At 39.0% G+C, this 288,358-nt stretch overlaps 3 protein-coding genes across 5 annotated transcripts; 1 reads left to right on the top strand and 2 right to left on the bottom strand.

Moving 5' to 3' along the window:
• Window positions 1-4,444: 4,444 nt before the first annotated feature.
• Window positions 4,445-113,857, bottom strand: TBCK (TBC1 domain containing kinase). The gene is made up of 26 exons (XM_060779127.2): window positions 113,772-113,857; window positions 108,248-108,478; window positions 103,120-103,192; window positions 79,941-80,055; window positions 79,169-79,242; window positions 78,138-78,273; window positions 77,005-77,065; window positions 74,870-74,931; window positions 73,352-73,413; window positions 71,968-72,116; window positions 70,655-70,793; window positions 69,034-69,133; window positions 65,071-65,120; window positions 63,848-63,977; window positions 62,366-62,464; window positions 60,724-60,786; window positions 59,213-59,339; window positions 57,398-57,448; window positions 54,731-54,814; window positions 48,931-49,016; window positions 42,454-42,490; window positions 38,983-39,144; window positions 29,358-29,533; window positions 20,432-20,607; window positions 17,116-17,275; window positions 4,445-5,379 (listed from the first exon to the last, which is right to left on the bottom strand). The coding sequence occupies exons 2-26, from the start codon at window positions 108,438-108,440 to the stop codon at window positions 5,269-5,271; spliced, it is 2,676 nt and encodes an 891-aa protein (XP_060635110.2). The 5' UTR covers window positions 108,441-108,478; window positions 113,772-113,857; the 3' UTR covers window positions 4,445-5,268.
• Window positions 113,858-113,882: 25 nt separating this feature from the next.
• AIMP1 (aminoacyl tRNA synthetase complex interacting multifunctional protein 1) lies at window positions 113,883-154,987 on the top strand. 3 transcript variants are annotated; one of them, XM_067468635.1, is made up of 8 exons: window positions 113,887-113,981; window positions 119,169-119,286; window positions 127,854-127,987; window positions 132,454-132,567; window positions 134,739-134,900; window positions 135,810-136,018; window positions 137,575-137,743; window positions 154,318-154,987. In XM_067468635.1, coding segments are annotated over exons 2-8 (957 nt in total). In that variant the 5' UTR covers window positions 113,887-113,981; window positions 119,169-119,284; the 3' UTR covers window positions 154,485-154,987. The 3 variants fall into 3 exon arrangements, with proteins under 3 accessions (XP_060635109.2, XP_067324736.1, XP_060635108.2); XM_060779125.2 differs by having other exon boundaries at window positions 113,894-113,981; window positions 119,213-119,286; XM_060779126.2 differs by lacking the exon at window positions 119,169-119,286 and having other exon boundaries at window positions 113,883-113,981.
• A 2,985-nt stretch (window positions 154,988-157,972) lies between these two features.
• Window positions 157,973-160,498, bottom strand: GIMD1 (GIMAP family P-loop NTPase domain containing 1). Its single transcript, XM_060779124.2, has 2 exons — window positions 160,106-160,498; window positions 157,973-158,258 (listed from the first exon to the last, which is right to left on the bottom strand). The coding sequence occupies exons 1-2, from the start codon at window positions 160,496-160,498 to the stop codon at window positions 157,998-158,000; spliced, it is 654 nt and encodes a 217-aa protein (XP_060635107.2). The 3' UTR covers window positions 157,973-157,997.
• Window positions 160,499-288,358: the final 127,860 nt, after the last annotated feature.

Genomic DNA, 288,358 nt, shown 5'->3' on the forward strand with positions numbered 1-288,358 from the left:
GTTTCTGTCCAGCAACATCTGGAAGGTCTCATGATTCTGATGGAAATAGAGTTCACCATCAATTGTCTCCTTTGTTTTAGTTGGACATGCTTGGCATCAATGCCATTATATTTTTAGCCTTGAAATACAGAATTTGCTGCTTTGTAAAGAGAGCAAAGGAACAGGGAGGTGGAACTCTTACTTTCCTCCTATAAGGGAGTAACTCTTTTAATGAATTGGCAGAAGGAGTCTTCTAACAATGTATGGGGGAGCTGTGTGTTGACCAATGAAAGAATCCAAGATTACGTAGCTAATTTCAATTCCCTGTAAAGACAGAGTGATATCTTCATCTTGATACTTGTCACACAGAGAAACATAAAATACATACCTGAACTATAGAACTAAAACTGTGCAAGTTGTTTCTTCTCCACAGAAAAGCACTAAGATTAGGAAAGCTAGGAAGAGGAGGAGAACAAAGTGGATCTAAAGGTGCGTCTACACTGCAGAATTAATGCAGTTTGAAACATGTTAACAGTTATTGCTCAATGTTATGGAACCCTGGGATTTGTACTTTGGTGAGGCACAAGCACTGTTTGGCAGAAGAAGGCCTTGTACAATTCCAATAATCCCATTACATTGTTTCTATGTTCATTTTAAAGTGTAGATGAACCCCCACCCCCCACTTTGATGTTTTTAGAATTTCTAGTGCCTGTCTTTACTACCAGGTTCCCCACCAGATATTGGACTGCAACTCCTATCATCACACAGCATTGAATATGCTGACAGGGTTGATGGGAGTGACTGTCGAAGAACATCTAGAGGCATTTGTGATTGTGTGCTTACCCATTATTTGTTTTGTTCCTGCCCAGAATTCAATTTAGGGCGCCCGCATGCATAGGCTTCCTAATGGGATGTTAGAATGAGACCATCAACTGAAGGCATTTAGCATCTCAGATAGAGATCTTTCAGGCTAACTGCTATTCAAGCTCTTTTTAATTACTAGTGACTTTTTGAGAAATCCTTCATTCTAAATGTGTGCCCCACTACTGAAATATGGCTTTTCCTTGCTCCACTGGCTGACTGCACAGGGAGGTCTTGCATCAAGATCATGTCTCACCTTGTCCCAGAAAACCTGGATAGAAAATGTAACCATGATATAGTTTATGATTTTGTCATATGGCAGACTGATGCCACTGCCAAGTATACCAGGTCACAGCAATTCATCACATTACTGTTGCAATAAATAAAAACGAATGGAAGTTTCTTTAAATTCCTATTCTCCAGGTAGACATAGTGTCACTCACTACCTTTTGGGATATCTCTTCCCATCTAGAGAGGATTTTTCCAGGCTGTATGGCCATGTTCCAGAAGCATTCTCTCCTGATGGCCATGTTGTATGGCCATGCTTCTGGAGCATGGCCATTCCACCCGGAAAACTCACAGCAACCCAAAAAGGGTGGTTTTGAATATCAAGGAAGGCAACATTCTTTCCTCCAGGTGCTAATGTACTATAGCTTCCACACTACCTATTCTTTGACCATGTTGACTGGGGACTGTGGGAGTTGTAGGACAAAACTTCCATAGGGTGGTAAGATGCTAGCAATATAGGGTGAATTACAATTCCCATCATCTCCTTGTCACTGCTGACACTTAAGAGGAGTTGCAGTCCAACAAAATCAGGATGAAAAGTCTCCCCAGTTTTGATCCAAGGCAGCAAGAGAAGAAGAAATAACTGAAGCAATAGCCAAAGTTCTTGTACAAGCAGCAAGCTGCAAACTCCGCGTATTGGCTTTTCTTACTCAGGCAAAGATATTTTGGACTACAATTCCCAGAACATCCCATCCAATATGATAATGGGTGTGCCGACTGGGCCCTTCTGTGAACTGGATTTCCTGCAGTCACATTTTCCAAGCTCTTGATTCATTGATGAATTAGGGTGAGGCCTTGAGAGTTGGTTGAGGCAGGTAAACTATTAACTAGTGTAGATCAGCTTTTTTACAATGATGGATCTTCAGACACAATTGGAATACAACTCCTGTCATCCTGAGGAACCATGGCTAATGAAAGCAGTGGTAGTTTAAAATCTGCAGGCGTGTGTCTAAGGGGTGTCTTAGATCAATGCTGCTCAAAATCCATGGACCAATGTCAGTCTGTGGTGAGTTTCCAGTAAAACAAGAAACAGTTGTAGTCTATGGACACAAATATTATGGTAATCCCTGGCACGAGTCGGGAGGAAGCCTGCTATGCTCCATATCAGACAGCTTAAAAACCAATGGTTTAGATAATGGACAGGGATTGTGTAGCCCTCTAGATGTGACTGGTCGGCCACTTCCTCACCTCTAGTTCTTAGGGATTAGGGCTGGCCCAGATTCACTATCTTTCATGAAAAAGATCTGCCTTACTTTGATTATTTTGCAGTCCTTGGTGGTATCCAGTACTCTACAATATCATTCAACAGCTACATTTTTGTGAAACTACAGAAATCTCTCATGTGCCAGAAAAATGACTGGGCTAATTAAAGACTAAGGATTAACAAAAGGTATTTTAAAGGGTGGGAACTAGGTAAATCAAGTGTACTTATATGGAGGTGAGAAAGCCAAACCTTCTCAAATTCTTTGGTCTGTACAGTAACCTGTGTTCCTATATCCCCCAGATACTGATGGATTTGTTATTGTAGTTAATATTCACAATTACCTGCAGAAGAAAGATTTATTGTGCCACTTTTGTGCTCCCTGGCGCCAGAGTTATGTTCTAAATCCAGAAACAAGATAAAATTTCTCCCTGAAGTGGTGCATGAGAAAAGGTGGAGCTGTGACTCACACTGGAATCAGCTTACTGTGGTAATGCCAGGTAAATACATATTCAGAGCAAAAAGCTTGTCCTTGACAGCTGATGAAACACGCTTCAGAATACCTTGAGGGTAAAAGTGACTCCCACCACTCTGTCCCTCTTTCCACTCACTGCCCCATGCTTATCCATCTCTACGCTTGAGCTATTTAGGAACCAAGAAGAAAAATGGAAGAGATACCAGGCAACAAATACATGCAGTGTTGAAAAATGCACTCCAATTCTAGGAACCAACCTTATCTTTTTCAGTGTTTTTGATCACAAAAAGGGCAAAATATATTATATAATCATGGCCATGACAAGATTCCCAACTGTTGGTCAATGGACTAATGTCAGTCTGTGGTGAGTTTCCAGTAAAACAAGAAACAGCTGTAGCCTATGGACACAAAATCAATGGGATTTAAATCATCCATGACTGACAACCCCATTGATTTCAGGGGTTTAGCTCATCGTGCCTAGGGACAAACCTTTAGCCAAATAGCAATTTACTGGCACCAAACGAGAACTAGGGTTCTAGGTAGATTTCGCGTTGTTGTTTATTTGTTCAGTTGCTTCTGACTCTTTGTGACCTCATGGTTGTATTTGGTTGTTATACAGTCTATCCCAGCTCCTTCAAGGTCAAGCCAGTCAACCCCTCTTCCTTTTTCCTTCCACTTTCCCCAGCATCATTGTCTTCTCCAAGCTTTCCTTTCTTCTCATTATGTGGCCAAAGTACTTTATCTTTGCCTCTAATATCCTTCCCTCCAGTGAACAGTCGGGAATTATCTCTTGGAGTATGGACTGGTTTGATCTTCTTGCAGTCCAAGGCACTTTCAGAATTTTCCCCCAACACCACAGTTCAAAAACGACTATCTTCCTTCGCTCAGCCTTCTTTATGGTCCAGCTCTCGCATCCATAGGAATGCCATTGCTTTAACTATGAGGACCTTTGTGATGTCTCTACTTTACTATTTTATCGAGATTGGTCATTGCTCTATTCCCAAGAAATAAGCATTTTCTGATTTCCTGGCTGCATCTGTGTCTGCAGTAATCTTCGCGCCTAGAAATACGAAGTCTGTCACTGTCTCCACATTTTCTTCCTGTATTTGCTAGTTATTGGTCAGTCTGGTTGCCATAATCTTGGTTTTTTTTAATGTTTAACTGCAACTCAGCTTTTGTACTTTCTTCTTTCTCCTTGGTTAGAAGACCACTCAGCTCCTTCTCACTTTCAGCCATCAAAGTAATATCATCTGCATATCTAAGGTTGTTAATGTTTCATCCAGCAATTTTAACTCCAGCCTTGGATTCATCAAGCCCTACATGTTGCATGATGTGTTCTGCATACAAGTTGAATAGGTAGGGTGAGAGTATACAGCCCTACCATACTCCTTTCCCAATTTTGAACCAGTTTGTTGTTCCATGATCTGTCCTTACTGATCTTATTTGGTTGTTATACAGATTCCTCAGGAGACAGACAAGGTGGCTTGGTATCCCCATACCACCAAGAACTTGCTAAACGGAATAACCCATCTGATAATTTTTTTTAAAGCTTTACAATATTTGGCATGTGGGTAACATCTCTATTTTGGAAGAGCATTTTTTAAAATGGGGGAGAGGAACGTGAAACCAAACTCCAATACTGTTGACAAAACACTCCATGCTTTATTTTTAATTTAAGATTTAATTTTAACTTAAGCAATGGGCATTTAGCAGGTTCCAGTTGCTCCCACACTCTGAGGGCTCTACATGTTTGTTTCAACAGGTCTCTAAACTTGTTAACCATAGATACTCTATAGGAGCTTTGGTTTGCAAAAGGGCATTTTAATTACATTACCAATTACAATAGAAAATCCTAGCCTTTTTAATCTGTTAATTAAGTGCACAAGATATACAATTCAACCAAATCTTCTCCTAGGTTGCAAAGGTGTTGTAATCTGTACATTAGAAGAAAACAAGATATTAATTCTTCACTCCTCCTTCATATGAAATAAACTCGAGATGTTTGCTATTTCCACTTAATAGTTGAATATTGCTTGAAACGTTTTGCCAACAAACCCAACAAAGCAAGAAAGTGTCAAGATATAAATCAATAATGTAAACCAGCTATTTGAGACATTTGCACCTCTGTTTTTCTTCAGGACGCAATTACATCCTATTACTTTGTTCACTCTGTAACATCTTACCACTGAAATATTTCATGAAATTTCAAACGGATTAATTTGAACAGAATATATAAAAAGTATAAAATCAGCTCAACTTCACTGGTTTATTGCTAGATGGGTGATGCAAAATGGAGTGGCAAAAGTCTTGATGGAATGACACCTTAAGAAAGCTCATTTTCATTAAGTAAAACTGAACCTTTTCCACCTGCAAAACAATTCTGGACTACAAAAATTGTAATGCAAGTACTTAATGCCCTTATCAATTTTTTTCATATAGTTAATGCAGACTTCAAGCTTCTGGCTCATATTTGTGGAGAAGGAACAGTCAGCAGACCAGTTGGCTTGATTTTGTTTATGCCTCCATCCAGAATGCAGACTCTTGGATATTTGATTTTCACTAGATGTGCTGCAAACTGAAGCAGAAAGATTCAGAGTCAGAATATTACATGAAATCAATATATGCATACATACTTTATAACTTATATTGGAGGAAATATAAAGAATACAGTGGTTCCGCAAAGTGGTTGAGGGATTTGCTGATAAAGTTTTAATGGCTATTTTAAGGCCTGTCCAATAAACAACTATACTAGAACCATTATTGCTTTTATTCTCTCTGCATTTGGAAATTGAAGTTCATGTGTGTTATAAAGATTACATCCTTATTAGCAATTGTATGTATGCAAATGACAAGAAGAAGAAAAAGCAAAAATAGCCTCAGATTTGAAATCTTTTCTGGGATCACGCACCAGCTGAAATGTGTACAAAAGTTTCTTAAAAGAAAAGGAAAGTAATTTCACTTATCTTTCTGCATTAAAAATGGGCTATGAAATTCTTATTATGTTGGGAATGGGATATAACTAAGTGGCAGAAGGTGGGCAGTTTTAATCTTGTGGGCAGAAGGTGCCAGTTTTAATCTTTGCCCCCCCCAACCCCCAAGGTGAGGGGAGATCAGGTGCAAGTAATGGGAATATGACCTTGAAAGAATAGTTTATAGACAATACTTAACCAAGTAGATAACTGTGTGAACTGAGATTGTAATTGCTGCAAGCCACATCACATAGAAGTGGAGGGTGATGTTGGCACTGCTAGTCACCATTATGATTTCAACCACAGTTTGTCAATATTTTCTCTTCCCGAAAATGTAAACAGTCAGTCTCCTCTGTTCTTCTATCAGTAACTTTGTCCTTGACATCAAAACAGTGAGGTTTGCTTGTGCTGACTACTACAACTGGCAAAACCAGCTCTGAGTATTCCTTGCCTAAGAAAAACCTATGAAATTCATAGGGTTGAACAGAGACAAAATGGGGATCTGGATGTACAAATTGAAATGTTTGTTTTTTTCTAGCCAATATATTTTGTGAACCTACACAAACCTGTCTTATGTTTTTCATGTTGAAGATAGAATTTTAGTACATGATCTAACTTCATTTTATTTGTGTAGACAATGACACTGTTTTGTAATGTCATTGTCTATAAAAATGCTTGTGTTACATGAACTATTTTAATGAAGACCAAATCCAAACAATAACTTGCATGTCTCCCCATCCAAGCTGGTGCCAAATTAATACAAGCTGATCAAAAGAAGATCCTGTCTAGTGAGGCAACTCCTTTATAGTCTTCTATGGAAGAAGACTAAAATATATGGGTAAGGAACATGCTTCTTCACTCTTTGGGAAGAACTCTATAAACTTTCCCTTCACATTATTTAAGCTTTCCCATCTCTAGAGCTTGTCATTCTTACTGGTGTGTTGAGACTGGTGTGTCTATTGTTGAATTCCTTGTTCCTTCTTTCATAACTTGCTATGATCATCTTAAAAATATTGTGTTTTTCAATTCTTTTGTCCTAATGTATCCTGTCTGTGACCTTCAGTCCTCTAGTCCCATCATTACTGAGCATCTCCTTATCCCTTGCTGGGAGCTGCTTTCCAAAAACACCTACATGATGCTACCTCTCGTCTTTGACACAAAATCTTTCAGAAAACCCATTAATCTTTATATCTCAACATTATGTATGCCAAAGCATCTATAATTAAAAATAAAAGCATCTCTTTCAGGCAATAACTTCTGCCCATTCTTCCAGTATTGCATTAGAGACAGTAAAGTTTCTTGTATAATGCTTGGTAAAGTTGAAGGTGGCAGGAAAACAGCAAGAGCACATTACAGGTAGATTGACTCAATGGAGGAAGCTGTAGCCTTGGGTTTCCAAGACTTGAGCAAAGCTGTTGCTGTTGGGGGCTCCTGCAGGTTTCTCATTGATAGGGTCACCGTTAAGTCAAAGGTGAGCCGATGGCACAAAGCTCCTTTAGGAAGGAAGAGAGCTCTTGCTCTCTGTATAACATCATGCACACCGATTGTGTTACACAAGTAAATGACACTTGTGTATATCATTTTACTTAAGTACTAACGTGACAGGACAGTAAGTAATACATTTATTGAAAATATTTCTGCAGCCATCCATATCCACATGTAGTTACAGTACTAATGTCATGAAATAGTAGGGGCATCACTAGGAAGCTGCTGCCAAGTCGCTGCATTTGTGTAGATGAAGATTTCTCCCCCCAGAAATAGAGAGAAAAAGAGAAAAGTGCCTATTAATAACCTTCACGTGAAATGCCAACCCCCCCCCGCATCATATTTCAAAAAATATTGTACAGCTGCGACTCTAAATTCTACTTATCCAAAAAGCAACTTTTTGCGTGTTGCAATATTCTCTTCTAACTCAAAGCCGATAAATCTTGTGCCGCCTTGTTCTGTTGCAATGCCTAAGTCATCACAACATAGTAAAACAAGACTTTCATTGAAACTTTTGACAAATGACCCCTTTAAACTTCTTGATAGGACTGAGAGGCTATTACTGTTGTCATGCAGGGAGATCCATAGCAACCCGGCTGGAGAGGATCTGTGACAACATCTAAAATAGTAGAGAAAGAACAGTGATTCGGATGAATTGTTTCTAGTTTGCTAGCTGGGTGGTCTGGGGCAGCAAAGAATGCTAAAGAGACACCAAATGGCTTAAACTCAAAAGGGATAGAGTAGGAAAAGTGGCACTGAAGTAGGGGGTCTTGTACATAAAATTTGGGAAGACATTTATTGATGGAAAAAGAAGACAGATAAAAGAAAATACACAGATATATGCATACCTCCTTCTAACCAGGGAAAGCATTGGATAAAATAAAAGAGGAAGAACATAAAATGTCAGTCAACTTTATCCCAGCCCAAATGCAACCACAATTCTGAGTTCCATTTAGTGTATTATGCAATTGCACCAGATAGGCAAGGTACTATTTGACATATCAAATTTCACACAATTATCTGTCTTCTGTTTAGGAAATCATCTGCATCCTCTGTGCAGCAGCAGTGCGTACATGCAATGAATGAACAACCAGACATATGTCACAGATTACAGCACGCATGCCAGTTATTTAATGAATACGATATTACTTTGAACTAAGGCATTCTTCAAAGGAAAGCTTGGAAAAAAATTACTTTTGGATCAGAATTTCCAGAATCCCTCACTAGTCATGTTTGCTGGGGATTGGGGAGAAAAGGTCCAAACACTTTGAAATTTCTGTTTCAAAATTAAATGCTGATGGAATGAATTTGTACTAATCATATAGCAAATATTAATTATACAACATATTCCGCACATATTACAGTTTATGCAGTAGAACATCTAATCTGCTCCAAGGGTTTTAACAACCAAAAAGATATCACAGGGGAAACAAAAGAAGAAAGGAAGTGGAGAGAGCAATAAACAAGGGAGGAAAAACGTGCTTATTTCAGCTACATGTACTTAAGCTTAGCTACTTTTGGGAATGAGAAATACAGAGTTGTGCCAAAGGCTGCATTTTTCTTTACTTTTTACCCATGCTACTAAATTACAGTCACCAGTATTACCTTAATATTTTTTGGCAAGTTAAACATCAACAGAAACATGCAATTAACATGCAGAGACTGAAATCGGAACTCAGCTAAGATGTTTTCTAGGGCCGCCTGATTTCTTATCCACAAAGCCACAATCTATGACAGTTACAGCAAGTCTTTCTTCCAAAAGAAAAAGGTTAAAGGTTGTTTTTGGTATGTATATGGCTGGAGGGAAAGAGAAAGAACAGCCACTGCAAATATTTACAAGGATTTCTGAAAGGTTCTTTTGCAATGTGGGTAGGCCATGAAATCAGCTTTGGAAAAACGTGCTCTCAGTTTCACCATAAACTGGAAGAATGAAAAATGTTGAATGAATGATATAGATATAAAATGATTGTGACTAATGATAATTATACTTTAGAGGCTCATTATAGGTAAAGGTAAAGGTTTTCCCATGACATTAAGTCCAGTCATGTCTGACTCTGGGGGTGGTGCTCATCTCCATTTCTAAGCCGAAGAGCTGGTGTGGTCCGTAGACACCTCCAAGGTCATGTGGCCGGCATGAAGTGTTGTTACCTTCCAGACGGAGCAGTACCTATTGATCTACTCACATTTGCATGTTTTCGAACTGCTAGGTTGGCAGAAGCTGGGAGCTCACCCTGCTCCTTGGATTCAAACTGGTGACCTTTCAGTCAGCAAGTTCAGAGCTCAGCGGTTTAACCCTACTGTGCCAGCAGGAGCTCATTATACATACATATATATTTTTTTAATATTTTTTCCAGTCAGTATTTCAATTCTATCAAAGACATGAGGCTTTTGGTTTCTCAAGAGCAAAAGCTCTCCATGCCATGAACCTCCCATTACAAAGGAAGCCTTGCCTCTGTTTATGTATTGTCTGTCTCTGTCTATCGTATAACAGCATTGAATGTTTCCCATATCTGCTCTGAGTCCCCTCGGAGAGACAGAGCAGAATATTAATAAAGTATATGATGATGATGATTATTATTAATTACCAACTACTATACCCCCCAGGTATTATTTCTGAAAATGTTCTTAGTGCTTACTCTTAAAGAAAGTATCTGTCTATCTATCTACAGTGTGTGTGTGGATTGCCCATAGAATAATAGAAAGATGAATGTGAGTGCAACAGGGAAAAAAAAATAAAACAAAGGAAGAAAAATGAGAGTAAAATATACACAAAAATTACAAATGAATTATTTTTGTCAGTATCTTCTTATTGTTTCATCCTTCATATGAAAACAGTAGTTTAATTCACACACACACACACTTCAAACTGAGCAAATACAAAATGTATAAGAGTATGGCAGCACGAAATCATTCCAAAACTTCTTGCCTTAAATATACTTCTCTGGCTGTGAATTTATAGCTCAGCTCTGACTATTTATATTATACTCATGTATCAGAAGCTAAAACCCTTTGTTTACAGCTCGACTGTCAGCCTTCATGTTCCTTGATAGGTGATTTGCCAGATTATGTTTATACCAGACCACCGACAGCAGCAAAACCCCACATTTTTCAAGTGTGTTAGTACATTACACACATCATGCTCTCAGTTTGTATACAATTGAGATTCCATTAAGAGAGAAAAAAATTCTGTTTGGCAGTTAATGGACTAAAGCCAAGTCCTTATGTTTAATCTCTCATGCAGACAAGTGTACAGCCATGAAAATAAAGCTCTTGAAAGAGGGTTGGTAAAAAAACACATGGACACAACAGAGATAGTACTTCTCTATATCATGCCTTTGGCCTTAGGGTTTAATTAATTTTACATTAATCAACTCAGTAATAATGCATACTGAATGCTGGTGAGATAAAATCTTCATGCAAACCGTCCAGAATGAAGTCAACACATCTCTCCTTGTTGTACCATCATTAAATCCTATCTTTGAAATTCTCAAAAGTTGCCTAAAAAGAGTTGAAAGCAGGAGGGGCTTGTTTCTACCTGTTAAAACATTATAAAATACAAAACAAAACCTTACTCCAATTAAATAACTTTAAATGTGGTCAGTTTTGCCTATATTGATTGGTATGTCCTTTGGCCATGGAGAAAGAACAAATATCCATAGCTAACTTGGCCCAAAGTAAAGGATAATTGGTTTTGTAATCCAACTGAAACTGGGAGGCTAAGGATAGCTTGTTAAGATAATGATTACAGTGATGATTATTTTACATACGACTGCTCAAAAATATTGGACAGTAAAGATCCACTGACAAGTAAACATGGAATAAGCCCAAAGGTTTTTAAACAGTGATTTATTGCTTAGAATAGAACCACCCTTGAAATATCAGAGCAAAGATGGTGCAAGGGAGCAGTGTAGGTTGAAAACACATTTCTGTTCGCTCAAGATCAAGGGAAAATTCCTTACATACTCAGCTAGGAAGGAATGTACACATTCCACTCCATAATTTCAAGTAGAAATGACAGGTAGGAGAGTCTAACGCACAAGAAGTTTAAAGATCCCATTAATCTACGCAGATGGAAAATATGATAAGAAGGCTACCATGCCAAGCATGCATCAAGAGACAGCTTTTCTATATCAATTATTTTATATTTAATTCAAATTATAGCTCACATTCATTATTTTTAAATAAAATTATAAAAGAAATTATTAAACAATTTTTCCAGCTGTCTAAATTGGACAAATTCCAAAGACTGCCTAGAAACTGCTATAAAAATGATGTGTGCATGTAATATTCTGTGTTGTGCGGGCATGTGCGACTAGAGCCTCCCTCCAGCAAATCCAATTATGAGACACGCACTGTTTTGGGATAACAAATGGCCACAACTTGTTTATTGCTTACAGAAGAGACCTACTGTTGGCAGCCCTGCATGGGTCCTGGATCTGGGGATCAGGCAGCCCGCTGCTGTCCGATACCACTTAACCACTTCAGGGGGTGCTGCTGTTACCAACCAGCATAATACTGGGATCCCAACACCATTGCACCCCTGCTAAACCACTGGATATTCCTCCGCTCCAATGGAGGGGGGGATATGCAAGCTGGCATGGCCTTTTGCAGCCTGCCTGAAGCTCTCAGGGGCGGCTGGCCCACCCAATCAGGGGGTAAGCAGGGGCCGTCTCTGACTGGCTGCCCATCCCAGCTGGTGGAAACTTCTCCCACCACTGAGGGGGCTTCTGGGAAGAAGAAGCTCCCTCTGACATCTTGGAGGCTGGGAGGGTGCCCTGCCACCGCAATATCTCCAGGCAGAGCATTTCCAGGGTCTTCAAACTTTTTAAGTGTGTGTGTGTGGGGGGGGGGGGGGGGGGTTCCCGGTTCCCCAGAATGTTGGGGGGGGGGGGGAACTATCGTTTGGAAAAAATGAACTGATTCTTATATACACTGCACATATCTGTAATGCAAAAAATAATAATAATGAAAGACAAAAATAAATAAAATGAAGAACAATTTTCACGAACATGAACTTACCCATCTTTCAATGGGAAGTGTGGGCCTACTTTTGGATGATGAAATAGTCAAGTTAATTAGAATTGTTGTTGTGTGCCTTCAAGTAATTTCAGACTTAGGGCAAACCTAAATCTAAAGTTTAGGGCAGGGGCCAGGTAAATGACCTTGGAAGGCCGCATATGGCCCACGGGCCTTAGTTCGGGGACCCCTTATACATATATATATATAGAGAGAGAGAGAGTAAGAGGGAGAGAGAGAGAGAGACATAGCGAGAGACAGAGAGAACCTGCTTCCTTTTTATCACCTGGCACAAACGATGATATCTACGTTAAATGTACATCAAAACATGACAAAAATATTATATCATTTCTAAATGAAAGACATCCAATTGCAAATGTGTAAAAGGAATCTGACAATAAAGCCCCAAAGCTTGTTGAAAATGGAATAATTTATGGGTGTTTCTCTTTCAATATTTCTGTTTGTTTTAGAGGTGGAAGGGGACTAAATTTTGCCAGAATATGGTCACTTGCCACTAAATGGTAGAAGCACAGTAGGACAAACATTTGACTGGCATTTTAAAATGAAAAGCACCTGTGGCAAGGCACAGGATGGTAATAAAATACCACCCTCGTCTTCATTTCAGAGATAAAGAATAGTTTTGGAAAACTTTTGGAGCAGAAAACGATGGCCCCATGGGACAGAGTTAAGCTGTCTTTGGGGTCTGGCATTCATCTCTTTCTAATCTCAGTTTTCTGGGGTTAACATTCCTGTTGAGAAAGTTGCCTGTATCACAGAGTGTGATTTCCAGATTAGCCTGCATATACAGTAATCAGTAATTCAAGTGACTGCGTTGAAAATGTGCTCCAACACTAGTTTCCTGGTGCTGTGAACTAAGGTATTTTCTTTCGCTGTCAGCCAAAGGAACAGTTCCCACATGGAAGGGTCACCATGAACATTTGGAAACATGTCAGTTTCCTAAGGGGAAGAGACACTTTCTTAGGCCAAGAATGTGTCACTGTGCTTACTGCTTTGCAAAAAGCCAATGAAATCTCACGCGAAATCATGAACTGACTTTTTGTCTGGAGATGGCTGTTCTTCTAGCTAAATTTTGCATTGTCCATTATGTATTGCACCATTATGGTACAATTGCACGCATGGAATATTTTGAATATCTTTCAGACAATGAGAGAGTAACATTTCCGTGACTTTTACAAGTCAAAATAAATTGGTGTGATGATCCAGAGTTCACTCGCCCATAACCATGGACAGCAATAAAAACACAATAGGGTAAAAAGTTCATTTAGCTTCATAATCACCCTTTCTGGCCCAAGTTTCCAAAGTTATGGCCAAGAAAATGTTTTCCCCCTGCGTAATTGAGAAAGGAATGGCTAGTTTTTGCTGTCAACAGGTTAATAAAGTTAATAAAAGTTGTGACAGATCTTTTTCTTTCACATTAAGAGGATTGCTTCTGCTTCACAGAAAGACAATTCTATCATTTTCATAGAATCATGGAATTTGAAGTCACTACATGGGTCATCAAATTCAACCTCTTGCCATTCTGGAACACACATCCAAAGCACCCCTGAAGATGGCCATTCAGCTTCTGCTTAAACATCTCCAGGGATAGAGATTCTACCACACTCAGAGCTTTCACTGTTATGAAATTCTTCCTAATGTTTAGGTGGATTTTTTCCTGCACTTTGGATCCACTGCTCTGTGTCCAGAGCACCTAAAAACAATCTTGCCCTCTCCTCAATGTGATATCCTTTCAAAAATTTAAACTAGTGGAGTTTGGGGAAAATAGACCTTCATATTTGGGAGTTGTAATTGCTGGGATGTATAGTTCACCTATAATCAAAGAGAATTCTGAACCCCACCAACAATAGAATTGGGCCAAACTTCCCACACAGAACCCCCGTGACCAACAGAAAATATTGTGTTTCCTGAGGGTCTTTTGTGACCCCTCTGACACCCCCTCACCCCCTCTCCAGGGGTCCCAACCCTCAGGCTGAGAAATTCTGTTCTAGGCTGCATCAATAGGAGTATAGTGTCAAAATCATAGTCCATCTCTATTCTGCTTTGGTCATATCTCACCTAGAATACTGTGTCCCATTCTGGGTAGCACAATTCAAGAAGCATATTGACAAGCTGGAGCATGTCCAAAGGGGGGTGACTAAAGTGGTCAAATAACTGGAAATCAAGCCATATAAGAGAGTGTTAGAGAACTGTGTATGTTCAGCTTGGAGAAAAGAAGGATACATCCCAGCAATTACAACTCCCAAATATGAAGGTCTATTTTCCCCAAACTCCACTAGTGTTCACATTGGTTATATTGAGTATTCGTGCCAAGTTTGGTCCAGATCCATTTTGTTTGAGTCCCCAGTGCTCTCTGGATGTATGTGAACTACAGCGCCCCTCCCCCAGCACCAACGGCCACTCTGGGGCCAGAATTGTTTTTATACTATGTCTTGAATTTTGTTGTTCCTATGTTGTACACCGCTGTGAGTCGCCCCTGGGCTGAGAACAGCGGTATATAAGCAAAGTAAATAAATAAATAAATAAATAAACTCCAAAACTCAAGGTCAATACCCACCAAACTCTCCCAGTATTTTCTGTTGGTCATGGGAGTTCTGTGTGCCAAGTTTGGTTCAATTCCATCATTGGTGGACTTCACAACGCACTTTGATTGTAGGTCAACTATAAATCCCAGCAACCAAAAATCCCAGATTACAAAATCAATCCTCTCTAACCCCACCAGTATTCAAATTTGAGCGTATCGGGTATTTGTGCCAAATGTGGTCCAGTGAATGGAAATACATCCTGCATAACAGATATTTACATTACGATTCATAACAGTAGCAAAATTACAGTTATGAAGTAGCAAAAAAAAAAAAATGTTATGATTGGGGATCACCACAACATGAGGAACTGTATGAAGGGGTCACAGCATTGGGAAGGGTTGAGAACAACTGGTCTAGAAACTGCTGCACCCCACTGTTGTTTCATGTTCAGCTTGTGTTCTACAAAGACTGCAGGATCCCTTTCATATGTACCGTTTTCAAGTCAGTTGTCATTTATTTTAGATTATATTGTTTCCTCAAGTGCACTACACTTATTATTAGAAGGTGACAAGTTTTCAGAAGATCCCCGCTTTGTAAATACAATTAACTGAACATGCATTTCCGGTCTGAGACACCTGTAACCTGTTAGCCCTAGTCAGCCAAATCAATGGTGAGTTATAATGAGTTCATTTATACATAGATGGCTGAAGTCTTATAACTGCTAAAGTCAGTAGTATAGCCACTTCTATGAAGTTGGCTATCTACCATATCAGTTTCTGCAGTCTCAGAAGAAGAGCTTTCCTTGTGTCTTCAACATTGTGAAAGTCGTTTAACTACTTCTAAAGACTTTCTCTTGGTAACAGTCCATACTCACACATCAGACCATTCTGGACTGCTTTTATCATTATGGAACAAATCCAATTCCATTGTCCCAGTAAATACAGTGTCCTAACTAGAGCGCATACATGAAGGAAAATAGAGATTGGAGACACTGCTCACCATCATAAACTGGCTGTTTGATAGCTATACAAAACCACGTGCTTTCAGAGAATTGCAAAATAAGTCTATACATGCTGTAGTTTTAAGTAGGTACCTAAATAAAAATTGAGTAAGATAATATTTGAATGCCAGTGTTGGGAAATCTATAAAACCTTCACGAACACTGAAACAAGTTAGTCCTTCTCATATTGCTGAGTGTTATTGCTAGTGATCTGTTTAAGACATGCTTACTTAAAACATTATGCTAACCTTTAATTAAATATTTCCAGGGCAGCTGACAATATCTCATAAAACACAATTGTTAAACGATTAAAAAAAGGAGTAATCAATAAAATGGTTAACAAGAATGCACTAAAATAACCACAAGAAAACATTAAAAATGATGCCAGTTGATTATTCTGTTCTGTGTGCTTCAAAAAAAGCAATCAAGCTCTCCAACTTATTAATACGAACACCAACTTTAGTATAGTCTTCAGTGTCCATAATGGAACTGGTTTATATAAATCAGTATTTCAACAGCTTTCCAGGGCTGCAGCTCTGTGTGCAGTGGATCTGTTACGGATGTACACGCATCTATAACCTCGGAGGCTAAGATTATCAGGGGAGGCCCTGCTCTCAGTCCCACACAATTGGTGGGGACAAGAGACAGGGATTTCTCAGTGGTGGCCCCTTGTCTATGGAACTCCCTCCCCAGTGAAATTAGATTGGCCCCATCCCTCCTGGCCTTCAGGAAAAAAACCCCTAAAATATGGCTCTGGGATCAGGCTTTTGGTCAATAATGGAAGCAGTGCAATAGGAGACTTTAGATTAACATAATGACGACTTGGAATATGACCTGGATTATGTGATTTTCATTGTTATTTTAATGTTATGTTTTAATTGGTTGGTTTTTAATGTTTTTGTTTATTCATCGAAGTATGTGTACCTGCAGCATCAAATTGTTGCCTTTGTAAGGCTGCCCTGAGTTCCCTTTGCGGTTGAGAAGGGTGGGAAACAAGTATGGCAAATATAAAAATGTATTTTGTACAAATATTTCAACAGCAGAAAATATTCTACCAGATCTCATTTATGTATTATCTGTAGAATTATACTCTGCACATGTCTTGAGATGTTATGGGGAGATATTTCTCTCTGTCCCTCCAACATCAGATATATACCTGGCTGGAACACAGGATGGACTTCTTGTTGGCTGCTATAGGCTCTGGAACTCATTTCCTAAAAAAGTTAGACTGACACCATCACTGTTACTTCCTGATTGTTACTGTCCTGAACAAGATGTATGACACCACATGCACTTACCGATGCGGCATTTTTTGCTACGTGTCCAACAATCACCACTACTCTCCCTTTAAAACTCTGAAGCATGGAAGTAGCTGGACATTGGATGAGCTCTCCTTCAGCAGCGAATGCTGATCCAAATGGGATATTGATGCTGCCTGATATATGCCCTCGATTAAAACTGGGCAAGAAGAGGACCAGTTAAGGAAAGTAATTGGAAGGGAGAAAAGGGCACATTTTGCACCATCATAGTGTGATGCATGGTAGGTTTCTTGCACAATAGGAAACATCGAAGATATCTCCCTCCCACATTCTGATCAGCCACCATATAAAATCCCCCTTCCTTTTATATCACCTTGCTGCCGAAAGTCTGTATTTCTTCAGCCCTATTTACTATCTTCCTTGTGCTGATGTTGCCAGAAAACCATTCAGCTAGATGAGGAGGAAGGATGGGATGCGATGGGTAGGCATATAAAGGCTTTGTAAAAAGAACTTCTCAGAGGCTTTGTTTGTTGATCTATGATTGTATTGTCAATAACTATATGTCTATTAAAATGGGCTTCTACAAAACTTCAGTTGGTTTTGCTGTGAGCACCACAGCAGGTAAATACAATAAATGTATGTCATATTGAAAAGACCATATTGGTTCTGACTAGTCGCAGACATTAAATTCAAGACATTAACCGCTTTGAGCCCCCCTAGGGATGAGAGAAGCGGCATATAAACACTAAATAAATAAATAAATAAACAATGTCAATTTTTTAGGTACATCAGTCCACCATACCCAGTTAAACAAGGTTCTGAAGGATAGAGCTCATAGAATAATAGAGTTAGAAGACCTAGTCCAACCTTATTCTGCAATGTAGGAATACACTCTCAGATCACTCCTGACAGATGGCTGTTCAACCTCTATTTACAAAGCTCCTGAGAAGGAAACTCCACCACACTTTGTGGGAAGCGTATTCCAATGTCAAATAGCTTTTATATGAAATTGGGATGTCTCGTCTGGTGCACATAAATGGAACTTCAAGAAATGTCTTGCCCAGAATCAAGTTCTTACATTTCGCTGAAGTTGCTATGAAGCTAAGAGAGATTTTAGGATCTTGTATGAATCACCTCTGAAAGGCTTACAGCTAATCTAAAAGTAATGCTACCAATTATTTCTTTTGAAATAATTCCTGTGAACAATTCCATTTGGATGACAGTCAAAAGTGCACCGTGGGAAATGTATAAGGGCTTACGCATCTATGTTGTGTGCACACATGTTTGTGCACATTCACGATCTTTTACACACACAACCACCAACAGAAGCTGAATTCCCCCTGTAGTTAAACACAGTTCACTAATGTCTTCTAATATGAAAGAACACTTTCTTGGGCTGTAAAACATACAGATCAATAACTCTTATGATGACTTAATTATAAGTATTACAGTATGGCAGAGTAACTGTAAAAAAGAGCTCTGCATGAATGACGTAACCTTTATAAGAAGAAATAAATGTATTTTAATGAAATGAGCTGCCTTAGTTGTAACTATGAACATTTAAATAATATTTTGTAGGCTTTCTAATATTAAATGGCCATCTTAACCATCTTATTGCTGATATGATTATAAGAACTAGACATTCATTAAAGGTCTTAAAGGATGACAGGGAGGTTTGCTAAGGTTTTCATTAAATTAACCAAACACTGCCCAATCCACATATTTCCTAGTTACTCTCTAATTGCAAACACAAGCACCCCAATATGTTATTTTCCCTTCTAAGCAGGGGCTAGAAAACATTTTCTTTTTACCTGAAGGTTTTCCTTAGAAAACATCTTAGAGAAAGACAAGTCAAGAGACCTTACGCTTTAGTGTGACACCAGTCTATACATCAGTACCTCCTTAGCTTGTAAATGGTTTTACATGGAAACCGCCATGAAAAATGAAAGTAAAAGATGAATCAATCAATCTTTAAAATATTAATGTATTCCAAGGCAAAAAGCCTCAAATGACTCAATAGTGATGAGGCAAATACTTTAGACAATGAAGCCTCTGATTGACTGGAAGCCTCCACTGGTGCATGAAATTAATAAACATACAGAAGAAATAATTATACTTGTTTCTTTAATCATTTTTGTTTTAGACAGCATAGCATGTCGGAATTTTGGCATTTTTCAAGCTCTGACAGGTCTGTTTTATAGATGTGACTTTATATATAAATATCTAAAAAATCCTTTTTTAATATATGGGGCCAAAGGAAGGGAGGGAAAGAGATAAAAAATGAGAACAAGACTGATTTTTGGCTAAATCATCTTTAGCATAATATTAGGTGTATCAAAGGCTTCCATGGCTGGAATCACTGGGTTGCTGTGAGTTTTCCAGGCTGTATGGCCATGTTCCAGAAGATTCTCTTCTGATGCTTCGCCCACATCTATGGCAGGCATCCTCAGAGGTTGAGGGCTCTGTTGGAAACAAGGCAAGTGAGGTTTATATATCCGTATAATATATAAATCCCACCCTAGACATTCCACAGATATATAAACCTCACTTGCCTAGTTTTGAAAAGACCCTTCAACCTCTGAGGATGCCTACCATAGATGTGGGTGAAACATCAGAAGCGAATGCTTCTGGAACATGGCCATATAGCCCAGAAAACTCACAGCAACTCATTAGAGATATCCTCAAATATTGGATTCAGATAGTTATCAATTTTGAGGGTTCCGAAACATTTAAAAATAATATCCAATGTTTTCAATGATAAGAAAATAATGACATAGATCACATGTAGTTTTGGAGACCAATGTCAGTCAAGTCTATATATTTCTAATGAGTCCTGAGCCAATATTTAGAGATGATAGCCAAGGGCTAAAACTTAATCTAGAAAAACCCATTCACTCGAATGTCATATAAACTCTCATGTGACTTAATCCTATTAAATAAAAAAGAGCTCCTGGGTGCATTCTCTTCCTTAGGAGAATTCAGCTATTGCCAAAACTATCTTCTTTCATCTTTTGCTACTAGAGACATTTCTGTATTTTCTGCTTATGCCTGATCTTGCAAATTCCTTGTCTAAATTTGTTTGTTACCACTTCTCTAAATAGGAGTATCCTTGCATTGTTGTGTTATCATTTTAACTATTTCCATCATCCAGATGTGCAAGTAGTCATGTGTCCCCATCTGAAGTTGTACACATCAACTCCATTTACATTTCTTTCTATCTCTTTAGTATTTGAATCTAAAAGAGAAAATGGCAGAAAAATAAGTAAGCCAAGGCTTCTTCAATTTCACAGAATCGGAAAATCATAGAGGCTAAAAGGCTTGTCCAGTAAACCCCCCCCCCCCTTTGGAAGGATACTCCTCACTGTTACGGATGTCAACAATAAGCAACTTTGGCTTGCTGGATTTTGTTTTCTTAGTTGGGGTCTTGAAGTGGCTGGGTCCTGACAGGTCACATAGGTCAATCAAATCTTCAGCTGAGATCCTTGGTGACACTTCTGACTTCAGGTCATTCAGCTTGATGGAATCCCTAGACTTTTAAATAGAAAGAGAGAAAAAAGATTTTCTTGAACAACGATCAAGTTGACTTATCTGCCACTATTCCTTGCAATGAATATTAAGATGTTGAAATATATTAACAAAACATTCTTTCCTAAATAAACCCCATTCTTTTTTATATTCACAATCAAAATTCTGCATAATTACAGATCAAGTATGTGTATAGATGAATGCATGCAATATTTGATATTGCCTTGCCCAATTTATATTTCAAAGCAGGTCATATATGTTGATGTGTAAGCAGAAATATGCTCTTTAATTGCTTATTCAAATTATGACAGCTAAACCATGACTTCTATAGTAGCTTTACCAAAACCTCATGTCTTTTTGGTTTCCAGGTCCCATAACCCTTTAGCTTGACAAAGAAGCTGAACTCAGGATTGGATGTGAAACCTAAGTAGTCAACAAACAGACAGGATCATGACTAGGCTCTATATTTCCCAAGGAAAGAAAGCAAAAGTCTATCTGTGAGTTATATTAACTGTATTGTTTATTTTTGTTTATTGCTTGTTGTTTTTATTATTGCTTGTTGTTTTTGATGTGTTGTTGGGCTTGTCCTCATGTAAGCCGCTCCAAGTCCCCTGGGGAGATGGTGGCGAGGTATAAATAAAGTTTTTTTTAATTATTATTATATTAAAAGTATGACACAAGTAGACATTCTTGGAGCAAAATGTGTTTCCATTCTGAGCAGCACATAGAGTCACTATTAGTGACTAAGCCTGCAATCAGAAATATGCATATGATTAAACTTGTAACTGCGGAATCAACATAGTGTACACACAAATACTTTAAATCCCATAAAGTTAATATTGTGCACAAACCATTATTTGTACAGGAGATGTGTATGGCTCACAAAACTTCTGGGGTGCGATGGGACAATTTTAAAAACAAAACATTTGGGCATATGTGGAGGAAACTGTCCTGTAATCCCCAGGATCCATCTTGCTGAAATCTCCCAATCCCCAAAAGCTTCCTATTTTCCATTCTCTACACATTCATACAATCCATCATGATGATTGTCGTTTGTTAGTTCTGAGATCCAGGACTGTGAAAAATCACTGCTCTCTTTAGCCCAAGAAGTTTGGTGACAGAAAAAGCTATATCTTGTATGTGAAACAAGATTACAGATCTAAAGTGAAAGTAACTTTATATGACTACAAACAGAAGTAGGAAACTCTAAACCTCCATACACATGGGTGGGCATATTGCAAATCCTCAGTTACTACAGGTTAGCCACTTTTTGTCGCTTTTTTATATCAAAAGCATTGCATAAATAAGTATAAAACTGATAAAAATAAAAAGAGCGCAAGCAACTAAATATTTTTTTGACAAAAACGGGAAACAGCGATTGCACTGTCTGTAGCTTTAAACAATTCCCCTGTACATGAGGCAGGACACTGTGGACAAGAATACAGATAACAGAATTTGTTCTGCTCCACGGTTGCACAAGGTGAAGTAGTCTTTTAGGTAGTGCCATTTTGCTACGTTGTCTCACCACTGTACGAAATAAAACTTCAATTGCAAAACTTAGTGGTTCAACTGCTGTTATTCACACACATCCAAAACAGGCCAATAAAGAAAAAGTGGAAAGGGAAATGTGGCAACAAGGGGATTAGAACAAAACAAATACCTTCGTAAGTCTAGCCCAGTTTATACCAGTGGCTAGACTCCTCAGTTTGATACGTATTACTTCCATTGGGAAAAATGAACAATTATCACACAAGGAAATAAGGGAAGTCAGAGCATAACCACTACAGAGCTTTACTTGTTCAGTATAGCTGACAGCATCTAATATATCTACCCAATAGACAACCCTTGAGGATTATTCCTATTCTAGATATGAAATTTAAGACTCACTCTAAGGCCATTTTTACTCTCTTAAAGATGAAGTATACTTTCTTGGTGGTAAAATATATAGCTTTTTTAGTGAAGCATGACATAAAACAGTACCACTTCTGAAACAGCACTATATATAGCTTCCTGCACTACATATAACCTGCTGCCAAAAGATCTGTTTCTGCTAGCCACATTTTTCACCTGAAACCGCTCAAATGTTTAAAGAGAAAGTGAGACTACCAGGTATATCTTCTACTTTGCCTTGTCTCTGAAAGAAAAAGCACAGAACTAGATGATTTGGGCCATTTCAACAACACAGAGTATATTCTCCCTACAATTGGGTAAAGTCAGCTCCTTAGATGACTGATGCTGGATACAGGATTCAAGCTATTTGCCATATCTGAATCCCCAACTCGGTTTTGCTGAATCCCAGACTGTGGCAGAGACAACCATACTAAAGCACCAAATTAGTGTTGTCATCTTGTCAATTGCATCAGATAGTTATTTTAGGGAAGCAAGCTTAAGTCTTCTGTTCCATATTTCATCCACTATATTTTCAAACTGTGAGTGCCAACCTGCAGGTGGGTCCAGATTTCTTATTGAGGAAATGAGAACTTCCCCTTGTCCATTAATGGGGTTTCTCACACCACCCCCTTTTCCTTGTGCTATCAGCACATGGTTACTGTTGTGTGCCTCCTTCAAAGAATGGCAATCTTCATTTTCCCGATGTATGGTGCTCACATTCCAGTCATATATTAACTGCTATATATGAATTATTATTACTCTTAAAATGAAAGGTGAATGCTAAGCATAGGTGCAATATCCTTCTAGCTTCTATTTCAACAGACTAAATCATTTGAGATAGCTTACACGTGGATGCTGAAAACCTGTGTAAGGCCTCACTTAAAAAGTTAAAATATAATTAAATTATCTGTTGCACTCCAGGCATGGAAACAGCTATGACCACCCCACCACACAAAAGTCCAGGAATATAAGCAAACAGTTTGTTGTAAAACAAATAAAAAGCATATAAAAAGAAGGAATCAGAAAGGAAGATATATAAACAAAAAAGGTTTAGCAACAGGTGATAACCAAACAATTATCCAAATGTCTCAGAAAGTTCCAGAGGTGACAAAGTCCAGGAATAGATAGAAAACACAGGTACAGCATAAGTCCACAAGCAAGAAGGTATAACTACTAAAAACTTGAACATGAACCGGAACATAGAGAAACTTCCAGGATTAAAATCCAAAAACCAAGGCTTGACTTGAACCAAGAACCAGAGAACTCAGGCTTAGCTTCTCACTCTGAACTGTCCTTAAGGTAAATAATTTGTTGCTTAATAGATCTCCATGAAAGCATAACGTCTCCCGTGAATTTTCTCCCCAACTTTCCCATGTAATCTCTCAGACCGGCGTAATCTATTTTCCGCTCTGATTTGTAAATGAAGACTTTTGTTGATCTCTGTAGCTACAGGTAGTTTCTCCTGGGAACCCTCCTTATCACTCAGCTCTTCACCTGATTCCTTATCTACTGTTGCTAATTCTGACTCCTCAAACTGGCCATGAAGCCCTGCACTGTCCAAGCCAGTTTTCTCACAGTAAGAAACATCATTTCCCAGACCTGAATTTCCAAGACTTGAGGGCCCTTCACTTTGTGCCCCAGGAAAGCCCATAACCCTCTCTAAATAATTAGTTAAACCATCAGCCTCTGGCTGATCTACAATACTATCAAAAAACTGGAATCTTCTAAAAAAGCAAAAAGAAAAGCCAACACACTATGCAAGACTCCTTACCTCTAGTCAACACACTATGCAAGACTCATTACCTCTAGTCAAGTAGTACTGAAAGGTGTGCTGATTTATATAAAAATCTTCATCTGCTTCCTGAAATATGGTAGCAAGGAGTGTTCCAATCTAGCATCTCTAGGAAGCGGGTTCCAGAGCTTGGGAGCAATTATTGAAAAAGCCCTCTCCCATGTTCCCACCAGATGTCTTCTTGGGATTGAGAGAAAACTTCTTTAAGAAGATCCCAAAATAAAGGCAGAGTCATCAAAGAGAATATGGTACTTCAGCCAATCTGGATCTGAGGTTTTATAGGTCATAACCAGCACTTTGAGCTGTTTCTGGAAATGGACTGGAAGTTATTACAGCAGTTGCAATGAGGGAACTGTCTATTTTTTACAACTAGCCCAAAATAACAATCTGGTTGAATCTTTTTGGATGAGTTTCTGCAAAAGTAGCTCATGTAGCGTGTGTTATAGTAATCCAAAGGTCATACCCGTAGTACCATATTGTTAGTTTGCTTATCACTTTATAAATCTTGATAAAAGGTTCATGTGCACTTTTAAGAAATGAAAAGAAGTATAGCAATAATGTTAATTCAATATGGTACTCATTCATTTTATATGGAAGCAGTAAACCTGAAAAGCTTTACATCCCAGACTCCACGTTAATTCCGGGAAGTAATGACAGACCGAACTACAAAGGGGCAAAATTCAATATGAAGTACTATCACATGCCTCTCTTTGGAGGGACCTTGTCACAGATCATCTGATGTTAATTTATGTGTTTTTTAAAAAATTGATAGAGATTGTTGTTGTTTTTTTTTAAAAAGGACTATAATTGTAAGAGGCAAAACACACACTTGGCATATTGAAGGTCCAATATTCAATTTATGATGCATCTAATTTATAAAATAATTGAACACCAGTTCCTTGAAGATTCTTGAAAATTGTTGCAATTCAGAATAATACATGTATAAATAGTATCAAAAAGGATGGGATTGTGTCCAATGGACAAACCAGCCAAAGGAGAGCTATGGCTGCATCAGAATACCAAAGGAACACAAATCAAAATTTTGAACAGGGCTTTTTTTGGCATTGGGGAGAAATAGTTATGTAAATAACTCAGAAGCCCACAGTTTAAGAACAACAGTAAGTCTGTTTATTCTTCCCTACATGTATGTTTTGCCACTGTAAACGGATAACTTACAGTGGGGCCCCATAAGCCTCAGTTATTTCCCTCTTGAAAAGAAATGAAGCCACTTCAAGCACACTTTTCAAGGTACGGCATGTGCTAGGATGAAAAAAACACACACTCAATAAAGCAAAACAGAAACAGAGTCCCACTGCTGAAAGTGTGTTTGTTTTGTATAACATACCACTGACATTTGCTTTGCACTGTGATAATGGGCTTCAGGAGTTTACTTTAGGAAATGACCAGCACACAGAGGGGAAATGCTGCTCATGGCATGAAAAGAATTACAATCTCGTATAAATAAGACATCTGATGTCAAGTTGGTCAAATTCAAAGTCTGTTGGGGTGTGAAGGGAACCATGGAATACCAAAGGAGTTCTGCTGATAAGGCGGCTATTTGGCTCAGAAAGCACAAACTTTTCATCTCTGCAATATTTGCAGACTCTTGTTTACTAATTCCACACATTTCTACTGATACTGCAACTCCTCAAAAGGACAGCAGTAATTGCTCACAAGAAGAATGTCTTTCTTATCCACTTCTTTTTCTGGTAAAAAAATATATGTATATCTTTCTTTTTCAAAAAAAATATGAAAATATTGCATTTTGAAGATTTTTATGAAAAAAACACAAGGCAGGGAACATGACAATAAAAAATCAAATAAATTTCAAGGGGAGCCATAAAATTCCACGGAATTGAAACTCACACAAGAAAATAAATCTATTAAAGCAGTGTTTCTCAACCTGGGGGGGGGGGGGGATTGCGAGAAGGGTGTCAGAGGGGCCGTCAAAGACCATCAGAAAACATAGTATTTCTGTTGGTCATGGGGGTTCTGTGTGGGAAGTTTGGCCCAATTCTACCGCTGGTGGGGTTCAGAATGCTCTTTGACTGAAGGTCAAAGAGCATATAAGTCCCAGCAACTATTGTCAAGATCTATTTTCCCCAAACTCCACCAATGCTCACATTTGGGCATATTGAGTATTCATGCCAACTTTGGTCCAGATCCATCAATGTTTGAGTCCACAGTGCTCTCTGGATGCAGATGAACTTCAACTCCAAAACTCAAGGTCAATGCCCACCAAACCCTTCCAATATTTTCTGTTGGTCATGTTGGTTCTGTGTGCCGAGTTTGGGTCAATTCCATACTTGGTGGAGTTCAGAATGCTCTTTGATTGTATGTTAACAATAAATCCCAGCAACTACAACTCCCAGATGACAAAATTAATCCACCCTCAACCCCACCAGTATTCAAATTTGGGAGTATCGGTATTTTTGCAAATTTGGTCCAGTGAATGAAAATACATCCTGCATATTAGATATTTACATTATGATTCATAACAGTAGCAAAATTACAGTTATGAAGTGGCAATGAAAATAATTTTGTGGTTGGGGGTCACCACAACATGAGGAACTGTATTAAGGGGTCATGGCATTAGGAAGGTTGAGAACCACTGTGTTAAAGGAACAGGTTCTCAATTTTTGTAGTGTTAGCTATATATCCTTCACTAATATTTTATTGTAGGTTCCTCAGGGAGAGCTGAAGTTGGGGTTTTCTTTTGTGACATTAAATATAAATTATATCTTAATGTTCACCTCTGTCAGTGTCAAACAACTACAGAAGATAAGAAAACAACATAGACAATAAAGACAAAGTAATTATGATTTCAGTATGTCTTCCATGCTACTGTTAAAAGATCAAGCAAAACCAATTCCAAAGATGACAGTCAGAAAGTACTTTTAACCTTCTTGTCAAAATATTTAAAGTAGTTTTCAAAGTTAATATATTCCCAGGGTAATGTTGATAAAGCTCCAAAATATTATCTGGTTTATCTCATTTCCTTGACCATCATCTAGAGGAAGACATTTTTACACATATACCAGCTTTCTCCAAAATGTTTCTATAAGTAGATACAGAACATAGAGACAGTGTGCTTAAAGGACTAGCAACTATTTTTTCTAGGTATGTGATAAGCCTTCCTTCATAGTACATTTCACAAATTTCATGGGAAGGGAAAATGAATTCTTTCCCACTATTATTTCTCAGTGGATAGAAGGTTTACCAAGCAGCTCTGTAACTAGTCTTTACTAATCTCAGTTACAGAAATAAAAGGCCATGCTCAACAGAAACAGTTGGAGAATAGAAGTGGGGAGAAGCCCTGGCACAAGATGAAATACTTCCATTGGCACATTCTTCAGAGCAATTTTAGGATCAAAATAGTATTGGAACATAAATAAAGGTCACGTGGCTATCAAACCACAGAAGAGCTCAAAGTTCAAAATAATTGAGGAATCAGTGAAGATAGAAAAAAAGGTATTATTTCCTAGAGCAGCTAGCTTATGAAAATAGGCTGTTCATTCAGGACAAAGAAACAGTTCAAGCTCAAAAGAATTAATACTTGAAAGAGGTAGACAAGAAAAGTGAGACGTAACCAACCTGTATAAACCACTATATTAAGAGTAATATTAAGAGATAGCAACACTAACAAATATTCACGTCTTAAATAAAAGTTCTCTCGACAATTTAGATCTGTTTATACACATTCTGCAGGAGACGAGATGGAAACTGTGATGACCCCATGTTGTTGAACTACAATTTCCAACTAACTTGCTATGGTCTGACATCTATTTATTTATTTACCCTATTTGTATCCCACCTTTCTCACTCCAGAGGGGACTCAAGAAGCAACAATTCGATGCCATACACAAATATCAAATAATCAATTACAATTAAAACCAACAATTAAAACATGAATTATTAAAACAGCAATTAAAATCACACCATCCAAAACATACATTGATTCTTGATCACTTATTGCACTGCTCCAAGCTTGGTCCAAGAGTCAAGTCTTAAGTTTTTTCCTGAAGGTCAGGAGTGAAGGAGCTCATCTGATTTCATTGGGAAGGGAATTTCATAGATGAGTGGCCACGACTGAAAAGACCCTGCCTCTCGTCCCCACCATTTGTGCCTGCAAAGGAGGTGGGACTGAGAGCAGGACCGCCCTGGACGATCTTAACCTCCGAGATGGCTCATAGAGGGAGATACATTCGGACAGGTAAGCTGGGCCGGAACCATTTAGGGGTTTCTAGGCTAAAGCCAGCACTTTGAATTGTGCTCGGTAGCAGACTGGGAGCCAGTGGAGCTGGCATAACAGGGGGTTGTATCCTCCCTGAACCCAACTCCAGTGAGCAATTTGACTGCTGCATGTCATAAGAGTTCAAACAGAACTCTCGTCTGTTTGAGTTTATGGTTATCCTCCACTGGAAGTTCTGCCAGATGTTGACATAGGATTGTATCAGAGGCCAAGAGAAAACACTTCTATGGGCATTGCTAGGTCCACTGTGATATGCTTTAGCTGGAGGCCCAAGGAGTGGTCCAACATTTCTCCTTTTTAGTGTTGCTCTTTATTTACAGTCCTTATTTTAGAGTTTTTTCAATACTGGTAGTCAGATTTTATTCATTTTCAACCTGGACACAGCATATTATTTGAGAACACAGAAATGCTGGACCACTCTTACAACCACCATGTCATACTACACAGAAGCCATTGAAATCCACAAGCATGCGGACAATTTCAAGAGAAAGGAGGAAAACATGAAAATTAACAAAATCTAGCTACGAATATTTAAAAACTCTAAAATCAGGACAATAAATAATGAGCAACATTCCAGAGATATATAAACCTCACTTGCCTAGTTTCTAACAGACTTCACAACCTCTGATGATGCCTGGCATAGATGTGGGAGAAACGTCAGAAGAGAATGCTTCTGGAACATGGCCATATAGACTGGAAAACTCACAACAATTCAGTTCTGGAACAGTTTCCTTGCATAATACATGGGCCTATTGTGGTGTGAAAGGGTGCTTGGTGTTACTACGTAATAAAAGATTGAATTTTCCCCCTAAAACCACTCACCAGGTCACTTCTTGGTGCATCTTGATAGTCCGATGAGAAACAGGACATTAAGCTTCTTGTACAGGTTGCCTCACTGGTTTGCTTAGGATGCTGTGCAAACTGCCTGTAAGTAGCACTTTTAGGGGTCCAACAGAAAAGATTGATTGATTCACGGACACAACGTTCGATGTCAATTTCTGAAGAGAGGAGAAAAAGATGGAAATGAGATTGGTAAACAAGTGGGCATTTGTGAAGTCACATGTAAACTGCCTTCAAGAGGCAGTATATGTTTTTAGTAAGCACATAATTATAGAAGGAATTAATTTAAATTTTAGTCTACTCTTGTTGATTTGTACTTAAGTAATCTATCTGGGCACAAACAATACTTCTTTCCTCTACCAATATGCAATCAAGTGGAAATTTCAAATGATAATTACAGAGCAGTAAAAGTCATATTAAGGTTATACAACAAATTCAAGTGAAGGTTATGTTTTCAGCTGCAAACTCTAATTACAGTGTGTAGGCAATTTGCAAATATAAAATGTGGCAAAAATCAGGACAAAATGTGATAAAGCCTGAATGTCAGGCACTGCATCTTTTAGCAAAATGAGATGAGTACGTTTGTCATAGTTACAGTTGCTAAAGGAAACTGACAGACTTGGAAAATCAACTAGTGAAACAAAAGTTCGTGAATGTGAACTTTAGAGGCCTGCTGCTACTTTTACCAAAACTGCATAATTGCTGCTGGAAAACAAGAACAAAATGTGCAAAACTATGAAACAATTGATATAAAAATCCTTTTATTTTCATTTTAGCTGAAACTCCACTCCAAATAGCCAGAAGCTGTTACTCCCACTATTACTAACAGTTATGACAAACAATGGCCAGATTCAGATGTTCTGTTAGTTTCAAGAGGCTTAAGTTCCCACTGGACTCCTATTGTGCCCAGTTCCTTGGCAGTCAATGAACTGGACCAGTATTAAATAGTGCTAATTAATTATTTGCAAGCTATGACACCAGCATGGTGCAGTGATTTTGGCATTGGACTAGAGTTCAAATTCCTGCTCATTCATTGAAATCCACTGGATAACCTTCAGCACATCACACCCTCTCAATCTCAGAGGATGACAAGTGCAAATCACGACTGTCAAGAAAACTTCATGATAGGTTCACCTAAGAAATGACTTTCACGTGACACAGCAAAACTATGGTCATCACTTTATTGGTATAGAGCAGAAGTTCTTAAACTTTTTCAGCCACGGTACCCTTTTTGAAGCAACAATTTCTCATGGAGACCCAATAATTGTTTATATACTATATTATTTATTTATTTATTATTATTTATTTAAAAGTTTTGTATACCGACCTTCTCACCTCTCTTGAGGGACTCAGACCGGTTTCCAACCATAATATCACATACAATCAATAAAACATCATAATACATATTACAGTAAAACATTAAAACAGCAATTACAATCAATAACTATAATGGTCAGTCGTCATACTAAAATCGTTGCTCATCATCCTCCATCCATATCTCAGGGTGTTGGCTCACTCGACGAATGCCTGTCTCCATAACCAAGTCTTCACATGTTTCCTAAATGTCAGGATAGAAGGGGCGGTTCTGATCTCCAGTGGAAGAGAGTTCCAGAGTCAAGGGGCCACCACCGAGAAGGCCCTGTCCCTCGTCCCCACCAGACGCGCTTGCGAGGCTGGTGGGACCGAGAGCAGGGCCTCTCCAGATGATCTTAATAATCTTGATGGTTCATAGGGGAGAATACGTTCGGAGAGGTAAAATATATCAAGCATGGGCTGGGCGAGGGGCAGATGGATAGAAAGTGTTTGTGCGAACTAATTCACACTTATATAAGGTTTGTACAATCAAAGCTGTTACACCAGTGATTCCCAAACTGAGGTCCGTGGATCTTCAGTGGTCTGCAAGAACTAAAATATGGTCCATGGCCTCACTGTTACTACACAAAACCCTCTTATAGTGCCGAGGCTGATTAAATATGGTTTTCTGTTGGCAAGCAGATGGCGACACTGGATGGCATCAGAAATTAGAGCTGATGTGGTCTATCCAGTGCAGTTTTCTGAATCAGCACCACAAATATCCAAATCGAATCTAAAGTTGACCAAAAACTGATTTGTAACCCCTTTGGTACTACTTTTGGAGAGTTGTCCCTGGTCAAAGTCATCCTTGGTCAAAATGGTCACCGGTTAAATGGTCTGTGGTCAAAAAAAAAAGGTTGGGAACCACTGTGTTATACAAATGTCTTGCCAATATGAGAGTGACATGTGAAAAAAAGATGCATCATGTGCACCACCCTGAGCTCTTTGAAGGAAAGACACCATAAAAACATGGTAACAGATCACATTATTTGAAAAGGTTAAGAAAGAAAGTTCAGCCAAGTATTTTTTTTTCCATTTTTCAAATCACCGCCATCTAGGGAACCATCTAAAGACTATTCATTAAAATCAAACAAGTCTGGTTAATAAACTTATTTCCTGCAGGCTTAATGAACGGGAGAAAGGAATCTGCTATGCAAACGGTAGCAACTGGGTGGCTGTCTTTTTCAACCGAAAGCCAATAATTAATCTTCTTGATTTGATAAAACTGTTACACATGGATGGAGAGACTATTAGAGGCAGGAGCAACTGGAAATGCCACACAGCAACTCGCAGTCACGTATTGCATTCCTAAAAGCCTTGTCATAATATAACTGACAAACATCCGAGCCATACTGACTTCAGAGCAATTCATAATCTCCAGGAGCCATTTTAAACCTTCAGTCTGTATTTTACAGGGATGGTAGAAAGAGCACATAAAGCACCAAGTTAAGATGACATGCAGGTGACAACCAAGGGGTTATTTCACTGCAAAGTACTTGTGAGAGCCTGTCTGCAAAGACAGCTCAGAAGAAGAAAAACGTATGGGTGAAATGAGTGATTACTGAGTTAATTTTTTTTCTAAAACTTATAGGCAAAAGAATATATGGGTGAGTTAATTTCTGTATCATTTAATCCATATCAGAAACCTGTTCCTTTCAAACAAACCTGAATCCCAAGAGGAAATGTAAAGAAGATAAATTGCTCTAAATGAATGGGAACAGCATTGACTTAACCTCTTCCCAAGCATCCCATTTATTATTGTGTACAACTAGCGCCAGACAAACAAACAATCCAACACTTTCAGGTGTGGTAGAGGAAAAGAGGGCACACACATTCCCTGCAGAAGTTCTTTTTTTAACATCTTCTTGCCCATCAAAGCACATTTGAGCTGTGGTTGTTCCTATGCTCTCTCAAAATTTTGATATATTCCTTGAATTTTTTAAAGCCAAATAAGCAGAGTTGTTTGGCTGAGGTAGAATATTATAAAAAATATAAAATACAAACAATAAACGAATAACTGAACACAATCCAAACAAAACCAATAGCAAAGAATATAAATATCATCATTGAAACCACAAGAACATTATATTTCCTCTACTCAGGCCTTATTTTTTTGTATAAGAATAATTTATTCCATATTCAATAATTAGTGTTCTCTGGGTGGTGTATTATCAGAAAAAAAAACACCAAAGCAATAAAGGAAGATAGCACACAGCCAAGATAAAACTAACAGCAAAGAATAAAGACATCAAAATGTGTGAGACTGGAATAAAACCAGTAATGAAATATAAATATAAATAATATTAAAAATACAAAGACTTAGAAGAATAAAAGATGAAATACTATGCCACTCTCCACCTGACAACTGAATGTTTTCAGAAAATGCTTCACACTTCTGGCAATCACATTGCATATACACTTGGGAATTGCATAAAAATGCTAAACATCATGTAATTATTAGTCATGGTCCCAGTTACTGTTTCATCTGTTTATTTCGTGTTTTGTTCCGTTTGTTTCATTTGGATGGCATGAAATAGTTCAACACCCCTCCCCCCCAAAGTACGAAAATAATAGTGAAACAAAAAGGACAGTAGCAACGGTAACCATGTGGCCACCTGCTTTTCGGGCCACGTAGTGCAGCCCAGGGAGTATTTCCACGTTGTTTTACCTCTGAGCCCAGTTGGGACAATCAGAGGAGAAGAATATAGTGATGTGGGCAGGTATTGCTTGGGATATTGGGGCGACTGCCCCCAAAGCACTCATTGCATGGCGTGCGTCTGTTGGTGCTGGGGCTTGCTTCTGTGCTTGCTTGCCTTGCTGCCAGCCAACCACTGATTTTTGCTTTAGCTCAGCTACTTGTGCTTGGCTGCTAGCATCTTTTTGATTTCATTATTTTAATTTTTATTTAACGATACTGGGAGTTTTGAACAGGTGGGGGTGGGTTGTGCTGGGTGATGCCCCTCGGTACCGGTGCACACAGGTCTTTGGGGAGAAGGACATCTCTTTGATCGCTGCTCCGATTTTTTCTTTTCTCTCCTTTACTTTTAAAATATTTTACAATCTTTGGATGGCTCACAGAGCCTTAGTCAGGGTCACCCTAATTTTGTTTTCTCCTCCCTTGCTCTCCTATCCCTAAAAAGCACTGTGAAAGGTATTATAATTATATCACTGTAATAACAATCCAACCAAAAGGAAAACCCTCCAAAACCACTTTATTTCCCTTCTCCTCTAGTACTATATTTGCATTCCTTACTTCTACTTCTGATATATTTCTCTCTGTGGGTATTTTGTCTCCTGATTTTTTTCATAATTATTTTTCAAAGGAAAGTAATCATTGGCCTTTAGTAGAATAATTGATCCACCTTTTAAAACCACTATCTTTCTGTCAAACCTTCAATCTTTTCTATCTCTGTACCTGGCCAGCCTTGTTCTGCCCTCTAAATCACTGTATTTTCAGGAATAGTTAAATCACATCTGTAATACTTTTTAAGAAAACAGCCATAGGGTTGTAGTGTCACCTTCAAAGGAGCTTGAAGACCTTGGCCCTTCTGTGGGACCTCATCAACAGTCCCTTGGAAACCCCCCCCCCCTCTCTTTCCCTCTCTATCTGCTGCCGCCCCAACTTCCTTGATCAGTGAGGCTGATGTTGATGACCGACCTGCTCTGAGCCGCTAAGGCATGATATGATATGCTGGCAAAAACATGTTTTTTTCAACCCCCAGTCATAGCTAGATTTCACACAATAAAAGTAAAAGGTAACCCCCCCCCCCCCCCCCATGGACCAGTGTTTGTAAAACAAGGGGATAATGTTTGTTAAGGTTTTCTGCTGCTGTTCAAAAGCTTTTGATGAAGTTGCTTGCTATTGTTATATTTTACAAGTGAGATAGTGGGGCTGGGCACCAGGCTGTGTGTGTGGAGCATATTTGACATTTGGGAGGAAGAAATGCTTCCCTCCTGTTGCTGTGGGAGAAGTTAGAATGTGGAGCCAGTGAGGGAAAGAGTGAATGTTTTTAAAGATTTCTTTTCTAGAAAGAAAAAAAATCCCTAAAAATTGGGGGGTGACCCAAACATAGTAAAGGTTGGTGGGTCAAAAGTGGTAGATATGCCCTCCATATGTGGTGATATTCACCCCGCTAACCCTAAAACTAAGGGAAGGGGGAGCTTGGGAAGCCCTCTCATTGCCACCAATGGTCCAATTTTTTTGACCTTTAGGATGCAGAATGAAAATGCCCATTCGGAAAGGTGCCCATTTTCAGAAACTGCACTCGAAAACGAAAATGGGGCCATACAAATAAAACAAACAGAAACCGATAGCAATTCTATACAAATGCACAAGACTAGAAATTATTCTATATATGTCAATTGTATCTATTTTTTGATCTTTTGCTAGTAATTATGTTTTAAATAAATTTTAAGTGCATTAATCTGTTTTTTCAAAAATCATATTATTTATTTATTTTTTAAATTGTAAGCTAACGATTTAAACTAATATTTTAAAAATCGTTGTAAGCTGCTTGAATCCCATCTTTATAGAAAGACAAGGTACACACTCAGTAATTAAGTAAATCATAGTGTGCTTTGGCTGATGGTGAAGAGGTGAGAGATTATTTCTACTAGTTTAACCTCTGATGCTATCTCCCATGTTGTTTCAATGGGACAGTCATCCAAGCATTTTTTGGGGAAGTGGCAAAGCAGCCTCAAAACAGTCTATCAGTGGTCGGACGTCATTAAATACAACTCTATATAAACAACTGTCAAAGACCAGTAGGAAAAAACATACAGGAGATCTGATGTGAGTTTCTCATATTTATCATATTAAAAATAATTAATAACTGAACATTAAGTAAATACAAGTTAATTAAAGGATTCTCAGCTTTAGGTAAAATGACATTAATCCTTCAGGACTTGACATTATAAAACATCATTGGTAAGCAGGTATATGCTAAGAAATCACTTTCCTTCTGTACCAAAGCCAGCTTCTTGATCCAATTCTTGGCTGAGAACTATTAAATATTGGCAGCTATGTATAGCTTCTGTTTCACAAATAACATTATTCACCTTTGATGAATTTCTGAGAGCTGTTTTATAAACACATCTGCCTCTGGTTCCTCAACAAAGTCATCAAACATAAGTGACTCGAGACTAGGCAGGGACAAAAAAAGAAATCCTTCCATAAACAGGCAGCTCTTATGTCTTTTTCTTGGAATAGAAAGAGCAAAGCATCCACCTCCCTGAGAGAGATGAAGCGGGGCAAATCAAGCATTCGACACTCTGCCAGGTTTTCCTGCCTGGAGGGACAATTTCTGGAGAAACTGCCTTTGTTTCAAACAGGGTGAGCTCCTTCCCATGTCATCTGCCTAACATGTAGCTCAGCATCTACTTTTTAGTAAGGTTTTTAAGTAAGATTTTTAAGGTTTTCAGATGTGCTGCCATCTGTTGATATTTTCTAATGCAACTACTGATTCCAGATCCTACCTCAGATGTTGTGTGCTACTGGGATATAGATTGCACCCATTAATATTTCAACGTTCTGCTCAGAATAACAAAAAAGCCTGTATAGCTGCACATTCAAAAACTTCTGTACTCAGCTAGATCTGTTGGTGGAAGTCCTGCTCCCTCCCTACTTTACCTGTTTCTGTCCACTTCCAGGCTATTCCCCTCAGTTCCAGTCTGCTGCATGTGTAATCAAACTAAAGAAAGGTGGGATTATATGGCGGGGAGGTTGGTGCAGTGCACAGATGATCACAGTTGATGAACCACAGTCACAGGTAAACAATTTGCCTTTCTTCATCATGGTCTCTGTGACTCACACATAAGGTAACTAGCAAGCTAACATAAAAATAGGAATGGAGTAGTATCACACATTGTAGAATCAGTAAATGAATCAGGAGACTCACTGACTGAATCTTTTGAGGCCACATGGTTCAAACAAACCAATACATGATTGTATATATGGACACCATCTTACAGCTAATATAAGAATCAAATAGAGGACATAATTGGATGAAGAAGATGGAGAAATACAATTTACAGCCAAAACAAAAAGGAGTTTCAATGGATCACAGATAAAAGCAATGAAGGATAGAAGATGACAGAAACAGAGTCAGAACCCTGAATTCAACTGTTGAGTGACTTTTGCGCAGGGAATAAAGAGAACTAATATAATTATCAATGCAGAGGCACAGAAGTAGAAAACGAAAAAGGATGAACAAGAGACCCCTTCCACAAAATTTAAAGAAATGCCAGATGTCCAAGCTGAGCTCAGGAAAGGAAGAAGAACTAGGAATCATTTTGCAAACTTATACTGATAGTGGAGCTTCTTTGATTATATTGATCACATAAAGATATGGATTGGTTTTCAAAATATTTGGGTGTCACATCACCTGATTGTCCTAATGCATAACCTCTACTCAAGACAAGAGGCTACTGGTGGAACAAAATACAAAGAAATATAATAGTTTCAATTAGCAAGGGATCAGGTAGGGCTGCATTTTATCATCTATTTGGTAAAATTGTAGGAAGAGAAAATTGGAGGAACGGATGTCGAGAATTATGTATATGTAGATGACACCATAATACTAACAGAGACATGTAGGAGCATTCCTAAAATAATCCTAGAAAGAGATCATTGGCCAGGATTAATAACTGATTTTTATATTACTATTTCCTAGAATATATTTCTGAAGTAGTAACTTCCTCACATTCATGTAGCTTCAAGTCTACATTGCCTTTCATGTGTGTGGTTTCAGAGAAACATGTCTTACAGTATTCAACTGAGCTTATCTCCTTTTGTTTGACTGCAGTCTGAGCTTCAGATATGAAACAAGAAGTATTATGGTACTTGAGACACAACAAGCAACGTTTAACATGTGTCGACAGTGACTAAGATAAATGGACAGTACCAACTCAGTTATATGCATTTCATTTCAGTCAGCCCCCAGCTTCAAGGAAACAACCTCAATGACAAAACAATTTGTGGCCTCCCTGTTGTTAAGCTACAACTCCTATGAGCCAAGCCAATTGAGTCAGTAGTGATGCATGATGAAAGTTGCAGTTCAACATCTGGAAGGCTATACATTCTTCAGATGTTCACTATAAAAAGTTAGAATTACTAGCATTGGGACTATATATTGCTCAAAGATTAACATTAGCTTTTGCAAGCTTTGTGCAGAAACAATGTACTGCTAAATTTTAACAGCATACAGAGATCTACACATGCTAAGGGTTTCATTGCTGATAAAAAAGTTTTTGCTAGACTCTTCTCTAGACCCTGTGTCTCTAGACTCTAGAGAAACAGAACAAAAAATGATCAGATTCCAGTTTAGAGAGATTGTTCTGGATCTAGTATTGAAAATCCAAAACATCATGAAAGCAGCTCAAAAGAGTAACACATGGTGGCCAAACCAAGAGCTACTTCAGGAAGATCCAGAGTTCAGAAGGGTGGTATGAGGGATCACTCCTCTATCCATGTGTGCTTTTGAATTGTGTGGGGTAAATAGTGTGAGAAAAAGAAGCCCCCATTCTCCTTGGGAACCTGAACCTCAAAGCTGGCGAAGCAAAGGAATCATTGCTTTAGTTGAACTGCACTCTTTAGAGGATCTTAGGATGGTTCAAAAGCCATGTCCAAGACGGATGAATCCCAGTCTGCTTGTTCAGTTTGTGGCAGGGCAGTGGAATGACGGCTGCTGTCATGGTGCACTGTTGTAATGCTATGAATATCTCCATAATACAGTGCTGCTGATGTGATAAGCTACATTCCTCCAACTCCAAGCTTCATAAGAAGAGTGGGCGTTGGGTTCATCACATTGCATTTCAATGTAGCTAGAACATGTCAGAAGCGCAATACAGTTATGTACGCGGGAGATACCTCACCCATTCCAGTGTCAATGTTTGTAGAAAAGTTAGGATGCGTTGTACTTGCCAGATGGCTGGATATATGCAAGTGTAACTCTTGTCAGCAAAAGTTATTCTAATCTCTATTACAAGTTGTGTGGTCCTATATTTTTGCATGTCCACATTTGATTTAGTTTTCTTATGTTCTTAGACTTGTATGACTTATCTATTTTTTTCTCCCAATGTTTAAATAAATGCCTCCTACAACTAACTTGATATCTCTTCAGAGTAGCAAAACAGCCTATGTGTACCAGTTATTTTAATCTCCCTACTGACATCTTATCTATACAAAACAAAAATAAACTTCAGAAAACATAGCATCCAACATGGAAATTGGAAAAATAAAGATAGATCTTAATACCTGGCAAATCAGAAAAGAGCAAAATGCATTCGTTGAATCCATTAGAGAGAAGACGGTCTCTCAGCTGCTGAAGAATAGCCACTCCAATACAGAAGGGGAAGGAAGAATTCCCAAGTAGCAGTGTATCCCACAGATGAAAGATTTTGTGCAAAGGAAAGACATCTGCAAGATGGGAAATAAATAAATTAGAACAGTAATGTCATTTTTAATGATCTGGAAAAACTGAAATCCTTACTGTTAGTAGCATAATCAAGGAAGCCTATTGATCACATACTTAGAAAGGGTTCTGTTCAACTGGGTCTGTTGCTGTAGAGCAGGGGTCCTCAAACTAAGGCCTGGGGGCCGGATACGGCCCTCCAAGGTCATTTACCTGGCCCTCGCTCAGGGTCAGCCTAAGTCTGAAACAACTTGAAAGCACAACAACAACAATCCTATCTCTTCAACCAAAAGCAGGCCCACACTTCCCATACTAATAAGTTTATATTTTTTAAAATTGTTCTTAATTTTAATTATTGTATTGTTTTTAAGTGGGGCTTTTTTGCACTACAAATAAGATATGTGCAGTGTGCATAGGAATTCATTCATGTTTTATTTAAATTATAATACGGCCCTCCAACAGTTTGAGGGACCGTGACCTGGCCCTCTGTTTAAAAAGTTTGAGGACCCCTGCTGTAGAGCAAATGGTAGTGTGTGCAACAGAGGAAAACATACAAAACAAAACAAAGTTCCAGACATGGTGTACTACAACCCAAAAGTCTCTTCTACTATTGTTCATAGTAAGCAAAACTTTGCCAGCAGTGGTGAATTACAATTTGTATAGACCATGTCAGTCAAAATCTTGGTAGCTTCTTTGTATCAAGTATCAACTATCTTCAAAAGGGTTAGATTACAGGCATACCTTTGTTAACAAAGCCTCTGATAAAAGAAAGTCCTCTTTACAAGCTGCTATCTAGCTGGAACATTTTGAACAGAATCAACATTAGGAGCATAGCGAGATAGCTGGAGGAACACATATTTTCAGTGTCAGATTGAGCAGCCTGTCTGTAGCAAACAGTGTAATGAAGCTCAGTTTTTCAATTTAGCACAGACACTTTTTTTGCTGCAAAATCAGGCTTATATTGTTTAAACAAAACAAATCCATGTGAACTTTCAGGAGACAACTGTCATTACTAAAGGACTATTGGTCTGAAGTTCAAAGGAAAATCACTGAATAAGCAACAACATTTGTGATGTGGACTCTAAGCAGCACAGGTCAAAGTCAGAGCAGAACATAAAAAGATAAAGCAGCAGAATGGGCATCTCACGAGGAAAGAAACAAGCCATCTACATTCTCAAAAAACAACCTATGTATTTTTAATATTGGGTCTCCTAAAGTCATCGTGTCCTAGCTCAGACGATGACAAGCTTTTAGATTGCCATTATCTAAGCTAGAAGGTTGAACCAGATTACCATATTGTGGTTCAACATTCTCCAATCACATGTGTTGAATTACAGTTATCTTTCACTTTTGCGGTCTCCAAGAGATTATGAGAATATTAACCAAATTTGTTTTAAACATAAGGTTAGGAAAGGCCAACTTTGATATTTAACCACCGCCACCGCCACCGCCACCGCCACCGCCACCGCCACCGCCACCGCCACCACCACCACCACCACCATCTTTGGGTTGTTGTAGGTTTTTTGGGCTATATGGCCATGTTCTAGAGGCATTTTCTCCTGACATTTTGCCTGCATCTACGGCAATCATCTTCAGAGGTTATTTTTATTTATTTATTTATTTATTATTTGAATTTATATGCCGCCACTCCCCTGGGGCTCGGAGCGGCTTACAAGAACAGGCTAAAATCGAACACAATTTAAAACAATTTAAAAACAATCAGAGATCAAAGGCCCATCGAAATAGATATGTCTTATATGCCCTGCGGAAAGCTGATAAATTCCGCAAGGCACGGACTTTAGGTGGCAGAGTATTCCAGAGTGATGGTGCCACTGCTGTGAAGGCTCTGTGTCTGGTTGCTGTTAGACGCAAGTTCTTGACACTGGGAATTTCCAATAGATCTTGGTCCTCAGAACGGAGGGATCTCTGGGGTTGGTAGGGGGTAAGGCGGTCCCTCAGGTACATTGGCCCCAGACCATACAAGGCCTTAAAGGTGAGTACCATCACTTTGAAAGTGATCCGGTGCTCAATTGGTAACCAATGCAGCTGCAGTAAGATTGGTGTTATGTGGCATCTCATCTGAGTTCCCGCAAGAAGCTGAGCAGCTGCGTTTTGGGTTTGAGGTCAGACCTCATAACCTCTGAGGATGCTTCCCATAGATGCAGGTGAAACATCAGGAGAGAATGCCTCTAGAACATGGCCATATAGCCCGAAAAAAACTACAACAACCCAGTGATTCCAGCCATGAAAGCCTTCCACAATATATCATCATCTTTATTTGTAACTCATCTCTTCGTCAATTCAGATGGGGAACAACAACAAACACAGTACATAAAGTACCTTAAAATGCTACTAAAATCCATCAATGAATAATTTGAAAATTACAAAATTATCTAGATGGGCTTGCCAGAAGAGACTAGTCTTTACTGCTGATTTAAATATAGAGAGCATCTCAAGATGATGAATATCTTCTAGCAGGTCATTCCATAGTCTGAAGGGGACTGTCCCCTGGGTAACAATCAGCCTAATTTGGGCTGAGTGAAGCAGGTCTCACAGAGGACATATGAGTGTGCAGGGTAAATTATATAAGAGAAGGGAATCCTGTAGATAATCTGGACACAAATCATCCAAGAGTTTAAAGATTAACAATGAATACTTTGTACTTTCCCAAAACTGCTGGTAACCAGTGGAATAATTTTTGTGGAGCAGAGGGTTAAGCTGCTGAGCTGCTGAACTTGCTGACCAAAAAGTCAGCAATTCAAATCTAGGGAGCGGGGGTGAGCTCCCGCTGTTAGCCCCAGCTTCTACAAACCTAGCAGTTCTAAAACATGAAAATGTGAGTAGATCAATCGGTATCGCTCTGTTGGGAAGGTAACAGTGCTCCATGCAGTCATGCTGGCCATATGACCTTGGAGGCTTCTACAGACAACACCAGATCTTTGGCTCAGAAATGGAGATGAGCACCACCCCCTTTTCGAACAGAAGTAGATTTAATGTCAAGGGAAAACCTTTACCTTAATGTTACTATTAGATGTACCAGTAGTCTGGCTGCCATGTCTTGAATTAACTAAAGATTGTGAACTTGGTACAGAGGAAATACCATGTACAGCACATTACAGAAGTCCAGTCTTGAAGTTAGCAGCCTTGAGGAAGTACCATCTTTAGCCTCCTCACAGTCCCTTACCCTCCTACATTATATGCATGAAATCATAGACAGACCTAAACACTAGGTCAAATAGAAAAATGTACATGATAGAACAATAATTAAATAGAAGCACACGTAGTATAGAAAAATGAGAAAATGTCATACTCACGTGTAAACATTGTGAGAAACCAAGGAATAGCATACAGCTATAAACAAAACATAGGGACAGGGGAAAAAGAAAATGATTGTTACAACAGATCCTTGTGCATTTTCATCCACATAGTGCTTTGATTCTGCAGCCTCTCATTGTCGTGAGTATGAGAAATCTGTTAGTATTGCAGTTAAAAAATCTCCATCATTGTAATTTTCTATCAACACTACAATTTAGGTGCTAAGAACCTGAATCAGATTGCACTTCCTAGTACGTTGGGAATTTAATACATGCTCTATCATTTGTTCTTTCTGAGTATACACATTTTGCATGGGTTTTCTTCTATACATTAACTTTTCAGGGGCTACGGTGGCACAATGGATTAAACAGTTGAGTTGCTGAGATTGCTAACTTGAAGGATGGCAGTTTGAATCTGCGAGACAGTGTGAGCTCCCACAGTCAGCCCCAGCTCCTGCCAACCTAGCAGTTTGAAAACATGCCAATGCGAGTAGATCAATAGGTACTGCCTTGGTGAGAAGGCAAAAGGGCACCCACGAAGTCATGCCGGCTACGTAACCAGGAGCTGTCTATGGACAACACAGGCTCCTTGGCTTTGAAATGGAGATGAGCACCTCCCTCCAAAACCAGAGATGAGAAGCATCTCCAGAGCCAGAGATGAAAGGGGAAGCCTTTGCCTCTGTGTATTTGTGTTTCATTGTGTGTTTCAAAGTCATTGAATGTTTGCCTGTGTCTGTATATATGCTGGAATCCACTCCAAGTGGGTGGAATACAATCAAAGTGTTATTATTATTCTCTAGAAAGTAAAAATGCGACATTCTCCCCAGACTCGCCCATTTCTGAGCTTGGTTTTAACTTATAAAAGGAACAAATGACAGGAAAAAAAATGATAAATGGAAAGGAAAAATACTTGCCCCTACTCACTGTACCAATAAAATTTAATGCACACTGGCTAGTCCCAACTACAATAAATCTAGTGAATGGTGAATCAATATGTAAGCAAATACAACTGATCCAGTGGTTCTACTCATCTCCATTACATAGTATTTAGAAACAGATTTGTAGGAATAAATATGAGAACACGGTGTCTCAAACATTTTATTCACTGATACCAAAAAAAAAAAAAAAAAAAAAAAAAGATTTTTAAAAATACTGAAACAAATGTCTCTGATGTTTTTTGGGGTTTCCCACTTCTCTATACATATGCAGGAGCCAATCTATGACAAATCAATTCATCAAGAAGAGCCAGATTTTACACAAAAAGGTTTTATTTGCATAACGAACTATGTCAGTTCAAGAGACTTGGAAACACACAGACTCACACAACCCTGATCAGCTCTAATTAATAAGAATTACACTTTAAAATGTTATACTATATATCCAGTCATATAAGATGCTGGTAAAGACACTAAAATCAGCAAACCAGGGAAAGGTATGTTCAGGTATGAGAAATAGGTATAATCCTGCTGGGACAAGTTACAGTTCTATCTCAATGATAGTTTATGCCTTTTATAGATCTGCTCTGACAAAAACAACGTTTTGCAAGTATCTGGCTTCACTAAATTATAGCCATCAATTTCTACTGCGTAAGTTGAAATTGTACTTGTGGAAATAAATAAGTCACCATGGAGACAGCGCATCCAATCTAGTTATAGAGCCAATAAGAAGGGCACACTACATCTTAATGAAAAATAGTAAATACACTTAAAAAGTGGTAAATGAAGATCAGCAGCATCATTAAGGGCAACCTGGCTTTACCAGGAAAGGAAAAAGTAAACAATAAAGTTATCAAAACAACCTGGACTATAATCATTTCTGCATCTTATTCCATCTGAAGGAGAGAAAAACAGATGCAATTAGATCAAAAAAGAAAACGCCAACAATACTGGCAAATAACTGTTTCTCTGATCTGCACTGAGGAAGAGCCGCAACATGGAGCTGCATCAATGCGTTTCAAATTTATTCTTAGTACACATTGCCCCCACCTGTCGAGCTTGAGTATGACCAAGCAATAATTTATATTCTTGCTGCAGTATTTCCTCATACTTTTGCTTTTATGGTGGAACATGAACGATGATCTGTGTTTGCTTTCAAAACTGCATATTGCTGCATTTCTGGAACAATGTTCCAAATACAAAGAGTTATGCTAAACTTTATTTCTCCAGGTGTTCCACCTTATGATGGTCATCCTCTTAACTATCATCTTTTTTGTCTTCATGATTTATTTCTTCACATAGTTCATGGAGTATTTGTGAGCTAATGAAAAGCAACTGATGTTCCTGTCACATACAAGTTAGTTTCTATATCTACCTAATAGCATGGCTGACCAACAATAATCATCATCATCATCATCATCATCATCATCATCATCATCATCTGTTATACAAACATATCCCAGTCTTGGGCTCAAGGCTGCTTACAATGAGTTTTTTCTCTAGAAATACAGCAGTTAAGAAGCAATTAGTCTACCACACACACAAAATATAAAATCAGTTAAGGATTAAAGTTTTGGTGGAAGTGTCCTCTTCAGTGTCAATTAGTTGTGGCAGTATTACACAAAACCAATAAAAACATTTATTTATTAAATGGCTATCATTAAGGTAAGTCCAAAGTTTCCTGTCACAAATAAAAATGGGTTTATTGTAAGACTGTAATAGTTAAATAAAAAAACTATAATACAAGCCAACAAGTATTTTTCATCAGATATAATTTTAGGTCACTCTTACGGAGTTTTTGTGCTGAATTAAGATCTGTGTTTATTTTTCGCTATCACGTGTAGTTTTTGCGATGAGGCCAATCGAATAATTAATGCATTTACACACTGATATCAATAAAATGTAATGGATATCATGGCATAAATGCATTAATTATGCAATTAGCCTCATAGCAAAAACTATGTGATAAAGAAAAAAATAAACACAGATCTGAATTCAACACAAAAAAAACTCTATAAGAATGACCTGAAATCATATCTGAGGAAAAATACTTGTTGGCTTGTGGTTAATTAGGTTCTATTGATATCAGTGCTTGGATGCATTAATTATTCAATTAGTCTCATCATAAAAACTATACATGATAGAATAAAATAAACACAGCTCTAAATTCAGCACAGAAAATGCTGTAAGAATGATCTAAAATTATATCTGATGAAAAATACTTGTTGGCTTGTGTTGCACAAATATGATGTGAAATGTACAGACTTTCCAGGATGTACCATTCGACATATTTTAAAAAGCTGACATGATGGGAAAAAAATAAAGACATATTTAAAATCACCTGTAATCCTGTTACTGTAAATGCCTAATGGACGTTATCCTCCCCAGATGTAACCTTAATGGAAACTGAAACGAATCTTGCACTTTCCCTTTGCTCTTTCTTGGAACAACTGCATGTTCTCTGATCACTCAGCACTGAATCTCTCAGCCATTATACTGTTTTAAAAATGTGTATTGTGGTAAAGTTTTTCTGATGTTTGCTATTGATTTTAGTTGTTTTGATAGTATTTTGTGTGTGTTGTAATTTGTATTTTTGGGCTTGTCCCTCGTAAACCACCCCGAGTCCCCCGGGGAGATGGTGGCAAGGTATAAAAATAAAGTTATTATTATTACTATTATTATATTATAAAAATTGATATAAACTGTGCTACTCTCATTTCTGATTATTACAAAAAGTTTGATTTTGTTGGTTTGTGTAATTAATATGAAGGCAGAAAACTGTGATTTGTTTCATAAAATGCAGGTGAACAAAACCAGGAATGATTACAGATACAGCTTCCTCTTCTGGGTGAAAAAGGTCATTTTGCTTAGTAGTGACTTATTCTCATGTGGTAATGCTGACACATGTAGGATACTTTTTGTAAAGCACAATAGCTTAAATTTTAGAATTGCAAATGTATGCCTATTACAATAGAAATTTCCCTTTCCTTTTCTTCCTGCAAGTTTGTTAGATGGCCCTTCAACATGACAGGGAATATTTTATTTGTGCAGGAGAGGTGTGTGTGTGTTGATTCCCTGGTAACATTTGCTGCATTGGAGAAGGACACTGTTTCATATTACCTTATACATTTTTTTTTATAAATTCTAAGAGGATTTCTAGAAATTCCATATTTCCCTACCAACCTGCGCTGCATAATACTCAGTGCAGGTATTAAGACAACTGACAACGCTCACTGTTCGGTAATATTCAATATTCTAAGAGGTATGTACTGTAAGAGTTATGGAAAAGTGCCAAGAAATAATCTCTTTCACAGCAGGAACCTGAAAGATTAATCAGCATCCAATTTGATAGGATTAGAACTCAAGCATGAAAACCTGGTTCGTATCATTGCTGAAGTGTGTGTCTTTCACCTTGATGGATCCCACAGTCACAGGTACTGAAATATAATGCAGATTTTACTTTTCCAAGAGAAAAGTGGAACTCCTGTTTAGATTTCTAATCGAGCTGCAAATCTATTTGCATGGACAATACAACTCTGGATATAACTTGGATTTCATGCAGTTATATACTTGCTCATCACCTCTTTGACAACTTTCAAAGCCCCTGAAAGCAAAGACTATGTGTCTGAGTAAGTTTCTAAAAAAGAAGAATTAATACTAATTTCAATGTATCTAAAAGCAATTCTAGATGGAAGGAGGACCAAATCATCTCCACAGAAAACAGAATAGTTCTCTGGGCTCAAGAGACACAGATGTCTGTGGGAAGGATAACTATTTATGCCATTAAGGAACAGGTATCAGGATCCTTCAGGGAAAAGAATGATAGGTAAATGCTTTCTTACAGAGAAAGAAATATAGAAACACTTTGCTTATTTGATGGATTAGGGATTTCAGCACTATCAGAAAGTAGAATTAGGTGAGCAGCGGGACCCACATTACATGGGGCTGCCTCTGAAGATGGCTTGGAAACTCCAATTAGTACAAAGATCTGCGGCCAGGTTGTTAACGGGAGCGAAATACAGGGAGGACATCACCCCCCTAATAAAACAGCTCCACTGGCTACCTATATGTTTTTGAGCCCAAGTCAAAGTGCAGATGATCATCTATAAAGCCCTATACGGTTTGGGTCCAATCTATTTGTGTGACCGCAGCTCCTGCTATGAACCTGCTTGGGGTTCAAGATCTGCTGGGGAGCTCTTCTCACGGTCCCGCCTCCATCACAAGTGCTGCTGGTGGGGATGAGGGAAAGGGCCTTCTCGATGGTGGCCCTCGGCTCTGGAATGCCCTCCCCAAGGAAGCCAGGCTGGCTCCCACTTTAACAATTTTCAGGAAGGAACTGAAAACATGGCTGTGGAGAGAGGCTTTTGGAAATGCTAACCATAATTTCAACAGTTTGGAGTTTAAATGGAATTTTAATTGACCTTAGTGCTCAAACTAGCAAGAGCAGGTCACATGATGTTTACTCCTTTAATGTTTTATCTTTTATGTGCTTAACTTGCATATAATTTTGTATTGATTGTGACATTCTTGAGTTATATTCCATCTTATTTATTATGACTCATTTTATTTTTGGTGATTTAAATTGTTTGACTTGTTATGCATTTTATTATTATTTATGTTATTGTTTTGTTGTAAGCCGCTCCGAGTCCCTTTGGGAGATGGGGCGGGACATAAATAAAGCTTCATTCATTCACTTTGTTTTAACTTGCACATGCATTTGGCTTCCAAAAATCACAAGTAACACACTACTGTATACTGTAGCATGAGTGTAAGCTTCATAGGAAAGAAGAAGTAACAAAAGAGCGGATCACTCATCAAATTAATGGGACCTGCCTGTAATTTGCAACCATTGAATGAGTGAGTTGTCAAGCAGCAAGTCATCCAATGGTGCGGGAAGCATGTGTTTACAGTATATGTATTGATTAGAATCCTATTTACTAGTCCCAATTGGAATAAACCCATTGACTCAATTATTGAGTGATGAGTCAACACATGATTTCATTGATTCACCAGGATTGAGGCATGTTTGTAATGACCACAACTGTATGGCTATTTACTAAGATGTAAGCTTCAGGGAACCCAATGAGACTTCTTTCTACATATACATGTATGGGATGATGCTATATGACAGATAAAAGTAGCAACCACATATAGGCATACCCAAGAGAGTTTGCCATATGTACAATTGGCTTGGTATATACTGGGGTTTGATTCCAGAAGTCATCATTGGTATCAAAATCCATGGATGCTCAAGCCACATTATATACAATGGCAAGTAAAATTGTGTGCCTTGTGGAAAATGGCAAGTTCAAGGTATGCCTTTCAAAATTAAAAAAAAATGTTTTCAAGCCAGCCATAGATGAATCCATGACACAGAATCCTTGAAACTATTTAAAATCAATATCATATTAAATGGCAAAGCTTTCAATAGATCGGTTTTTGAATTATATCACGTTTACTTTAGATTGTGAAACAACACTTTCAGCTGATCCTACTTTCTTTTACTATCCATTAAAAGTGTATTAGAAGCATTTTCACTTACATCTGGAATGAAGCCAATTTCGTTGAGATGGTTACTCAGCTCAGGGTCATGGAATGCAATCATCTGAGAGAACACTGTCAGGTATTCTGAAGAATGAGAAAAAGGAAGTGGCATTTCAGAACATCTTTCTTTAGGAATTTGGTCCAAGGAAGAAGAAACAAAGGTATGTTTCCTGACAGTGCCATTACAAAATAATACTAATAGTAGTAGTAATCATGGTAATAATAATGATAATGACGATGATAATAATAATAATGCAGGATTGACAAGAAGCAACTGGAAAAGCTGACACGATATGAGAATTTAAAGATGGAACTGCAAAGACTCTGGCACAAGCTAGTAAGGGTGGTCCCAGTGGTGATTGGCACACTGGGTGGAGTGCCTAAAGACCTTGGCCTGCACTTAAACACAGTCGGCGCTGACAAAATTACTATCTATCAGCTGAAAAAGGCCACCCTAGTTGAATCTGCACACATTATTCACCAATACATCCCACAGTCTTAGACACTTGGGAAATGTCCGACGTATAATCAAAAGCCAGCATAGTAATCTTGTTTGCTGTGTACTAATCTTGTTATGTATCAAATAATGATGATGATGATGACAATGATGATGAAATAACCTAAAATACTCATTACAACAGATCCACAGGTGTACAAGAATTATGATTCTTTTGTTTTTTAACCCTGGGGTATAACTACAAAGGAAACAAAAAGAACACAATGCCTCCCATAAGAATTATGTTCTCTCAAATGATTTTTTTCCTTTGGTCCCCAGATTTCTAACATTATAGTGAGTGAGACACTGAAGTATTTACATACAAAATTCTTATATTCGCAGCTTTATAATGCCAATATAGCTTAACTGATGTTTTATAATTTTCATTGTTATTGTTGGTTACTTGTGTTTTGGCTATCTTGTTTGTTTTTCTATTGACTTGATGTGTTATTATTTGTTATTTTATTTTTAAAATGAATTTTCCTGTATTTATTCATGTTGTGAGCTTCCAAGTCTCTTGGGGAGATGGGGCAGCTTAAAAATAAAGATCACTTTAGTATTATTATTATTATTATTATTATTATCATTATCATCATCATCATCTAAATGGTGAATTTAAGTTTATGTTGTTTCAATGCCATAAATTTGGGTAATGAAGGAACATTTCACAGGGGTGACAGAATTCATATTAGTGACAATGAGCTTCCCCCCCCCCCCCCAGCTACAACCTCTTTCTGTAGCTATACACCCCTCTTCCCAAGCAAATATTTTATTTTATCTATTAAGTTTATTTTCATCCTATCTTTCTCCTGATAGAGGCAAGATAGAGTGAAAATATCACAGGAGATACATTTTTGGATATTTGTCCTCTATGGGTGCAAGGCAGAGTTGAATACTTTAAAAATAATTTTTCCAGTTGCTAAAGAACAATTCACTTTCAGCGCCATACCATGTACCATCTGCTGCTTTCATTTACTATCAATAGGGAGCTCCGGATGGCACAACTGTTTAAATGCTTGTGCCGGCTGAATTGTTGACCAAAAGGTCAGTGGTTCGAATCCAGGGAGCGGGGTGAGCTCCCATCTGTCAGCTTCAGATTCTCATGCAGGGACACGAGAGAAGCCTCCCACAGGATAGTAAAACATCCAGGTGTCCCCTGGGCAACATTGTAGATAGCAAATTCTCTCACACCAGAAGTGACTTGCAATTTCTCAAGTCGCTCCTGATATGAACATTTTTTTTTACTATCAATGAAACGTTAGCCAAAGGCAATGCGTGACAGAGTCCGGCGCAAAAGGCACCCTGAAAGAGCCCAGAAACACAATCATTTCCAGGTCAGGGTATCAAATTATGTTTGAAATAAACTTTTGTAGACGTCAGTCTACTTCATCTGATGCATCAAAACTGTGGATGATCACATTTGAGAAAAAGAAGTTGAAATTTGCTCCCACCATCAGCTCCCCTTCCAATATTAAAACCCTTGCAAATGGAGAGCGGAGGGTCCCCTCATTGAGAAACTTAAATTGTGAAATCTTGCACAATGTTCTTCATCCAGATCAGGGTTGAATATGAATGTGCTTGGATATAGGAAATAACGAAGTACAGCAGCAGTGGCACACTCTGTTTTTAATGTAACATATAGTTTGACCTTTTCTTTTTCTTTTGTTTCTTAACAGAAACAGCTTTTGAGCCAGAATTCAGCATATAAGCTTTTAATTGGATATTTTAAGCGGTTTTGCATTCAATTGACAGTTCAATGTTATTTTAAAGATACCTTTTGTGTTTTTACCTAATTGTCTTTTTGGTTTCCTTTCTTTTCCCCTTTGGGGAGATAAAGCGAAGTATAAATAAATAGCACTGCCTGAACATCAAACAAAAAGTGGGTGCTAGAAACAATATCATACGAAAGCTGACTGGCACAACCTGGGGATCAGAACCAGACACAGTGAAGACATCTGCCCTTGCACTATGCTACTCTGCTGCCGAGTACGCATGCCCAGTGTGGAACACATCTCACCACACTAAAACAGTGGATGTGGCTCTTAATGAGACATGCCGCATTATCACGGGGTGTCTGCACCCTACACCACTGTAGAAATTACACTGCTTAGCCGGTATTGCACCACCTGACATCCGTCGGGAAGTTGCAGCCAATAGTGAAAGGACCAAGGCAGAGACATCTCCAGCCCATCTCTTGTTTGGGTATCAGCCAGCACGTCAACGAATTAAATCAAGAAATAGTTTTCTTAGATCTACAGAGACACTCGCTAGAACACCTCAGCAAGCGAGAATTCAAAAGTGGCAGGCTCAAACCCAGCACCTCAATCCGTGAGTGACACCAGATGAGAGACTCCCCCCTGGGCACACAGAAGACTGGGCGACTTGGAAGGCACTGAACAGACTGCGCTCTGGCACCACGAGATGCAGAACCAATCTTAAAAAATGGGGCTACAAAGTGGAATCCACGACATGCGAGTGTGGAGAAGAGCAAACCACTGACCACCTGCTGCAATGCAACCTGAGCCCTGCCACATGCACAATGGAGGACCTTCTTGCGGCAACACCAGAGGTACTCCAAGTGGCCAGATACTGGTCAAAGGACATTTAATCAACTACCAAGTTTGCAAAATTTGTGTTTTGTTTTTTTTCTATCTGTTTGTTTGTTTTGTTCTGTTAGAAATGTAATACAATGTTCTGGTTGCGGATGACACGATAAATATAAAATAAATATTATTATCATCTTCTAAAACACCTTGAACTCCAGCTTTGGGAAAAGGTGTGTAAGGTCAATGTAATACAAGACAATACAACATAAGTTGTAAAGAGAGCAAAGTAGAAGGAATATTAGGTAAGAATTCCAGCTAACACCTCCCAACAAAGGATCCCTCCGGCAGCAATCAGATAGGCTTTGAAGCTCCAAGGCCATTAAATCACAGTGGCCAATTGCAACATTCACACTTGCCTCAAGCAGACAAGAGTTCTTTCTCCCACCCTCGACATTTCACAGATATATAAACCTCACTTGCCTAGTTTCCAACAGACCTCTCAACTTCTGAGGATGCCTGCCACGGATGTGGGCGAAATGTCAGGAGAGAATGCTTCTGAAACATGGCCATTGAGCCCGGAAAACTCACAACATCCCATTCCCTTCTCTTACTTATAATTTTGCTTCAACAAGAACTTTATTCTATTATGAAAAGCCACATGCTTCTCTAAAGCTATGGAAAGGATCCATACTTTATTTAGCTCTCTTCACCTGCATTAACATATTTACGTTCCTAATACATTCACCATTCACAGGTAAAGTATTTAAATCCACTAATCACATAAACTCAGTGATGTGCTGATGAAAACAAATTTACAATTAGCGTCTTGAAAGCACATTTCTTTTTAGGCAAGAAATTCGTGCTCACAGTGGTTCCACATGGATATGCTACACCTTGTTAAAATGTCATCTTTATTTGGATAACTAGGCTCATAAAATATAATTGCTATGTGGGATTACATGGTTAATTAAGTGTCTACTAAAAGCACATATCCTCTCATGAAAAGCCTATCCAGTGGATCAGAGACAAACAGCACTGTCTCAGGTGATACAAATTATTCCTCCGTTTAATCTGGTATCCTATAGGTATAAATCTTTCATTGGTTTTGCATTTTCACATACAAAAAGTGGACTTTGAAAGCCTACACTGTGACTGTTTGGAATTAAGTTTTGGAACTGGAAAATCAATGGCGATTCCAAATTTAGTGGTTTCTACTCTATGGCCTAATAATGCAAGAGACTATAATTTCAGGAGTGCTACAGATATTCCTTACACCTAATCTTGGCTTCATCTCCTGTTAGATTTGAACCTTTAAAACAGTGTTTCTCAAACTGGAGGGGTCGTGAGGGAGTGTTAGAGGAATCAGCAAAGACCATCAGAAAACACAGTATTTTCTGTTGGCCTTGGGGGTTCTGTGTGGGAAGTTTAGCCCAATTCTATCGTTGGTGGGGTTTGAAATGCTCTTTGATTGTAGGTGAACTATAAATCCCAGCAACTACAACTTCCAAATGTAAAGGTCTATTTTCCCCTAAATCCACCAATACTCACATTTGGGCAAATTGAGCATTTGTGCCAAGTTTGGTACAGATTCATCATTGTTTGAGTCCACAGTGCTCTCTGAATGTCAGTGAACTACAACTCCAAAACTCAATGTCCACCAAAACCTTTTAGTATTTTCTGTTGGGAGTTTTGTGTGACAAGATACATTACAAGACAAGATTGGTTCAATTCCATCATTGGTGGAGTTCAGAATGCTCTTTGACTGTAGGTCAACTATAAATCCTAGCAACTACAACTCCCAAATCACAAAATCAATACTTCTCTTGAACCCCACCAGTATTCAAATTTGGGCGTATCGAGTATTTGTGCCCAGTGAATGAAAATACATCCTGTACAGGCCTGTAGCCAGGATTTTGAATTGGGGGGGGGGGGGGGCTGAGTCTGAGTGAAAGAGGGTCTACCCTAGCAAACCTTTTGTATCGTCACCCCAATACCCCCATGCATATGAGATATATTGAGCATGGTGATCAGATCATGATATGAATAAACGTAACAGTTTAAATAATGTACCAGTAAGGCCTCGTGGACCTCTCGCGGACCTCCATGAGAATTTCGGGCTGATCCCGTATATAAGTTATTTAGATGATGATTCATAACAAGAGCAAAATTACAGTTATGAAGTAGCAACAAAAATAATTTTATGAGAAACTGTATGAAGGGATCGTGGCATTAAGAAGGTTGAGAAACACTGGGTTAAATCCTAGTGCTGGAAGGACTGTTGACTGACAGGTCAGCAGTTTGAATCTGGAGAGTATGGTTACAATTTCAAGTTACATTACAAGGCAGGACTGCTGACCGAAAGGTCAGCGGTTTGAATCCGGGGAGGTGTGTGAGCTCTCGTCTGTCATCTCCAGCTTCTCATGTGGGTACATGAGAGAAGCTCCCCAAAGGATGGTAAAACATCCGGGCGTCCCCCAGGCAACATCCTTGCAGACAGCCAATTCTCTCACACCAGTAGTGACTTAGTTTCTCAAGTCACTCCTGACACAAAAAAAAAATAAATTTTTTTACAAGGTCTTGAAAAATACCCAGTGTAATTATGACATGTTTTATGGTATTTGTTATTATGGTTACGATAATTCTCATTAGATTGAAAAACAGATTATAAATTTAAAGTTATATACATATTAAGGTAAATACCAATATAAAGTCCTTCGTGTTTTTTAATTTTTGTGTGATTAAAACAGAAAACCTACCTTGAATCACATGTGAATTGTCTTTTAGAAAGAAATTATACAAGTACTTAGGAATAAAAGCAGACATGCAGGCATAGGCCAGAGCTAAAAGAGAAGGACAAAGAGAGTAATGAATGCAACATCTGTCAAACTATCTACCTATCTGTTGAACTGCCTTCTCCCAGAATTGCATTAAAGATAGCTTACATTAATTTAAACTGCAATAGAATTTGAAAAAATGATTACTATAAAAGTCAAAACTCCATTAAACCAGAGTTGCATTTTAAAAACACAAGTTAAACATTGTGTTGTCGAAGGCTTTCATAGCCAGAATCACTGGGTTACTGTGTGTTTTCCAGACTGTATGGCCATGTTCCAGAAGCATTCTCTCCTGACATAGATGTAGGTGAAACGTCAGGAGAGAATACTTCTGCAACATGGCCATACAGCCCGGAAAACACACAGCAACTCAGAAACAAGTTAAACACATTTACAACAAAAGGAAACAGAAACACCGTTGGAAATAGCAAACTTCTACAAGCCTTCTAAACTAGTTATTTCTTATGTATTTAATTCATATTGCTTATTATATTGTACTAGCTGTACCCACCACAGGTTGCTGTGGCCAACCTTCCCTCCCTCCCTCCCTCCCTCCCTCCCTCCGTCTTTCTTTCTTTCTTTCTTTCTTTCTTTCTTTCTTTCTTTCTTTCTTTCTTTCTTTCTGTCCTCCCCCTTCTCTTCCTCTTCCCTTCCTTCCCCCCTTTTTCTTTCCCTTCCACGTTTTCTCCTTTTCTCCTTCTTTGAATGCAATATTCCTGCTTCTTGACAGGGGGTTGGACTGGATGGCCCATGAGGTCTCTTCCAACTCTATGATTCTATGATTCTCTACCTATTTTTGGACTGCAACTCCCAGCAGTCCTCCTTATCATCTACCTACTTCTATAGCTCTATCTAATTTATCTATCTTATCTTGCTGGGAGTTGCAGTCCAGGAATAAGAAATTGGAAATATGCAGGGATTGGGATGCTCTCAAAGAAATCCAAGGAGAAGAAAGCTTGCAGCTTGGATGCAGTGCATTTGGATCATCCTCCTCTCCTAAAGGGCCTGGTCTAGGGGATGCCGGGAGCTGCAGTACAGAAGACAGTGTGGATATGCTTTGGTGTGTTTTGTTTGCCAGGGAGAGTCATTTTTGCACACACGCTGTAGCATCTTTTTGCTTTTTTTGGCTTTTCAAGTCTTTTCTGCTGTGTTTTTCCATGTTTTAATGAGTGATGGTCACTCGTTGGCATGATAGGTGTATTGCGTCCAAATTCGGTGTCTATTTATCCAGTGGTTTTTTAGTTATGTTAATCTCACAAATGAACATTACATTTTTATTTATATAGATGTGTATTTTGATAGGCAGTTTTCCCTTAACTCTATGTTGTTTAAGATTGACTACAGACCATGTCACCAGAACTGGGACTATTCAGACTGAGACTCAATTTTAGATGCTTAGTTTGCATCAGAAGCAGTACAGTTTAGAAGTAAAGTCACTGTCAGCATGCTGCAGTGTATAGTCAGTACTGACTGAGTCAGTGTTCAGTAATGTGTTAGACTGAGGAGAGTGTTAATCTGTATGCAACAAAGAAGAGATTGAAACAGAACAGTGGTCTTCAACCTGTGGGTCCCCAGATGTTTTTGGCCTTCAACTCACAGAAACCCTAACCGCTGGTAAACTGGCTGGGATTTCTGGGAGTTGTAGGCCAAAAACATCTGGGGACTCCAGGTTGAGAACCACTGCTTTAGAGAGCTTACTGTTTAAAATCTCAAACAATAAGAAATATATCTGTATGCTGAATACATGATGTTTGTAAGTAAATCAACTATGTTACTTTTAATGAAGAATACCTATTTTTGGTCTCTTGAGAGCATGATTTAAAAGCAATATATTTTATGGGAGTAGATGTTTTTTGAGCAACTGAAATAACACATCTGATGATCTGCTATATATTTTGTGCACTGGCATATCTTTGTTCCTAACAGTTTAGAGAGATAACCAGGTATATCAGTCTAACAACTTAGAAGCCTAATTTTCCCTGCATGAATACTAGTGGATATTTACCACTAAGGAAAAGGTACACTCAAAGGAGTATTCTACTCTTCTCAGGAAGATCACACTTTACAAAAGTGTTATGCTTATTCCAAATAGTGTGAATGCCAATTAATCTCCGAAAGGTTTATGCTTCCAAAAAGCTATGGAGATTTCTGGTTTCCCAAAAGGTTATGGCCTAAAAGGTCATGCCTTTCCAAAAACACAACACTTGTATAAAGTGTTCCATGAGATGCAGCATATTTTGTTTTTATAAGATAATAATATTTAAAATAATTCAAAACTCCATTTATTACAGACAAAATATCAGCAAATCAGGGTATGTCAAACTGACGCTCTATCACAGCAATCTTCTCTTTCTATTGCACTCTCCCACTCCACCCCATCACGATTATATAAAATGGATACAAGAAGCATAATTTACCACGATTAAAATAAAATTTACTGCAAGTAAAATGATTTAAGCTAGGGCAGATAACCATGACTTTTCAGATGTTTCCCCAGTTAGCCTAAGTGATAAGAGATACTGGGAAATTTAGTCCAAAAACACCTGGAAGTCCCTGTTTGATTATTTCTCATCTAAGGGAAAAGTTTACCTTCATTGTTGAAATTTAAATATAAGAACGGGGCACAAAGAGAGTCGAGACCTATAGAAAAAAAATTAACATTAATCAGGCATTAAAATCACAAAATATTCAAAAGACACGTTGATAATTTGATGTATTACTTCCTCTTTGTAACACACAAACACATGTTCTTCACATATGAAGTGCTGTTACCTTCCTGCCGGAGCGGGACCTATTGGTCTACTCACATTTGCATGCTTTCAAACTGCTAGGTTGGCAGACAGTGGGAGCTCACCCCGCTCCCCAGATTTGAACCACCAACCTTCCGGTCTGCAAGTTCAACAGCTCAGTGGTTTAACCAGCTGAGCCATCTTCACGTATATCATACAGATATTTTTTTTATTTCAGGATTTATTTATTTATTTACAATATTTATACCCTGTCCTTCTCAACCCTGATGGGGACTCAGAGCAGCTCCACAAAGGCAACAATTTGATGCCACATACACAACAGACATAAAATAAACATATACATTTAACATGAATTTAAAATAATCTAAAAATTAAAACCCATTATTAAAACCACACAGTTTCAGATCATAGTCAAAAAGCTGTTCCAATTGTTATTGCACGTTTTCCATCACCACTTATTGCACTGCCCTATTGGCCAAAGGCTTCGTCCCAAAGCCATGTTTTTAGATGCTTTCTGAAAGTCAGGAGGGAGGGGGCTGACCTGATTTCACTAGAGAGGGAGGGATTCTAATACATAATTCAGTCCTGAGATAAAAAAAAAACTATAGGCATATTAAAATCTTAAAATTATAATTTAAATGGCAAATTATATCGAAGGTTCTAAGGGGTAAAACACACTCAGTCCAGTGGGCCATATTTCTTAATAGAATTGCATAATATTAATATATTAATCGTAATTTTATTTAGCTGCCGGTATTAATTCTGCACACCTAACCTAATTAGTTTCTCAACATACAATAGGGAACAAATAGAGGAATAATCTTCCAGCAAATTTTAAGGAAGCTAGAAGAATGAATTCAGAAGTATTATTAATGAATTCAGAACTATTAGAATTAAAATATAAGATGCCCATCGACAAGGGATCCCCTGGTAGTGCAGCAGGTTAAACTGCTGAGCTGCTGAAATTGCTGATTGAAAAGTTGGTGTTTTGAATCCATGGAGCGGGGTGAGCTGCTGCTGTCAGCCCCAGCTTCTGCCAACCTAGCAGTTTGTAAACATGCGAATGTGACTAGATCAAAAGGTACCGCTTCTGAGGAAAGATAACGGCACTCAATACAGTCTTGTTAGCCACATGACCTTGGAGGTGTCTAGTGACGACACTGGCTCTTTGGCTTAGAAATGGAGATGATTACACCCCCCCCCCCCTCTCAGAATCAGACATGACTAGATTTAATGTCAGGGGAAACCTTTACCTTTATCTTTACTTATGCCCATTGATACCCATATTTTGATTTATACATGCTACAGAAATATCTCCATCCCAAAATATTTATGGGACTCTCTAAGCCAGTGGTTCTCAAACTGTGGGTCACCAGATGTTTTGGCCTTCAACTCCCAGAAATCCTAACAGCTGGTAAACTGGCTGGAATTTCTGAGAGTTGTAGGCCAAAACACCTGGGGACCCACAGGCTGAGAACCAGTGCTCTCTACTGTAATTCTATGGTATGCTTCCAGCCCAAGTACAGTCAAATGACAGAGTTCACTACGATCCACAGTTTCTGATGTTCGCTGGACATCTTGAAATGTATCCCCGAGGAATGCATGGGTAGTATTGTAATAATAATTGCTTGGCACACTAAGCAGCACAACTAACCTTGCCAATAGACAAGATCAGGATGGGAAACAACCCATGCTTTCAACACCCGTCTAAATTTTGCATGACCTTCTGGAGATGACAGCAACTCATCATACTGATGGCAGCGAGGAATGTCAACTTCAATCTACAAAACATGCAAACACAGAGAAAGAGATCAGAATAAGCATCATAAGTGGACACAGAACTGGACTGGATGCTCTAGGTTTGTAAAGTTCAAATGACACAGAAATAATCAGCCATCTTTTAGATCAGGGGTCCACAAACTTTTTAAACCAAGGGATAGGCCACAGTCCCTCAAACTGTTGGAAGGCCAGATTATAATTTGGAAAACACATGAATGAATTCTTATGCGCATTGTACATGTCTTATTTGTAATGCAAAAAACACTTAAAACAATACAATAATTAAAATGAAGAACAATTTTAACCAATATAAACTTATTAGTATTTCAATGGGAAGCGTGGGCCTGCTTTTGGCTGATGAGATAGGATTGTTGTTGTTATGTGCTTTCAGACTTAGGTTGACCCTGAGCAAGGGCCGGGTAAATGACCTTGGAGGGCCGTATCCGGCCCCCGGGCCTTAGTTTGAGGACCCCTGTTTTCGATGGTTGATTATCATTCCAGGAGGCATTTGAAGGAAAAAAGCACTTTTTGGAACTATTTTCCATGGTTTCTCAGCAATCTGCCCACTAACCATGCTGGTTTTGGGATTCTGGGAGATATAGTTCAGAAAAGAGTTCTCCAAGCCCCTGAACCCATGGTACACTAGGAAAAGAAGACGGGGAAAATAAGAAAATGGGAAGTATGGAAGTCCATTAAGAGAGTACTATGCTGTTGATTATATTTCTAAGATATGGTTGCTGTGCATAGATGCAAACCAAGTATTAGAATTTAATATCTGAAGTGTGCAGTATAATTCTCTCTTGATGGTAATGAGCAAAAAAAGCAGTCCTGGTGTCTTTATAGGAACTGATCCAAATTCATGAGTGAGAATGAAGAAATGTCACAGAGGAAAACTATATCATAGAGAATATGTAAGTTCCTTTGCCTTTTACACAGAATGCTCTATTTCAGGAAGGTTAAAATCATCATAATGAGCTGAGCTCCTTTTCACTAGTGATTGCTCAATCACATGTGGAGTCAACTGTAGATAGTATATGGATATATATATTTTTAATTGCACAAATTATTGTCAGTTTCACCTCTATGTTGCAAAAATGATGCTGGTAATAGCTTTTTCATAAAAGGTTATGAATCAAAACACAAACTGTGAAGCATTTTATGCAGCAGAAATTCTATTTGATCATCTATCTCAGTGGTTCTCAACCTGTGGGTCCTCGGGTGTTTTGGCCTACAACTCCCAGAAATCTCAGCCAGTTTACTAACTGTTAGGATTTCTGGGAGTTGAAGGCCAAAACATCTGGGGACCTACAAGTTGAGAACCACTGATCTATCTGGTCGCTATGTAATCCAAGCAATTACTTCCCCAAAATAAAAGAATAATCTTACTTGTCTGTCTGTAGGAATTGGAGTGTCCTTATCAATGGCATCATATTTTGCTTGAATGTCACCCTAAAATGCACAACAAATTATAAATTACAGTTGATATATTTGCAAACACTACTGAGGTTGTTGCAGCGTAAACCCACGCTGTAATATTAGAAATGACAACAAAATCCATCTTTCAGGAACTCAAACAAGAGTTTCATTCTGTGGATAGTCTCATGACAGGACAAAATACTCAGGTAAATTTTGGGAAATATAATCTTCTCAAGGACACACTCTGAGGTATGTTCAATATTCTACTTTTCTGACCTGGATAGCTCACATTAAAAAAAATCTGCCCACACCCCCAGTTCTTTGTGCAAACCACAACATCAAATATAAAACCTAATGCATTGCAGTCTGGTATTTTAATACAATTTGCCAACTGGTTTTGTGTCCCTACATTCACGGACTATATTCATATGTTTTGATCTTGTGGGTGCCAAAGCTCGGGTTGGTCAAGGATTTCTTGCGATTCTCCACATGAATGGGGAGCAGCACATGGAAAAGGGTCACTTTTTCTTTCACATCTTCATTGCCTGTCCTTTTCTTCCACTGGAGCCTCTCTGAATGGATGTGGGGCAGACAAAGATGAAGGCTGAAGCAAAAGGCCCCCTAGCTATCTCTTAAGCAAGTTGCTGTAATTAAGAGTGTGACTAAATCAGATTCTAAATAAAGTCTAACAAATTCCTCAAAGGTCCTTCACACTTGCCACCCCACTCCAATGAGATGACTTTCACTAAAGTCTGCTTCACTAGAGTCAGTTCTGTCCCCATATCCTTTTACTGACCTGAAAGATATTTCCCATGGAGTACAGTAATCAAAAACCAACCAATACTATTCAATACTGTTTTCAACTTCAGAAAAGACTGAGATGAAAAGCAGATCACCAGAAAGTTGAAATGACTTAAAGTTACATTGTAAAAGCAACAAATGTCTATCCTTTCTTGTCCAAGAGAAAAAAGAAATCTGCCTTACATCATCTGTCTACTATATAGTTCTTAGAAAAAGCAATTATCAGTTATAATGTCATCAATGCCTCCTAATGTTGTTGTTTATTCATGCAGTCATTTCCGACTCTTGGTGACCTCATGGACCAGTCCATGGCAGAGCTCTCTGTCGGCTGTCACCACCCTCAGCTCCTTCAGAGTCAAGCCAGTCACTTCAAGGATAACATCGATCCATCTTGCCCTTGGTCAGCCCCTCTTCCTTTTTCCTTCCATTTTCCCCAGTATCATTATCTTCTCCAAGCTTTCCTGTCTTCTCATTATGTGGTCAAAGTACTTCAACTTTGACACTAATATTCTTCCCTCCAGTGAGCAGCCGGGTATTATTTCCTGGAGTATGTGATACAAGGCACTGTCAGAATTTTCCTCCAGCACCACAGTTCAAAAGCATCTATCTTCATTTGCTCAGCCTTCCTTTTGGTCCAGCTCTCGCATCCATAGGTTACTATGGGGAATATCATTGCTTTAACTATGTGGATCTTTATTGCCAGTGTGATGTCTCTACTTTCATCATTTTATCATAACTGGTCATTGCTCTCCTCCCAAGAAGTAAACGTCTCCTAATGTACACAATTAAAAACTCTCCCTCTTATTCTTACCTCCACTCCAAGTAAGGCTGCCCAAGTTAAACCCCTCATCAGTGGAGGAATGTCAACTCTGGCTTCTTTCCAAATCTGATTTTTTTTGTATGGATAGGCCTAAACACATGAAATGTTAGAGTATTAGAAATAGCATATTATAAATAATTACAATAAACAGCTAACAAGTGTATGTTACATTTGTATTGTAGTATTTCATACTATGAAATATAATGAAGTCACTATATATTGATATATAGCTGAAAAATTTAACAAGTAAACCTTAGAAGGGACCTATGGATAATCAAGTCCAATTATCCTGCTCAATGCAGGATCTCTTATTAGAGCATTCACAGAAAATAGCTAGCCACCCTCCTTTTGAAGTTGTTCAGAGAAGAAAAAGTAAAGGTTTCTCCTTGGCATTAAGTCCGGTCATGTCCGACTGGGGGGTGGTGCTAATTTCCATTTTTATGCCAAAGAGCCGGCATTGTCCATAGACACCTCCAAGGTCATGTGGCCAGCATGACTACAATGGAGTGCCGTTATCTTTCCACCAAAGTGGTACCAAAAACCAAGCATGTTTTTGAACTGCTAGGTTGGCAGAAGCTGGAACTAACAACAGGAACTCACCCCGTCCCACAGATTCAAACCACTGACCTTCTGGTCAGCAAGTTCTGCAGCATAGTGGTCTAACTCGCTGCACCATGTCCCCTTCAGAGAAGAAGACACCATCAATTCTTCAGGCTATTGGGTCCAATGTGGAAGCTCTCTCTAATATTCAATCAAAATTTACCTTCCTATAACTTAAAACCATTACACCTAGTTCTACCCTCCCCCGGGGTGAGAAGGGCGAGGTATAAGTAAATGAAATAAATAAATAAATAAGGCAGCTGAGAACAAGTCTTTGTAGCAGGTATTTTGAGTGTGATTATGTTATCCCTCAGTCATCTCCTCACCAAGTGGAACATGCTCAGCTTCAACCTCCCCTCATGTGCCTTTCTCCTGAATTCTCTTATCATCCTCACTGCCCTTTTCTGAACTGGCTCCAACTTGTCAATATCCTTTTAAAAAGGAGGCTCCCAGAATTAAAAAACAGTACTCCAAGTGAAGCCTGACCAACACAGAATATAGTAGGACTATTATTTCATTTTACTTGGAAATTATACTTCTAATAATGCAGGCTAAGATAGCATTTTCCTTCTTTACTGCAGCATCACATTGCTGCTTCATGTTCAACTTATGATCTACAATAATACCAAGGTCTCTTTACACCTGTAGTAATGTTGAGCCAGCTATCCTGCATCATGTACCTGTGCTTTTTTTTTTTTTTTTGTGGCTTGACGGAAGAGATTTGCATTTGTCTCTATTGAATTTCATGTTTCAGATGAATGAAACCTGCATCATATTTAATTGCAGGATACATTCAATGGCAAAATAGATAAAAACTAAGAACCTGTATGCTGTGGGAAACAGAATGAGTCTAGCTTTATAAGTGCTACTCACCTTTAGCAGTCTGTCAAATAGGACAATTCTGTTTAGCTGATATTCTGTGTCCCGTTCTCGAATGATAAGAGGAAGATTAGCAGCAGCAGATAACTCATTACTGCTATTTGAATGGGGTACATTTGACTGGCTGAAACAGAATAGAGGAATTAGATGTAAATAAGGATGACATTTTATGTGGACAACTTTTGTGGATCTGGGGGTTAGTTTAACCTTTTGTGGACTGCAATGTTTCTTAACCTGGGGGTCGGGACACCTGAGGGGGGAGGGTCATGAGGTGGTTTCAGAGGGGCCACCAAAGAGCACCAGAAAACATTTATTTCTGATGGTTTTAGAAACCCCTTTGGCAGAAAAGGCTGAAGATCTCTCTGCCTGTCCTTCTCTTCCTTTTTGGAAACAGATGGCACCTCCCACCTAAAGCTCTCTTTCGCTGTGATTAGCCGGCATCTCAGCAAAGGGGAGGGATGTTTCTGAGACTCCAAGTAGGGAGGGGAGAGCAGGCGTGCTTGGCACATAACAGCATGGTGTGCATATGTGGGCAAGGGAGAGTGTGCGAGGTTGAAGGGACGCTCATACCAGAGAGGCACTTCAAGGCATGGGGGTTTTGTGTGGGAAGTTCTATTGTTGGCGGGGTTTAGACTGCTCTTTGACTGTAGGTGAACTATAAGTCCCAGCAACTACAGCTCTGAAATGTCAAGGTCTTTATGGGCAACCATACAGAGTAAAAAAACCCCAAAACACTGGTAGGCTTTACATTTTGCTCATAACTGCTGTGAAAGGAAGGTTGAAAAAGCTAACGTAACTGAATACTCCTCCTCTTGCAATAGAAACACTCCTTAAAAAAGAAGAGTTCAATTCATTCTCATCTCTACTCCAAGAGGATCTTGAACAAAAAATAAATGTATAAAGTACTAAGAAGCTTCTGATATAAGGATAATGTTGGTACTCCTGGTATTAACAAGTCAATTTATATGCCACTAGTTCTGCATATCTTATTTGCTTACTCAGCCTCTTTGTCTAAAACCTCAGGCCCATTCTACAGGAAGAAATGGATGGATCCAGTAAAGCTCACGGTTACATGTTAGGTTCAATTCACCTAGAGGCAAAAATAAATCACTGAATGCTACCAAACAGAGCTTTACTGATCATAAGCCTGGCTCATTATAAACATTTCATAAAACAAACTGATCTCCTCAAGTGAACAACTACTTCTATTTACTTACTCATCTTCAAGCAAGGGATAAAAGGCTTCCCCAGCAACATCTTTCAGCCTCTATGAGAGATAATAAAATACTGAGAATTAGAAGGATAATCTGCATTTATAACGACTTGTAAAGAAACAGGTAACGAAATGGCTACAATGTGTGTGCCTTCAAATTGACTGCTTTTTTTTGTCGTGTCAGGAGTGACTTGAGAAACTGCAAGTCGCTTCTGGTGTGAGAGAATTGGTCGTCTGCAAGGACGTTGCCCAGGGGACACCTGGATGATTTGATGTTTTTATCATCCTTATCATAAATTGACTGCTAATTTATGGCAACCCCATGAACTTCCTAGAGTTTTCTTGGGTATGGTGGTTTTGCCATTTCCTTCCTCTGAAATATAGCCTATAGCACCTGGTATTCATTGGTGGTCTCCCATCCAAGTACTAAGATCATTCCTGGAATTTTTGGTCATTTCTGTTGTTTATCCCTGTGTGTTTCTTAGACACACAGTACGTCACATTTTTATATGAACATTTCATAGTTCATAAAGCAGCTGTTCTTTGGCAGCTGACAGGCCTTCAATGTTGATTGAGATTATTGTCATGGTTGGTTCTGAAATGTCCAAGTCACTTCTGGTGTGAGAGAATCAGCCATCCATGAAGGCATTGCTAGGGGACGCTTGGATGTGCTATGATCTTGCAGTGAGGCTTCTCTCATGTCTCATGGTTTCTTTCAGTGTGGAGAAGAGCAAACCAAAGATCACCTACTACAATGCAAGCTGAGCCCTGCTACATGCAAAATGGAGGACCTTCTCACAGCAACATCAGAGGCACTCTAAGTGGCCAGCTTCAGGTTGAAGAATATTTAGCATGATGCCAAGTTTTTAAATTTTATGTTTTTAAATTCATGTTAACTGTACCCTCAACTTGCTTCTGACATGATAAATAAATAATCCAAGTACTAACCTGCTTAGGGGCCTTTGGAATGGCTATAATCTACTTATTCTGAATTTGGATCAGTTTAGCAAATTGAAGAGGCATCCGACACTAGCGTACATTTATTTCCAGTTTCCAGAAGGTAATCCTTAAATATCAAACTAGCGGAAGCCCACTTTCCTTCTTCCTCTTATCATTCTTGCAAACAACTTACACTGGTTACTCAGAAGGGAGTTGGGAACATTATTTAAATAGTTAATGCATTACTTAATTATTACTAAAAGCAACACCATGATTTGTAACACATTATTTTCAAACTCTGATTTGGCTACTTATGTGATGAATCAGTCAGTAATACCCACTTCCTTTTTGCAACACTTCATGTTCTAATTTGAAACAGTAACCGAAAAGATGCGCATTCCTCTTCAAGAGTAGAAACCTTATTTAAATCTATCTTGTTATATACATGTTATTGGGTTTCTTTACAACCAATAATCAGGTAGAACAAGAAAAAAATGATGGCCAATATGGAAATCTTTTAACCTGTCGATGTTTTTCTAGCTATAGCCCTAAATACAACATGTCAAATTAATCAGAGATTTGACAACCCAACATGATTAAACTTAATACCATGAAGTTCTTTGGGGATCTGCACTTCAGTTTAAAAGCCTTTTACTTTATGCAGTGCTGATCCCCTTGATTACAAACTCTTCCAGCAATCATGCTTGAGGGATTCTGATTGCTAAAGGAAAATTTTCAGTTAGTACTACACAGTTTGGCAAGTAAGACTCAGACTAGATTTTCTCAAAAGAGAACAATCTCTGTATTTTGCATCTTCACTCATTTCTATAGTGGAAGCACTGGTATTTCAGTACTTGTGTCTATCCTCATACACTTAGGCAAAATGTGTGTAATAAGGAGCTTTTTCTATCAATGTAAGGCACCCTAGAACCACTGATCTAACTAGAAGCCTGTGTTTTAGTGAGATTGATGGTTGTCAACACTTTGTCCTCCAGTTGTTTTGAACTTTGAGCATCCTTGATCATTAGTTGCACTGATTGTTGTTTCTGAGAGACGATTTTCAAAACATCTGAAGGGACAAAGGTTGAGAACCTCTGAGTAATTCTGCATCCTATGAGTTGAAGGAAAACTTACTATGCCTTACTATTTTTGTTGTATTCCCAATGTGTTCTTAATACAAATAAGAATGCTAGCAAAAAAACAAAACACCCAAGCACATGCAATCTAGGCTTAAAAAACACTTCAAAACAAATAAACCAGTGGCTCCCAACATTTTTTTTGGCCAGGGACCACTTGACCAGGGACCACTCTCCAACATTAGGACCAAAAGGGTTATGAATCAGTTTTTGGTCAATTTTAGATTTGGTTTGGTTATTTGGGGTGCTGATTCAGAAAACTCTATTGGATAGACCACATCAGCTCTATTTTCTGATACAGAACATATGCCACCCAGTAGTCGCCATCTACTCATCCAAAGAAAACCATATTTAATAAGCCATGGCACTATAAGAGGGATTAACAAGACCAGTCACTCTTGTTGCAATGGTGTAGTAACGGTGAGGCTGTGGACCATATTTTAGTTCTTGCGGACCACTAGTGGTCCACAGACCCTAGGTTGCGAACCACTGAAATAAACAAATGTTTTCTGTTCCAACCAATTAACAACACCAAAAGCATCACACTTTTGTCACAGTATCAACAATCTTCCATCTGCAATTTCCTTACATGGTAAATACTAGGCCTGGGCGGTTTCGTTTCGTTAATTCGTAATTCGTTAATAATTCGTTAATTTTTCCAATTACAAAACGATAACGAACCATTCTGGAGCAATTATTTAAAAAACCGAATTTTTAAACACGTTTTGTAAATGCTTCGTATTTCGTTATTGTATTCGTTTCGTTATTGTTCTGAGGTCGTTTCGTTATTATTTCCGCATGTCTGGGCCAGTTTTATGGTTTAATTAGTGGAAAAAAAATTATAATATCACACCAACAGTCAAGAACAGAGGGAGAGGGAAGCTTCAGAAGTTTTTGGAGGTTTTTTAGCATATTTCGCGGTCGCGTCCGCCATTAACGAATCGATTCGTTATTGTTTCAGAAATCAATTCGTTAATTTTTTACCATTTACGAAATTTCGTAAATATCGAACTTTTTAAAAGGAAAATTTTGTAATTATTTTAAATATCAAAACAAAAAAAACCCCCAAATACAAATCGATTTTAGAAACAAATTTTTGCGTTGTTACCCAGGCCTAGTAAATACAATTATAACAGTGTGACGTGGTGATCTGAGTGCTGGACTATGACTCTGGATACCAGAGTTCAATTCCCTGATTAGTTATAGAAACTCACTGGATGAAGTGGAAAAGTCACACACTTTCAGCCTCAGAAAATAGTGATAGGTTTATCTTAGAATATTATCTTATATCTTAGAGTAGACATAAGCTGAAAACAAATTAAAGGCACACCACAAAATATCTACTAAAATGAAGAGAACATTATTATTTTGAAGGCCGAATCTAATGGGAAAGTGGTGGGAGATAAGAGAGACACAATATCCTCCATGATTTTGAACAATCAGTAGCTAAATATTTGTCACTAAGCTTATAAAGGTAAAGGTAGTCCCCTGACATAAAGTCCAGTCATGTCTGACTCTGGGGTGTGGTGCTCATCTCCATTTCTAAGCCGAAGAGCCAGCGTGGTCCGTAGACACCTCCAAGGTCATGTGGCCGGCATGACTGCATGGAGCGCCATTACCTTCCCGTCGGAGCGGTACCTATTGATCTACTCACATTTGCATGTTTTCGAACTGCTAGGTTGGCAGAAGCTAGGGCTGACAGCGGAAGCTCACGCCGCTCCCCGGAATCAAACCTGCGACCTTTCGATCAACAAGCTCAGCAGCTCAGTGCTTTAACCCACTGCGCCACCGGGGGCTCCCCACTAAGCTTATAGTCCCTGTCAAAACACACAGTACAATGGTACACATGTATTTATAAATATTCTAGTATGTAAAAGCATATTTCTTCTTACATTTCTCAGCTGGCACAGAGAGAGTGTGACCGTTGTGTCATCCAGAAGGAAGCTTCTATCTCGCCCCTGTCCAAAGCTCTCTCCATCCTCCAACACAAAACTAGAAGAAACATACAATACTTCAGATTAATGCACAGTATGCATAACTTTATCTTTATGTATGAAATCAGTGGGCTGAACAAGCATACGAGGCCAAACAATGTTATAATAATTTCAGAGCTGAATTGGCTTTATTATTCTTTTAATAAAGCAGAATTGTTGGCAAGATAGAGAAGGGAGTAGAAGACCATGTGGGCCACCTTCTTCTCTTTGAAGGAAAATGATACAGATATAACGAATGAAGGAAAAAATGGACACAAAAAGCGCACCCGCCTCTAATTTTATCTTAAATGTTCCTGATTTCTTATATTAATCTGCCTCCTTAATTTAAAAATAGAGTCAGCTTCTTTAAGGTTGTCAAATGATTTCATGGCCGGAATCACTGGCTGCTGTGAGTTTTCCAGGCCATGTTCCAGAAGCATTCTCTCCTGACATTTTACCCACATTTATGGCAGGCATCCTCAGAGGTTGTGAGGACTCTGGAAAACTAGGCAAGTGGAGTTTACATATCTGTGGAATGTCCAGGGTGGGAGAAAGAACTCCTGTCTATTTGAGGCAAGTGTGAATGCTGCAATTGGCCAGCTTGATTAGCACTGAATGGCCATGCAGCTTCAAAGACTGGCTGCTTCCTGCCTAGGAGAATGCTTTGTTGGGAGGTGTTAGCTGGCCCTGATTGTTTCCTGTCTGGAATTCAGGTGAATTCCAAAAACAGGGGAATTTCAGGCAGGAAACAATCAGGGCCTTCCAACAAAGGATTCCCCCCCCCCCCCCGGCAGGCAGCAGCCAGTCTTTGAAGCTGCATGACCATTTAATGCTAATCAAGGTGGCCAGTTGCAACATTCACACTTGCCTGAAACAGATAAAGAGCAACTCAGCTTCTTTTGTTTCTTTCCTTGGAGAGAAAGAAGAAGAAATGGATGCAGTGTGTACTGACTTCTGGAAAATCCAGGTCTTGGCAAGGTAGACTTCTCTCACACGCCAAAAGTCCATTGGTTCTTCCAGTTGTACTAATGTAACACATTCAATCTTAATATTTCTTTGGCACTATCCCTTCTAGAACCAGTTGCACAACTGGAAATCACATTGTGCAACATCTTTTACATCAGCATTCTAAAACAGAGGAAAGACCCACTGAAACCAGTGAGAATTAACTTGGCTATTACTAAGTTTCACAGATATGAAAAAATCTGCTCTAGTAACTCTCAGGTTATTAGAAGTGTCTCTGTTGTGACATAAATATTGTGTGTGTGTGTGTGTGCGTGCGTGTGTGTGTGTGTGTGTGTGAATGATATATATTCTGCCTTTCTCCCAAAACAGAAATTATGGCAAGATTACATTAAAAACTGAGGTCATAGATTTTGAAATGGCAACAACATTTAGCACAACAGTAACAGCACATTGTCACATGATACTCAAAAGTGTTTTATAGAAAGTAGACCTCATTTCTTCCTTTTAAAATAACTGCACAAATTAACTCTTTTCCTCAAGCTTCCACCCCCCAAAGCAGTTTTCCACTCCTTACATGGGAAGGGTACAGATGGGTGGCTTTGAACGAATGATTTCCTTGTTGACAAGTTCTTTTTCCAAGTCCCCTCCAGCCAAGCACCAGAGATAATAAACTTCTTCAATTGACCTTTCTGCTAGGTAATCAGAGTTTTCCTCTATTAACAGAAGCCAACAAATACAACATTATAGACTTTCCAGAAACTCTTAAGATTTTTCCCAGCATTCAAAACACACATATCGTTAGACATAAAATAACAGGAACAATTCCTCAAACAATGTTATTAGAGATAAACGATCTTCCCTTTGGAATCACAAGAGGCAAAAAAGCAGCTGGACAAACTGCGGGATTACTCCATAGCAAGAGGGCTAACATAGCAACATCTCCATCTTGACTTCGTATTAGAAAAATGAAAATACAATAAATGCAACAGGGAACCATTTAATAAATCTTTTATTTGTTATTTAAAAGATACTTTTCATTTTCGGTTTAATGGGATATGGTGACAATAAATAACAGACTGTATGAAGCCCACCTAGTTTGCTTCAAATGCTTTCCCCTTATTTATCTTTGAATGGCTAGCAAAATGCATTTTAAGATATCTATCCTTCATTATTCCTAGCGACCTGCAAGTCATTATTGTTTCCCACCAGCCTCAGTCAGGAAGGTCATGAGCCAAATCTGATGTAGGCCGAAGTTAAGAATATCTAGAAGGCACCAGTTCGGGAAAAGCTAACTACAGTATAGTCTCGCTTATCCAACCTTCACTCATCCAACATTCTGTATTATCCAACACAGTCTGCCTCCCACCCAGACACAGAGCTGTTTCAATACATTGTGATGTTTTGGTGCGAAATTCGTAAATACAGTAATTACTACATAACGTTACCATGTATTGAACTGCTTTTTCTGTCGATCTGTTGTAAAAACATGATATTTTGGTGCTTAATTTGTAAAATCATAATGTATTTTGACGTTTAGTAGGCTTTTCCTTAACCCCTCCTTATTATCCAACATTTTTGCTTATCCAACGTTCTGCCAGCCCGTTTATGTTGGATAAGCAAGACTCGACTGTATATCACAATTGAGGCCAACATAAAAATCTTTCCTTTGGAAACCATGAAACAATTAAACATAACCCATCACTGAGTTCTAAGTGAAGGATCTGAATATATTGAACCTATGATGAGCATTAACTGTTGTTCCATCTGGCCAAGTGTCCATTTGGTAGCAACTTACCAAGGCAATATTTCCAAACTTGATGCTCTCTGTACTAATTTGAACTTAATTATTTTAAGCTATTCAGATATTAGTTCTTGTCTCTTTTTTACCTTCAAACAGTTGACTAATGTCTTCAGGAAGAGTTAAGTTGGCACATCTTAGAGTGGGTGAGAAAAGGCTGGCAGGTTTGTGGAAGGTTGGGTATAGTGAAGATATTTCACTGAAAATGGGATCATTCAGCAGTTTGTCAGGTGTAGGCCTTGAATAACAGAAAAAGAAGATGGAATGGAAAATATCTGAGCTCATGTAAAAAATGAACTGCTTAAAAATGTACACAAAAAACCAAGAACAAAAACCATATAAATAATGAATTTTCTACATGGTATATCTTTCCTATATAAATTCATTCCACAGTTCAAGTCCTACACAACTTTATCCAAGAGCTAACTGTTTCAGTGAACCTTCAGTACTAAAATTCTCTGACTTTTCCTATTTGTTAGCAATTTTTGTCATCATAGTGTATATTTTATCATGCAAAGTACAAAGAAAATTTAAAAGTATACTACATAGTTTAATCTTTTGCAATTGAGTTTACGTTTACAACTTACCACTGATTTTCAAGTGACAAACAGTTGCTCATTTGAGCATGAAATTGCTCATTTGAGTGTTCTACTGATGGAGACAGAGAAGGAAGGAAGTTGTATGTGAACAGGAGTCTTAACTGGAATGCCTTCTGCATGGTGATTTTTAAAGCTAAGTAATGAAAGTGTGGTAGCAGATTTCACTTACTTTAGAGATGATTCACTTAATTTAATAGTGAATCTTCTCCCTGGCTATAGGGAGCACACAATGCCCCTATTAAAGCATCCCATGCTGCCAATAAGTTTCCGGTCTCAATTCAAAGTGCAGGCTCTTACCTATAAAGCCCTAAATGGTTCAGACCCTGCCTATCTTCGTGCTCGCACCCACCTCTATGCACCTGTGCAAATGTTAAGATCTGCCAGAGAGACCCTCCTCTCTGTCCCACCACCGTCACAAGCGCAATTGGTGGGGACGAAGGAAAGGGCCTTCTTGGTGGTGGCCCCCTGACTTTGGAACACCCTCCCCAGGGAGATTAGGCATGCCCCCACAGTGTCCTCCTTCCGTAGAGATCTGAAGACATGGATGTTTAGACAAGCCTTTGAGAACGTCTAGCTTTCATGGTCCATAATAAATGACACAGCACTGCATTTTCATCCCATGTCCTTTTCCTTAGCTACAATTTGCACTATCCCATTCCATTGTCTTGTTTACAGTATGGACATGTCTTATGATAGTTGTCACCATAGGTTATTGGGCATTGTTTTGAGTTTTAAATTGTTGTTTTATATGCTATATGTTTTACTTTATTGTATTGTACTGTACTGCGTGTTTATTTTATGCTCTGTTTCACGCACTTTGTGCCACATGCAAGCCGTCCCAAATCCCTTCAATGTATTTCCAATGTACACTCACCTCTTTGAAGGATAGAATGTGAGACACTTTCGCAGCAGAGTTAAAACATTTTCAGGAACCTCCTGGTGGAGAAATGTATAAATCCCATTGTCAAAATCTGCATTGTGTATTATGGTAGATGGCGTAAACTATCCCCAGTTTATTCAGAATTAATTCCCAAAAAAAAAGAACAATGCTTTTTGTTGAACTCTAGGAACATTACAAATGCTATAGCTTCTATGTCAGATTTTTGTCAAGTGCAGATTCCAAGAAACCAAGATAAATTTCTACAAAGAAATTTCGTCTATAACATTAAAGCTACATTAAATTATAGAATTTCAAGCTGATGATATAAACTTCATAATTTTAGTAAAATCTGCACATCTTCTCTATAGAGTTTTGCTAAATCTGTCACTATACCAGATTCATATTAACAGAAAAGGGAGCGAGCGAGCGAGTGAGCGAGAGAGAGAGACGCTAAGGATATACTAACTAAATCGTAAACGTGTGCTATGCTGAAGGAAAAAGGACAAAATGACAAGGGTTGGACCGAATTAAGAGGCGTAAAACTGAGAAGACAAAAGAAAATTTGTTTGCATCAGCCATTTCCATAGATAGATGGTACATATAGTTAGGGAACCCTGTTAAATGAAGGAAACACTCTCCAAAATCAGAAAGAAGCAACTTCAGTTAATAGAACTTTGCCCATGGAAGACGCTTCCATCATTTTCTCCTCTCATCTCCTGAACCACTGACAGTTTTATCATCCTCAGACTATGAGGAGAAGAGGGAGGAAAAGTCTACTTCTGCCAGTTCCACTGTAGATACCTAAATCTGGATTTAACCCACAGCACAAATCACTTTGAGATTTGTCACAACACTTTTTGTTGAATTGTACATCTTGTGTACAAAGATGAAGTACTTTGGCCACATAATGAGAAGATAGGAAAGCCTGGAGAAAGGAAGGAAAAAGGAAGAGAGGCCAACCAAGAGCAAGATGGATGGATGTTATCCTTGAAGTGACTGGCTTGACCTTGAAGGAGCTAGGGGTGGCGACAGCCAACAGGGAGCTCTGGCATGGACCGGCCCATGAGGTCACAAAGAGTCGGAAGCAACTGAATGAATAAGCAACAACACATCTTGTGTAATACCAACTTCAAGAAAATACTGTAATACTATTACTATTAGCTATAATTATACCATGGGTCCTATGGACTGCTAAAAAGACAAATGAATAGATCCTAAAGCAAATCAAACATGAAATCTTTCTAGAAGCCAAGATGACTAAACTGAGACTGTTGTACATTGCCATATCATGAGAATTCATAACTCACTAAAAAGACTTGCTTGGCAAGGTAGAAGGCAGTAGAAAAAGAGGAAGACAATACTCTAGGCAGCAAGATTCAATCAATGAAGCCACTACCCTGAGTCTGAAGGTTTGGAGGTTCCCCATTCATAGGGTGGCCATGCCAAAGTTGACTTGATGACCATTAACAACAACAATTATTATACCATAGAAAGAAAGATAGGTATTCAGACCTTAATAATGTCCAAACATCCATGTTCCTCAGCCAGTACTGTTAGAATATCATCCACACAACCTGCAAATGAAAATGGGATGAGATTGTTGCATCAGATATGGACCATGGTCTAAAGGACATATTGGCCTTCTCCCTCCCTGTTTAATGGACTTTGCTCTACATGCTCCAGTAAGCAGAAATGTGATTTAAAAATACATGTAATAAATAATAATAAACGGACAGGTGCTCCATGTACAGCAATCAACTGAACTAGTAGTAATCTCCTTATAACCTCTCATCATGTTTCAGGCTATTTTAAGTATATTATTGTATTTCAATCTGTTTTTACCACATTGTTGCTATTTAATTGTTTTTAACTTTTGTATTGCGCTTTTTTAACTTGACTAAGTGTGAGATTGTTAGCTGCCTTGTGTCCCCACGGGGAGAAAAGCAGGGTATAAATAAAGTTAATAATGATGATAACAACAACAATAATAAGTTAATTAATTAAATTATATCCTACCTTTCTCCTAGCAAGGAACCCATGGCAGTTCCCATCAAGTTAAATGGTTTATGAAGCAAGGATTGGAGCATGATTGTTTACTTTATAGGAGACTGAAAATGATCTATTGACACCAAATGTAATCTACCGACACCAAACTTGACTTCTAACAATTTTTTTTAGCATTGTGGAATTTTCTCTGTTTATGAACTTTGCAGCAGTGACTTGGCAACTTTTGAAAGCTGTATTATAGTATAAGAATCTATGGCTTAGACTAGAGCTTCCATTCTTTTTGGATATATCAAGTAGGATTGGGGACACAAATGCATTTTTCCTCTAAATAGAGTTAGATCATTGATTCACCAACTTGGCAAGCTAATCCTTCCAGGTGCATCTAGGAGAAGCAATCCCACTTTGATTTTCTCTCCCTATCTAGAATATTTGTGGACAAAAAAGTAAAGTAACTCTGGCAAAATTTTATCCCAATGCCTTCTCACAACTAAGTGATGATCTCATGTTCTTATCTACTGGAATACTGGTGATATCATGTTCTTATCTCCTGGAATACTGGAGGCCTCACATTTTTATTTCCTGGAATACTAGTGATCTCATGTTCTTATCTTTTGGAATACTGGAGACTTCACGTTCTTATCTCCTGGAATACTGATGATCTCATGTTCTTATCTCCTGGAATACTGATGATCTCATGTTCTTATATCCTGGAATACTAGTGATCTCATGTTCTTATCTCCTGGAATACTGGAGACCTCAAGTTCTTATCTCCTGGAATACTAGTGACCTCATGTTCTTATCTCCTGGAATACTGGTGATCTCATGTTCTTATCTCCTGGAATACTGGAGACCTCATGTTCTTATCTCCTGGAATACTGGTGACCTCATGTTCTTATCTCCTGGAATACTGGTGATCTCATGTTCTTATCTCCTGGAATACTGATGATCTCATGTTCTTATCTCCTGGAATACTGGAGACCTCATGTTCTTATTTCCTGGAATATTGAAGACCTCACATTCTTATCTCCTGGAATACTGGTGATCTCATGTTCTTATCTCCTGGAATACTGGAGACCTCATGTTCTTATCTCCTGGAATACTAGTGATCTTATCTCCTTATCTACTGGAATGGAAAGATATCTCCTTATCTACTGGAATGTAAGGTGAATAATGAGCCCTAATTAGTGTTTTGCATTAAACATCAAGTAACCATTTCCATGCCTGTTGGGAGCTCTGCACTAGTTTTGTGAACTGCACAAATGCCCATGGTAAGTTCCCTTGATAATGTGAGCAACACTATGTACAACCTAATAGTATGGTCAGCTCATAAGCAACTACACCTTTTTTGTGTTTGCGAACTCTCTCTTGGATTATGGACATAACTGAAAAATAAAATATCTACAATAAGAAATAACTTTTCCAGCTTTTCATCCATTTATATCTTTTGCATTTTTATTTAAAAGTATTACTAACCATATTCATCTGCTGTTTATGAGCACTGCTGTTGTAATATAAGTTTAACTTTTCAACTTTCATACATTCTGAAAACACTCTGTTTTCTACATTCTGAAAACACTGCATTTCCAAATCAATATTATAAGCTTTGATTCATCTGGGATTTTACAGTTCACATTACTCACCAAGGTTAAGTACAAGTTTTAGCTTTTCAGCTACATCCAAACTCTGGAACAGTTTTCTGCCCTGAAGGCAACAGTAAGATAAGTGATTAATGAAGCATCTTTATGAAATGCATTGCCACCGTAGACTCTTAAATCTTCTGTTAACGCAGACATCCATGATAATAAAAAATTGTTTTGCACAAATCTGTTTTAATGTCTTAAGAAACAGATGCATGCTCATTAGAAATTGCAGTACTAACTTCAAAGTCATTATGACAAATAGCAATTCACATTTGGATGTGCTAGATGGGTAATTTCTTAATTAAGGACTGGCCTTTTAAAGGTGTAATGCTGTGCCAGATGACTTTGAGGGGAATGTGTGTGTGTTTCAAAATTAACTTTTTGGAGGTTCTCAGGACTTATAGAGCAATCTCCAAAACATTCAAGCCAAAAAAGACATTTACTAAAAGATAGCCTAATGCTGTGATTATATTTCAACAAATCTTTATTGCATAGGTTTGCACTATGTACTATAAACACAATACATAAGATAAAGATTCTGAAGAGGTGTAGAGTGTATAAAATATGCTTGCCTATATTAGAAAAATAAGATTTTGAGACAATCATGCAATATGTGTTGTCAAAGGCTTTTGTAGCTGCAATCACTGAGTTGCTGTGAGTTTTTTGGGCTGTATGGCCATATTCCGGAAGCATTTCCTCCTGACTTTTTGCCCACATCTATGGCAGGCAGACCTCATAACCTCTGAGGATGCCTGTCATAGATGCAGGTGAAACGTCAGGAGAGAATGCTTTTGGAACATGGCCATACAGCCTGGAAAACTCACAGCAACCCAATCATGTAATATATAGTACTGATTTATTTTCTTTCAGTAATCCCCCCCCCCCCTCAAAAAAAAAATGAATCCTTCTCTGACTTTATGACACCGCTGTGATTCTTATTTGTATGTTACAGTAATTTAACTTTGTGGTCTTTTTTTCCTTTTATGTGCTACTCTAGTAAGGTGACTCACTACTTGAAAGCTGGTACCGTATTGTGAATATTCCGTGAAAACACATTTGCATAAATATGTTTTGGTCAGAAGTGAATCCATAACGTTGTAGCTTAAATATGTAAAGTCACATAAATTACTTACTATACAAAGCTCAAACAATATAATACCAAGGGACCACACATCAGATTTAGGTCCTGAAGGCTTTTCACTTTGTGTATGTTCACTACGTTTGATAACTCCTTGCGCAATAACTTCAGGTGCCAGATATGACGGATATCTATAGAAAGAAAAGTATAATTACAACACTGGCAAGTCTGAAGAGGCAAATTTGGCATTTATTCTAATGAAAAGTTGCCTCATTAAATAATGTATATTTTAAAGTAAGAAATTAAATCTTTAATAATAATATTGTAATAACTTTATTCTTAGACCCCACCACCATCTCCCTGAAGTGACTCGGGCAGGCTTACATGGGACCAAATGTCCATAAGACAATAAACAAACAATCCATCCAACAAAAACAATTAAAAGAAGAACATAACCAAATGGAGCATTTGTCCAGCTAAAAACCAAGTTAAAAAGACATAAAAGTATAAACCATTAGCATTAAAACTCCATCCAATCAGTACTTAAATCCAGGAACCAGGCTACTACAATGGGCAAGACCTGGCTATCAAAAGGGCTGAGCATGGGAAAATGCAAAGGCAAAATATAGGGCCATGGAATTGGGCAGGGTAAAGAAAACAACGTACTATCTGGTGAACTAGGGACTGGGCATTTATAAATGGGACCAATCATTCTCGAATGCTTGCTGAAACATCCAAGTTTTCTGCTCCCTGAGAAAAGTGTACAGTGTGGGGCTTGTGTAATCTCCCTGGGGAGGGAGTTTCAAAGTTGGGGGACCACCACTGAGAAGGCCCTCTACCTCATCCCCACCAACCCTGCTTGTGATAACGAGATAATGGTGAGATTTTAAAAAATAGTCTTATCTTCCCATCTTCACACACATATGCAAATGATACATGGGTTACCTATAGCCAAGAAAACAAGCAACCAACTGGACATTACTGTGTAAAGTTAAGATTTATGAAATATTTGGCAGGGGTTCAATTTTAATTTCTATCAGCCTCTAGAAAGCTCTAGTATTTAAAATTTCACAATGTACAACTTACCCTATAGGAAAATCAACATCAGCACCATAAGCTGTCATGTGATAAAGACCAAATTTAGCCAATTTAATGTGTCCCTGTTAAAAAAAATCAGAATGTACACATTAGTTTCTATATACTTTTCATTCCTCCATTTTTTGAAAATGTGTCTATTCTTGTTTCTTTCTTTCTTTTCCTTCATAATGATTTTTAAGAAAATAAAATACAGAAAAATAATATATGAATGGAATGACTTTAAAAAGCAGGACTGACTTTGAAAATAAGCAGACGAACACATTTTGTATCAGAAGAACAAAGAATAAAAAGGAGAACATTTGATCAAGTATCATATTCTTTAATTGCTATTGCAATCTTCGTTAAATCATAATTACATTCTTTGTTATTATGCTCCTTCTTTGTAAAACACACTAAAAGCCTGTACCGTAGTTTACTATTTTTTTTATGAACACACAATAGTACATCATCATCATCACTACTATTACTATTTTATTTTCTTCCAGGACTGGAACTCAAAGTGGCCAAATGTTAATGTTAAAAAGGCTTAAATATTCACAATATTGAAATTGTTGAAAAAGCCATTTATAACTCATGGTTTGATATGTGCATATTTTAAACAAAGATAAATTAATTGGGAGCATGTGAAACAGCAAGCTGTATTTTAAAAAATAAAAACCAAGTCTTTTTTGTGGTTGTGCCAGAGATGTGAGTGTAATGTATAAATAAGCCTCAAAATTAAATTAATAGACAAACGATGAAATATATACTGTAGCCTCACCTCCTGATCCAGGAGGATGTTTCGAGGTGCAAGAGCTCGGTGGACGATTCCATGCTTGTTCATATATTTCAAGCCCTGCAACACTTCAAAGGCAATACACGACACCTTAAAAGAGCTGTAAGAGAAGATTAAGAAAACAACTTACATCGGAGTTTTAGAGTGAAGCAGTATTTTCAACAGACATTTTTCAAAACATTGGTAAAACTTTTAATTAAATAAATCGTTAATTTATTTAAAAAGTTTTGCCTGCATGGCCAAACTCCCAAGATTTTGTGAATGAGCTCATTAGTTTAACTTATTGAAATGCATTGGAGTGGTGTGGCTCTCTTTGTCAGATTCAACAAGACAGGTGGGACTTAGAAAAAGAATTAGGATCGAAGGGAAAGCATCATGTGGAGCTGTGCTGGCCAGCTCATTATGAAGGAAGAAAATGGAAAAGGTGACTTGAAACAAAATTTGCGGTCAGTTCATTGTGAAGGAAGAAAATGGTGAAGGTGACCTGAAACAGAATTCGTGTGATTCATTTGTTCAGTAAGAGGACTCCAGGCTGTCTCTTTAGAAGGGCAGATCCTTTAGAACTGAAAATTTGTCTTTTTATGCCTTATCCCCATGGACCTATATGAACATTTCAATTATGATGGTAAATTTAATTCCATTTTTGATTTATTTTATTTTGTGGGCTTGCCTATTATTATTTGGATGAGCAGCAATGAATTCCTCATTGCAACTGGATGATGAGGTGGAGCCACGGTGGCGCAATGGGTTAAACTGCTGTGCTGCTGAACTTGCCTACCGGAATGTTAGTGGTTCGAATCCGTAGGATGGGATGAGCTACTGTTGTTAGCCCCAGCTCATGTCAACCTAACAGTTTGAAAACATGCAAGTGTGAGTAGATCAATAGGTACCACTTCTGCCCAAAGGTAACGGCACTCTATGCAGTCATGCCAGCCACATGACCTTGGAGATGTCTACGGATAAGACAGGCTTTTTGGCTGTGAAATGGAGATGAGTACCACCCCCAGAGCTGGAGAAGGGCCTCACCCCCTAGAGCCGGAGATGAAGGGAAAGCCTTTACGTATATTTGTGATTCTGTGTATCATTCTTTCAAGACATTGAATGTTTGCCTGTGTCTGTATATGCTGGAATCTGCGAAATCTGCCCTGAGTTTGCTTGAGGAGATAGGGTGAAATACAAATAAAGTGTTGTTGTTGTTGTTGATATTATTATTTGTCTGGTCACATCTCCATTCTTTCTGTCTCTTTCTCTCTCTTTCCCACTTTCCTTGCCAAGGTGGATTACCTACTTTGAGGAATTTGGTAAGGAAGAAGAAATGAGTTTGGAGTCAAAGGGGTTACCTTCCACATCTACAAAAAAAAATGTCCTATTCAATTCAATTGAACTTACTGAACTGCAACATCCACATTTAATAAATCCATTCTACTTAGATGATAGAAGAGCAGTGTGAGATGTGAGCGTTGATCAAAAGGACCATGGAGAGTATCTATTTTGAGCTCAACAATCATATTTGTATGTTACAAAAATATTAGCCAATACTGAGAACATATTTTAAACCTTCTTTCCCTGATAAATGGTCTATGTATATGATATCGTAGGGTCTATCATCATTTATTCTCTGTACTGGGAATAGCTGTTTCAGTTGAATTTGGCTAGTGCAGACCACTGAGAAATTTGCTTAGTTCTAGTATGAGAACCTTTCCATAAATTGGATGTCAAGAACATTTCTTTAAAAATGGGAGGGAAAGTGAAACTGGCTTGTTGTAGGTTTTTTCGGGCTATATGGCCATGTTTTAGAGGCATTCTCTCCTGATGTTTCGCCTGCATCTATGGCAAGCATCCTCAGAAGTTGTGAGAGTTGAAAGTGAAACTGTTTGCTTAATTAGACTCTAATAAACAAGGTCTTTGAACTATTTATGCAGGCATTGACAGTTCTATGCATTACCCCATATAAAGCTTACAGTGGGATTTCAAGAACCAAGAGCCAGAAAACACACACACAAACACTTATCTCTATAGAGAGTATTTCATTGAGACACTAGAGGGCACCCTTGTATACTTAATCACAAAACAAGCAAGGTCAAAACCAAATTATTTTGAGGATTAATACACTGCTAAAGCTTTTAAACAGCCAGTTATATACATAGTTTGAAATTATAACCACTACATTAAGTACAATATGTTACATATATCTTAAGTGAGGATTTATCTGCAGTGCAGACAACACCACTATCATTTGCCATTCAAAGACTTCCATAGGCAATTGAACCTACTTTAGGTAGGAGGCTGGAGAGCAATCATTACTTTTGACACTGTTCTGTTCCATGCTCATATAAGTTGAGAACTCTATCAGTAATTATAGGGAGGAAAATATGGGATGACATAAGCAGACAAGACGACTCTGAAGCTTCCTTTTTTAAAAATGCGTCTAGCTGTTTTGTTTTCACAAGACTCCAAAACATGAAACAAGTCTAATTGGATACAGAGGCTTCTTCAGAGTTTGCAAGTAAGCCTGACTGCTCTGTATACATCAGCGGATGCTTACTGGCTGACAGCACTTAACAAATGAACTTTTTAATTATTCTCAGTGTTCATAATTGCACCCACTCTATATAGCATTCATACAGATACCCATTCTATGGACGTGTGAAAGGAATAGGTCCTCCCATTCCAAAGAGCATAGTATGGATTGTGCTTGTCAGGATATGTTAACTGTATGTAGCAACCAGTAGACACAGGGTACATCTATACCAGCGTTTCTCAACGTGGGGTCAGGACCCCTGGCGGGATCGCGAAGGGGTATCAGAGGGGTCGCCAAAAACCATCAGAAAACACAGTATCTTCTGTTGATCCTGGAGGTTCTGTATGGAAAGTGTGGCCCAATTCTATCGTTGGTGTGGCTCATATTGTAAGTGAACTCTCTGATTGTAAGTGAACTATAAATTGTAGCAACTACAACTCTCAAATGTCAAGGTCTATTTTCCCCAAACTCTACCAGTGTTCACATTTGGGCATATTGAATATTTGTGACAAGTTTGATCCAGATCCATCATTGCTTCAGTTCACAGTGCTCTCTGGATGTAGATGAACTACAACTCCAAAACTCAAGGTCAATGTCCACCAAACCCTTCCAGTCTTTTCTCTTGGTCAAGGAAGTTCGGTGTGCCAAGTTTGGTTCAATTCCACAATTAGTGGAGTTCAGAATGCTCTTTGATTGTAGGTGAACTATAAATCCCAGCAACTACAACTCCCAAATGACAAAATCAATATCCTGCAACCCCACCAATATTCAAATTTGGCGTATCGGATATTTGTGCCAAATTTGGTCCAGTGAATGAAAATTCATCCTGCATATCAGATATTTACATTACAATTCCTAACAGTAGCAAAATTACAGCTATGAAATAGCAACGAAAATAATGTTATGGTTGGGGGTCACCACAGCATGAGGAACTGTATGAAGCGGTTGCGGCATTAGGAAGGTTGAGAACCACTGGTGTACACTGTAGAATTAATGCAGTTTGACACCTCTTTCACTGCCATGGTTCAATGCTATGGAATCATGGGAGCTGTAGTTTAGTGAGATACTAGCACTCTTTGGCAGAGAATGATAAAAGATCTTGGAAAAATACAAATTCCAAGATTCCATACCACTGACCCATTGCAGTCAAAGTGGTGTCAGATTGTATTAGTTCTACAGTGTTGATAAATCACAGTCACTGCGATGTACTGGTTTGAGTTAGTGGGAGATTAGCTCAGCCATGGAAACCCACTGGATGGCTATGGTTTCTCAGCATAATAAAAAGGCAAATCCTGTCTGGATCAATCTTGCCAAGAAATTCCTATAACAGAGTCGCCATAAATCAGACAAAATAGAAATGAAGACACAAGACCCATCAAGATTTCCCTCCAAAATTACATAATTTGTTTTCAACTTTCCGAGGGAGAAACCTCAGCCATTTGGAAAATGTACTGAACTCCCTAATCAAAAGCATTTTTTTTACTCTAGAAAGCTAAACGAATCCACAATGTTTGTGACCATTTCTAATTAATATTACACCACAGTCCAAACGGGATGCATGCAAACACGTCTCTCTTAACAGTGGAGAAAAGGCTAAGAATCAAGGCTGGCTTGGAACACAACAGGTTGCTGTGTAACCTATCTGTCCGTCTACTCCAGGAAAGGAGGAATTTTGCAGGGAATTTTGTTCATCTCCTTCAAAATGCATCATGGCTCGCAGAACTCGTGCAAGAAATCGGAGGTGGTCAGAATTGGTTTTTTAAAAGAACAAATCACAATAGGAAGCACAAGACATGGTTAAAAGTAAAATTGCATTGACAGGGCTGGGCTGTAGCACAGCTGGTTAATCACCAGCAGCAATAGATCACTGCAGACTGGAAAGTGACATGTTTGAAGCTCGAGTCGGATTGAGCACCCAACTGTTAAGCCTAGCTTACTGTCCACCTAAGCAGCTCGAAAATTGCTGTGCTGTGAGTAGAGAAATGAGGGACCTCTTAAAGCAGGGAGGCATTTTATAACACCATAAAAATCCCGGCAATCAAAGAGCAAGGAGGAAATACGATCAAAATGACTCAGTGTCATAGTGGATGAAGCAACAGCTCCCCTTGTGGTCGGAATCGAGCATAACCTCCAGGTGCCGAAGTTGAAATGCCAAAATACCTCTATCTGTCTGTCTTGTATGTCTAAAAAAACGGCATTGAATGTTTGCTGTGAATGTGTGCATTGTGATCCGCCCTGCGTCCCCTTCGGGATGAGAAGGGCAGAATATAAATACTGTAAATAAATAAATAAATTTAATGGAGGCTTCAAGAACTGTGATTCTTCATTTTCTCTATTATAAAATACAGGATGGGTTTATTTAAAATTCTTTTTATTGTGAATTTCTGAATACATTAAAAGTGGGGGAACAATAGTTAGGATAGACAGTAGGAATAAGAAATAAGAGTGGGGAAGTGTGTGTGTTTTTTTTTTTTTTTTGAGGACTTCTCAGCTGAAAAATACAGGCAACAGAGCTGCAGGTAGTGAACTTCAGTCTTGTCTGACTGGCAGCAACTTTCCAGGCTATGAACAGAAGAATTTCCTATCACTTTTATGCTCAGGGTAAGTGAGATGCAGACCTTCTCATGTTGTTGTATTTTTAACTCTCCCGGTGGCACAGTGGGTTAAAGTGCTGAGCTACTAGACTTGCTGATCAAAAGGCTGCAGGTTCAAATCCGGGGAGCAGTGTGAGCTCCCACTGTTAGCCCCATCTTCTGCCAACCTAGCAGTTCGAAAACATGCAAATGTGAGTAGATCAATAGATACTGCTCCAGCAGGAAGGTAACGGTGCTCCATGCAGTCATGCCGGCCACATGATCTTGGAGGTGTCTACAGACAATGCTGGAGATGAACACCAACACCCAGACTCGGACACGACTGGACTTAATGTCAGGGGAAAACCTTTACCTTTACCTACCCCTAGACAGGACAACCAACGGTGAAAAAATGTTGGCAGTTGCCTTCCAACAAGATCTGGAGGGCTACACTTTGGGCAACTATGGCCCAGCTGATCCCTTCAGAAAGTAAGACTAACCCTGCGACTTCCTCACCCTGTTTTGCTCTTGTGTCGAGGGGCTTCTCCAGATGGGAAAAATCTGCCAGGACGTTGTCACATTTGTTCTGTGGTTCTCGGTTTGTTTGCTTAAAAAGTACCCAAATGTTGTCTTGGGCAACAGTTTTCTAGGAATTCCTGTCACCGACCATAACATATTGCTCCTACACCAGAGTGGGTTTCTTTTTAATTCCACTACATGTTGAAACAACATGTTTCCTTCTCTTTTTCACCTTAATTTGTTTTTAGCACTCAAGAATTTGCCTTTCAAACTACAGGACAATCTCACTCTACTTTTTAAACCACACCCTACTTTTTAAATATCCTTTGAAAGAGCAGACCAGTATATAGAAGTTCCTGGTTCTTGGTTTTTGCCAGATGTTGTTACTTCTGCATCTATTTGTTATATTCTTTTGGAGGGCTGTTTGCAGCAATATCTTGGATTTGCCCTCCAAAAGACTGGAACAAGTAGATGTGGAAATAACAAAAACTGGCAAAAAAAACTCCCCAAGAATTGAGAACTCATGCTTCTTTAAACCAATCTGGAAAATTAAAATAAAAAAGGTTTTCTTGGAAGAAAGTCTTATTCTTGTTAATAGGCCTTATACTCAGGTCATTCATATTATAGACACAACCTTAGCAGGCTTCCTTTTGATTCCTGAGGCTGAGCTTGGGATGGACCCCATTATCGTATTGTTGACTCCTGTCACTATCCATTGCTTCCTCTAAATCCTTGGGTTATCTCATAAGGAATATATTTAAAATATTTAAAAAAAAAACAAAAAAAAAACAAAAAACAAAAAAGGGGTGAGTGGAGCATTTGTGCACCGACACAGGAGCGCAAAGAAAAGTTTTGCTTTGTTTTTCGTGTCAGGAGCAACTTGAGAAACTGCAAATTGCTTCTAGTGTAAGAGAATTGGCTGTCTGCAAGGGCATTGCCCAGGGGATGCCCAGATGGGTTTTTTTTAATGTTTTACCATCCTTGTGGGATGCTAGATATGAAGATCTATCTTTTTAACCTGTTTGAAATCGCAACCTTCTACAAGCCTTCTACAAGCCTACAAGCCAGTGGTTTTCCAAAATAACCTGCTTCTTAGTAAGTTGTAAAAATGTTTCCATCCAACATCAAGAAATATTAGTGCAACTTTTTATAAAAAGTTGTGATTCTCCACAGACCGGCAGGAGGCTGTAGTCCACACAAAGTTGTTGGAGAATGGACATATTGCTGGATGCCTTAGTATGACACACAGTTCACTCCTGACTTATGAGATCTGACCTTGCGTATTTCAGATTTAAAGTTCTACTTGGATACACTTGAGTTTGGTCTCAGGTTAGACATAAAGCTGCAATCAGTGAACAGAATCCAAAGAATATATTAAATCACTAGAGAGAAATCTATATTTGTTTCTAAAGCCATTTCCACAGCCAAACCAACAAGCAGTTTAAAAAGAGAAGAAAAAAGTATATGCAGAGATCTGGCGGCTTGAGCAGTTCTCTCAGTTCTTTATGTGTATAAAGCACACGCACATAAAACACTGGCCAGAACTTTTACTTGTTTTTTTTTATGCTTACACATACAAAAATAGACTATTTTACGTTGACTATATATTAGGCAGTCTACTCAGAAGAACCAAGCTAGAATGTTTTTGACATTTTGAACAATGCTACCACTTTCTCAACCCTTGGCAAAGTTTTCTTTCTGCATTAAATATTACTGAATCCTTTTGATGGACATTGTGTACACAGGTTTCTGGAAAGATCAGTTCAATATTGGAGAATTTCTTCTATTTTACATTTTACAAAATATACCATGAAATACTATAATTCAAATCAAAATCCAGTGTAATGACAACATCTCAATTTGCATAAAGATATATATTTGCATATGACACTGTGATTTTTTTTAGATCTTTGAAGGAAGGCTTTCTCTCAGTCCTGCTACCATCATAGCCTCACATGGTGATGATTGACACAGTCTTTTCAGTGGCTGTTTCCCCTGCTTTGGAACACCCTTCCATGGAAGATTAGACTCTTGCTTTCTTTCAGCAGGCAAATATATTTTTGGCTAAGCAGGTATTTAATATGTAATTGCTGTACTGTACTTTCAGGGAGGCTTTCCAATGTTTAGTGATTTTTTTAACTTTTATATCCCTTTATAATTATTTTATAGTGGTTACATGAGTTTTTAATAAGTTAGGTTTTAACTAATTTCACCTATGAATCACCTTGGATCCTACTCTGGAAGCAGGGCAGCATATAAATAATAAAGATATAGATAAATAAATAAATATAAATGCAAATATGCACCTTTCCTTTCTAGTGATCCTTTTCGTCTTAACAAATAATGCTTAAACAGTGGGTTGCTGTGAGTTTTCCGGACTGTATGGCCATGTTCCAGAAGCATTCTCTCCTGACGTTTCACCTGCATCTATAGCAGGCATCCTCAGAGGTTGTGAGGTCTCTCAACCTCTGACGATGCCTGCCATAGATACAGGCGAAACGTCAGGAGAGAATGCTTATAGAAGATGGCCATACAGCCCAGAAAACTCACAGCAACACAGTGATCCTGGCCATGAAAGCCTTTGACAACACAATGTTTAAGCAAACAATGCTTAAACAGCCACTCTATTTGGCTCTCTAATTCTGAGTTGCCATCTTTCCCGAGAATTAATCATTTCTTCAACCCTTTTCCACCTCTTATTTAATACATGTATCCACTGTGGTAATTTACTTAGTTGAATGATAAGGCATAGTGAGCACTAGACATCAGCACCCTAAGGTCAAGAAGATGAGAGTATAAGCCAGGGATCGAAACCAGATGGTATATGTGTGCTGAAGTAAAGCCAAAATCACTCTTTTCTATATGTGAAGATAATCAAAACAAGGTTGCAGAGATGGCAAGGATATTTTCCACTATGACAGCGCATCAAGCACTTAAAATGTGTGTTGTGGCTTGCTGTTTCTATAGGAAGTGATTGCTGAATGAGGAATGAGCAGCAGATATCTTCAGCTTGCCCATGTACTAGGTCAGTCTCCAAATATTCTCACACTTAGCGAATACGTGTCTCAGAGAGAGGCTCATTCTCTGGCCAACAGAAATTTTCAATATTTATACTTCATAGGGTTACAGGCTGTGCTTGATGGGATTACACAACCCCTGAAGGTGCAGGTTCGCAGCTTGGGAGTGACCTTGGACTCATCGCTGAGCTTGGAACCCCAGGTCTTGACGGTGGCCAGGGGAGCTTTTGCACAATTAAAACTTTTGTGCCAGCTGCACCCGTATCTTGGGAGGTCCGACTTGGCCACAGTGGTCCACACTCTGGTTACAACTGCAACACACTCTATGTGGGGTTGACTCTGAAGACTGCTCGGAAACTCCAGCTAGTCCAACGCTTAGCAGCCAGGGTTACAGGGAGCGTACAACTCCCTTGTTACGCTGGCTCCATTGGCTGCCTATTAGCTTCCGAGCACAATTCAAAGTGCTGGTTTTAACCTATAAAGCCCTAAATGGTTCTGGCCCAGTTTACCTGTCCAAATGGGTCTCCCTCTTTGAACCATCAAGTACCTTAAGATCATCCGGGGAGGACCTGATCTTGGTCCCATTGCCATCGCAGTCACATTTGGTGGGGATGAGAGGCAGGGCCTTCTCCATGATGGCCCCTCGGCTGTGGAACTCCCTCCCTAATGAGGTTAGATCTGCCACCTCCCTCCTGACCTTCTGGAAAATAAGGTCTGGCTATAAGATCAAGCGTTTGCAAAATAGACTGGTGAAAATAAGATTTTATTTGACCACAATGGACTGATCTGGATGACGATTTTAACCTGGTGAACTATTTTAATGTATATTTAATGCATATTTACAACTGTATTGTCGAAGGTTCTTGTGGGTTTTTTCGGGCTATAGAGCCATGTTCTAGAGGCATTTCTCCTGACGTTTCGCCTGCATCTATGGCAAGCATCCTCAGAGGTAGAGGTCTGTTGGAATTAGGACAATGGGTTTATATATATCTGTGGAATGGCTGGGGTGGGGCAAGGAGCTCTTCCCTGCTGCAGTTAGGTGTGAATGTTCAGCTGATCACCTTCATTAGCATTTGAAGGCCTGCAGGCGCCTGGGAAAATCTGCTGCTGGGAGGTGTTAATCTGTGCCTGGTTTTTTCCTCTCCGTTGTTTAGCTGTTATAATTTTAGAGTTTTTTAATACTGGTAGCCAGATTTTGTTCATTTTCATGGTCTCTTCCTTTCTGTTGAAATTGTCCACATGCTTGTGGATTTCAATGGCTTCTCTGTGTAGTCTGACATGGTGGTTGTTGGTGTGGTCCAGCATTTCTGTGTTCTCAAATAATATGCTGTGTCCAGGCTGGTTCATCAGGTGCTCTGCTATGGCTGACTTCTCTGGTTGAAGGAGTCTGCAGTGCCTTTCATGTTCCTTGATGCGTGTCTGGGCGCTGCGTTTGGTGGTCCCTATGTAGACTTGTCCACAGCTGCATGGTATGCGGTAGACTCCTGCAGAGGTGAGAGGATCCCTCTTGTCCTTTGCTGAACGTAGCATTTGTTGGATTTTCTTGGTGGGTTTGTAGATTGTTTGTATGTTGTGTTTCCTCATCAGCTTCCCTATGCGGTCAGTGGTTCCCTTGATGTATGGCAGGAACACTTTTCCTCTGGGTGGATCTTCGTCTTTACTCTCGTGGCTTGTTCAGGCTCTATAGCCCGAAAAAACCCACAAGAACCTAGTGATTCCAGCCATGAAAGCCGTATTGTCGAAGGCTTTCATGGCCGGAATCACTGGGTTGTTGAAGGCTTTTCGGGCTATATGGCCATGTTCTAGAGGCATTCTCTCCTGACGTTTCACCTGCATCTATGGCAAGCATCCTCAGAGGTAGTGTTTACAACTGTTTTTATGTATAAAGTATGTATAAAGTTGTATTTTATGATATGTTTTATATTATGTCAGCACTGAATGGTTGCCTTTTGGAAGCCATCCTGAGTCCCTCTTCAGGGGTTGAGAAGAACGGGGTATAAATGTTTTAAATTAAATAATTCATAAGAACCCCCTTGTAGGATAACACTAATACAGTGTTTGCTATGTAAAGAAAAATCCAAATGCTCTCATAATTCCGGCCTAAGGACTTTTTGACTGGAGGCTGGCCATAGCAATTTGCTGGAAACCTACACTTTTCTAGGTTCTCCAGATTGGTATACTTCAGTTGGAAGCCTGACACATAGTCCATTTCAGGTAAGAAAAATAAGATTTAATATTATGTGAAAATTATATTATGCAAATGGCGTTAGAATGGATTCTTCACATAATATCAAGGACTTCTATATGACTAGTGAGACTTAAATATTCACACAACCATGAAACTTCTTGTGCAACCTTTGGTCAGTCATCTCCATCCTCATCTAACTAAAAAAAAGGTTATATCTTAAGTTCCTTAGAGGATGGGTGGGATACTGAACACAGTAAGCTGCCTTAAGACTGCTTGTCTCAGTACTGATTGCACTAATTTGATAGCACAATCCTCCAGAGCAGATTTTTGGGATGCAGGATAAGATGCAGAAGGAAGAAAAGATTGTTCCCTTCCCAATTCCACTGTTTCATGAGTAGAAATTTAATGCTGGATATCAACTATAGATCTGATCATTATTCTCCAGGATTTATGATCTAAGTCTTCAATGTCTGGCATTTTCAGCTACAGTTTGCCAGGAAAGCCCCATATCTAGAACCCAGGAGAGCTGCTGTCAAGTTCATGTAGACAATACTAGTCAACTCTTGCACACATGGAATACTGAAAGAAGCAATTTCTCTTTGCCTCACAAACCTTTGGATCCTGATCATAGTTTTTTTTTTAAAAAAAAAAAAACAGTCAAAAATGTAATTTAATCTTCCCATTAACATAACTGTGATATTTATCAGGAACTGTTATTTAAAAAAAGAACGACACACACCTTTTTCAGGCAGGAAAAGACCTGTGGAGAATACAAATTACTCTCCAGAGCCCTTTTCAGATATTTAAAATATTTGGAAGTGAGTTGTTGGGTTTCCTTGTGCTTTTTCAGCTGCAATTATTTTAAAACAGCAAGCAATTCATATTATTAGCATCATCCTCTCGAAGCATTTTTTCTCCCTGAAGAGTTCCTGACAGGAAATTACTAATTAATTTCATCATTATTTTGCTTTCCTTCAGAATATACATAATATTGCTTAGAGTGACCTTGTATACTATTTTCCAGCTTAAGATTGTGCAAACCATGAGATCTGTGTTGGGGTGTCCTGAATGGTCTACCACAGCTTCCTCCTTTATAGCACGGCCAAAAGGATTATATTGATTTAATAAAATGCAAAGCCATGAAAAAGTGCTGACATAGCAGGCTGCCAGAATTAGACTCTTGGTTTCAACACAACATCATTTTAACACATGAAAATAATTGAGTGAAAATTTATTAAAACATTCCCTTTCAAGTTCCTTCTGCTACACTTTTAAACTAGTCAAATTCAATTTGTTTTGCAGAGCAACCTCAAAAGTAGAACTGGAATTGCCAGCATAGATTGTCAATGAGGGATAAAATCCTGACTTTGGAGAATCTCACTATGACAAGTTTTAGTTTAAAGCTTCGACACTAATCCAACAGGCAAAGGCAACTTCACACTTCAGTAAACTGACCTTCATGGCAGCCCTCTTCCCACTTTCTATAGCTGTGAACGTTTTTATTCAGACAGGCCCTTGGTGTTAATTCTTCTCTGCTCATTAACTCACTTTATTCCATTTTACTATAGTTGAGTATCCCTTATCCAAAATGCTTGGGCCCAGAAGTGTTTTGGATTTCCCCTGCTTTTGGAATATCTCTATTTGCATATATGTACATCAATGTGGCTCCCAACCTTTTGTTGACTAGGCACCACTTGACCAGGGACCACTTTGACAAGGGACCACTCTCCAACATTAGTACCAAAAGGGCTACGAATCAGTTTTTGGTCAACTTTAGATTTGATGTAATGTCGATCTCTCAACAAAAGTTTGCTCCAGGCACTGTCAGGCCATTATATGCTAATCAAGGTGGTCAGTTGAAACATTCTCACCTAGCTCCAGCAGACAAGAGCCCTTTGTCTCACCCTGGTCAGTCCACAGATATATAAACCCTTTTTCCTAGTTCCAACATACCTCACTACCTCTGAGGATGCTTGCCATAGATGCAGGCAAAACGTCAGGAGAGAATGCCTCTAGACCATGGCCATATAGCCCGAAAAAATCTACAACAACCCAACTTTAGATTTGGTTTGGTTATTTGGAGGAGGGGAAGGCTGATTCAGGAAATGTCACTGGATAGACCACATCAGCTGTCGTTTCTGATACAGAACATATGCCATCTGTTTGCTCACAGAAAATCATATTTAATAAGCGTCGACACTATAAGAGGGTTTCATGAGATCAGATGCTCTCGTTTCACCGGTGTAGTAACAGTGTGGCCGCACACCATATTTTAGTTCTTGCGGACCACTAGTGATCCATGGATCACAGGTTGGGAACCACCGATGTACATAATGAGACATCTTACAGATGAGACCCAAGTCTAAACTTAAAATTCATTTATGGGTCATACACTAAAGCTTCCCAAACTCCCGTGGCATATTATTGTATCGGCTATAGTGTGTAGGTGTATCGCGCAAATGTAAGGCAAAACCTCTGAGGCTAAATGAAATAAGAAATAAATCATATATTTAAAAAATATATAAATGAAAGGATTTCATGAGCTATTTTGTGTCCCCATACATTTCATTATTAGAATGTATGTATGCGTCTGTATCTCTTATAAAGGGTCGGTTTAACTTCTGGATTGCTGGTCAAGCTGAATTACTGTGTCGTGAAATTATGCACATCTCAAAAGTGTGTCACAAACATACAATGTTTGGAAAGCTCTGCCTTACGCACATACCCTGAAGGTAATTTTAGGCATCATTTTTGTAATAATTTAATGCACCTTTGCTTTCTAATAGTTCAGAAAGCAAAGGTGTCTCTATCTTACCCACAAATGTGGGTGATTTAGGATTATTTTGGGTTTCCGGATTAGGGACGTTCAACCTGTAGTGATGTTTCAAAATTTCCTCCACTAGGTTCTAGTCTATTGTCTCATTGAGGGAATAATCCCCAACTCCCCACAAGGCTAGGCAGATCCTATCCAGCTGGAAAGGCTTCAAGTACAGCCCTGAAAGAAGATTGGGGAGCAGTCTGAGTTCGGAAAGACTTATCACCAGAAGCGTTACAATCTTATCCTACGCTGCTATATGACCTATGCACCTTATTGACTAGCCTATTTTCTAATTTTGCACACCTGCCCATCTTTCCACAATGAGATTTGAAGTATATCTTTGGTTGTTGCTTATTATGCCTGTTTTATTATTGTTATAATGTTGTTTTATGTTGTCTTACACTGTTGTTATATTTTTACATGCTATGTTTTTAACTCTGTGTGATTGGGCTTGGGACCATGTAAGACACCCTGAGTCCCTTTGGGGAGATGGAGGTGGGCTATAAAAATAAAGTTGTTGTTATTATTATCATTTGACCACAAAAATTATCAATACAATCATTTTGGAGAATATCCAGATTGTTAGAGGGATCAACCTGCACTAATGAAACTGTGGGTCCTCAAGGTGACTTTCTGCTTATTCTTTTTAATATCATTAATACACATATATTAATATTTCTGTGTGTCACTAAAACATATTCCACAAAAATGAAGAAAAATGGGATTACTATCACACATAGTTTCCACCAAAAATTCTCCATTATCCTGCCACTTTATCCTGGTGAAGGAATGGTCAAAACAACAGCTTCAAATGCATTTCATGTACGTTTTGGAAGCACTCTCTGGCTTGGTTTTAACTCATTGGTAAGCACTGCTGAAGCCGACAAGAAGGGCAGGAATTTGTTGAACTTGACAAGAAGGTCCCACAGATCACTCCCAGTCCCGAAGCACTAGTTAAGCCGTACATATTTGCACAAGGCGATTTCATAGGAAGGCTTCCAAAATGCAGGGGAAGCAATGCAAGAAATGAATGCACAGCAAGCTGAACTTCTTTGAGAGGTGATCCACTGATGTTTGTTCAAGTTATATACTTAAATTAATTTATTTTTCAAAGTAGAAAAACACAATATCAACTATTTGATATCCTGGTTTATCTGCTTTCTAACAAGACATGATTTTGTGGGCAAGCTTGGATTCAGACATCAAAATAACCCTGATTTAGCTAAATTTATTCTGATTTTATATTTCCTCTGAGCCTAGCTGCTGAGACCCATAATCTATCTCGCAAGCCTCCAACAACAGGAACCACTTACTAATTCAACGATACCTTCTGTTTTAGTTTTAAGAGATTTTGCAATCCAGTTTCAGTTCCAACTTCATATTTACTAAACATTCAACTAATTAAGAAAAGCAGTATTGGATACTACATAAACAAGACATGACTAATGGATTTTCTTGCATAATGACTTCACTTCAATAAATTTTGTTTTGGAAATGGAATTTCTGGAAAAGGATTAAAAGGGAAAACTCTGATATATGTTTTGTCATACTTAGTTTAAAAAACGGTTTTTAAAAATAGATTTATTTTTCTCCTGCCACTCACGCAGGTAAACTAGCATTTCCAACGCCAATTGATACATCAATGTGGTCCAGGTTTGGCTCTGGTTAATGTTAACCACAATGAAAATGAAGGAATTTGTTCCAAAAATCCTATTTTTAGTTTTGACTCTGTTTTGAGCTATAAAGAACTTCCTTAAGTCTATTTTTAATTCCTTCAGATCTTCCAATGGAAGCTCCTCCTTATTTTCTGAGCAATAAAAGCATTCTTCAAGGGAGTACATTTAAAATAACTATTCAATCAATTTTTATCCCATTTTTTTCTTCCTGTGTTTCACTTAAATTAGCAGTTTTCTTTTCATGGGCTGATATCTCACATCAGTACAATCATGCCACATATTGGATTAAGTGGATTGAGTGTATTTTGCTTTAATTCTACACTTTAAGTCATATTGATTTCCAACTTTAGGGGAAAGTTGGGGTATAAATTAAATAATCAATAAACAAATACTCCATTTCACCACTGAAGCCATGTCAATTGTTGCTTCACAACCGGAAATGTACAGATCTAAGGATGGAAAATGTACCTCCTTTTTTCATTTTTCATTAATACACACAATAATAATAATAATAATAATAATAATAATACTTTTTTTTTATTCTGCCGTATCTTCCCAAGGGAACTCAGGGCAGATTCCAACATACAACAGCAAACATTCAATGCCTACATAAAACAATCAAACACTGACATAAAATCCCAGAAAAACCCCACATATGAAAATAACAATAAAACCCAACATCAAATTAAAGCGAACATCAGTAAATTAAACCCAACATCAATAATTTAAACTACACGTAGTCAGACAAAATTATATAATAACATAAACTGTAAACAAAACATTTATATTAATTTACAATATCCAGCAAGGGTGAGCTGGTTGTGTAGTCAAATGAGGTAATTGGGCTGGCATGGACCAGCAAAGCCCAATAAAAATAGTTCTCACCCAGAGGCCTGGTAGTGATCTCTCAACCATCTAATCATCCTCCTCTCCATATGCTAATGAGCAAAAGTATGTCTTCAGTTGTTTTTTGAAGGAGAGGAGGGAGGAGGCCAGCTTTATTTCTTTAGGGAGGGAGTTCCAGAGGTAGTGGTGGGGGCAACCACAGAGAAGGCCCTCTCTCTCATTCCCACCAGTTGTACTTGAGATGGGGGTGGGACTGAGAGCAAGGCCTCCTCTGATGACCGCAGTGCCAGGGCTGTTTTGTAAAAGGAGACGTGATCGGTCAAATAGCCTGGACCCGGGCCATTTCGGGCTTTAAAGGTAATAACCAACACTTTGTATTTAGCCTGGAAGTAGACTGCTAGCCAGTGGAGCTGCTGCAATATGGGAGTTGATCTCTCCCTGTATGGAGCTCTCGTTAGCAATCTATACTATATTCATGCAAACGACATTTATTTATTTATTTCCAACATTTTTACCCCATCCTTCTCAACCCCTGAAGGAGGACTCAGGGTGGCTTACACAGCAACAATTTGATGCCAACACAAACAGAATACATACACAATATATCACAACATTACACAACATTACACATTAAATAAAACCATTAAGTCAAAATCCATTTAAAAACATTATTAACACTGCGTCCCAAGACTTTGTCAGAGCCTGTCCATTGTCACTTCATGTAAACATTACATGTTTATCTTTTGGGAAACGTTTCTCCAATTTGATTCTTGCAGCATAATTCAACAGTTAGAATACACTTAGTGGAGGATGGAACAAGGACCTCTAATCCAGACAGCAGACAATAGTTTAATAAGAGCAAATAAAACCTACTCAACCAAGTCCGATCATGTTTTCAACTGAGCTAGTAAACAGCTGCAGACACAGTCTGCTTCCGATCAAAGACTCTATGTATAACATATTATACCTCTGTATCTCTCTGATGGTTCACTGGTAATTTTTCAAAACCATAACCTCCGAAACATATGACAACTATATTTTATTGAAGACATATTATGACCATTCTGCTCACAAATTTAGAGCCATACAGCATGCACAACACAGGTGCCAAAAGTCACTTAAGCATTTCTGTCTTGCATTTGCTAGCCTTTTAAATTAAAAGATGGCAAAAAAGCCACCCCCCACCCCCCAAAGTGTGCTTTAAAGAATAGTATGAAAAGAGAATAAAATACAGATGTACTACTTTTAGATGCTCACAACTGTAACAGCTGTACATGCTCTCTGAAGCTTCTGTACCATTAGATTATACAACTAGCATCAAAAGAGAGGTGATTTATTATGTTCAGAAACAGCTAAGAGTCTAATCCTATACATAATTTTTGGGAATTTGCACGTACTTAAACAGTAATTTTTTGCTATACAAACAGTTCACTTTTAAGCTAGTGACTGATAAGAAAGAGATTTTTAGTTCTATTCTCATGCAAAAGCAGTCGAGATTTTTTTTATTAGACTACATTACTACATACCTATTAATATCAACTTTATATTTCAAATTGAAATGACTATTTCCACAACTAACATTTATCCATTTATTTTCAAACATTTATTATAGCTTGATTACCAATTACTAAGCTACCGTAAATTTCAATTAGTCTTTGCTGATTACACAGCAGAAATATAATTTATCCAGAACTTACAGTGCAATTCAACACACGTTCATTCAGTGAACCTCACTGTGGTCTATAAGATTTACACTCAAGTATAAGTGCACAAAAGATTGTACTTTTTCAATGCAATGTTATACAAAAGTAATTTCTGCTTGTAGGTTCCTAGCACTATAAGTTATAAAATGCTTTACGCAGTGGTTCTCAACTTGTGGCTCGTGGACCACCAGTGGTCCACAAAGAATGAAAATATGGTTTGCGGCCTCACCATTACTACACTGTTGCCTCAAAACCATGTGGCAACGAGAGCAACTGGTCTTGCCAAACCCTCTTATAGTGTTGAGGCAACGGGGATGTTGGGAAGGGAGAGGCTGACTACACACGAAAGATTACTACTACCACATCAACTCTAGATTATTAAATATGCGTTTCTGTGGGCAAGCAGATGGCGACTACTAGATAGCACATGTTCTGTATCAGAAACTACAGCTGATATGGTCTATCCAATGCAATTTTCTGAATCAGCACCCCAAGTAACCAAATCGAATCTAAAGTTGTTCAAAAAACTGATTCGTAACCCTTTTGGTACTAATGTTGGAAAGTGGTCTCTGGTCAAAGCGGTCCCTCATCAAAAAAAGGTTGGGAACCATTGCTTTACAGTAGCAATGAATTTTGTGGATAGGGAAAAAAGTGATGAGATGAGAAAATACAGGCAAATCATAAGCCTATGATGATAATGACTAGGTTTTCTGAAAAATTATATGAATTCAGCTATTGACTTGGGCTTGTCTTCTCCTGACTTTTCCTTCTGTTTCCATGTACTTGAAGCTGGGGAAAGACTGAAGTGACAGAACTGTGAGCCAAATAATTTGTGTGCTGACACTAAGGACACACACACACACACGCCAGGGACTTTTGTTAAGAGAAAAATGTGAAGAGTCCAAAAAAGCAGCCCGAAGGAAAAGTCTACAGGGAAGTAAATATTTTTGACGCATCCACAGCTAGCTTCCTATTCCATATCAGCAAAATATATTCAAAAGAGAGCCAAAATTACTTATACTTATGAACTGCACTACTGAGATTTTTTTTTAATCTATACGTGTTTAGAAGAACAAGCAACATGAAGAAAAAATGAGAGGGTGGTTGCTCAAAATGACTTGGGTTTGGATAATGAGTGCTTACTATCTCGCATGGTATCTATATACTCTTCCCCATATCATTTTAACAAGAAAAGGAGAGCAGAAGGAATAATATGATTTCCAGAAGCTTTTGAAATCATGACATCTAGCAAAGGTTTTCAATTATCCATGCTGGATGCATTTGGGAATACACAGATCATAAAAGAAAAGTGTGTTCTAATGTTTCAAGTGGAATGCTTAGCTTCCTGATGAGCTACAATAAACCAGGGCAATTTAGCCTGAAACCAGCCAAATATATTCAAGCCTGAACTACTTTAGATATCTAAAGTTCTGATTTAAACTTATGATACGTTCTTCTAAGCATCGTTTAATGAAGTAATGAAATATCACCTCTAAAAGGAAAGGACAGGAAAAGACGGATCTTCTTGTGGACCTAAATCAAGACTGTGCAGAAACACCTATGTAAACGTTAGCTCATATGTAATGTGTATAATGATGCATGACTTCATAAGATTAACTGCAAATAACTATTAGACAGCTGGACAGCCTGCTGTTTTGCAGTATGCATGGAAAGACGGACCATCCACTATGCTATATCTTCAGTTTCAGTAACAGGCTAACAGAAGATTTCCTGCTGACTTGACATCAGCCTGTGATACAGGTGCAAAGGACTTATTTCCTGGCAAGTGTAAGAGGAATTAATCTATAAACCATAAGGACAGCTTCTCCCATTCCATAACAGTTTATGAAATTAATTACAATAGCATGCACATCAACTTTGGGGTATACGACTAGTGCTCCTATCATGAACTAAAGCAGTTGAAACATGTGGGGAGGGGGGCTAGAGAGACTGAGAGAGAGAATGAACCCAAATAGTTCTCTGAAAAGCTAACTGACAAAAAATGGGTTGAATGGCATAACTGGGAATTGCTTTTTCGTAAATTATTTCTGTCTCTTGAAAGGTCTTATGAAAGAAACCAAAAGATGTCCATGTTAATTAACTGAAAAGCAATGGGAAATATTTTAGTTGGTCTCCCTGGATCTCTCTTTAAGGTGAAGCAGTTTCTCTTTTAACTGCTATAACGATGAAATTGTGTTGCATAGGTTAGCTTGTGGATGGCAAAAATCATTATTACATTTAATGATCTCAACACCCAATTATTTTTTTAAAGGCAGGAAACAGTGTTTTGGCATGTATTTCTTTTGGTTTGGTGTTTTTCTTCATATATTTGAAAAATTAGTCCAGTCCTTCTGCTTTCTCGTGAAGGAGGGAATTGAAGAATGTGAAGATGTAACTGATGTTGTAGTTAGCATTTAGTAAAAATAATGGTTGTCAAACTGTAACTTCCATCATTTGTTACCATCTACTATGCTGGAAGTTCTTATGAGAGTAGAAGTCCACAGAAATTTGGAGAACCACAAGTTTGGATCTATCATTTGACACGATAGGAATGTTACAGCTTGCCTTTTGGGCATAGTAGCAACTCTGGGAGCCAAGAGCTTGGTCTAGCACCCACTTAAAATCTCACTTCCATCACAAACTTCTGCTACATGCACAATGGAGGACCTCCTTGCGGCAACACCAGAGGTACTCTAAGTGGCCAGATACTGGTCAAAGGACATTTAATCAACTACCAAGCTTGCAAACTTTGTGTTTTGTCTGTCTGTTTGTTTTGTTCTGTTAGAAATGTAATACAATGGTCTGGTTGTCCCTGACACGATAAATAAATAAAATCACAAAGTTGCTATCTCTCAGCTTCGCTCCTTCCCTCCCACTCGAGCAATACAGAAATAACAACCTTACAATGGATAGTGTATGTTTAACACTTCCAGCATTTGAAATGACTTAGTAGGGCCCTTCCACACAGCCATATAACTGAATATCAAGGCAGAAAATCCCACAATATCTGCTTTGAACTGGGCTATCTGAGTCCATACTGCTATATATTCCAGTTCAAAGCTGATAATATGGATTTTTATTCAGCTGTGGGCCTTAGTCTTGAGTTGGTAATTTTTAAAGTTTGTAGCTTTCAAATTTTCCTTGGGCTGGAGAAAAGAAAGGGACAATGTAGTAGTAAGTCAAGGAATAAGCATGTAATGAAACCTATGATGGTTGAGATGAGTCCACATCAGGGGTAGGAAACCTTTGCCCTTCCAGATGTTTCAGACTACAATTCCCATATTCATAGAATCACAGAATCATAGAGTTGTGGGCCATCCAGCCCAACCCTTTGCCAAGAAACAGGGAAATTGCATTCAAAGCACCCCCGCCCCCCGCCCCCCACCACCACCACCAACAGATGGCCACCATGAACAGATGATCATCCAGACTTTGTTTAAAAGCCTCTATAGAAGGAGCTTCCATTACATTCCGGGGCAGAAAGTTCCATTGCTGAACAACTCTCCTTACAGTCTGGAAGTTCTTCCTACTGTTCAGGTGGAATCTCCTTTCCTGAAATTTGAAGCCATTGTTCTGTGTCCTAGTCTCCAGGTCAGCAGAAAACAAGCTCGCTTCCTCTTCCCTAAGACTTCTCACATATTTATACATTGCTATCATGTCTCTTCGCAGCCTTCTCTTCTGCAGGCTAAACATGCCCAGCTCTTTCTGGTTAGATGTAACATCTTGCATTTATCCTTGATGATTTTGACCCAGATCTCTAATCTGTTAAGGTCATTTTGAATTCTAATTTCATCCCTTGCTTCCCCTCCTAATTTAGTGGAATCTGCAAATTGTATAAATAGGCCCCCTATTTTATCATCCAAATCATTTAAGAGAATATTGAATAGCCCTGGGTACAGGATGTGGAAGAGCCACGGGGGAGCGCTCTTTGGGTTCAACTGAACAACCAGTTATGAACGTCATAATTTTATTGGGTTGTTTGCATGAATATCATGGAGACTCCTGTAGCAGAGTTGCAAACTGCAGTGTCATAGGACACTTCAAGTACAAATCTGCCCAATTTGTGTAACTGGAGTGGAGGAAACTATTTCCCATTTGGGTTGTTGTAGGTTTTTTCGGGTTATATGGCCATGTTCTAGAGGCATTCTCTCCTGATGTTTCACCTGCATTTATGGCAAGCATCCTCAGAGGTAGTGAGGTCTGTTGGAACTAAGAAAAGAGGTTTATATATCTGTGGAATGACCAGGGTGGGACAAAGGACTCTTGTCTGCTGGAGCTAGGTGTGAATGTTTCAACTGACCACCCTGATTAGCATTTGATGGCCTGGCTGTTGTTTGGTGTGGCTCGTTAGTGCCTGGAGCAATCTTTTGTTGAGAGGTGATGTACCTCAGAAGATTCCAATACTACTTCCAATACTTTAATTTTTGTTCTGCACTAGATTTGATCCCTAGTAGATCCCTGGCAGATCTAAGGGCCTTCTGCACTAGAAGGCCCTTAGATCTGCCACAGAGGTCTTCCTCTCGCTTCTGCCACTGCCACAAGCACAGTCAGTGGGGATGAGAGAGAGAGTCTTCAGGGAGATGGTGAAAGGGTCTGACAATAATAATAATAATAATAATAATAATAATAATAATAATAAATTATTATTTGAAACATAACAAGATTAGTACACAGCAAACAAGGTCACTATGCTGGCTGTTGTATTGGATCACACGTTGGACACATTATTATTATTATTATTATTATTATTATTATTATTATTATTATTGTCCCGGGCTACTTCCAATGCCTTAATTTCTGTTCTGCACTACATTTGTCATTTTTGTCCAAACAAAAGCTGTAAGAAAACCTTACAATGTATATTCTTCTTTTTTTAATCAAAAGGTAAATTCATTCTTGAAGCATTTCACAAAGAACACACAAAGAACTGTAAAGATCTCTATTCTCCAGTATGTTTCAGGGGCCTTCCATTTTCAAAGAAAAAAAAATATTTGAAACAGAAACAAGATATATGAGGAGAAATGGTTGGCAGTTTTCAGAACCTTCACGATAAAACCTTAAACATCTCTTCTCTCTCTCTTTTTCTTTTCTTCCAGAACTAAATATATACTTCATCTTAAGCATGTGTTTATATGGTTGCCAGAAGGATAAAGCAGCACTGGAAGATGTCAGTTGTGAATCCATATAGACCTGTAAAGGTAGTTAATGTTTTAAAAGAAAAAGTGTGCCTGGAGTATGTCAGTTAAAGTAGATAAACCTTTCAGCTTGCATGTTTCTTAGCTATGTTTTTCTTGATACCATACCTCACTGGTTTCCTGTCTCGAAGCAAGTCTTCCAGGCTTCTTCCACAGTGTTCAGCAACAACCACTAGTCTCTCTGATGAAAAAAAAAGAGAGAGACAGATTTAGTATCTCAGTACTCATAAGCATGAAACACTTTCTCTCACACACTGCTTTAAATTAAAACCACATCATACAACACCTTAGATCCGTGAGACAAGGAAGATGTCTACTTACTTGACTTGGACATAAAATCAGATCATTATCTATACACATAATAAAAGTGAAAATATGTATGTGGATGTGTGGCTAGAGTGTCCACTTACACAGACAAGCTCCTGCCTCCACAAACAGCTATATCTCCCGGCACTCAGGAGACACCAATGCCATTACGGTTATAGTGAGCACCATGAACATGTCCAAGAGCCATGGCATTGTCCTCCACCAACACCATACTGCTCACCACCCAAGTGAAGCCTTTCATATGGGGACAATTTCATCCCAGATCTTATGTGTTTCCTCCACCACAGACATCCCAGTGTTTCTTTCTCTCTCCATTGGTGTGGAATTTGCATGACTCGCCCATTCCCTCTCCCTTAACCCTTTCATATTCATTTCTATGGAACACAGCAAACAGAGGAATTGATCAGCAACTGAACATACTAGAGAGGTTTGGGGAGAATTCACCATGATTTATAGTTTTAGGTACTGGGATGTATAGTTCACCTGCAATCTAAGAGCACTCTGAACTAAACCAACAATGGACCTGGAACTGACTTGGCACACAGAACCCCCATGACCAACCAAAAATACTGGAGGTCTTTGGGGAAAATCCACCTTGATTTGGGGGGAGTTGTAGTTCATCTACATCCAGAGAGCACTGTGAACCCAAACAATAACAAATCTGGACCAAACTTGACAGACATACCTGATATGTTGAAATTTGATTACTGGAGGGGTTTGGAGGGAACTGACCTTTCTTTCTGGGGGTTGTAGTTCACCCACAACCAGAGAAACCGTGACCTCCACCGATGATGGACCGGGACCAAGCTTGGCACACAACCAGTAGGTTGACTAACTCAACCTACTGGAGGGGTTTGAGGGGACTGACTCACCATGCAGGGAGTTGTAGTTTACCCTAGAGCCAGAGAGCACACTGAACCCCATCGATAATGCATCTAGAGCAAACTTGCCCAACATAGCAAACTTTAAGTACCGTACTGATGGAATTTTTCAGGGTTAACCTGGCATGATGTGAGTTGTAGTTCGCTCGCATCCTTATGCTTTTTGTACAATTAAAAAATTGAGTTCTTCAAATAACTCGAGCAACACTGGGTACCCAAGCTAGTAGGTATATAAAATTGATATATGAATTAAGCATTTACTGATACTATATCAGCATTTACAAGGGTTGCTAAACAGGCCATGAAGTACAACTGAAGCATTTTCTGCAGAGTGCACCATAAACACTACACCTTGTTCCTAACACATCTGTGCTGCTAATTTTTTCATGACCTTAGAACTGAGCTTAGTGAACGACATTTGGGGCGAGGACCCATAGTTTAAGAAGCAATGGCACAGAGAAGGTGATTATTTTTTCCTTTCCTATTTTAGAATTTGTAGTACTGGATTTTAAAAACACAAAGACAATCTCAAACACACATTCACAAACTCTTATTTTTCAACACATTTCTTTGTCAGTCTTGCTTTTAAGTTGTGAATTTTAATCTGCATTGCATCATTGGATTTTAACTTATATTTTAATGATCTTGTATCCTGCCTCGAGCCACAGAGAGGTGTGTGTAATCAATTCATTATTATTATTATTATTATTATTATTAACTGTGTTTACTTTTATTGATAGTTTAATTATATTTTTATGATGTAAATGCTTGGTTGTATCTATTTTAACACATGAGTCTCAGATCAGGGAAAGGGTGAAATATAACTACATTAGGACATCCGTAATCAAGAGTCCGTTGGTTCCAGAACCTCATGCTGATACAAAAATGCAGATGATCAAGTTCAGTATTATTACATGGCAGTTCATTGAAGATTTTTGAAAGATTTTTATTATATATTTTTTTATTTGCAATGTAATGAATCTGTGAGCACAAAGAGGAATTCTTCTCATTTCCCAGCTATGAAATGCTTTACTATCTTCGGATGTGATGTACTTCATACTCAAAACAGCAGAATGCTATACCCTGAGAATTATTACCATTTTTGCTTTGCTAGTTCAACCCCCCTCCAAAGAAACAAGCTCAATGTTTTCTTTTATCTGCTATATCATAACACATTGTGCAGTTACAAGAATATTGCCATTTTTCATATAACCCTCACTCCTTGAAAATAGATTTACAGTGTGAAGCTTATTTGTTGCATTCCACTTTGCCAGACATTATGCTTAGCTATACAGCTAAAGCTGGTTTAACAAAACTCTCTGAGTGTGTGCACACACTCACTCATTCACTCACTTTAAAGTAACAAAACTGATCCCAGGTGTAATAGCCATTTTCTTTCTCTTTTGCAGCTGATGCCAAAATACAAAAGAAGAACAATCATCTTGAATCAGTTTCGAATAGCATATAGAAAACAGGCCAAACCTGACTTCTGATCTGATTTTCTACATAAAAACATAACATTCCTAAGAGACAGGCCACATGTGATATCCAACATCAGAACCAAAGGAAGGGGGAGAGAACGATGTAAACAGAACAAGGAAAGGAAAGTAAGGGGAAAACGGAACACTTCCAAATTAGGAATACACATATCTATACGCAAACCGCTTTGAGTCCCCCCAGGGGTGAGAAAGGCAGTATATAAATACTGTAAATAAATAAAATAAATAAAATCTAAGATTATGGTAGCTAATTATAATAGGTAAGTTGCATACAGAGGAAAGATTGCTATTTTTGCACACAGATCTCTCTGCACACATACCCCTGAATATGAATGGGTAGCTATGGCATTCTATATTCTCTGCCCCAATTTTTGGATTACACTCACTATGGTAACTTTAAGGAACTACCTTTATAAGGTAAAGGTAAAGGTTTCCTCTTGACATTAAGTCTAGTCATGTCTGGCTAAAGAGCCAGCGTTGTCCATAGATGCCTCCAAGGTCATGTGGCCAGCATGACGCGCCGTTATCTTCCTGCCAAAGCAGTACCTATTGATCTACTCACATTTGCATGTTTTCAAACTGCTAGGTTGGCAGAAGCTGAACCTAACAGCGGAAGCTCACCCCACTCCCTGGATTCAAACCAGCAACCTTTTGGTCAGCAAGTTCGGCAGCTCAGTAGTTTAACCCACTGCGTCACCAGGGGCTCCTTTATACAGATATGTAAAGACAGAAAGTTTCACTATTTTGACAGATTTAAGACTCTCTCTCAAATCAGTAGAGGGGAGCCTTGAGCTCAAGTTGTTTTGAACTAGAATTCTGATACTCCATGTCCACTATCTGTGCTCACTGGGGTTTCTGGGAGCTGAAGTCCACAATTTCTTGAGAACCAAAATCTCTAAATCTCTTCTTAAGACTGGTTGGCAAAACTGTCATCTGCTTGGAAAACCTACATAAGCATCTTTACTGCAACAACTGTAAATTGGTGACCTTCATAACTGTGAACAGAAAACACATTAACCTCTCTTATGGACAATATAAAAGATAAAGGTAAACGTTTACCTGACGTTAAGTCTAGTTGTGTCCGACTCTGGGGGGTGGTGTTCATCTCCATTTCTAAGCCTAAGAGCCGGCATTGTCCGTAGACACCTCCAAGGTCATGTGGCCAGCATGACTGCATGGAGCGCTGTTACCTTCCCACTGGAGCGGTATCTATTGATCTACTCAGATTTGCATGTTTTCAAACAGCTAGGTTGGCAGAAGCTGGGCCTAACAGTGGGAGCTCACTCTGCTCCCTGGATTCGAACTGCCAACCTTTTGGTCAGCAAGTTCAGTAGGTCAGCGGTTTAACCCGCTGCACCACCTTACGGACAATATAGGTGATTTATATTCTCATCTACCTTCTACCAGTTTGGCATAAATATTTGAACTAGTAAATGTAAAACTGTGCAAATGGCCAAGAGTGACACCTGATCATACATTGTGGTTCAGGATAACACTGTATTATTTCTGAAGGTATGTCCCATAAGATTTGTCTTCCTTGCTGTTTTTCCTTTCTTTTTTCCCTATAAAGTCAGATTGAAGGCATATCTGTCCTTGCTTCCCTTTCACTATATGTGTGTGTGTGTATGAACTAAGGGTGTATAGAGAAAAGGAAAAAGGAGATCTACATTCATTGTCCCAATTTCAAAGAAAGTTAATGGACATTTAAACAAGATACAGCCCCCTGAGGCAGCCGTGGTACTTTTCTCTCTGCAGACTAATCCTCAGTTTATCATCCATGCATCAAATCAAAATCCATACTTATGGCTCCCAAACCTGCTTTGACTCATACATGAGAATATATGATATATCATTCAGTAATTTGCAGGATTCAATGGGGTACAAGATCTATATCAAAAGATGTAAACTGCAGTTTATATTACATCTTTACCACAATATATAGTTCAATGATAAGTTCCAAAATATAAGAACTGAGGGAGAATTGTTGAGACCGCCTTCTGTGGAGCACATTTCTTTTAAACTCCAAACATCAAAAGGGAGATTTAAGGATTTAAAGGGGGAAAAAAGACAGATTGATGAATTACATGAATCCATGCAACAAATGGAACAAAAAAAAGCCTATAGGTTTAAAAGAAAACCAAACCGCTCCCCCGCCCCCCCCCCCCCCCCAACTAGAAGAAAGAAAGAAGCAGAAGAAGATGGGCAGTGGGGGTGGGAAAGAAGAAATAAAGAGTGTGAAAAAGAAAAGGAAACATCCCAAAATTATGAGTGTGATCTGAACTACGGGAGACCCAAAGCTTTGCAATCTAGCAACACCCTACATCTGTGTCTGTTATGTGTAACAATAGAGAGACAAGACTGAAGAATGCTACAACGGAGTCAGTCTGGAGAAAAGCAAACTGATGTTAGCCTTTGAAGTCTATAATGTCCCGAAACATATGTATAGAATAATAGCTGTAACATGCTTAAATGTACACCCAATGGTTGGGGGAAGGGGGAGAGCAGCGGGGAGAAAGAGTCAAGTCTCACCGTGTTTTCCTCGAGAAATGTCCACATACTGGCACAGTCTGGGGTGCGTAATTGTCTTCAGAATCTGAAAGCGCCCCAGGATCTTTATGGAGTTCGGTGTCAAAGGCAAGCCATTGCTCCCACAAACATCATTGGGAAGAGCTGAAGCAAAGAAGGTGAAAGCTCCGAGTTCTGCATCTTTTAATGGAAACATCTCCGCATTTGGTGAGATCAGATCTCGGGTATAGTGCCCTTAAAGGAGAAACAAAAATACTGAAAAAGCTGTAGATCAGTCAGCGGGGTACCTATAAAACAAGTTGTTTACCTATACATTTACCTATAAGGCTAGTCAAGGAAAAACAAGATATTAACACTGTTTATGATAGAGCAACAGACACACTGAATTACGAGTAACAATCTAAACCTTTTTTTTGACCAGGGACCACTTGACCAGGAACCACTCTCCAACATTAGTACCAAAAGAGTTACGAAACCTTTTTTTGACCAGGGACCACTTGACCAGGAACCACTCTCCAACATTAGTACCAAAAGAGTTACGAAACTTTTGGTCAAGTTTAGATTTAGTTTGGTTACTTGGAGTGCTGATTCAGAAAACTGCATTGGATAGACTACATCAGATCTAGTTTCTGATAACAGAACATATGTCATCCAGTAGTCACCATCTGCTCACCCACAGAAAAACATATTTAATAAGCCTTTATGTGCACACATTGCTAAAGTACGGCTCTAAATGACTTCTTTTTCATTTTATAATTTTTAAGTGTCCAAGTGAGCAATAGGTGAGATAAAGATCAACAAACAACAGGTTGACCACATGTCCTATTTTACACTGGTCAGTCACCTTTTGAAAGGTTAGTGAGTTTAAAAGTAAAGGACAATGGGGAGAAAGAGCAGAAGTAATTCGAGTAAAAACATCATAAAAATACATCAACGGACACCAAACAACCAGTAACCAGGAAATGGTGGGCATTCGTCTATCTATAAAAGCAACATCTCCTAGAAATCTACATTGAAGGGATTTCTAGAGCACATCCAGATGTTAGGATTTCTGGGAGTTGAAGGTCAAAATATCTGGGGACCCACAGGCTGAGAACCACTTAGACCATTGATCCACCCAGCTGCATGCTAGGAACACTATCTGGCTGTGGCTCTCCAAGGTTTCATGTAGAAGTCATTTACAGTATGCCATTATGGCAAAAAAAAAGACATAGTAAGCATAGCAACTGAAGCAACAAGGTGCTTTGTAGCTCTTGAAAATCAATGTCTGCTAACTTCTTTTTGGCAATTGATTTAGTCACATCTAGATCCATAGTTAAGAGATAGGAAATGTCTTCCAAGGAAATTTTACACACCACTTCTTTCATCAAATGGAAGAAATCTGACAATGTCTTGCACACTAGGGAATTGAAATTCGGCGTAAGACAACAGTAGGGCCAGAAGTTGATATAATAAGTCCATGACAGACATCTTAGTATAAAATGTAAAAGAACCAACCAGGTAGAAGTCAACAGTGGAATGACATGTTTTGAAACCAAACTGTTTTTCACCCAGAATTGCATGGGGCAAGAGTTATGTGCTCCCTGTATGCTGCTCTAGTGAGAAACGTGGTTGCTGCCCGTTGGACCATTTGAAGCTTCCGAACCATCTTCAAAGACAATCCCATGCAGAGCATGTTGCAGTAATCTATTCTCGATGTATCAAGAGCATGGGCCACCATGGCCAAGTCTGACTTCTCAAGGAACGGGTGCAACTGGCACACATGTTTAAATTGTGTGAAAGCCCCCCTGGCCACTGCTGAAACCTGGGGTTCCAGGCTCAGCAATGAGTCCAAAATCACTCCCAAGCTGTGAACCTGGGCCTTCAGGGGGAGTGTAACCCCAACCAGCACTGGCTGTAACACAATAGCCTTGTGACTGACTAGAAGTACCTCTGTCTTGTCTGGATTCAATTTGAATATGTTTGCTCTCATACAGACCATCACAGCTGCCAAACACTGATACAGAATCTGAATAGCCTTCTTAGTAGCAGGTGGAAAGGTAATAATATAATAATATTTATTTATTTATTTGATCAGTCATATGACCATTTCAAAATAGAATACGAGTAAAAAATAAGGCAACAAGGTGAAGACAGCAGCCAGCCTTCTATCAAACTGCATTAATTCCACAGTGAAGATGCACCCTTTGTGTATAAAGTGTCTATGAACCAGGATGTGGCACAGCTAGTTAGTAGCCAGCTGAATTAAATCACTAGTACTGACCAAGAGGTCATGAATTCAAAGCCAACCCGGGTCAGAGTAAGCTCCCAACCATGAATAGTCTAGCTTGCTGTCGACCTATGCAGCCCGAAAGACAGTTGCATCTGTCAAGCAGGAAATTTAGGTACCGCTTTACATAGGGAGGCTAATTTAACTAATTTACAATACCATAAAAACCGTCCAGCAGTGTGTGTAAGAATGAGGAAGTACTTCATCTAAGGACCTGGTGTCACAAGTGGACAGTGAAGTGGCAGCTCCTTTTGTGGCTGGAATCAAGCATACCCTCATGATGCTGGAAACGCTGGAATGTTAAATTGCCTCTATGTCTGTCTATATATCTTGTATGTCTAAATTGCATTGAATGTTTGCCATTTATGTGTGCATTATAAACTGCCCTGTGTTCCCTGTAGGGCGAGAAGGGCAGAATATACATACTGTAATTAAATAAATAAATAAGTAAATAAGAAACACACATAAAATTAGTGCTTAGGCTTGGGTCCCTTCTCCAAGATGCGCAAATATTCCAAAATTCAAAATCCAAAACATTAATATTGGGAGTATTTTAATATTCTACATCAGGCACGGGTAAACAGAATAACGGCCTGCCTCAGGGGAGCGTGCTTGCCCTATCCATGTTCAGCATTTACACAAATGACCAGCCACTGCCAGAAGGGACAGAGAGTTTCATCTATGCTGATGATCGTGCCATTACCGCAGGGAACTTTGAGATGGTTGAACAGAAGCTCTCCAAAGCTCTAGGTGCTCTTACTGCCTATTACAGGGGAAACCAGCTGATCCCTAATCCATCTAAAACACAGACATGTGCTTTTCAACTTAAGAACAGACAAGCATCCCAAGCTCTGAGGATTACCTGGGAAGGAATCCCACTGGAGCATTGCAGCACACCCAAATACCTGGGAGTTACCCTGGACCGTGCTCTGACCTACAAGAAACACTGCCTGAATATCAAGCAAAAAGTGGGTGCTAGAAATAATATCAGATGAAAGGTGACTGGCAGGACCTGGGGATCACAACCAGATACAGTGAAGACATCTTCCCTTGTGCTTTTCTACTCTGCTGCTGAGTATGCATGCCCAGTGTGGAACACATCTCACCACGCTAAAACAGTGGATGTGGCTCTTAATGAGACATGCTGTATTATCACAGGGTGTCTGCACCGGACACCACTGGAGAAATTACACTGTTTAGCCAGTATTGCACCACCTGACATCCTCCAGGAAGTAGCAATCAATAGTGAAAGGACCAAGGCAGAGACATCTCCAGCTCATCCCTTGTTTGGGTATCAGCCAGCATGTCAACGACTTAAATCAAGAAATAGTTTTCTAAGACCTACAGAGACACTCACTGGAACACCTCAGCAAGCTAGAGTTCAAAAGTGGCAGGCTCAAACCCAGAACCTCAATCAATGGCTGATACCAAATGAGAGACTCCCTCCTGGACACACAGAAAACTGGGCGACTTGGAAGGCGCTGAACAGACTGCACTCTGGCACCACGAGATACACAGTCAACCTTAAGAAATGGGGCTACAAAGTGGAGTCCACGACAAGCAAGTGTGGAGAAGAGCAAACCACAAACCACCTACTGCAGTGGTTCTCAACCTATGGGTCCCCTGATGTTTTGTCCTTCAACCCTCAGAAATCCTAACTGCTGGTAAATTGGCTGGGATTTCTGGGAGTTGTAGGCCAAAACATCTGGAGACCCACAGGTTGAGAAGCACTGACCTACTGCAATGCAACCTGAGCCCTGCCACATGCACAATGGAGGACCTTCTTGCAGCAACACCAGAGGCACTCCAAGTGGCCAGCTACTGGTCAAAGGACATTTAATAGAATACCAAACCTGCAAGCTTTGTTTGTATGTTTGTATGCCATTCAGCAGTGGAACTCTCTGCCCTGGAGCGTAGTGAAGGCTCCTTCTTTGGAAGCTTTCAAACAGAGGCTGGACGGCCATCTGTCAGGGGTGATTTGAATGCAATATTCTTGCTTCTTGGCAGGGGGTTGGACTGGATGGCCCATGAGATCTCTTCCAACTCTTCAGTTCTATGATTCTAATGCAGTGGTTCTCAACCTTCCTAATGTAGTGACCCCTTAATACAATCCCTCATGTTGTGGTGACCCCCAATCATAATATTGTTTTCATTGCTACTTCATAACAGTCATTTTACTACTGTTATAAATCATAATGTAAATATCTGATATGCAGGATGCATTTTCATTCACTGGACCAAACTGGGCACAAATACCCAATACACCCAAATGTGAATGTTAGTGGGGTTGGGGGAGGACTTTTGATTTTTGTAATTTGGGAGTTGTAGTTGCAGGGATTTATAGTTCACTTATAATCAAAGAGCATTCTGAACTCCACCAGCGATGGATTTGAACCAAACTTGGCTCCCATGACCAATGGAAAACACTGGAAGGGTTTGATGGGCATTGACCTTGAGTTTGGGAGTTGTAGTTCACCTATATCCAGAGAGCACTGTGGACTCATGCAATGGTGGATCTGGACCAAACTTGGCACAAATACTCAATATGCCCAAATGTGAACACTGGTGGAGTCTGGGGAAAATAGATCTTGACATTTGGGAGTTGTAGTTGCTGGGATTTATAGTTCATTACAATCAAAGAACATTCTGAACTCCACCAACGATAGAATTGGCTCCAACTTCCCATATGGAATCTCCATGACTATCAGAAAATACTGTGTTTTCTTATGGTCTTTGGTGACCCCTCTGACACCCCCTCGTGACCCCCTCAGGCGTCCCGACCCCCAGGTTGAGAAACACTGTTCTAATGCAATACAAGTGTTTTGGTTCACTCCTGACACAATAAATAAAAATAAATGGGTAACTTTTGACCCTCCAGGTGTTTGGGACTTCAACTCCCACAATTCCTAACAGCAAATTGTGGGAGTTGAAGTCCAAAACACTTGGAGGGCCAAAGTTTGCCCATGGCTGCATTAAAACAATCATAGAATCAAAGAGTTGGAAGAGACCTCATGGGCCATCCAGTCCAACCCCCTGCCAAGAAGCAGGAATATTGCATTCAAATCACCCCTGACAGATGGCCATCCAGCCTCTGTTTAAAAGCAATATTGAGCCTCCCCTCTTTAAATCTCCCCCTTGCACACAAAGCAGAAAAGCACACCCCCTTCCTAAAAGCAAAGAGCTTCCAAATGACAACCCACAGCTCTTGATGCCAGCAGCACCCCAATAAACACAGACCTCTCTCTCTCTCATAAGTACCTGCAGATCAGGCAGGCTTGCCTTGGCTCAGTCTTTCCGCTTGTGACCCCGCCCACTCTGCTTCCAGGCTTCACCCTATTGGCTAGAGCCGGCCTCGGTGCAATACGCATGCGCGGCGCAGGGTTGTCTGTCTGGAGGAGGAACGCGCGCATGCGTATTGGGTGCCGGTTCGTGTTTCCGTGGATTCTGAGGCCAGGCGACGTGAGGCGGGTAAGTTTTGGGTTTCTTTTAAAGGCCTCGCCGTTTGTGGAAGCGAACGGTCCCAATCTGGAAGGAGGTTATTTTGTTGTGTCTGTTTTTTTCCCGAAGGGATGTGGAATCAGCTTCTCTTTCGCCTGAGAGGAGGGTGATTCAAGGCAAGGCCTGTAAAAGTAAAGCAGGCCTGGGCCAACTTGGGCCCTCCAGGTGTTTTGGACTTCAACTCGCACAATTGCCTACGGCTGTTAGGAATTGTGGGAGTTGAAGTCCAAAACACCTGGAGGGCCCAAGTTGGCCCAGGCCTGCTTTAAAAGAATATAGAGAGAGACCTGGAATATTGTGTCCAATTCTGGGCACCACAATTGAAGAGAGATATTGACAAGCTGGAATGTCTCCAGAGGAGGGCGACTAAAATGATCATGGGTCTGGAGAACAAACCCTATGAGGAGCGGCTTAAGGAGCTGGGCATGTTTAGCCTGAAGAAGAGAAGGCAAAGAGGAGATATGATAGCCATGTATAAATATGTGAGAGGAAGTCACTGGAAGGAGGGGGCAAGCTTGTTTTCTGCTTCCTTGGAGACTAGGATGCAGAACAATGGCTTCAAACTACAAGAGAGGAGATTCCATGTGAACATGAGGAAGAACTTCCTGACTGTGAGAGCCGTTCAGCAGTGGAACTCTCTGCCCCGGAGTGTGGTGGAGGCACCTTTCGAGGTTTTTAAACAGAGGCTAGATGGCCATCTGTCAGGGATGATTTGAATGCAATATTCCTGCTTCTTGTCAGGGGGTTGGATTGGATGGCCATGAGATTTCTTCCAACTCCATGATTCTATGATTCTAGGAGTCTCGAATATGAAAAGCCTTTGTTTTTAAATATCACAGCTCTTTCACAAATTTCATTTAGCCAGATATTATAAACATGAAACAGGTAAAGCAGCATATGGTAAAAAAAAGCAAAACTTTATGTTTTATGTATGTGTTTGAATCACTGTTGTTTTGTACTGTATTTATAATAATAATAAGACTTTATTTATATTCTGCCCTATCTCAGGACTCAGGGTGGATTCCAAGAAATAAAAATGCCTTAATAGAGCAATAAATTCAGACATAACACAAATTATAACATTACAACTAAAATTAAATAACATAACCTTACAGAGAGAGGTCAACCCTCCTGTTCAAGGAGCTCCACTGGCTGCCGTTTATTTTCCGAGCCCAATTTAGGGTGCAGGTGCTTACCTACAAAGCCCCAAACAGTTTGGGACCATCCTACCTGTGTGACCGCATCTCCGTTTATGAACCCACGCGCTCAGTTCGTTCATCTAGAGAGGCCCTGCTCGCGATTCCGCCTGCATTGCAGGCGCGGCTGGTGGGAATGCGAGACAGGGCCTTTTCTGTGGTGGCCCCTTGACTCTGGAATGCCCTCCCCAAAGATCTTAGACAGGCCCCTACATTGGCAGTCTTTAGAAAGAACTTGAAGACCTGGCTGTTCCGATGTGCCTTTCCAGAATAGGAAAACTCCAATAACAAGTCCCAGAAGCACTTTATTAGAATTAAGATTGCTGGCACACTGCACGCTGCACTTTCCCTATAATTCTTATATATCACCTGTCACATCAGCACTTTTAATTCTGTACCCATTACTCTGGCCCGGCCCAGTTTTATTGTGTCTTGGTGTATTGTTTATTGCTTGTTGTTTAATATTACTTTAATTGTTTTTAATTTGCTTTAGGTTTTGTATTGTTATGTTGTGTTTTGAGGCCTTGGCCTTTGTAAGCCGCATCGAGTCCTTCGGGAGATGCTAGCGGGGTACAAAAAAAGATAATAATAATAATAATAATAATAATAATAATAATATGGATGGATGGTATCCTTGAAGTGACTGGATTGACCTTGAAGGAGCTGGGGGTGGTGACGACTGACAGGGAGCTCTGGCTTGGACTGGTCCATGAAGTCACGAAGAGTTGGAAATGACTGAACGAATGAACAACAACAAAACCTATCAAGTAAATTAGGAGCTCCCAGTGGCGCAGTGGGTTAAACCGCTGAGCTGCTGAGCTTGTTGACCGAAAGATCACAGGTTCGAATCCGGAGAGCAGCGTGAGCTTCCGCTGTTAATCCCAGCTTCTGCCAACCTAGCAGTTTGAAAACATGCAAATGTGAGTAGATCAATAGATACCGCCCCAGTGGGAAGGTAATGGTACACCATGCAGTCATGCCGGCCACATGACCTTGGAGGTATCTACAGACAACGCTAGCTCTTTGGCTTAGAAATTGAGATGAGCACCAGAGTCGGACACGAATGGACTTCATGTCAGGGGAAAACCTTTACCCTTTACTACCTATCAAATAAATTATATCTAACATTACACATGAAACATAAAATAACTGTAATTATATTACTAAGAGAACTGTTCAACATCTCAATGTAAAATTAAACTAAAAATGTATCTAGACAGTCCTATAAAATTGTAGACAAGGAGGAAGTGGATATTATGTAAGAGCCTAAGATATCTTCATATGTATTATTTAAATAGAAGACTGTGACCCCTTAAAGAAAATATATTACCTGAGTAATGATTATGGAACACTAATAGCTGGAAATTAGTGTACTGTATGCAACAAATACAAATGTATGTCTATTTGGATAAAAATAATTAAGAAAAAAAGAAATTAAAAAAAGAAACAAACATAAGCATCAATTTACAGGAGCAAGCAATGGTCCGTGTAAATATGTAAGTTGATTATGTGACCAGTGATGTTAACTAGACTAACAGTAATTCCCAATCTGTGGTCCGCAAGAACAAAAATACGATATGTGGCCTCACCATTGCCTCAAAACCATACATCAATGAGAGCGACTGGTCTCGCAAACCCTCTTATACAACAGGAATGTCAGGAGGGAAGAGGCCGATCACCCACATCAGCTCTAAATTATTAAATATGGTTTTCTGTGGGTTAGCAGAAAACCAGAAAATTGGATGGCATATGTTCTCTATCAGAAAATCAGAGCTGATGTGGTCTATCTAATGCAATTTTCTGAATCAGCACCTCAAATAGCCAAACCAAATCTAAAATTGACCAAAACCCGTTCATAACCTTTTTGGTACTAATGTTGGAGAGTTGCCCCTGGTCAAAGTGGTCCCTGGTCAAAAAGAGTTTGGGAACCACTGGTCTGCAAAGACGAGTGCAACAACAGTTTTCATTCAGAGGCTATAGTTAGTGATATATCATCATCTAATCCTCCTTCTCTCCATATTCTAATGAGCAAAGGTAAGCTTTCAGTTGTTTTTTGAAGGAGAGAAGGGAGGGCGCCATCTTTATTTCTTTAGGGAAGGAGTCCCAGAGATGCTGGGTGATCATGGGGAAGGTCCTTTCTCTCGTTCCCATCAGCCGTGCTTGGGAAAGGGGTGGGACCTCCTCTGCTGACCATGTTTAATATGTTGGAAGTCACTTTGGATCTCTTCATGGGAGAAAAGTGGGATATAAAATCATCATCATCATCATTATTATTATTATTGATGGAGCAAATCTGAAGTTTAACATCCCAGCAAATAACTTTTATTTCACAGCAGTTATAATCTTATCTGGTGCATTTTAAATTGGTATTTGGGTCTCTCGTGTATATTATGTTACGTGTTTGTGGGCAAATAGAGTACAGGGAGTCCCCAAGGAACAAACAAGGTAGGTTCTGTAGGTTTGTTCTTAAATTGAATTTGTATGTAACTTGTAACAGGTACATTTTAAAGTGTAACTCTAGGTGTGTGTCTGTGCACGTTTTGGATAGCATAGGGAAGGGTTAACACCCCGGTGGTGTTTGTGGTGGTGTTCAGAAGATTTCACTTCACTTCTGACCCTGTGATAATTGAACTTTGGAAATTTTGTTTTGTTGTGTAAACAAAGATTATTGATAAAGCTTCAATGGAGACACCCATGATAACTCTTTCAAGAGTGAAATTCCCTTTCGAGAGGTAGATTTTTCTCCCTGTTTTCTCATCTCTGTTCTTAATTATGAGTCAAATGTTTGTAACTCGGGGATTGCCTGCATATATATTCACAGACTGTAGTTCACTGGCAAAGTATTTGTATTTATGCATATGGTTTCAAGCTCAGTCCCTGAAGTCTTCAGCTAAAGAAATAGGACCATTGATGATAGATAAGACTTTTACTTGGGACCATACTGTCAGAGTAGGTGAAAATGGACAAATAATGAACATGGCTTTACATAATTTCATATGTTGCTGCTAGCTGAGGGTAAGATATCATGCAAGGTACATGAATTAAATATCCATGCTTTTACCTACGCATGCGCAAAAAAAGAAATCCAAAAAAAAAAAAAAAAAGAACAACTAGAAAGTGTGTGAGCCTCTCTAAGTGAAGTCCAGGTCCAAATATGGTCCAAATATAGGGTTCACTATTATCCATGTTGCCAGATATCCATGGGAGGAGAGTCTTGGAATGTATCCCTTGTATGAATGTCTAATTCATGAATGTTTGTATCAAAATCAATGTTAGGGTTTAAAATATCACTCTCCTCAATTGTTTTTTCTGTAACTGATTCATAAAAATGTGTGTGTGTGACTTTATTTCATATAGTGCATTGTCCAGGCACGTAGTTGTTTATGCCCTTGGTAGCTATAGATTTCAAGCTTAAGCACAGCTTGGCCCTGTTCTAGTTACAGAAAGAAGCAATAAGCAAGATGTTTTTCCATATTCCCATGCTGTAAACAAGTTATGAGGACCTTTGGAACTGTGAAAATATTGAATAGCATACTGTATGGGGGAAGTTATACATGATATGGCTCTTAAAATAAAGTAGAAAGACTGCAGAAAGAAAGAAACTACTGGAAGTGGATGACTTGGCAACGTATTCCAGGAGATGCCATTGTCTATGAATTGCAAGAGTAGTTTGTTACTCATGATCTTCAGAAATGTATAGGTTGTTAGTCATAATTTTGTCTAATTATGTCTGTCTTGATTCTGCTCAGTATGTGCTCTATGTATTCCCCTCCCCCCATCTATTTCTTCTTTTTCATTATTCTGGAACACACTCTAACTCTTATTTCCTTTTATCTCTTAAGTCATAATAGCGGCTTATTCTGATGTGCCATTGCTGAAGTTTTTTTGCAGATTTTAAAATTCTTATTAGAAACTGATATTGTAGTGTGTTTTTAAATAGTAAATGGTTATATCTCAACAGTGCTTGGAGACATTGCTATGCTTAATACTGCCTCTCCTGATCAGGTTCTTACAAAGGACATATTTGACGTGGTTCTGTCTTCCTCTGAGGATCTCTGCTCTGGCTGTGCCTGTTAAATGTGAGTTTGTCTTAACATGTGCTGCTGTGAAGCAGTTCTTTGGATCAAAGAAGAGCATAATGTAGGCATTGCAGGAGGCAGAATGACATGTTAAAATCTAAAAAGAGGAGTCCTGTCCCTGTGTTTACTTCATAATGTCCATTTGGGCACTTATAGAGAAGAACTAATTATCAGGAAAGGACATTAAACTTTCTAATGTGTACTTGTTATTTCTTTTATTGCTAGACCATCCCCAAATAGGGGCTTTTCCTTACCGTTACCTGACATTTTCATGCTAAAGGGAACATTTGCAAGAAGTGGCAAATAGGATTCTCATAAGCTGCCCTGTTGTAGTTCTGAAGTCATTAACAGTACTTTGTTGCTTTGTCCTTTTATACTGCTAATACTATGTGGGCACTGGGTTTTGAAAATTAATATATCAAATAAAAATTGTTAAAACATGAATAATCAAAACTGTTTTGCGAAATTGGCAAATACAATGCTTAAAATGCATACCAATCGACCAAATCATATAGAACTGTTGGGCTTCACAGTTCGGTTTTTTGGCAGTTTACTTAAAAATGAATCAACTATGTATTTAGTGCAACTTCCTGAGTCTTATGATAACAAGTGTTTTGTATGCCAAGCCATTCCTTGTCAGTGTTAGTTCAAGATATTTGGAAAAACTCAAGTGTACAGCAGAGAGAAAATGAATGTGTGTATATACAGACGCCAGAAAGTATGTTTTGTGCCATAGTAATGATTGGTTCATTTGCTTTTATTGTTAATTGCAATGAAGTCTACTTTGAATTGTTGTAACAGAATAAATGAGAGAGGTCTATGTCATTCTATCACCAGCAGCCTACTCAGGTCTTGCAGGGCTGTAACTTCCTCGATTGAGAGGGTCTTCTTTTTTCATATTTCTTATTCTACCGACTACTATCTTATCAAATGTTTGTATCCAGCAGTACTTTCTGAAAGAGTCATATGTTCTCGTGATATGCCAAGAGTACAGCACTCTTGGTTTAGTCATCTTGTCTTCTAGTAGAGTTCAGTTTGACTTGCTCTAGAACACATTTGTCTTTTTAGTAGCCTAATGTATTCATATAATTCTTCTCTCGTACCATGAGTTGATCATCTTGTCAACTTTCATCACTGTCTAGCTTTCACAACCATAAATAGAAATTTGAAACACAGTGACATAAACAATCTTAAATTTAGTATTCGGTGATATATCTTTACACTTTAGGATCCTGCTTAATACCTTAATAGTTGACCTTCCAAGTCCCAGTCTTCTTCTGATTTATTGACTGCAGACTCCATTCTGATTAATGACTGAGCCAAAGTATGCATTTTTTTACCTCCTTCAGTATTGTTATTGTCTTCTTTAAAGCTGTGTAAATCATTTATGGTCATTATTTTTGTTTTCATCTGTTAGTGATCTAGCATCTGTCAGCTTCTGAAGCAGCAGGGAAAAGATAGCCATTCACATGAATTCCTCTCTTCCCACCTGTTCCTGCACTCTTCTATTTTTGGGCCAATACTGAATTTTCCTTGGAATTCTACAACCCTAATGACTTAGCCACCTACTATCAGAAATTTTAAGTGTTGTTTTCCAGAAGTTCTCCCAAGTTCTACACTTTCTTTAGATTTCTATTTTGATAAATATTTTAGTGGTACTTAGCAACTGCTTGGATAGAAGCTTTAAAATTTTAAATAGCACATGAAAACAATTTAAACTGCAAATTGGCTATGCTTGGCAAGCAAGTCTATTCTCCCTCTGGGTGTTGAATGCAGATGATCTAAAAGCAACAACTGCCTAAAAGAGAGTCAGTTTCTGCCTATAACCCTCTAATGAAATTGGGCTGAATGAAGATTTTCATTGTCACTTATGTTCACAGGGAACCCTTGTGCTGTGGTTAGTAATATGTTACAATATTGGTCCAGGTGAAAGACCAGGAATCTTTCCTTTCTAGAGCCATGTGGGAATTATTTTGAAAATATATAAGTGCAGTCACTGAGTGGAAACTAGAACATCTTATGTGTATCCAGCAATCCTGTACATGGGACCTTCAAACTAATCCTTGTGAAATGGGAGGGTTTCCATTAATTGCATGAAAAAGTTCTTATCCTTCAAGGATGAAGATCTGGATATCGAGCAAGGAGATTATTCTGTGAATATTTTTGGCAAAATGGCATTGTAGTTCCCTCTTAGCAATTCAAGTTTGACTGTTGTGATACAGACTGAATTTGAAAATCAGATATGTAATTTAGCAAATGAAACTCTTTTTGTAAATAGGTTGACTAATGAAGCTAAAGAGCCAGAGTAACCTACTGTGTGTTCATTTATCCTCTAATACAGGAAAACATTAATGTAATGTTTGATTTAAATATTGGTTTCATTCAGTAATTATTTGGGCTCCAAATGTGGGCATTGTGCCACCTTGTAACCTTGTTAAGAGTTATGAGGGAAAGTAGTTTTTGAGCCCAATACTTCTGCTTTAGGATGGTAGGAGAAATTCTGTTTGTGGGTTTTTTTAGGCCAAGACTGCACTTTGATCATTTGTGTTCAGCACCTGGAAGGAGAAAAGTCCCACTTGCCAAGCAGAGGCAATGTAAAATTTAAATTATTTTCATGTGTGACTTAAGTTTTAAGGAAGCAACTGGTGGGATAGAATGTTAACTCTTATTTAAAAGGTTATATAAATAAAATTCAGGACAGCTCTCATAATTTGCCCATTTGTGACTGCATAATTAACTAAATGATTATGTGATGGTAGCTCTGCAATCGTTTATAAAATTGAATTATTAAGGGGTTTTAATGGCAAGTTTTTCCTACTTTAAAATATTATGCTTCCATACAAATTGATGTTCATGGTTTTTGATTAAGGTTGCCATAGAGCTTTTAAAGAAGTAGAACATATTGTAAAGTTATCTAGAATACAGAACAATATAAAACATAGTCTGATCTCTTGTGCTTTTCAATTAGGAGCATAATAAGCTGCCTTGTAGTATTGATATGTCCAGCATAGTATAGATAGCTTTTATTAGTAATGGCTCTCTTGGGTTTCAGGCAAAAATATATATATTCCACGCACAACCTATAAAAACCATAGTGTTCTTCGGTTACTCTTGTCCCAAGTTCTAACCAGGACTGATCCAGTTTTGCTTCCACAGTCTGACAGAATTGGTTGGGTTTAGAGCAAGCATGTGCAAACTTTGGCCCTACGGGTGTTTTGGATTTTAACTTGTTGAAGTCAAAACACCCGGAGGAGCGAAGTTTGCCCGTGCCTGGTTTAGAGAGATGATGGTGGTTAGACTTACATGTTTTTACCACTTATTATAAGATAATTAAGGAGAAATATGTTCTCTGGTGGCAAGTAAACTATGGGCCACAACACTGATCAAGCAATGCAGGACAAGAGTGGGAGAGACAGAAGAGAATTGGGCTCCCCTAATAGGGTTCATTATACAATGTGGTTTACACCTAAACTTGCTGATGTATATTACAGGGCCTATTTTGGAATACCCTGCAATTTAGCTTATCCCAGTTTGAGATCTCTAAAGTTTGATCCTACATGCATTTGTGCTGCACATCATTTGAACACGGTGTTTTAGAGATGCCTTCAGTCCAAGTTAAGTGGTCATTGTAGATGTGATAAGAAAGAGCAGTAGTTCTATCTAGGAGATACTTTGAACGTTTTTGTAGCTGAAGAGTAGGAGAGTATATAGAGTAATATTTCTGCTTACATTAGATTAGATTAGTAACATCTAATGCCTGTCTTCTGAACTCTTCTAAATACATAAGACAGAAATACCACTCAGATAGTTTATTCAAGCAGTGTGGAACTATAAATAACTGACAAGAACTAGTTGCTGCCAAGCACTGTGACTGAGTGCCTTAGAAAGTGGTGTTCCCTCTCAATTTCAAAACTGTACCAATTTATTTATTCAGGTAATGTAGAAGGTAAATGAACTATTAAAGACTTCTTCTGGTTTTAGTCATTCTGTTTACCTATACGCATGATAAGACCAGTTTATTATAAAGCTAGTTGATTTTGAAAAATCTGATGTCCTTAACTATCACTTGTAAGCATGAGGCTGGGGAGAGCTGCTGTGGTTTTTTGTAGATTGTTTAGTTTCTTTGACCTATAGTTACTGCTCTAATTTTGGACATTAAATTTTTGTTGCCATCTTACATTCTTTCAGCATGTTAAAAAGATAATTGTTTAAAATTTATTTTCTGTTTGTGATTGTATACTTGTTGGCTGCATGCTTTTATGGATGTGCAATATATATTTTGGGAACTCTAAATATAGCTTCACTATAGGAAGCCTTATTTCTTAAGTGTTAGCAATTGTACATCTAAGTAGGATGCTTCAGTAATAAATTTAAACAGCATTTAGTAGTATATTATCAGCACAAGGTATGTTTATGAAACATGCAGAATTTAAAATATTTTGGCTTGGGTTTTTCATATTCTGAGTAATCTCAGTGAAATCACGGTGTAAAGTGAATAATAACTAAATTTATTTATTATTTATTTGGTACACTTGTATACCGCTAATATCTCAGCCTATACGGCGACTCATTGCGGTTTACAGCATATTTAAATCATTTTGATTTTATGCAAATTTTGAATCTATTCCTTTTTACTGAAAATTATTCTGAAAGAAACTGAAAGAAACAAGATAATGTGTTTTTTTGTAATTATGAATTGAGAGATCATTTTTGCTTAATGTGATTTGTCCAGTTTTATGAATGAAATTACAGAATTGAGAATATTATTCTCATAATAGTCATGTTTATATTAAGTATGTCATCTAAATGCTATCCTTAAATCAGGGGTCCTCAAACTTTTTAAACCGGGGGCCAGTTCACTGTCCCTCAGACCGATGGAGGGCCGGACTATATTTTTTTTTAAAAAAAAAATCAATTAAAAATTCCTATGCACATTGCACATATCTTATTTTGCTGTGTGGAAGGACTCTTAGAGGGGGTTCTTTCTAGACCTCTTTAGGCAGTAATTCCAGGAGCAGAGAATGGGAAATCTTCCTATTTCTAGTCTGAACAAAATCTAAAATTATAACTATAAATAAAGAACAACACTCAAACACAGGGGAACTCCAGACAAGAAACAATCAGGGCCAGCTAATCACCTCTCAACAAAGGATTCCCCCTAAAAACTGTCAGGCTATGAAATGGCAATCAAGATGGCCAATTGAAACATTCATACCTACCTCCAACAGACAAGAGTTCTTTCTCCCACCCTGGATCTTCCAAGATTTTCCTGGTTAAAGGTTTTCCTCTGACATAAAGTCCAGTCGTGTCTGACTCTGGAGTGTGGTGCTCATCTGGATTTCTAAGTCGAAGAGCCAGCATTGTCCGTAGACACCTCCAAGGTCATGTGGCCAGCATGACTGCATGGAGCACCAGGACAGCCTCCCTTGGACAGCGTGAGCCTGCCAAGGGAGGAGCAGGCCCGCGCGGCTTACTTGCAAGTAAAGCACCTCGTGAGGTGCTTTACGCGCAAGTAGACCACGCGGAGCAGCCTCCCTTGGCTGGCTCAAGCTGTCCATCAGGACAACGTGAGCCTGCCAAGGGAGGAGCAGGCCCGCGTGGCCTACTTGCGAGTAAAGCACCTCGCGAGGTGCTTTACGCACAAGTAGACCACGCGGGCCTGCTCCTCCCTTGGCAGGCTCACGTTGTCCATCAGACCCGATGGACAGCGTGAGACTGCCAAGGGAGGAGCAGGCCCACGCGGCTTACTTGCGAGTAAGGGAGGCTGCTCCGCGTGGTCTACTTGCATGTAAAGCACCTCGCGAGGTACTTTACGCACAAGTAGACCACGCAGAGCAGCCTCCCTTGGCTGGCTCAGGCTCCCTTGGCTGGCTCAGGCCCGATGGACAGCGCGAGCCTGCCAAGGGAGGAGCAGGCCCGCGCGGCTTACTTGCGAGTAAAGCACCTTGCGAGGTGCTTTACACGCAAGTAGACCACGCGGAGCAGCCTCCCTTGGCTGGCTCAGGCTGTCTATCAGGCCCGATGGACAGCGTGAGCCAGCCAAGGGAGGCTGCTCCGCGTGGTCTACTTGCGCGTAAAGCACCTCGTGAGGTGCTTTACGTGCGAGTAGACTATGAGGAGCAGCCTCCCTTGGCTGGCTCGCGCTGTCCATCGGGCCTGACGGATAGCGTGAGCCAGCCAATGGAGGGGCACTGTGTGTGGGGGGGGGCGCTCCTCCTCCATGGGCCGGATCAGGGCCCTTGGCGGGCCGGAAGTGGCCCGCGGGCCGTAGTTTGGGGACCCCTGCCTTAAATTATCAAAAATTGGTAATCTTGCTACTTTGTGACTTTATATAGAAACAATGCTGTAATTTATATTTAGGTAATGAAATGTCAGGTATTCTATGAAGTATAATTTGAAAGATGTGTATGTGTGTCTAAGTATGTGACAACAGTAAAGACTAGAATTTAATAAACAGGCAAGATGTAAGTGTCCTTTATATATTTGGGGAAGGATTCTCACCAGCTTCAGTTAAGATTGGTTTTGGTCAGGAAAGCTGGAATTTATAGTCCAAGGCATTTGGTACCACCAAATTGAGGGAAACTACTTAGACGTTGTTTTTCTAAGTATTTGATTCTTTGTATTGTCGAAGGCTTTCATGGCTGGAATCACTCAGTTCTTGTGGGTTTTTTCAGGCTATATGGCCATGTTCTAGAACATGGCCATATAGCCCTAAAAAACCCACAAGAACTGATTTGATTCTTTGTTTCTATTAACTTCAGTACTCAAGAATACAGAAAACATAGCTAGCAAGCTCTCAACATATGCTTACTGCTGTATGTTCCAGATAATAACTACTTTTACATTTTACACTGGGATCTACATTTGACACTTTTCAGCTTCCATTTACTACTTTTAAAAGTTATCTAAGTAGCAACCATTGTATTTTATTTGCTAGGTTAATCTACAACAGAAAAATTGTATTTTTAAAATTAGAAAAAAAAGAAAAGCAGACATTAATTTATTTTACAAATGGCATATAATCTGATATTCCTTGCTCTCATTCTCTCAACAAGCCCACTTATTTTCCTTTTTAACCTCTATTTTGGGGGGAGCATAAATACAGGATAGATTACATATACTCTGTATTGATTTTCATTAAAAATACAAGGAATCCCCTTGACATTTACATTCAGTTGCATCATTTTGATCTTTCTATGGCAATTTTGGTTATTTCTCATTATTTAGGTTTTTTTTATATCTTAAAGTTTTTATATATTTTAATGTGATACATCAATTTATCCATGTTTTCTGAAATTAGCCTTTATGATTATGTTGGCTAGAATCTAAAATATATGTTCCTCTATTATGATATAGATTTGTGGAAACTTATTTGACAAGTGCCAAATTGTATCAAATTCAATTGCATATTTTCCTAAGCCTTATTTCATTGACAGATTTAAGAAACCAGTGCATCAGTTCAATTCACTTTGAAGTTGCAACATAAATGCTATTGTTTTTGGCTAAGGTTATATTAACATTTTTGACCTATGATAAAATGTGCCTTTTAATTTCAAAAAGATGATTTCATTTGGTTATTAATATCATTATTGTTTGTTTCCTTTATTCAAGCCCTCCTCGGGGTATGGAACAGTATTAAAGGCTTGAGCTGTAAATTTTGTAGTGAATATATTTGGCAGGGTGCACTTTTAACAAAGACAGTGGTTTTGAGCTTGTTAATTGGCTTTTTACAGATGTTTTCCCAGCTATCATTGTAAATCTGTTTTTCCTTTCAAAACATCCACTTTGTAGGATATTTGAATATCTTTCTTTCGCTGGCACTTCTTATAGTCTTTAACCTATGTTTTTAGCCAACATGCATTTTAAGCAGTATTTAACTGTTGTAGATTTTATCCATTTGTGTGTTTAATCAACCGGATGTTGTTGTTTTTTAATAATCTTGAAACATTTCCTTAAAAACATTTTAAAAAACCCTGAGAAGGGTAGAAAAGAAAAGAAAGACTAGAGCAACATAAACCAGATGTTTTTAATCTCATTACCTGCATACCTTGTACACCTATGGTGCAATAAGGATCTTTGGACTATAATGAAATGCTGTTGTTGTTGAATATCTTTCTTACTGATGGATTGGTTTTAACATGAACAATCCAGAACAATGTAATATATATTCGGAAAACAAACAAAAAAAACCGAAGGAGGAAAAAAACTGGAAAAAAAGAAAGAAAAAATAAGCTAAAACACAATACTAAAGAGACCCTGTTATAGGGACTTAGATTTTGCAAACTGTGAGCCATTGTTTCCTTGGTTGAGTATTCAGTTTGTAGTGACTCAATCATTACAAACAATTTCATCTTTTCAAGCAAGTTATCATCTTTTATGTCCAAAGATTGAAATCCTCACTCTAATCATTTTAGTATAAGAAAACAAAGATAATTTTTATATTCTATATATGTTATGTATTCTCGGACAAAGATGACCACTAGTTCAGAATAATAAGTCAGTTCATTCAGGACAGCAAATAATTGCCTTAATAAAATGCTTACATTGTTCTGTTGTTTTTTATTCAGGATTTTAGTTCGTTCTTTGATGAAAATGGCAGCTAACAATGCAGTTCTAAACAGACTGGAGCAGAAAGGTGCAGAAGCAGATCAAGTTATTGAATACCTCAAACAGCAAGTTGCTCTTCTAAAGGAAAAAGCTAGTAAGACATAAAACTTTATCTCTGTTGTTAAATGTCTATACAGAAAATCAAGATGTACTCTGATGCCTCTGGTTGTGAATCAAGTGTGTAAAATCTCATGTTTTGGGCCACCCGTTTCCTACATCTGAAAATACAATCAAAAGAATATGATCTAGGTGTTACTTGACAATACAGTCTATGATGGGAAGACATTGAATTTTAACTCTGTAATAGATGATGAATGGAAATAGCCATGTATAAATATGTGAGGGGAAGTCATGAGGAGAGAGCAAGCTTGTTTTCTGCTGCCCTGGTGACTAGGATGCAGAACAATGGCTTCAAACTACAGGAAAGGAGGAAGAACATTAGGAAGAACTTTCTGACTATAAGAGCTGTTCAGCAGTGGAACTCTCTACCCTGAAGTGTGGTGGAGCCTCCTTCTATAGGGGCTTTTAAACAGAGGCTGGATGGCCATCTGTTGGAGGTGCTTTGAACGCGATTATCCTGCTTCTTGGCAGGGGGTTGGACTGGATGGCCCACGAGGTCTCTTACAACTCTATGATTCTATATAGACGAGAAGGTGTGCCGAGACATTGAAGATTTTGTAACAAGTGACCAATAACTTTACTTCTGATGAGAAAGTATATGGTTCCCAGTGCAAATCATCATGTTATCTTCCAGAGTGCGTGGCATGTACCCTTGTAACAGTTGTTAGAGTAGTGCATGAATAACAGTGGTCAAGTTCAGTGGTGATTAACCCAATAGTTGTTCCCAACTAGAATGGGCCCATTGAATCAACCATTCAGGAGTTCAGTTGTTTACTCCGAACTGCAACTAGGAATTGTGTTTAAGCTATGGAAGTGGTATATCAAACACTTTTAACAAACATCTTTAACTACTGTTGCCATCTCGTCATCTTCAAAGAGTGGAAGGAACAGAAGCATACTGAAGCTCTAGAAAATTATGTCAACATTGTAATAATCTCAAATATAAAACATGATAATCAATATATGCAGTTAATATATAATTTATCCATGCTATCTTAAAATAATGTTCCAATCATGTGTCATTTATCTTATTTACTGAACAAATAGTAGATTTTCACTTCATTTGGAAATGAAGAGATGGTGTGCACATCTGTACCTGTTGTATTAAACATGATTAAAATTATAACTTGAATGGCCATGTACATTCCATAATCCGTACTTGAAAACATGAATAGGTTGGCAATATGCAAACACAGCTATTTTGTTTTATTAAAATTACTTGAGGGAGAATAAGGATTTGGCAGTTTTGATAGTTCTCATGTTATGTGGCTGATTATTACCTGCTTTTATTTATTATTTAATAGTAGCAGTTTCCACTGTTATACTATTTTGACTAATACAGTGATTTGCGGATCTGTAAAACACTTGCAGAAAGAACAGAAATACAACTTCTTTTCAGAAGATGGCCAGACAGCAGAAATATAAGCTATTTAAAAATAAAGGTATTAACCTACTGTTGGGATTCTGTTTAACGAGTATAGTAAATTAATAGTTGCTCCATTATCTGTTTACAGAGTATAGGGGATACTGTATCTTAGAAATACTATTCTTCTGGTCAGGTAGAAAGAGTAAGTGTGAACTGTACAAAAGTCAGTCACTCATCTTTAAGTAGAAAAACAGTATTTCCTTTTGCACTCCTTTTTATTCTGACATGCTGTCATATGATGTTACCTTCGAAAAATCACATAAATGATCAATCTAATCTAGCATTAAGTTGGCTAATTGAAAGTGTTGCTTGCGAATCTTGTTTAGAGTCTTTTCCCATCCCAGAACTAGAATGTGAAAGAAATTGTAGTGATTGCACTGGAGGTTCTTCAACTAGGGATGTTAGAAATTTAACCTGTGATTTTGTACATGTAAAACATGTGATGTGTTGCCCTTTCCTTGTGACCTCTGCTCTTTTTCAGAATTGCCTGCATTTAGAACCTTAGTTACATAACAGTTTTTAATTATAGGTATTGTATTTTGACTTTCTCAATATTGAAATAGCGAGCCATTCTTTTCTCATGATCTAGAAATGCTGTTAAAGTTATTCAAATAATGCTGCTATGTGTACTATGTCAGTTGCACTTAGATGTTTTATACAGAACAATATGCAGTTCTGTTTACTGGGAGCCAGAAGAACTGGACTGAAACCAGGGACATTGTCAGGGAGGAATGAAAAAGGCACTATCTATAGCCAAAAAGAAAGAGCAGACTCGATGCATGACAGATGAAACTTCTCAGGCAGAAATAAAGTTAGAACTTTGAATGCTAGTGTTCAGCTATTCAGATACAGGGTAAACTATCATAATAATGAAATAAGAGAAATAGAAAATAACAACAAAGTGAACAAACAAAAGAAAGAACAAAAGACCTTTTGCATAAAATCTGAAAATCATAGAAATTTAAACACAGGGGCAGGAGCACATTACTTGACCAAATAGAAATAAAAAGACAATAAAAACAATATACAGAATAACTATATAAAAGAACGAAAGGGAGAAAAGTTCATTCAAAGAAGAACCATATGAAGATGCACCTCCAATTTTAGAAAGGAAAGTCGAAGCTTGGGGAATCCACGGAAGTCATGCTACCCCTCTTTTCTGCCTTTGTCAGATCACACCTGGAGTACTGTATCCTATTCAGGTCACCGCAGTATAAGGGAGATGTTGACAAGCTGGAATGTGTCCAGAGGAGGGTGACTAAAATGATCAAGGGTCTGGAGAACAACCCCTATGAGGAGCGGCTTAAAGAGCTGTGCATGTTTAGCCTGCAGAAGAGAAGGCTGAGAGGAGACATGATGAAGGCCATGTATAAATATGTGAGGGAGCAAGCTTGTTTTCTGCTGCCCTGGAGACTAGGATGCGGAACAATGGCTTCAGACTACAAGAAAGGAGATTCCACCTAACATTAGGAAGAACATCCTAACCATTGAGAGCTGTTCAGCAGTCAAACTCTCTGCCCCGGGGTGTGGTGGAGGCTCCTTCTTTGGAGGGTTTTAAACAGAGGCAGGATGGCCATCTGCCAGGGGTAGTTAGAATGTGATTTTCCTGCTTCTTGGCAGGGGATTGGACTAGATGGCTCACGAGGTCTCTTACAACTCTTATGATTCTACGATTCTAAGAAATAAATCACCAGGAACAGGTGGCATACCAGTAGAACTGCTTCAATCTATAGAACTACTCTAGTTCTGACTAAAATCTGACAATAAGTATGAAAAACAGATAGATAGTCTCAAGGAAGCCATGCCCCTGATTCTGCAAGATTTGAGCAGGGCTGTTGATGATGATGGTGTGATTTGGAGGTTGACTTGACAGTAACATAGACAAATACTTGTAGGTTGCAGTCATAAATATTTGGCCATTATAGAACCAATATAAAATGTGCACTGGATTTTTTTATCATATTTTCTTCATATTAATCCCCCCCCCCCTTTTTCTTTCTTTTAGCATATTGTCCAAAGTATCTGAACTGAAGGCTTACCTTGTTTCAATTCCCAAGCAAGTGATTTGGCTTAGAATTGACAGACAAATGTTCTGCTTATGAATATAAGAGATCAAACTTTTCAACAGTTTCTGCATAGCCCTAAGGTAGTGCCTCTAGAGTTCATTTCACTATAGTTTACATGAAATGGTCTGTCATCTTTCTTCCATCCCAGCTTTCTTCATGTAGTAAGAAGGAAGGCTTTAAAGAATAAACAGTTTGGCTATGCATTCCATTGTAATAGGCACATAATACTGTTTCAAATTGTATTCCCTCAAGAACCTTAGAGCAACAGTTCTTTCTTAGAACAGGTGCCAAGTTACAGGGGAGAGTTGGAGAGTCAATCTGATTAAGAAAGCCTATTTCTATTTATGCCATGGAATTAATTACAAAATACCTTAGGCACAGAAGGTATTACTGTGGTGTTTTGACAATAATATGAGGTGGTAAAATATTGAAATACGTGGGAAAACTAAGGTGCTAAGTTCTAATAGAGTCATTCTATGGAAGAACAGGCAATAGTACTCAGATTTTCTTATTGCAGACCTTTCATGGAAATACGATTTTTCCTTCCAGTTTCTGTGTTGAAACTTTCTCCATTGTCATGGCAGCTTCTCTTGCTTTTTCATTCTCCCATGTTTTTCAGATCAGATCATCAAATCTAGAATTTGAGCATTGCAAGAAACTCCGAATATTCTTTGGTTACAGAAGTAATCCTGTGTACTTATTTTTCTATTAATTTAACCATTATTGCCCTATGTTGTTTTTAAAGAAAGGCCATTGGCAAAATGCAAAAGGAATAGTATACTTACATGAATCATCATTTTTTCTGTCTTTAAGGACAAGTGAGCCTTGTGTCAATTTGATACCTGTTAGCATTGATCAGATTTTTACTAAAAACAAAAGTAAAAGTATGGTTCTTGCTTAATGAAGCCTGACATTAGTAACTGTTAATGAGATATCTGTACCCTGTAGTCTTACAGGCATCTCTGAGGGAAGAGAAGAAACTCCGAGTTGAAAATGCTAAGCTGAAGAAAGAAATTGAGGTGCTGAAACAGGAATTGATCCAGGCAGAAATACGAAATGGAGGTAACTGAATTTGTACTGGGAGGGCATTGTTGTATTCTAACTATCATCATCATCTTTATTACCCACCTCTCCTTTCTACTCTATTATGCCAGCGTAGATTTTCCTTTCAGCCTTAAGTATCTTTTTTTCAGTTGTGGTTCTTTATTTGTTCAGTAGCTTCTGACTCTTCTTGACCTCATGGACCAGCCCATTCCAGAGCTCCCTGTCAGCCGTTGCCACCCCTAGTTCCTTCAAGGTCAAGCCAGTCACTTCAAGGATACCATCCATCTTGTCCTTGGTCGGCCCCTCTTACTTTTTCCTTACTTTTTCCCCAGCATCATTCTCTTCTCCAAGCTTTTCTGCCTTCTCATTATGTGGTCAAAGTATTCATGTTTGCCTCTAACATCCTTCCCTCCAGTGAGCAGCCTTTTTCAATGGAAGCATTAAAAATACACGGTGTATTGAAAGTATGTTAAGGGTAGCTGCTCTTTCATTTGCTTAGAACTGCATAGCACATGAACAAATCTTATTATTTCCAGGGCATATGTTTGAGAGCGTCTACCAACATGGATAACGTTTGCAGAACTTGATACAGTCAATTAATTTATTAAGATATAAGGAAACGCTTAAGTATCTTGAATGTTATTGTGGAAGAAAGATTAAAAATGGTCTAGTGCCAACTTTAAAGCTGCATGTGAGATTCATCATCATCATCATCATTTAATAACTTATTAATTGCCCTCCATCCAAGAATGCTCTAGGCGATTTACAGCTAAATTATAAAAGATAAAATACATACATACAAAAATTAAAAATTAACAGAGATCGAATGCTCTAGTAAAAAGCCAGGTCTTAAGTGCGAGAGTAAAAGGCCCTAAGTCACAGGTGGCTCTCATGTAGGGAGGCAAGGAATTCCACAAGGCAGGGGCAGAAATAGAAAAGGCCCTGAGTCTGGTCCTTTCCAAGTGCACTTCTCTAGGACCCGGTATATGGAGTAAGTCACGTTGGGCTGGTCATTGCGACCTCCGATGATGGGAGAAGGAGAGGCGGTCCCTAAGGTACGATGGACCCTGGCCGGAAAGAGTTTTAAAGGTCAGAACTAACATCTAATACAGGCCACGGTACTCAGTTGGAAGTCAATGTAAATGTTGCAGTACTGGTGTTATATGGCATTTCATGGGCGTTCTTGTGAGTAACCTGGCTGCCGCATTCTGAACAATACGAAGCTTTCGGGGTCATAGACATCAGAAGGCCCACATACAGGGCGTTGCAATAGTCCAGCCTAGACGTGACCGTGGCATGGATGACAGTTAAGAGGGGAAATTGCTCTCTTTTTTAAGTTTGCTAATTGAAGCAGTTGTACAATTGCATAACTTAATTGGATATTACTTTTCATATAACGTTCTCACCAAAGTAATTTTGGCCTTGTCTGTTCAAGCCACCAAATAAAGTGGCAAAATCTATACGCTAGAGTGACTGTATCATTCCTGATTTCTGTATTAGGGATTATGTTCGTGAATGCTCCCTTCGAAAGAAGCTGCAGGAAAGATTTTTTCAAAAGTAGATGAATTAAATGCTAAGGAAGAAAGTTCTAGAATGATGTTTCAGTAGATCACATTTACATTATAAACCATTCCAAATGTTTCTATGCCTGGAAGTATTAATTCACTAGTTTTATTAAAAACATGCAGGCCTCAGATTTGACATTAGGCAGCTGTCAGTTTTTCAAAATATTAACTTTAACCTCTTTATGTTTGAGTTTTGTTCTGTTCTCTTGGTATAGTTTGAGTATGTATCAGTTACACTGTTAATTCCTATTGCTCTGATTGCAGAAATTTATCAGACCACAGAAATAAATCAGAAACTGCAATACCAAGTAGAAATAAGACTTGGTTAATTGTGGTTAAGCTATAATAATCTTATTACTGTTTGCTCTATAAATAGCTATTAGTTTTCATAAAACCTGACAATAAAAGTCAGAAGGGTATGTAAGTTTGTGTGTGTAAGTAATAAAAAACTGGTTACATGAAACAAAGTTTTCAATTTTTTTATAGTTTATATGATATATATAGTTCACCAGATAGTCTTAACTAGCAGAACAGAATTTTGTATTGATTAACTTTTTGTAATTAAAGTCTAGAATTTTGTTGCATTCAAAATAACATGACTCTTATTTTTGTGTTTGCATTTAGTGAAACAAATCTCAGTACCAACCAGTGAAACACCTTCTACAGCATCTTTTTCAGAAGGTTTTTCTCAGCCAACATCTGCTGCAATAACCCCATCTGCTCCCAAGGACCAGGCCAAGGGAGCAAGTGAAGAAAAGAAGAAAAAAGATAAAGCGGAAAAGAAAGGTAATGCTGCACCAGTATTTTGTTAATAAATGTTAAAATAAAAGAAGTAATATACAAATTATTATCCATTATCCAAAATGCCTCTAAGCAGAGATTTTTTGGATTACAAATGATTATTTTTGTATACATGTATACAAAGGAGACCCAAATCTAAACATAAAATAAATGCATGTTTCATATACACCTTATACAAATTGTCTGAAGGTAATTTTATATGCAGTACTTTTAATATTTTTGTGCATGAAACAAAGTTTGTGTACTTCGAGCTATAAGAAAACAAAGGTGTTACTATTACAGCTATTTGAGTAGACAACTTTGAATTTTAGTATTTTAAATTTTGGGCTTCTAGATAAAATATGCTTTATCTGTAGTACTTTTCACATTAATACAAGTGTTTCCAGTTAAAAAAATATTCTGGCTCTTGTTGAGGTGTATAGTAAAGATAAATATACATAAACAACATCCATTTATAGAATTATTACAGATTTTCTGATTTGCAAACTAGCAAAGTTATATGAGTCAAAGAATTATCTTTTGTATGCTGAAAACAGTTTTTTTTTTAGTTATTCTGCTATGTTTCCATGTGATTATCTCTAGTTATCAGTGTTTAAGGAAACCTTTTAAAGCAGAATTGTAGCATTGAATGTCTTATTTAAAATAAGAAAAAAACTGTACAGTACACTCACACTCATCAAAATCTGCTTGTTAGCTTCAACTGTGGACCTAAAGAATCGTGAAATGTACCATACATTAAGTATTAGCTTAAGTTTTTATTGATTCAATGGGTATACTTCAGTTAGGACTAATTGCTCTTAGACCACAATGTTGTTTCATTTCTGGAAAAAAATGCTTAATGTTAGTAATTTGCTTAAATTGCATTGCATTGAGAGATCTAATTTGTCTTACTAGGAGAAAAGAAGGAGAAGAAGCAGCAGTCAGCAGCAAATGATGACTCAAAGCCTTTGGATGTTTCCCGGCTTGATCTTCGCATTGGTTGCATCACAACAGCAAAGAAACACCCAGATGCAGATACTCTATATGTTGAGGAGGTTGATGTTGGAGAAGCAAATCCTAGAACTGTTGTCAGTGGTTTAGTGAAACATGTTCCTTTAGAAGAGGTACAGATGTAATTTTTAATTTAGATAAATAAGTTATATTTTAAGATATTTTTTCAGTTTTATTAAAATTTAGCGTTTACTTTGGCATGTCAAATATGTGCTACGTACATACTAAGGAAAAATTATTATTTTGAGGAGTTGCTCTACCCTGAACTTAAGAATGGAAAACGGAATGTTGGTGGACAGGAAAAGAGATTTAAAGATGGCCTCAAAGCCAGCCTTAAAAACTGGCATAGACACTGAGAACTGGGAAGCCCTGGCCCTTGAGCGCTCCAGCTGGAGGTCAGCTGTGACCAGCAGTGCTGCAGAATTCGAGGAGGCATGAGTGGAGGGTGAAAGAGAGAAACATGCCAGGAGGAAGGCTTGTCAAGCCAACCCCGACCGGGACCGCTTTCCACCTGGAAACCAATGGCCACTCTGCAGAAGATGCAGAGCAAGAATAGGGCTCCACAGCCACATGCTGACCCACAAGGAAACCCATAATGGAAGACCATCTTACTCGTCCAACGAGGGAAGAAGAAGAAGAAGAAGAAGAAAGTAGCTAGAGCTGCATTGAAAAATCCCTCTGTTGCTAAATGTATGCCTAAGCACTAAAACAAAGCTCATCCAGAATCATGTTTTGTGGGGTAGGATGAGATTATATTTAATATTCTACTTTACTGTCCATGGTGTTCCACAAGAGAAAATGTTACTTTGTTATCTTAATTGATCTTCCCCCTAAAACGGACATTAAAACTATCCAGTAGTTTATTGAAGCAACTGCAATTATTTCAGTTTGTGGGGAATGTTATATAAAATGATGAAGACTGAAACAGATTTCAAACCGCTTTTCTTTTTACATGCAAATATATTAATTGGAAACTTCTTCTTTTATACTGTGCAAGACAAACACAGTAGTGTAGTTGGAATATCATGTTGGTTATAAAACATCTTTGGGTTCTATTAGATACCTTGAATTGAAATTCTGAAATAATTCATTATCTTGGGAAAATGTGGCTGGTATTCCCTAGAGCCCATTGTTCTATTTCAGGTATTATTTCCTAGCAAGAAAAAGCAGAAGTATTCATGGCATTAAATATATTAATTGCAATGCATGTTATGTGCAGTCATTTTAATTAAATTTGTTCCAAAATATTCATCTTGTCTTTGGCATATGGGGTTAGTGAGTGTGTATGCCCTAATTACATCCTGAATGGTAAACCACCTGAACAAATTTGTTCTGCTTTCCTTAATTAGTTAAGAAGCATGCTTTAGCCAGATTCCGGCTATAAATGTTAAACATTGAATTCCTAGACCACAATGAATGGAAAGCTGGTAAAACATTGTTTAAGCAATTCTTGCAGCCCATCAGGATCCAGTGTCTTTATTGCACCCCACTGTGCTTGTATGTTAAATGACAATTCTTCTCAATTGACTATTTCCTGGCTCTTACTCTTGAATTTGTCTTCAAAGAATTTTAATTGTTGCTAGCTTATTAGTATCTGCATACTTTTTTTTACACTGTGAAAGAAATTCAGAGAGACCTAACCAAATTCTGGTTTAATGTTCATTTCCAGATGCAAAACCGGATGGGAATATTTCTCTGTAACCTGAAGCCAGTAAAAATGAGAGGGGTGATGTCCCAGGCGATGCTGATGTGTGCTAGCACACCAGAGAAGGTGGAAATTCTAGTTCCCCCTAGTGGGGTTGTTCCTGGGGAGAGAATCACATTTGAAGGCTATCTTGGTAAGCAAAAGCATCCTAGAAAGTGAGATAGAAGTAGAAAATAAGTGTAGGTGGATTCTCAGATTTAAAATTTTCACCCTGATTTATATAAACATGGAACAAATATGACTGGATTCTTATCCATTACAGATGATCAGTAGGAGCTGAATTTTTTATTTTTGGTTTTTATTTGACAGATAGTCCTGATTGTTGATTCGCTGAATACTAAAGATGCTCCTCATACAATAGGAGAAAATAAATGTTATACAGTTGTGTTATCGGCAGGAAAAGAGATGAAGAACATTGATGGATGTGTAGATTAGTTGTGATCTTCCAGGATTTGCTCAGTGTTGTCCCCATTCCAGAACAGATATGTGTTTCCTTGCATAAACAGGCAAAGACATTCTGAGCTTCATGGAGACCGCTTTCCTTGTAAGCTGCTCCAAGTTCCTCTCTGGAGGTGATGGCAGGATATAAATAAAGATGATGACGATGATGGTTGTTGTTGTTGTTGTTGTTGTTATTATTATTTGTCGATGTACTTTTCAAAATAGAAATGGCAGGAATTTTGCTTGTGGTTTTGCTGACAGAAAGGTTGGCAGTTCGAATCCGGGAAGCGGTTAGCCCCAGTTTCTGCCAACCTAGCAGTTTGAAAACATGCAAATGTGAGTAGATAAATAGGAACCGCTGTGGCGGGAAAGTATCGGCACTCCATGACGTCATGCCAGCCTCATGACCATGGAGGCATCTACAGACAATGCTGGCTCTTCAGCTTAGAAATGGAGATGAGCACCACCCCCAGAGTCAGACACAACTAGATTTAATGTCAGGGGAAACCTTTACCTTTACTTTTGAAAACATACAATAAATTCCTTTGAGGAGTCACTCTTGGGGGCTTCCCAGAAGGAAGAAAATATTTTAATGCCCACATTATCTTTCTGTGGTGCACTATTTATAACATTACCAGTATGTAGCAATGTGTAGCCTGATCAGCATTACTCAGTGTTTAAGATAGGATAATTATGGGAGAAAAGGGCAGTGCTTGAGGACTGTTTCATTTTTAAATGAGAATTTGTGCTACATGTCACTTGCATTTCAAAAAATACACTGCCCATGAAGGATCACTATTAAAAAGAATAACATGTCACTGCCAGATTATGTGATCAGAAATAGATGTGTCTAGAGCACGGAGAACTGCTGTTAAATTTCATTCTCCCTGCGCTATTATACCTAGATATATGTTGAAATGAAATTCTATAATGGCTGTTTTGGTTTATATCAGCATGCGCTGATAAAAAATGTGGTCCAAAACACCTGGAGGAATGAAGTTTGCACATGCCTAGTTTATATACATTAAATTTACATATGCTATAATGAGATTATTATCCTCCATCTTTTTAAGTAGCAAGTTTAAGATTATCTTTTGAAAGCTTAACATTACTACCAATATGAATAAAAAAAATCACCTTTTCCACTTTATTGTTTTTCTTTGTCTCTTTCAGTATAGAGAAATGGCATTTTTCATGACTCAGTTGATTCTAGTTCGGTTATCTGTTGTACTAGATGGGTAAACTGATCCATAAATATATTGTGGTTTAGATTTAAGAGGGAAAGTTTGTGTTCATCAATTATAATGTATTTATGTCATATATAAATAAGCCACCCCTCTGGTTCTGATTATAGTTTTGTTATAATCAGATACATTATAGTTGTGACTATGTTGCAACTGATTATAGTGTGATTTCATTCAATTTGATTGTTCTCTTTTGTTAATTTGTAAGACGTTTCAAACAAAAGACCAGTTGTGTTTTTTAAAGTCCCATAATTTTGATCAGGAATGAGAAGGGTATGGCCCTCAAAATGTTATTGGCCTATACCAATGCTTCTTGACCTGTGAGTCCCCAGATGTTTTGGTCTTCAACTCCCAGAAATCCTAACAGCTGGTAAACTGGTTGGGATTTCCAGTTTCTGGGATTTATATGCCAAAACACCTGGGGACCTATAGTTTGAGAACCACTGGGCTATACCTACATTTTTTTTGTCACTGGCTATGCTGAATACAGCTCCTGAGAAGAGACGCTCAACCACTCTGGAGGGCTGCTTATAATAGTCTTAATTTTTGTATGTTTTGTGTTTATATTATAAGAAATAAGGTGATGTTTTGTTATTTATATGATACTAGCTTGGGGACCCGGCGCTGCCCGGGTTATTTGAGAAAGGAACTGTGTATCAAGGTTGGTCTTTATCAGTTATTTATATGGCTCGCAATGGACTCAGGAAGTGAGTGAAGGTACTGCAAGTCCCATCATCCATCGTCCGTCCTCCTTCAAACAGCACCGGGGATGTAGGGTGGGTCATGGGGGCTCTGTGTGCCAAGTTTGATCTTGATCGGACATTAGATGAGGGTTGCAGCCGTCTTGGGAAGGGAGTGGAGGTACTTCAAGTCCCATCATCCATGGTCTGTCCTCCTCAAAAGTGCACCAGGATGTAGAGTGGGTCATGGGGACGCTGTGTGCCAAGTTTGGTCTTGATCAGTCATTGGTGAGGGTCTCCGTGGTCTCAGGAAGTGAGCGAAGTGACTGCTAGTCCCATCATCCATTGTCAAATTCTTCCAAACCGCACCAGGATGTAGAGTGGGTTATGCGGGCTCTCTGTGTAAATTGTGGTCCTGATCCATCATAGTTGGCAGTTATAATGGTCTCAGGAAGGGAGTGCAGGTATTGCAAGTCCCATCGTCCATGGTGCATCCTCCTCCAAGCCGCACCAGGATGTAGAGTGCGTCATGGAGACTCAGTGTGCCAAGTTTGGTCTTTGTCGGTAATTGGATGAGGGTTGCAGTGGTCTCAAGAATTGAGCAAAGGTACCGCAAGTCCCATAATCCATGGTCCATCCCCGACCAAACCACACCAGGACGTAAAGTGGGTCATGATAGGTCTATGTGCCAAGTTTGGTCCTGATCAGTCATTGGATGAGGTTAACAGCGGTCTCAGAATGTGAGTGATGGTACTGCAAGTCCCATCATCCATGGTTCATCCTCCTCCAAACTGCAGTAGGATGTCGAGTGGGTGATGGGGGCTCTGTGTGCCTATTTTGGTCTGTATTGGTAGTGTTCTGACCCAGCCCCCGGCCTTTCCTTTCCTCTCTTTGTCATCTCGGAATGTTGGAATTGAGGCTGGCCAATCAGAGACCATATGCAAATTTCCTTCTGTCATGTCCCTGTTTCTGTCATGAACCCTTTTCTCCACCAGGGGCTCCTGTTGAAGCAGGCCAATCAGGGATCATATGCAAATAGCACCACAGCAGCAGCCAGTCAGAATCTTGGAACTTTCAGGCTGGCCAATCAGAAAGCCGGCACAAACTCCTCTGCCCTACGTCCTCCCTCTGCCCTACGTCCTCCCTCTGTCCTCCCACACATACAAACTTTGACTTTTATTATATACTAGCTTGGGGACCCGGCGCTGCCCGGGTTATTAGACAAAGTGGATAATTGCAGTTCTGTATGCCAAGTTTGGTCTTTATTGGTCATTGGATAACGGCTGCATTGTTTTCAGGAAGTGAGTGAAGGCACTTGACGTCCCATCATCCATGGTCCACCCTCCTCCAAACAGCAGCAGGATATAGAGTGGGTCATGGGGGCTCTGTGTGCAAAGTTTGGTCTTTATCAGTCATTGGATGAGGGTGGCAGTGGTTTCCGTAAGTGAGTGAAGGTACTGCAAGTCCCATCATCCAAAGTCCATCCTCCTTCAAACTGCAGCAGGATGTAGAGTAGGTCATGGGGGCTCTGTGTGCTAAGTTTTGTCTTGATCAGTCATTGGATTAGGGTCACAGTGGTTTCAGGAAGTGAGTAAAGGTACTGCAAGTCCCATCATCCATGGTCAACCCTCCTCCAAAACTGCAGCAGGATGTAGAGTGGCTCATGGGGGCTCTGTGTGCTAAGTTTTGTCTTGATTGGACATTAGATGAGGGTTGCAGCAGTCTTGGGAATGGAGTGGAGGTACTTGAAGTCCCATCATCCATGGTCTGTCCTCCTCGAAAGTGCACCAGGATGTAGAGTGGGTCATGGGGACTCTGTGTGCCAAGTTTGGTCTTGATCAGTCATTGGCGAGGGTCTCAGTGGTCTCAGGAAGTGAGTGAAGTGACTGCAAGTCCCATCATCCATTGTCAAATTCTTCCAAACCGCACCAGGATGTAGAGTGGGTCATGCGCGCTCTCTGTGTAAATTGTGGTCCTGATCCATCATTGTTGGCAGTTGTAATGGTCTTAGGAAGGGAGTGCAGGTATTGCAAGTCCCATCGTCCATAGTGCATCCTCCTCCAAACCACACCAGGATGTAGAGTGCGTCATGGAAAGTCAGTGTGCCAAGTTTGGTCTTTATCGGTAATTGGATGAGGGTTGCAGTGGTCTCAAGAATTGAGCAAAGGTACCGCAAGTCCCATAATCCATGGTTCATCCCCGGCCAAACCACACCAGGACGTAAAGTGGGTCATGAGAGGTCTATGTGCCAAGTTTGGTTCTGATCAGTCATTGGATAAGGTTAACAGCGGTCTCAGAATGTTAGTGGTGGTACTGCAAGTCCCATCATCCATGGTTCATACTCCTCCAAACTGCAGTAGGATGTTGAGTGGGTGATGGGGGCTCTGTGTGCCTATTTCGGTCTGTATTGGTAGTGTTCTGACCCAGCCCCCGGCCTTTCCTTTCCTCTCTTTGTCATCTCGGAATGTTGGATTTGAGGCTGGCCAATCAGAGAGCATATGCAAATTTCCTTCTGTCATGCCCTGTTTCTGCCATGAACCCTCTTCTCCACCAGGGGCTCCTATTGAAGCTGGCCAATCAGAGACCATATGCAAATAGCACCACAGCGGCAGCCAATCAGAACGCTGCCACATATCCCTCCGCCCTACGTCCGCCGCACTTCTGTCCGTCGCATACAAACTTTGACTTTTATTATATACTAGCTGTGCCCTGCCACGCGTTGCTGTGGCCTATAGTAAGAGTTTTGAAGTCTCTGCCTGGCCTCACTTCCTCATTTCTTCTCTCTTCCTTTCTTCTCTTGCTCTCTTTCCCTCTTTCTCTCTCACACACTCCTTCCTTTCCCCTCTTTCTCTCTCTCTCTCTCTCTCTCGCATCCCTCCTTCCTCCCCCTTCTTTATGCTTGTGTGTTAACTTAAGTATTTTCTGTTGGTCATGGGGGTTCAGTGTGGCAAGTTTGTCCCAATTCTATCGTCGGTGGGGTTCAGGATGCTCTTTGAGTGTAGGTGAACTGTGAATCCCAGTGACTACAACTCCCAAATGTCAAGGTCTATTTTCCCCAAACTTCATCTGTGTTCATATTTGGGCGTATTGAATACTTATGCTAAGTTTGGTCCGGATCCATCATTGTTTGAGTCCACAGTGCTGTCTGGATGTAGGTGAACTACAACTCCCAAACTCAAGGTCAATGCCCTCCAAGCCTTTCCAGTATTTTCTGTTGGTCATGGGAGTTCTGTGTGCCAAGTTTGGTTCAATTCCATCATTGGTGGAGTCCAGAATGCTCTTTGATTGTAGGTGAACTATAAATCCCAGGAACTACATCTCCCAAATGACAAATTCATAATTGTTTGAGTGATGGTCACTCCTTCTGTTGTGAGACGTTGTGTTGTGGAGCCTCGCCCTGCCCTTCCCTTCCCTTCCCTTCCCTTCCCTTCCCTTCCCAGCACTCGCCTCTTTTGCTGCTCTTCCGTCGTCCCTCCCTCTGGCCGGAGTCGTCCAAAAAGGCAAGAAGGAAGCGGGCGGCAGCGGCGCGGGTTAGGCGAGAGAGGGTTCGTGCAGGGCCTAGCCTTCCACTAAGCCTGTCTCGCCTAGATCGTGCTCCCGCCGGGCGGCAGCGGCGCGAATTAGGCGAGAGAGGCTTCGTGCAGGGCCTAGCCTTCCACTAAGCCTGTCTCGCCTAGATCGCGCTCCCGCCGGGTGGCAGGAACGCGGGTTAGGCGAGAGAGGCTTCGTGCAAGGCTAGGCCATTTTGAGGGGGCGGGACAGGCCAGGAAAGGGCGGGGATTGGAGGGGAGGAAGAAGGAGGGGGAGGAGGTGAGATTGGGGAAGAAGAAGGAGGAGGTAAGAAGGGGAAGGGAGGGGTGTAGAGTTAGCGGCGTGTGTGTTTGTGTGGAAGGGAGGGGGGTTTGTTACCGGCGTTTGGTTGTGTTGCGGGGAAGGGAGGGGGTGTATGTTAGCGGCGTGTGTGTTTGTGTGTTGCAGGGATGGGAGGGGTGGTGAGTTAGCGGCGTGTGTGTTTGTGTGGAAGGCAGGGGGGTTTGTTACCGGCGTTTGGTTGTGTTGCGGGGGAGGGAGGGGACGTGTCTTACCGGAGCTGCGTTGGAGGAGGGAAGGAGTGTTTCAGGGCCGGAAGGGGTGGGGGAAAGTTGCGATGCGTGTGTGTGTGTGTTTGTGGGCGGCGACGTGTTCATGCTGGGCGATGGAGGGAGGGATGTGCGGAGGGTGCGTTGGTCGTTCGGCCATGTGTGTGCGCGCGCTGGGGGCTTTTTCTCCAGTGCGCATGCTCAGTTGTTTTGGCGATTTATCGTTGTGTTGTTGTGTTGTTTTCAATTCTGAGTGGATTAGTTTGTACCGAGTGGGTTGTCCTTGGGGCATGGCAATTTTGGTTCAGTTTCGTTGGGGGGTTGTGGAGTTATGCGGCTCCGTACGACGCCCCCTACAGATTTATATTATAGACTAGCTTGGGGACCCGGCGTTGCCCGGGTTATTAGAGAAAGTGGGTAATGGCAGTTCTGTATGCCAAGTTTGGTCTTTATTGGTGTTTGGATAACGGGTGCATTATTTTCAGGAAGTGGATGAAGGTACTTGAAGTCCCATCATCCATGGCCCATCCTCCTACAAACAGCAGCAGGATATAGAGTGGGTCATGGGGGCTCTGTGTGCCAAGTTTGGTCTTTATCAGTCATTAGATGAGGGTGGCAGTGGTGTCAGTAAGTGAGTGAAGGTACTGCAAGTCCCATCATCCAAAGTCCATCCCCTTTCAAACTGCAGCTGGATGTAGAGTAGATCATGGGGGCTCTGTGTGCCAAGCTTGGTCTTGATCGGTCATTAGAAGAGGGTTGCAGCAATGTTTTGAAGGGAGTGGAGGTACTTGAAGTCCCATCATCCATGGTCTGTCCTCCTCCAAACTGTAGCAGGATGTAGAGTGGGTCATTGGAGCTCCATGTGCCAATTGTAGTCTTGATTAGTCATTGGCAAGGGTCTCAGTGGTCTCAGGAAGTGAGCAAAGGTACTGCAAGTCCCATCATCCATCTCCAAATTTTTCCAAACAACACCAGGACGTAAAGTGGGTCATGAGAGGTCTATGTGCCAAGTTTGGTCTTGATCCGTCATTGGATGAGGTTTGCAGAGGTCTCAGAATGTGAGTGAAGGTACTGGAAGTTCCATCATCCATGGTCCACCCTTCTCCAAAACTGCAGCAGGATGTAGAGTGGGTCATGGGGGCTCTGTGTGCCAACTTTGGTCTTGATTGGTCATTAGATGAGTTTTGCAGCAGTCTTGAGTAGTGGAGGTACTTGAAGTCCCATCATCCATGGTCTGTCGTCCTCCAAACTGCTCCAGGATGTAGAGTGGGTCATTGAAGCTCCATGTGCAAAGTTTAGTCTTGATGAGTCATTGGCGAGGGTCTCAGTGGTCTCAGGAAGTGAGTGAAGTGACTGCAAGTCCCATCATCCATTGTTAAATCCTTCCAAACCGCACCAGGATGTAGAGTGAGTTATGCGGGCTGTCTGTGTAAATTGTGGTCCTGATCCATCATCGTTGGCAGTTGTAATGGTCTTAGGAAGGGAGTGCAGGTATTGCAAGTCCCATCGTCCATGGTGCATCCTCCTCCAAACTGCACCAGGATGTAGAGTGTGTCATGGAGACTCAGTGTGCCAAGTTTGGTCTTTATCGGTAATTGGATGAGGGTTGCAGTGGTCTGAAGAATTGAGCAATGGTACTGCAAGTCCCATAATCCACGGTCCATCTCCAGCCAAACCACACCAGGACGTAAAGTGGGTCATGAGAGGTCTATGTGCGAAGTTTGGTCCTGATCAGTCATTGGATAAGGTTAACAGCGGTCTCAGAATGTGAGTGGTGGTACTGCTAGTCCCATCATCCATGGTTCATCCTCCTCCAAACTGCAGTAGGATGTAGAGTGGGTGATGGGGGCTCTGTGTGCCTATTTTGGTCTGTATGGGTAGTGTTCTGACCCAGCCCCCTTTGGCCTTTCCTTTCCTCTCTTTGTCATCTCGGAATGTTGGATTTGAGGCTGGCCAATCAGAGAGCATATGCAAATTTCCTTCTGTCATGCCCCGTTTCTGCCATGAACCCTTTTCTCCACCAGGGGCTCCTGTTGAAGCAGGCCAATCAGGGATCATATGCAAATAGCACCACAGCAGCAGCCAGTCAGAATCTTGGAACTTTCAGGCTGGCCAATCAGAAAGCCGGCACAAACTCCTCTGCCCTACGTCCTCCCTCTGCCCTACGTCCTCCCTCTGTCCTCCCACACATACAAACTTTGACTTTTATTATATACTAGCTTGGGGACCCGGCGCTGCCCGGGTTATTTGAGAAAGGAACTGTGTATCAAGGTTGGTCTTTATCAGTTATTTATATGGCTCGCAACGGACTCAGGAAGTGAGTGAAGGTACTGCAAGTCCCATCATCCATCGTCCGTCCTCCTTCAAACAGCACTGGGGATGTAGGGTGTGTAGAGTGGGTTATGCGGGCTCCCTGTGTAAATTGTGGTCCTGATCCATCATTGTTGGCAGTTATAATGGTCTCAGGAAGGGAGTGCAGGTATTGCAAGTCCCATCGTCCATGGTGCATCCTCCTCCAAGCCGCACCAGGATGTAGAGTGCGTCATGGAGACTCAGTGTGCCAAGTTTGGTCTTTGTCAGTAATTGGATGAGGGTTGCAGTGGTCTCAAGAATTGAGCAAAGGTACCGCAAGTCCCATAATCCATGGTCCATCCCCGACCAAACCACACCAGGACGTAAAGTGGGTCATGAGAGGTCTATGTGCGAAGTTTGGTCCTGATCAGTCATTGGATGAGGTTAACAGCGGTCTCAGAATGTGAGTGATGGTACTGCAAGTCCCATCATCCATGGTTCATCGTCCTCCAAACTGCAGTAGGATGTTGAGTGGGTGATGGGGGCTCTGTGTGCCAATTTCGGTCTCTATTGGTAGTGTTCTGACCCAGCCCCCGGCCTTTCCTTTCCTCTCTTTGTCATCTCGGAATGTTGGAATTGAGGCTGGCCAATCAGAGACCATATGCAAATTTCCTTCTGTCATGTCCCTGTTTCTGTCATGAACCCTTTTCTCCACCAGGGGCTCCTGTTGAAGCAGCCCAATCAGGGATCATATGCAAATAGCACCACAGCAGCAGCCAGTCAGAATCTTGGAACTTTCAGGCTGGCCAATCAGAAAGCCGGCACAAACTCCTCTGCCCTACATCCTCCCTCTGCCCTACGTCCTCCCTCTGTCCTCCCACACATACAAACTTTGACTTTTATTATATATATAGATATAGATATAGATATAGATGTATAATAGATACACCAAAGTAAATAGTCCAGTGGAGAAGATGAGAGCATAGTATTTGAAGGTGACTGGGTTAGGATGTGCTTCTGAAATGTTTTTTTTAGTCAGCAGGAGTTAAGATGTTAATTAGTTAGATTTGGCTGAGATTATAAGGAGACAGAAGAAGAGAGTTGAGGTTTAGGTGACAGAGTGGGAGAGGTTAGTTTAGGCCAGCTTTTCTCAACCTTTATATCCTGGAGCAACCATTGAAATCAGGATTCAGGAGACCCCTACATAAAATTTACTGTATGTAAACCCCCCCCCCCCCCCCGCCACAAAGTTATGTTTCTTTTTCAACCACAATCTCCCAAAGAACCCATTGAACCCTGGTTGAGAAACCCTGGTTTAGACTGATGGTGGGTTTTGTTTGGCAGGGTGGGTGTTAAGTGTTGCTTTATATGATCTTACGCTTGGCTTTTAACTGATAATTGTACCTTGCTTTCAGAGCATTTTGTCAGAAACAAGCATGTAAAGACAAATGTAGACTTATATTATTTGAATTATTTGTATCATCTGCATTTCATTTCCATACGTTGGCACATTTTGTCATAAATTAATGAGCCAGTTCACTTGCATTTAAACAGATGGGAACAAAGAATCTGTCTACACTTACCTCTGGGGAAAAACTTGCATTGTCCCTCAAATTCATTTGCTTTGTGTGATAAAACTGTGGTTGAAAGAAAGAGTGCACAGAGTTAGTTGTCAGGGTTTTCGTTATCTTCATTTTAATTAGAGAGGAACATTGTGTGTGATTGTTATAGATTGTTAAATACATAATTTTAATCCAAACCATTGAACTTTTGTAACAGAATACCATGGCACACTTAATTAATCTTGACTTGTGTGTTTATCTTCTATTTAATAAATATTTCCACACACATTCCTCTTTGAAAGCTCCTATAGTAATATTCGGGTGACAAATCAGAAACAGTCTTTCTGCTGTGGTAGTGGATGTTTAAAGGTAGTTGGTGTCTTTGGTGACTGGTTATATGTTGGGATAAAGGAATTGATACAGAACAAGCCACAGAGCTAAATGTCAGAGTATGACAGCAGCAGTGTGATCTTTTAGATATTTGATGGTATCCAGAAGAATTAAAGGAAAAGTTGTTACGATTGATGTTGGTAGCACTGGCATAAGTCAATGTCCCAACACGGCACATTTACCAATTCTTTTTGACACAAATATACATGAGTGAAAGATAGTAAGGCACACAACAAGACTCCCCAGACTTCCCTCACACAAAAAGTCACATACGATTCAGTGGTTATACAAAAGAATTAACTAACCTTGAGAGAGAAAGATCATTGTAAACTTTACCATTGCTTCTTTTCTGAAAGGAAGCAAGAGATATCTTTGGAGTTTAAATCATTCCAAATGAAAGATTTATAGCCTGTTTTAAATGTGATTGCTCCCTAAGTATCACAGAGAAGTAATTGCTCATAAATCTGTTAGCTGCAAGATAACATCAGTAATATCAAGAATACATTTAATAGTGCAGGAGGTGTGTTCTGGTATTAAACTGGAGTTGTATTTTTGGTTTGTTCTGATGTTCTGTATGCATCAATAAAATAAACAAATGTAGAAAAAGTCTATCTAGGGAGATAACATTCATTCACAAAATGGGAAAAGCTGAACGAGACTTAAAATGAGTGATGTAGAAGTGGTAAAACAGTCTTCTTGTAATTCAATCATGATGGTATCCAAGTGTTATTTATTTCATTTTGCCTTCCTCTCTTATCATCCTTTCAATTGGGCAATCGATCTTAAATGTCCTTATTTATTTATTTCATACATTTCTATCCTGCCCTTCTCCCCACAAGGGGACTCAGCGTGGCCTCACATAGGCATCAACAATGCTTACAACAGAGAAGAAAGGCAATCCAGATACACTTTTGTAATCAAAACAACATTTTTGTCTTGTTTGATATCCTGTACTTTGAAACACATCCTCTTTTCAGGCATTAGCATGTCCAGTGATAAATAATATCACCCAATGGCATATTCAGAAATAAATATATTTGTACAATATCCTACTTTATCTGGAGTTGCACGTCCTGTAAAATTTAATTCAGTGAAATTGCATTGCTAAAGCTTACAAATCACCTAGTAACTAAAAAGCACTGTAAGCATGGTAATTTACTGTTACTTTTCCTTTTTCTTTCTGCCCAGCCATTCCTCATAATAAGCTCATGAGAGGGAAGAGGAGAAAGATTGAATGTCTTCTCCTATCAAAAAAAGATGCTACCTGCCCTTTCCTGCTCTTATTAACACCTGAAATTTACTGGGGAGGATTTAATATCCATATCCCCCTTATATCTGAAATCAGTCTTTTTCTCTTCCCTCTTAGCATTTTGCAAATTAATGAACACCATTTTGTTTGGACGGGCCCCAAATTGGATTTATAACTTCACCCTTTTGTGTTCAACTTCCACTGACGGTGGGCTGAGAGTGTTCACATGTTTGCTTTGTTTGATCTTCTGCTTAGTTTTTAACTGACAGTTGTACCTGGCTTTCAGGGCTTTTGTCAAAAAAGAGCTTGTAGGTATTAAGACAACTATAGTGAATGTGGGTCTGTGCTATTCAAATTATTTTATGTCATCTGCATTTCATTTCCATTCTCTGGCACATTTTTGTCATATGTTAATGAGGCAGTTCACTTGCATGTATACAGATGGGAGCAACCAGGATCAGTCTACATTTATCTCTGGGAATAACTTGAAGTGTATTGTCCCTCAAATTCATTTGCTTGGAGTGATGAAGCTGTGGTGTATTTTGAAAGTATAATTAATCAGGTTTCACTGCATCAAATTAATCACAGTCATGTAGGCCCTTCTGGAAATATATATTGTATCATATTCTCTTTTTAGCCTTACCTTATTAGTAAATTAAGCAAAAATGGTTTACTTGGTAATGCAAATGAAAATATTATAGTTGACGAAGCACTTTTTGTGCCTACAATTAGAAACACAGAAATAGGCAATTTAGACTCTTTCTGTTGCAAATATGTGTCCAATGTAATTAAAGTATGCTGGGAAGAAATTTTCTGTGGGTTTGTCTCAGTCTGGAGGGAATACCCTTTCTTAATTATGATTCTTTTTCTCAGTGGTGCATTGAATATTCTGTTCGGCTTTTCTGTATGGATTCATTGTATGAGTTTCTTTGACTTGTACAGTTTATTTTTCATTTTGCCCATTTTACATATTTAGAAAATATGAATTGTATCTAACGAGTAAGATTCATTACTTTTCTCCAGTTTTATTTATAGACGTCCTTCATAATGGTTGTTGTTTCTTTTCAAAAGGGACGAGAGGGGGAGGTTATTGTGGTACATGCAACTTGCTGCTCTGGTAACATTTAAGAGTGGTGCCTGTGCTAATCTAATACAAACCCACCACAGATCCCAGGAGAGCTTGCTTGGTTATTCCAAAGCAAATTCTAATAAGATCCAGAAAGTGTTTATTTAATAAAAACCAGATTTTAGTTTATTATTAAAACAAAATTTGCTTTTATAATGTTTGCATTTTGGAAGAAGTGCCTTCACCTTTGTAGTGATTTAGTTCTTGTTCTGTTTAGATTTGCTTTATTTCAGCATTTAAAAACCTCGTCTTATCCTAAAAATTGATGTGGGCATTGGGTTTGAGTCTTTTTCTGTATTGGTTTTTTTGCTGTTGAAGCAGATAATCTCTTAAGCCCCTTGTTATAGCTCCAAATGTAAGATATTGCTTTGTAAAAAGAAGCGGCAGTTGCATGATGCACTGAAGGTTTTTTTTTTCTGTCCCATTTCAAAGAGAGGCATGATAGGTTAATTGTAATTGTGTAGTGATCGTTGTGTTGGGGCAAGTTGATATCTAGCCATCTAATAGTAAATTCCAATAAACATCAGATTTTCACAAACTCTATGAGAAAACCATTAGCTGTAATTTCAAGTCAGTTCTGACATATGGATGACTATGATCCTGTCTGGTCTTGGAAGCTAAGTAGGATCAGCCCTTGTTATTACTTGGATGGAGACCACCAATGAATTTCAGGTGCTGTAGACTATATATTTCAGAGGAAGGAACTGGGAAAACCACCTTGCTGTACTTTTTGTTTAAGTAAATCCTATCAAATTCATGGGGTTTGCATATATCAGCAAGTGATTCAAAAGTTCATCCATTCAAAAGTATCATAGGGTTCTCTTGGCAGAATTGGTTTAGCGAGTGTTACCCATATGTTCGTGAAGAGGAGAGTGTTCAATGTAACCAAGATCAAGTAAGAATTCAAACCCTAGCCTCCCAGTGTCCTAGTCCACCACTCAATCACTATACTACAATAGCTTTCTGTATCTCCTTCCTTTAAATCCTAAAATCTGTTGTAAAGGCAAAGATTTCCCACCAACATTAAGTCTACTTGAGTCTGACTCTGAGGGTTGGTGATCATCACCATTTCTCAGCCAAAGAGGCAGCGTTGTTTGTAGAGGCCTTCTAGGTCATGACTGCATGGAGTTCCGTTACCTTCCTGCTGAAGCGGTACCTATTGATCTACTCACATTTGCATATTTTGAACTGCTAGGTTGGCAGAAGCTGGGACTAACAGCAGGAGCTCACCCCGTCCCGCAGATTGGAACCGCAGACCTTCCGGTCAGCAAGTTCTGCAGCTTAGCAGTTTAACCTACTGCACCACCGTGGTCCCTTTTGTATCTTCTAACAATTAAAATTGTCAGTGCTCAGATCAAAGTGCAGTTGTATCAACATTTCTGTTGTTTTATAAACAAGCTGAAATGGATGGTGGTGTTTTCTTTTCTGTTCACTGATAACAATATTTTAACGTAAAGGGTATGCAAGGGGATCTTGTAATATCTTGGTGACTAACTGAGGGAATGATGTTGGTGACATAAGTTCCATAAACTAAGACTTGGTCTGCAAGATTTTATGCTACCAATTTTGCTATTTCTGCTGATCCCTAAGGATACTTCTGTGTCTTTGAATTGATACTAAGGGTTTGAATTTGGAAACAAGCAGTTTTTCCCCCATAGCAAGTGTTAGCTGGAATGAAAAATAGTTTTAACTGTCCAGAGGTAATAAAAATAAAAATAAATCACAATCTGTTTCAGTCTAATACATTTAATATCACATTTATCAATTTAATTTAATAAAATAGAAATAAAGTTTTCTGGGGGAAATCAGTAGATTTTTTAAAACGCATGAGCATAGATTCAAATAATTGTTTGACTAGCTCCATACTCATAAGGAATGTTGGAGTTTTTATTTCTTGAATACACATGCCACATTGCAATCTATATTTGAATAAGGGAGAGACGCCATTTAAAGTCTGTGAAGGAGATACAAGCAGAAGTTCTGTTTTGCATGTCTAAAGTATCTCTTTAGGCTTACTGGCAAAGGTCAAAATCCAATTGAATCATTAGGATTATGCTATCTTAATTACAATTGTTTTGCTATCGTCGCCTCTATTTCTGCTTGGTTTTTGTTTGATGTGTGACAGTGCCCATCATAAAAACCTTCTGCTTGAGAAAACATTCAATATCTTATTTGGCAAATGGGAAATGATCAGTAAATTGTGCTAATTATTTTGCTACTTCGTAGAGACATTGTGATTGTACCCTATGTAAATTTAAGAGGTGAGTGGAAATATAGCATCAAAATTCACAGGTAGTGAACATATCAGCTCAGCTTGATCCATGAGCTGCTATTGAAGTTTAACTAATGTCTACTTGCTAACTGAATTGATAGTTTAAAAGAATTTCAATTGAGACTCACTATCACTGCAGTCTACATCCTAGAAAGAGTTGTACCAAAGAAGTAAGACTGCGTTTTTTAAAGTTGAAAATCTTGTTCTTTCTGTATTTCATTACTAGAATTATAAACTGGAATTGCTTGCCTTTACAACCTAAATAGTACGATTTGCCAACATGCTCTGTTTTAGGTTTTTGGTATGCATACCATTCAATGCTTATTACTTAAAGGGATACAGGAAAATATGTGTTGGATCATTCTTTATTTTTCTAATTGACTATAAGTATAACCTGAATACCACTTCTCATTTCATTTGGTCTTACTCCTTAAACTACTGTTGCAGTACAGGTGCAACATTAATGTGCTGACGAAGTCTTGTGTTTTAAGAAGCATGTGGTCTTAGCAAGTGCATTAATGCAGACACTAATTGCTAATCCTAAAGGATTAAGGAATAAAGCATTTCTGCTGCTCTGCGTGATCTCTCATATTTGTGATGGGAACCAGAACACCTTGCTCACTTCAACTGTTTTGATAATCCTACTCATGGGCTTTGTGTTATTCCACTGTTGTGACCCCCTTAACTGTTCACCTAGTAGTGTGGAAAGGGCATTATTCTTTCTTTTCCCTAGTGATAGGCTACATGGAAAAATCCACAGGTTTCCCCTCTCTCCTAACCACCTTGAACATATTTTGAGTTATGTGATCTTTTCAAATAGCAGTTAAAATATTATTATTAAATATTAAAATATAAAATAGTCGTTACTATTGCCAGAATGTGGTTTATAGTTCTGAAGAATTTAGCAGTGTCTTGTTCAGCTGTGATCTGTACACACAATAAGTACTGTTAATGCTCACCATCTTTAAACCAAGCTCTGTTTTAGAAGGAACCCTGGGTGAGTGTTAGCTCTGATTAACATTAATTGTGAAGGAACAAAGGGATTTTTATGCAGGTGAAAATATAATGAAGGATGAGAGTACATAATCCCATGGTCCAGTCCTAATTCCCTAACCATTGCTTAAAATGGGCTTGGCATCTTGATGCATTTTCCAAGTTTCTCCATACTTCATTTTAACTGGAAATAGCTGTTACACTTAAATCCTTTCCCTGTTGGTTTTTTCCCCTCAAAGTCAGATAAAACTGGGATTTTTAAAAAAGTAATATGAAAGAAAAGACCTTGGGCAGTGTAATTCCATTTCTAGTGTATTTTAGAAGGAAATAACGTCTCCCTGCCCCAATTTTTCATATCTACTGTTTTTTCTTAATATAGGTGAACCTGAGAAAGAACTGAATCCCAAGAAGAAAATGTGGGAACAGATCCAGCCTGACCTTCATACCAATGAGGAGTGTGTTGCTACATACAAAGGAGTGCCATTTGAAGTGAAAGGGAAAGGCGTATGCAAGGCTCCTACCATGGCCAGCAGTGGAATCAAATGAACTTCATCAGTTATGGAACAGTTTGAGGGTCGTTTTTAATTAAAAATAACTAAAATATTGCCTCACCTCAAACCTGAAATTTGTTCATTTTGTTACATCTGCTACTAAAGGTGTGACTAACAGCTTCATGGCTAACAACCTCAAAATTCTCTTTTATTGCTTCCTTTTTGCATATAAATAGAAGCATTAATTATATTAGGGCAAGTCTTGGTTTCACATTGAAGAAGAGACCATTACATTGATCCGGAAGTAGTTCGAAGAATTTGCATACAATACTAGCTAATGCAGCAATCCACCTGGTGCATATCAGTGTACTTGTTTGGGAGCTGAAGCATTGCTGAGCTTTATTTTTGGAGTTATATATGCTAGATCTTTGTTCATTATTATAATATTCATGTCAAAATGAGATTTGTCATCTTAATTTCACAAAGACTATGCATGTAGACTGTTGCACACATTTCCAAAAGTTTCTGTATAGTGCATTAAATCATATTGGAATATAATTGTTATGGCAGCTGTCAGTCATTTTAAAATGAAAATTCCTAGTTTTGCCGACTTATTTGACAATTTGTTTTGGATTTGTAACCCCCACCGTATTTTACGTCACTTGTGGATCTCTTAGAATAAAACAGGGTTGGGAGCCATGCAATCCCGTAGATATTGTTGCACTGCAACGCCAAGCAGGGTGAGAAATGCTGGTGTTGTGTTAAAATGACATCTAGAGTGCTTCTTGATTTCCATCCCTGTTGTAAAGGCAGAGAGAAATAATTGAATGATTACATTTCACAGTGATTGTGTCTCAGAACACTTATACAAGAACAATAAAAAACGATTGGTGTTCTTGTCCTCTTATCACTATATAACTATGGCCTATGACAGTTGTTCTCAATCTGTGGATCCCCAAGTGTTTTGGCTACAACTTCCAGAAATCCCAGTTTACCAGCTGTTAGTATTTCTGGGAGTTGAAGGCCAAAACATCTGGAGATCCCCAGGTTGAGAACCACTAACCTATGATGTTACCCTTGAACTGTTGTCTACCAGAGTCTGCAAAACTCTGAAGCTGAGAACGGGGCTAAGCAATAGGTTATAATACAGGGTGTTTCAAAATATGATGGGCCCAAATTCAAAGCAGTATATTTCCCAATGGCATCATGTTAAAATTAAACAAAAAGTTACACAAAGTTTAAATTTATCAAGTTAGCATTATCAAGTCTTACCATTTTGAGCCAGGAACAAATAAAAAAAAAAAAAACCTGGTGAATGTAGAATACCTCATTAGGCCTTACATTTTGGGATTATCTTGTGAATGGCAGGCTAGGGGCTGCTTGTGTGCTGGGAAAAGCATCAAGCAGTAATTATTTGGAACTCTATGCCCCATCCTTTCAAGTGCTAGGAGTTTCACCTATGGGTGGTCCATTGTTGCAGAGATACCGCAATTTCAAATTAGGTCCATCTTTTTAAAACTCTTTGTAATTTAAAGTTAGTATAGTAACATGGTTTGAGTGTTTAACTACAACTCTTAGAAACCAGATTTGAGTCCTGGCTTTGCCATGAAAACCCACTGAGTAATCCCTAGGTGAATCACACACTCGTGACCCAAGAAAGGTGATAGATTTGCCTTAGAGTCACCATAAGTCTGAAACAACTTGAAGGCACACACAACTTATAAAATTATTGTCATTTACCCAGTGATGTCTAAAGTCCCGGAAAGGCAACTTTCAAGATTAGGGTGTCATTTTTCAAACACCAGGACCTTCAGTGGGCTGTATCAGCCTCTTCAAATGAATCTGTTCAACTTTCTAAATCTTAACTTTTGCTATTAAATCTATAAGGAGAAGGTCACATTGTTTCAGCATGCTCGTTCTTCTCGAGGTAGGATTCTTCAGTTTTTTTAAGCAATATTTTATTTCTTTGGGAAGCCTGGGGATTTATCAAACAAAGCATGATGGGCAGGCTCCATGGCTTTCATTTCTCCATTTGTAAATTAATATACAGTGCTAGGGCAGAAACACAGTTTTGTTGAGCAAATCATGCGCATGTGTATGCTGTTTCTCACACACGATTATTGCGCAAAGTTTAAATCCAGACCCACTAAACAAGCAGTTTTTTCATGTTGGACTTAGGCCATTACTAGGAAATAAACAAAATCTCATTCCCAGTTTAATCATAGCCTGATGCCTGCAAGAGTATGTTTTAATGAATTTTTATTTAGAGTATTTAATGAGATTTTATGCTATACCTAAGATAATAAAACTGACTTTTATATAACATACTATGTGCTGTAAAATATCCAGTGTAATGGTTTCAGATCTGTTTATCTCTTAAATTTAAACTACTTTACTGTATGATATAATTTGTAGCTCCAAATAGAAAAACTCAGATGGCAAGATACAAAAATGACTCAAGCAAACAGTTTCAATGGTTTTTAATTATTAACGGTCATTTACTGTGCCAGAAGTTGCCCACACTGTTGATTCACAGAAGCTTTAAAGATAACAGATAAGTTTTCTTCAGAAATAGTATAAACTGCAGTTATAAATAAGTAAAAGAACCCAGTGTTCCTGTTGTCTCACAAACTACAATTGGATAGCAAGAAATCTGTTGTTCCAGTTTTGCAAGAACAGAACTGTGAAAAGTGTTTCGTTTTGCATTTATTTTGTGCACCACTGTTAACATTCTGAACCAAGCAGACCTTGTTCAAAATAGTGCAGGGGAATTTTATGCACTATAATATTTTTGTTGTTGTTTCCGACTCTTCGTGACCTCATGGACCAGCCCACGCCAGTGCTCCCTGTCGGCCGTCACCACCCCCAGCTCCTTCAAGGTCAATCCGGTCACTTCAAGGATGCCATCCATCCATCCATCTTGCCCTTGGTCGTCCCCTCTTCCTTTTTCCTTTCATTTTCCCCAGCACTATAAGTCAGCCATATTTCTTGCCCTCATTTAATAAATTTTTAAATACAAATGTATGCCAAGTCTAATAACAAAGGAGAAAATGAGCGAATTATTAAAATAGTTCTAGTTACATCTGATTCTAGATACATTCTGAGAAACAAGACATTTAATGCAGTTATCAGAACTAACGTGCAAAGTGGTTAAGTGGAACCATATTCCTTTGAATAGAAGAGTTCTGAATATGTTCGTTTCATCATTCCTACCATTCTGTGCATGACACCTTTTCTCTGGCATTTTGCTGAGTTCAAAGATTTATTTGTTGGACAGTTTCTCATTAACTTTTGAGTATTTTATTATTTTATGATGTGACATTGGCAAATGATCAAATCAGCAGGCATCCAGTCTGAGGGAAGTGTAAAGGAAAAATCATCATTATCATCATCATCATCATCTTTATTTATACTCCACTGCCATCTCCCCGAAGGGACACAAAAAGCAGACAATGTTGCTGTGACAAAACATCATACATTTACATAAAACACACATTTGCATAAAACAACATAATAGAAACAAGCAGCTGAGAATTTGGAAGTTATAAATTACTTAAATTTACACTTTTTACTTAAATTGAAGAGTCTGGTAATGGTTTTGCCTTATAAACTCTGAAGTTTTTCTTAAAGCTTTTAAACTTTCTTGTTTTATCATTATTGCTTGATTGTCTACAAAAATGTGCTTTTCCTGTACAGACTGCATGAGCTTATGTAGTGTATTGGAAGCAGTGTGCAAATATTGTTCTTTACTAAATTTAGCTTTTTCAACCATATCCGCATGAGTAAATAAGATGGCAGTGTAGCTCTTCCAGTTAGGACCCAAGAGTTTCTGCAAAACAAAGAAACATATTACTATAGCTTTAATATATGCCTTTTGTGTTCCCTATTTCATCTTCACTAATCAAGCAGAATATTATCAGGGATCCACCTTAGGGAACAACCTACACTGGGGAGTGAATAAGGAGAGTGTGTTCTTGTTGGCTCTTCTGAACCTCTCAGATACTTTCAATGCTGTTGTCCATGATATCCTTCTGGACCACCTTTCTAAAATGGAAGTTGGTACTGTCCTACAGTGGCTCCATTTTTTTCTAGAGAGTCGTTCTCAACAAATGGAGCTTGCAGATTCTTCTTTGACTCCTTGGCCATTGTCTTGTGAAGTCTCCCTTGGCATTCTGTTTTGTCACTTATACCCATCAAATGGGAATAAATTATCTGAAGATTTGGGGTGTGCTGATGATTCCAGCTCTATTATTCCTTTCCACCAAATTCCCAGAAATACGTTCCTGTGCTAAACCAGGGCCTCGTAGTTGTAATTGACTATGAAGGCAAATACACTGAAGTGTAATCCAGACAACACAGAAGTGTTCCATGTCTGTCAAATGATTTGAGAATTGGGATTCAGAGTCACCCACTCCCTGGAAACTCAGGTTTGTAATCTGGGGTTATTTCTAGATTCTGGCATACAATTTAGACATTCTTGAATCTGGAGATCCAGGTTTTGGCAGTGGCAGGCATGTAACTTGGGGGGGGGGGGCTTGAGGGGCTTCAGCCCCCCCCCCCCCAAATTCTCATGGTAGTTCGTGAAAAGACCTTACTGGTGCATTATTTAAACTTATGTTTATTCATATCATGATCTGATCACCATGCTCAATATATCTCATATGCATGGGGTAATGATACAAAAGGTTTGCTAGGGTAGACTCTCTTTCACTCAGACTCAGCCCCCCCCCCCAAACAAACTCAGCCCCCCCCCCCCCCGAATCGAAATCCTGGCTACGGGCCTGGGCAGTGGTATGTTTATATCTAGTACCCGCCAAAACTATCCATTCCTGCAGAGGTAATATTTGACCATGGTAACATGCCTTGGTTATATTCTGTTCGGATTGCTGTAATACACTCTATGAGGGTCTTCTTTTGAAAAGTATTGAGAAACTTCAGTTGATTCAAAGAGGTGCAGCCAGATTGTTCTTGGGCTGGCTGCAGGGAGCACACAACTCGCTTTTTGCTCAACTAGCTGCCAGTCTGTTTCCGGACACAAGTCTAGTGATTATCTATAAAGCCCTATATAGCTCAGACCCAGGCTATTTGAAGGACCATAGCTCCCTTTATGAGCCAATTACAGTTCTAAGATTGTCAAGAGGTACTTCTCTGAGGTGGAAATACAGATAGAAATACTTATTCTGGGACCAATTTTCTATCCTGAAACTGCAGAGGTGATACTGATTACCCAAACTGCCAAAAACAGAAACATAAAAAGCCAGAAATATAAGTTAATTTCTGGTTTTGGAAAACCAGCATTTTATTAAATTTTAAAGGGGGCAGTGCTACCAATTTAAATTATGAAGTGCAGCTCCTGAATGCTATCAAAAGAGGCAGTGCATGTCTTTTGTGGATCAAAAAAGAGCAGTTAGGAGCCTGGATGAATCATGAACTACAAAAAAAATTGTGACTCACCCCTAAATTAAAATATCAAATTGGGACTTGGGAAATCACTGTAGTCTCCACTGGGTGAAATACCCTGTCCCGTGTGATTTGGTTGGCAGGGCTGTTGGAAGGACTAAGCAAATTAGATCTGTGTTTGTTGTCTTGAGTTCATTGGAGTGAAGGTAGCAGATAAATGCAACATACAAATAAATTCAGCCTGTTCCCTGATACACCTGCTGATTGACTGTTTACCTGGATGAATTGGATTGTGGAATCCTCTTCACCCTCACATAGTGGGACATCAGCTCTCAAGACCCAAAATGCCAAGTGTAGACCCGTCTCTCCAAAGTGCTGAACTAAAGCAGTTTTTACTTCTTGCTCGACCTGCTCTTTTCTCAAGCTGCTGTGAGGATACCCAGGCGTATCTAGCACACGCACCTGTATCGTTAGCTCGTGCCCCTGACGACGTGCAAAATTAGAAATATGAGAGCTACGCCCCAAGCTGCAGACTCTGGTCACAGATCCTGGAGAAAGATGACTGGAAAAATCTGTACTGCCCAGAAAGGTGTTTCCTGTAGCACTTTTGCCACTTTGTGTCCTTCCAAGCAAGAGGAGATTTATGGTCATATTGCTGTTATCAGACATACTGCCTTTTCCTCAGATTTCCTTTAAAAATGAAATATTAATATTATATTAGTAATATATTGATTATGTTAAATACTTAATAGATTACTGCAACAGTAGTGCGCTGCAGTAACATGGCAGATATAAGATGGGCATAATTCAGAAGAGGAAGGTGTAAAGTACTCAGAAAGGAAATGTCTGGCTTAGTACTTCTGTCTTAGTACTTTTGTCTTGAAGGAATGAGAACAGTACTTCTGTACTATGAGGCAGCCAACACAACATGCTTCAGAAGGCCAATCTCCAATACTGAATTCTTATCTCACAGTCTTCCTAATCCTTGAAAAATGAGAAGGGTTTTGCTATTGGGCAACATTAAACTGTCGCAGAGTATAAGGGATTACAATCATACACACCTACCTGGGTGTTGTTTCATTGAACTCAGTGCAATTTTCTTCAGACTATTAATTTACTAAAACATTAGTATTCCACCCTATATCATAGGATCTCAATATAATACACAATTAAAATCAGTTTTTACTGATTTAAAGTGACTAAAGCAAATTAGAACAAAGTGGTTTAAAAACTAGTTGTAAGAATGGAAGACAATTAAAAACCATACATATGTTCAGATTTGGAGCAAATCAAGTGATCTCTAGGGGTCTAACTGATGTTTCTGCTTAATGTCAGAATGACGTCAGCATAAGCATCCAACAGGTCTTTTAAGGGAAGCATATCTAAAACCCATAACTGGTGTTCTGTTGCAACACAGAAGACCTCTCCCATGTCTTTTGCCTAGTACGACAGCATATGGTAGATGTAAACAGGTTTGTACTGTTGAGCTTAGATTCAGATACACATGGCATTGGGAGACCCAACCTTACTTTGTTCTAAAAACTGGAAATAGGTGTGGCTGCACATGCAATAATCTGTTTGGGGCAGAAAAAATAGGTTCTCTTCCTGCAATATCTTCTTAATCCTATTTCTTACCTCTACTGGCTACTGTCTGAAACAACTGCTTATATGTTCCTAACATGGTACAAATAATTTGAGGGAGGGTGTTTTAATATTTAATAGGAATCTCGTCATTGGAAACTACCGATTCATACCCAGACCTCCGGAGCAACTGAAAACAAGCTTGTGCCGTTTTGCACATGAGAACTTGATATTTCTTCTCAATCTTCTCTTATCCAGAGAAAATATGCTTAACTTCTTCAACCAAAGAGCCAGTTACTTTGTGATTTTTATTACCCTCCATTGGACAGACCCTGTCTTGTTGATAACTCTCTCAAATTTGGTACCAGCAATTGAGATCTGATTAAACCACAACGTGAGGTGCTATTATTTCACCAAATCTGTATACTACATTTCTATTGATACAGCTTTAAGCTGCATTAACGTTTGCCACTGCATTGTAATGTTGATAGAATCATAGAGTTGGAAGAGACCTCGTGGGCCATCCAGTCCAACCCCCTGCCAAGAAGCAGGAAAATCCCTTGCAAAGCACCCCCAACAGCCTCTGTTTAAAAGCTTCCAAAAAAAGGAACCTCCACCACACTTCGGGTTAGAGAGTTCCACTGCTGAACAGCTCTCACAGTCAGAATGTTCTTTCTAATGTTCAGGTGGAATCTCCTTTCCTGTAGTTTGAAGTCATTGCTCCATGCCCTAGTCTCCAGGGCAGCAGAAAACAAGCTAGCTCCCTCCTCTATATGACTTCCCCTCACATATTTATACATTGCTGTCCTGTCTCCTTTCAGTCTTCTCTTCTGCAGGCTAAACATGGCCTGCTCTTTAAGCCACTCCTCATAGAGCTTGTTTTCCAGACCCCTGATCATTTTAGTCACCCTCCTCTAGACACATTCCAGCTTGTCAACATCTCTCTTCATTTGTGGTGCCTAAAATTGGATACAGTATTCCAGGTGTGATCTAACTAAGGCAGAATAGAGGGGTAGCATGACTTCCCTGGATCAAGACACTAGACTCCTGAACTTCATTTTGTTAGTTTTGGCCCATCTCTCTAATCTGTTAAGATTGTTTTGAATGCTGCTCCTGTCTTCTGGAGTATTCGCTATCCCTCCCAATTTGGTGTCATCTGCAAACTTGATGATCATGCCTTCTAACCCTTCATCTAAGTCATTAATAAAGATGTTGAACAGGACAGAACCCTGTTGATGGCATCCACTCGTCACTTCTTTCCAGAATAAAAAGGATGAAAAGGAAGGTGAGCATCCTCTGGGTTCATTCATTTAACCAATTACAGATCCACCTAACCATAGTTTGCCTAGCCTACATTTGACTAGCTTGTTTGCCAGAAGGTCATTGAGGACTTTGTCAAAGACCTTACTGAATTGCACAGCATTCCCTGCATCTACCCACCTTGTAACTCTATCAAAAAAGAGATCAGATTAGTTTGGCATGACTAGCTTTTGATAAATCCGTGTTGACTATTAGCAATGACCACATTCATTTCTAAGTGTTTGCAGACCACTTCCTTAACGATCTTTTCCATAATATTGCCTGGTATCAATGTGAGACTGATGTGTTTAGCTTGTGGATTGCTAAGACTCCTACATTATTTTTGCATAAACAGTTTTGAAGAAGGTGATGAGATGGAAGGACAGTTGCTAAAGTAAATCTGCAGATGTGCAAGACAACAGCCTTTGAATATATAGTAACGTTACACCATTATTTAGCACTATGGAAATCAGCCTTAGCTCCCAACAGCCCTTCAAATATGACTTCATGGAGGAAAAAGAAGATCTGCTTTGAAGTATAAATGAATTAAAGTGCCCATCTTTCAAATGCTTTGAAACAAAAATAAAATACACAATCTGAGACTGCTGCTGAATTGAATATATTACAGTTGACATGTAGCATTAAATCTTTCTTTTAAAAATTAGCTTGAGATGCTGTACTAAGTTTCACTTACCTTATGAGGTCCTAAAGGTCCTCCTCCGTTCACTTTCTGTCTTTTCCTAAACTTCTGTGTGATAGGTTCCAGTATGTACTAGTTTGAAGCGGATATTGCTAATGTACCAACACGAGACTGATACGGACACTTTACATAGGTTAATTGGTTACAGAGTTATTTTCATTTATAGCTGATAAGATGCCTGTGTCACTCGGTAACTTCCTTCTAGCTCTTCAGCCAGATAGCATTTTTTTTCTCATCCAAAGTGTATTTGAATATTATTATGAAAAATATTTTAAAACACTCAGTTATGTGCAAGTGCTGTTATCTTGAATGAATTTGAAAAGGGCATTGGCATTCCTTACATGTCTAATTTTATCTTTTCCTGCAGCTCCGATCAACAAAAGTCAGTATAACCAAATCCTGGGAAAAAACATGATGGGCTTATTAGGTTGGTAGTCAGAACTTTGAACAACAACACATCTTCAGTTTCTTATAATGAATGTGTGAGGAGGGTTGAGTATGCTAGGTCTAAATCCTATATTGATTTCCTTCTTGTTTGGGAAGGGGTATCCAGAAGAGTAATGTTTTATACAGGGAGACTCCACATAATCCAGAACCATCAGACTTCCTGATTGTGTGGAGCAGTGGTTCTCAACCTGTGGGTCCCCAGGTGTTTTGGCCTACAACTCGCAGGAATTCTAGTGAGTTTACCAGCTGCTTGGATTTCTGGGAGTTGAAGGCCAAAACATCTGGTGACCCACAAGTTGAGAACCACTGGTGTAGAGACTCTTGATGCATCCACATGGGGAGATCCACACAGATCCATGCAGATGAGCAAAGGACCAGAATACTCAACCTCTTCAAGTTTTCATTATGGACACCTAAATAAGACTTTGACCTACATCTGTATAAGCTGCTAATATTCAGCCTCTTTTGCTAACATTTTTGTTTGAATGACAAACAGAACCTATTTTGAGGCTGGCCTGATGCCTGGGATTATCAAGAACAGCCTCCACCCCAGATCTGTCCCTGAGTTCATCAGCTTATGTGTGAGATGAGAACTGAATGCCTGCCATCAGTTCCTGGACAGAAATACAAAATACTGCACTCAGGCCTGCTTTGCATTTCTAACAGTACCTGTCAGAGATCTGCATTTACCTCTTCTCTCTCTTCATGGAGGAATTATTATTATCATTACCTTTTATCTACCCATTATGATAGGCATTTGCTAATAAATTAATACAATATGTTTCAATTAATAATTATAGCAGTTAATATTAATTTCCCAAGTTATGTTACGTTTTTCTTAGAGAAATTTCTGTTAAACTGGAATGTTCTGGAAAGTTTCTGTTAAACTGGAAAACAAAGTATAACATGGTACAACTGCTGTATCTTAGTCATTAACAGCAGTGACATCCAAGGCAATTTGTTCTGAAACTATTCAGAATATGTAAATTTATATTAAAAAGTGCTGAAGTTTTTGGACTACAGCTTCCAAAATGTCCCAGCCAAAATTGGTAGTGACCACGCTTGCATTTCTGAGTGTTGGACCCAATAAAGATATGGATACATCCCGTTATCTCTCTTACATGAGGCAAGCTGAACTTCATGCAAGAGAGAGCCTTAACAGTTGAGCCATTCATTTTATTGATTTGGATGCAGTGTGATACTAAGTTAAAGCAGGCTTGTGAAATTACACATTAAGTTGTGCTTCTCTTGATTTAGAACAATGGCAGTTCTCCACAATGCAAATCATAATGCGAAGGATGCTAGGAGACATCTGGAAGATCTTATAACTGCATGAGTATAAGGGTTTAAGAAACTTCTCTTCCTGTGGGGATATGACAGGCAAAACATGAATTTGATTTATGTTGCAATACTCAAGATGCCTTCAGCTTCAGGGAAGGAGTCTACCCCAAGGTGGCAGCATATGCCTATTTCACGGTTATTGATGTATCTAGCTGGAAATTTCCTTTCCATTTATAGTACATTATAAATTATTGAGAGTTATGTCTTAACATAAAAGCTGGATAAGGGGAGAAGGGCTTTTTGAGAAAACCAACAATGGAACATTGGGAAATATCCTAAGTCTAGCAAACCAATTTTATTATAAGCTTCACATACTGGTTCTGAAAAATGAAGGAAAAGTACCAGTGCAATTTAGAAACTAAACCCTGTAATACGTATGCTTGACAGTATATAAATGTTTCTTTATTGACCTCTTCAATAGAACTGACTATGCTTATCGCCTGCAGCAAGTTTCTTCAATACTATATTCTTTATAATTTCTCTTCTGGTTGACTTGAGTTTTGCTCTGGTCTCCAGAAAACAATGAGAAGTCATTCTCTTTCTTTATTTCCAGTTCTAGAGTACATAAAATGGTTGCTCTAAGCAATGACTGAGCTCTAGCAAACTGTTTTGACTCCCGTCTTTTCTTTACATTAGAAGCTCTGCCAAAAGCTTGAAAAGGTTACCTTTAGGTTACAGTCCCAGCTGCCAACGGCCAGACTAGCTGGGAGTTCTGAATACTGTTGCACCAGAAGGTAATTTTCTAAATTGTTCTCAAACGAATGCCCTGTAACGGAACCTTTTATACTAGGTCATTCCACTTAACTTCAGTTGCATTCTCCTGTTTCGTTTGTCTGATCCAGGGAATCCACACATTTTTTCCATTGGCAATGCCAGGTAATAGGTTGATATAATAATCTGAGTCAAAACACCAGTCCATCTAGACAAGTGCTATCAATAGTGCATGTACCTGTCTATAATTTCAGATAGTCTTATTTGCTATACCTTCCTGGAGATCTCTGGTATTCCCTGTTCATATTTCATCAGCCTGATCCAACTTAGCTTCCAAAATCAGGCAAGCTCTTTTGTGATCAGTATGGCATCATAGTGATATATAATAATGAACTCAATTGATATACGTACAGTTGAGGGTTTGAATTTTGTGGATGTGATTACTCATGGATTTGATTTAAATGTTCACTCTGGAATCTGTAGGTCCTGTAGTGTGACTCATGGACCACATTCTCTCATTGATCATAAAGTCATGCTGGGGGACCTGGAGATTCTTAGAGGTATATTCTCTGAGGTTAAAAAAATGCAATTATTTTTATTTGTTGTTTTTCACTTTCAATGGGACCCTGTGTCCTTAATCCCAGTGAATGTGAAAATCTGACTGTCCATTCTGGAATTAACACACTTTGATATTTAAAGTTATTTTTTTCCTTTAAAAAGTTGATAAAAGCCCATTACAGGGTAGTATGGGAAGGATTAATCATGCCATTTTGCTGCTATTTTCCAAACTAAACAACCAGCCCTCACCAGGAACAACTACTAAAAATGGAAGATATTATATTGCAATAGGATTTGAACAAATATCTCTGTTCGTATTCATATTGTACTCTTATGTGCACCAGTGGGGTGAATCCAAAATCATTTAAATAGGGTCATACAATAAACAAACTTTATATCTGCTATAAATTATTGACCTCTATATTATGATATTCATTGGAGATTTAGAACATGATGTGTGACCCAGATGCTTTAAAATATTTTTATACTTGAAACCTTCTAATGACCCAAATATGAGGATGTTTTCCCTCTACGGTTCCAAGCCATTGCAAACGTAACATTTAAAATGGAAATTGCTTGAAAACCAACATGGATTTCTTTGGCAATAATAAATGTTTTGAAAGCATGAAATTGCTAGAACTGGAATGTAAAAACACGATACAATGCCTGTAAATTGGAATGGATGGATCAGAGGTCCAAGTGCAAGTCTTGGAGTTCAAGACTCCTTGCACGCATATGTCTAAATCCCAGCATGTTCATTCTAGACTTCCATGTTAGAATAGGCTGATAAATTGAGCAGCGAAGTTATTTGTTGAGAAAGCTATTTCCCTAAAGGCAGAACAGTTTTATTCTTGGATTTAAAAGCACACTGTTCAGAGTAGACTTACAGTCCAAAACTACAACCTTAGCACTGCTTTGTTGAAAGCAAATGCCAGTGTTGCATGGCGCAGTTGACAAGATATTGGCCAAGATTTTATCCCTCTCAACTATAACTCTCAAGGGATGGATTCAGGCAAGAGATAAGAATATAATAGTTTATTGTGTATTCTCGGGCTAAATGTAACAGATGTTATTTAAACAATGAAATGTTGGAAAACATTTTTCATACTCAGTTGCAATAGAGTTATTTCAGAATCTATGGAGGACTAAGCTGGTTTATGTACACTGGCATGCCAATGGAAAAATGCTCTCCTTGAATTTTGAACAGATGTTCAAATAAGATGAAGGAAACTGGTGCTTATCACCATAATAGGGTAAATTCACAATCTAGCAGGGAAAATACCATTTTCACTCTGCAATTGCATATATAAACATTTTTATCATACAATTGACATGGTAGAAACATTTCATTGTGAATTTACTGCCTCCCAAAGTAAAGAAAATGGAAAAGGAAGATGAATATATCAAGTTAATTTATTTATCATTGCTATCCACTTTGTTTAATCCTTAGGGATTGCCTGTTCTTTCTACATTATTTCAGCATCAAAAAACCTGGGGAAAAACCTACATATATGACAACCTACAGTCAGTCCTCCACATTCATTGGGGTTAGGATGCAGGAGTAATCACCTCTCTAGAATCATAGAGTTAGAAGAGACTACAAGGGCTATACAGTCCAACCCCTGTAATGTAGGAACACAGAATCAAAGCAGCCCTGACAGATCATCATCCAGCCTCTACTTAAGAACTTCCAGAAAAGGAAACTCCACTACACTCCAAGGCAGCATAGTCCATTCTTGGAGAGTTCTTACCATCAGGAAATTCTTCTTAATGTTTAGGTGGAATCTTTTTCCCTGCAATTTGAATCCATTGCTCTCTATTAGGCTTGGTTGATCTTGTACGGAAACTTCTAAAATCGGAATGAATTTGTATTAAAATGACTTTTGAAACAATTTCGAGCCATGCTGGAATAGTGTGAGGAGTTATTACGAATTGAAACAATTTACCCATTTTTCGGAATTATTTTCAGATGTCTGGTCAAGGTTTACAATCTTGCAGTTTCCCTGGCCTCACTGGCGACAAGTGGCGATGCAGAAGGGCGAGGGTGGGTGTGGCTATTAGTTTTAAAACTAATCTCACAGTTTCCCTTCCCTGGGCAACCGCGAACAGCAATGGATGGCAGGGGAATGAGGTGGGCGTGGCTACGCCCAGCTCTTCCTGAAGGCCATGCCCCCAGTGGCCTTCAGGAATAGCTGTTCTTACCCACGTCCCATCTCGTCCCTATTTGCATCATCGGGCATGCAAAGGCACCGATGCAAAGAGGAAGGAGGTAGACATGGGAAAGAACAGCTGTTCCTGAAGGCCACTGGGGGCATGGCCTTCAGGAAAAGCTGTTCTTAGCCACACCCACCTCCTCCCTCTGCCATCCATCACCGTTCGCAGTCGCCCAGGGAAGGGAAACTGCGAGATTAGTTTTAAAATCTTGCAGTTCCCCTTCCCTTGGTGACTGCAAACGGTGATGGATGGCAGGGGAATGAGGTGAGCATGGCTACACCCAGCTCTTCCTGAAGGCCATGCCCCCAGTGACCTTCAGGAATAGCTGTTCTTACCCACGTCCCATCTCGTCCCTATTTGCATCATCGGGCATGCAAAGGCACCGATTCAAAGAGGAAGGAGGTAGACATGGGAAAGAACAGCTGTTCCTGAAGGCCACTGGGGGCATGGCCTTCAGGAAAAGCTGTTCTTAGCCACACCCACCTCCTCCCTCTGCCATCCATCACCGTTCGCAGTCGCCCAGGGAAGGGAAACTGCGAGATTAGTTTTAAAATCTTGCAGTTCCCCTTCCCTTGGTGACTGCAAACGGTGATGGATGGCAGGGGAATGAGGTGAGCATGGCTACACCCAGCTCTTCCTGAAGGCCATGCCCCCAGTGACCTTCAGGAATAGCTGTTCTTACCCACGTCCCATCTCGTCCCTATTTGCATCATCGGGCATGCAAAGGCACCGATGCAAAGAGGAAGGAGGTAGACATGGGAAAGAACAGCTGTTCCTGAAGGCCACTGGGGGCATGGCCTTCAGGAAAAGCTGTTCTTAGCCACACCCACCTCCTCCCAGGGAAGGGAAACTGCGAGATTAGTTTTAAAATCTTGCAGTTCCCCTTCCCTTGGTGACTGCAAACGGTGATGGATGGCAGGGGAATGAGGTGAGCATGGCTACACCCAGCTCTTCTTGACAACCACTGGGGGAAACCACATCTCCGCTTGTCGCCCGGGAGGCCAGGGAAACTGCGAGATTTTAAACTAACAGGGGGGAGGGGCACCTTCCATTAAGGAAGTAAACAAAGCTATTCAGATTTTTCCGATCCTTTTTTCAAGAAAATTTGAGAAATAATTTTAAAATTGAAACACCAGCACCCCCTATATACGAAACGAGTTCAGTACCATTTTTTCTTGATCAACCAAGCCTACTCTCTATAGTCTCCAGAGTAGCAGAAAAGAAGCTTTCCCTCTCCTCAATGTGACATCCTTTCAAATATTTAACATGACGATCATAGGGCTTGGTTTCCAAACTGTTGGATATTTTGTTGCCCTTCTCCAGACACATTCTAGCTTGACATTAGCCTTCTTGACAAGCAAGAAAGTCAAGAAGTTAGTATCTCTACATCTTCAGGTAGAATTCTATGGTCAGCATCCGGTGAAAGTTTATCATAGGGTTGAGCTGGAGGGCCTAAAGATGCATAAAAAGACCATACTAATCGAACCTCTGAATACTCAGATCCACAAAAGTTAAATTCATAAAGGTGGACACCTGATTGTATTTCAGTATATAGCTTTGACTGGATTATTTCACAAAATATGCACTTCGGAGCACATTTTATTTGTATACTTAGTTTATATGTATTTTATCATAAAATTCAATTTTAAAAATGCATCTGCTGGTACATTTGATTCCAAATAGCTATATCCTTCAGATCCTCATATCAATTTATGGAATGTAGATTTAGAGAGGTTGTCTAGGAACCCCAATGAATAAATTCCTAAAACTTATCTTTTCCTCTGTCATAGAATGTGGTGCAGTACAATATATATATAAAGGTCATTGGGATTATATATATATATATATATATATATATATATATATATATATATATGTCATCCCAATGACCTTTAGATGCCTTTAGATGAAGATATTTTTTGGGGGGGAGAGGGGAAGCTTTTGACTGTGTTTTCAAACATTGGTGGGATTTCCCCCCAGTATATCTTCTATGCAGCCCTGGTGTTTTAAGGGTACTTAGTCTTATTTTCCAGAATTGTGAGGAGCAAATGATATCCATGAACACATGCCACAAAATGAAGAATGTGTGATCCATGCTGAAGACAAATTTATATGGATTTAAAAATGATTATAATATTACAGAGAGTTTCATTCCATTAAACATTTGCTTAGTTTTAACTTTAGAGAGAGGTTTGTTCTGTTTTATTTTGTTTTCTAGGCCCTTTGATTCCCATCTGGGAGGAAAAGATAAGATGTGTGTAAATTAACAAAATTAAAAAGTCCCATCATCCTTCCCATTGGCAGTGTGATAGCTTAGTTAATGGGAGTTGCAGTCCAATGACACCTGGAGAGTCACTTGTTTCCTGATGTACACTATAAAATAATTAGACCAAAGCTGTTAAACAGATACACAAAGCCAAACTAGTCTTACAATCCAAAAATGCAATCTTTTCATCAGAGCGTAATCTCAGTGGGAAAGTATCATCAGCTTGTTCACCTTGTCCAAGCACCAGAGGATTGGGTTTCCCCCCCAAAGTTAAAAAATTTGACTTGGTTCTAACAGAAGGAATCCAAATCAAGTAAAGTTGATAGACAGGTTTTATAAACAAAGTCATCAGCCAATCAAACCTTGGCACCAGTTCATGGAAACAGTGAGGCAGATTGATTTTGGATGATTTACTAGACATGACTGATCAGGATATCCGTTTTTCTCACTGGATGCTTTACTAAATGGGATTGAATAGGTTGCCAGTTTTTCTCACTTTCTCTTTCATTGCATCCAGTATGTTCCCATGTCATCCTTTACTACAAAAAAACAAAAACCACTATAAGTCAGTGATTCCAGATTTCAGTCTTCTAGGTGTTTTGGACTTCAAATTGCCAGAAGCTCCAGCCAATTTGATGAAAGTCAGGACTTCTGGAAGCAGAAGTCCAAAACCTCTGGAAGAACAAAAACTGATAACCACTGCTGTAAACTATATTCACCATAGTAATGGCAGAAGAATAATACATTAGTCTAAATTGTCTCAGTATACAGTAAAAGAAGCTTCAATAATCCATACAAGTTCCAAAAGAAAACCACCCCAACACCGAATATTGATGCTTCTAATTTTGGATACATCGAGTTGCTAGCTAAAGATTGCTCTGTAATTGAAAACGGTTTGCTTTAATCCTTGAAAAGCATGTTGAATGACTTCACTGATCACTGGAAAGAAGATGCTTAACAAACCCCTAAATTGATGTTTGCCCTTGTCAACCAAGCCTGGTCAAAACTGTAGATCATGTTTTGCTATATTGCTTGTATTATGAGGATATTAGTTTCCAATATCTAATTTTGCACAGAATTCTGGGAACTGTAGTTTGGGAAGGAAAAGAGCCCTATGCCAGAGAATTCAAGAAGCCCTGTCCTAAACTACATTTCCCAGAATTCTGCTCAGCATCAGAAAGTCCAAATCAAGATGGGGGAGAGATTTGTCCCTCCATAGCAGTAGTCAGCCAAAATTCCAATAAATTGTTGAATCTGCAAAGAGGAAGACTAAGTGATATTTCCAGTAAGTAAATCTCTGGGCTGGGCTGGGAAGAAATCCCTAAATTGAAGTTCTATTGGTCAATATGAGAAACATTCAATGAAATAGCTGTTGTGGCTATTTCTGAAAGTTGGGGGGAATGAGCCCTTGTTATCTTGTGTCATTTTATAGAAAAGTCAAGGAGATAGCTCTTATGGTTTTTTAAACAAATGTTGTTTGTAAACATTTTGAAAATATTCCCCAAATCCATGGATAAGTGAAATGTTCTGAAACTTGATGGGCTAACAGTGGTAAATGTATTCTACCATTATAGCCAGTTTCACCCCAATAGGGAGAAAGGAGCCCTTGAAGTTTCCCCACTTGCACAATTACTATAATGAAAAAGTTACCAAATTTCATTACTCTTGATACATTAATGAAATTTTCACTAATGATAATTTAGAAGCACTTTAGAAACAAAATGCCCAAGCCCCTTAATTTTGTAACAAGTTTTGAAACATTTTTTTCATCGATTGCACAGCCCTATTGCCTCCTCAATGAACCAAGGTTCTCACCAAATAAAGGAAACTCTGAGACTGGATCTACACTGCACCATGGCTCCTTCCACATAGGTGAAAAAAAATCCCACATTATCTGCTTTAAACTGGGATATATGGCAGTGTGGACTCAGTTATTCCAGTTGAAAGCAAATATCGTGAGTTATTCTGCCTTGATATTGTGGGTTATATGGCTGTGTGGAAGGGCCCTAAATTGCAGGATCTGATCCCAGATTATCACTTTATCCTGATTAACTGGCAGTGTAGATTCATATAACCGAGTTCAAAGCTAATAATGTGTGATCAGGTTCTGGTATAGAGGTAGTGTAGAGCCAACCTTAATTGGAGCAATCACAGGGTTGAATTCTTGAAAAGATCAAGTGGGAAACTGAAAATATTATTGTCCTGTACTATGTCTTATGTTGCTTGCTATGGATGTGAGAGCTGGATCATTAGGAAGGCTGAGCAAAGGAAGATAGACGCTTTTGAACTGTGGTGTTAGAGGAAAATTCTGAGAGTGCCTTGGACCACGAGAAGATCCAGCCAGTCCATACTTCAGCCCAACTGCTCATTGGAGGGATGGATATTAGAGGCAAAGATGAAGTACTTTGGCTACATCATGAGAAGACAGGAAAGCTTAGAGAAGTCAATGATGCTGGGAAAAAGGAAGAGGGCAAGGTGGATGGATGTTATCCTTGAAGTGATTGGCTTGACCGTGAAGGAGCTGGGGGTGGCCACAGCCAACAGGGAGCTCTGGTGTGGGCTGGTCCATGAGGTCACAAATAATTAGAAGCAACTAAACGAATAAACAACAACAACAAATCTTGCTTGTCAAAGCTCTGTATTGAAATTGGTGCTTAAAGAAGCAAGGCCATAGATCTCCTGTAATTAATTTAATTAAATTTAATTAAAAATAGACTTTTTCATCTTTGTCCTTGGGTTGTATTCTACTCAATATGATTTCAACTTTTCTTCCAATTAGTATATTACAGATGTTATGAACAAAACCACTACTTTTGTTTCTTGGAAACAATTTCAGGTCTTTCAGTAAAGACTTGAATTTGTTTCCAAGGAACAGTAGTGGTTCCACTTACCCATGACCTTTTGTCCATTAACCTTCTGGATTTATTTGTATTCTTCCTTCACACTCAACCCTCTATTTCTACTTTTCTCTGGAGCTTTTGTATTCAGGTGTAAACCTCCTCTAATAAAAAAGAATGAATCAAGCCAACTATCCCAACCCCAAGAAGATTGTCTTCCAGTAGAATGATTTTTTCTACAGGATTTTATTACATAGGGTTATTGTTGAATATGGCATGAGTTAGTAAAGTACTAAGGAGCTTTGTCCTCATGGGAAAGGACCTATAGTTGGAAAGCCTGCAGAAGAAAATGTTTGGGTTACTGAGCTCTTATACCAAAAGGAATATTACCAGGTTAAACAAAAACTTATAATGCATGTTCTTATGGAAACGTGTCCTCTTTCAGACGTGAGTTTCACCTCAAGTTTTTATGCAGCTCTCTAGAGAAAGCAGGTATTGTTGTCTTAAACAATACTGACTGACTGATTGTTCGTGCCTTCATAAACATTTAGAAACTTGCTTGACAACATTTGGCTTTTTAAAAATTCTAGACTTCTTTTGCTTTATATCCGCATGAATGCATGCCCCCTTTTTAAAGTCCACCGAGAGAGACATACAGATTTTTATATTTCCTACAAGTCACGTTTTCATTTCTCCCGCTCTCAGGAGGGGATCTTACCTCAGATATGCCAAATAGAAAACATGTGGTCAAGGCAAATGGTACTGCTGTTAGGACAGACAATTCCTAACTCTTAATGGAATTGCTTTGCTAATTTAAAGTGAAATAAAAGCAGCTGGTTTAAAGAATGTGAGGTATAAACTCTTGCTGCCTGTTGTATTATGTTTATCTTATATTTTTAATATATCAAATTATGCCAAAAATAGTTATTGATAAAATACTGTCCTCCCCACCCCCCCCCCCCCACCCCCCAGAAATCATGTCTTCCAGCACTTATCAGTGAAAGATGTACAGTTTTAATGGAGTACTGTTTATCCAGGGATACATAAGGTACCATAGCTAATTTAACATAGGCCGTGGAGGTGCAATAAATGTCTTCTTATTTGATTTTTCCATGTGAGTCCAGTATTCAAACAACATTACATGTATGTAATTTATTTATTTATTTATTGTAACAGAAGTGAACCAAGGGTACAATTGCAATGTATTTAAAAAACACAAAGTTTAAAAACTTAGCATTATATTAAATATCCTTTGACCAGTAGCTGGCCACTTGGAATGCCTCTGGTGTTGCTACAAGAAAATCCTTCATTGTGCATATGGCAGGGCTCAGACTGCATTGTAATAGGTGGTCTGTGGTTTGCTCTTCTCCACACTTGCATAATGTTGACTCCACTCTGTGGCCCCATTTCTTAAAGTTAGCTCAGCATTTTGTTGTGCCAGAGCACAGTCTGTTCAACACCTTCCAAGTTGCCCAGTCTTCTGTGTGCCCAGAGGGGAATCTCTCATTCAGTATCAGACATGGTGTGAGGTTCTGGTTTTAGACTGCCACTTTTGGACTCTTGTTTGCTGAGATGTTCCTGTGAGTATCTCTGTAGACTTTAGAAAACGATTCCTTGATTAAAAACATTGGTGTGCTGTCTGATATCTGAACAGGGGATGGGTCGGAGATGTCACTGCCTTGGTCCTTTCATTATTGGCTGCTACAGACACATTCCATTATGTTATTTTCTGTGCTGAAAAATGCTGTTTTGTGTGGGGAAAACTATCTGTGCATTTTTTTTCATAGACTAAGTTCTCATTGTGTGTAGTATTAGAAAATTGTAATAGTTTTGGTTACTTTCTCAGAACAACAAGAAAAATCATGTCTTCCCCCCATTCCTTTTAAAGAATTAAAGTTTGAAAAAATTACATCACTAGCAATGTCTTTATTAACAACTACTATGAGGAATATTTAAGTTTTTTAAAGGTAAATTGTTTTCCATGCATCCAAATATGAGTTTAAGATTAGTTTGAGCAATAATACTGGATATTTCCCATGTTGTTTCTCATCTTTCTCTTCCAAATGAAGTCTTTCTGGATATTAAGAAAAGCAGAATTTGTTATTTTGTGAAATTATTCTTTGTCAAAATGATGAATACCGGCACTTTCTGACTGCATATCAAACTCTTAGTTCTTTAGAAAGTTTGTTATTACCAAAATATCTGATGATTTGCCACCTCTACCAAGCTCACATCTCTCAGTTTCCATTAAAATTAATAGACTTCATGGATGGAGTCAGAACAACTTCAGTTTCAATATCATTCAGGCCAAAAGGAATTGCTTTTGGCCTGAATGTCATTGTGGATACAAACTGGAGAAAGTGTTGGTCTAATATTATCAGAGGACACCAACTCTTGGCATAAAACAAAAACACGCTTAGATTCATACATTCTCCAGGGCATAACTGGTTACCACAAGACCAAAGTAATGTTGTCATCTCCTTATTAATTTACTGTTACTTCAACTCAGCTCACAGAAATCATAATATTGTGATAATCCACAGGGTTCTTTTGTAAAGGTTGTTTGGGGGGTGAGAGGAAATCAGGAAGGAAAACCCCAATGCAATTCAAGTGTATACATTAGCTATTATTCCTTTTGAAAAAAGTTATATCAAACAGCATCTGCTATGTGAAAATTAATACTGTAGAATTAGCTGTAAAAATTATTAAAATAGGTGTGGTTTAATTACTTATTTTTGCAATTGCTTTTTTGTGGCTCTCTTATTTCTCCCCATTGTGGAAGAGATAAGTTCTTGCTCTCACTTTATCTAGGATAGGTGCTGCTATTCATTCACATAGTTAACTTTCCTTCCTTATTTCCAGGATTCTCAGAAGTTTAGTCAAGTAACATGCCTCCAAGAGCTCAGATCTTAAACTTTCCAACACCTTAGGTTTGGATTGCAACTTTACTTTGCTAATTCCCTTTGGCAAATTTAATGGCAGGCCAATATTTGAATCGGGAGATTCTTTCACACTAAATACTTTGATACCACTTAAATTGCCATAGCTTTTCCCCACAAACTCCTGAAATGTGTGGTTTGTTTGAGTCACTACAGGTCTTTGGTACCGGTGTTTATCTTGTGTAGATATTTGATGCCCTCCATTAGAAGTTTGTGGATTTATTCTTAGTTACTAATTATACAATTACTAATTTCATATGCTTTTTAAAAACTTGCCTTCAGTTTTTGATGTAAGTTGTAATACAAAGCAAAGACCAAGGATTTGACCTAATAAGGAGTTCATTAAAAACCAGGTTTCCCTCTAGCTAAAAAGAACTCCAAATTCTTTCTGAATTCACCGCCTGTCCTTTGATAATGCTGAATGTTTTATTTATTTTTTAAAAAAACCCTAAACAATACTATGGTTTCCAAGGAAAGGGCCTACCATTGCTTAGATGAACAATTCCCAAATATTTTGATAATAAAGAATGAGGATTTTTCCAGGTATGGACCTTGCACTGACTTTCTTTCCTTTTTTTAAATACTGCTTTCAGATTTGTAACACGGCATTCAACTCAGCCGTACTTTGCATTCACAGCCCAATCAAATTAGCTCAGCTTTGACAGCTGAAAATTCAGAAGTCCCTCACCAGATAATCATCATTTGAGAGAGGTTTAGCAACTGTTACATCTTGTTGGGAGAGAGGGAATTGGATGGCAGACATTGTTGTAATCCACTCTGCGGATTATTCCTGATTCTCAGTTGCTAAGGCAAATTAGCAGAGAAAGATTAAAAACAACAAACTAAACTTATGTTAGGGTCCTCCTGTCTTAGCATACTGTCCAACCAAATACATCCAAGTGTTCCTAAAGTGTTGACTGCTGAGTTCTCATTAGTCAGAGCCTGGGTGGCTACTTATCATATGGCCTCATAATTTTCATTTCTATTCCCTTCCCACCACTGTCATCCGGGAAAGGAAGGAGAGAGATACATTCCAGCCACATCATCCTGTGACATTACATAATTTGTTAAATATTTTGATGTTATCTTAATAAGTATAGTATGACATCAGCAGGCATCTGTTTAGTGAGTTATACATGCGTAGCTTCTCCTGCAAAAGCAACTGGATATTTTTGTCCACATATTGAAGTTCATATTCAGTTGAAAGTTGTGGAAACAGTGGCACTATTTCATTTATGACACTATTGGCAATGTGCACACATTGTAGCCATGCATTTCTGCAGTTTAGTTACAAAGTGTTGAATTCACCAGTGTCTGATGCAGAAGTCTATATGCAATTGAAGGTTATGGAAACAGATGCCCAAGTGCGCTATTGCACTTGTGATACTGCTGCACATTGCATATGAAGAAGTGCACTATGCATTACAACCACGCATTTGTTTATGCATTGAGTTGCACAGTTGTGAATTCATTCATATAAAGCATCATGCAGTTTCATGAGTGTAAAACCTTCTTGATGTAGGATCTTGGTCAACACATATGGTAGCATACAATTTTGAATGAATTCTAGGAATTTTTTTTGTAAGGTACTCTTTGGCAGAGAAGGTTAAAGACCTTGTGAAACTCTAACTGCCATGATTTCATATCATCGAGGCAAGACAGATAAGGTGAGATTAAGCTGCATTAATTCTACAGTTTAGATGCACCCTGAGTGAATCAATGAGATTCATTTAAGTGTTGACTTATCAAATTACCTTATCAAATTGGAGTGACACTGCTCACAGTCCACCAACAAAACACTAAAGGGAAGTGAAAAAGAAGTTCCTTATTTTCACGCTCTGCCATTATTGCTTCAATTACTAAAAAGGCAAGATACATTAAAAAAAAGCGATGTTGGTAGAGAACAAGAAGAAAGCAGGAAAAGGAGAAGAAAAAAATTCTTGCACATTTTTGGTACATTTGCTGATGCTTTCCTTCAGTATTATCGGCCATAAAAGTAGTAGCAAACACAATTCTCATTTTAGTACTGACTACAGCAACCTTGAGTTCTCATATCTTTGAGTGTTTGTACAAGCCCTCAATTTATTATACATCAATGATAATAATTACAAATCTAGCAATGATGGTATAATGTTGACTTGTATTCACAGTAGTGGTGGTTTATAGCAAGATGCTGCTCCTTGGAGAAAGCAGTGATGCTGCTATAGCAACAAGTTGCTAAGGTTAAATCCAATAGAGGAAGACAGTGAGACAAAATGGGGAAAATGTTCAACTGACATAGAGGCCTTGGAGGGAAACGAAGGCCACTGCTGCATCCATAAAAGAGGACACCTGTGTTTTCATACTGTCAGAATTTCATTGAAGGACAGCTCCCATGCCAAACCCAAGTGCCTTCATAGGCGCCATCACCTTTCACTCCAAGTGGAAGGTGAAATGTCTTTGGTCTCCCATGGCTTGTGTGGATTCTTAACAGCATGTACATTCCTACTGAAAGCCAACCAAAACAAACAAACCCGCACCTACTAAATAAGGCCTTCCCCCCACCTGCTGTTCACACAACTCTCAACTGAAATAAAAATGAGTCACGCATGACAGATGTTAGTCACATCACTCAAGACCCTTTCAGAAGGTGCTCATGTGCTCTGGTGAAGAAGACTCCAGGGACCATGGATAAGAGATTACATAACACAGCAGAAACTGAAGAACTGCATTTGTTTGGAGTTATGAACAATACAGTCAACTTGCATTTTCAGTTGCACTTACTGCTTTCCTTTTGGCAAATCCAGTAGCATTTTTGCATGAATTCTAAACACACACACACACACACAAACAAAAACATACATGTACCCTTCCCTAGTTTTAGTTGCTGCTGTCTCTCTCCTTACCACATTAGCAAGGTTAGCCCAAGGTTAAAGCCCCCAAAACTCCAAGATTCATCTGCAGATAATTTTTATTCAAGTGTGATTTTATGACTGAGTATAAAACCTCCCCTTTCAAGTGTCAGATTCTAAGTACTTTGTATAAAAGCCATATCACTTTTATAACACACATCTTGAGATACTCTTACAATAAGGGCTGAAACATTTGGTGGACTGAAACTTAAGTACTAAATTCAAATCTCTTTTATAAGCCCTTTTGGATAATCTCTGGATAGTTGTCATTTCTCTTACTGTAGTCTTTGGAGACAAAGATAAACCCTGTTAAAATCTGTTAAAGTCATGATCGTACTTCTTGAATTGTCTATAAGTACTGAATTCTTAGCAAACTACAATAAGATCTTAACAGGTTTGGCATTTCCTCCTATGAAGAAAATCTGATAGACACTACCAGCCCTCACCCACCCCTGGCACATATTGCAGAATTTGCCAAAGGTTTATAAGACTTTGGAGAAATATTAGTAAGATAATTATTATCTAATGGTACTGATTTTATTTAGGATACATGAGATAAATCTACTTTATAACTGGACATAGACTCACAAAAATATTACTAATTCTGCAATAGGATTTTGATGTTACAATTAGAGGACCATGAATATAAAGATAAGTGCCAGTAAGCTTCTTTGTTGAATATTTAAGAGTTTGTACACTACTCTATTCATATTGGCTGTTTTGCTGTTCATATCCTTTCATTTGTGCACAACATTGGTGTTGTTCTTAGTAGAATTATATCTTGCTTTGTTCCCCAGTCTGGAACCTACCATGGCTTACAACAGTTTAAAGAAGCATACTTCATCACACACCGTATTCTTTCAATACTCTCTCTGTTTCTCTGCACTGCTTGAACGGAGTCCCATGGAGGCCATCACATGACCCAAGGCCACTTCCAGTGGTTGCCTGTGGGACTCCTAGAAAACTCAAGTTGCCAAGTGAGTTTCCAAGGACATATGTACTTCTCCCCCCCCCCTTTATATACAGGGGGGATTTACACTGTATGTCCTACAAAACTCACTCAACCACATTGACTTTATTCCTTCATTTCAGTTTATTTTGTCAGTCCCCCCCTCCCCAAATGTATGCCACTTTAAACATACCCGGGAACCTAGTAAAATGTCTCCCCTCCCTCCGATGTTTTCCTGAATCGGCTGGGATTTGGAGGAGAAAAGGAAAGGGGAAAGGAAGAAAGATAAGGAAAGAGGAGAAGGGAAGGGAGGATAGGCCTCATCCTGAAAAATAGCAGGAATAACAGACAGGCAAGAACAGTGCATGATCCAGTCAAATGTATGGTTTTCCTTTCTGCTTCTTCTTGGAGAAATTGAGATGTGCGGCTGCAGCTCCAGATGACAATGACTTTGGGCAAAGTCTGGATGCGGAAAAGCAACCTCTCTCCACTTTCTGCTCTCCGACCAGGCCTTCTTTTCTGTTCCCAGTTCAGTTCCCCCTCTCCAACTGATCGCCTTGTTGAAGGGGAAGGTCCAGTTGTTGCCTAGATTTGGGGGTTGGGAGAATGTGGGAACGGAGAGGGAAGTCACCCTAAATGGGTATCCTCGGTCTGTGGCCACTATTAATGCACAAAGACAGGCTTGGGTTTCTTCCCACAGACAGAGACAAGGTCTAAGGCAGGTATGGGCAAACCCAGGCCCGCTGCCGAGCTTTAGTCTGACTCGGCTCTTAATGAGGAGGAGGAGGAGGAGGAGGGGACGTGGCTATCCGGTGTCTCCTCCACATTAGACAAAGATTGCTGCTCAGCCATTTTGGCTAATGAGCAGCAAGGCAGTGTGGGAAGTGTAGTTTAACAACAGGGTCTTTTGCAATATCTACCATTGGGTGACTGCCCTTCACAAACTAAAAAATGGCTGTGCTTAACAACGCCCACCTCATCACTCCCTTGCATTGCCCGGGGAGGGGAAGCATGAGATTTTAAAACTGTTAGGCTTTACAAAAGTTGCTTAATGGTTGTGAAAATTAAAATAACCTTCAGAGACATCAGAACATTATGGAATATTTATGAATAAAAAAGATAAGTGGTTCAAATTCATGTTTGCTCCTCTCATTTTTCCTGCATGGTTCAAAACTGCTTTGAAAGCCCAAAGTCAGTAGGTTTTTACGACTTTTAGGTTTTTCCAAAGCGAACCTAACCAACTCTACTAGGTAGAAAAGATTTTAAAAATTAAACTATACAATTAAAATCTATTAAAAACATAACTATTAAAATGGAAAATGTTTGAATGTCATTTGTTCCATACAATGTAACATAGTCCTTATATGAGGACAAAGGTACCATTGCTTCTAAGTCATGTTCTTCTTGTTTAGAGTTGTTTCCATAATGCTCCCAGATTTTGAAAGCCCAGATTGTGTGGTCCTGTTCACAACACAAATTTGATCTTTTAAGAACCCACCTGTTTTCTTTCCAAATTTTGTTCTGAGCACTATGTACCTGGAGATGAAATAACTCAAATATGTACTGATCTGAATGGTGTAGTTAATATAGATCCGAGGGTGCAATCTTGTTTTGAGCTTATGCTCTGTTGTTGGACATATTTCAGTATTAGCTGCCCCCCCCCCCCCAATTATCATCCAAATGGAGCAGTAATTTTGACACTCTACTTAACTAGGTAGGATTAACATTAATTTTACTAGGTAGTATTAGATCCAGAATATAATTGTATCAAGATTCGTTTTATGTGACTTCTACATGTCATAGTCCTGATAGCAGAAAATAACCATTTATGCTGCCCTATGTAGGAGGTTTGTCAGCTCACTACTCTTTCTCCAAAAACAGACCTCTGTCTTTACCCTCAGAGGAGGGAATCCAACAAAATCCCATTGACCCTGGGACATTATGCCATGGAATTTAGGAGTGCGGTATTCAGCGGAATTTTATTGGAATTCTAGAATTTGGCTGTCCAAGAGATGATTTACACTTAGCATTATTTTACTATTTCCTCATGTTATAAAATACTTTACAGCTTGTTTTCCAAGTGGTTAAACTCTTTTGGTTGACCAATAAATTAGAGAAACAGATTTGAAATGCCTTCTAGAATCCGTTTTCCATCAGTGAGAAGATAGTGCTTTCCTACTAAAGGTAAAGGGTATGAGGAATAAGAATTGTAAAACTATTTGTCCACTTGATGTGCTATATTATACATGGACAGAAACGTCATTATATTAAGCTTTGTGTTGTATTATTGCCAGCAGGTTGCTCATGAGTGGAAAATTTCTGTGAACTTGTTGTTTATTTCAACATAAATTTCTTACAGTATTTTCTTTATACTTTATACCATTCACTATTGAGTTCTTGTGCAATTGAAATTCATATGAGCACCAATATTGAATTTTAGCAAGGGAAATCCTATTTGTTTTCTGAAAACTAAATTAGTTTTTAATATAGTTTAGGAAAGAACCATTTCCTTGAATATTTGCGACTATTAACTTTTGAAATTGTTTATGTTCAATGCTTTTAAAAATAATCCTTTGTCCAAATGTTATATAGATCTTACTCATACTTCTCATACTTCTTAAATCAGTTTCCTAAATCAGTTTCTTATGAAACCACTAAGAATAAAGTTTAATCCAGAATATTCTTTAAAGCAGTTTTCAGACAGACCCAGTCATGCAAAGCCATCTGTTCATGGTGAAATTGCCTAGCTAGAACAACCATGAAACTAAAAAATATTCAGAATGTAGATATAATAGTCATAAAATGCAATATGCCAGAACGGCAAATAAAATACTTCAGCTGTCTTAACTTTATATATCATTTATACAAATGTTATAGTTAAATAGAACATTTATTTAAAAAAATACTGGAAATGAACAGCTTCAATGATCAAATACTGGTTATTGCACCAAATCATGAAAATTTCATCTTTTTGTAACCTGGCAATCTGTTGTACCAAGTGAATGGTGTAGTAGCTGATGTCTGCATGATATATCACAAAAATGCAACTTACTTTGCAAAGGTTGCAAAGTTTACACCAGCCTTTCCTGGTGTGCTTTCTAGATGTATTGGATTAAAGTTCCTACCCCTTGGCAAGTGGGGATGATGGCAATTGTACTCCAACATCTCTGAAGAATGTTAAGTTGGAAAGGCCCTCTTCTTTCTTTTTTTGGTCCTCTAATCTCATATCACTTTCAGACTTATGTATTGAGTTATGTTGTCAGGTAAAAAGGCAGACATAACTCCTGTATCTTTAATGGATTTCCCTACTATTCCTATATGTATTTATACCATTTTCCTCTCTGTATCAATGATAGTAAACTTAGGAGCTCTTCACAAGTGCCACCGGAATCACCATGGATAACGCGATTCTAGCGGTGCCCATCTGGGGGCATGGGGAACCCATTGCCCCACCCCTCGCATTGCCCGAATTACCCATGTATCCATCCCACAGGGGGAAGCATTCACTACCTGCCTTCCCCTGTTGATTCAAGACAACACTGGAAGCGTCTTGTCTTCTGCGGTGGTGGCATGCACTGGTTTGCCTTCTCCTTTACAACAGAGTCCCACTGGAAGTTGCAGTGCATCGTGGGAAGGAAGATGTCAGGCTCCGTTGTAAAGGAGAAGTCAAATCAGGGATTTCACCCTCATTTGGTGAGGTCGTAAGTGACATCATTGAATAGATACCAATAGGATGGGAGAAATCAAAATTTTCAGTAGCAGAAGGCTACTGCCATCCATTGGTTCAAATCAATGGAAACTAAGGAAATAATAAAAATGTCCAGAAATCCAAAAACAAGTGAACAAAAAAAAAATCTACTCAGTGAATCATCAATGTACGGTGTTTAAAATAAAAATAAATAAGTGTTTAAACAGAGTGTTTAAAATAAAATGAATATGTGAATTGAACAAAAATATTTTCCCCTTCCACTCATTCTTATGCATGAGAAATTCATGAAGGTGATGATGGCATAGCAGCAGCAGCCTCAGTATGTTTGATAGGCATGCTACCAAAATAACAGAAATGCTCTTGGCGGGTCTTTGGTGTAAAACACTTTGGACTTTCTTGATTAAAGTATTCTGAAATAAATTTTAAAATGAATTGTGTGGTCTTTGAACCAGTGGGTCACATTCATTTTTGGGAGGCACAGGATCAGCTGGTAACAGTTAGTCCAAATCTTTGCCTCCAGCTGGCTTGTTGCCTGCCACACGACTGTACTGTAACAAAAGACAGACAGGATTTAAGACACATGGCTCAACTCTGAAGTATGTGTGTGAGCCTGGAGATAAAGCAAAGATTTTTCTTTAGGTACATGTAAGTTACAAAGGTATTTTTCCATGTGACTTCAGCCAGTCTCATACAATTAAAAAAACAAAAACAAAACCAATTATTGTGTTATCTAGGAGTTGTTGCTTTCCCCTCTAATTTCTAGGAAATGCATGATTAGTTCCCAAAGAATCCCTGTACAAACCAAGATATGAATGTTATGGCAGTTCCATTACCCTGATTGGCAGCCAACTCCTCCAGCTTTGAAGAAACTGATTGGGCAACTCTGGTTTGATCAGTTTCAGCTAAAGGGCTAAATAGTGTGTGGTAAAAGGACTCCAGTTGAGTATTATTAGAAATAAGCTTAGCTTTCCAAGAACAGAGTTCTCTCTTGAAGCTAATTAATATAATTGTTGAGGAATTTGAACTAGTAGATCAAAGCAAACGCTGGAGGGTCTCAGCACTTTTCACAGTTCGATAAATTTTTACTAAAAGTGATCAGCTCTACAAAACCTAAACTGAGATAGGGAGACTAAATCTCCAAACTTTTTGGAATACAGGTTCCATGACACTTGATTATATTGCCTGATAGCACATGTGCCACATGTGGGGAAGCGTCACCACATGACTTGAGCTCCCTGTGCCGGCAGGACTGAAGACCGACAGGTCGCAGATTCGAATCCGGGGAGAGGCCGATGAGCTCCCTCTATCAGCTCCAGCTCCTCATACGGGGACATGAGAGAAGCCTCCCACAAGGATGATAAAAACATAAAATCTTCCGGGCAACGACCTTGCAGACGTCCAATTCTCTCACACCAGAAGCAACTTGCAGTTTCTCAAGTTGCTCCTGACATGACAAAAAACAAAACAAAACAAAAACACATGACTTCCCCCTGTGCTGGCCCCATGGTTCCTAATGAAACACAGGAATCCTTCTGTCTTCTGGGCACTGCATTCTAAGATGTTTGCACCCCTGTTAATCGACAGAGCCCTGCCAAAAGTGCGCCTGTGTCATGTGATGGATGGCATGGGGCTCTGTCGATCAGCTGTGCTGCAAGCATCCTTGGACACTTGCAACCAACCATGTGATGAGGTCCTAAGATGTCACAAGCTTATGAAGTAGAAAACAGTTCACAAACATACTCCAGTAGTATGCTCTCTATCTCAAAAGCATGTCAACATGAAGACTTTGATTCCAGCATACTTTTAGAGTTGTAAAGTGAGGAAATGTTCATATGAGAATAAGAAAATATGAAGAAGATAAGTTATGGTATCTCAGTTGGTGAGAACATGACAATTTGTTGCTAAATTAAATATTACTACTAGCCTGATCCATAATGTTGATTAAAGTAGTGTTCTCAAAAATTGCAGAAGATAACAACTGTTCTTATAACCATTTTTGAGCTAGCTTTAAAATAGAAAATAGAACACCATGGCGGAATAGTTATCTCTATCACTGTTTTGTTTTATTAAGCATATGAATTTCTGGCTCATGCAAACTTCAATATTTTCTTAGTGTTAATTGAGAACGCTATGAAGAAATTAAATCATAAAAGAAAAAGGACCTGTAGTAGGCTTTCCCCCAGAAATAATACTGAAGAGTTGTAAAATATAATAATTTTCCAATAAAAGCATTAGAGTCATGTTGTAATTACTCATGGGTGCAAAATTTCTTGACACAACATGGTTGATTTTTCTGAATGGCTGAATTTGCCAATAAGCATCTAATATGCTTATGACATGTAACTGTATGAAGCTGTTTCAGGAAAATCTTGTCCTTGGTTCATATGGCAATGCATTGGTACTCTCCAAAGAGGCTTTGTATATTTTCATAAGAAAAGTTAAACATGGGGATACAGCTGATGATGGTGAATTCTGAGTCAAAAGTGGGCAGAATTTGTAACACTGTATAATAATTATAGGACTCTGGGTTTGTACCATTTCTCTCTTCTCTCTCATTACATTCTCCTCCCTATTCTACTAAATTGTTCTTTTTATACTTTCTGTGTTACCCCATCTTTCTCTTCCTTTTGATGTCCTTCCATCTCTACATGGCAGAAGAAATTAGAGCAACTCAAAATCAGGCTGAGAGTATGGACAAGTCTTGGCCCACAGATTTCCCACATTGAATGATAAGGTAGATGATCTATAATGGTGTTTCTCTGAGGGAATAAAATGTGTCTGCCATGTTGTGTAGTAGGATACCACTGGCCCTCTACATTTGTGGGCCCAATTATTTGCAAATTTGATTTTAATGTTATTGCTAGGAATCTCTAGGTCCTGCAGTGTGACTCTATGATCAATGTCTAGGAGAAATTGATCATAAAGTCATACTGGAGGAGAGATTCCTAGGAGCCAGGATTAGCACAGCAGACTAAACTACTGTGCTGCAGAAAAATTCTGCCGATTGAAAGGTTGGCAGTTCAAGCCTAGATGAGCACCCCAGCTCACCTGCCCACCTAGCAGATCAAAAGCAGAAATACAAGTAGATAAAATAGGTACCACTTTTAGCAGGGAGGTAATAAAGTTACCCTTAAGGACATTGATCGAGGAAAGCTTCTTGGAATGGAAGATGCAATGACAGCCCTCCCACCTGGCCAAAGTCTAGCACAGCCTCCAAGATGCTGGAAATAAGATGGGAAAAAATGCCTTTACCTCTGTTTGTGTTGTTTGTCCTTGTTAATTGTATATTTGACGTTGAATGTTTGTGGTATGTGTTCTGTAAAGCCATTCTGAGTCCCCTTCGGAGTGAGAACTGCAGGGTATAAATACTGTAAATAAATAGGTAATAAGTTCTCTCAGGTTTGTAACATTTTTATTCACAGTTTTTCCACCTTCATGGAAGTCCTGCGCCCCTAATTCCAGCGAATGTGGAGGACCGACTAATCTTGCAAATCTAAACCATCAGAACAGCCTTCCTGTACAGAATGAGAAAGGGATGTATTTTGGAAACAGCAACATGATGGTTGAATGGACGAAACAGCAAATTAGAAAATTAGATAATGCAGCAAGAATTTTAAAGGGTTGGTCATCTAGAAGCATGTGCATGTGCTATTTGCTTTAGAAAACAAATTTGCCAGCAGTACTGCTCAACTTGAACAAAAATAGCTGCTTCCCACTATAGGCTCTGATATAAATGAGGTATAGATTGAATAACATTAAGCAGCAGGGTATTACAAGGGCGAACAACTTCTTTGAACCAAGAGGTCAGTTTTCACTTGCTGGGATGCAGGAGGCAATGGCCTAGGAGAGCAGCAGCTCATCTAAATTCAACTTGAGATCTAGAAAGTCAAGAATACATTCCAATAACATTCTTTGAAAGCCTAGCTTTTGGGGGAGTGAAGTGATGGGGGTGGGAAATTCCTAGTGAAAGCAGTTCAGAAATATAAGGTTAATTCCTGTCCAAGAAGAAAGGTGAGATATACATTCCACAAACAAATATATAATTTCCTACACACCAATCTACAGATAGTTTGTTGTTGTTTATTTGTTCAGTCATTACTGACTCTTCGCAACGTCATGGATCAGCCTACACCAGAGCTCCCTATTGGCCGTCACCACCCGCAGCTCCTTCAAGGTCAAGCCAGGCACTTCAAGGATAACATCCATCCATCTTGCCCTTGGCTGGCCCCACTTCCCTTTTCCTTCCATTTTCCCCAGTACAGACTAGTACTGGTCTCAAAAAAGAGATTCAAATACAGCTGTTTTTCATCTTTGTTTCTTCAGACATTCAGCCAATGGTGAATAATTTTAATTATCAATACTTATGGAATTCTTGGGGACCAAAGTCCAAAATATGTGGTGGGTTAAGGTTAGAAACCAATGATCCAATATTCAGGTCTAGGCACAAAGAAGTAAGAACAAAGGTTACAGATGACATCCAATGTGTTAAAAATTAGGATAGTTCCTTTCCTTTTCTTCTATTCAACATCACAGATATTTTTAGGTATAAACTTCAACTTGCATTAGTTTGATCAACACTAAGAGCTCTTTATAAGTTAATTATGCAGAGCTATTAGCTGGATAGAATGTAGAACTTAATGACTTCCTGAAACATATTGTGGGGAAAATATTCCCCTTTAATTTTAGCTTGCTGTGTTCTCTTTCATAAGGAATGGATAACAAAAATAAACCCACAGTATTAGTTGGAGGGAAAAATCAAGAGAATGGGAAACCGCTGTCTGAGCCAATCAAGAAATAACCAAGTCATTGAATAGTTTTGACCAGAATCAAAACAAACTTTCTTCTTTTAATATACTTTTTTTTATTTCTAGCATAGCTTTCTTCATCTGCTGGGAGCTCATTGAATATTGATGGGAGCATTGTAGCAAAATGCCAAAATCTGCAGATGTTTTGTTTTGCTGCTTATCTGGGAAAGAAATGCTAGAATGGTTTTGATAATGCACCTAGTTCATTTTTCCATGTGCTCTTTTAGTGATAAATCACTCACAGAACTGTTCTTACAACCAAGTAGTATTACTGATGGGTGCAAATAGTAGACTGCATACTTGTTGGGTTAATCATGCTTGTTACACATCCTTGGTTCTCCAGTGAATAAGTGTAGGGAAATAACCAACCTCCATCCAGTGTATTGGTGGATATTCAAACATTATTTTGCCCTTCTTCTGCTGTAACTGAATTCATAACCTAGAATCTCTTTTTATGAGAGTCTGGAAGAGTTAGCCATAGAAAGTATTAATTGTCTGTTACATAACCAAAGGAAGATATTCTTCTGTGCCATTGCTGAAAGTGGCTTGAGGGTAGTTTAGCACCGATCACTTTAGTGCGGATTAGGGACCTTATCAGACGGCAGTATTGAGGGGCATTGTTAAATTAAATAAAGGGGGGAATTGTGGGCTGGTCCTACCTTCCAGTCCTTGCTCATTCATTTTCATTCATTCTTACATACCTCAAGAGCTGCAATGAAAGGAGGGAAGAAACAGATATAATGGTTTTAAGTTACAGTTGGATAGATTTTGATTGAACATTAGAAGGAACATTCTGATGGTAAGAGTGGTTTGGCAATTGAACCAATTCCTCCTTCTCTAGACATAGTCAGAAGTAGGCTGGACAGATACTTTCTCGGGGTGCTATATGTAGCTGAAGATCCTGCTTTGGGCAGCAGGCTGAACTTGATGACGCATTCTTCCATAAAATTGATGGATCTCTAAGTGTAGTTTCTGTGGGTCATTTAAATGAGAGTCAGAATGTGGATGCAAAAGCACATTTTTTCTCCCAGACATATTCCTGCATGTAATGAATTCTGTGGACTGCCTATGAAGTCTATCCTCCAAAATTCCAAATGGATTAGTGGGGAAAGCTTTTTTCAAGAAGTGTTCCAAATGCGGCAGTACCTGTGACATAAATAGCTGTCTGTAATACAAAATGCCTCAGGGCCATATTCAAATGAAAAGATAAAAGACTGGGTTCAATTGGCTGCTTTAGTGGCTTTAGGAAAGACATAGGTATCATAAAATCACAAGCCTGCAATTTCCTGCATTCCCAATGCGTACTGAAGGTATTTTTTTTTATCAAACCTCCACCACACACGGAATTGGTTCATTTATAAGCTCATTTTCCTCATGGATCATCAGCTCAGAGTAAAATAGATTGCAGAGTTAGAAGTGCATTCAAAAGCTATCCAGCCCCTTGAGAATGGATTGTATCTGGGTTTTGGGCAGAGCTTGGAGAAATTTCTTTTCTAGGCTATATCTCCTGGAATCCCTTGTCTAGCAAGGCCATTGCTGTTGGAGGAGGAAATAAATGATTTCACATTGTGTCAAAATATAAATTTACATAAAGTCGACCATCCATTTTTGTGGAGTTGATTATTTGTGGATTTGATTAATTTGGTGCAGTCAAGCCAATGGGTGAACTAAAATAAAATTTGTATGGCTTGAAATTTTACAATGCTGCTCTCCACTGTACAATGTTTATAAAATTGCATATATTAAAGTACACATAAAATACATATGCACATACATATGCTTTAAAACAATTGACATTCTTTAAATATTGTGGTAAATATATGTGAGGAAGAAATACATAAAATATAAAAATAACAATAAAATGATATTTTGCTAATATTTTCTAAATATACAATTGTACATATTGTGGAGAAAAGACATTGAAAACCCCATTCTCACTTTTTTGTAATACTAGAACCCTGAATTTTTCCAGATACTGTTGAACCAAAAAAACCAATTCTGCTCTCATAAAAGTTTCCTTTAGATCCCAAACTTGCAGAGAGCAAGTCATTGAAAGCTATGCACTCCTATATTTATTGTTCACATTTCCTTGGTACCTTTGCTTGCCACTTTACTTTGGATGCCTAAACTGCTATGTTGAAGTTTAAAGTTTTTGAAATGCTAGAAAACAGGGGACTGAAGGGAAATTTTACTGGAGCCAGCATTGTTATTGTTTGGGGTGAAATTGTTAATTCCCCTTCTCATCTTCAGCTTGTTTCTCTGTAAAGTTGAATGGCATGGGATTCAGGACAGACGATCCTGAACTAGGTGTCGTAAGTGTATCATGGCAGCTTTGCTTAGGAACAGCTTTCATCAATAATCTTTCAACTGAATCTACTTGGCAATTGTACACACAGATATATCAATAACAAAAGACACTGAAAATCTTGAGTGATGTATAACATTTGCTAGCACTGTGTAATTAAAACAGAATGAATTTAGGAATGGGAATTTGGCTATGACTGATAGGGTCAATTTGCTCTAAGATATGTTGGAAATATCTGATGAAAGAATGAACAGAGATAGCTCATCCAACAGACACATAATATGTATCTGCTCTGGTTGCCAGGCCTTTGGGGGGTCTTGATCAGCCAGCACTGAAGTGAAAGCTTAGGGTTAGATTGTCAAGGATGAAGAAACAAGGAAAAAGAGCGTGAGACACATGTGGGACAGGAAGAGGGTGGGAATATTGTAGACTACAATGGAGCACATATATTTAAAAGAGATTTCCAGATCATGTGAATTGCACATTATGAGTAATACAACCAAAAATAGTGGGTCCTGCCAAAGGCATATAATCTAACATACACACACACAAGCAGATAAACACACTGAAACACACTAAGGGAAGGAAGGGATGATAAAACTATCACTACAATTGTGAAATAAATTATCCCAATAAAACACAAGAAATATGATATAATATAAAAACATACATATAATCAAAATGTAAAGGTTATAGAGAAATACTAAATTAAATGTATAAAAGGTTTTGCAAAAAGTAAAGGTTTTAATTGAGAATAAAGAAAATACCAATGGAAGCAACAGACTGCAGATGTTCAAGGAAACCATTCCAAGAGCATGGAGTAGCAAGTGAGAAAGGAGGAAGCCAAGCCAAGGAGGAGGAAAACCTAGATTGGGTGGGAAGCCGAGAATTTCTAGAATGCACACTCTTTTATACAAAAATCAAAGTCAACTTGAAGGCAGCTAATGACAGCAAAGAAATTTTTAGTTAGTTCTATGTTTATAGTTATGTACCACCCACATGGCAGCACATTTAGGAGGTCACAATGAGCAACTTTGCTGTGATATTTTCCACCAGCTGAGCACACTTCATATCCACTCCTATGTATCGATCATTATATCTATCTAGCCTGGACATGATGAGGGTATACATAACTACAAACTACAAGAAAGGAGATTCCATCTGAACATGAGGAAGAACTTCCTGACTGTGAGAGCCGTTCAGCAGTGGAACTCTCTGCCCCTGAGTGTGGTGGAGGCTCCTTCTTTGGAAGCCTTTAAACAGAGGCTGGATGGCCATCTGTCAGGGGTGATTTGAATGCAATATTCCTGCTTCTTGGCAGGGGGTTGGACTGGATGGCCCATGAGGTCTCCTCCAACTCTTTGATTCTATGATTCTATGAACTGTGTCTAGATTATGTGTTTTTTCCTTTCCTATATCAAGGCATACCAGTTATTTTTGGTGAAAAGTGCTTTGAGATATAGATTGCACTTGGGTTCTAACATGCAAGGACAAAATAAATAGCACTCCAAAGCTGTATCATCAAGTACACATCAAATATAATTTTCTAATTTCTAATCAAACTAGAACCTGTATATTGTTAAGATATTTGCCCAGTTTATTTGCCCATGTATCCTTCCAATAGTAATAATGATCCACTCTTTCTCCCCAAGGGGACTCTGGGCATATTCCAGCATATACAGACAAAAGGCAAATATTCAATGCCTATTGTTTTGAACAACAGTATGGATTGCATTTGTCAAACTTCATTACTCAATAGATTCCAATCTGATTGGTCTCAAAGCTTTACCAAATTCCTCCATTTGCGAGTTATTAAATTTTTTGGCTAACTGACTCAGACATATTTTAGGATATCTATAACTGTCCTGAATTAGATATGAAGTAGTGTGTGGATGGTATTTTGCTCCAAAATCCTGGAAACTTACTAATAGGGGATCATATGGAAACTAAATAGGGAATTATGTGGCATGTCACAGCACAAATATTATGAAGATTTCAGCAAACTCCAATATTGCTTTCTTGAATAAAAATACAAGAACAAGATATCTTCATCTTCCCATATCACATGAGAAGAATATTCTGGTCAGTGGTTTCCAAAATAGTTGAGAGGATCAGGTGAATCAAAACAGATTCTTTTTTTCAAGGAAAGCTTCCACCATGGAGGCCAATGCAATCCCCAAATTGAGTTGGAAGCAAACCTAAACCAGTTGAGACCATCAATTTCACCTAGGGATGTCTTGAGCTGAGTAGACAATTATTTATTTATTTATTTATTTATTTATTTAGGGCTTTTATATCCTGTCCTTTGTCAACCTCCGCAGAAGGACTCAGGACGGCTAACAAAGTGGCACCCCATGGTGCCCACATCAAAACATAAATATACAATTAACAGCAATATAATAATAACAACAATACAAAATGGTATAAGCAGTATAAAAGCGTATAAACAATATAAAAACAATATAAAAACAGACAACAAATAGTCAGTGGTCACCAATTTAAATCATTATCCAAGGGCAGTCCACCAGTTCTAAATAAGTCAACACGTCAGTAGGTCAGCCTATTCTCCAAAGGCCTGATCCCATAGCCAGGATTTTATTTGTTTCAGGAAGGTCAGGAGGGATGCAGCAGATCTAATTTCACTTGGGAGGGAGTTCCATAGCCTGGGGACCACCACAGAAAATGTAACTAATGAAAAGTCTAATGACAAGTATATCACTATCTGAATAATTAACTAGGATTTTTATGTTGCTATGTTTTGTCTTCAGATATATTGGCTTGAAAGCAAGTAAACAAGCAAACAAGCAAGCAAGAAGTGGATTTCTTCTTGTGAATGTTTATTACTTAAATATGAAAGAATTCAAAAAGTCTTCCAAAAGATACAAAAGTTGCACACACATACAAAAAGTTATTCTCAGGCACAGAAGTTCAGAGTAGAAAAATAATGTGAATGTCTTCCTTTGATGAATAGATGAGCACTTGAAAGTTTTCAAAGATGAAAGGCTTCTTCTGGATCAGGCTGTCAACATCAATGGTGCTGTGCCCTCAATCAGTTTTGTTCAAAGTGTGAGTGACATGCTGAGAACAAAGGATATAGAGTGATCAACCCAGAGCCTTAGACATGATGTCATAGATCCATTTCTACAGTTGCAGCATGAAGGGTTTATAATCTGCCTCTAGTGAAAGATTAAGATATCATCTGTTACCTCTTCCAGCAGAGCTTACAACTTTATTTCCGCCCTTTGGGCTCGAACATTCAAAAAGTCAGCACTTCAGTCTTCCATCCAGTGGCTCCAGCCAAATATCTATTGTTGAAAGCACTCATGAGTGAGAAAAGGCAAAAGGATCAAGGATTGCTGCCAAATGGGGAAGAAATAAATTAATAAATGAAGTAACAACCATATGTATTATTCCTCTTGACCGACACTTAGCAGTCCAAAAACCCACAACAAACTTGGACTGAAAGCAAGTTAAGGAAGAATGGCAAAGCACTCAGAGATCAGGAAATGCCAAACACCAGATGGACAACTTGGGTCCAAAAATATGTGCATTGTATTTTAAAAATTGATTTGTTACATGTATCCCAGTAATCCATATGGGAACATGAGAAATGTTTTTAGACCTTTAGTCTGCAAAAGAAACAGTACACCATTTTGTGATCGACAATGTACATTATATGGAATTCAGGTGTCATACTTGCAGTTAGATCAAGTAGAGAGTTCTACTGTTGAACAACTCTTACAGTCAGGAAGTTCTTCCTAATGTTCAGATGGAATCTCCTTTCCTGCAATTTGAGGCCATTGCTCTGACTCCTGGGACCTCTTCACACTGGGCAAAAAAGCCCAGTTTTGCTGCTTTTATTTGCGGCAAGAATGGGCACCATTCTTGCGATGCACCATCACACCCAAAATGGAATGAAAGTACTGAAAGGTGCTTTCTCCTCCATGATGGGGAGGAAAGAGTAGTTTGAGTATCTTTGATGGAGCTACCTGCACTTTCTGGCCCATTTCACCTTGCGATGGTAGAAAGCGTGATGGGGCAATGTGCGATGCCGTTGCCCCTTCCAACTTGTCAATATCTCCCGAACTGTGATGCCTAGAATTGCGCACAGTATTCCAGGTGAGGTCTGACCACAGCAGAATAGAGAGGCACTATTACTTCATCTTTTCTGTAAATCAGAATTGTACCAGAATTCTGTCCTCCATCAATTTTCATTAAGACAATTTAATCACACACACATTTAGCATGTCTATTCTTAGCTGCACATTTTACAATCTTGGTGAAAAATCCACACAATAGATGTGAGGCATGAGCCAAGTATAAGTTGAAAGAACACATTTAAACTGAAAGCCATTTCCCCTGGAAAACAAAGGCATTTTCCCCATGGAAGACAATTTCCACTTTTTAGAAACCACAATAATTTTGGCTTCAAGATGCTTTGGAAACAATCCTTAGAATTTTATATGGGGATATCCGAGTGCTTCAAACTCCTGAAAAATCAGCCACTTATTGCAGTGGTTAAAGGTGGCTATATAAGCCAACTTTATTTTAACACTTGAGTTTTAAGGAAACATAAATGCCTTTGTCCGCAGGCTATGCTCACAACTGCTCCAACAGCATAATTTTTCTCACAATACCACTTTGTATACACTTTGTACAATGTTTGTATACTGCAATGCTGCTGCTATAAACAATGTGGGCATAGAAAATGAAAAGAGTATTTTTCATGCAAAGAAAGGCCTCCTTGGTGGCCTGAAATACTCTGTGTTTTGAAAATATTTTTTGGGTGGTATTATAGAAGAGTTCCCTCCTGGAGAGCATTTTGCCTGCACTGCCAAAGTGAACTCTGGGAATAGAAATGGGATGTGACTTTCTGATCACATTAGATACTCTGAAATGAGTGGTACATTATTTTGTGTGACTCTAGTATAAAGGACAAATTCAAAGGTATCATTAAAAGCAAGAGGCATCTGGCATCTTTGCAACTACCAGTCAGCCACTTTCAACAAACACACCACTACACAGTAGAGCAGGCATGGAGAAACTTTCTAACTTAGGGGCTGCATGGTGGCCTGGAGTAGGATGGGTGGGCCTGGAGGGAGGGGTTTCTCCCCTAATTCCCTCCCCTGTTCTTTCATCCCCTTCCTGTTCTCTTTCGGGGGTGGAAAGTGAAAGAAAGATGGGATCCCAAAAGGGCTGGCCTTGGTCAGGATGAGATGGTAGATAGGAGAGAAAAAGTGTCTCTCTGAGACCCCATATTGCCTACTCCTGATATAGAATCCTATGGCTGGAAGAGACTCCCAAGGGCCATCCAGTCCAACTCCCTGCCATGCAGGAAGGCACAATCAAAGTACTTCTAATAGACAGCCTCTGTGGAAATGCCTCCAGAGAAGGAGACTCCACCACACTCCAAGGCAGCCTATGCCATTCTCTAATGGCTCTCGCTCTCAGGAAGTTCTTCCTAATCCTTTCAGTCAAATTTCTTTCCCTGCCATTTGAACCCATTACTCCCTTGTGCCCTGTTCTCTAGAGCAGCAGAAAGTCAGTTCCCCTCCTCCTGCTCAATGGGACACCTTTTAAATCTTGAAACATGATTCTCACATTCCCTCTCTACCTTCTGTTCTCCCAGCTAAACATCTGCCAGGAGGAAAGGAGGAAGAAAAGGTGAAGAGGGAGGAAGAGAAGGAAGCAAGGGAGGAAGGAAGGGAGGGAGGGAGGGAGGGTGGAAAGCAGGCATGTAGCCGGAGGGGGGGGGGGGGCTTGAGGGGCTTCATCCCCCCCCCCCCCGAAATTCTCATGGTGGTTCGCGAAAAGGCCTTACTGGTGCATTATTTAAACTGTTATGTTTATTCATATCATGATCTGATCACCATACTCAATATATCCCACATGCATGGGGGTATTGGGGTAACAATACAAAAGGTTTGCTATGGTAGACCCTCTTTCACTCAGACTCAGCCCCCCCCCCCCCAAACAAACCCAGCCCCCCCCCCCCCCCGAATCAAAATCCTGGCTACGGGCCTGGTGGAAGGAAATGGAGGGAGGGAGGAAAGACAAAAGGGAAGGAAGGAAGGGAGGAGAAAGGGGGAGAAGGAAGAAGGGAATAAAGAGGGAATAAGGAAGGAGAAGGAGAAAGAGGAAAGGAAGGAGGAAGGGAGAAAGTGGGAGGGAAAGAAGGGCAGGAAGGAAGGAGGAAGGAAAGAGAGAAAGAAGGAAGGATAGAATGGTGAGAGAAAGGAGGTCCTGAGAAAAGAGCCCAAGGGCTGCATCCAGCCCTCGGGTCTGGGTTTGCCCATGCCTGCAGTAGAGGGTTAGTAAAAATGTGGCTAAAAATATAAATAAATATAGGCTAATGTGATAGTAAAACTGGAGAGAGAGGGAGAAGGAAAGGGAGAGTGAGAGAGAAGAACTGCAGAAACAATTACCCTGTTTCTGGGAGGTAGTCAACATCTTGGAAATGTTTTTCCTCTGCAGGGCTGTTGGCACCTATACATCTCTAAATGAAAAATAACTGTTTATCATATTTTAGTTTAGTGATACAAATTCATTCTCCATAAATTATAATAAAATGTTTTTAGCACTCAAGCTTGCATCCATGGAGGCAATGAATGAATCCAGGGAGGCAATGGATACTTCATTAATAGACTGTTCAACAAAATGCATTTTCAGAAAAAGTAGAGCACTTGACAATGTTTTCATGATGGATTTTATTGTGTGATGTAGTGGGATTGCCTAATTGTCAATCCATCCTACTTACTTGTAGCCCAGGTAGGATCATTAAAATATCCTAATAAAATTTAGAAGGAGCCAGTGTGGTGCAGTGGTTTGAGTGTTATTACCTCATCCCATGGGGCAGTTGAAGTGTCCTAGGATGATTCTGCTCTGGTTCACACATGGAGCCCCACGCCACCCATCAAATGATGCATGGCAACTTTTGGTGGGGCTCCATGGGTGAACTAGCATGGCAGCATGGTGGGACATTGCCAACGCAGAGGCCGCCCCATGTTCCATAAGGAACAACAGGGCTTTGGCGCAGTGGTGATGCTTCCCCATGTGGGATGGAGAAATATCAACTAGTAGCTGGGGCACTGGAATTGGCTTGTGGTCTTTCCACTGCCACCATAATTTCCCACAGAGACCAGCAAATCACAGCGCCGAACCTCATCCATGTGTTGAGGTCCATAGACTGCAACTCTGGAGGCCAGTGTTTAAATCTTGCTAAGCCATGGAAACATACTGGGTGACCATGAACCTAAGAGGGAAACAAAGGGAAACTCCCTCTGAAAAAATCTTCCAAAGTCAGTGGAGATCCCTCATATTCGAGTATGATTGCCTTCCATGTGTAAGGTCTTATATACTTGTAAGCAGGAAGTCAACTTCTGGCCTAAGCATACCATGTAGCTGAAGTAAGTTGAGGGTAAACTAGTTTTGTACTCTGAGGTCAGTTTGCAGCAACTGAAGTAAGTGGAGGATGAAGTGGGAAAGTGGAAAGAAGAGAGAGAAACTAGGACATTTGAAAGGCAGCTGAAAACGAGACATGACAGAGGATTTATCTGAAACCTGATCTGTAGAATCAGAACAATTGGATGATACAGCATTCCTAGAATTAGCGCAGAGAATGAGAAATGGATTTTAAAATAAGCATGACCACATTTCGGCACTTTTTAGACAAATATATTTTCATATTGCAAAATTCAGAGAAGTATAAAATCTGAAGAATAATTGCATTCCAATCTGTCAAGGAAGTGTGATTCCCTTTGTTTGTTTTAAACACATGGACCAAATAAACTCCTGAAGCAACCCTACACTGACCATAAAGCATGTCGCCTGTTTCAGAGACCCCACAGATCCTTACTCTTCATTGTTTTATGAAAACTCTGGCAACACTGGACTCAACAGTGGTGTATAAGGATAACCATTGTAAGCAATGTTCTGGCCTGCAGCATTCTGAAATTATAAAAACCAGTCATTTTTGCTTTTCAAAGGGACTTGTAAAGCTCTGCTTGGGGGCTAAGAAACACACAAAAATGTTTCATTTTATTTATATATATATGCATTTTATGAAGACAGCTTAACATTGTTTTAAAGTTTTTTAGGAACCAAATGAAAAAGGATCTATTTCTTTACAAGTGGTGGTTTAATCCTGCTGGTAATGTGGTTAGACTCCAGATGACTCTCCCATGGGATGGGGAGGAGCCCAGCCAAATGAGCCTTGCGTTGAAAGGTTTACAAAGAAGAAACAGGTCACATTTATCTGGCTGATAAATGGATTTATTTCCACAGCCAGAAGGAAGACCATTCATATGAAGCTATTTGTTTGGTTTGTTTCCTTTTGAGGAAAAGAAAAGCTGTGTCCCCCCCATTACCTCCCGACTGGTGTTCTCCAGGGATAACTGTTTTCCCCTAACAGCTCCTAAAGGTAATGTACAAATTTCATCAGGACCCTCTGGATTCCATTATGGCTCCTTTCTTTGTTTCAGTAATGATTTGATCCAAATGAAGTTAGCAGTTTTAAGAGGATGAAAGCACTGTTGATTTTGATGAAATGCAGGCCTACAAGGGAGCTCAGGCTATGAAATTATTGCCGCAGTCTTAATAGCGACTTAATGACATTAAGACACTCTAAAGACTGTGGCACCTTAAAGTCTAAGAAATTTATTGCGGCATGAGCTTTCACAAAGCCAGACCCCCAGGAAGCATATGCTGCAACAAATTTTGACAGTCCGTCATGTCACATTTCCTTGTTTGGAGTAGGGCAAATATAGTTTCTTTTTTGGAAGCTCTGTTGGAGTCCATGTGACACCAGCTGAGATGGTAAGTTTGTTTGGGAGTGAATCACCACAGGTTGGAGATGGTTGTGGCAAAGATCTCCTTTGTTAACAGTCCTTAGTGAAATATTATTATACATAGAAAACTGGAGAAAATAGTACAGTATAACTGTTATCTTAGACACCATGTTTACTACGTGGAATGAGGTTTATACAAAGTACGGAGGAAGTTATGTGATTCTATCACTATTTACATATTCAAGGTTCAAGAAGAATATAAGCTTAAGGTTATGGGGACATTTTGATATATGGAAATTTTAATATCTTAGAATTAATGTTATATAGTTTTAAAACACCTAAATCAGAACATTACCTCAGCCATCCACAAACTATTTTCCTCCAGACTATACTTTCTGTGACACAGTTAGCATGAAGGTGAGAATTGACATCCTCACCCAACTGGGCAGCACCATCTTTGAAAACAAAGTATATTTTATTCTGATAACTGCAGAGTACAACCATATACCTCAGGTGGATCTTTTTTGAGAATAAAAATTTTGTTGGAAGTAAAGTAAATCATGGGTACCTGAAATACCCTGAAGTCATGAGATCCTGACTGATTTGAAAGCAAATTAGGATCAACATTGGTTAGTACTGGATGGGAGATGGCCAATGAATACTATGCATTGTAGGCTATGCTTCCAAGGAAAGAACTGGCAAAACCACCTCTGATAAAATTGTTCAGAACCATTCCAACTTGGATGCTGTTATTGATATAGTTCCTATTTATTTATTTACCTCATTTCTACCCTGTCTTACTTGACCTTGGAAGAGACTCAAGGTGGCTTACAAATCTGGCAAAAATTCAGTGCCACACAGGTAAACAATAAAACACATCTCATCAAAATATAACAATCTAAATATCAAAGCAATTAAAACACATATCAATAACTTCATGATACCACTTCATGCAATGTTGTTTAAACCAGGTGTGTTATCTGTTTGATTTTTTTCCTCATCCTGCTGAGGTCTTCACTGATTTCTTCAGCTTCGCTAGCAGTTGAGTAGATTGTTTTCTGATGACTTTCTTCTCTACCTTGTATTCTTGTTCTCCTACTTTAGGAATTGCTTTACAATTAATTCACTATTATGGTAAGTGATGGAACTTCAGCTCCTGCTTGTCCAGTGTTCGTGGATATCTATCAATTTGTGCAGCTTGAGGATGTGGACAGGATCCTTGGAGAAGTGAGAGCTACCACTTGTATTCTAGATCCTTGCCCATCCTGGCTGATCAAACAGGCCAGAGGGGGACTGACAGAGTGGGTGAAGGTGGTGATCAGTGCCTCATTAGAGCAAGGCAAAGTTCCAGCTTGCTTAAAAGAGGCTGTTGTGAGACCCATATTTAAAAAGCCATCCTTGAACCCCTCTATAATGAACAACTATCAGCCAGTGTCCAACCTTCCCTTTCTGAGCAAGGTTTTGGAGCATGTGGTAGCCTCCTAACTCCAGGGATTTCTGAATGAAATGTATTATCTAGCTCCATTTCAATCTGGTTTCAGGCCCAGCTGTGGAACAGAGACAGTTTTGGTCATCATGGTGGATGACCTACACAGAAAGCTAGACAGGGGGAGTGTTTCCCTGTTGGTTCTCCTGGATCTCTCAGTGGCTTTCAATAGCGTTAACTATGGCATTCTTAGTTGTGTCATCTCATTGGGATGAGACTGGGAGATACTGTCTTACAGTGGCTCCATCTCTTCCTGGAGGGCCATACCCAGAAGGTGGTCCTGGGGGACTCCTGTTTAAACCCCTGGCCATTGACCTGTGGGGTTCCTCAGGGTTCCATTTTGTCTCCCATGCTATTTAACATATACATGAAACCACTGGGAGAGGTCATCTGGAATTTGTCTGGTGATTATGTCCCTCTTGGTTGGTGAAATCCTGCTTGGAGGGATTACGTGACCCTCTGTTGAAGATTATAAACAGCTCCCTTGAGCAAGAGGGTGTAAAAGAGGGTGTAAAAGAGGCGCTGGTCTCTCCCCTGCTGAAGAAACCAGACTTAGATTGTTCGGTTCCCTCCAGTTACTGCCCAGTTTTGAATCTCTTGTTCCTCGGCAAGGTGATTGAGAGGGCAGCAGCGGAGCAGTTGCAGCAATTTCTAGATGACACAGCCGGACTAGATCCCTTCCAGTCCGGCTTCCATGTGGGGCACGGGACAGAGACTGTGCTGGTCTCCATCACGGATCACCTTCGATGCCAGCTTGACAAGGGCGGGTCAGTGCTGCTTGTGTTATTGGATCTCACAGCAGTATTTCACACAGTTGACCACAATATTTTGATCCACCGCCTTGCTGCTGTTGAAGTCAGGGGGACAGCTTTCTTCACAACTGTGGACAGCGAGTGGAGAGGGGAGGCCTGGTCTCTGAGAGGTCCCCTCTATCTTGTGGGGTTCTTCAGGGGGCCATTCTCTCCCCTCTGTTGTTTAACATCTATATGCGACCACTTGCTCAGCTGGTTCGAGGTTTTGGGCTTGAGTGTTATCAGTACGCCGATGACACTCAGCTGGTGCTGAAGATGGAAGGCCTCTGTACCCGATTGTTTCCATCAGTGCCTCGAGGCTGTTAGTGGATGGCTGCTGTCAGCAGGTTGAGGGTGAATCGAGCAAAGACGGAGATCCTATGGCTGGGTTAACCGGGCAGTGGGGATATCCAGCTGCCTACCCTGGATGGCAAGGCGCTATGCCCGTCAGCATTGGTAAAGAGTCTGGGAGTCCTTTTGGACCCTCTGCTGATGATGGAGGCCCAGGTCTCCACCGTTAGCAGAACCGCTTTTTTTAGCAGAACCTAGGTACGGTGATCCAGGCCACGGTCATCTCAAGACTGGACTACTGTAACACCCTCTACATTGGCCTCCCTCTGTCGGTGATTCGGAAGCTCAAGTTGGTACAAAATGCAGCTGCTCTGCTTCTTGCGGGAATTCCGATGAGTTGCCACATAACACCAATCTTACTACAGCTGCATTGGTTACCAATTGAGCACCAGATCATTTTCAAAGTGATGGTACTCACCTTTAAGGCCTTGCATGGTCTGGGGCCAATGTACCTGAGGGACCGCCTCACCCCTACCAACCCCAGAGATCCCTCCATTCTGAGGACCAAGATCTATTAGAAATTCCCAGTGTCAAGACCTTGCGTCTAACAGCAACCAGACACAGAGCCTTCACAGCAGTGGCACCATCACTCTGGAATACTCTGCCACCTGAAGTCTGTGCCTTGCGGGACTTATCAGCTTTCCACAGGGCATGTTAGACATACCTGTTTCGACAGGCCTTTGATTTTTGATATTGCTGTTTTTAAATTGTTTTAAATTGTTTTTAAATTGTGTTAGATTTTAGCCATTCTTGTAAGCCGCTCCGAGCCCCAGGGACGTGGTGGCATATAAGTTCGAATAAATAAATAAATAAATAAATAAATAAATAAAAGTGAATAGTGGTAGTTAAAGAGCACATTCTAAAGATGATTTCTGCATTTAATTTATTAAAATGTTCCCATCCAACCCCAAGTAACAAAGGTGGAGGCATTACTTTTCATTCAACCCTCGTATATGTTGTTCTGTGCTTCAAGCCATTTCTGGCTTATGAAGATGGTAAGGCAAACCTATCACATTTTTTTCTTAGCAAGAGTTGTTCTAAAGGAGTTGGTAATTGCCTTCCTCTGGGACTGAATGTGGATGCCCACCCAGTGCATTTCCATGGCCAAAGTGAGATTCGAACTCTGGTCTGCAGAATCATACTTCAGCAATCGAACCATAATAAATATAAATATATACTCTGCCTAAATTCCTTTAAAGAAGCATGGAAGCTAGCAGTTAGTAAGTACAGGCACGAAAGAATTGCTAACTCTTAGTACCTACTGGGCTTGTTGGACTACAGTAAATATCTATCAGCTAAACTCCCCACTTTTATCCCGCTGCATGATATTATAGTCTGAAGTTTATCTATTCTTTGAAATGGTGTTGGGAGAAATTGTTTTATTGCAAAAGTATGGCTTTTATTCAATCATTGAATTCATAACAAGTGTGGAGAATCTGTGGCCCTGTGGATGCTATTGGGCTATAACTCCTATCATCCTAGTCCCGTGGCTCAGGCTGTAGAAAGTTGGGGATCTGGCAACTTCTGGAAGGCCACAGTTTCCCAACTCTTGGTTTAGAACAAAAATATGTAAATGTACAATGAATATTAAAATGAATATGAAACATTCAGTGATATCTCCCAGTTGTAAATTTTATCAAAATAAATTAAGTTTACAGATTAAGTATAATTTGATATTTTCTGAAAACTTGTTCTCTGAAAACATAAAACCTGAAAGTAAAACATTTGATGAAAGTAAGCAATAAGCGACCTGGCATTCATTATATTATATGGATATATGGCACAATACTTTGAAGACAGATAAAAAGGATTAGGATGGGAGAGAAAAGAAGATATTTCGTACATTTTACTTTGTCCTTTTTGCTGTTTTGCATTAGACAAGGCTCTCAATATACATTTTTAACAGTGGAAAAATGTGTCTCATGGGGATTTGTTTTATTATTGCATTTTTCTCTATTGATGGAAAAACTTTTGGTAATGATACGAAGTAGAAAATGTCAAGAAAAATTAGTTGATATTGTAAACCGAAATGGGAAACACATTTAGTTATATGACACTTTCCTTTGCCAAAGGCTTATAGTACAGGTGAGCTGAAATATTAAAATATAACGAATTACTTTTACTTTTTGTGTGATTGTTCTCTTCTTTTAGATGTTTCTCCAGTCTCTGTTCACGAAATTCATATTGCACCTGGTTAAATTTATTTCTTAAAGATTCATCTGAAACTATTTGGTATGGAAACCTCTTTGTGTGCTTAGTTAACCACCACCCCCCTCCTTGTTTTTCTAGACATCATCTAGTTTTAGGCATGTACCAAATGCCCATTTGGACCATTATGAGACACAGATCCAAGCTTTAATTTGTTTTTGTTTTAAAAACAAGTGTCTGTCTAGCCATTGTATAAATGGAATTATAGGGCAAAATGTACAGCCTCTCCTTGATCCACTACTTTTGGACAGATGAGCTGCTCCCGTTCCAAGTGAGTTTAAGCCAATGGACTTTATCGCTCGGGACAGGTAAACTGGCATTGAAGCCCTATCACACAATGCTATGGATGTCCCACTGCCAGTCTGCTTTCTCCAAGCAATTAACCCATCCTCCTCAATAGCCCTCAACAGCTGCTGATCCCACAATGTTCCCATCACTTACCGTGTGAAATGAGGCCATTCTGCCTCCGTGTTGGAAGTGACATCCAAGGCAGGACTCTCCTCTCCTCCTCCTCTCTTCTCTCCACCTCACTATTTCCGATTTGTTTATTTAATATTGTATAGTAATATTTGCCTTCTTAATTACCCATTGTTGGAACTGTGGAAATGTTTTTGTTTTAAATAAAAATAAATTACAGTGGAAACGTGGGAAGGCGGAGGAACAAGAGCAAGTGGAAGCTTGATTACTAGACCATAGATCAGGGCTAGGTACAATTTTGTGAATGAAGGGAGGTGTGATATTGAGTGTGCTCATGCTGGAATGTGTCTGGTATTGGTGATGGCACTGCTTTGTGAAATAGCAGCTTTGTTCAATAAAGTCCAATGGAGTGTCACACTGGTTCTTTCTACAGAAATATTAGGATACAAATGAGAATTATCAATCATGAACATATGATGCATAAAAAGTAGAAGATAATTAGCTAACAGATAACTCCTGTCTCTCTTCCCTATATTTACATGTGCACGCACACACGGAGGGAGGGAGGAGGAGGAAGAGCAGGATGGGGAGAGGGTACTATGTTACAAGTTTATACCTATCTAGAGAAATAATGCTTAGACATTAGTTTGGAGAAAATTGGTGTCTTTTTTGACAGTATCAGAATGAAAACTGAAAGCATATGAAACAGTTGCTACAGATAACAGAAATTTGTGATATATATTAGGCATGTGTGATCAATAAAATGTTTCAAAAGTCATTACAAAATGGGGGGCACTGGCACTTCATTTCTAAAGTATTGTTAGTTGTATTGGTTTTATTGATTTTATTGATTTTATTGTTATAATGCATGAATTGTTGTCAACTGTGAATTGATGTAATTTTGTGTATGATTGTTTTTATGATGCAGGCATCAAATAGTGCCTTTGCCTCTGTAAGCCGCCCTGAGTCCCCTTCAGGGTGAGAAGGGCGGGGTAAAAGAGCCCCAAATAAATAATAAATAAATAAAATAAATAATCGTTACTTTAATGTTATAGTAATTGTACACCTGGGGGGGGGGGCTTCTGGGGATTCTTTCCCCCTCATTTTTACAGTTATTGAGGTGAAACTTACTACACATTTACCACTGTTAGCCCACCAAATTTCAGAATGTTCCATTTATCCATGGATTTTGGGGAAATTAAAAATTGTTTATAAACAACATTTTTAAATCATAAAGAAAATCTGTTCCTTGTTTCAAAGTGTTATTTCCTGTTTAATGGTGTAGTCCTTACTTTGAAAGTAGATGTTCTACTCCAGAAACATTGTTTGTGTGGCACAAACTATGTTGAATTGCTTGAAACTCGATGATGAGATATTCATTGAAAAACTATCGCTCTATAGCTCTAAAGACAAAGTGTTTGCAGTTTAACAAACTTTCCCATGTTTTTTTAATGATATAACCAATTAGGAAATGGCATTTAAATCATAGTGTAGAATATTAACCACCAATTTATTGGAACTCTGGTTGGCTATGGAGGGGCAAATCTCTCTCTTCCATATCCTGAATGGGACTTTCTTTTGCTGAAGCATTTGGGAATCATAGTTTAGGGCAGTCCTTTTAAATTCTCTGGCATAGGGCCCCTCGCCTTCCCAAATTACACTTTCCAGAGTTCTGTGCTTCTTCCCAGGGAACTCTGTTTTCTCCCTCCTTTCCCTCTCTTAATGGTGAGAGGCCATTAATTTACAGAGGAATGGGAGCCTTTTTGGCTTGGCTTGGCTTGCTTGCCATGAAAATGAAGCTGACTTTGGGAGCGAGCCTTCCAAGATTTACAAAATACAAACAAAAATGCATTAGATAACTTTTGATTCTAAAGTTTTTGGCATGGGTCACAACCATGTGTTGGATATTGTGTCATATGTACAAATCTAACAAATTTGATACAACTTACGACAGGATATAATTAAGATGCACAAGCCACCCACACCCACACCCTATTCCACAGGAACAAAGTAGATTTTGTAGACCACTGGATTTATTATTCAGAGGAATTAAGTGTTCACAATGAATTCATTCTTTCATTCTTAAACTGTCAAAGTACCATTTCACAATCTCAGGGAATAAATATTAAATACAGCATGAAAGTCATCTGAAATGGGGCTATATAGAAAAAGGGTTTGAGAAACTCTTTATTGGCCAAGCATGTATACTCAAATGGAAGACTTGGTGCGGCCAATATACCAGTTATCCAGATCTACAGAAAAAGACAATATCACAATTCATCCAAATGAGTCTGAAACATTTCAAGAGTGATTGAAGAACCTCTTCAAATTCTGAGCCAGCGATAGAAAAACCAAGAATGCAGTTAGGGATGCTGGAGAGAGCCAAATGGAATCCATTTGGCATCAAAATTATAATCTTCCAGCACAATGGATTCTATGTATGGGGACATAATGAGCATCCACAGAATGCATGGACAGATGGAAAGAATCACCAGTCAGCAAATGTTTCTGCAAACATTTTTCAGTACTAGCATCTTCTCAGCTCTCTCAATCCTTCTCATCTTCTCTCGCTTCTCTCAATTTTCCTTTACCACCCAGTTGGGAACAAGGTATGTGGTTAGCAGTAAATACAATACCATCTTTCTATGACTCAATAGTTATCATGGAACTATGTTGACAATGTAGTCATTCCACCTTGGAATTTTAGAAGGATAATAGTCTTTGGCTATAACTGCAACATACTGTGTCCATTCTGCCACTGATTTATATGCTATATGTTAGCATAGTGCGCCTTTTCCTTGATGTGTAAAACCAGTCAATAACCTTTTTATCACAGATAAATTTCCCAGTCATAGGACATTTCAGACTCTTTTCAAGCATGGAGAGGCACTGTGCTCATCACATGAGTTAAGCTACTTTCGGTTGTCATGCATAGCCCTCCGTAGTTGAAAAGAGGCAGACGTGTCCTGAAATGAAGGAACTCTGGCAATCGACCTCATCAGATTGAGAATTTTCCCCCCTTGTAGGACTTTTCAGTCTCTTTTCGGGCACGGAGAGGCATTGAGCTTATCACATCTTCCAGAGTTGAAAAGAGGCAGAAATATCTTGAAAGGAGGAAATAGTGTTCAGAGCTCCTAACTCTTATTGCACTTTACTCCCATGTTTACAACTGAAAAACGGGTGTTATGGAAACCATCAAAAGTTTCCCGTCCTGTGTTCACCGTCCAATCATCAGCAAATTTTGGGGCCATAAATGCATTGCCATTGTGCTAATCCCTAGAAGGGCAATAATGAATGTTTTAAAATCGATATGTTTCCATTTCCCACATTAGCATAAGTGCAACAAGACAGCAGACTGGTATAATAGTCTCAAATGTATTTAATTTGTAATAATTTGAGTCCCTCTGGGAAGAGAGGGTGGTCTAGAAATGAAGTTTTATTATTATAATCATATATAACATTGAGACCGGTTTCCTGAGAGGGCTATGTTTGTTCATGAAAAATAACTGCAAGCCTAAGCTCAGCTCATGTTGGCTCAAGCAGGTCAGCTGAACATCCTCACAGTGCTATCAGAGGGGTGGTGCAACCAGTGATGATCTGCAAGCTATTTGCTCCTGGCCCAAGAAAGAATGAAACAGTTGTGGCCAATGGGTACAAATCCGATGCTATTAGTTGCATACTGAGGTCCCCCACATCATATAATTGTAGAAGCATCAACGTTTCTTTAGTTTTAAATTACCCATGAAAATAAAAGGGATACAAATGTGTTAAAAAAAGAAGCCATTAGCAAGAAAGAGTATGGCAAGTTAAATATTTACTGTATTTATTATAAAAGGCATACATTTTTCAAATGCAAGCATGAAGAATAATTCAGGGTGGATATATAGCCAACATTCTGGTCATTTAGTTATAGGACTTAGAGTCATTAAAACACACAAACAAGATCTTTAAAACAATTTCAAGACAGCATATGACTCCAGTTAGATGAAAATAACAACAAAAAACAATTGTTTTATGATTCTTTGTTTACTGTAAAATCTGTTGTTTCTATAAAACTCTAAAACTCTTATATCTGTGTGTGTAGGCTTTGGTCCACAAAACTTCACATCAAAAAAAGCCAAAACACAGTAATTAAAGTTCCATGGACTCTTTCTTAATTTTATTTTACCCTGGTGGCTTAGTGACAATCCGTAATGGTGACAAAGTGGTTATTATGCTCATGAAATAAGTTCATGAAATAAGTTCATGAAATAAGTTTTCATTTACATTAAATGTTATGGCAGCTTTGGACATACTGATTTCAAATAATCTCTATAGTTTGTTGGTTCCAAATGAAGTCTTATAACACTATGTAACACAAATTTTGCTCCATGGTATAGACAATAGTGTAGCAAAATGATATCCCTGATTTATAGCAAAATACATGCTGCAAAATTTCAATTTGTGAAGCACTTTTAAATATGTGTAACCTGAGGATGTGGACAGAATCCTTGGAGAGGTGAGAGCTACCACATGTATTCTAGATCCTTGCCCTTCCTGGCTGGTCAAATAGGCCAGAAGGGGACTGGCAGGATGGGTGAAGGTGATAGTCAATACCCCCTTGGAATAAGGTAAAGTTCCAACTTGCCTAAAGGAGACAGTTGTGAGACCTCTATTTAAAAAGCCTTCCCTGAACCCCTCTATAATGGACAATGATCAGCCCGTGTCCAACCTTTCCTTTCTGAGCAAGGTTTTGGAGCATGTGGTGGCTTCCCAACTCCAAGCATCTCTGGATGAAATGGATTTCAATCTGGTTTCAAGCCTGGCTTTAGAAAAGAGATAGTTTTGGTCACCTTGGTGGATGACCTACAAAAAGGGTTAGCCAGGGGAAGAGTGTCCCTGTTGGTTCTCCTGGATCTCTCACTGGCTTTTGTTACCATTAACCATGGTATCCTTCTGGGTCATCTTGCTGGGACAGGACTGGGAGGCACTGTCTTTCTGTAGAATGGTGCTGGGGGATTCCTTTTCAAACCCTGGTCATTTCAAAAATAATACGCAGAGGCAGTTTTACTTCTGAAATATATTATATAACATGTGGCAATCCCAAGTCTAAGAACAAACCAGGGCTGTCTCCACTTAGCTTTCAATATCAGACAGCATTTGGTGTTTAAGGCATTTTGGTCCTCATTTCTCTCTCTATCCACCTCTTTTTGATGCTGTTTGCTCACCAGTTTAGATTGTTATGCTGGCTACATAGAAAATGAGACCTTTTCTGTACCTGAACAAGGGGAATGTACAAATCTGTCTTTCTGCAGAGTAGCCTCTTTGCAATTCAAATGTGATATATATATATATATATATATATATATATATATATATATATATATATATAATTTACAGTTCACTTGTGCTTGCATAACTGTAACTGCAGGAAACTTTCAGACTAAGAAAAAGAAGAAAATTGGTCTTTGCCTGTAATGTAATGTGAAATGGACAGGAAATACCTTATTTTAGGCTTAGAGTGTGCATACACATTTTCAGAAGGGAACCCTAAGACCTTAATATGATCCACATTAAAAAAATAACTCATAAAATTAATCAGCTGTTTCCCATATGGTCTTAAAAATATCTTCCAATAAGGTAAATATGTGCAAATGTGATTTTTTGATTGAAAAGATTATTTAATGTTTTCTTACTTTTGGGAAAGATAGAAAATAAGATGGTTATCAGAACAGGAAAAAAGGGGGATTTTAATTCAAAGTGACATTGCCAGATTCAAATAACATTCTTAGCTTTTGATATTTTGCTCAAAGATGTAAGATTTAGGACTATTTCCTAGCTTCAGCTGCAATGAATACAGTGGTGGTCGTGACTTCAAGAGCAGTTTGCTCTTGTTAAAAATTAAGGGCTGGAGGGTTTGGGCTTTATTGAAAACATAAGCCATAATGATCAATTTGGATAAATTAAGCTTCTGTAATTACTTGCAAGTGATGCATTTTAAGAACCTCAGGGGCTCTATGAAATCATGAGCATAAGATTCATCACTGAATGTATAATCGAATAATCTGAGATATCTCTGTGCTGTCCAAATGCATAGCTCTTTCCATGTGGGAGGTTTTCAGCAGCAAAAAAAAAAAATAGCTCACATTTTGAGAAGGTATCAGTATTTTTACCTGAGCCCTTAGAAAATAATGATAACTGATGTGATAAAATTTTACAAGGTATATTTTTTGGTCGCTTTTGGTGTCCAAAAGTGGCAGGCTAAAACCTGGAACCTCAATCCATGGTTGATACCAAATGAGAGACTCCCTCCTGGGCACACAGAAGACTGGGCAACTTGGAAGGCACTGAACAGGCTGTGCTCTGGTACCACGAGATGTAGAGCCAACCTTAAGAAATGGGGCCACAAAGTGGAGTCCTTGACATGTGAGTATGGAGAAGAGCAAACCAGAGACCACCTACTGCAATGCAACATGAGCCCTGCCACATGCACAGTGGAGGACCTTCTTATAGCAACACCAGAGGCACTCCAAGTGACCAGCTACTGGTCAAAGGACGTTTAGTATAATGCCAAGTTTTTTACACTTTGTGTTTTGTTTTAGTATATTACAACTGTGTCCTTGGTTCACTCTTGATAAGATAAATAAACCAGGTATACTTAGGGTACCTCTACATGGTAGAATTAATGCAATTTGACACCATTTTGCCATGGCTCAATGCTATGGAATAATGGGAGTTGTCATTTTACAGTTTTTAACTTTCTGTGCCACAGAGTGTCGAGCCAGGAATATATTGCATTACTTTTGAGCATAATATAATGGTTTTCCTGCTTGTTACATGTTATTAGTTGTGTTCAAACATAGGACCTCATCACACTATAAGATTTTGGGGGCTAGAGGAAGGTCCTGGGTGATTCGAGTTGCCCAGTTAGCCATGCATCCACCATTCTCCTTTTTGTGTGATGGGAAGGAAAGGATGGAGGAATTGCTATGAGATGCATGGCTCCCTGTCTCTTCCCCCATCAGATGGGGGAAGTACCAAAACTTCACTAAAAAGAGAGAAAATCATGGGAAACTTACCTATATCACAGGTGCTGCCTATGATTTAGAAATTTGCGGCAGCTGACACAAAATTCCACAAACATGCCAAAACGAGGCAGGGAGAGGACCGGCTCTGTTGGAGGTTCTCTCCCAGTTTTCTGCAAGTTCATAATTTTCCATGGGGGGAGGGGGTATCATGGCTCAACATCAATAATAGAGTATATCGTTTGTTCTGAGATGGTCCTTGGCATCAATGATTAGAAGACCAAGTAGAAGTTACTGTAAAACATTTTTGATGGACAATCTGAATAATCACTACCAGACAGATTAGGTAAGATTTGATGGACCAGATGAATATGTCTTCTGTTTAATTCTGTGACTTTAAAAACAGTTTCTTGTTTGTTATGTTTCCCAGTGAGTTCAGGAAGGAACACTTTACCTCAAATATTCAACCATTTTTCAAGTGGCAATGAAATGAAAACATCATTTGAAAACAAAGTTTTGCAAACTTCCTGTTTTGATCATTGTATTTTTATACAAGAGTTAAACCTATTGATGGAATACAGCTACCTGGTCCAATCTCATCCAAACATAATTAACAACAAAGAAAAACAGGGTTGTTTTTTAAAAAGTGTTACCAAACAGAAAAGCTCAAAGATTTGAGGGGAAGGGATGTGTTCGAAAATCCTTCATTCAGGTGACCTTTCCCTAAATTTTGAGAGATCATTTATATGGTTTATAGCATTATACATTTCTTTAGAACTAGAAAGAGGAGGGTTTGTTAAAAATTGACAAAATGGAAGAACAAAAGCAGAGTTAATACTATAAAACTATGCCAGAGTTAATGCATTCTATGAACTTCTTTCAAGAGAGACATTCTAATGGTGGGGACAGATTGTTTTAAATTTTTAGAGAATTTATAGCTTGCTTTTTTTGCTTGACAGGAGACTCCATGCACTTCCAGAAAGCCCTTTAAACTGGGAACATTTACGTTTTAAAAACACAAATGTTCCTGGGTCCTCATCCACACACACCCCAGAAAGGAACTTTCTGGGACAACACCTGGACACTCTAACCCCCTCTCTCAAACCCCCCAAAACCCCTTTTAGAGTGGTGCGGAGCTCCAGCATTACTCTAATAGAAGCCGGGTAAGTTCGTTTACTTTTAAAAGGGCTTTTGGGGGCTTTTGGGGAGGAGGTTGGTGTCCTTGTGGTTAATTTAGCCTGGAAAACAGTGGGACTACTGTCTGGACTGCCCCTCAAAAGCTCAGAACTTTTGAGGGAGAAGTCCCGGCAGTGGAAGTAGTGAGTCTATCCTGTGCCTTCCAAGAAAGCATGGAATAAACCCAGCTAACAAATTCATCACAAACCAAGGTTTTCCTGGTTTGTGGCAAATTAATTCTTGTTTCTTTGGGACATCACCTGGGTGACCGCCTTTTAATTGTGGGAACTTGCTGTGAACTGGGTTATCAAAGTCCACACTCAGATAATGTGGGTTTTTTCTGCCTTGATAAGACTGTGTGGAAGGGCCCCCAGAGTGTCAAGGCAGATAATCCACAATATCTGCTTTGAACTGGGTTATCCGAGTCCACACTGCCATTTAACCCAGGGCCCTTCCACACAGCCGTATGACGCAGAATATCAAGGCAGAAAATCCCACAATATCTGCTTTGAACTGTGTTATCTGAGTCCACCCTGCCATATATTCCAGGTCAAAGCATGTGGAATTTTCTGCCTTGTTATTCTGAGTTGTATGGCTGTGTGCGAGGGCCCTTAGATGACCATGTATCTTTCACAAAGTGAAATCCCATTTGATGATTTTGCAACTTCTATTCAATTTTAACTCACATTATGAAAGGCTAAAACCTCCCCGCAGATCTCAGGGCATGGACGCCCTTCTCCAGGCTGCAGGAGGAGTAAGGAATCTCAGGGGGAGAGCACTGCCTTGAAAAAGTGTATGCTGTTCATTTGTTGTCTCTTCTTCTTCTTTGAATAGCATATTCTATACAACTGTGGTTGATACTTAAGGTATCATGCTAAATGACATCATCATTGCTTCAGATTTAAACAGAGGCTGGATGGCCATCTCTCAGGGGTGATTTGAATGCAATATTCCTGCTTCTTGGCAGGGGGTTGGACTAGTTCCCATGAGGTCTCCTGTACGATTCTATGATTCTATGATTTGTTATTAAAATTCAGGGCCTGGGATAGTCCAGTCTTGGCAGCTAATGCTGCTTTAACTTGTATTATCCTGTGATTGAAGCAGAGTTGATTCTTATGTATATCTGTACAACTTTTTTACCTTGGAGTTGGAAGTTGTTGGAATGCTCCTCAAAATTTGAATCACTGAAAACAACAGCAGCAATTAATTGCCATAAACTTGAATACTAAAAATAAAAATAAAATGTTTCATGATGCTTCAGGATAGTACCCAGTCCTCAAAATGTTGCAAAGCTGAAACAGGGATCACATGTCAAATGAAGGGAATGCAAATATGGCTTCAGTTTCTCCAGGGGAACAACTTGGTATGGCAACGTTTACATGGTCTGTGAGATAAGCTAGTTGCTTAGCAAAGTAACGTAACCTACATATTGACTCCAAAAATCCCAAGAACAGCATTACAGATTCACAGGAAATGCAAAATCATGAACACCAGGTGTTGCTCTTCTACCCCAGGAGATTCTATTATGCATAGAATGACTTTCTTTCGTCTCTGAGAACAATTTGTTACATGCAAGTAATCCTCTATCCCTATCCCTATGTAATTCCAAATCGCCAGGAAGTACCAAACATCTTTTTGTTCAGAAGGCTTCACATGGGAAAAGAAAAGAAACCATGCCTCATGAAAGGATTGTTGAATCTTCTGAGTCCTGGTCTCCCTAACCAGACACGTGTGATTTTAAGTAATTGTTTTAAGTTGATATGTTTTAATTATGTGATTTTATAGTATATGTTGTTTTATTTTTTATCTGTAGTCAAGGCATCAAATTGTGCCTTTGTTGTGAGATGCCCTGAATTCCCCTCAGGGTGAGAAGGGCAGGATATAAATGCTGTAAATGCTGTAAATAATAAATAATAAATAAAGTGTAAGCTTAATGGGCAAAAGTAATATAAATACATGTATTTTGTTGATGGGATCATGTTTGTATCACTAGGTTCATAAGTACAGGACACTATTGGCCAATGGTTAGTGGTTTGAGAGAGATTAATATGATACTAGGGATGAGAAAATCTGATCGTTTAATTTTAATTGTGCTTTTTGGAATCTCAACAGCATTCTCATCTCATTGAAATGTTCCATGTTTTGGATTACAAGCCTTTTAAAAATTCCTTCATAGACCTTTAGGTGAATACATGGGTGTGGCTGTGTACATTTTTCGGTTGTATTCCTTAAGAAGGCATTGTGCACATTTTGAAAAAAAAGGAAATGAATCTGATGATATAAAACCTATACTCTCTCTCTCTCGCATACATGAAAGATAGGATAAATTCTATGAATACACATTTCTTTCCCAACTCCTATTAGGCCCCTTCTGCACAGCTGTATAAAATCCACATTGACCTGGATTATTTGGCAGTGTGGACTCAGACAATCCAGTTCAAAGCAGATATTGTGGATTATCTTGCTTGATATTCTGGGTTATATGTCTGTGTGGGAGGGTCCTTACATATTATATCTTGCTAATTGAGCAATTTGCAACTATATACCTGTTACTTGGGTTATTCACCTGAATTTGCATTCTGCGTATCCCTTTTTTGGCTATTTAGTCAGTTGTTCCCCTCCCTTGTGTTAATTGAACTTCTTGACCTAAAATTCAATAAATATGTCTTTAAAAAAACAAAAACAAGAGGAAGTTCCAAACTTTTAGTGCAAATCAATGCCATTCCATGCCTTTGTAAGTCACAAAGCTGCTAGGAAAATAACATAACTTGATATTCACCCCCTCCCCAATTTTGTTTATTGTCCACAGAATCCATCCACCTGAGATGAGCAGGAAAGGTTAGAAACATATCTAGCAGTTAGGCAGCAAGTTTAAGGATGCAAGACAATTGGCAGCCCAGAGACCGCAGTTCAATTTACACTGTAACTATTAGTTTGAATCATATCCCCAAAGAGTTGATTCATTATGGACAATCTCCTCCAGAAGGACCTCACGCTGAGCATTTTCAACTCTTCTTGGCAACTCTTTTTGACATGGCATTCCAGTTCATGATGTAAAGGTAATCAATTTTGTCATTGTTACCTAAAATTAGCTCTTTAGTAAGGGTCAGTGTATTCACAGATACTACCCAACAGTTTTGCGGTGAGTTTGACAAACCCAATAACATTTTCTTAGATGAAAAAGTGGTGCTGGAACATTTGTAATCGGCTTTAGGAATAAAACTGAATACCCGCACCCTAATTTGTCTGAGAACATCAGGAAATTATCTCCACACTGTTTTGTTTTTCTTCAGAGAAGACTATAGTCAGAGCTAATTGGACCATATCAGGGCTTGAGGATGATGATAAGCTTGCTCTCTTTCTGGTAGCTTTGATATATTGCTGAGCCATGTACATGCTCTTGATTTACAAGTTTTGCTTCACATATAAGAAATAGCTGGACCGTATATTATAAATGGTTCATAGGAGACAGTCACATCTCAGTGGCTATGGCCTTGCAGATTTCCCAGTACCATGCTTAGTATATTTAGGCTTTTTTCAATGAAGTGTGATGTAATTCTAGTCCATTTGACTCTTCAATTACTGCTAAAGTCCTGCATTACCCTATGTAATATAACTCTACATATCCTAAACTATATAGCAGTGTAGCAAAGAAAGCTGTAGAGCTCAATGTACATCTCTAGAACCTAATACACACTAGGGGCCCTTCCACAAAGCCATATAACCCAGAATATCAAGGCAGAAAATCCCACAATATCTGTTTTGAACTGGGTTGTCTGAGTCCATACTGCCATATAACCCAAGGATTTTATTCAGCTGTGTGGAAGGGACCTAGGACTCTCTTGCTGGTGTCTCATAATACATTGCAGGGCCATAGTATATCAGAGACTATACTGGATCTGTCCTGATTTTAATTGGTCCTTATGCTCATTGGTCATTTGCTTATTTAATCACATAACAACACCCCTCTTCTGGATAAAGACAGTATGAGATCACCTACATATATAAGTCCAGTTGCAGACACTTACATTAAGGATTCTACCAATGGATGGGCATAGTAATTGTTCAGCATCTTTGCAACAAGGATGACAAAATAATGCAAAATGAATGACATTGCTTCTCTATCCCAGACTCACTTATTTCTTGCCTTTCCAAGCCAAGAAAGGGCAGGCAGATCAATGTTGTGGGCTTTATTCTGATTGCTAATATCTCTATCATGGACCAACTAACAGTGCACACCTGGCAAGATTATAGCCTTCCCAATACTCACCTGTTTCCTTGATATTACATGATGGGTCAGCAGGGGGAAACCAGAAGATAATCATTGAAAGCTTCTTAATCCTCACTTGGTTCCTATCCATTTTGTGCAAAATGGGAGCTAACAGGGCTACAGCCAAAAAGGAAGAGGACACAGCTTCATGATCTTCATCTTGCTGTTCCATTGTGGACATATGGGCAAGAACCAAGAAGAGATCTGAAAGCTTGTTGCCTCCTGATCCTTATTTGGTGCTCCTTTCCCCAAAGTCATGCAAAGTGCAAGCTTGGGAACCATGCCCCCCCCCCCCCACCCCATGAGACTTCATAAAGAAACTATAGTTTTCATAGACCTCTGGCAGTGTGGAGAAAACTGATTACGTCATTCTCCCTGTAGGAATGGATAATTTAACACAGCACATCCCTATTCCAAGCCACAGTTCTGATGAACTTCAAAGGCTACTCAAAATACTGTTCTCCTCAAAATACATTCAGTATTTTGTATAGTTGGATAACCTGAAAAGGATGCATTGCCCCACGGGTATAGGAATCACCTGCTACCACAGCCTGAGGAAAAACACCAAATAATAATAATAATAATAATAATAATAATAATTTTTATTATTATAATTATAGTTTATACCCCGCCTCCATCTCCCCAAAGGGACTTAGGATAGCTTACATAGAGACACGCCCGGTAAAACCATAGATTAAAACACAATGCAATGGAATAAAATCAAAATATAAATAATCAAAAATAAAATAAAGATATCACTATCATTTCTCAACTTTATAAAAAATAGTACCCATGGGCCGCCAAGTTATTTTTTGCAGTCGAAAATAAGAAGAAAAAAACCCCCAACCCTCTGTCCACCTCCCTGGCAAGAAAAAGGTAATAATAATAATAATAATAATAATAATAATAATAATGATGATGACAGTTGGTGACTTTGCATATTAGCCCCATCCATATCTAATGCATGAAGCAACTACCTCATTTTGCCCAATAATAACAATTTACATATTTTGGTGGTCCTCATCAAAAAACCCTTTAGACTGATCACCATTTCCCCCCTTTGACGGTGAGATAATCACTTGTCTGAGGCCACACAAAGAGCCGATTACACTGAAGTTTCTACCCACTGGAACAGATTTTTATAAATGTCTTACTCAGACTATGGGGTTTATATTGCTCCCATTGGGAGAATATTCCACAGTCAAATGGATCTCATTCTTGTGGGGAAGGGGATTGTATATATTTCATGGCAGCCAGCCTAAATTCTTTGTTCCGTTCCATCCCTATCTGTTCTAATTACATCCTTTGGACCACCAAAAACTATTCTTCTTCCCTTTTTTGTTTCTTAAACACTTCAAATACTCCTCAACAATTTGTCATTATTTAGCCATGCTATGCACATTTCCTTCCTTTCATCTTTCTTCATAAGTCAGGAAAGTCTATGGAGCCACCATAGAGATGTAAAGCTTGATGAATAAATCCCTTAGTGAGTGCGATTGATACAGCAAGATTGTGGTGGCTCAGAAGAAGCTGCCAAAATGAGAGAAGAAAAGAAAGAAATATTAAAGAGTATTTGCTTACATTTTGCTCTTCCCTTTACCATTCAATTATACTTCCCAGTTGTAGTTGTTTATGTTTTGGAAATGTTCAATGGGACTGTCTTTCTATGGCTCACAGTTTGAAAAGAGACATTCTTTTTTAGTTTTGTAAACACTTTAAACTTTTTGCAGCACATAACGTAAGCTAACTATTGAACTACACAAAGAGTAAAGTACAGTTAAAATGCAGCTAGTCAACATAAAATCATTCTTAAATGGAGTTCATTTCAAGTAGAATGTAGATTATTATCCATAGCTGAGATTTTGCATAGTCAAAGGTCCATATGATGATGGAGCTCTGTTGTTGTAGTTGCCTCTCTTAATTTGACCCCCCCTTCCAACCAACCTTAAAAGTCAGGAAACCACACCAAACAAAGGAATTAGAAAGCACTGGAGAGAGGGGACTTGAGCAATGATACATCTAGCCTTCTCCTACCAGCAAGTAGTGATGCTACAAGCAGCAGTAGAGTCCCTGTAATTACAGCAATGGTGAATGTGAATGTGAATAACTGTGAATGTGGATTACTCTATTTACAATGATGTAAGTCTGATTTATGTGATGTAGTGGTTTGAGTGTTGGCTTAGGACTCTGAGAGACCAGGGTTCAAATCCCATTCAGCTGTGGAAACCCACTGGGTGATCTTGAGCAAGACATTCTCTCCACCTCCCTGGGAGCCAATGGCAACCCTGCTCTGAGTAAATCTTGTCTACCCTGTGATAAATTAACCTTAGGGACACTAGCAGTTGAAAACAATTTAACAACAACAGCAACAACAGCAACACAGACTGGTTTTTGACATTAATGATACTGAACAGAATGTCAGTTCATTTTTAAAAAGTGATATTCTCTATGGATTTTGTAATTGTTCCATGCTCTGCATTCATATTTAACTAGGAGAGCTTCTAAACATATAACTGGCTACAGAGCTGTTGCAAATCTACAACTCTAGGTTACAAATCCACAACTGCAATACAGGATGCCAGACTCTGTGTTCATTATGGATGTGATACCAGTTTCATGCCATTGCAACCCATGCATAACAAAGATACATAAACAAAACTAGGGACTTTATTATACAAAGCAGGCAAGCCAGCATTGAAGCCTCATAGGAGATAATATGTATTACATGACATTCTGTGTGCATCCTTCTTCCAGTACACTCTCCTCCTACTCCCTCTTCCTAGCTATTACTGGGGAAAAGTCATCATTAGCCCCCAGTTCTGCAACATTCCTATCATCTACTTTGTGTGATGCATTCCCTCTTTTTTGGTGCCGACATGTTGGTGTTAAAGTGAAATCAGGGGGCAAGATTCTCCTCTCTCCCTCCCTCCTCCCCCCAGCTGTTACCAAGTTGGCTTTTTTCCTTTCATTTCATATTGATATTTGCCTTTTTCTTTTATTTTAAATGCTGGGATTGCTCTAAAAAATAGGAACAGTAGTAGTGCAGGAAGACAAGGTTCTGAAGGTGTGTGTAAATATGATAATGGGCTCATGGATTGGAGAATACGCTACTGAAGAAAGGTGCAATATTGAGGGTGCTCAATGCGGTAACCTGCTATCAACAATAGTGTGGCAGTAGTGAACTAGCAGTTCATATGATAACATGCTTATAGTATTTATCATTGACTATCAACTTCATCACAATACAATTCAGTCAATCAGAAAACTTTTGAATGACTGGAAGATTTGTTGCCAATAGAAACCAATACAGGAAGAGGGAATAGTTTAAAATGTTCAGCTAATTCTTTATTCCTTAACGTCTTTAGAAGCTTTCTGGCTGTAAGGCCAGAAACCCTGCTATTGACATCCCTCAGTAATGTCATCATGCTTATTTATTTGTGGAATTAAAGGTTTTTTCAAATGTGGTTTTCATATTGTTAATGGCCCTGAGTATTTTTTTTAAATGGACAAGCAGGGTGCTATAAATGTAAGAAAAATGCATATTTAATATGTGAGGAGGCAAGACACAAATCAACTGAAGGAACATAAAGCTGTAACAAACTGCATCTATGTTGCACTCCACAATTTTTTTCTACAGAAAAGGAAGAAAGGGGGATTTGTTATTAATCAGTTCAACTTCAGAAACAAAGCCAAGCAATTTGAAATAAGAATTCCCTTTTCTGAATTCGGAATCATGAGAGGGATACGTTTTATGAAAAACATAGACCTCTTTTGGCTTCATTTTCTCTTTGGGGCAATTATTCTCTTTCCCTCTATTCTGAGCTTTGTTTTGAAGATTTACAAGCAGGAAAGATTGTAAACCTTGTCCATCAGATAGAGATTTTCCCTCTAATTGGGACAAGCATGATTCCTTGCATTCCAAGTGGCCTTTACATATTCTCTGGCAACCAACTTTGTTCCCCCTTAGCATCAAATAACAAAGCATTGTTTCCAGACATGGACCACAACTACATATAAATAGAAAGCAACAATAATTGACACAAAAATATGAAGAATTCCATATAAACTTGCAGGACAAAATGGCTATAATGAAGAGGGAAATGGCAGATGTTTTTCCTAAAGGGCCACAGGCTGCTTGCTTTGGGAAATGTTTCATAAGATACTTTCTGATGTTCTGTACACCCAGAATGAGCAAAGGATATCCCTCCACATTTTGTTGGACTGCAATTTTTAAAATGTATTTGATATTGTGAAACTTGGAAGACTTGGGGGTCCACAGAAAAAGGATTCGGGTGCATACAGTTTGTGGGTCACACTTTCCCCATCCCCAGTATAGTTCATTGTAGTGGATTCCATTCAACAATGAAAGAGGTCTGCTTTCCATAGTATTACACTTTCTCATTCCCCTATCTTGCATTTTAGCATGTTTTCTGATGGATCACCAGGTGCAAAACAAAAGTTTAAACTGCTGACACATCTATCACTGAGGAAATACTTTGTAGAAGGGTTGATTGTGACAAATACTGTATATACTTGAGTATAAGCCTAGTTTTTCAGCCCTTTAGGGCTAAAAAAGCCCCCTTTGTCTTATAGTCGGGTGGGGATCCTGGCGGGAAGGCGTGGGGCTGAAAGAAAGGCTTCTTTCAGCCCCACACCTTCCTGCTAGGACTCTCACCTCTCCGCACAGCAACCCAGCTCTCCTTCCTCTCTTGCACAGCGTGCATCTTCCTCTCCTCCTCTCTCAGTGCCAGTCTTTCCCAATTTTCCTTATTCATATTCGGCCATCAATATGTGGTAGAGGCTCCTTCTTTGGAAGCTTTTAAACAGAGGCTGGATGGCCATCTGTCAGGGGTGATTTGAATGCAATATTCCTGCTTCTTGGCAGGGGGTTGGACTGGATGGCCCATGAGGTCTCTTCCAACTCTTTGATTCTATGATTCTATATACACACAGCATTTTCCCCAAAAACGTATAGTTAAAATAAACTATGGTGATTATTGGAAGGATAAATAAGCACATTTACATTGAAGAAGGTTAGAATAATGAATTAAACAAAGTTGGACAGTCGTATCTTAAAGTACAGTTTTAGGTAAATTTTCAAAAATATTTAACCTACTGATGCCTCAATTAATGTATTTCTATTGGTATCTATTTTTTATTTTGAAATTTACCAGTAGCTGCTGCATTTCCCACCCTCGGCTTATACTCGAGTCAATGAGTTTTCCCAATTTTTTGTGGTATAATTAGGCGCCTCGACTTATATTTGGGTCGGCTTATACTCAAGTATACATGGTATTTCCTTTAAAGTTCATTTTGATCCACAGGTAGGAATAATGTTGACTGAATAAAAGTTGATTCAACAAATCTGTGTGGTTGGTTAGAATTTCAGTCCACATGATTAAAGACAGCGGCCGTTTGTTCCTCAACTTAAGTATACTATTTACATTTCTGTGTCTGAACACCCAGAAGCAAATAGGAAGAATACAAGGAAAAGAGGCCCCCAAAATACATTGTACAATTCTATGTGCACAAGTCCTTCTTTGTGCGGTGCTGTGGAAAGAATTGCAGTAACCCACAGACAGGGGGAAAATGCAGTCAGCAAGTCCAGAGTTTCAAGGAGATTTCAAAGACCAGGTTCCTTGCCTAGAGGCTGAAAATAAATACACAGATTTCTTCAGCTGGCATAACCCCTGTTGACGTAATGGAGCTTGGGCTGGTGTGCTGTATAAGGAACGTGAGCCAGCTCCTTTAATTGATCTGATCCTCTTTCATCAAGGGGAGCACTAATTTTAAATTCTTCACATAGCTGTTGGATGTGCATATGTGTGCATGTACTCATGGTTAATCCCCACCGAGTAGAAGAAGTCCTTTTCCATTCCAGCATGTAAGAATTTCCTGTCTTCTTCCTGTCAACTGGAAAGCAAAACATTTTAAAATGAATGTTATTTAGCATTTTTCTTGCAAGGTCAAGCTGGATGTTATGAGGGATTTTTGTGGCTGGAACATACCATGTTTGTTCCTTTTCTTTTTTAACAAAGCATCCAGGTGTGCAGGAATATTTGGCCCAGTAACTTGATGTACTGGAAAAGGGAATATAAACCTTTGCTTGAACACCAATCTCTCTGCTTAAATTGCCAGCATAAGCCAAGAGAAGTTAAAACATTAAGACCAGTACTTCTTAAACCTTTCCACTTGTGACCCCTTTCGGCCTGAGAAATTTTACATGACCCTAGATATATGGGCATATAAAATAAAATATTTACTGATCACATATCAGCATTTGCAAGGCTTGCTAAATAGGCTGATTTTCCTTTTAATAATAATGATAATGATAATAATAATAATAATAATTTATTTGTAGACTGCCCTATCTCCCTGAGGTGATTATTGGAAGGATAAATAAGCACATCATTACCTACAGAAAAATTGTCCTTGCTAGGAGTTAGTGCTACAAAACCCATTAATTCTGTTCACAACAGCTGAAAAGTGGATTGTTGCTGTTGTTGTTTGAGGTAAAGTGTTCCTTCCTGAACTCTCTGGGAATGATGTCCAAGAACTTGCATTAGAAGACATTTCATAAAATTATATATAGCTGTAACTACAACAACAACAACAACAACAACAACAACAACAACAACAACAACAACACTACATCCACTTTTCAGCTGTTGTGGACAGAATTAATGGGTTTTGTAGCGCTAACTCATAGCAAGGACAATTTTTCTGTAAGTACCTGTTAGCATCCTTTTTTGATTTGGCAGAATCAATGTTTTTGGGGAGAGAGTTATTGAAACTATAAATTACACATTAGCATACAGAAACTTTTCCATTAGGGAATGCTGTGTGGGTCACAATGCATGATCAGAAATAAATTCCAGTCATTTCTCACTTGCAATGTAGAACTCATTATTTGCCTTTGGCTATGATAGGGTTTCCACATCTGCAGTACTCTAATACACAATGCCAAATTTTGCTGAAATCCTTCATATAAGTAGACCTACCGACTTAAATGGAATGACTCCTGTGTGCACAATGGATGTGTTTTGGCCTGATGACAGCATGAAAACAAATACCTAGCCTCATATCTGGGTTTGGGATTATCCTAATGTTAATGGTTAAAGTGTTTTGTTTTGGTTCCCAAACAGAATTGTTAGTCTAACTTGGACTAATATTCCCTGAAATACATTTGTTTTAAGCCTGGAAGAATAAATATCAGATTTCAATGTTTTTAAAAAAGCTTCTTTTACACAATGGGTTTTTTTAGGTGCTGTTTTTAAAAAAGCAGATTATATTACCAAATATTATCCACTAATTTCATTTCTATTTGGAACACAGCTAGTGAAAACTAATTATTTTTTAAAAAACAAAAAAATGTATCATTCTGGAGTTTAAATTGCAGCATGAAAAGTGTGAATATTTTTGTCTGGGGAAATTCTCAGCCCACTGTGAGCTCCCAGGAGCCACTACTATATCCTCCAATATTTTGCAGATGAAAGATCTGTGAAATATTAATCACCAGTCCTGATTAATCTTCTGATATACCCTTTCTTCACTGAAAAATGTTAGCAGGAGGAGGATGAGAGGAAAGCATGGAGTTTATCTTTCTCTGTAGGCCAGTGGTTCCCAAACCTTTTATTGACCAGGGACCACTCTCCAACATTAGTACCAAAAGAGTTACAAATAATTTTTTGGTCAACTTAGATTCAGAAAATTGCATTGGATAGACCACATTAGCTCTAGTTTCTGATACAGAACATATGCCATATGTCAGTGACAGGGAAGGAGTGGCAGGCAGCGTGAAAGCAGCAGAAATAAAATAAAATAAAATAAAATAAAATAAAATAAAATAAAATAAAATAAAGAAGGAGGCTCACAGACCGGATTTTTGTCCTTGAAGCCTACTGGTGGCCTGTGGCCCACAGGTTAAGAACTACTTCTATAGACTCAGATAAAAGCACACTGCTGCAACCTCTTCTAACTTGTGTGCTATTCCTAAATCATGTTTATCATCTTGACCACACCTTGATGTTACTTATATCCTGATTTTCATCTGTGAAATGGTGGGAGGGTATGCAATTACTTTCAAGATGCTCCATTTTCAAAATACTTTTCACTTGTTTCCTGCTGCCCTGGAGACTAGGCATGGAACAATGGCTTCGGACTACAAGAAAGGAGATTCCACCTGAACATTAGGAAGAACTTCCTAATTATGAGAGGTGTTCAGCAGTGGAACTCGCTGCTCCAGAGTGTGGTGGAGGCTCCTTCTTTGGAGGCTTTTAAAAAGAGACTGGGTGGCCATCTGTCATGGGTGTTTTGTATGTGATTTTCCTGCTTCTTGGCAGGGGGTTGGACTGGATGGCCCACGAGGTCTATCATATCATAGTAGAGAAACAGTGTAAGATTTTCCTAGGTTATATGAAAGAGTCCCATTTTGTGAGGGACCTGACAGAAGATAGTATTTACCATGCAATAGTATACATGTTTCCTCGGACAAATGTCTTGTTCTGTATGGAGCATGTTTAAGGACATACTTCATTTAGGGGTGTTGGGGGGGATTGGCTTCAATGTACAAACCCCAATTAAATCTAATCTGCTGAAATTCCACATTAATAAAATAATTTCATTGTAGTATTCATGTTGTCTGGAGTGGTTGATTTGTAAAATCGTTTTCTCCTTAGTACGGAGAAAATTGGCCAAAGATGTGAATGTTTGTAACTAACGAGCTATTTCCAGTCCAATATATGGATTTTTTCAGAAACCCAACTGAACTTTTTCAGTTGGGTTTCTGAATGAACTCTTGGATATTTGCCTGCCTTTGAGTCTGAAGTACCAATTAAAATTGGCTCAGAGAAGAAGGGGGGGGGGGGGGGGGTTGAAATGCCTAGGCAAGTTGGTTTGCTATTATAGAGTAACTTATACATTGTTCTTCATCGTCTAAAGAGTTGTTCAGAAATTAATGAATTCAGTGTTGCGGTTTGGGTTGTTGAGGAAGTGCAATTATAAACAAGCTTAAGCAATTTATGGAGGTCAACATCTGATGTAACATTTTCCACACTTAAAACGCACACATAGCACCAGCAGCATTTAAAAAATTTGTACATCCAGTTCACATCCACAGAGAGCAACACATGGCAGGCAACCAAAAGACTAACGTTGGACAGGGAAAACTCCACACAAACAAGACATTTGAGGAGAACACAATATGTTTTTGTGCTAGAGCTAAAAAAACAATTTGACTTCAGTCGTATTATCCATCCAGCCCATGCACTGAGGAAACCCTTTCATCATCTCCCTTTTGTCAGTTTCAGGTGTGGTTTGAGAGTAAAAAGTAATATCTATAGGGAAAAAACTGATTGTAGTCATATAGGCTTCCAGTCTGATTTAGAAGCCTTCACATACAGGGTTCTACATTATTCAGGCAGCCAGAGCTCACCGTTCCAGATCTGATCTCTTTTCACTCATGCATTGGACTGTCTGTCATCTCTTGCTATAAAGAAGAGTCTTTATTTGAGGTCCAGAAAGTTCATGCCTTATAGAACTGGAAGATGTCTCTTGTTATAAGGAATGTTCTTTATTTAGAGATTGGAAAGGTTTCCTTTTAATAAATACATAATAAGATGCTCCCCCCAACCTTGGGGTGTAAGTCTTCATAAAGTCAGAAGTGTATGCATCATGTAAATTATGAATGTGGATAACACATACATTTTAGGGAGAAATATGTATATGTCTAAGTTCACTGAACACAATGTTTTCATATGGTATTTTAGTAGAGCACAAACTTGTTAATAACTACCATATATACTCAAGTATAAGCCGACCCAAATATAAGCCTAATTTTTCCACAAAAGAATTGGGAAAATGAATTGACTCGAGTATAAGCTGAGGGTGGGAAATGCAGAAGCTACTGGTAAATTTCAAAATAAAATTATTATTATTATTATTATTATTATTATTATTATTATACTTTATTTGTACCCCGCTAGCATCTCCCGAAGGACTCGATGCGGCTTACAATGGCCAAGGCCTCAATACACAACATAACAATACACTTAAAGCAAATTAAAAACAATTAAAGCAGTATTAAACAACAAAGAACCACAAGCAATAAACAATACATCAACAAGATAAAAAAACTGGGCCGGGTCAGGGTGAAGGGTACAGGATTAAAAAGTGCTGATGTGACAGGTGATATGTAAGGATTATAGGGCAAGTGCAATGTGCAGTATGCGGCAGTCTTAATTCTAATAAAGTGCGTCTGGGACTTGGTACTGGAGATTTCCTAATCGCGAAAGGCACATCGGAACAGCCAGGTCTTCAAGTTCTTTCTGAAGACTACCAATGTGGGGGCTTGTCTAAGATCTTTGGAGAGAGTGTTCCAGAGACGGGGGGCCACCACGGAAAAGGCCCTGTCTCGTGTCCCCACCAAACGTGCTTGTGACACCGGCGGGATCACAAACAGGGCCTCTCCAGATGAGCGTAGTGAACGCGTGGGTTCATAGACGGAGATGCGGTCACACAGGTAGGCTGGTCCCAAATCGTTCAGGGCTTTGTAGGTAAGCACCTGCACCTTAAATTGGGCTCGGAAGATAAACGGCAGCCAGTGGAGCTCCTTGAACAGGAGGGTTGACCTCTCTGTAGGGAGCACCAGTTAGCATCCTGGCCACCGCTCATTGGACAAGTTGGAATTTCCGAGCTGTTTTCAAGGGCAGCCCCACGTAGAGCGCATTACAGTAATCCAACCTAGAGGTGACCAAGGCATGGACCACTCCGGCCAGATCAGCCTTCGTGAGGTACGGTCGCAGTTGGTGCACGAGTCTTAGTTGTGCGAAAGCCCTCCCAGACACCGCCGACGCCTGAGCCTCAAACGTGAGCGATGAATCCAGGAGGACTCCCAATCCAATTACATTAATTGAGGCACCAGTAGGTTACATGTTTTTGAATATTTTCATAAAACTGTAATTTAAGATTAGACTGCCCAACTCTGATTAAACCATTATTCTAAATTTCTTCAATGTAAATGTGCATATGTGTCCTTCCAATAATAAAGAGAGTAAAATAATCTATAATAATAATAATAATAGAATAAAATAATGGAAATGTAATAATAACAGTAAGAATAGAGTAAAATAATAAATGTAATAATAACAACAATAATAATAGAGGAAAATGATAAATGTAATAATAATAATAATAATAAATAGTGTAAAATAATGTTGTTGTTCATTCGTTCAGTCGTCTCCGACTCTTCGTGACCTCATGGACCAGCCCACGCCAGAGCTCCCTGTAAAATAATAAATAACCTTTAATCGAGTATAAGCCGAGGGGGGCTTTTTCAGCCTAAAAAAAGGCTGAAAAACTAGGCTTATACTTGAGTATATACATTACTTCCTGACTATCAACCTTTATGTCATGAATTTTATCCTTTACTGAAAATCTGCCAAGATTACCCAGAGGACAAATTTAATTTCAGAGACATTCTCAGGGACTACGCTTGTGCTGGTACAGCTGTACCAGAAGCTCCCACTTTATTTGCCTTGTATTAAGTGTTTGCTTACAGCCCAAGGCTTGGGATTCTGCAGAAGGGTGGCTTCCTGTTAAAGTTTGCAGTTATAGGGCAGGCCCCCTGTCCATCATCGTTAAGTTTGGTTCCGCCCCCTGTTCAGGACAATTGAGAAAGGAAGGGAGCCATTTTCAGTCAGTCTCAGCAAGGAAAGTCAATGTACAGGACATGTACAGACTTTCTCCTGTACAAAGGCTTCAACCCTTAAGACTTCTTGTGGGAGAACAGTCTTAAGAGCATCTAAAGATTCCCAAAGGTTCCCAGGGAAACAGCCTTACAGCCCCGAGGAATTTCGGAGGGAATAACAGCTTTAAACATCAAGAACTCCAGCTAAGTGACTACAGGCCTACTGGTAGGTCCACTCGGTTTTGAGATGCAGTTCAGCCTGGTAGTGGATCCAGTTCAGTTAGGTTTAGGATCACAGTAAGCCTGGGAGAAGTTTGGAAAGGGATTTTCCTTTAGAGTAAGAGTAACAGTTAGAAGCCACGAGTTGCACAAAAGCCTGGAAGCATTTGTTTAACCTTTTGAAGACAAAATAAGTTTCTGTTGATTGTTCGCCAATAAAAAAAACTTTGTTATATTTTACAAGCCCTCTAGAGACTGTTTATGGTGAAAATCCTTAAGAATTTCTCTTCGGGCCCCCTGCTTCCCGCTGGGCTAAAGTTGCACTTCCTGTTTTAAAGGCAATTCGTTACAGGCCCAGCGGCGACAGAACAATGCTCCTGTTATGAGCACAGCCAGAAACAAATGGGTGAGAACAAAATATTCCCATATTTATTTATTTATTTATTTATTTTTGCTGAAAGCCATTACTGCCAGTAATAAAATCATAGTGCAAGCATTTGACCTGGCCTGTGAAATCTGTTCTGGCATATCCAAAAAGATAATGGAAATCTGTCTGACTCAGGTCAATCCACACAACCTCCAGATTGAATCTAGTTATGTTCTAGAGCAGGCATGGGCAAACTTCAGCCCTCCAGGTGTTTTGAAATTTAACTCCCTATCGGCTGTTAGGAATTGTGGGATTTGAAGTCCAGAACACCTGGAGGACCAGGTTTGCCTATGCTTGTTCTAGAGTGCACTAATGCAGTGCAAAGAACTTCAAACTGATCTAGAAACTTGGACATTAACAATAAACTTGAAAAAGCCAAATAGTGTGACGTCAATATGTCCACATAAGTTAAATATCATGGTGCTGTGATATGGAGTTGAAAGAAAGAAGCTGGGCTTTGCGCATTGACAGCTCTACCATGCATGCAAAAACGAGAAGTTCATCAGTGCTACCCAACTGCAGTGTTTATGGAGAGGGATCATATAAGATCATGAAACTATGTTTTTGTTTGCTAGATTTTGTCACCTTGCATATTTGGATATATAGGATGGTAGCTGCCAACTTCATTGGAGTCTATTGACTCTTTTTAGTTTCTTTTTGCTTCTTGAATAGGTTAACTTTATGGACTGTTTGTGTGGGGGCTGAAATGAGAAGTCCTCCACATTGCTGGAGAGGGCCAAACTGCACCTTGGCAGTTGCCTGGGCCTGCCTTAATATCTTTCAGTGGTTTTCTGCCCACTTTCAGTAGCAGGGAATGCAAAAATGGCTATGTTCTGAAAGTTATAATTAACCTATTCTTGCTCTAGGCATAAAGCCAGCATTCTCCACCCTCATGCCTTCCAGATGGTTTCGGCTACAACTCTCAACATAGCCAACTCTGAATGATGCAGTGCAGGCCCATAGCCAGGATTTTGTTGTTTTTTTTGGGGGGGGGCTGAGTTTGGTTCGGGGGGGGCTGAGTCTGAGTGAAAGAGGGTCTACGCTAGCAAACCTTTTGTATCATTACCCCAATACCCCCATGCATATGGAAAATATTGAGCATGGTGATCAGATCATGATATGAATAAACATAACAGTTTAAATAATGTACCAGTAAGGCCTTCTCGCGGACCACCATCAGAATTTCGGGGGGGGGGGGCTGAAGCCCCCCAAGCCCCCCCCCCCCCCCGGCTACATGCCTGATGCAGGGTGTAGTCCAACACAATGTGGAGGCCATCAAGTTGGAAGGCATGAACTCAGGTATGGCTGGTTTAGCTGAAAGTTCTTTAAAAAGTAAGAGGCAAAGTTCATGGTACCAAAAAGACATCTCTCCCTTAGTTCTCATCTTTGTCTCTACAGATATGTAACATAATCGTAATACTATACTTTCAAATACTTCCAAAAATATGCTAAATTTCAGCTAGCTCTTTCCTCTGAAACTATACAATATGCTTCAGTGTCACATTGTTAAAAGCTGATCTGCTGAATGGTATTTCATGAGACAGAAAACAGGCAGGAGAAAAGTATTAAGAGCTAAACATGCTCCCCTCTGGTCTTGATGCAGCTCCTCTCAGCAGGAGGCTACTGCGCTCTAGCTGTCATGTTCATAAAAGCACTCCTCCTGCTTGCAAGCACGTCCTTGGCTATGTCACACAGAAAATGGTTGGCTCTTCTGCTTGTTAACAGAGAAAACGGAACTGGAGCAGGCCTTCTGCATTTTCTTATAATACACTTCCAACATTCTGCCCCAGGGTTGACCTTCAAGCTTGGAGTTTTGTACACATCGTTCTCTTTCTGGCAAATGTCTTGGTAAGATAGAATGGTCAGGTGGTTTACTGGCTGAAGCCGGCATTATTAATTGGACACATAGAGTGAAATGAAATGAGTTTTTGTGGTGATGTCATTGCACTATTGCGCTGTAATCAACCTCTGCAGCCCTCCATCCCCCTTGAGTTTGATACGCAGTGTCTTCATCTTCATCCAAAAGCCAAGGATCCCACAAGCCTATCCATTTTTTTTATTAGAAGCCAGATGAGAAGCAGCCTATTTTTTGATTGACTGCTGAGAGTCAGATATGTTTTAGAAGGAGTTGTCACACCTGGATCTCAGGATGCAATTAAGTCATGCATCTTGAAGACATATTGTTCATCTCAAGCTACAAAATGCCTGAAGCTGAATCTGCATTTATTTCAGATAGCACCTGCTCAAACCTGCCAGGAGTGGATGCAACGGAGGAAGGCATCACAGCCACATACTCCATCAAGTCCTGGTATCATCAGAGAGAAGGGCAGAAAGAAAGGTTCTGTTGGGCTTGGGATTTGGGGCAAATTGGAAAAAGTGGCTGCATGGGCAAATGAGCAGCCGCTTTCTTATCAAATGAGAGGCTTACCTGAGCCCATTTGTTGCTTGGCTTTGGTCACACCATACACAGGGATAAGCAGGCAGTGCAGTCTTGCAGTGCTCAGAATAGTAGACATAATATGTTATGCAAAAACAAAGTGACTGACCAGCATAATATTATAATAAAACTTTACTTATATACTGCTCTATCTCCCCTAGGGGACTCAGGGCAGTTTCCATGTAGGCAAAATAACACAGAAAACATACAGAGTAAGCAAAACATAGGCACAAAATTATTAACACAATCATATACATTAAAACCAATTTCAGCACTATTCTATTGTGTAAAATAAGCTACCAGGGAGTCCCCGGTGGCACAGTGGGTTAAACCCTTGTGCTGGCAGAACTGAAGGCCAACAGGTTGGAGGTTCAAATTCGGGATGAGTGCATATGAGCTTCCTTTGTCAGCTTCAGCTCCCCATTCAAGGACATGAGAGAAGCCTCCCACAAGGATGGTAAAACATCAAAACATTCGGGCGTCCCCTGGGCAACATCCTTGCAGACGGTCAATTCTCTCACACCAGAAGTGACTTGCAGTTTTTCAAATCACTCCTGACACACACACACACACACACACACACACACACACACACAAAACTAGCAGGGACCAGAATTTTGAAATCGGCCTAGACAGTTTGAGAAGACTGGGCTGAGGCTAGTGCAGAGTCCTAACTGATAGCCTGGGGCCTGGGACTTGTGACTAGTTGTTTTCAAAGGCCTGATGAAACCACTAAGTCTTCACGTTCTTATGGAAAGAGGAGAGTGATGGGGCCTGTCTTATTTCCCTGGGGAGGGCATTCCAGAGGCAGAGGGCCACCACCGAGAAGCCTCCTCCCTCACCCCCACCAGTAGGGCTTGACATGCTGGTGGGAGCGAGAGAAGGGCCTCCCCAGTGGATCTTAGATTTTGTGCTGGTTCATAGAAGGAGATGTGATCATGGAGATAGGTGGGACATGAATTGTTTAGGGCTCTATAAGTTATAACCTGCACCTTGAATTTGGCTCAGCAACTTATTGGCAGCCAGTAGCGCTATTTTAGTAGGGGCGTTGTGCGCTCCCTATAGTTTGCTCCAGTTAGGAGCCTGGCTGCCGCCCGTTGTACCAATTGAAATTTCCGGGCCGTCTTCAAGGGCAGCCCACGTAGAGTGCTTTGCTGTAATCCAATCTGGATGTAACAAAAGCGTGGACCACTATGACCAAGTCAGACTACATAAAGTATGGTCACAGCTGGCTCACATGTTTTAACTGTGTAAAGGCCCATCAAATGACAGCGTTGAGTCCAGGAGGACCCCCAAGTTACTGAAACAAATGAAACACCATCAAAAAGCATTGTGGGAAAGTAACTTTTGTAGCGTTTCAATTCTTTGAGAATTTCATTGTTACACTCATAGGTGGTGCAAAATTTAGGGGTAACTTCTGTAAACTAGTCATTGCCATTCATACTTGCTATAAGGAGAAAATTGCAAGCAGATCTCCTATCCAGAGTTTGGAAAGTTAAAATGAATAAAATGACATGCCTCTGCCATACATAAGTAGGACCCAGAATGCCAACCTATCAGTCATTTCCAAGACAGAAATATAGTTACCGTAAGTAACATCTTGCTTATTGGTCCTTAACACACACAAAAATAATTCTAGAGCATGAATCTGACCCAACTGCACTCCAAACATCCAAAGTCCACAAAATATCTGCAAAAAACACCCTTTCTTTCAGATCCAAAATAAAAACATAACAAAAGATTACCCCTAATTCATGCTGATGCCATCAAGAGTTATAACTACATACTTAAGGAATCTAGTTGTGGAAACAGAGGAATCAATGATCAGGAAATGGCTATAAAACTACAAAAAGCCCTTGTTTTCAATTTAATTGTGATGTATAATGATCCCTCTAATCTAGTTCACATCCGTAGATACTCCACATACATGGTTTGTTATGAGTCAGATCTGCAGCATATAGATCACCACCTGCAGCACAAGTTTTCATTTTCCTATAAATATATGATGTGAATTTTATGTAGGAAAAATGCTGTGGGTAAAGTGGTCTTTGTAAGGCAAAAACTGAGGATGTGATAATCTTTAAAGTCTAGAATATGGTTAGCAAATGGAGTGATTCCACATATGGGAGCCATTTCAAACTGGCCTTCCTTTTGCATGCTGGACTGAAAACACTGATAACAGAATTTATGCAAGCCAGGCTGCATATCTTTAGGTACTTACTTAGCACGTTTATTTGTTGGAAGCTGGATGGACATCTGTTAGGGATGCTTTAGTTGTGGATTCATGCATCAGTAGAGAAGCACTCAGCTCAATAACCTGTGATATCCTTCAATCTCTCCAAGTCTATGATTAAGTCCCATACTTCCTTGTACTTGCACTGCTTCTTGTTCTTGTTGCCTATTTACCTTCTCTCTCTTATGGTGCATCTTACTGTAGTATTAATGCAATTTGCCGCCACTTTTAACTACTGGCACAATGCTATGGAATCTTAGGAGTTGTAATTCTAAAAGGTCTTTAGGTGGTGTCAGGCATGTAGCCGGGCGAGGGGGGGGGGCTTGAGGGGCTTCAGCCCCCCCTAGAAATTCTTGTGGAGAAATTAAAAAAAGCTTTGAAACCCAGTTTTCAGATCTCAAATTAATGTTTAATGGAACTTTATTTATGCTTAATTAAAGCTTAATGGAGTATCATTTATGACAGGGGTGGGCAATTTTTTGTGGCCCTATAGATCCCTGGGACAGATTTTTCTTTATCATATAAATAGGACATTAGTTAGAAGATCTGTGAGATCGGTTGGTAGAAGGGAGTTCAACCAGGACATTGGTTCATGTAGAACAGCAGACCACCTGAATCCACAAATATACAGTACACCTTTTTGTGCATAGCCTTTGAACCAAGAAAGGATGTTATAAGATGAAGAAAAGTAGACATTCCAAAAAAGTGCCTGAATATTTCTATGCCCTTATAGGTTTCATATCTTTGAATTATGATTCAACAATTAGTCAAAATATTTAAAATGGCTTGTGTGTCTATCTGGGATGCATGCATTGTGATGAAACACAAGCTTTTCCTTAGTTTTCATTGTAACCTGGGAAGATGACCATCAACAGGGGTTAGAGATGATTTCATTTCCATCCATACAGACATCTGTTTTGCTTTGGCATCAAGGCAGCAGATAGGTGTCAAATTCTGCAACATCAGGCATTTGGGTTTGGGGATTTAGACAACCTCCCCAGTGGGTCTAAACAGACCACCAAGGTTAATTTACATCTGTGGAACTAAAATTCCTGGTTTGATTTCGCTCTCTTGTTGTTACTGGGTTGTTGGTTTTAAAAAAATTGCTACATAACATTTCCATTTCCAAGTTATAGTTTGTTTTATGAAGTTAACTACTGTATATTCATGAAAGTATTTGTGAAGTGTACTTCATGGGAGGTAATTAGGGTACCATTCAGAAACTGTAGTTGTTCATTTCCAGTGGAAAGGAAATAGTTAAACCCATTTGTCTGGAACACAGAAATCTTAGAACTGGAGTCGGTTCACAAATATCACACTTCTGGAAAAACAGGCAATAAATAAATTAGCTGCTACCCCCTGTACAGTTTTTACACTGTATTTTAATAAATATGATATGAGGAGGGTGGATAGCCTAATGCAGAATGTGACAAGCTATGGAGCTTTGGTTGAACTTTTTAGTTATACAAATTATTTATCTCCCCACATAGATTCTATACACATGGTGCAAGGAATGAATTGTGTTCTGTCTTTCCAAGGATTTCATTTGGTTATAGCAACATGAAGAGAAGAAGCAACAGAAATAAATAAATAAGAGGTGAATCTGCATAACTCTACATCAGAAGAGAGCTCCATACTGTACATCCATGGACTCTCTCTTCAAGTGTTGTGATGAAATGTAGAGATTATGGATGGAAGCCAACCCCTGATATTCCATCCTCATCCATGCACATTCACTGTACCCGAACTAAACACTCCTGAAGAACAAGCAGGCTATGTGAAAACCATAAAGCTGCCAACTTTTGAAATCAGTGCTCTGCTATGTGAACAAAAACCAATGTTTGATCTTGGTTGAGCCTGAAAGCTCTGTAACTCATCAAGATTCAAGAGATGAACCCATTGGTGTGTGGTAGGCTTAGAGAATGGTCCAAATCTGGCCCTTTCTGTTTATAAGACAGAGATAGGCAGAATGTGCCCTTTGGGCTATATGTTGCCTCCAAATCCATTTTTGTGGTCTGCTACTCTTCTAAATTTCTCAAATTGGATGGCTGGAGGAGTGTAAATCCAACTTATAAAGGTTGTGAACCTTCTGTCTGCACTGTTAGATGAATTAAAACCCTTGCCAGAATTCTGTTGGGACTTTATATCTTTCTAAGTGGTCCTACACAGTAATTCCACAGAGAGCTACTGTTATGCCACTACATAGCAGAGCCAGCAAAGAAACCAATTTGCATCACACTGGTGCATGATGCACATCAGTGCGCAGTATGTACTTCAGCATAATGCACATTGGTTCCAATAAACATTGGGCACTCTTACCATGCTCCGTTACACATTTTCACAAGTCAGCAAAAGGTTTTCTTCATACTTTTTCTACATAGCTAGATACAGAGAGAATGATGTAACACAGCAGGTCATATTGGATTCTGGCTTCTTCTATTTCATTAGTGGAAGAAGACAAGACTTTCAGTCATTTCCAATTTTTGTTGTTTTTGGCATTTGGGACCCTGGATGGCCATAGAGGGGAAAAAGTGGTCTCTAGTCTATTCACAGTTGCTCATTTCAGGCCTAAGTTCTCAAAGAACAAGAAAACCAACAAACCCAAGGCACGTCATCACTGTTTTGCTGGATGGCTGGTAGTCATAGAGGTGGACAATGTCTCTTTTATCCTTCTTCTAGTAAATCTTAATCTTTTCATTATAAAAAGCCTTGACAATGTTGCCTTGTAAATGTTTATGCTTACAGTGGGAATTTGGTAAGATATTAACATACCCATGACTGAGTAGTACAGTTTCTCATTCAATACTGTACTAATGTAGTTGTAAGATCCTACTCCCCCTAATGCTTTGTATGCAATCCCAATCTTTTTGCCTTCACTCTTTACCTTCTTGATTCTCATAATCCTAATATCTGGATTTTATGGGAATTTAGAAACTAGAATCAGAAGTCTACTCTCCTTTTCCTAGTAACTCTCAAAGCCTTCTGAAAACTATCTCTAGAAAGCATGCCAGCTCTATAGGCTCCATTTTTTTCTTTCATACAGCCTGCAAACAAACCTCTTCTCCATCTGCTGTGCACAATTTATGTTATCTATAAAGGACTTTAAATGAATACTTGGTCTTTTGTATGTCATAAATTCTGATTGCTTCATCAGCCATAACCCTTCCTTTATTAATGTCAGTGGAATTAGGATTTCTCCCTGTGTGTACAGATGGTTTCATTGTCTTTTTGATTATCTGGACTCTATTTCCCAAACTCGACAAAAAGGTGTTTATAGCTTACAGCAGCTGCAAAGCTTCTGCAGAATTATTGTGGAAGCAGACAGCACCATTTGCAGGCGCAAAGTGAAATTCATAAGGCTGAGGGTCTGTGCTTTTCTATTGTTGAAAACTTTCAGATGAATCTCCCTTCACTGTCAGGCAACATGTCTGCCCTGTGGTCACATCGGTTTTCTTCTGTATGTAAAGTCTATTGAAGTTTTGAGGACTGTCAATATATGATCTCCACAGCAAACTCCTTGGTCACAGATAGTGCAACAGCTATTAGAAGTATTGAAAGACATGGCAGACTCCGTTATTACTGACAAACAACATGGAGTGTAGACCAGTCTTGCAATTAGTGTGTTGCAGTCAGTGGAATAGAATTGGCTCTCTGTTCCACTGACTGCAACACACTAATTGCAAGACTGACTTGCACTCCATGCTGTTTCTCATTAATAATGGAGTCTGCAATCCAGGAAATAAAGCCCGAGTGCTCACTGGATAGAAGGATATTAGAGGCAAAGATGAAGTACTTTGGCCACATAATGAGAAGACAGGAAAGCTTGGAAATGACAATGATGCTGGGGAAAATGGAAGGAAAAAGGAAGAGGGGCCGATCAAAGGCAAGATGGATGGACGGTATCCTTGAAGTGACTGGTTTGAGTTTGAAGGAGTTGGTGGTGGCCACGGCCAACAGGAAGCTCTGGCATGGGCTGGTCCATGAGGTCATGAAGAGTTGGAAGCAACTAAATGAATAAACAACAACAGGATCCTCAGAGTTTTTTTATTGACTCCATGAATTTTATCGAGTATCTACTCCTTAAAAGGGGAGCTCCAGAACTGAACCTTGCCTAACCTAATCTATTCTAAGCATATCAAGTGATGCAGTCCTAACTCAAAGATGTGCCAGCTCTTGTATATTATTTTCACACAGTACCTAGTACATCATAATCACTTGGTCCTTGAATTAAGACAAGGAAAAACAGTATGACTGAAAGACCAAGCAGTCAAGGCTGCCCACCAAACACACTAAATTATACTAGGTGCAGTAGTTCTTATGAACACTTCAAAGACCATTTATAAAAATGAAATCCTAGTTTGAAATATTTATATGTTGTTTTAACACTTATATATATTATGAGGGTTATTCGGAAAGTAAGGTTACAAGATTTTTTAAAAATACAAAGAATGAATATATTTTAATAAAACTTACATTGATTGTAGCATAGGTATTGCATTATCTTTTCCACATAATCACCATTCAGTTAAATACATTCTGTAATCTGTGGGATGAGTTTTTGATGCCTGTGTCATAGAAGTTTTCCTCCACCTTTTTCATCCCATTTGTCACTTCAGTTTTCACCTTATCATAATTGGAAAAGTGTTTTCCACCAAGATGTTACTTCAATTTAGTTACTGGGTGTGAGATCGGGACTGTGAGAGGGATGGCTTAAAACATCCCAACCAAATGAAGTCAACAACTCTTGTGTTGTATGAGTGGTGTGCAGGCACTCATTGTCATGAAGGAGACAGGCTCCCACCATCAGCATTCCACAACATTTGTTTTGGATGGTTTTGTGAAGTTTCTTCATGGTCTCACAATATATTCTGTACACATTTTGTCACAGGCTGTCTTGACATTATGTCCTCTCCATAAACTGAAATGATTTCACGATGAATTGCAGTGACGTTTGTGTCCTCAGCATTGAGGAAGCATACTACAGTGCGAACTTCGCACTTGGAGTGAAATGGAAGGAGGATGCTCATCTCTACCCTTCACCACAATGCAAGTTCATGAGCTATTGATGACTGGTACTGCTTGTTCACTTCCTCTGGCTTCCCGGTACCCAGCAGTGATACCAACTTCCCCCGTGAAAATTCCCCGCAAGAGCTATGTGCCTTGTAAAATTACTTTCTGGATAACCCTTGTAGTTAAACTATGTCAAGAGAAGTAGTAAATGATGTCCAAGAACTTGCATTAGAAGGCATTTCATAAAATTATATATAGCTGTAACTACAATAAAACTCCCCTTTCACAACCTGCTACAACATCATTCCTTTCAGATGATTTCATTGATATCATCCTCCAGGGACATTTGCCAATCACCAAATGGCTGTTGAATGAGAGCATCATCACCTGAAATATGAGTCCTGGATAGATTTTGGTCATTGTTTAATTTTGTAGAGAATTCTGATTTCCAAGTGACAGGATGCCAGACCATGTAAGTTCTCTTCAGACTGAAAATATAAGGCAATAATCAGTACTTATAAAAAGAAAAATATGCAGTTAAAATATGACACTTTTTAACATCTTGAATACATTACATACATCTATTTGATTATGTTTTTAGTTATTCCAAAACTCATTAAAAAGCATCCATTTTGCTTCGCATGCATTAGCTTTCTGTTTTCCTTTCTTTAACCACACATAATTAGTCAATTGAACTTTTGGAGCATATTCATGTATTATTTATTTTTTCTTGGTATATTTCCCAATTTTCCAATACTTTGTTTAAAGAACCCTTGGTTCTAAGAAGAGTATATGAAATAATTTTCCAGTGTTGTTGCTTGTTGCTACTAATATTTTTTTTTGTCAATGGGAGCAAGAAGAACAAACAATGTAATTTTAGATTCAAGCTGTTGAGATGGCTAATTTTCCAGGATATAAAAGCACTTAACCTTTTTTTCCCTACTACTATGGCATTGGAAGAGTTGTCAAATAGAGGTTTTCTACAGAACCAGTGGGTAGAGCGATATCTAATGGCTTAATTTATAGAATGGTAAATTTTGATTGAACATTAAGAGAAACAGATTGATGATGAGCAGTTTAGCATAAAGGCAGTGCAACTAAGTACCCGGGGGAGAATGCTTGCAGAACTATAAAAACCTACTTTTTCTGGACCACAGCCCTCCCTCTTTAGGGGTTTTCTGGGATGTGGGTCCTAGAAAGTAACTTTTAAAAGCTCTTGCTTTTCTTGCATGAGTGTCTTAATTAGTTAATGGACAGGAAACTCTTGTTCTCTATTCCTGTGTCAAGTAAAGGATTGGATTACTGTTAATCAAAACAAACGTGATTCCCACCACTGAGCAGAATGGTCTATAAGGCTCTTTCTGACAATGTTAGTAGTTTTGTTTCTTAATAGATTATTTTCATCTATTACCTTCTGCTGTTCCATCATTCTGTTTAAAATGCCATTGTCTCTTTGCCATTATACATGATTAGATCTGCCCTTGGTAAAGGACACTTGATTTATGACTGAAATTTGAAAATGAATGGTCAGAGGGGAGAGGAATAGGGGTGTTTTGTTGTTGTTGTTGTTGTTGTTGTTGTTGTTGTTGTTGATGATGATGTTTTAAAACAAACTCATTTTTGTGGGAAATGAAAAAGCTCTTTTGCTTAAATGATTAATTTTGCTTTGTTAATTACATTTGGTTGTCCATGTTCCTTTAAAATAACTTTTCAGTTTTGACAGAGTTGTGTTTTACTGTTGCAAAGTAGTCCGCAGGAAACAATACCTGATCTGTATCTGATCATGACAACATACATCAAACGGCATATGAATGCTTGTAGGATGGTGGGTCAAGGACCATACGTTGCAGACTTTTGATCCAGGAGTCAATGTAGGGTTTGACAGTTAATGTGCTGCATTCCAAGAGGATTCTTTGCAGATGTTGCTGTGGTGTTTATGACATAATATCTCTTCCCACCACAGTCAGATAACTGAAAGTGACCATCAATAATGAAGGAAAGCGAAGTGCTCGCATGTGTTATTTCATGGGGGAAGTAAGTCAAGCATCACATGTTCAAGGAACTTGGCCAAATAATACACATTAAACCTGACTGTGTCTCGGTACTCTCCCTGGAGGGTCCATGTACAGATGTTACTAGGGCATTTACAATACCATATACTATACACACACACAAAGTCTCCCCCTTTTCTGTGAACTAAATCAGAGCTGGGCCATGGAGACCTAAGCTCAAGGCTTTGTGGCACAGGTTCCTTAAGCAATTTTTATAAACACTTCCTCAACACTTTATGAGCTATGAAAACAGTTGGGGAAACTGTGCAGCCATGTAAAGGTCACATGTTGGAAAACTATCAGGAAGGATTTGGGGGAACAGGAGTTCACAATGACAAATGTTGCAGACCTAAGACAAGCAACCCTACCTTGACATTTCCTGCTATGGTTCTTAACATCTGTGTTATACTCTACAGTACTTCCCTCACCCTCCACCAGTACACACAGATACATGCAGAGCTATGGAGTAAGTGTTTCAGTCACCAAACACATGTCTTAATTCACATTCTTTACATTTAGGGCTATAAATCACCAGGGTTGATAATAAAAGGGAATGGACCTGGATCATTTTGGAGTCTGTAATTCTACCGACCCACCCTTCCCCCACAGTTTCTGGTCTAGATTACAGACATGCTGTTGCTGAAAAACAATTATTTAAATAAATGATGCTTGCCGAATAAGCTGATTTATGGCTTGCAATTTCCGTAAATGCCATCAGCTACAATGTCCAGGAACTGATGGGTTGTGTCCTGCTTTCTTTTGCATTGCATATGAATACTATATACATCGATTCAAGAGTGACGACATGGCAGAGGAGGCTGTTGAGTATCCTATATAAAACGTACTGCTCAAAGTTCAAATACTATGGAGTGATTCCAATTCAGAAATGACCTGATTCTGCAAGGTGTTGAGCTTCACCACTATGCTGCTGAGTGCCTTATTTCTAGTTGGGATCTGTGATGATGAAAGGGCTTAGTGTTACATTGGGGGCTTTCAACATATAGAGGTATTTAACTAAGCTACATTCATGGAAACCCGCTTCACTATTGTAAATAGGCTCTCAGCTTCTACACTTTTCCAGGCAAAGCAAGTGAGGCAGCTCTTACTGGTATGCTGCCCATCAACAATAAAAATCGTATGAATATATTTTCTCTTTTTTTATTATCAGAATATAAATCTATATGAACTTGAATGTCTATGGGTGGGATGATAAGATATTGTAATAAACAACTTAGCTTTGTATTGTCGAAGACTTTCATGGCCAGAATCACTGGGTTGTTGTTAGTTTTTTGGGCTATATGGCCATGTTCTAGAAGCATTCCCTCCTCACGTTTCACCTGCATCTATGGCAGGCATCCTCAGAGGTTGTGACAACCTCTGAGAATGCCTACCATAGATGCAGGTGAAACATCAGGAGAGAATGCTTCTAGAACATGGCCATATAGTCCAAAAACCCTACAACAACCCAACTTAGCTTTTCCTTTGTATGGTGTATTTAATATATTCAGTGTGCTTTCCACAGATTAATTTCAGAGATATATACAAAAAAATTGAATTACTCTTTTAACGTATTGTTTTAATATGTAGGGCTAGCTTTTTTATTAGGCAAAGTGTTGTGGTCATCTTAGGGGGCAGAAAGCTGTGGACTCTATAGTTTGCCCTGTGTCCCATAAGATGGCTGAAAGGTGAAGACAATATTGACCTGTACACCACCACCATCATCATCTAGAACAGGCATGGGCAAACCTGGGCCCTCCAGCTGTTTTGGATTTCAACTCCCACAATTCCTAAGAGCCAGTAGGCCATTAGGAAGTGTGGGAGTTGAAGTCCAAAGTACTTGGAGGGTCCAAGTTTGCCTACACCTGATCTAGAACAAGTCCCTCACATTCTTTGAAATCTACAAACTAGAAATCACAATCAGAGAGGAGGAAAAAGAATAAATGAATTCAGTAGTGTATTGCATTTATTCTCACAATGTGAATTTCTGTTGATTCTGAGAGTTCAACTCACCCTGAATGATCTTTTGCTGAAACTCTAAATGTGTGTGAGTGTATGCTGGGTGGTTAGTGTGTAAGAGAGAATATGTGTGTTTGTCCATCTGGTCCAACATACTCCAGCATCTATCAGCTTGCTTCAATCATCAATAACTAGGCAAGCAGGGGAGGGAGAGTTAGATATATTTATAGTTGGGAAGCTATTACACAGGAAGTGTCAGATCCAGGCAAGATTGGTTTCCTCCAAGTGTTCTATGTTCAAGTAATGCCAAAAAATGTTGTTATATGATACACCTGTCCGAAAGCAGCCCTCTCTTTGCACAGCTGCAGCATCACTAGCCACCAAGACGTCTTTTGATGGTGCCATGTGGGAATAGACTTCATGCACACAAATGGATTCAATTGGACTTGCTTTTCATTGATTTAGCTATGATTCGACACACAAATCCATCTGTCAGCAAACAATGAGAGATAGTTGATAAATGCTGCTTGGAGGGGCAGCGTTGCCTGTTGTATCATGATGCTGTATTTGTCTTGGCCCTTAGAAACATAACTCAGGTGGTTTGAAAAGCAACAAATGTAACAGAGATGGAGACAAATGCAGGGGGATTTCACAGATCCAAGAGTTTTGTCATAGCACTCTTTTTGTTGTCTGGAATTTTATTATTTCTTGAGGGAAAGAGTATGAACACAGATCATAGGATTTGGCTTTAAGTGACGGACATATTTTTCATTGGTGTTTAAAGGATGCCAGGCTCAACTCTTGCCTGGAAATCATTCCTTCCACTCTGAAGATAATCAGGCAGCTACAGGGATGACTGAAGGATGCTTGAAATTGCAACCTCCTTCCAAACTCTGTTTTTATCAACAAACAGAATTCTGCAGTGAATGCAATGGGTAATGAATGGATACAAATGAAGACCCTACTGACTCTGTTCATGGCCCTTAAGGTAGCAATAGGTCACTTATCTCTGGAATCATCAGAAGATGTTGATGGTGGGAAAAGTGACTAGAACCATAGAATCATAGAGTTGGACCTCATGGGCCATTCAGTCCAACCCCCTGCCAAAAAGCAGGAAAATCGCATTCAAAGCACCCCCAAAAGATGGTCATCCAGCCTCTGTTTAAAGGCCTCCAAAGAAGGAGCTTCCACCACACTCCGGGACAGAGAGTTCCATTGCTGAACAGTTCTCACAGTCAGGAAGTTCTTCCTAATGTTCAGGTGGAATCTCCTTGCTTGTAGTTTGAAGCCATGGTTCTGTGTCCTAGTCTCCAGGGCAGCAGAAAACAAGCTTGCTCCCTCCTCCCTGTGACCTTCCCTCACATATTTATACACGGCCATCATTTCTCCTCTTAGCCTTCTCTTCTATTTGTTTTTGTTTCTGAGACACGCTATCCCCCAATGATGTTGTTTTTGTTTCTGAGACATGCTATCCCCCAGTGGTGTTCCTGATTCAAGGTGCTGGTTTTGACCCTTAATGCCCTAAATGGTTCAGGTCCTACTTACCTATCTGACCGCATCTCCTCATACCAACCCACCTGAACATTAAGATCTTTCAGAGAAGCCCTTCTCTCACTGTCACCACTATCAAAATGTGGTTCATGGTTACAAGAGGGCCTTCTCAGTGGCCTCCCCAACCATTTGGGGCTCACTCCTTAAGAAGATTTCAACAGCCCCTTCCCTGTCATCTTTTTTTTTTTTTTTAAAAAAAACACAGCTGAAGACCTTCCTGTTTAAGCAAGCTTTTAATGAAGATATTTACTAATGAGTTCTCACAACAATGGTAGCTGGTGTCTGTTAAATGTTTTTAAAATGTTTATTTACATTTTATTGTAAAGTTGGCTTTATTATTTATATATGGTTGGTTTGTGTTGTTTAAAATGTTGTGAGCCACTTTGCATCCTGTTAGGGAGAAAAGTGGGATATAAATAAAGAGTTGTTGTTGTTGTTGTTGTTGTTGTTGTTGTGATACATATCTTCTCAGTTATTGTCTATATACTCTTTATGACTAAATTCAGAATGTTATTTTCTCCTTCCTCGTGGTTGTTTAAACAGATCCAGTCTGAATAGTACTTCAAACTAAGAATGAAATTGGTGGCTATTGATTGCTTCCATCTCAATAAATTAGTAATTTACACTCTAGAATTATTGCGATTTGACATGACTAACTGCCATGACTCAATGACAGGGAATCATGGGAGTTGTAGTGTTACAAACTACAACGCCCATGACTGCTGACTGATTGACTGTTGTTTTATACTGTTTTAAATGGTTTTATACTGCTTATACTGTTTTATATTGTTATTATTATATTGTCGTTAAATTGTGTATTGCAATGCTTATGAGACCATGTTGTATGATGTGGGCACCATGAGGTGCCTATTTGTTAGCTGTCCTGAGTCCCTCTGCGGAAGTTGAGATAGGATGGATGATAAAAGCCCGAAATAAATAAATAATAATAAATAAAAACTTCAGCCTACTCTACCAAAGACTGCTGGTGCTTCAGCATGCCACAACTCACATGATTCTATAGCATGGATCCATGGCAATGAAAGTGGTGTTACACTGCACTAATTCTGCAGTGTAGATGTTCCCTAGATCACATTCTAGTTCTATAACAACCAGTTCCATGTTGATTTCATACAATATGGTCTGATAAGCATTGCAAATTACATTCTACTTTCCATATGCTTTATATACTTGATAGAAATTTCAAAAAGATCCTCTTTCCCAGAGTATTCAACTAAACAAATATATTTGTGGGTCTTCTCTGTACCATGTGTCCTGCGCTTGGCTTATTTTGTGGGCTGCACAGTTAGCGTTGCATCTAATAATTTTTGATGGGGAGTTTCCGTTGTTGTTTCTAACATGGTGCCATTGCTTTGGCAAATTGTTTCTGAGAAGACAAGGAACAAGGCAAAATGTTTGGGTAAAATCTGACTGCACAGCAAGCCACCTTCTGGCAAGTGTTAAAACTAATTTCTCTAGAGTTAGATAAAATTAGTAACATTTGTATGCTTTTGCTTCCATCTATAAACATCTTGGCTATGTGAATAGCCCTATTGCTGGAAAGTGACATACATAGGGATGATTTATGAGAAACAAAATTGTTTTGTAAGGCTATAAAGAAAAACAAAGTTGATTGTTTCATAGACTAGCATGCCTTGAAATTTACATTCAGAGTTTGGGGCTGCTTCCATTATAGTTGGCAGGATGTAACTATCAACTTCGGTGGAATTAAGCAAATATTCTTCAAGATCTAGCCATATGGTGGAAATAGTTGTGGGCCAGGATCCAAAGGACTGCGTTGGGAATCCAATATATACAGTGGGGTTTTTGAAGTCCTATGACCACAGCACCCTGAAACCTGTAAACCTAGTCCTTTCAGAGCAACTTCCAGCACACTGTAAATACCGAGGTTGTATAGTGTCCTCAAGGAATTGTGTGAATCACAAATGCAAGCACTGAGTATGCCTATGGTTCTTTTTAGATACTAGTCATGATTTTCTTCACTTAACATTTGAGTCATAAGCCTATATATAATCTATAGTCAAGAGGTGTAAGAGAAAGAGGGACTGGAGAAGAAGGCTGAAGCACTATGTCCTGTCAATGACAAACATAGGAATTGCGGTGGTGCAATAGGTTAAACCAGGGGTCCACAAACTTTTTAAACAGAGGGCCAGGTCACAGTCCCTCAAAATGTTAGAGGGCCAGATTATAATTTGAAAAAAAAAACATGAATGAATTCCTATGCATACTGCACATATCATATTTGTAGTGCAAAAACCACTTAAAAACAATACAATAATTAAAATGAAGAACAATTTTAACAAATATAACTTTATTCCTATTTCAATGGGAAGTGTGGGCCTGCTTTTGGCTGATGAGATAGGATTGTTGTTGTTGTGTGCTTTCAAGTCATTACAGACTTAGGTTGATCATAAGCGAGGGCCGGGTAAATGACCTTGAAGGGCCGCATTCGGCCCCTGAGTCTTAGTTTGAGGACCTCTGTGTTAAACCCTTGTGCTGGCTGAACTGCTGACCTAAAGGTCGGCAGTTTGAATCCACGGAGATGGGGTAAACTGTCTGTCAGTTCCAGCTTCCCATGAAGGGACATGAGAGAAGCCTCCTATGGGATGGTAATACATCTGGGCATCCCCTGGGCAATGTCTCTACAGATGGCCAATTCCCTCACACCAGAAGCGACTTGCCATTTCTCAAATAGTTTCTGACATGATAAGAAAGCTACAAACATTAATTTTCTTCTATCCTGATGGAAGGCAAAATCTGCCCTGAATCTCATTGCTGGAGCTTGTGTTCCAAGATAAATCATTCAGCTCAGTTGAGAGAATAGATCTGAATGTGCTAAGGAATTATTGTATGGACCTGCTACCTCCACTAAAAATGAATGAGACAATGGCATTTTAACAGACACCTACAGAGCTCTAATTTCTAAAGAGTCTTTAGTAAGTGATCCATGAGCCTATCATTCAAGTCCAGACTTCTCCTACTTTCTCCTCTCAACAGTGCAACAGCAGTGGGTACTTTGTATCCACTGGTATTTGGTTCCAGGTTCCCCACTGGATGTCAAAATCTGTGGATGCTCAAGTCCCATCATTCGGTCTTGATTCAGCCTGGACTGATCTGGATACTGAATCTGAAGTGAGATTTGGAAGTCTTAGGGTTGCCTTTTCCTATTCCCCTTCACTAGGAAACCAAACCAGAAACAACTTTTCATTTTTAAAAAAACGTATATACAATTTGGAGACATGAGAACACTTTCAGAGCAAATAATAGCTCCTAAATTTTAGACATTTTTGTGCTAGTTTACTTTAATTATTTCCCAAAGTCAAAATATATTTTAAAAAATCTGCTGCTAGCAATGAATCTATAAATACCACAAATATGTAGGAGAAAACTGAATATCAGTAGTTCACACCATTCCTCCCCATCATGCAAAAACTGTGATTGAAGAATATTAGTAAGATTTTGGTTCTGGTTGAAACCAAAAGCTGTCACCATGGAAAGCTCAGATCATCTCATTTTCCTCCGTCACAAACATGTTCCTATATAGTATGTCAAAACCTGTACTGTTTGGCTTTTCCTCTCCACTCCAGAAATGTTCTGAATCAGTATTAGTCCCAACATATTGGGCCAGTCTTCAACTATATTTGCCACTAGCTGCTTGGTTTTGGGGAAAAGCCATCACATGATGCCAGAAGCCTTCCCCTGTGACAGATTCCTCAGATTACACCGGGTGATTTATGACGGTTTCTGTCAACTCCTCTAAATGTCTTCTCCCTAACTCTTCTAACTGACATTTTCAGCAGATTCTACTTGCCACAAGGGCCATCTCAAAATATCTGAGGCAAAGTAACAGATCCACCAACACCTGCTCAAATGAAGCCAGTTAGTACTTAAAGAAAGATACATTATATTGGAACATGAAGCAGGAAATCCTTGACAGCAAACATACAATAATAAAAATGTAAACAATTAACATATTTTCTGTATTTTTATGGTACCCCAAAACTGCTACGTGAAAGGCTTCTCTCGATCTGCCTAGCTACAGAATTGACCTTGTTTGTTATTCAGTTCAGTGCACTATTTCATTCTGTTCATCGGTTTTGAGTCATCATTTCATTAATTCCTTTTAAAAAGAAGATGTAGATTAGTTTGGCAATCTGGGAGGGAAGCTGCTTCCATTCAGAACGTAGTGTAAACCACTGAATTTGGATGTTAAACTAGAAACAAGCGGGAATACTGTTTTGAAAGTTAGGAAGGGCAGTAGCATCCATAGGAGGTGCAGAGACTGCAAACTGCATCATGTGACACCATTAGATCGGATCATAACCAAATGACTGTTTATACAAATATCTCTGCAGTTAAAGATAACTACAGAATCATGTTTCTTAAGCCCAACCTACATGTACTGTATCAATATAGATCCAAGGCTAAAGCTGGATACTAATTCACTTTTTGAACCTTCTAATATGTGTGAGCTCTAATCAGAGCTGTCATTATGACTCACTCAGAATAATGCTTCAGATCTCATGGTTTTATCTATAAACATAAGTTGTTGTTTTCATCAAGGTCGATTTTTTTTATAGCCACAGGTTTTCTTCGATTTTCTGGTATTTTATCAATAATATTGTGGTTTGTTCAGGTACAGGAGCAGGTCCATGGAGGTGACACCAAGAGTTACTGCACTGAGGGATGCACTGGAAATGGGAATGATGTGGCCCTCCAGATATTTGTGGAATGTAACTTCCTGTATCACTGGTTATGCTGGCTAAGGCCAATACAATGTGAAAAAACAGCAATGTTGCAAAACAAAAACATTTTGCAAAATCACAATCACAAAATCACAAAACCATGCATGGTTGCAGCTCCAAATCAGTCTGAGTTTCTTTTCCTGGAGCACAATGCACATCTTGCACAAATTTAAAACTGGGAAAGGCTGCAAACATACTGGAATGCTTCGCCAGGTTGTTTGTATAGACGTACAGTGAGGAATTTAGTTTTTCATTTTCTGCACCTTCTTTAAGAACACAGTGAAAGATTTGGTTTTTCCATTGAGAAATTGTGTAGTTTTCTGTGTGTGGTTAAAAAACTCTGTAAAGGTAGGGTTTGGCTGCAAAGCTATGTTATTTTTCCAACTTGTACAGACCTCAGAAACAACATGATTTATGTTGTGTCAGGAACAAAAGAAAGAGTTCTCGCAATTTGAGGGAACTTTTGACATATCATTTTTCTTCCCAACTAAGTTTCTCAAGGGGCCAGAAACTTCAAATTTTATCCTAGTTGGAAAACTGATGAATTTCCATTCTATCTCTGTTGTACTTTGAAGTGATTTTCATGATTCACCACTACATTTTAGGAGTATGATTTATGGGCTCGATTCACTAGTGGCATCTCTTGTGTCTGTTTTGTAAAATAATAATCTGTATTGGTGTTTACTCATGAGCTTTGCTTCATTCCCTTGTATTGGGGCCACCCATGGCCCTCAGGTTGAAAGATGTCCTATGAGCACACTTCAAGGATGTTTTTTGGGTGAATTGAGACAATAGTGGGATACTACATCAGTTATAGTTAGGTGGTGGTTGTGCTACACTGCCCTTCTGCTAACCAACTGCAAATCTTAATGTTCCTGCTGTTTTCACAGCCCTAGCAAATCAAGTAGCACTTTGAAGGTACTGACAACTACTTTCACACCATCCAAGAATACATAACCATGTGTACAACAATTTGACTTGAGGAACTGTACCACTGTAATTTGAATATGAATATTATGCTGTGGCCAAAAAAGTACAACCTCAGACACATGGGAACTTACATGTGTTTAAAACACCTAACAGCTTGCCAACCGTTGTATTTCTAAAATAATGATGTCCCATTTGGTTTTATCAAATTCCCATGATTTTGGTGGGTTGAATTGTGTTTCAGAACCTAAAATTTCCCAAGGCTGAAAGGAATGAGAATTCCTACTGAAATGATCAAGTTGTAGTAGTTAAATGTTTGTTTGTTAACTGAAACTAAGGATCCTTTTGGCACATATAATTTAATATACACAACCATAGATTTGAAGAGAAGATAAAAAAACATAAAGAAAGAAACAACCTGAAGGTGAAGTCACATCAGAAATGAGGGTGGTAGGATCCATCTGGTGACAACAATTACCTCAACATCATATGGAAGAGCCCAAAACTTTTTAAAAAAAATAATAATCATGGATTAATAACGAATTGGCTCACACAATTTTCATTTCTATTCATTTATTATTTGATGTTAAGATATGTAAGGAGTGAAAGTTCTACGTAATGCTGAGCTGTCTTTTTGGGCAAGAAAGTTTTCCTCTATACTGAACAGAACCAATTCACACCTTTGACAATCCACCATCAGTCACACTTTCTTGGTCCTAGGGTAACAAGGGAGTCATTCTTCACCATGTAGGTTATGTCAATCTGGAGTTTATTCAAAGGCCACCAAGCCTGTGGGAGAATCTAACATTTTGAACTTGGACTGCCTCCTAAGAACTTTTGAATCTTTGCATGCTTATTGCTGTTACACTATTCTCAAGTATGCTTCTAATGAAACACCATTATTTTTTGTAAGTTAGGAGACAATGCATACATTATTTTAAAAAATTCAGTGACTGAGGACCAGATCCTGGCAAAAGAAGAAATTTACCCTTATTTTTCTACACATCTAATGTGAGATAGGTAATATGTTGCTGAGATGCCAAAGATGTATATGACATGTCCTTTATGTTATTCCAGGTGACATACAGGGAATTCTATTATGTGCTTATAAGAGGTTATAATTAGCAGAGCAGTGTATATAATTTGGCTCACTTGTATACATGACCTGTGTCTATTTGCATTGATGCATCTTTTCAGAGATGACATGCTCTGACTTTCATCCTTAGTGCAAGAGCAGTACTAGAGGGTTACATGTCCTTGGAAGATATCTCTTGGCTCCATCCTATGGCTCTCTCCTACATCATGGCCCATCTTATGGAATTCAGAAATCTGCATTATAGGCATGTGCTTGAAATTTTCAGCTAGACATCTCTAGTGCCTGTTTACAGAGTATTCTAAGAACATAACAAGTCACAAATGCCAGGATTTGATAAGGAGGAACCATGAAAAAATGGCAGGAAACTGACTCCCAATTTACATGTGTAGAATGAAGCAGTAGAATGCCAAGTTGATATGATGGAATGAATTTGTTAAATAAATAATATAACTTTTGAATTATTTTCCATGTACAATTGTACATGGGATATGTTTCCCGATAAATAAGATGCTATGGGTTCATTGGGACTTGCAAACAACTTATCAATTTGAACTCCACGGTTTTGCATTGATGTGGCATTTTGGATTGTGCGGTGGTGGTTGGAATGTGGAGGGATGGGTGTGCTGTTTTTGTGATGTGTGCTGGGAAAAGGATTAAATTTCATTGTACGATATACAATGACAATAAAGTAATTCTATTCTATTCTAGCCCTAAGAAACAATATTAAGTATGAATCAACAAAAAATCTTTTAAACTAATAAAATAGAAAGGCCAACAATTAACAAATAATTAGTCCACCAGGTTCAACAAGGTTTGGTCAGAAAGACAAAAATGTATTCCTTAAAAAAGTAGACCAAAACCATTCATTTGATTGTGATATGCAGTATTATTTTTGTTTTTCAACAGAAATCATTGTTTGACATTAGGTCAGCTTCAACATCGACAGCTTGTTTAGTCCTTGGACGTCCAGGGCCATAGTTTCCTTCAAGAAATCAATCCATTTGTAAGCGGTATTCCTCTTTTCTTTCTGCCTTCCACTTTAATGAATATTGCCATTTTTCCATGAATTATTTGGGCTCATGATATCTTCCATTACCTTTAGAAGGCTACAAGTTGCTCACCCAGCTCCACATGACTATGCTTATGATTACTGAAGTTAAAACAAGAAATATTCTTAAATGTGGAAATAAGATCATTACAAAAATGAGTTGTAAAAAAAGAAAGAATCTTAATGGGTAGATAATTCCATGTGTGTATCTCATGAGTGTCAATGGAGTTAAAACACACCAGTTGATGTCATTCCCAAAATAAACACTAGAACATGATGAAATATATCCTGAATATGGTAAAATATCGTGAAATCACTACAAGAATCCCCAAAGAGTGAAAATTCTGTCATTCCAGCTGCTGTTAAAGTCTTCTAAAATAATGGAAAAGAAGGATTTATTGGTGGGTGAATGCTTTGTGGATTTGGTTCCGGAAGATAAGCAGTTGGCTGAGATCAATGATGGAAATCTATGAGCATTCAGGGTACAGATGTTCCAGGTACATGCTGAATATTGAAGGGATATTTTTTTCTTGGTTGTTGTCTACCTTTGAGACTGTCTATAGTTAGAGTGAGTCCATTAAAAGCTATATCCATCACTCCAAACACTCAAGGGTAAGGCTGAATAAAACTGCAGGAAGGAAATGCTTCAGATTAACATTTTGGCTAAATGCCTCACAGAGAAGGCATTAGTTGAAATATTAGTCTATAGGATTTCCTTCCTCTAGTGGTTCTCTATAAGCAAAAGACCCAATTTCTATACAGAAATGGGAGATTGGGGGTTGGAGTGGGGAAGGACCTGGTGATACGTTAGGTGACACATCAAAGCACAAGGGGTACACATCTGGCAGATCATTATATGACATTTCAATTAAAAATAAAAACACGCCAAGATCACATTAGAAGAAACAGGCACTTCCTACCAGATATGAGAAACTAAAAATCAGAGGAGTTGATGTAACAAGCTAACATGTTTGTATACATATGGAATTGTTCTAGTGGTTTACAAAGCACACAACAATCTCAATATTAAGTTGCTAAGTAAACAACACAATATGTTTGGATTTAGCCAAGCCTTTCCTTTACCACAGTCAGAAGCAGGATATTTGGCTTCTCAGATGTTACCCAGCATATGTAACTACTACTCTCAGACTTGTTTAGCTTCGGTATACAGTTGGCCCACTTTCATGAGGGCTAGGGGTTCATTCCCACTCTCTCTGGTAGTGAAAAACCATTAATATCTTGGGAGGGGGAAGGGAGTAAACGTGGTGCCACATACAGCACACAGGAAAAGGAGGAGGAGCATGTTCCAGCATTGAAATGACTTCACTTACCTCAAGGATCCCAGCTCATTTTCCTCTTATGAGTGGCATACATAGAAATAAGCTAATCTTAGGTCTCTGGATGCTTCTTTTTTGGTTTTGTGGTAGTGGCTAAATTAAATATCTAGACTTACTGTAGAGCTCCTTATGTCCCACATCTATGCTCTGCCTAGAGAAGAGTTGGGGTGTGTGTGTGCAGAAGCATCTGGCTACATCTCCATAGCTAGATATGAAATGCATCACCTGCTGGACTTTTGGACAAATCACTTTCTGTCTGGCCAAAGTGACAAAGTTAGATGCTTCTGCAGTACCCCTACTTTCCTCCAAGCACAGCATCATTGAGGAATGGCTCTGTTTTCTCTCTGTGTATGTGATTTAGCAGCTATTACAATAGGTCAAGGAAATGGCTCAGTGCAATATAGTTCCATATGTGGAACAACTATTCCATGTTTAGCCATGCAGGATTGGCTGACTAAAACTTCAAGTCTTTGTGAATATTTGTGTTTCCTTCAGTCTGGCATTCCATCTTACTTCTGCTAGCTACAATGAAAAGGTGCTTTGTTTGTGAAATGGAAATGCAATTGGAGTTTGTATAACTTACACACCCCAAAATACGTCTTGTATGCTTGAAAGGACCTAAATGAGCATAGAATGGAAACTGGAGTGATGAAAGGTAATCTGAAGAAAATGGTAATAAAAAATATGACTGGTTTGCTGTGAGTTTTTCAGGCTGTATGGCCAAGTTTGAGTAGAACATGGCCATGCAGCCCGAAAAACTCACAGCAACCCAGTGATTCTGGCCATTAAAGTAATCAAAAACACATCAAAAGTATGACTGCTGTAAACAGAGGGAAAAACAAATTTCATTTAGGCAAAAATAGGAATAGACCAAAACATAACCCCATGGCATCATTTTGTTGTCCTGATTCAAATCTATATAAATAAAAATGTAATGTTTGTTTGTGGGATTAACAAAACTCAAAAACTATTGGACGAATTGACAGCAAACTTGGACACAAGACACCTAACAACACAATGTATGTCCTTCATTAAAAAAATGATTTTGTCATTTCAGAGTTGTAGTTGTTGGGATTTATAGTTCACCTACAATCAAAAAGCATTCTGAACCTCACCAACGATGGAATTGAACCAAACTTGGCACATAGTTCTCCCATTACCAACAGAAAATACTGGAAGGGTTTGGTGGGCAATGTCCTTTGGTTTTGTAGTTGTAGTTCACCTACATCCAGAGATCATTGTGGACTCAAACAATGATAGATCTGGATCAAACTCTACAGGAATACTCAATATGCCCAAATGTGAACACTGGTGGAGTTTGGGAGAAATAGAATCTTGACATTTGGGGGTTGTAGTTGCTGGGATTTATAGTTCACCTACAATCACAGAGCATTCTGAACCCCACCAACGATAGAATTGGGCCAAACCCCCCACACAGAACCTCCATGTGGGCCACAGCAACACGTGGCAGGGGATGGCTAGTCTATTATAAAACTGCATCTAGTATTCTGTGTATAGTTCTGCTCTCTGCATCAGCAAAAAGAAATACAGTGCTAGAAAAGAGCACCAAAGAAGTGAAGCAACTCCTCTGTGCAGAACGATTGAGCTGGGTATGTTCAACTTGGTGAGGAGAGGACTGAGAAGGGGCATTTCAAAGACTGCCATAGAGAGTAGGGGGCAGGCTTGTTCTCTGCTGCCCCAGAGAGTAGGAAAGGATATAATGGTTTGAAGTTACCAGATGACATATTTCAGTTGAACATTAGAAGGAACTTTTTGGTAAAAAGCAAAGTTTGGAAATGGAACAAATTGCCTAGAGAGGTAATGGATTCTTCTTCTCTGAATATCTTAATAAAGAAGCTGGGGATGCTTTCATTAGAGATCCTGCTCCGAGCAAGAGATTGAACATGATAACTCCTTCCAGGTCTATGATTCTGTAATTCTATGTAGCTTCTAATATGGATTGGTTGGTGTGATGTCAGTACTTCTTGCAGCTGTGATGGATTCCTCACAAGTGAGGAAATATCAGATGAGGATAATCTTTCAATGAAATTAACAATTAATTATTGGGTAAGCTTCCAGTATTTTAGGCTACAACAGCTCATTTTATTTAAACTCACTTAATTTATTCTTAGCAGGATGCATTTGGCTGATAGACTTGCTAGTTTGCTACATTCTGCATAACATTAGCACTTCCTTAAAATGTGCTAACAGGTTTCAAGGTGAAAAGTTGAACAGCTTAAAAGGATCAAATGATGCTCATAAGAAAAGTTGTAGGCCTCCTCCAGAATAAGTTAACATGCTCCTTCCTAGCTATACAAATCTTGATAGCTGCAAATGCCTGTCTTTGGCCAGACCAAGCAAGAGCAATATAAACTTGCTTCAAATAGTCAATGTCTTTTCAGATCTACTCCCTTCAGGAGTGAAGGGAAATTGACTCCTGAAAGAGTTATCATGGCGAAAAGGTGTCTCCACTGAGGCTTTATCATCAATCTTTATTTCCACAACAAGCGAGATTTTTCAAAATCCAATGATCACAGGGTCAGAAAGCAAGGTGAAATTTTCTGAACGGGGCACAGTCAGCAAAACAAATGCCACAGGGGTGTCAGTGCTTCCCTATGCTATCCAAACACACACACACATACATATACATACATACACACATATACACACTTTGGCTGGAATTCTGTTAGATTGTGGGAACATCCAAAAGGCACTATAAGAAGGTTTTGCAAGACCAGTTGCTCTCGGTGCAACGGTGTAGTAATGGTGAGGCAGCGGGCCATATTTTAGTTCTTGTGGACCACTGGTGGTCCACAGACCACAGGTTGGGAACCACTGCTGTAAAAGGATGATGTAAGCATGTCTACTACCAGATATGAAAAATTGTAGTGATGGGAATTTGTATACCATTGGATTGTGAGAACACCCAAAAGTTTGCTGTGCATATGGACTGATAAGGAGAGAATTTGGCAGGAGGGAGTGGAGGAGAGATGGTACCAAGATCAGTTTCCCAGGAGAAACTGTGATTATCCATGATATAATGTTTTGATTAAAGAGCCAATTGATTAACAGGCAGGCAAACATAATGGTAGAAATGTTGTTCACAAATGAACATATAACAATGCAAAATTTTGTATTGTTCAGGCAGTCAGCAAATTACAAGCATCTTACAAACGACTCATGGTTAAGAATGAGGGTGAGAAAATAGGAAGTGAGAGAAATCTAAGCCTCAGAAGGAAAGGAGTTATCATGGGGAAAACATGTCTCCACAGAAGGTTTCTCAATAATCCTTGTTTCTACAACAAGCCACATTTTTCAAAATGTGAAATCTTCTGAACACAGACAGCAAAATAAACAACACAGGCCCTATACTATCCATCACATCTGGAAGACAATCATTCTCAAGCTATGAGGGATCATCTAAGTAACTTTCCAAAACTTAAAAATAAACATATTTGGCTGAAGTGACACTTAAAAATGTACCTGTTCCAACTTACATGCAAATTCAACTTAAGAACAAACCTATACAGAACCTATTTTTTATGTAACTTGGTGACTGCCTGTGTATATTTTAACCGGGGGAGATGGTTTTCTCCAAGTCCTACAGTGCTGGAGGCACTGAAGAAAGCTGTTTTTGCTGAATAGTTAGCAGGAGGCTTTTCCTTTTCACTATCACTAGAGACTGGAAGAATTATACAGGTCACCTTAGTATCAATGCCAGAACTGCTGTAATCTGAAAAGTGTCTGCTTTCTACTTTCTGCTGGAGACAGACTGACCAAGACAAGTGTTTGATCTTTGAGAATGGCTTGTCAGAATAGTAAGTCTGACATAGGCCGGTGAAGCCTGATGTAAATGCCATCTTTGATTTATAGTCAAAGCAACTTTACAACTGTATTCTAGAGCCTATGTATAATGTATTTTCTCCATGCTGGTTTCGGTCCCTTTTTCCAATACCCTTAACAAGTATAATACAAAATACTGTGCTCCATCACCACTACCCCAGCAATGCATTTACCTCGCCAGGCAAATTCAAGGTGACATCTTATTTTTCATTTTTATCGTTTACAGGTGGTAGTCTCATTCTGAAGCTTAAGATACATCAGTCCTGAAATCACAAAGCATCCTTTCCAAGAAGATCTTTTATTGCCATTAGTGTTCCTGCCCACAATATTTGTGTCTCAGGACATTTCCATAATATATTAATTAATGGAGTACAGGGATGTGACATTTCTGGCATACATCACCGGTTCACCACACTCCCTAATTTTGTGTAAATCTTAGTGTTTTATAACTGCAGAGAATTAAATTTGCTATCAAAACAGACCTCTCTTTATCCTGGGAGTGTCATAAAATTTTAATGCCTTTATTATTTAGTGTGCCGTGTATGTCAGAAACAATTTTCTATTCTTTTTGTCCTCTCCCTCTACAATCATGGAGCAACTTTTTAAAAAAAGCTTTGCAGGATGAATTTTCTCCCATGAGTTATCTTTCTGTTGCCTAAATAAACTTCTTTGGGGTCACAAATGGAGCTAGGAACCCATTCCTTGGGATGCTGCTGACAATATATTCTCAGATGCTGGTGCATGATTGGCTAGTTAATAGCCACGGTTCACTATTTTTCCCATAATGTTCCATTAAAGTACACATCTTAATTTCACCATAGTAATTTTCACAGACACTATCCAGTTTCTCTCCTCTGCATTTCCTGCCATCTGGGATTCCTTTTCTGTTTCATTCCATTAGTTTGTTGAATAATATATTTAGGCAAAATATGCAAAGTCAAACCTCTGTTGTATTTGGGTGGCCAAAATTTTCACCCAAATGAATATTCAATTACCATAGCTACTATTTCCTTAGTTTCAATAATATCTACAGTTCAGATAAATACAGGTCATTCTGGTCCAGTGGGATCTGTTCCAGTTTCTTAGTTTATTGAGGACAGTTCTCATTTTCTACCAAAGTCATAATAATACTAATGTTACTGAAGTCGTCAATTACATGGTTAGGAACTACAGATTTATTTTGATGTGTTGTTGATTTGCCATCAAGTCAGATTTATCTAATGAATGAAGGATTTCCATTAATTCTGGCCATCAACTTGCATCTTATGAACACAGGCTCATGGATTTTGTCTGGATTAATATATTTAGATATATTGAAAATGGAAGGCAATGCTTGGAAATGTTAATACTTTTTTTGGAGTGCGATTTCAAGAAAATCTCCTCCACAATTGGTTCTGGCTTCTAGAAAAGAAATGGAAGCTTCACTGGGAAAATCCCTGGTCTTTCCTTCAAAGTCTTGCAAATAGCTTTATTGAGCTTATTATGTCTGGGAATCATTTCACAAGGCCTGATGTAAACCTTCTCAGGTACAGCCAGCCATTTAAAAGAAATAATTAAGCACAGATATTTCAACAAATTTCGACAAGTTTGGCAAGAAAAAAGAAGGTGAGGGGAAGTGAGCTGTTTTGCTTCTCATTAGAGTTCTTGGACCATTCCAAAACACAGCAGAATTGGCTCGTCTCTTTTCTTAAGAACCTCTAGCCAATGCTAAAATCCCAAATAATGGTTGCATCCAGGGAGTTCAAAGATGTACTGTTCAATAATTAGAACCTACCCTGGATATAATTGAGTTGCAAACTAGCCAGAAACTTACCAGATGGAAATGGACCTTAATCAAAGAATTACTGACTTTTTCATTGCATCTGTGCATTGTATTTTGTTTATTAAAAAACCCACTCCAATTCCAGTTATTTGAGAGACACTTGGTAAAGTTCTCACCTGCCAGCATTCATATTTGTAGGCAATCCCATTCTTCATGTGCCACATGCCAGACTTTATACTTGGAACACTGTTTGTTCCTCTGGTCCAAATATGGCAAAAATGACAGGTCCATGAGGGCTCTGCTATTTGCTAGTCTATATAACTTAATTCTCCCAACCATTGTTTAGCACAGTGGTTCCCAACCTTTTTTTGACTAGGGTCCATTTGACCAGGGCCCACTTTGACCAGGGACCACTTAAACAGGGACCACTTGAATGGGAATCACTTTGACCAGGGACCACTCTCCAATATTTATAACAAAAGGGGTGGGGTTAGTCTGTAGAAATGAGTGGAAATAAAAAAAAATAGAGGGGAAGAAGGTTTGTGGAGTGGATTTTCATTCTCGCAGCCCACTGCTGAACCGCGGACCACAGGTTGGGAACCATTGGTTTAGCAAAATGACATCATCATGTACATTATCATGCACCCATTAGATGTAGATGTTTCGGGTATCTCTGCTGATTTCATCATGGTGATGAAATGTGTTAGAACTGGTTTGTTGGCAATGATCAAGATAAGTGCTTATATTTTCTACTCTTCTTGGAGTAAAAAATAGCTGTGGAGATTTGCTCTGGGGACTAACATAATGAACACCTGTAATAACTTAACACTAACCCCTCATCCCCCCCTCCCACCTGAATATGACTTGCCGCAAAAGTGATATGTAGCCGAAGTTGTGGTCTGATGTCATCACGCAGAAAAAAGAACAGAAAGTGGCACCGGAACTCTTTACCTTGTATCTAGATGAGTTTCCATTCCCACAACTGCAAATGTAAGATTTGTCTTTGTCTTGCTTTCAGAAAATTTCAGAAACAAAGGAGAAGTTGATTAATACTTCCTTTGTTTTGAATCGGTTAGCAGTGCCCAACATATTTTTTTTAAAATAGATCGTTGAAGGCTTTCATGGCCGGAATAAGTGGGTTGTTGTAAGTTTTTTGGGCTGTATGGCCATGTTCCAGAAGCATTCTTTCCTGACGTTTCACCTGCACCTATGGCAAGCATCCTCAGAGGTTGTGAGGTTGTAAGCTAGGAAATGTCCAGGGTGAGAGAAAGAACTCTTGTGTGTTGGAAGTAGGTCTGTTAGAGGTAGGTGACCAATTGAAACATTCACAACTATATCTAATAGACAAGAGTTTTTTCTCCCACCTGGACATTCTACAGATATATAAACCCCATTTTCCTAGTTTCCAATAGACCTCACAACCTCTGAGGATGCCTGCCATAGATGCAGGCAAAACGTCAGGAGAGAATCCTTCTGGAACATGACCATAGAGCCCAGAAAACTTACAACCTCCCCGTTTTTTTAATCTTTCTTAGAAGGAAGAATGCAAAATAATGTCTCAATATGTTAATCAAAATAAGATACTTGCTTTGTTTCTATGAAACAAAGCAGTCACATCCCACAATGCTTCTTTGTTTAATTATTTTCACTTCATTAGGATGGTAGCCCTATATCCAGAGGTGCACATTTTACTTGGGTAATAAGCAAAAATATACAAAAGTTCAGACACATTTCTGTAGCCTTGCTTGATTCTGGCTAACTGTTATCAGTTCTCTGCATTCAGTCCTTGTGTCCCTTGATGCAATCCAGAGACACAGAGTATATTTTGGAGGAGAGGAATAGCAAACAAATCCTTTCGCTTAAATGATTACTCCTAACTAGTAATACAAATCCCGGTTCTTCCTATCAGTGTCAAGTTCCTCCGACTTTCAGTCACTGGTGTGGTCTTGGATTTCCACTTTTGCCTGACCACTAAATTTTCTCAAATAATCCACAACCAGAGTTCATTCTCCAGAACAATACCATTAGCGAGATTTGTTAACATTCCAAATTAAATTATAGGTCCTTGTTGTTTCCTTCTTGCTTTCTCTCTTGGGTGCTTTAGCAAAGTTCCTTGCATCTTGTGACAGAAGTCCAAGGAAGATACATATATGTCAGGATAGTTATGATAAGCTTGCATTAGCCTTCTTGGCCACTTCATTTCTATTTAGATCTGCATTACGTAAAAGAATGAAGCAACCAATTATTTGTATGTTGACCACTTTTTACAAGAAACATTATTATGAACTAAAGCTTCAAAACTTTATCCAATTTACCACATATCTGGAGGCTTAACCAAAACTATTATTGCATAAAAGAACAAAGAAAATTGAGAACAGGGTTTTGCAGATTGTTAGCAAAACATGTCCCATGGACACAGAATATACAGATTGCCAAATGCCAGCAAGAATTCCTTTTGAATCCCTGTGTGTGTCTAATTAACTGTGTCAGAAGTTCAAATTAGGAATTCAAAAGGACGAGGGGAGAAAGGAAGAAGAGGGCATTGCCTAATTCCTCAGTATATAAATATTTCCATGTTGCGCTGCAGGACTTCATCAGACTTAAAAGAGCACGATCAAGGTAGTTTTCACAATGGTTTATAATCTTTCCTATTCAAAAGTTCTCTTGTTGTGTCTAATCAGCCACTGGAAGTATGATGTTGAAACCCATTTCCTCCTGACATTTAAGATAGTATGCTCAATTTTCCACGCAGTTACAATGGATTTTACATCAGTGCAATGTTGTGCAGCTTTTTATATACACAACAGCAGTGAAGTCTACAATATTATGAAACTGAGCTGGTGTAATGTTCACAAACATCATGATGTTTCAATGAGAAAATTTGCTAGAAGTGAATGTTAATTTGGTTTCTAAAAGAAATGAAAGCTGTACTTTGTTTCCTTCCCTCTTTTTTCGATAGAGTTACAAGCTGGGTAGATGCAGGGGATCTGTGGATGTGGCATATCTGGATTTCAGTAAAGCCTTTGACAATTTCCCCCATGAGCTTCTGGCAAACAAACTAGTCAAATGTGGGCTAGGTAAAAATACGGTTAGGTGGATCTGTAATTGGTTAAGTGAGCGAACCCAGAGGGTGCTCACCAATGCTTCCTCTTCATCCTGGAAAGAAGTGACAAGCGGAGTGCCATCAGCAGGGTTCCATCCTGGACCGAGTCCTGTTCAACATCTTTATTAATGACTTAGATGAAGGGTTAGAAGGCATGATCATCAAATTTGCTGATGACACCAAATTTGGAAGGATAGCTAATATGATCAAAACAATTTTGACAGATCAGAGGGATGGGCCAAAACTAACATGAAATACAACAGTGAGAAATGCAAGATACTCCACTTAAGCAGAAAAAATGAAATGCAAAGATACAGAATAGGGGACGATGTCTGGCTCGAAAGCAGTACGTATGAAAAAGATCTTCGAGTCCTCCTGGACAACAAGCTAAACATGAGCCAACAATGGCATGTGATGGCAAAAAAAAAAAGCCAATGGGACTTTGGCCTGCATAAATAGGAGTATAGTGTCTAGACACAGGGAAGTCATGCTACCCCTCTATTCTGCCTTGGTCAGAATACAGCTGAATACTTTGTTGAGTTCTGGGCACCACAATTGAAGGGAGATGTCAATAGACTGGAATGTGTCCAAAGGAGGGCAACTAAAATGATCAAGGTTCTGGAGAACAAGCTCTATAAGTTAACTTAAGTCAACTTAAAAAGCTGGGCATGTTTAGCCTGCAGAAGAGAAGGCTGAGAGGAGATATGATAGCCAATAGCCATGTATAAATATGTGAGAGGAAGCCACAGGGAGGAGGGAGCAAGCTTGTTTTCTGCTTCCCTGGAGACTAGGACGTGGAACAATGGCTTCAAACTACAAGAAAGGAGATTCCATCTGAACATGAGGAAGAACTTCCTGACTGTGAGAGCCATTCAGCAGTGGAACTCTCTGCCCCGGAGTGTGGTGGAGGCTCCTTTTTTTGAGGCTTTTAAACAGAGGCTGGATGGCCATTTGTCAGGGGTGCTTTGAATGCAATTTTCCTCCTTCTTGGCAGGGGGTTGGACTGGATGGCCCACGAGGTCTCTTCCAATTCTATATGGATGATTATATGATTCTATGCAGATGATATGAACAGGACAATTATGAAAGGTAGTCTATGAAACTAGAAAATTATGGAAGTAAAAAAAAACTTGAAAACTGACTTGTACTCCAGAAAAAAAGGTGGAGAGAAATTAAGAGATTGGAAATGGAGATCAGTATGTGAGGAAAGAATAGGAAAGATTCTGAAGCCTAGAGAAAATACTTGATGGATGATAAAGAGACAGTAGAAAGTGTGAAACTTTAATTTTTAAAGTCAATAACTGCATAAATTGTTCCAGGACAGAAATAAATAGGTTACTATTAGCACTATGAATTAAGCGGTTTGATAAATTGCTTATGTAACAAACTTTTTTTTGTTTTTTTAAACATTGAAAAAAATAATTATATAATAGTTAACGTTGTCTATCCAAAATATGAGAAAAATGCTAAAAATGTATTTTTAAAATAACCACTGTGTGGTGTAATGTTTAAATGATGGAGTAATTTAAACAGGTACTATGGAAACACACTGAGTCACCTTGGACAAGTCGCACTCTGTTTACCTCAGAAGAAAAGCAGTGGCAAATCTTCTCTAAATAAATCTTGCCAAGAAATACCTCAAAAAAGGGTTGCAGTGTCAGTGTCAACTTGGAAGCACAGAAAAACAAAGACAACATTGCATAGACAGCATTGCATAGACAGCATTGATGTCTACTTAGCCTGGTTTAACTAAAATGGGTGAATATCAGAAGATTTGGTCTATGGGTTTCATTGATGGACCACTAACCTTTTTTTGCTGAAATGCATCATGCTTATGTCCATGATAGCAGTTCTAAAACTGCTACAAAGATAGCATGGACAGATTTACTAGAATTATAAAGTGCAGAAAGTCCATTGCTACAGCATCTCTGATGGGTGATCATCCAGTTAAATTTTTAAGGGGGTGTAATAAGCATTCATCTTGGAAAGGTATTCAGTTAAGTAGAACACAGGAATGCCAGCTGTGCAGATTTCCAGATGTTGTTGATCTTTACCTCCAGCATGCCTCAACATTAGCTGTGTTGCCTAAACCTCTTGAGAACTGCAATCTGACAAAATCTAGAGGGCCATACATTTCCCACCCCTGCTCTAGAAGTTTTCCAGATTATTCTTCCTACTTCAAATTATGCCAGGCCTTCATTTGACATATATGGTGGTTCAGGGGTACAGTACACATATCACAAATGTCACATTAAACTTACTGGAAGGATCTTGATAGGGTGATGTACAACTATTGTTACTACAGTATTATATATAGCACCTGCCATCAGGTTATTTGAGCATCTAGCAAAGAGCACCTAGCTATATGTACTTCTTAGAAAGTGAGTGTCACAACTGGGAACATGCCAAGTCCCCAAATGACATGTTGCAGCTGTTACAGGCAAAGACACCATATAGATGATTTCACCTGTAAAAGGGCTGTCACATTTTCCTTCTAATTTATAGTTGTATATGGTTCTTTGTCCAGAATATTTGTCAGTACTATGTTAAGCAAAGTTTGCTACAGGCCCAATGTTTCACCATAAAGGTGGCAAGAAAAATATCAAGAACAGCGAGAGTTTCTTATTGAGTTGCTTTGAGTTTGCCAAATGAAGAAGACAGAGGAGTTCAAACAGCTGCTGTTAAGCTACTCCATTTCCTTTAGGTATACATTTCTACAAAATCACAAATCATCTCTGCTGGGAGGATTTAAATTGCCACTTAATGTATTTACTGAAGCTGGATAATATGGTATCTTGCCTTTTCTTGGCAGCCGCGCAGTACCCAACATGACATCAGATTAAAGAACTGGAAGTGCCTTGTGCAGCATTGCTTCCGCTCTGGATAAAATCACCCTTTCTGCAATAATCATCAAGGATTTCATATATTTTCCATTTTGGTTTAAAGGCAGATACTACTCCTACCAATGACTAAGCTCAAATGACCAGTGGCCTTGATGGAATCAGATTGAGCCAAACGTTCATCATTTACATTATGTTAGGGAAAGTAAATATTTTCTCATGGAAGAAAAAAAGATCATCACTGTTAGTTTATAATGGATCTGAACTGGTGACTGTTTCAGGATGATGATGATGATGATGATGATAATTTTATTATTATTATCCTGAAACAATCACCAGTTCAGATCCATCATATACTCATGGTGATGATCTCGGATAGTGATGATCTTGGTTATGACCCCCACTGTGGTTCTGCCATAAAGATCATAATTAAGGGGAAGTATTTGTCATACCATATATGAAGGAGTATCACTGTAAAACAGTGGTTCCCAACCTATTTTTGACCACAGACCACTTGACCAGGGACCCGTTGACCAGTGACCGCTCTCCAACCTTAATACCAAAAGTTTTTGGACCACTTTAGATTCAGTTTGGTTATTTAGGGATTCAGAACGTTGCATTGGATAGATCACATCAGCTCTAGTTTCTGATACAGAACATATTCCATCCAGTAGTCACAATCTGCTCACCCACAAAAAACATATTTAATAAGTCTCGGCACTATAAGAGGGTTTTGTGAGACCAGTTGCTCTCCATGCAATGGTGTAGTAATGGTGAGGCCACAGACCACATTTTAGTTCTTACGGACCACTGGTGGCCCATAGACCACAGGTTGGGAACCATTGCTGTAAAAGGACAATGCAAACATGTCTACTATCAGATATGAAAAATTGTATTTGATGGGAATTAGAGTGCCATAAGATTGTTAGACCAGCCAAAAGTTTGCTGTGCACATGGACTGATAAGGAGAAAATTTGGGAGTTGAGGAGAGATGGTACCAAGATCAGTTTCCCAGCAGAAACTGTGAATATTTATGATCTTATGTTTTGATTAAATAAACAATTGCTGAATAGGCAGGAAAAAGTAATGGTAGACATGTTGTTAACCAATGAACACATAAGCATGCAAAATTTTGAATTGTTCAGGCAGTCACCAAATTATATGACTTACAAATGACTTGTGGTTAAGAATGGAGGTAGGACAATAGGAAGTGAGAAAAATCTAAGCCTCAGAAGAGAAATTCACTCCTGAAAGAGTTATCATGTGGAAAAGGTGTCTCTGCTGATCTTTCTTTATAATCCTTGTTTCTACAACAAGCCACATTTTTTCAAATGTGAAATCTTCTGAACAGGAGCACAGACAGCAAAACAAACACCACAGGCCCTATACTATCCAAAGCTTAAAAATATACATATTTGGCTAGAGGGACACTTAAAATGTACCTGTTTGACTAAGAAACAAATTCAGTGTAAGAACAAACCTACAGAACCTATCTTATATGTAACTTGGAGACTGCCTATAATGTCTTTATAAAGTATTGTAAGTGGGGCTAACCCTTTAGTCCTGACAGTGCATAGCACTGGTTTTTGTTAACTATTGAATAAAGTTATAATTTTGTTTGAAAGAGAGACTTTAATGAGAGAGAGGCTAGTTATTCAGCACAGAAAAGCCAGTGTTGAATAACTATTCTGATCATAAAGGTAGTTGCTCCATACTTATAATCTCTGTTGAGCATGTGACTGAATCCAAAATTATTATACAAACATTAACATATGGGTGACACTAGGCCCTTGTCCAAATGCTTCCTGGTGTGGAATCTTCTCCACTTCTCCATTTATCATCATTTCCCATTCATTTGAGTTTCTTCTAGAATCATTTTCCATATTGTTTATGGCAAACTCTGCTTTTTAATTTAAGGTTCAAACATTGATAAATCAGATTTCTTCTGTAGCACAAAGAAGAAGCTACTGAAAAAAAAATTCTCAGACTCTTCAACATTTTCTTTTTATTCCTCCCCACCTCCAGAGAGAACCACTGCCTTAGGAGGCACAACCATTGAAAGAACACACTCAAACTCAAAAGTCTGAAGATAAATCATCATGTGTACTTCTTGGTAAAAAAAAATACAGATAATATTTTATGGTCCTGGAACAACACTTAACATCCTTTTTGAATTCTGATGTAATCATAACATAGAGCAGATTAACAAAAATAATTGGCAACTAAGATAATCATGGAGTCACTCTTCTAAATATAACCACAATCTATTACCATTTTGCCCGAAATCTTGAGTGACAAATATTAACTTTAGAACAGAAGTATGCAAGAAATGTGTGGGCCATCTTGAAAAATGTAAGCTTTTATGGTATACATTAATATGGCACAGAGTTCACTTCTTCACAAGAACTGCTATCTTCTGATGCAACTAGTCTCCCATATTGTTATGTGCCTACTTTTATTTATATTGTGTTCCTGTTGTAGGTAAAGGTAAAGGTCTTCCCATGACATTAAGTCAAGTCGTGTCCGACTCTGGGGGTTGGTGCTCATCTCCATTTCTAAGCCGAAGAGCTGGCGTTGTCCGTAGACACCTTCAAGGTCATGTGGCTGGCATGACTGCATGGAGCACCGTTACCTTCCCACCGGAGCGGTACCTATTGATCTACTCACATTTGCATTTTTTCGAACTGTTAGCTTGGCAGAAGCTGGGGCTGACAGCGGAAGCTCACGCCACTCCCTGAAATAGAACCTGCAACCTTTCAGTCAACAAGCTCAGGCGCTCAGCAGCTCAGCACTTTAGCCCACTGCGCCACCGGGGGTTCCTGTTGTAAGCCGCTCCAAGTCCCCAAGGGGAGATGATGCAGAATATAAATAAAGCTTTATTATTATTATTACTATTATTATTACTATTACTATTATAATTATTATTTAGTCCCTGACTATATACATTTATGCCTTGCTAAATTTGTTAAATTCTATCCTCAAACGAATATCCCCTTAGCATAAATGCCCACATGTGGACATATTCTATGGCAGCTCTATGCAACCCAGATGTAGAATAGGAACATTGTTCAACATATGTCAATGATTGGATGCTATTGTGTAATGCACAATGCATGATGTACAACCACAATGCAAAGTATATAGTGCACAAGCACAATGAATAGTACAGGGTGCCCTAACCGCACTCAGTAATTGCAATATGAAGTAAAGGATTGTTGTTTCTGTGTTCCTTCAATTTGTTTTCAACTTAGGCTGACTCTAAGGCTATATCTGGGGCAGGCCTGTAGCCGGGGGGGGGGGGGGGGGCTTGAGGGGCTTCAGCCCCCCCCCCCCGAAATTCTCATGGTGGTTATGTTTATTCATATCATGATCTGATCACCATACTCAATATATCCCATATGCATGGGGGTATTGGGGTAATGATACAAAAGGTTTGCTAGGCTAGACCCTCTTTCACTCAGACTCAGCCCCCCCCCAAACCCCCCCTGAAATTTTTTTAGCCCCCCCCCCCCCCGAAACGAAATCCTGGCTACGGGCCTGATCTGGGGTTACCTTGCCAAGATTTCTTGGCAAGGTAACCCCAGTTTACTTTTGCCTCGAGGGTTTACTTTTGCGTCAAAGCAAGGAGAATATGACTTCCTTGAGATCATCCAGTGGCAGAGTAAGATTTGAACCCTGGTTTCCAGAGTCATAGTCCAGCACTCAGAACACTGGCTCTCTAAAGTACAGGATGCACTAACACAATGCAAGGTACAGAATGTACTACCACAATGTACAATTTGCAAAGACAAGGCTCAGATAGACATACCAATACTGAGCTTTGACCCTTCTCTGCAAATGCTCTTTCTTAGGACCTCTTCACACAGTCCATGTAGGCCGTGCTGTTGCGCCGGCAAAAGGGAGTGTGCCATGTGGTGCCATACATACTCCTCCCATAACATGGTGGAGATAGGACAGGGTGTGTTGGCATCTTTCCCCATCAGATGGAAGAAAGGACAGCAATGTGCTTTGCCCTGCTGCCTTTCCCCCCATCATATGGGAAAAAGAGGAGGAAAGTGTGGGCAGCTCCAAACACTTTCCTCCCCTTGGTGGGGCTTCCCCTCCACTTTGGAGGAATGGGGACAGGCCCTGTCATGTGCCGTCTGATGGTGCTCCGCAGACCCTGTCCAAGAAATGGTCAAAAGTGGCAAAACAGGGCTATTTTGCCCTGTGTAAGAGGTCTTTAGAGTGAATGGAAAGGGATTGGTGGGGGCATCTTTTTTCTTTTCTTTTAAGGATATGTTCGATCTCTGAGCGTTTAAAAGTGCACATCTGGCCAATGCACTTCTCTTCCTCCTACCTACTTATGACATAATATAAATCATGATAATGTGGGTTAATTCCTCTTCAGTAAAGGAGTGTAGACCAGATTAACTTCACATTCTTTTTTCAGTCCTAAAATGAAATGATTTAAATGTTTTCTTTCCACATCCCACACCTTTTGATGGACACAGATATTAAGAGTCTGACAAAGCACATTGAAATGAAATCAAAATCTCATGTGGCACATATGTAACTCCCCTACAGCAAACCTTGCTTGGTTGCAGCTGCGATCATATGCTTAACCTCAAGGGTTGAAAGGTTCTGTAGAACTGGAGAAAGTTCACCTCTATCCTCAGAAGGGATTTCCAAGAAATTTCTTGGCAGCTGGCCACCCCCAGGTGACCGACACCGAAATGTTTCAGACAGAAAGAACTATGTGCTTATGCAAATATTCCCAGCCTCACTGTTGCTGATGGATATATTTGTAGAACCAGCTGATTATATCTAAAAGTCTTTGTCATTCGTTTCATAATGCTTCCATTGTTTAATGCTATGTTTGAAAACAGGGTTGTTTCATTTTGAAGAATATATTTCCTCATTTGCTTTTATATAAACCAAAATGAGAAAGTCTGTAAGTTTTGATTTCTTTTTGCACACACTTTTTAAAATGCTCATGTTAACATTTAGACAGCAAATTGGAAAAAGTTGAATGGTATGACATTGAGAGCAGATAAAAGGAAATAGTTCTTAATTATGAACATATTTACATTGTGGAAATCACTGTCACAAAATTAGTGATGGCTTCCAATTTAGTTGGCTTTAAAATGAGGAAGGCTAACTCTATTCAGGTGCTCTTGTTAGAACAATGGGAATATGAAGACCCCAGAACAATGGGTTTTTGGATTTACAGGCTGAGGTTTGCTAGGAAGGCATGCTTCTCACTTTCCCACTTCTGATGTCTTAGTTTTTACAGCCTGGATATAGATTGATACTAACAGCACACCTACAGGAAAGAGCATGTCTGTATTTACAGTAATGGCTGGTGTCTGCCACATCAGGGTGAAATAAATCTTCCTTGGTTTTATTCAGTGACTTAAAGGAGGTATCCAATATGTGGAAACTTGCCCTCTAAAACAGGTTCAGCAACACCTTGGCTGGTTCCTTCAAAGTCTGGAATTCACTGTCCCATCAACATGGAAGCCACCAGCCATCTGGGTAGTGGTGGATGCAGAGCAGACTCTCAGATTTAGATCTCAGAAGAGTATAGGCTGGACCATATAGGAAAAGGTGATCCCTAAGTTATTTTAGGATCCAGATTAGTTCTTTGAACACAATTGAACTATGTTTAATCAATTGTTTCCTCCGGGTGGGAGAAGATGGCGGAGAGTGAAACACCCTGATAACGTCGCTCCGTGGGTTTCTTACTAAGAACTTCTAAAAACTAAACAATTGTTTCCTCCAATGGTAAACAATCCCCATAGTATGTTTAATCAATTATTTTCTCCAAAGGAAACCATTATGGATGAATTATCAGAGATAGAATTGAGAATTTACCTTATAAGTTCTGTCAGTAGAGGAACTTTCACAGAACAGTATTTTCTACTGACTCCACCTGCCTTTGTCATGTTAACCAAACTATTGGGATGATCTCAGAGAAATTGGAGTTATAAACCTTAAATTAAGTGCTAATATAGTGGGACTCTTTTTTCTATTTCTCAGTTGTTGACATGAATGAGCAGTGGAGAATGACAGCAGAGCCTTTCCCTTGAGCAATGACAATGTCCTTCTTACTCACAATTTGGCAAGAAAAGATTCTTTAAATGTTGGGAGGAAAGTGCAATCTATTCTCTTTGGTTTCATTTGCAGTTGGCTCCATGTGTTGTTAGGACTGCATGCCACAGTTGTGTGGTTAGTGTGATATTCAGTGTTTCAGTACAACAGACCCCATGACATTAACCAGGTACACTGGTTCTGAGGTCTGCTAACCCCTATGCTGTTAATCTCTTCAATTATTTCTGCAGCATTCCAAATGTGAAAGGCTATTGTTGTCACTAGAAATCAAACATGTTTCATGCACCCCTTCCACTTATTTCCCCCCATTGCCACTGGGAAATTATTTACATAAAATTATGTTTCATATGGGTTAGAGCTTTGGGACAGTGGAAAAACCTTTCAGTATCACTCAACACATGGAACCAAACCATCTGTTTTGAAACTTCAGATAATTCAGTCTAATGAATTATCTATGGACTCAAACCATCCCCAGTTAATTAAAATTACCACTCTTAGCTAAAACCCCATTCTCGCTTTCTAAAACATTGAAGTCATTCTGTGTTCCGTGATTTTCAGCCACAGTGGTTGGGGAAAAAGTTGGTTTATTTCAATTCTGAAAGAAATTACTAAAGAGTCATTTCGTTCAAAAAAAAAAACCTACACATTCTCAGCAGCATATACTTCTTATTTCTCTGAGTGGGTTATACGACAGGCTTGCCAAGTATATGGAAGTTTCTGCTAGAGAATAAATGTGTTTTTATGACGAATTATTCCCATTGTCTCCAGATGCATCTACACAGCAAAATTAATACAGTTTGACACTACTTTAACTGCTATGGTTTAATTTTATGGAAGCCTTTTTTGCCAAATAGTGTCAGTGCCTTACCACACTACAACACTCAGATTAAATAAATAAGGCTAAAGACTAGGATAGAAAAAAATCCAGAGAAATGGTACCAACGAGAACAGGATTAAACAAAAACACCTCCAGAAACAAGCCAACCCACACAGACAACATATCAGAAATTCATCAAAAAGAAAATGAATCGAGACAACAAGATCCAGCTGTTTCCCAGTAATACCTTATTATGAAAGTCTCACTTTGGGTGGAACGGCAGGATATAATCGAAAAGAAATGAATAATTGGAGTAAACAGATGTTAATTTGCAAGTGACCATAGTGGTGGAGAGAATCACACCTGAGCTCTTTTTATGCACACACACCAGCTACATGAATGTGTATTGTGTAGACATCCTCCACTCAAGATAAAATTGTGATTAGACTAGAGGTGTACTACATCAATGTTGATATGAGCTGTAGTTCAATACATTTGAAGGATTCTGGTAATGCAAGGATGCCTTGTGTGCAGGCCCGTAGGCAGGATTTTGATTCGGGGGGGGGGGGGGGGGCTGAGTCTGAGTGAAAGAGGGTCTACCCTAGCAAACATTTTTTATCATTACCCCAATACCCCCATGCATATGGGATATATTGAGCATGGTGATCCGATCATGATATGAATAAACATAACATTTTAAATAATGTACCAGTAAGGCCTTCTCGTGGACCACCATGAGAATTTCGGGGGGGGGGGGGGCTGAAGCCCCTCAAGCCCCCCCCCCCCCCCGGCTACATGCCTGCTTGTGTGGGTATTTACTATACTATTTCTATTCTTGGATTGTGAAAGTTTACATATAAAAGTAAAATGACACGCTAAAAATAGAACTAGTCAAATAACTGTTCAATTTCTTTTTCTCTTAAGTTTATAAAAGCTGTCATCTGTTTCATTGAACATTTTCATCATTCATAGATGTTTATTCATCAAATAACCAGCCAAATTAATTTTCGCAGCATTTTCCTCCAGAAAATGAATATTTCAAAGTATTTGCTTGTTGATATCAGTGTTTTCTCAATGGTATTGTTTCTACTTGTTTAAAAGGCGATTGGCAGATTTTAAACATGAGATGAATGAAGAGTAAACCCTTTTTTCATGAATGATTTATTAAACTTAAGGTTTAGAAGTTTCTTGCACAGCTAGCAGTTTTCCTACTACTTGCCAAAGTCTGCATGTAATTATACATGATTAAATTAATGGACTGAATTATGGAGAATGTAAGTTCAGTCTAAGAATAAAGAAGCTCCCAAAACTCCAGAAATAATTGGAATGTAGAAATGAGCTTATGTGGTTCTCCTCAAGAAAACTGCTCCATTACAGACCCAAGGACTTACCAGAATCCTGTATATTTCATCACAGAACTACCATATAATAGGATTCACCATGCATGAGAAAACAAAGTGACACCATGACATTATTGTGGCATGCCTCCACAGGAGCTTTGCAAGCATGTGCAGTGAAGCATATTGTACATACTATAAGAACAAAGGCCCTGAAATTCATTAATGTCCTGAACCTTGGGTGGTTCATTACATCATTGAGAAACATGCTTTCTAAAAAAAACCCCATACAATTTACAGACATTAATTTTCAGTTAGAAATAACTAATTTATGTAGAAATGCAAACTGTCATAACATTGTGGAGAAGAAACTGACCACATGATTTGTATACTTGGTTGGACTGCGATCCTGGTATTGATGGATTGCTTCAAGGCTTGGATTCTTTTCTTCTTAAGATACCTTTTCCTTAAAAAAGATCCGGAATGGACTGTCTTTCAATAAGAGGACAGCAAGAGAATACAGATGACTCTCCTGTGATAGTCTTTCAGACAGATGACTGTTCTCTCTAGAGTACAACATCTGGACATCCTACCAGGCACTAACCAGGCCTAGACTTGGTTAACTTCAGTAAGGTTGCTATACGTATTTTTTTTCCTTCAGTCATGCCCTGGAATTTCTCACTGAAGTCAAAATTAATTAATCCTGATGGCATCTATGTAGAATTCAAGAAGTCACTCCCATAGGTTGTTCTGGCCAGTTTTGTACACCATTACAACTATACACATTCATTTGTAAGATGTGACCAAAGTTCCTTTGGAGTGTGTGCTATTACAGATACCAGCATAAATCTACAGCATCTAGATGTTACATACTTGTGTGTTTGTGTTATCATAAGGTCCCCATAGCATAATAAAGATTTGCAATCTCAGCAGCAAAGGAAGATCTGTTTGACAATAATGACAAAAACAGGATATGTTATGATAAAACAGGCCACAAGTTTTATTGGTTATAGCTGAAAAAGCTTGCTCTAGTATGGGCTTGGATCCTGGTTTTGGTCAACTCATTTCTACCCAATTAAACCTGTGAATGACAGATGGACTCCCACATAGAGATACAGTAAGCCATTGTGTAGTTCCCATCCCATGGAGGAATTGGTAAGAGCCAGACTTCCCTGAGCTGTTGGTGATCCACGTCACCTACACCCTTAAATTCTCATAAGAGGACCTTCAATTAGACTGAAGAGCAGCCAGACCCATTCTCCCTCTGCCAGAGCTCTGGCTAAAACTACCCAAAATTTTGTATATAAAGATTCAAATATTCCATAGTGGTGGTGGATCAAATACCCTGAACAAACAAGGATGAATCTTTAAAGGTGAAGGGAACCAACCAGGGTGTAGGTCAGAGTAAATGATCTCTGTTTGGCTTTTTAGTGGGTGTGTTACTGGGACCTCTCAAATCCACAGTTTACATTAGTATATATCATGTATATACCATATATATCATGTAAAAGTTAACCTCATGTATAAGTTATGGGCAGAGTTTTGGGCTCAAATTATGGATTTTGATATCACCCATAGATAAGTCAAGGGTCATTTCACAGAGAAGGGAAAGCATCAATGCTGTCTGAAGGAGCTAACTTCCCCAGCTGCCACTGCCATTTCCCCACTCAGGCATTATAAAAGATCAGAAGGAGTACCATGGTCCATGGTGAAGAGAGCAGAGGACATTGGTGTTTTTTTAAGCTTTCCCTGAGCTAGACTAAGCTTTTGCCTCTCACCACACTTTATAGAAGGGAGTGGTTCATAGATAGAGACACACATACATATGCACATGTACACACACACAGATATATGTATGCATGTATGTATGTATATCTCACCCACTTCTCTGAAGAGTAATGAGAGGCACAATATTTGCATTGATCCATGGATAAGTCAACCCAGGTTTTGGGTGTTGATTTTTTACTACAATTTCTAGGCATAGACACAAAGCGTATTTTTAATGCACAGATACTCAGCAAAGAAATGGGCTTGGGATAGAAACAGCATGACAAGTGCAAAATGTGTTTTGAACTCCTAAAATATGGACTGCTCTGAAATATTGTTTCCACAATATTCTACTCAAATTAAATGTTGCTTCCACAAGTATAATACAGATATTCCCTATTATCAGTTCTAAAATGTATCTGGAGCATAGGAATTAAGACTGGTTAACCTTCGTTTATCTTGTTCCATGCTTCTGGGCTGCCATAATTTTGGACAATCACAGGCTTTACTATAGGAAAAATTTTCTAGGAATAAATATTTATGAAAATTTTTGATAGACTTCCACTCTTCTCCAGTTCTTGGTTGGAATTCACAGTGACACATGTTTGATTAATTTATTTCCTTGAGTTAGCTTCTCAGAAGAGAACCAGTGTGGTATGATAATGTGTTGAATTTTAGTTGAGGAAAGCACAGTTCATATTGATAGTGAGGTATTAAACTTGCTGGGTGATTGCGAGGAAAATCTTATCTCCCAGCAAATCTATTTTGTAACGTTACCATGAAATGAAAAGCAGGAGAGATCCCACACATGTCAACTCAAGTTCCCTGAAGCAATAGTTGGATGAAAAAGTAATGAAAGAAATGGAAAGATGTTTCTCCCTGAGCTCTCTCATGTTCTATATATTCTAAACATGCTAAGATTTTTCTTTCCCCTTTCCTCTCTGAGGGAGACTTTTTCAAATCCAAACTAATTGCTGGTTATGGTAACTGGATGGTTTGATTAAGTGCCTTTTAAGACATGTTTATGCCTTCTGCTCCTTTTTATGTTTTAGACATTATGTATTCTTGTGGTATTACTTCACTCTGATGTTCTGCTAAAAGAATACCATGAAGTTTTAGCTGTGTGCCATCAAACTCCTTTTCTAACCAGACATGCATGAGAGTCTCACAAACAACTTGTGTTTAGGGGATGGTTTTCAGCAAGTCTTGGATTTCTTCTGCGACATGAACAGGTGGCTGACACATTTGGTGAAAAGTGTCCACTCAAGAGACTGAATATAATTAGAAATCTCAGAAAGTCAATAAATCCCATGCTAAAAACCAGAGGTGGGGAATTTCTATAATTCCATGGGCCAATGTCCTGCCTCCAGTGACTGTACAGACTGAATAAAGAAAGAAAAAAAAGAATTCGCTGGAAGCCCATTTTTTACATTGAACAAATGGCAGCTAAGAGCCTGGATCATCAGGCATAACTATAATGATAAAGTCGCCATTTTTTTAGCTACATCTGATGATGTCACTCTCCCAAACTTGCCAGGTGATGTCCCAACAGAAGTGTTTCTGGGGCACTGAAGGTTGGGACACTGGGAGATCACATCTGCTGTACTTTCTGGCTCATAGGGTGCATTGAAAACAAGCAAACTCCTTGGGATTCTGCCACAACTGCTTGTCTTAAAGTAGCCTGAAAACTGGTGCTGCAGATATCATTCCTAGGGCCTCATTCTGAAAGAGCCTCAGTCCCCATATACACCGACCATTTAATGCAGTTTGAAACCAGTATTGAAGAAAGTGGTTTTGCGGTGCAGATTATTACATAGGAAGTCCTGGAGCCAAATTGAGACTTGGATGATGATTGTACAAACCACAGAGCACCAACACACATTAAAGGCTTTCTGTCACCTAGTTTTGTGGGACTTTGTTATCTGGCCACCACAGTCTAAAGCTAGTTTTGAACTGCATTAAATGCTCAGTGTAGATGGGGACTCAGAAACTCTTTGTTTGGGGTGCGTGTGGCTGAAAAGATAGGTTGTTAATGAACATGAATATGGATCCCGAAAAATACAACTCTGATTTAGTTCATAACTACTGCTGCTGACATTTTAAAAATGTTACGACTTTATCACATGAAGGTGGCATCACCTCTCTGTGACAAACCCCTCTCCTGTTATTGATGTGAAAATCCTGTCAATAGCCCCTGATCATTCCTGGGACTTACCTACCTGTGTGATGATCTCCAGATTATTTTGTGCCAGTATAGTGGCACAGAAGTGATGTCAGGGAGCAGGATGTCTGGCTCTCCCCCTCTCCCAGCAATAAAAAGAGAAAACACCGCCCCCATTTATTTCATGTCAAAAGCATTGCATAAATAAATAAGTATAAAACTGATAAAATAAAGGGAGCTCAAGCAGCTAAATAGTTTTAGACCAAAAACGGGCAATAGCGAACACATTGTCTATAGCAGTGGTTCTCAACCTGGGGTCCCCAGATGTTTTTGGCCTTCAACTCCCAGAAATCCTAACAGCTGGTAAACTGGCTGAGATTTCTGGGAGTTGTAGGCCAAAAACATCTGGGGACCCCAGGTTGAGAACTACTGGTCTATAGCTTTCAACAATTCTTCCTCTGTGCATGAGGCAGGGCATTGTGGGCAAGCACACAGATGCTGAATTGCTTGTTCTGCTCCACAATTGCACAAGGTGGAGGATTTTCTAGGTAGTACCATTTTGCCAGGTTGTCTTTTGATCTGCCCACTCCACTTCTGAGTCTGTTAAGGGAATTCCAGGTTGCCCATTCTTGGTTTGACCCTGGAGGAAGACCCTCGTGGGAGGGGGGGGGGCATCCAGTTGGAATTGCCTGATTTTACTGCCCACAGGGATATTCTTGCTGTTGCTGGGGAATCATGCATATTTTTCTTGATTTAAATCAACTGGGAGGAGGCTGATAGCCATACGGTGGGTGGCTTTCACTGTGTTCAATTTTATTTCTCTCAAAATTGGCAGCAACTTCCCGTCACACATCAGCGAAGGCAATGCCAGCTAGCTTATAAAGTCTATCAGCAGATGTAGTTTTAAGACATCCTGTGATTATTCTACATGTCTTATTCAGTGCTATATTCACCTGCTTCGCATGGGCAGATTTATGCCAGATGGGGACACAAAACGTGCCTCCTTGAAGACTGAGTAAATACAGTCGGGTATCTTCTGGGCAATGTTTCTTGTAAATACCTAATCTTTCCAACCAAAAACCATTGCTTTACAACATTTTAACATTTTATTTCTTTATCAAGACCACTTTTAAGTATTATTTTGATTAAAATAGAAAGTTTGTCACTTGCTAAGGAAGAGCTCCTGGCCAAAATGTCTGAGGACATTTCCTGTGATATTTTATGTATACAGGAAACAAACAGAGACATTACAATGAGAAAATCAAAAATCCTCTGAATGCAACTGGCAGTGGAGCAACCTCACAGGCAATATGGTAGTGCCATTTTTGTATGATCTAGTGTAGCAATGTGCACAACTTCTCTCTGCAAACTAAGAGAGCTACATGGTGTCTGTTAGGGATGTGCGATCCATAAATAAATGGTTCAAAAGTCATTACAAAACTGGGGGAGGGGGGGCTTTGGTGTTTCATTTCTAAAGCGTTTCTAAAGTATAGTTACTGAAAACTGTTACTATGAAGAGAATAACGAATTTTTGTTACTGTTTCATTATAGTAATTGTGCATTATTATAACTGTGGAAACTTCGGGGGCTCCTTTCTCCCTCATTTTTACAGCTATTGGGGTGAAACTTGCTACAATTGTAGAACACATTTACGCCTCTTAGCCCACCAAAGTGTAGAATGTTTCACTTATCCATGGATTTTATGAGAATTTTCAAAGTTTGTATAAACAACATTTTTTAATAATAAAGAAAATATGTTCCTATTTTGACAGTATTATTTCCCGTTTAATTGTGTGATTGAGACAGGAAATAACAACACTAGAGGTACATGCTTTATTATATTTAATTCTGAACCCTATTGGTCAGTCACATGTAGAATGGACTCACTGAATCAAATGAACTCACTGAATTGCATGTAGAAAAATCTCATTTTAATGGGTCTACTCTAAGGGGGACTAAAAATATGATTCAGTCCTTTATTCTATTTCTGTTTTTCTTGTCATCTTTGTGTGTTTTCTCGCTCTAAGTGTCCTGGTGGAACACAGTTGATACTACATACATACATTTCTTTTCTTGACATGGGGCATTTTTATACATTGGCATTCTCATTGGAGTCAGTGAATACTCTTCTATTCACATGATAGAAATTATTTTATATGACTGCATGATAGCAAAGCCAGGTTCTGTGTATTCAAGTAATCCAACTAAACAACTGAATGTTATGTCACTGGCTATTTCAGGCCAATATTTACTGAGTTTGGTCTGAGGACACTGTAATAGAACAAACACCACTCCTCAAAGATTAATATTAGATCCTTGTAGAAAACCCGTGAGATTCATTGAGATATATTTGAGGAGAAAGAAAACCAACTCACACTTTGATTCCTTTTAGTCAAATGTTGTGTTAAAAAGCCCCAGATTGCAGGTTCATTATGCATCCAACTCTTTATTATGTTCTGCTGCTGCAACAGGAAGGACACAACAAAACATGTCAGGAAAAGCTAAGCTCTCCTCCCTCCGTGTAAACATTTTCACACTATCGTGTTACATTTTTACAAAAATGTTATTACATGAATATCAATGATTTCCCCCTTTGTTTCCTAAGGTAAACACACAGCTGCCTTCACAGTTTTAAGAGCTCATGGGAGTTTGTGATGAGTCCTTCTGGAGGAAAAAAACCCACAAAAAACTAGCAGCTCAGCTGTTGGAAATTTACATCCTTAATACCGATGTCAACAGAAGAGTCCTGATATACACCAGCTAAGGTTCTGGACCAAATTTCTGAATATGTAATGAGCTTGTTTAAATTGGGGAGGCCTTTCTAGAAACCTAAATCTGACTGCCTCAGAATGTGAAGTCTGACAACTTTCAAATGGAGTACTGGTATGGGACTCTTCCAATGTGAGTTTTCTTGCTTTGATTTCCTTTTAAAGGAGGAAGTACGAGAGGGAGAAAAATGCCTTCATCTTTAAACTCCATGTAGAACCTGCATGTAGAGGCAAATGTTGTTCACTATTAACTCTTACAACTACTATGTTATATGGGAGTGACCCTTGCAGTCTACTTTCTATTATATAATCATTGCTCTCCCACTTTCAATCAAGCAGTGTTTGAGGCTGGAGGACAAAATGCCATGACATCCACTCAGTGATTCTCTTCGCACACCCAATTTCTTGTCCATGCATGCAGTCTCTCTCTCTCTTCTCTCTCTCTCTTTCTCTTACAGCTGTGGTTTTTAAAGACGTTCTTATTTTTTTACTTCAAAAGCAACTGTCCTTGCAGCTTTTTAAATGGGAAAATAAGGCAGCAAACATGCAAGATTGAGAGAAGGCTGGCAGGGTCCTCTTTTGTGTGCATCCATAGCTGTAAAAACTGATAGAAGCACCAGTCACGTGAAAGTTAACACACTGAGACTGAATTTAGGGCCCTTGCATTAATCAGGTCTTAGAATTGTGTATGAAGCCACTGACTGAAAAGCTCATAGGATCCTTTATGGAACTCAGGTGTCTTGTATTTCTTCCTGACTTTTATGACAATATGGAAATAAGGTCTTGGGGTACTCTGCTACAAGTATTTGTAAAACATGGCAAGGGAAATTTAATGTCAGAAGCAGTTTGGGGTCATTCTGCTGGTTCCAGGGGGACTTCTCCAGAACAGGAAGTTTGAAGAGAGTGGTCCAAAAAACATCCTTTGTAATGAAATTCTCCTGCTACTAAATATAGGAAAATGTTAATGATTTGTGCAGAAAATGTCAAACTGTTATGATTGATAGTTGGTACTCCTTCTGTTCTGTCTGAATGCACTGTAGCAAAGGGCGAAAAGAAAATTACTGCACATAATTTTCAAGTGTGATGTTCTACTTAGCTTTTTACACAGTTTTCTGATACCTCATGAGATTCAGAAGCTTCAACATCTGTTTTGGTTGCTTCATGGTGTTGATTTAGTGGACTAACAAAAGATTAAAAGGGGGAGGGAGAAGAACACGTTCTGAAGAATAGTTTGGTTACTGGAATGGTAGACATACTTGCTTAAGGGAGAAGGAAATATGATGATATGATTTCCAGACAAATGGGATCATCAGCCACAGGTGAGGGTTGGGTTTTGAGAAACAAGGCTGGACTACTGAGACTGTACAGAATCTTCTGCTTGCATTTCTGTTACAGGGGGGAAATTGCTCTTCTCTGGACAGGTTCCTTACCAGATGTGCTTGAGTTCCTCATCTGTACTACTGAGAAAGCAAAATACATCTGGCGATTGAAAGACCTTTATATAGTCACATGATTTATTCAGAAAGTATGGCTGAAGTTATCAAAAACTGAAGAATTCCACATGAATAGTTCTGCTAGAATCTCAGTAGAGATAATAATAACCCATGAAATGGAAAATTAGCCAAAAGTGCTGTTGTTTGTTATAGGAAGAGTGTTAAGATCATTACAGATAATCCAACCTTCTGTTTACATTCTGCCATTTTGGTATCCCCCCCCCCCCCCCCCCCCCATACACACACACACACACTCTTTACAGTTGGGGGATTTAAATAAACCTGTAGTCTCTGTGGATTACAGTTATGTACTGTTTTATACATACTGAAGAACTATAATCTTACAGGCTGAGATAACTGCACAATAAACATACATTTTATGAAGTAATACCTTTAGCATATGTTAGTTTGGGGTTGGGGGGGTGGAGAAGACTAATGCAGAGAAGTCAAAGGGAAGAAAAGAAAACGCTCTTGTTCCTTACAGCTCTGCTACTACGGATATATCCTCTCCCTGCAAGATAGAATTTAACGATTTTCACATGAAATTTGCACAAGACGAGCTAACAGGAAGAAATTAATTGGGCATAAGTTTTAAGTCACCTTGGTAATCAACTTTGTAGAGTCACATATGTCTGAGTGCAATTTTACAGAGAGTAAGGGATGGAAGAATGCTAGTGTTGGCTCTCTGGGAAGGAAGCTTCTGCACGTGGAAGTGACAACAGGGAGGCCATCAAATAACCTGGACCTGGACTGCATAGAGCTTCATAAGTAATTACCAGAACTTTGAAATGGGCATTTCAAAGTTGTGTATTTCCTTTAGCCAGTCCAGTTACATAGGGTTTCACAACAAGATTTTTGAAAAAACCAAATTGCTTAGAGTCCTCTTCTGGGTGGCTCCGTTTAAGTTTCTACCAGATTTAGTGTTTGGCATAATGGAGATCCGATGGGATGATTTAAAGTTATAGTCCAGAAAAATTACTTTCCCATGATCTGCTGCTGTGGAGTGCAAACATCATGGATTGTGGTTAGAAAAAATAACTTTTAAAAGTCCTGATAGTTTCATGTATGAGTGTCAGGTTTTATTGTGCTATTAATTCTCATAGTTTTTAACAAAGAAATGTTGATAAACATGGTACAGGTTGAGTATTTATTATCTAGAAATCAAAAATTAAAAAGACTCCAAAATTGCCCATATGGTGTCTGAGATAGTCACATCTTTATTGGTTCAATATACACAAATTTTGTTTCATGCACCACATGTATTTAAAATATTGTATATATAAAATGAATTTCTGGCTATGTGTATATGAAACATAAATGAATTTTATTTATGTTTGCTATATATAGATGGGACCCACTCAGACTTGGGGCCCATCTCCAAGGTATCTCATTATGTATATGCAAGTATTCCTAGATTCCAAATAAATCCAAAATACAGAACACTTCTGATCTCAAGTATTTTGAATAAAGAATCCTCATTTTTGGTTTATTGATCATAATTCGCTTTAAGCAGTTCATTTCTTTGATTTTGTAACAACTTGCTCTTGCTTTTGGTGTTTCAAACTGTTGAGGACATTATCAGTGACTAGTTAGGATAAAAGAAAATACTTCACCTCAGCTGTAGAGGATCCAGTACCTGTCACATTTTAACTGTTGTCTTTGGCCAGAGACTGTAACTGAGCTCACAATTGAGACAGGAACCATATGAATGAATTGGGAACATATTAACTCTTTCATTGCCTCTCTAGCAAATACACTAATGTATATCATATTTGAGTGGAGTTCTCTTGCAAATAATACATTGTTAATACAACTATCTGATTATTAAAAGAAGACAAAAATAATTTAAAATATAAGAACACATATTGCGCTGTGCAGGGAGACAATGTGTTGCAGTGGATGGAGGAGTGGATGGCAACCCATGGGGCAATTTTATGTCCCTACAATCTTCTGGGAATTACATGGAATGAAAAAACAAAATGTTGGAAGTGACCAGTACTGCGATTTTGAAGATTTACCTCTTTAAACAGGAATATAGAGTGGACATAGACTGTACTTGCCCATGTGATGATTCTAAACACAGGATATAATGGGGAAAATGCTGGGGAATGTATGCGTCTGATGAGAATTCTAAATCAAAATAATCTGGGTTTTTTTTTAACTGAATGCAACAATACGTACTCTGTGCTAAGATTATGATTCCTCACAATTTCCACAACCCATCTGATGAGGTCCTAAGAGGTGTGCATGAAGAAACAGAAGAACCCAACCTTTTCCAAGAACTTTTGGGCATCTGGAGGAGCCTAATGTTGGTCTCAGACAGTAGCTATAGTGTCTGTTGCTAAATGTCAGCATGTCCACATTTTCTATAAGTCTATGGGAAGATTTAGGGAGGAGAGAGGCATTGATCATGGTTCTTCTCCCAGGCCCAGTGCCAGTGATCACTGGCTTATCAATAACAAGCTGTGTGCTTAGGGCACAATAACGACAATCCAAACACAAAATTCCAAGAATAATCCAGTTATGAATTAACTCTTTAATGTAACATTCCAAGTCCTGCATTACTTTTGTTACTATACTTTCAGTTTAGTCCACAACAGAGATTCACTGATAAAGAAGGGAGACTGTCCTACATATATCTTACTACATGCAAATAAATACTAATGGAGGGATGGGGAGCATTGAGCCCAGCAGATGTTTTGGACTATAGCCAGCATCCTATTAGTGAGACACACATGCATAAATTATGCTACATATGTGAAGTAAATTTCAGGGGACATGAGCAATGGCCATATACAGCTGACAGCAGAGTAAACAGAGTTGCATCTATGGGACCATTACACAGAGTGGTAAGTGAATGTGCACCTCTATCCATAGTTGTTTGAACATTATGGATTGTAATTGCACAATGGATTATCAGCCATTGACTATTGAGTCACATACGTCACCATATAGGGGTTGCTTAAACCAAATCAGGATAAATTTATGCCACCTCAATCCCATGTTAGATCTTGGGCAACATCCTTTTATAGCTGGACACACTAGGTACTAGGTAGCACTAATAAAACTTGCATTGGGAAGGAGTCCCCATCCCTGCACCAATGTATAGGAAGTATGTAGACTTTCAGATGTTGTGGATTTCAAGTGCCAGTATAGACAATAAAGAGTCCTCTTGGGCATGCAGTACACAAACATCTGGGGAAGTGCTTCATTGCCATCCTTAGTACAGGCTCTGCAGGTTACCTTGACAAATTGGCTTTATGTAATTCTTGATCTGTATTTTAATGTGTTTTAATGTATTAATATACTATGATGTTATTATGCTTTAGTTTATTTGTATATTGATTCTCTGTTGTTAGCCGACCTGAGTCCCTCCTCAGAGGTCGAGAAGACCGGGTTATAAAAGCTCTAAATAATAATAAATAATAAATAAATTAGCATAACAATCATCACAAGTTGTTTCCTGATCTGCCATGTTTCTTACAATCATCATAACATAGAAGAGAAATGCCACTCTATCTCCCAAAGTGGCCGAAAGTAAAACTGCATTTTGATTTCTCAAGTAACTGTCATGCAATCCAAGGGCTAATTCCAATGTAATACTTGCCAACTCACAGGCTAGCTTTAAAAATGATCCTAGGTGCATTGTGCCCAGACCACATTTGTTATAATTTAGTGTTATGTTTAGAAATAACAAGATAACCATGACTATATTTTGTCCCAATGATTTCAGCGGAATTTAAAGCAATTAATTTGATCTGCAGCTATTTCAGAGAAAAAGGAAAAGCATTACAACTTGAAGGCACTGTGTTGTAAATGGAAGGCAACAAATATTCACGACTGTTTTCAAGGGAATCTTTATGCCAAGATATATATTGTATAGCCTACCCTATTTTAACATAAGGTGTACATTACTATAAACCCATTATGAGGAGACATCTCAAAAGCATTAAAATTATATCAAAGCTGGCTCTAAATAACTTCATTTGCTTCTCCCCCCCCCCCCCCCCTTTGTTCTGTCTTTGGTCTATCTCACTGATTAAACATAATACAATAGCATCAAAGGCATTCATCTTGTTCCAAGTAAGAAGTGCTTTTTGTTTTAATGCTTTATAAATTGCAATTGTGGTGTAATAAGCTGCTGATATGTTCAGCACTTATAGAAGATAAAAGGGGTGCAATAAAACCAGGAATTTTAAATGGTGAGTTCGAGGGATGTGTTTCTTTTAAATAGAAACAAAGCACTGGGACAACAGCATAGGGAGTCTTTTAAAGACCACTTGCTCCCTGGATTTCAACTAGTTTTCCAACCCAAATGCCATTACAGATCTCCATCAACTGCAATATGCCCACAACAGGAAACATTAGATTGTGCTTGAAGTGTAAGGAGACAATAGAAACTTGATTTGTTGTACTGGTTATTGTTTTCAGGAAGATGAAAAAAAATGTTTTTTGGCTAAATATGTGGAAGAGAAGTCAGTAATGCAATGTAGCTCATAAATTTTATGAAGGTGCCCTTCTTTTTCACTCCAGCATTTTATCCCATTTTGAACTTTGAACTTTTTAAGGTCAAGTTATTTTTTGTGGACTGCATTTCCCAGTGTCCTTTATTCTTCATTTTTCCAATCCCTGTAATAGAAATAAGATAAGAAAAGAAGATAGACGTTTTTGAACTGTGGTGCTTGAGAAAAATTCTGAGAGTGCCTTGGCCCGCAAGGAGATCAAACCAGTCCATATTCCAGGAAATAAAGTCTGATTGCTCACTGGAGGGAAGGATGTTAGAGGCAAAGATAAAGTACTTTGGCCACATAATGAGGAAACAGGAAAGCTTGGAGAAGACAATGATGCTGGGGGAAATGGAAGGAAAAAAGGAAGAGGGGCAAATCAAGGTCAAGATAAATGGATGGTATCCTTGACGTTACCAGCTTGACCTTGAAGGAGCTGGGGGTAGTGATGGCTGACAGGAAGCTCTGGCATGGGCTGGTCCATGAGATCACAAAGAGTCGGAAGTGACTGAACAAATAAACAACTACAATTACCTGGGTGAACCTGTTTGTGACCTGCTATTGACAGATGGGCTTTTGTTCATGTGAGTGCCTATCCCAAGAAGAAAGGAGGAAATTGCCCTCTATCCTACACTTGCCTACCCTACTCTCTTATCTCCCCCAAAACTACTATAGAAATTTGGGGATCTACAAGGACTGCATTAGAGGAGAAGGGGAAGACAGAAAGGTGAAATCTTACCAATGGAGGTGTCTTCAGGATCAACAACCCATAACTTCTTATCATACACTTATCTTCAATAGATGGATCTATAGATAACTAGACAGATTTTTACATCACTATTACTATTATTTTAATTTATATCATCCTTTTATTTTGGTTGAGATGCAAAGCAGCTATCCAGTTCTGTAGATGCAGAGAGAAAGTAACCCATTGACTGAAACACCACGCTTAGAATTCAGGCAACATATTCCAAACCACACTTACTCAAGAACATCACAATCCAAATATTCTGTTTACATCTGTAACCAGAGGTTCAAATAAATAAAGACTTCTAGGCATACAATTTCTAGAAATGTGAAAATAAATTCTGCTTGGCCTGAAACATATGTGTTATTCCTTTTCTTATCTTAATGAATAGTGTAACTTTTTCCATGATGGTTTTATTCCAGCCCTGCCGTTCTATTGATATGAACAACTAAAGTATGGCTCAAATGAGAGATTATATTTATTGTTAATTAAATTAATTAAATGCACTTT

Source organism: Anolis sagrei, chromosome 5 (genome assembly GCF_037176765.1).
Source record: "Anolis sagrei isolate rAnoSag1 chromosome 5, rAnoSag1.mat, whole genome shotgun sequence".
Taxonomy (NCBI): Eukaryota; Metazoa; Chordata; class Lepidosauria; order Squamata; family Dactyloidae; genus Anolis; species Anolis sagrei.

What these genes read in the sequence shown, in the direction of transcription:
- AIMP1 (XM_067468635.1), top strand. An exon ending in GGCAGAAATACGAAATGGAG is followed by an intron (nt 132,568 to 134,738) that starts GTAACTGAATTT and finishes GTTTGCATTTAG; the next exon opens with TGAAACAAATCTCAGTACCA. An exon ending in AGATAAAGCGGAAAAGAAAG is followed by an intron (nt 134,901 to 135,809) that starts GTAATGCTGCAC and finishes TTGTCTTACTAG; the next exon opens with GAGAAAAGAAGGAGAAGAAG.
- TBCK (XM_060779127.2), bottom strand. Translation starts at nt 108,440, where the DNA reads ATGTTTCCATTAAAAGATGCAGAACTCGGAGCTTTCACCTTCTTTGCT. An exon ending in GATGTTTGGACATTATTAAG is followed by an intron (nt 73,414 to 74,869) that starts GTCTGAATACCT and finishes TTTCTCCACCAG; the next exon opens with GAGGTTCCTGAAAATGTTTT. An exon ending in TATCCCTTGCTTGAAGATGA is followed by an intron (nt 63,978 to 65,070) that starts GTAAGTAAATAG and finishes ATTCTGTTTCAG; the next exon opens with CCAGTCAAATGTACCCCATT.
- GIMD1 (XM_060779124.2), bottom strand. Translation starts at nt 160,498, where the DNA reads ATGTCTGATAACAGCAATATGACCATAAATCTCCTCTTGCTTGGAAGG. An exon ending in CCACAATCCAATTCATCCAG is followed by an intron (nt 158,259 to 160,105) that starts GTAAACAGTCAA and finishes TTTGTTTTGCAG; the next exon opens with AAACTCTTGGGTCCTAACTG.